Source organism: Spinacia oleracea, chromosome 6, assembly GCF_020520425.1.
Source record: "Spinacia oleracea cultivar Varoflay chromosome 6, BTI_SOV_V1, whole genome shotgun sequence".
NCBI classification, from domain to species: domain Eukaryota; kingdom Viridiplantae; phylum Streptophyta; class Magnoliopsida; order Caryophyllales; family Amaranthaceae; genus Spinacia; species Spinacia oleracea.
This window is the reverse complement of record NC_079492.1, coordinates 137,724,414-138,001,152: the sequence shown is the minus strand read 5'-3', so window position 1 is coordinate 138,001,152 and position 276,739 is coordinate 137,724,414. Positions and strand designations below refer to the sequence as shown.

Sequence of the window (276,739 nt, the reverse complement as noted above, 5' to 3'; positions counted from 1 at the left end):
TTTTCCCTTTAATTTATTATTATTCATTTTTAAAAGGTTGTATTTATTATTTAAATAGAAAAATATAACATCATTGTGGCTAGCTAAGATGGTAAGAATGGTAACTCTTAATTCAAGAGGTCTAGTGTTCAATCCTTACTACATGCTTTTTGGTTGTCAACTACATGTCATGATACTTAATAGTGGTGATGTGGCGTAATAAGGAGGGATCTAAGTGGCACATATACGTTCTTTTAAACGCCTTTTAATATATTAGTATAGATACTACATTTACATTTTATAATCAAATAGTTATACATTTTATAATTAAAACAATACTACATTTACTAATTAAGACCGTTTTTTTTTGTGATTTACCACCTACAAAAAATCCAAATTTGTATTTTACCACCTAAAAATCTCAAACTTTTATTTTACCACCTAAAAAAAGTTAAAAATATTTATTTTACCACCTTTTAATAGTAAAGTTGATGAAATCGCTATTGAACCCACTTCAACGGCTAGTATAGCATATCCCTTATAGAAATTCCACAATGTTTTAATCATGTTGTATAATATAAGTTTGTAATTTTATTAATTTGAAGATTTGAAGTGCAAAAATGGGTGGTGAGAATTTAAGAATAGTAAATAAAAAGGTGAAAAATTGAATGAGAATGAGTAAAAAAGATAATCACATAATTTGGGTAAAGAGAAGCTTAATTTGTGGGCTTCACGAACGTTGTCGTTAACTTTGCCGTTAACTTGCCGTTAAAATGTGGTAAAATGAATTTTCATTTATATTTTTAGGTGGTAAAATAAAAGTTTGAGAATTTTAAGTGGTAAAATACAAATTCATATTTTTTTTAGGTGGTAAAACACAAATTTTCCTACTTTATAATTAGAAAGTTCCATTTTTATCGTCAAATAGCAACTTTATTATTTATGAATAAAATAAACTTTACCGTAAACATTTGACATGACTCGTGAAGTCGTGAGGATTTTCTGTTAAAACAATTTTCAAATTATTAACAAACGGCCATCAAAGTAATTGAACATCGGCTTGACTGGAATTGTACCAAAACACAAGCTTTTGTGATGTTGGAGCATCTCACTGCCTATATCTAGTATCTACTTCCACATCAAATACGAATTGGTGAAATCTTGACACACAAAAGCAAAATTGTTCACTGACTCACTTCGTATTTGAGCATCCACTACAACACACGATGAAAATTCAATCACTTAAGGTATATCCGGTTGCACGTAGATTTATGTGTAATCGGATCGTTTTATTACTTTTAACCCCTCAATAAGCACATTTTTACACCTTTAAGACACACACGTTTTAAAAGAACATATTGTTAATAATAGAACATATTATTAAAAGGTATGCAATTAACTGGTAAGGAAATTAAAATGTACAATTGAATAAATTGGGGTTCTCAAACTTTAGTGCAAAGGATTTGAGAGGATATGTAAATTGTTGTTGGTTGCTCACCTCTTAGTTTTGGATTTTTTTTTAATTAGAAGAAGGAATTCCGTATTATAGTATTTGAAAAAACATATATGCGTTATAATTGTAAAAATGACCTTAAATATGTGCTTTTAAGCCATAAATATGTGCTTTTAAACTAAAGTTTGTGCTTTTAGCTGAGTTGAAAATTACAAAACGACAATACAACCGGATGTACCTTCTAATTTGTAATGAAAATTGGGTCAAGAACAAGAGAGTAAACCAGTAAAGCCGTCATAGTCTCATAGACAAAGAAGAATCTTACGGAAGAATAACAAGTTTTTGGCCAAATGTAGGGTTATGAGCATCTTCTTTTCATCTTAGATCCTTCAAAAAAAAGTATTTTTCAAGAATATACACTAACTCGAAATTTGTTAGATAACATTAGAATGTAATGGATAAAATTAGAACAAATGAATGAAATCATAGAACAAATGAATCTAAAAGGATTGACAGTCACAATGCACCTAGTTGATCATACACTCTCCCCGATAATTATATTACAACAGCATGATGCTCGTACCCACTCCCCCCTCGCCCTCCCCCCTGTGCCCAAAAAAATCTCTCTATAAGTCCTACACTTGGTTTTACACAACTCAAACAAGACAAATACATACAATGAGAATATTAAAGTAAATATAGTTGGCCGTAATGCAGCATCACTCTTCAACTTGCTCAATCCACAACCAGATTCCGAGTATAATGACACGACACCTACGCCAAAGCAATCCAGAATACGACCAAACTAAGTCACTTGCAACTTTAACAACTTCACGTGGCTGATTTTACATCCAAATACATGATCAAGAGGAAATCTGTATCCTGCCAGAAGGCTTCTTTCTCCGCCAACCCTGAACCATAAATTACAACAAGTCAGCTTAAACTCCCCGGGAACAGGTAGGTTTTCCTAATTCTACAAGTAATAGAGGGGAATTTTGAAACTTACAAAGGCCGCATAGTAGAGGAATGTCAATATAGCTAATGAAACAAAAGCGATTTGAAACACGTTATACCTATAAATAAAAAAAGACAAGGTAAGCATTTACAAACTATGAACAAAACATTATAAACAAGGAGGGTCTGAGTAAACTGACTTGTATAAATATTTAATGCCACGAAGAGACTGCAAGGTGTGGCCAAATATTTCACCAGCAGCAGTTGCTTGGGCATAATATGCAAATGCAGTGGCGCAGAATTGGATCACACTGAAACCAAAGAAAAGGGACAAGGATCACAAGTTTAGTCAAAGATAATAGCAATAAGAAGAACTACGATAACACAGTAGCTCAATAATGTTAGCAGACCAGAAAAAACGAGTAGAAAGGGTCTGGGAGGGAGAAAAGAGAAACGAAAAAAAGATAGAGAATGCAAGAGAGTAGCTAGAATACATCCTCTTCATAGAATTTTGTGTTCCCTCCCTAAAGCCCTAAAGCAGTAAATTAAAGCCTCGCATTTTGCAGCCAGAGCACCTATAGGCCTATATGCAGAGGTATTGGATCCAAGCCCAAAAGTGGTCTACGTGGGGGGAGAAGATAAATGAAAACAGCAGACTTTGAGAAGAAAAAAGAAAATACAGTTGATTCAGAGTAAGCCAAAAAGCTTGGCACATATCTAAAGACAGTCATATAAGATACTTATTTGGAATGAAATCAAAATTTGGCGTTCAACTTATCTCTATCCATTATTTCCATTACAGCACCGTCCTCAGGTGCCAGAACTGAGTAGCTGACATTAAATTAGAATAAAGTAAACAAGGGCCAAGGGGCAAACCTGATAGAGCAAAGAAGAATTAAACCGACATTGAACAGGAAGGAATTCATGAGAGTGGCTCCCCACCTGTAAACAAGTCAACTCATGTAAAATACTATAAAATACCGCCAACTCAATGAATAAAACAAATACTTTAAAGTTCATTACTTCATGGGATGGATGGTGATGAAAACTAATTTTAGACCAAGCATAGTTGCTCCAGCAACAACTGCCACAAGAAGATAGAAGCAGAAAAATGCAAATGCTACAGTACCAAGCAGCCCTGCAAAGTAACAAAAAAGGAGTTTACAATAACAATCAAATAACCAAATGTAACAGAAGCAGTGTCGTGTTTGAACGAAACTCACCCCAAACATCGTCCAACTTGACGAAGATATAATTCAAGAAAGGAGATAGTGGAGGCCGGATTATCAGATATATAAAAATATGTGCAATCCAAGCCACTGAAACAATCAACCTGACACAAAAGCAGAAAACTGAAATTAAGGAACTTGACCATGTCAAGCACATGAACAATCCGCTCTGTGATTATAGTTATCCGAATTGATTAGTGGATACAAACTCCTATAAGAAACTACATGACTATGAAATAAGCAACAACTTGATGCAGAAAGAAGCTTCCTCATTAACTTCAGGAAGCAGAGAGGAAGTAAGTTGATACTCCCTCCGCCCCGGAATACTCGCACCGCTTTCCTTATAAAGCCGTCCCGGATTACTCGCACCGTTTGTATAAATGGAAAACTATTATTGATATTATACTTACCCATGGACCCACCTATATCCCTACTCCCTAAAGAAACTTTAAAAAGTGAGTCATTTCCCACTACCCCTTTAAAAGGTTGACACAATTCTCACTATCTATATTAAAAAAAATACTCCACTGTCAACTACCATCAAATTAAATAATAAGTCAATTACATTACATTAAACTTTGTGCCGGTCAAACCGATTTGAGTATTCCGGGACGGAGGGAGTGCATATCAAATCAAATACAGCATATCTAATTCCTGGAAACTTAATACTCCATTACACTATTCTTGAAAAGTTGGGAGACATGACAATCAGAAGTTAGAGGGCAACAGGATTAATTAAGGAGATATAAAGTTCAATCTTTAATCCAGATCTATTCTCAATTTCTCATTCGTCAATTTCTTATTTTAACAGGCTCTATGAAATTATATATATATATGTTGAAATCTTGATTTGTATTTGTTAGGAAATAAAATGAAATTTTTACTACAAAAGGATAAAACATAACAGATGAGGTAGCAAAAGCTACATTTTAACTACTTCCATGACCTTGTGTTCTTAGTTTTTTAAAAGCATTAACTAACAGTATGCAATTCACCCTAAGCTCAGTCTCAGAGATGTTAACCCTCTTCTGAAGACAAAGAATGCATCAGCAAGGTCTCCTTTCTGGATGCTAAAAACAAATCCATCTAAGAAAAAAAAAAGATAAATCATTAATTTCAATGACCTTGCTGCTGGAAAATCTTACAGAAGTCAGTATGCAGAGTAATTATAGGTATATAATTCCCAAACCCAGACTACCGCCAATCATTAAGGAACCATTCAGGTGGAAAACATAAGCAAGGGTCCCCTAATGCTACTTTGCAATGACCAACTCCACTTAGCCTAATGAAAATCTTAATAACTCATTTGGGGACAAGCTACTTAGAAAGGCGCTAGGAGACAACTATGGACAACACCATTGGCAGGCTAAGGAAGGCTAAGATGTTTGCAGCCTTATGACAAACCAGCAACTTCAGGACAAATTCTTGCCAGTAAGACAACAAGTCAAAGGATGAAGAATTGAAGAGGAAGGAAAATACATCAGTCTGCTTGTTTAGGAATCAGTGCACCAACTGCATTACTAGGATAGGCTGAATTTTAATAAAAGAATACATGAATAGTCTATTTGTGAGATCTAAGGGTATTTATCTGAAGATACATAATAATACTGATTTTTTCTTTTGGCTATTGTTACAAATAATTTACAGAATTAACGTCCATTAGGAACCACACATGAATTGTTACAAAAGAAAATATGAATAAAATAATAATCCTATCTTGCAAGAGTTACAAATAAGAATGCTTTTCCTCTGCAGAAAAAAATTAAACGTCTAAGATATCGAGTTCTGCATAAAAGATAGAGTTCAAACATTTTCTGTGTATTAAAGTAAAACCCTTAAAATTCATTAGTTTATATCAAATAATAACCGACCACCACAACCGAACCCCTGCCACACCCAAAAGAGGTAAAAGCAGAAGCCCAGAAAAGGAGAGATGACGCACAAAGATTTTCAATTAACTACAGATAACAACCTACAAAAATATAGCAATGCATCTACTCAAAATGCAGTAACTAGATTCATAAAAATCAACGATCGGGTCACTCACCCTAAGATTCCCAATATGAGCTTCGCCAAGTATCCCAGTACAGTAAAAGCCCATGCAGTCTCAGCCTGAATGAACCAGAAGGATGAATTAGCAAGACACATACAACAACAAAAACAAAGCCTTAGTCCCAAATGATTTGGGGTTGTAAGGAACTGTTCGCGAAACGTGAAGCAAGAAAAGTCACAAAGCATTGGGGGGGAGGGAGGGGATTACAATCATCAACAATATGAACATCAATAACTCAAAGTCACAAGCCCCACCTTGTCCCCTTGAGGATACATCTCTTCCAAAGAGTTCATATCTTCTTCCAGTAATAGCAACTCCTACAAAGCACAAAAGTTACCAATAATTTTTATGTGTACAATTAACAAAACCAATATATTATGACATTAGAACTATAAATGGTGACATAAACCACTTGATAGGGCCGTGAGTAGTCCATGACCATAAATGGTGACACAAACCTCTTGATAGAACATGGCCAGCCCATCCCCTAGTTCTAGGCTCCTTGCATTACGGGAAGAGGGAGGAAGAAAGCAGTTTTTTTGTAGTTTTAAAGTAGTAAATACGAGTACAAGTCTTGGCAAGAGATAAGAACTTGAGATGCTTTCCCATTTTTATCAAGCCCCAGATACAACTAAGGTCCCTCACTCCCCTCCAACGAGTGCTAAAGATTAAAAACCAGTAGACATGATGTGGAACATACTTTGGAAAACAGCATGAAATAATGAACTTACTGAAGTTAACCCAAATTATCAGCTGCCTTACCTTCTCAACTGCTTTCACATTTTTACGCCATTTTCTTCCCTTGCTGCCACTTCTTTCCTCCTGATGAAGGGAATCGGCAGTTTTCTTCAATTCTTTTGCCTTTTTACCAAGCTCGGTAGCTTCCTAATAGACAGAAGTAGGACATGAGAAGCACAAAATATGCACCGACATGTATAGAAAACAAATTGTTACAGAATCATAAAGTTTCTCAACATGTTCTAAATGCTAGATGGACAAAGAAGATACCTTAATATACTGTGAGCGAGTTATAACAGCTTTTGGGCGCCTGAAGAACGCAAATATGAGCCCCAAAGGTAGACAAGCAATGCCAGTACCGCCCAATATCTATTTAAGGAAACAAGGTTCAGTCAGAAACATTCTCTCACACGATGAGACAGACTTCATTTAAATTACTAGTAGAACTTCAAAATTAGTTACGCCTCGAGAAGGCAAGACAGAAATAATAGTTATATTTGATTCAAAGTATTCTAACAAACATCATTCCCCAAGAAGTTGCAATGAAAAAAGTTCCTAACAAACTGAAGACAGTCTGTTATTCTTTAAACAATGCTCTCAGAAAATGATAAGAGAGAGTGAGACACTACCAAGAAACACTGATATGTAATGGCATTTGAAAAGGAAGAACATACCGTGAAAAGAATAGATCCTGCAACGGTTGCAAGAGCAACAACGTATTCTGGGAAGGTTGTTCGCATAGTCCATGTGGTCTCTGACGAAGGGCTAGCTGTATATGCAGAACACTAAACAGAAACACAAGTAAACAGAGGAAAAGTGACTAAGAAAATAGTGGAAATACCAGATTACTTAAAAAACACAGTATCCATAACGAGATCAAGTTAAGGCTTGAATGTATGGGAGCGCCTAATATAATGAAAAGGGGAGAGGAACAGAATTTCCGGTAGGTCAATACATATAAGATCAAGTGATTTTGACAGTTTTATGTTCCTAACCTGTCGTGAATTACCAATACATGGAGAGCCACTAGTAGAAAAGCCGTTCCACGAACTGGGAAATGAAGTTGAGCTAGAGGAAAGATGCCGGACAGTAAAGTCAACCTTACCAACCAACCCTGAGACAATTGGACCAAAGTCAGGAGTAGACTTTGAGTAAAACTACAAAACAAAGTTAATCTTTCCACAAACAAAGATCGCAATCACACATTGACATTACTTTAAATCATTCTGATGTGAGTAATCTCTCCGGTTCTAATTTGAAAATCCAATTACAATTAAATTTTACAAAGCAATTGAGCAGGGAAGAATTTCAATTCAAGTAATGATTGAATTTTACACTGTCTGGGATCAAAAGTTACACAAACCCTCCCTAACATACCAACTTTGTTTCCTTTTTCTTTTTCTTCACCAATAAGATATTTACAAAGGTGAACTTCCAATAATTAAAATGCACAAGTTCACTCCGGAACTTCACTTACGACAGATCGATCTCATTATTTAACAAAAGGCCCCAAAAGCCTGAAGGGAACGTAAATAAATGTAAGGAAAATCAAAAATTATTTCGCACCAACAACTCAATAAAAACAGATGCCCATAAGCAACATGGTTACGCAGTTGACTCGGATAGGGTGTGGAGTCAAATATGAGGTGGTAAGGATACAACTTTAATCCAATCCATCACTTGTTAAAGCTGTTTGCTTTAATGACTTATAGCCCTTATATGATTTCTCTTCAACCAAGAAAATTCTGAATATATGAACTCCACACCACAACCAACCCCTCACCATCTCTACATTATCACCTCCCCACATCTCCACCCTCTTGTCCCTTGTTCTCCATAGACCATTCGTTTAACACAACCCAAAACCAAATACGCTGTCTCCCATTTCTCTTGCTCTCATCTTTTAACTTCTGGTCCTATTGCTCATGAGTGGAGAAACCTCAACATTAACCATGCCTCTAGCTTTCTAAGGCTCTAGAGGCACCTGTAGAAGGGGAGGTATGGGGTTGGATTTATCCAGCCTCACCCTTGTAATAATAGAAAGGCTGCAAACGCAGCTTATGGCCATTAATGCCAGATATAATCTTAGCCATTCCCAATTCTCTATACACAAATTCTTAATTACACGCGGTGTACAATAAATATTATCAATAGTATAAAGTCATCCCAAAATGCTTAAAAGTTACTCCAAGATGCTTAAAAGTTACTTGTTTTTCAGTGATAAAACTTTTTTTTTAATAAAAATTATCCCTTCAAAGTCACTCATAATGTATAAAGGTAACCATGTAACCCTTTAAAAGGTTTATCCATAAAAAATCTCTTCATTATATAAAAAGTTAACCAAAAAAATGTTGAAGTTAACAAAAACTGAGTAAAAAATACCCCGATGTACAATAAATTTGTTGTGCAATTGGTGAGCGCAAGACCAAATATTCGCCATAAAACAGCCTTAACAGTAGCCAGTGTGAGATGGGGATTATCGAATAATTCTTGGTTGATAAACATTTCCATCAGTGCTCAATTGTTTGAGTAGCAAGCTTTTGGACCGAAGGTGTCATAGGCACTATTTCTTGGTTGAGATGACACAAAGGTATTGACTTAGTTGGATTGGATGTATGATAACATGGAAGGTCCAAGTTTCATTTCACTTGATCAAGTTTCCATCTTACCATTAATCAACATACATGTTACTTCCTACGAAGTGTGGGAACCTGCTTAGTGCTTACAAGGGGGCAGGGGGGTTAGGTAAATGGAATATTTCATGTTGTTGTCACCTAAAATAGGCAATTGTACAGTGATATTTTGTCAATGAATGGATTGCTTGTCTTTCCACGATTAATTTGAAGAAAATCAACTTCACAAACGAACAAAACTTCCATAGATTTCAATATCCATAGATTGACACTTTTGTAGGATGTTGACTACAATGAAACTAAGTTAGCATCATAATAATATTACTAGTATAAGTTTATAAATCTATCCGAAACCTATATAATCAACCTGTCCTCTGCCTACGTATATGCTTCAATGCAGTATCCATTAAAACAAAAACAAAAACAAAAAAAAACATCCACATAAAAAAAAAACATTGAATCAAACAGATCATATAAGAAATCGAAAGTTGAATCTAAAACATTTCATCATACTCTATCACCACTGTATTTACTCAACTGAATCTATAGCATTGAATGCATTTAAACCCCAATCACCCATCACGTTATCTGAGGTAAAAGCAAAGAGTTAAATCTACCTCAATTTCATATGCACTTTCTTGAGAATACACAATAACACTGCTCCTTTTTCAAGCAAACAACCCGATTCTATCTTTAAAATTGTAAAGTGCAGTCCCTTCTCTTCATCAACGAAGTCATACAATATTTCCATCTGTTATTTTAGGCAAGAAAAAAACCTAGCTTTGAACAATCATTATAATGTTCATGAAGGTTAATGAAGGAGCACAGTCTTTCTCAGGCATTGTAGAGTAATAGTCAGATTAGTCACTTTTCCAGGTAGATTAAACACCCACCTCTCACTTTATCTAGAATTCTAGACTCACTTTTACCACCCCCAAATCCCAAATCTTTGAGTCTACTTAAGCAAGAGATTCTCGTGCCATGGACTACACCAATCTGGATGAGGCTCCTTCATCCAAGAAAAAAAACAAATAAAAAAATATATTCAAAATTTGTCCCTGGAATAACCTCTTTTACTGGTAGGGGGTGACTAAATGTCTAATGCTACATCAGTGTATAAAAAATTGTGCTTCCTAGGAGCTGAAGCCCAAGGCGATACAGGTCAAGCACTTTTATTGGCTAAGCTAGGCAATCTCAATGAGGCACAGGGGAGGCGCAAAAGAAGAGCACCAAGGCGCACAACTGCTTTTTAACACCAAAATTTTGAACTTCGTTAAAAACACCTAACTTCAACGAGGCGTGCGCCTTACACCTGCGCTCTAGACTCTAGGACCCCTATTGTTTCACTTTTGTGCTTCAACTAAGCCTCTTACCTTACACGTGAAGCCTGTCCCAAAATTCCCCTGCATATGCATATGGGCGAAACTGCAGACTCCTCTACTCCCTCCTACAATCTATGTTACTCAGACTTGCCAAAATGCCGGACTCCAATACAGCATCCGATTCCAACATATATACATACATAAATAAGGTTTTTCCTAGTCTTTCTACTATTTTATAGGAACACTCCAAATTTAACACAGGTAAAGATAGATGCAGGATCACACTAACATATCTTAGAATAACTATGGAGTAATAAGTTCATCCACAAATTCCTTCCAGCCACCTCAACCCATCACTGTCACAAAACCCATCCTCGAATCAGATCCTATTACCCCTTAATTCATCCCTCGCATTCCAAGCATCGTATAAAAGCAATTCTCGTGCATCACATTTGTAAACAAGCCACTCAATTTCAATACCACAGTAAAGACCAATTTCAAATAATGCCTCACCATATAGAATGCCTAATGTAAGACCGCAAACGACCGCTGTAACACCCACATAGATTGCCGCGCTTTTAACCCGCTTCCCGACACTCCTGCAACATCCAATTAACAAAACACAATTATTATAAGCTCATAAAAAAACTTCAGAAAACAAAAAATCAAAAATCAGCTGAGGCAATGTACCGTACTTGTCCTGGTCTCCCTCATAGTAAAACATAGCAAAGGGAATAACAAAGAAGACAAGTATAGCGTCGATAATGTAAATAGCAAGCCAAAGCTGCTTCATCGGCAACGTCAAATGACAAGCGCCATTATACAGAGCGTGGCGGCAAGCGTGACGATTCGCGACGTCAGCGGGGAGCATAAGGATGGAGATAACGGCGACAGAAAGACCCAAAACGACGACGAATTTAGGAAAGTAAGCCTGGTTGACGTCATCAGGATGCTGGTAGTTGATCAGAAGGTATACATTGAAGACGAAGACTAACACCGTAACGATTATCGCGACGAGCAGCAATGCTAGATTGAAATCCCCCATTGCTGATTTGGGGATCAATTTTTTTTGTTAGGGTTTGTGTCGCAGATCTGAATTTTGAGGAGAGAGAAAATTTGAATGTGTTTGTCTGTGTTTGAGTTGAATCTTTGAAAGGGCAAGGTAGTGGGGGTGGGGATTTCTGTGTGGTTTTACGGTTTTAACATTTGGAAATGGGAATAATTACGGGGTTTATATGTGGATTGTTGTAACTTTTGGACAAGATGAAAGGATAGTTTGGGGATTTAAGGGATTGAGTTCATTTCTCCTGGTTTGAAAAAAACCATTTTTGGAACAGCCTGTCGGAAACCGAAAAGCATAATCACAATTCACAAAAACACAAGCCTTGTTGAGTCCTTGCTGGAATTTTAATTTATTCGTAAAACTGGCGTTTATGTATATATGCATACTCTCTCTGTATTTATTTAAGGGATACACTTATCTTTTTCGTTCGTATTTATTTAATAGATACACTTGTTATTTTTAGTAACTTATAAACTCCATTATATAATTAAATAATTTATCTACACCTTACCCCCACCCCCACTCACTAAAATGACATGTGTCTACTTATTTTACTTATTAAAATATCTACCCAACCCCACTTGTTTTATTACTTTATTTCATTTAATTCTTCTTCTTAATACCCGTGTCCGGCCAAGTGTATCTCTTAAATAAATACGAAGGGAATAACATTTTTTCACTTTCTAAGAGCAACTCCAATTGTTACAATATGGACCTGATCACAAAAAAAAAAATGAACATGTGAGTAGGAAGTCCACCATTGGTACAACAATGACATAAGCAGCTGTTAAAACCTTGTAGCTATTTTGGGCTACGTAGCTCAACAAAAATATAGCTCTAGTAGATAAATTATTTAAATTAAAATATTATAGGGAGCTACAAAGTATTGTAGCCCACCAATGTGATAACTTGTAATTTTAATCAATTATAGCTAGAAATTTGACGTGGCAGATTTAGCCACAACATCTTTTAGCTCACCATTGGAGTTGCTCTAAGCAATTCTTGCACTTCGTTTTACCATTAAAAAAATTGAAAAAATAATAATATTTTGGTTTAACGGAGAGAATTCACCTTCCAACCAAAAAATTGGGCTATTTAGAGAGAAGGTTTCCTTTATTCTCTCCTTATGGTGAGTTTATCCCCAGACTCACCTCTAATTTCCAGACTCTGCCACATCAGCTTTCCATTAATTTTTTCATTATCCAGACTCACACAAAACTCACCATATTTTTACACATAGGTTCATCTCAGACTCATCTAACTCTTAAAATAATATTTTATGTATATGGCTTTTTTTGGTGCATTTTTTAAATAATATTGAAACTATGTTTTCTTATATACAAACAAAGTAGACCTGATCAAAAGGCGGGTCGAGGACATAAAAATTTGTCCACTATGTCGGGGCGGGAGGCGCCAAGTTTCAGACCAATTTTGTATGCTCAAAACCCGTTATTTCGGGCTCAATAGCGGGCTTTTCGGGCCAATTTTGAGCCGGACCAAATTTATAACTAAAATTGTTGTTTTGCGTTGTCCAAAGCCCGTAATTTAAAAATAAAAAATCGGGGTGGGGCGGGCATTCTGCCCAAAACCCGGTAATTTTCGGACCGGATCAGGCCGGGCCCATGTTGATCAGCGTTAAAACAAACTAATTTATAATTCGAGAAAAAAATGAAAAAAAAACATAAAATGTTTATTTCAAAATTGACGTATATTCCGTACAAATTAGAAACAATAATACAACATATTAAATTCAAAAGATCTAGAACATAAATTTAAAGGCAAATGAAACAAAATAATACATAAACCATCAATAATTTAGTTGGGTGAAATAAGATAAATTAAGTTTGATGGTGTGGCATGATTTGATTGGAGGAATAAAAAAGTAGAGTTTTAAGTGAGTCTTGAGTGAGTCTTGGATTTTCAAACTCACTTCAAGGCTTAGTGTAGTATTTTACCACATTATCTCAAGATTTAGGTTTGAGACTCACCTCGAGACTCACTTCAAGATTAAGGATAAACTCACCCTAAGCTTCTCCTTCGCAAAACTTCGAACTCGACCCTCCGAATATTTACCAAACATATTCACCCTATAAAATTCGTACACGTCACCAAAAATCACCAAATAATCATCAACATTCCCAAAATACCCTCTCCCCGATTCATTCTCCCGCAAGCTACCCAAATTCCAAAAACTCCCCCCAAATTTTCTAAATCTCCCGCTGCCCCCAATTTTATTTTTCAGAAATCCCCTCCCCCCAGAATTTCAAATCCCTAATTCCCTTTTCTATAAAACCCCACCAAAATCCCCAATAACAAACCACAATTCACAGTCCCAAATCTGAAACCCCCCAGAAAAATTTGCCTATTTTAAAATCCACCCCAGAAAAAATTATCCCCAATTTCTTGAGTTATTTCAGGAACCCTAACAATGCCTTCAAAAATCGAAGAAACCGACCCACTTCTCACCGAAAACCCAGATAGATTCTGTATGTTCCCAATCAAATACCCACAAATCTGGGAGATGTACAAGAAGGCTGAAGCCTCCTTCTGGACAGCGGAAGAAGTAGACCTCTCACAAGACAACCGTCATTGGGAAACCGCGCTCACCGCCGACGAGCAACACTTTATCACCCATATCCTCGCCTTCTTCGCCGCCTCCGACGGCATAGTCCTAGAAAATCTCGCCGGCAGATTCATGAAAGAGGTCCAGGTTGCTGAGGCGCGCGCCTTCTACGGGTTCCAAATAGCAATCGAAAACATCCACTCCGAAATGTACTCTCTCCTCCTAGAAACCTACATCAAAGACTCAGAGCTTAAATCCCACCTCTTCCGAGCAATCGAGACCATCCCCTGCGTGAAGAAGAAAGCGGAGTGGGCCCTCCGATGGATTGACGGCGCAGAATGCTTTGCCGAGAGGCTAATTGCTTTCGCTTGCGTTGAAGGGATCTTCTTCTCCGGAAGTTTCTGCTCCATATTCTGGCTCAAAAAGCGCGGGTTAATGCCCGGATTAACCTTCTCAAACGAGCTGATATCGCGAGACGAAGGGCTTCACTGTGACTTCGCCTGCTTGCTGTACAGCTTGTTGAAGAAGAAACTAAGTGTGGAGAAAGTCCAGTCAATCGTAGAAGAAGCGGTGGCAATCGAGCGTGAATTCGTGACGGATTCGCTGCCTGTAAAGCTGGTAGGGATGAACTGTGAGCTGATGAGTCAGTATATTGAGTTTGTCGCAGATAGGCTTTTGGCTGCGCTTGGGTGTGGTAAGGTGTACGGTGTGGTAAACCCATTTGATTGGATGGAGTTGATCTCTCTTCAAGGGAAGACTAACTTCTTTGAAAAGAGAGTTGGGGAATATCAGAAAGCTTCTGTAATGTCTAGCTTGAATGGCAATGGTGGTGGTACCCATGTCTTCAAGATGGACGAGGATTTTTAAATTTACTTTTAGGTTTAGTTTTTATGATCAAAATCTTTGAGCAATTAGTACTACTAATTTGGCATTTCTAATGTATGTAAAATATGGAGTAGTATGTTTGTAATTTTAAAGTTATGTGCATTTTATATTATTTTTTCCTTATGTCCTTGTATTAACGACTATTTTGCTTGGTAAAATAAAGTGATGTTATTTAGCTGTATGCAAATTAGATAAGAAATTGCCTTCGTTTTTATTTTATGCCACAACGACCTTGTGTGATTATTTAGCTAACTACCACTATTTTAATGCAAAAATATGAGCATACCATAGAAAATAATGCATTTGCTATGACCCTAACAGTACATCTAAATTATAAGAAATGCTATAAAAGCCACAATTGTATACGGAGTAGTAATTTGCACCTTGAAAATTTGTGTTTGTTCGAATATGCAAACAAATACTCCGTAGCAAATATGGTTGAAGTAATACAACAAATGCCCAAGTTTCATTTGGGTTTCACTTGGCTTGTATGAAATCATAATGGTGCATTTTTATTTATTTCGGTTTGCACTTTTCTATTCATGAAAGGAAATGTTTCACATTCATAATAATAATAATAATAATGGCAGACTAAATTTTTTTCTTATTATTTTAAGTCAATTTCATTTTTATAGTACTGCTTTAATTTCTCGATTGACTTTGGTGTAGTTATGTTTTATCGAAATGGAAATCTATATATCTAGACAATTTTTTCTTTCATCCAAAGATAGACCTCAAAAAAGTTCTTTTAACCAGACTTTCATTCGTTACCAGATGTCGGTTTTTCAATCTCATGAAGAATGGTAAAATTTAAGACAGGAGAATTTAAGCTGACAAACAAACGAGGCTACATCAATCTGTTTAACATAAATACTTAAGCAATCTTACATCAGCTAAAATTAGCCCTTGTCTCACTATAAAACTAAAAAACAGCAATGTCTATTGACCAGGAAAAAAAACCCGTGGAAGATTTGTATGGTCAAGTTATAACAGGATCTGCCTGCATAAATAGAAGAAACATTCTGAAAGTATGAGCATAGAGACATCTGTAGATGCATACTAGTATCATTTAACTTGAGTACTGCATCGTATTTACCAAAAGAGCAGTTGTTTTTCAGAAGATTAGCGGCCAGGCAGCATGAACATAGATTCTTCTTCTAGCTAGTTATCTGGAGTTCCAAGTGAAGCAAGGTTTGGTAACTCTATGTAGTCAAAATCATCTGTTATTCCAGCCTGCGGCACAAAGGAGCACACATCATAGAATATCCTCCGTAAAGCAAGGCCATTAGAATGCACACCAATAATTTATAGCCTCAAATTGGCAACACAAGGACTGATATTTTTGGCACACCATGTCATATGGAATGCATTCGAAGAGTATCAGGACATGTCAGTGAGTGTTGAACACTATTGTTACATGAAGAAAGTTAGACAGAGGATTATGGATGACCACGTTCAAGATAAAAAGAAGATCTGCACTCTGCAGCAAGTTCAGGTAACCAATTCCAAGATTCTTTAAAATGATCCCCAAGAATTAAGCTGTTGCTTAATCCTTAAACAAAACTTGACATGCAGTCATACCAAGGTACAAGTATGCAAAAATGACTTTCTGTAGTGGAAAGTACTTATAAGTCAGAAGCAGAAAGAAATGGAGTTCCAATGTCACACACAGTCGAAATACTATTGAATAGATGCAGCAGTGAAAATATTGAATAATTTCAAAAGATACCTCCTGGTACATGTGTTCAAGCTGTTCTTTAGCCTGTGGGAAATTGTTTGCACACCACTGCCGCATAGTGAAAACATTATCTGCACATTGTTTTAGGGAAGGGATTATAAATACAGAAAGAAACTAGTACAATCTATATATATTAAGCCCATTTTGCGCTAATACAAGATGTGCTTCCGTTAAATGAATGATAGTATTATAAAAGAAAATAACAGGTTTTAACCTGTCCATCTGTTGGCAGCCGAATATGAAACTTCTATAGCTTTTTCTGTCAAGATTCACATTGACAGTTCAGAAATTAGTTATTTCGAAATGCATATCAACAAACTGAACAACTAGAAGACTAAAAGATAAACAGGATAAACCAGGAGTAATCTCTTAAGAACTACGTAGTTGAACATAGAAAAAGCGCTACTTACTCATTGTCTCAAAAGCAGCGGGATCATTATCTGCATACTGGGCCAGTTCCTCCTATTAACATAGGAATTTAAGAAATGCTATCAAACTCCCAACTAAAATTATGTACTTTTAGCAATGCACAATGACAAACAAGAACAAACCAACCTTCAATTCATTGTGCTTCAGCTCAACAGATTTTAACTCATTTAAAACCTCCTCCCTTTCATCCTTAAAAATATAAACTCACATAGTAAGACACTGAAATGTCATTAATAAACAATAAATTTTTAATTTTATTACAGCTCAGTGGTAAAGTTAACAACTGACAGATTCTTCGCGTCCCTTCTTTAGGGCATCACATTGTTCCACCAGTTCAGCATAGCGTTTCTTGCTGGCATGAAGATCAGATTCTAGTTTGCGAGACACATTCCTAAGCTGTCAAACCGTCAATCCAGATTTAAATGCTGAACCAAGATACATATTCCCTGTAGTTCTAAAAGTTCAACTTACGATTCACTGTAGAATTAATCACAAACTGTTACCTGATTTCCCGCTGTGCTAGGAAGACTCCAGAAGTATATCTAGCAAAAGAAAGAGGGTCAGACTAGCATGCTTTAATGTAGCCAGGAAAATACCTAGGTAACAACTCGTTATTTATCCCAAAAGGTAGAAAATCATGATAGCATTATTCAAAGTCACAGCATAGCAGGTCATGCTATGATGCTATATCATAAGTTCAAAAGTAATCACTTTCAAGTTCAGAGTTAATCCAGCAAAAAATCCTTACAGAACTTCCAATCTTATCCTTTAAGACAAGGTCATCATCCACAAGACTTTGGATAACATCTTTCACCGACTGACTGATGACACCTTTCTTTGGCCCCATCTTCTCAAGCTCCTTAAGCTGGAATGAACAACAGAAAAACCGTTCAGTACTCCATGCTGATCTAATGAATGTTGCATTACGTTGAAGTTTTTTTAAATTAAAAATGGAAGGCCTGTCGGTATGGATCACACTTTTGATGGCATATGAGAGAGACACATAGCATGATAAATACTTGAGAATATTAGAAAGGCAGTTAATGGAACACATATCAAGATATCGGTAGAAAGATCTCAGGTCAAGATTTTTTATCTGCAGCAAAGTTATCTTAGTTGAAAAGGCAACTAAAAAAATGCTGTCCACCATTGGCCGACTCCTGTGTATTAGGCCTTGTTCTCTTCACCTTAAAAAATAATACTTGGTAAAATTTAGTTTTAAATTTTTTAATCAATAATTTAAAAATCAGTGCCTTCAAAGTTCAAAGATGAAAGATCAAACACAACAGTGAATTGGTAAATATCAGTTTTAATAAATAAAAATATGTTTTAGTCGTGCAAATTAGTTCCAATCAGTTTTCAGTAAAAATAAGGTTCAATCAGTTTTCAGTAAAAATCAGGCGAAAAGAATAGAGTCTTGGAACAATATTTCTTAAAAGAGGAAACTACATATGAGAAATGATGTCAAGTTGTTGATTATTCCAGTAGCCAGGGGGGTATATGGAACAACCTTGTTTACCTCCGGCAGACCAACATTGTAAAATACAACAAAGTGATAAAACCTATTTGATTCCAAGAATTACACCAACTATCAGATGAACTACACACGAATGAGATTTATGCGTAGGAAAAAAGGAAGCAAGTGTCATTCTGACCGCAACATGCTTAAATTGATTGTTTTTGGCTGCTCACATAGCCCTATTTATATGCATAACAATGATATACTCCTTTGCATTACTTTAAATCAGTCTTCATGATGTGTTACAGAGCAGATAATTCACACTTACAAGGAAGAAATCTTGGGAGTCATAAAATATCTGAAGCATTTTCTCACGCTTCTCTTCTAGTGAAAGACCTCTCTTCTTGGACTACAACCACAAATCAGAAAACAGAGGGCAAGAGTTCTCGTAAATACTCAACCCAATACAGGTAGCAGATTCTATTACTTTAACAAAAATATTATCTACCAAACAAACTTAAACAAGCTTATACAATGTAGTGAAAAGGCACCCAAACAAGGCGACACGATAGAATAATGATTGCATTCCCATGTTCTGAGTAAATACACATTTCATATTGTCTAGAATGCATAATGGGTATCTGCAGACCCCAATTTTCCTCTCTATCCTTCTCTTTATATATCTTGATGCACAAAATCTGAACTCATGTCCAGTTTATCAAAAAGGTCCCCTGCAAGCTCTTTTGGGATCAAAATTATCAAAAACTTAAAGCATGTAGGCTGCAGCTCTTGATCCATTCAGCTACTAATTGATGTAACTCGAGTATGAATCATTGATATAATTTGCAGCAGGACATAATGGGCTGACGATCTTTCTCTTAGATAATGACAAGGATAAGTACTCTGGGATTTGAATCTTAAAGTATCATGACAAGGAGATGCGGCAGTATGCCAGTATAATGACAAGCATCTCATTCTTTTGGGAAATAAAAAGTTAACCCATCTCAATATGATATAAATTATGTCAAATAAAAAACTCAGTTACAGCATATTGATAGATAGCAAAATGGAAACTAACCATGTTTGCACAACACTCTTAGTGAATAAAAACCCACCGAAGCAAACAGGTTTCAATACCCTGCAATATTGAAATCATCGAAAAGTTTATCAAGATAATCACCAATCCATGTTAAAGAAAGTGAATTCAGAATACTTCAGATGAAAAATAACAACTGTCAAGATCATATTTAACTAATTTAAGTGCCCATAAATTGCCAAAATGACAATATAGGTCAAAACAATTACATTTATCCAGCTTTTACTGTAAAAATCAAAAGGAAATGTACCGAGAATCCTTTCTAAGATATAAAGTAATCACCAACGTGACCATTGAACTAGAACTAACATGCTCGGTTGATCCACCTGTTGATTATACTCTATCAAGCTATTTTCGTACATGTGCCCCAAAGGAGTAGGGCTTACTGACACCAGTTAGATATCGTAGATGCAGAGAAATGAAATCGATGAAATCCTTGGATCAAAGCACAGAGAACAGACAGGCCAGTTGCAAAGGTTCTTAATACTCAGACATAAGCTTCATTTTCGTAAAAACTGTGCACAGGGAGTAACTGACATTATAACAGCATTTATCAACCAGAAAAGAGAGGATGCATAATTGCATATTAATCAAAAGTTCAAAACCTCCCAAACTAAAAGGCAGACACACCTAATTACAAAAAAACAATCAAAGCAGAAAATTAACATTTGATATTTGCATACACGGACAGAAATTGAATTCATTTTAGAACAATGGTTCAGCATTCAAATTTTAAACGATTACGAAACACGAGCAGGACTAAAATCTTGTCGAATTTGATCTTCCAAGTTCGTTTTAGACAATAAAGACATTTGCATAAAAAAAAACAGGAACACGCGGTGGAATTTCAATAGATGAACACTAAAATCCTTGCATCAACTTTCGTACTGCCTGAACTCTTAATTACTCAAACTGAAATGAATTTTGTGCGAAAATGTTGAAATTGGCCTCAACTCGGTTTTTTTTCGGCACAAAATTTGAAAATTGATGAAAATTACCAAAAGAAATCAAGCGTTTCATATAACTGCAATCGATTCTATGCTTTGATTACAAGCAAAAACTACAACAACAAAAACAAAAACAAAAAAACACGATGAACCTAAATTAAGTTTTTAACATAATAACCAAAAAAGAACGAATTTAGGTTTTCTTTTAGTTGACGTTTTAACGTAATAGCGAAGATAATTCGAAATAACAACTCAAATTTCAGAATTTCGAAAGTTGAAATTGGTCGAGTATTTGCCAGGGTTTTACCTTTAATCGCTGAGTTGAACTTTGAAATCCAATCGCTGCAGAAATGCAAGAGGAAATTGAATAGAGTGAAGTAGTGTAAATAAGATTCGCAGATTTTTTGGGGCGGGGAAGATAGTGAAGAAGAGAGAACCTGTTGCTTGCTTGACTTCGGACTTCGGACTTCGGAGCGCCAAATTTCAAGCAACCTGTGGACTATGGACCGTGGTGCACGTAGAGCATGGTGCACCAAAAGAACATATGTGAATAAGCCAAAGAATATGAGACTACGGAAAAAGAAAATGCTATAAAATATTTTACTTTTTTGTTATAAAAATAATATATTATTTTACTATTTATTAAAAACCTAAATAAAAAAAATTACTCATGTTCTTTTCTCGAACCAGATGTTCTTTCAATTATATACTAGTGTTCTTAAGGTGCATCATGCTCTATGTGCACCATGGTCCACCTTCTAAATGTGTAATGACGAAATGAAACGAGGAACTATCTCATGTGGTTTGAGTCCAATGAACACTCGTATAGTCGTATTTAGAGCTGGCAATTTCAACCTAATCCGATGGATATCCATCCACCCGATCCAGATTATACGGACGAAAATCCGAAAATAAGCGGATGGTTGACGGATGATGGATGGATCGGATGACGGGTGGGTCGGATATGGATGAAGGTGCATCCAACCCACCACCCGATCCACCACCCGATCCATCAACCTATTACATTAGTTGTATGCTTTAATTTATCATAATTTACTTTCATAATATATTTATTATTCTAAATAAAACTATACTAGACATAAGCGTAACGCAAAATATTGCGTTCCCTTACTAGGATAACACAGATAAATCTAAATCTTTGTAAAAATTGCGCTATGTGGACTAATTATTCCTAATTGCAATATGTGTCACTTTAAGTTGTTTTTATATATCTTCAAATTTATTTCACCCGATTCTCACCCGACCCACCCGAATCACCCGTGGATGATGGATGGGTCGGATGTGGATGAAGAATTTTACGGATGATGGATGGGTTGGATGACGGATGAAATGTCATGGATGGATGCGGATTGAGCTTCACCCGATCCAAACCCGATCCATTGCCACCCCTAGTCGTATTGGTATCTACTGGTATTAGTTTAATAAAAGTTTTTGGGCCCGGACGATGTCCCGGATTACTACATTAATAATCTTTGCATGTACTTATATTATATTTTTTGAAATGATTGCATGAATTATTTAATAGCTTAGCTTTATTGTTTAAACTCAAGCTCAAGGGTTCAAACCTTAAACAGGCAATGTTCGACATTTCATAGAATGTATATGAGGATTACATGAAGCGAACGACCCATAAGCAGAACGTCACGTATCATGTATACTTTCTTATAAACGCCTTTTAATATATAGTATAGATTGATACAAAAAAAACAATCATAATTAACTACTACTCTTACTAAATTATTGATTTTATCATCACTTATTACATTTAAATTGCAAAGAAATAACATGTAGCATGACATAGCCAAGTGGATAAGTCATTTGCATTTGAATTAAGTGGGCATGGATCGAATCTTGTATAAACTATACATGTGTTTCTAATTTTGAGATTTTAGAATATATGTGGATAACATGTGTATTGAAGGAGGAGATCACTAATTTGAGATTTTATATAATATGTGTGGATAACATGCGTATTGAAGGAGGAGAGCACCAAATGGCATGATAGACTTTCTTACGACCCTCTTTTAATATATATATATAGTATAGATATATTTGCTAAGAAAGTAAGAAGTATCAATATAAGGGGGCGGTTGGTTTGCACGTGGTAAACGGAATGGAATCAAGAACGAGTTATAAGGGGAAGGAAAATCAGTCCATTTGATGTAATGAGTTGTATGGGATGCTTTTATTCATTTTTCATTCATCTTCTCTCTCACTGCCCCTTCTCTTGCTCCCTGCGCCACCCTCCCTCCCCTCTCTTGCTCCCTCCGCCGCCCTCCCTCAGCCTCTTATTTTCTCACAATATAGATGATTTGATGCTTAAATGGTCTAATTCGACTATAGAAACCTCAAATCTGAAGATTCAATAGCCGAATTTGACAATTTCAAGACATGCTTAGTACACAAAAAGTAATTTTTCATTCTATTTATTATTTTTTCTTCAAATTTTTAGGGATGGGTGGATTTTCGGGATGGTCAGGTTGGCTGCGGGAGGTGGTGGTTTCTTTTGGAGTGGTTGCGGGTGGTGGTTGCTTTGGGGTGATTGTGGGTGATGGTGGTGGGTTTGGGGGTGGTTGCAGGTGGTGGTGGTGGGTTTTTGTGGTTGCTAGGGTGACAGTTGTGGTGTTGGTCTGTTTGAGTTGGGTGGTGGTGTGGTGTGTAAGTTGGTCAATGTTGGTCAAGGAAGATGAGTTGAAGAAGAGTTTGAGGTAATGTTGCTATCCTGGGAGTGGGGAATCATGATAGTGGAAAAGTTGGGGAATGAGAGGGGTAAAAAGAATGATTGAAATGGATAAACAAACAACAACAATGGGAAGGGAAGTATCGATACCCATTTCCTTTCTTAAAGACCGTGAAACAAACGGCCCCTAAGTCATTTGAGTTATTATTCCTGACATATTCCGTGTTGTTACTAAAAATTGTTGTATTTGCGTGACTCGTGTTCAATTTGAACACAAGCCACTTGATGTTTAACATTCCCTTATGATAATCTGGAATAGTATATAGTACAGAACTATACACTATAAGATTTCTTCACAAAGTATACTAAATAATCTGGTCGACCCATCAACGAGGTCTTGACTTAGTGGCGTCTCGGGTTAAAATTCCCCTTTTCGATTTATGCTCCATAATTTGTATTGACCATGTAGCTCATTCACGCCGCAAAAAAAAAGGAAAAAATAAATAAATTTGTCAATCCACTTTATCACTTCTTTATACTCTTATTATTTAGGGTGTATTCTCTTTAACTTATATGACCTTATTCAAACTAGATTCAAATCCTATAAGTCCAAATAAGTTTTACGAAATAATAAGTTAAATAAGGTCCTATAAACTCTTATGTTCAATAAGATCCTATAAGTTATAGTATGTTATAATTTGGTCAAATAGGGGTGCGTTCTCTTCAATTTATATGACCTGAAATTATCTCACCTGGTCTTATATGACTTTATTTGATTTATAGTATATTAAAAGATCGTTATAAGACCTTATAGACTTTATTCAAAACTTAATTATTAGACTTTTCTATACTTGTATCCAATAAAAAATCTCAGAAATATTTATACTCACTCCGTTCTTGAATGTTAGTACTCTTCCCGTACTGAGTTATTTTTATTTGTTAGTCCATTTTGGATTCTTTTCTTTATTTGTCCAACATTTGTCCACATTATACCCTTATAAATATCTAAATGACCCACTTTCCTACTCTTGAGTAAAACTTTATTCCCATTATACCCCTTAATGATTTATCCCTCCTACCCAAATGCATTAGATTATATTGAGATTCATGTGACAAATGTACTTATTTTGGATTGTCTTACTACATCCTACTCTTTACGGTTACTATTTGCACAAATATTAACGCAAAAGGGAAGAGTGTGTAAAATATGGGTGAGTGTAATAAAATATGGATACAGTAAGTAGGGGAATACGTGTAAAATATTTGGGTAGGTGTAAGGAAAAATGAATAAAAGAAGAAAACGTGATGGAAAGTGATAAATGTTGTGGGCCATGCACTACTACAAAAATGGGAATATAGAGCTGTTAAAATAGACTTTATAAAGCGCCTTAGAGGCGCTCTTCTGCTCAACGCTTTATAAAGTTTATAAAGCTGTTGGAAGAGGCGCTTTATATGTCTGATCATACATGACGGTGATTTGAGAAGGGCGCTCTATATACCCTTCCTAAAATCAATAAATGAAGAAGGAATATAGAGCGGTTATCATAGTTAACCGTTAAATAAACATTAAAATATGTAACAGTTGTTGTAGATAGGCGCTTTATATGATATCCCATTTCAATTAGCATACAGAGCGCCTGTCATAGTCAACCGTTCTCTATTTCCTATTTTTTAATATTAAAACTTTACGCTTATAATCAAGTATTCAAAATCTTTTAAAATACCCGAAGCCCACGATCCCTGAAATAACGCAATTCAAAATATTCAATTTCATATATCCACATAACATATTTTTTTTTATTAATGGAATATTGATCTATACAGTAATGAATTAAAAAATTTGAACGATCTATTGTTCCCTTGAAATAATTGATTTACAATAACATGTAGTTGCAAAATCATAAAGAACTCCAAATGAAAATATAAAGTTAATACGCTATGTGTCTTGCCGTTTTCCTCGTTGTCTTTCACAAGCCTACAATGAGATGAAAGACAAAGAAATGAGGACAAGTTTCAATACAATATATAATAGCAAAACAAGTAATAACCAGAAAAATAAAATACAAGTGAAAAATTAAAGGATAGATATGATTAAATTAAAAATGGAATTACTTTCCATAGCCTTCGTAATACGAAATTCTCTGAAGGAAAAAAGTGGTAGTCTTGCACTGCACTCGCACATCCAAACCCACATTTAAGTGCGAGAGGAAGAGTATTAGCTATAAACTATAGACAAGGATCACTGTCAATACACCGCATCATTAGGAGCTTTATTTGAAGTATATTTGTTTCAACATTTGAATTAAATTAATAATTTTGCTAATTTGTGATTGATGAGGTGAAAGAGAAGACAGACTCTAAAAATAAATGTGATTCCTTCTCTGGTCGCATTACCCTTCATACTCAGCAAGAGTTGTGGTCGTTATTCATCAACTCATATATTGAGTTTTTTTTTGTCTTTTTGAGACATATATCCTCTTTTCCCCAAAAATGGATTCCTACTCATAAGTTCATAGCATCCCACCCACTTCGTCGGGGAAAAAGTATTCCAATACTAAAGACGATGTTAATGGCTCTTTGAAGTTGATGTTGCTCAATTGATCAAATTCATATTGGAGCTCCTAAGATTAACATCAATGGGGGATCCTATGTTTAATCAAGAAAAGTGTGATTTTGAAACTGATCGTCATCCCAATGCGATGATTGTAATCAATAGACAATCCAAGAAATACAACCAAGCATTACAACAATCGAAGTTATTGAAAAAACTACTGGTAAAACAAGATATATTACAGTTACAAAGTATTAATTTTAAAAAAAAATAACTCATCGAAAGGCACAATCATCAACAGCTTATGTATTAACATTGAACCACAATACTTAACAGCTAGTCGCATATTATACAATCAAAATTACCAAAATAATTTCGGAGAAGAATTGTATAATCAATAAAATATCATAATTAATCAACATATCGGAGTTAAAAATAAAATAAATAAACTGACTTGTTATCTCGCAGGGGCCGGAATCCGATGAGGAACGACGCAGGATAAGAGGAGGTTTGAGGGTCGCAGAAACCGTAGGATCAAAATCAGAAGAAGAATCTAGGGCGGAAATGGAGGACTCGGAAGTGATTGCATCGTGAAGAATTAATATATGGTGGAAGAAATATTCCTTCCCTGTGGATACCTGCAATCAAGACAAATTAGACAGCGGTAGCAAACTAACAGTAGACACAAACTATTAACCTACTATTAAAAACTAGAAAAACGATGTCAACAAAAAAAAATCTAAATTAATTTTGAGAATTGGCAAAACCGATCGAACTTCGAAACATTATTAAATCAGATTTAATTTCGTGAGATGATTAAACCATCACAACCATGTCTATCTCTGGGTACCTTGATTCGTAAATTTTGCATTCTAAACTTTCCTCCAGCCGCCATTGATGAGTTCTTGAGGTTTGATTTGGAGGAGAGAGAAAGTTCAGCATTTGGGGATAAGGGTTTTTGGAGGAGGATGATTCTTCCGTAAAGAAAGTGGTGACTTTTTTCGGGTGGGATTCAATTTCAACTATTGTAGAAAAATTAGGGAATGCTTACTTAACGGTTGGCAGGTTCACCGCTTCATATTCTTGTTATATTTATTAATTTAAAAAACTTTTTTTTGTTATGGTAAATAACTCAGTACAAACAACGCTTATCTAAGATAGACGCTTTGTATTGTATCACCCACATAACGGTTGTGAAAAACAACCGTTATATATAATCATATAAAGCGCTTAACATATTTAACTGTTATATATCTAGCGTTATATATTCCAGTTTTTGTAGTAGTGGGGGTAAGAAGAGTAATATAGTAAAGTTTAGTATCCAGAAATAGAATAAAGCATAAGGTCATGTTCGGTAAAAGTAGCGGTAGCGGGTAGCAGTTGGAGTGTAGCGGGTAGCGGTGAATAGTAGCGGGTAACGGTTAGCCGTCAAAGTAGCGAGTAACTAACATGAGTGTTCGGTAAAAGTAGCAGTTGATATTGTAACGTGAAATAAAATCATAAATATTATTTTAAACTTTACTATAAATTTGTCAAACGTTACCCGCTACCTTAAATGTGTTAGGTTATGATACATATGACATTACATAGATCATGCGGAAACAACCATTAACCCAGGACAACATATTATTTACACATAATCATATAGCATAATTTAGATGCATACTCTTTGTTGCGTGCCCTCCCTAGCTGCGCCCGAACCGAACAAGAACAAGTCTTTAGGACTCCAAGTGTCGTCCCTCCGTAGATAGTCCACAGCACGTCCGGATCCGCCTTAACATTGACCAACTAGAATCGCCCTTAAGGTACTAGAAAATTTCGGCACTTTTATGAGCAAGATGTGTGTTTTAATTTTCTCTCAAAAACTCACTTTTTGAATACTTTGAAACTTGTTATAAATTGTGAGCCCTAGCCTCATATTTATAGGGGTATGGAAAGGGAATCGAAATCCTATTCAGATACAAATTAATTAAACCTAGAATCCTACAAGAACTCTAATTTAATTAATTTATCAAATAGAATTAGGAATTTAATCATTAACCGAACTCTGCATGTTTTAGGAAACGTGCACGAACACAAACACTTGCACACACACGCACGGCAGCCACGATGGGCCCCCATGCGTGCGCGCGAGCAGCAGCCCACGCAGCGCCCGCGCGCGCTGCGCGCTGCGCGTGCTGTGCGCGCTGTGCGCGCTGCGCAGCCTGCTGGGCCTGGCCTTGCGCTGGGCCTGGCGTGCCTGTTTGTGCGGCGCGCTTGGCTTGCTGGGCGATGGCCTGGCTTCGTGCTGGGCCTCGTCCGGCAGGCCTCGTCCGATGCTTATTCGTACGATGCGCTTCCGATTAAATTTTCCGATTCCGGAATTCATTTCCGATACGAACAATATTTAATATTTCCGATTCCGGAATTAATTTCCGTTTCGAACAAATATTTAATATTTCCGTTTCCGGAATTATTTTCCGATTCCGGTAATATTTCCGATTCTGACAATATTTCCGTTTCCGGCAATATTTCCGATTCTGGCAATATTTCCATTTCCGATAATATTTTCCGATACGTACCATGTTTCCGTTTCCGGCAACATCTACGACTTGGATAATATTTATATTTCCGATACGATCCATATTTCCGTTTCCGGCAATATCATCGTTTCCGGAGTATTCATTTCTTGCCTGTGACGATCTTAGCTCCCACTGAAACCAAGATCCGTCGGTTCCGAATATTCATAGATGGAGTATTTAATGCCATTAAATACTTGATCCGTTTACGTACTATTTGTGTGACCCTACGGGTTCAGTCAAGAGTAAGCTGTGGATTAATATCATTAATTCCACTTGAACTGAAGCGGCCTCTAGCTAGGCATTCAGCTCACTTGATCTCACTGAATTATTAACTTGTTAATTAATACTGAACCGCATTTATTAGACTTAACATAGAATGCATACTTGGACCAAGGGCATTATTTCCTTCAGTCTCCCACTTGTCCTTAGGGACAAGTGTGCATTTCCTAATTCCTTTGTCGCTCGATGCTTGCTCTTGAACATAAGGTAAGAGTTGTCATCCTTATTACGTCCAGAGGTGTTCCTCGGTTTCAGAGTTCAACTGATCAAATAAACAGATAATCATAGCCTATGATTCATCCGAGCACGGCCATGCATTTTACAGTTTCTAGCTCTCCGAGTGGCCTTGTACAACTTTTAAGCATCTCATCCCGATTTATGGGAGGACAATCCCAATCTTGCGATCTTGAGATTAGACTTCGTTTGATAGGTGATTACCTGAGCGTTGCCTTTATAGCCTCCTTTTACGGTGCGACGGTTGGTCAACGTCAAAGCAACCAGTTCTCAAACAAGTAATCTCAAATCACTCAGGTATTGAGGATTTAGTGTCTAATAATTTAATGAAATTTACTTATGACAGACTTTCATCTCTTACAGTAAAGTTTCATAGGTCTTGTCCGATACTAGTCTTCCCAAAGTAAGTATCTATGCAAATGATTATGACATTGCCATGTCCACATAGTTCAAGAAACAGAACTACTAGTCATCTTGCATTCTAATCGTCTAACGTTTTCTATGCGTCCAATTTTTATAGAAAACTCCGACTAGGGACCATTTTCAACCTTTGACATTCAAGTTCACTTGATAGACATTTCTTAGTCACAGGACTGGTCCTGACAGTCTATCTTGAATATATCGTCAAATTGAAGGGACTCATCATTTAATAAACCACAAATTAAATGGAAAAATGAATTCTTTTCATTTGTTGTGAATGATTAACCAATAATGTTTTACAAAGATTTAAACTCTAAAACTTTAAAACATTAAACAGGGACATCAAAGCCATTCTCCAATATGCTTGATTCCCATAGCTGCAGTGTGCGAGTTGTGCTTCGCCTGCGGCAGAGGTTTAGTTAATGGATCTGATATGTTGTCATCAGTTCCAATCTTGTTTATCTCGACTTCTTTTCTTTCAACGAACTCTCGTAGAAGGTGAAATCTACGAAGTACATGCTTGACTCTCTGGTGGTGTCTAGGCTCCTTTGCCTGTGCAATAGCTCCGTTATTATCACAATACAGGGCTATTGGTCCTTTAATGGAGGGGACTACACCAAGTTCACCTATGAACTTCCTTAGCCATATAGCTTCCTTTGCTGCTTCATGTGCAGCAATGTACTCCGTTTCAGTTGTAGAATCCGCAATGGTGCTTTGCTTAGCACTTTTCCAGCTTACTGCTCCTCCGTTGAGGCAGAAGACAAACCCAGACTGTGATCTAAAATCATCTTTGTCGGTTTGGAAACTTGCGTCCGTATAGCCTTTAACAATTAATTCATCATCTCCACCATAGACCAGGAAGTCATCTTTGTGCCTTTTCAGGTACTTCAGAATATTCTTGGCAGCAGTCCAATGCGCCTCTCCTGGGTCTGACTGGTATCTGCTCGTAGCACTGAGTGCGTACGCAACATCCGGGCGTGTACATATCATAGCATACATTATTGAACCAATCAATGATGCATATGGAATCCCATTCATTCGTCTACACTCATCAAGTGTTTTTGGGCACTGAGTCTTGCTTAGAGTCATTCCATGAGACATGGGTAGGTAGCCTCGCTTGGAGTCCGCCATCTTGAACCTATCAAGCACCTTATTGATATAAGTGCTTTGACTAAGTCCAGTCATCTTTTTAGATCTATCTCTGTAAATCTTGATGCCCAATATGTACTGTGCTTCTCCTAGATCCTTCATCGAAAAACATTTCCCAAGCCAAATCTTGACAGAGTTCAACATAGGAATGTCATTTCCGATAAGCAATATGTCGTCGACATATAATACTAGGAAAGCAATTTTGCTCCCACTGACCTTCTTGTATACACAAGATTCGTCTGCGTTCTTGATGAAACCAAAGTCACTGACTGCTTCATCAAAACGTATATTCCAGCTCCTGGATGCCTGCTTCAATCCGTAGATTGACTTCTTTAGCTTGCATACCTTTTTAGCATTCTTTGGATCCTCAAAACCTTCAGGCTGTGTCATAAACACAGTTTCTGTTAAAACGCCATTTAAGAAAGCAGTTTTGACATCCATCTGCCATATTTCGTAATCGTAATATGCAGCGATTGCTAACATTATTCGAATAGACTTTAGCATTGCAACTGGTGAAAAGGTTTCAACGTAATCCACACCGTGGACTTGCCTGTAACCTTTTGCGACCAATCTAGCTTTGAAAACTTCAAGTTTCCCATCCTTGTCCTTTTTCAGTTTGAAAACCCATTTGCTTCCAATGGCTTGGTAGCCATCTGGCAAATCGACCAAATCCCATACTTGGTTTTCAGACATGGAGTCTAATTCAGATTGCATGGCTTCTTGCCACTGCTTGGAGCTAGGGCTCGTCATAGCTTGCTTGTAAGTCGCAGGTTCATCACTTTCAAGTAATAGAACGTCATAGCTCTCGTTCGTCAAAATACCTAAGTACCTTTCCGGTTGAGATCTATATCTTTGCGATCTACGCGGGGTAACATTTCTAGATTGACCATGATTCTCACCAGATTCTTCTAAAGATCTCTGAGTTTCATCCTGAATGTCATCTTGAGCATTCTCTAGAGTTTGTTGTTCGACTCGAATTTCTTCGAGGTCTACTTTTCTCCCACTTGTCATTTTGGAAATGTGATCCTTCTCCAAAAAGACACCATCTCGAGCAACAAACACTTTGTTCTCAGATGTATTGTAGAAGTAATACCCCTTTGTTTCCTTTGGATAGCCCACAAGGATACATTTGTCAGATTTTGGATGAAGTTTGTCTGAAATTAATCGTTTGACGTATACTTCACATCCCCAAATCTTAAGAAAAGACACATTTGGAGGCTTTCCAAACCATAATTCGTATGGAGTCTTTTCGACAGCTTTAGACGGAGCTCTATTTATAGTGAGTGCAGCTGTATTTAGTGCATGTCCCCAAAATTCTAATGGAAGTTCGGCCTGACCCATCATTGACCTGACCATGTCTAGCAAGGTTCTGTTCCTCCGTTCTGACACACCGTTCCATTGTGGTGTTCCAGGAGGAGTCAATTCTGATAGAATTCCACATTCTTTCAGATGGTCATCAAATTCATAGCTCAGATATTCACCGCCTCTATCAGACCGCAGTGCCTTAATCTTCTTGCCTAATTGATTCTCTACTTCACTCTGAAATTCCTTGAATTTGTCAAAAGATTCAGACTTATGCTTCATTAGGTAGACATAACCATACCTACTGAAGTCATCAGTGAAAGTGATAAAGTAGCTGAAACCACCTCTAGCATTTGTACTCATTGGTCCACATACATCTGTATGGATTAAACCCAATAGTTCATTTGCTCTTTCTCCAACTTTAGAGAAAGGTTGCTTTGTCATTTTGCCAAGTAAACATGATTCGCATTTACCATAATCCTCTAAGTCAAATGGTTCTAGAATTCCTTCCTTTTGAAGACTTTCTAAGCGTTTCAAGTTTATATGGCCTAATCGACAATGCCACAGATAGGTGAGATCTGAATCATCCTTTTTGGCCTTTTTGGTATTTATGTTATATACTTGTTTGTCGTGATCTAATAAATAAAGTCCATTGACTAATCTAGCAGATCCATAAAACATCTCTTTAAAATAAAACGAACAACTATTGTCTTTTATTAAAAAGGAAAATCCCTTAGCATCTAAGCAAGAAACTGAAATGATGTTTTTAGTAAGACTTGGAACATGGAAACATTCTTCCAGTTCCAAAACTAGCCCGGAGGGCAACGACAAATAGTAAGTTCCTACGGCTAATGCAGCAATCCGTGCTCCATTTCCCACTCGTAGGTCGACTTCACCCTTGCTTAACTTTCTACTTCTTCTTAGTCCCTGTGGATTGGAACATAAGTGTGAGCCACAACCTGTATCTAATACCCAAGAAGTTGAATTAGCAAGTATACAGTCTATAACGAAAATACCTGAAGATGGAACGACTGTTCCGTTCTTCTGATCTTCCTTTAGCTTTGGACATTCTCTTTTGTAATGGCCTATTCCATCACAATAAAGACAGCTTGATGTGGACTTGTCCTGCTTTGATTTAGCATTGCCCTTGGACTTTCCACCTTTCTTGAATGGTCTCTTTCTAGCCTTGAGTAAATCTTTGGCTTCACAGTCCAGTACTATTTCAGCCTTTCTGACAAGGTGAATAAATTCTGCAACTGTTTCTTCTCTTGGTTCACTTAGGTATAGTTGCTTGAAGCGACCAAACCCACTGTGTAGTGAATTGAGCAAGACAGAGACTGCCATCCTTTCGCTTATTGGTGTTCCTAGTAGACTTAGGCGATCAAAATATGAACACATAAGATCCACATGGAACCTCAGTGGGACGCCTACCCTCTGTTTAGTGCGAAGGAGCTGAACATGTGTTTCTTGGACCTCCATCCTATAACACCTGTTGGGAGAACTAACCTTTAGACCAGACATTGATTCAATCAACTCATGGACGTTCAGGTCCCTGTCCTCCGTACTTCCACGACAGATATCCCTCAGATTCTTGATGAGCGTAAAAGGTTCATAGGCTACAAACCTTTTAGCCCAATCATCAGGGATATTGTTCAGCATGAGACTCATAACCTTTTTGAGATCCGCATCCCAGGCGTAAAATCTCTCAGGGGTCATGTCTCTGGCATAGTAGCTTGGCATGGGATGTGACAGTACATACTCAAGTCCATTGAGTTTGACTATTTCAACTAGCTTAGCTTCCCATTCAAGAAAATTTGTCAGGTTCAGCTTGACCATAAGCTCAGAACCCATGATGATGTTTTGATTGTTGTTTGCCATATTAAAACTACAATTGAAAAGAATAAACAAATAAATAACCATTCACAGTTTCTCTTAATAAACTTAAATTCTAGCATACATGCATAATTCAATGTTTATTAAGCATTTTATTCAAATTATGTGTTCCGGCAGGTGTGAATAAAATGATTCCAAGATCCTAAAATCATTGAAGAACTAAGCACAGTTTGTCGACTTAATCCTAGAACATCTTAGGTAAGCAAAAGCCTTTTGCTAATAGTCTAGAAACTATTCTTGGTTGATAGGTACGTCTAAGAACTTATTAGGTAAACCTATCGAATTTGCCACGACATAAAAGGACTCCTTACTTATATCGTTGAGTTTCACCAAAACTAACATGTATCACAATTATTTGTGTACCTTTCCCCTTTAGGACCAATAAGTAACACCTCGCTGAGCGAAAACTATTACTAGATTGATGTAAAGGATATCCAAGCAAGTGTATATTTTGGCATGGCACCTTTTAACTCAATTTTTAAGTTTGGAACTTAAGGCTCTTACTATGTTGGTTAGATTTTAAGTGAACTAAAATCCTTAATCATGCAACATAATCAAGCTTTTGATCTCATGCATTTTAAGACATATTTAAAACAATAAATAACTTAAAGCATGCATAAGATAAATGTGATCTAGTATGGCCCGACTTCATCTTGAAGCTTTGACTTCAAAGTCCGTCTTGAAAATCTCCGTGGGAGGCACCATTTTCTTCAAATAGGATAAGCTATAACTAATTACAACTATTTGATGGTTCGCAGACCATATTTGAATTGAAAAACAACTTTGGTACTTTAGACCAATTACATTCAAATTAATGGTACGCAGACCATATTTTCTATCCTATTTGGGCCATACTAGTCACTTCATAACCTGCAAAACAGTACATATACAATATATACCATTCACCCATTCATTATCATGAATGGCCCACATAGCTGGTTAGTAAAACACATTATGCATCACGTAAACATTTGCAGCAATTAATCAAGGGCACCAATAATCTACCAATTATTCAGTCCTTATTAATTCTAATCAAGTTGTTTTAACCTTAAGGATTTGTAGACCTAATCAAGAGTTTATGACTAAAAAACGCTCCCACTTAAACCAATAAATTTATATGCTTTACTAATTTTAAACATAAAAATGTATTTCTAGTCCAACCGGAAACATACAAATTTAATTAAAATTTAAAGCTCATATAAATTTATAATTGAATCCAAAAAGTTTAATTTAATTTCAGTCGTATTTAAATTAATTCATGATTTTAATTTTAGTAAAATAATTAGAATAAATAAAATTTATTATAATTACAATATTCAAAATTAAAATCCAAGAAAATAATTTAAATTATTAATTTTAAAATTAATTAAAATTACGTGAACTGAAATTTTCAAATTAAACATTCAAAACGATCTTTAATCGTAACGCAAACACCCTACGCGTTGCACGCCCATGGGCCGCACGCACACAGCCATTGCTGGCCATGTGCGCGCAGCCCATGCGCTCGTCGCATAGCTGCTGCATCCCCATCGCAAGCCTCCGCACGCATTGGTGCTCTCTGCGCGCGCCAGCGCTCATCGCACGCGAGCTATCGCTCGCAGTGCGCGCGCGACATCGCTCGCTGGGCGCGCGACATCGCTCGCTGGGCGGGCGACATCGCTCGCTGTGCGCGCGAGCAATGCTGGCTGTGCGCGCGAGTCCTCGGTCGTTGTGCGCGCGAGCAATGCTGGGCGCAGCGCTCGTGGCACGCGAGCTTGCGCTTGCTGCGCGTGAGGCTGCGCACTCTTGTGCGAGACAGCGCGCGTTGTGGCGCAGCTCGCTTGCTGCCCACACACGACTGCCTTGGCTCGCCCTTCGCCCATGCCCATTCGTCCATTGCTCGTGGCATACGACACAAGGCAGGGCTGCTGCCTTGTGCTCGTGCACTACGCCCTTGCTCATTGCATTCGTGCCGCACGGGCGACGAGCTCCCTTGCTCGTCGTCGCATGCCCGCATTATACAACACCCCTTAAGGGTAACACGAAGCGTCCATTGCTTCGTGCGTGCAAGTTTTATGAACGAATCGCATAAAAATTTAAAATTTATATTTAAAATTAATGACAAATTAATAAATAATATTAATTTCATAATTTTAGGGCGAAAAAATCGAAAATTTATTATCCAATTGATTTCCGATTGTTATGGATTCAAGTCTAGGTCATAAAAATTTAAAATTTATCATAAATTTACAATTTTTATGGTGGTTTTTAATCATAGGTTTCTAATTAAATTACAATTAATTATGAAAATCAAATTAATTCTAAATTATTCTAATTTTCAACAAATTAATCATAATTACAAATTAGATTGCATAATTAACAAGACTAGGCATTCAAACTTGTTAAACATATGCAGTAGGTCAATCAAAAATTCAAGATTTATCAACAAGAATCGCAAATATTTAATTTAACATCTTAAATTTACGAAATTTTGCATTCGAAAAACTAAAACCTTCGAAAAGTCATAGTTAGGCTTCGAATTTGAGAATTCTGGGTTCGGCAGAAAATTACTATTTTTGTCAAAATTTTAGAATGCCTTTTACATGCGGAATTGACACAAAAATCACTCAATTCGGATGAGTAACGAAGAAACTGCCGAAAAACTGCGTACGTATAATTAAATAAACGCAATTTGCAATTAATTAACAATTACGAAAATTAATCACCCCTTTTAATTCTTGCAAATTTGTAATATTTAACCATGTTCATGCAATTTAGATTATGAAAATAATAAGGGGCTCGTGATACCACTGTTAGGTTATGATACATATGACATTACATAGATCATGCGGAAACAACCATTAACCCAGGACAACATATTATTTACACATAATCATATAGCATAATTTAGATGCATACTCTTTGTTGCGTGCCCTCCCTAGCTGCGCCCGAACCGAACAAGAACAAGTCTTTAGGACTCCAAGTGTCGTCCCTCCGTAGATAGTCCACAGCACGTCCGGATCCGCCTTAAGATTGACCAACTAGAATCGCCTTAAGGTACTAGAAAATTTCGGCACTTTTATGAGCAAGATGTGTGTTTTAATTTTCTCTCAAAAACTCACTTTTTGAATACTTTGAAACTTGTTATAAATTGTGAGCCCTAGCCTCATATTTATAGGGGTATGGAAAGGGAATCGAAATCCTATTCAGATACAAATTAATTAAACCTAGAATCCTACAAGAACTCTAATTTAATTAATTTATCAAATAGAATTAGGAATTTAATCATTAACCGAACTCTGCATGTTTTAGGAAACGTGCACGAACACAAACACTTGCACACACACGCACGGCAGCCACGATGGGCCCCCATGCGTGCGCGCGAGCAGCAGCCCACGCAGCGCCCGCGCGCGCTGCGCGCTGCGCGTGCTGTGCGCGCTGTGCGCGCTGCGCAGCCTGCTGGGCCTGGCCTTGCGCTGGGCCTGGCGTGGCTGTTTGTGCGGCGCACTTGGCTTGCTGGGCGATGGCCTGGCTTCGTGCTGGGCCTCGTCCGGCAGGCCTCGTCCGATGCTTATTCGTACGATGCGCTTCCGATTAAATTTTCCGATTCCGGAATTCATTTCCGATACGAACAATATTTAATATTTCCGATTCCGGAATTAATTTCCGTTTCGAACAAATATTTAATATTTCCGTTTCCGGAATTATTTTCCGATTCCGGTAATATTTCCGATTCTGACAATATTTCCGTTTCCGGCAATATTTCCGATTCTGGCAATATTTCCATTTCCGATAATATTTTCCGATACGTACCATGTTTCCGTTTCTGGCAACATCTACGACTTGGATAATATTTATATTTCCGATACGATCCATATTTCCGTTTCCGGCAATATCATCGTTTCCGGAGTATTCATTTCTTGCCTGTGACGATCTTAGCTCCCACTGAAACCAAGATCCGTCGGTTCCGAATATTCATAGATGGAGTATTTAATGCCATTAAATACTTGATCCGTTTACGTACTATTTGTGTGACCCTACGGGTTCAGTCAAGAGTAAGCTGTGGATTAATATCATTAATTCCACTTGAACTGAAGCGGCCTCTAGCTAGGCATTCAGCTCACTTGATCTCACTGAATTATTAACTTGTTAATTAATACTGAACCGCATTTATTAGACTTAACATAGAGTGCATACTTGGACCAAGGGCATTATTTCCTTCAAAATGCTACTAATTTTAACGTTTGACAAAAGCTACCCAACCGCTACCTCTACCGCTAACCGCTACCTTGCCAAAAACTTACAAATTCTACAAGTAGCGTCTTGACTAGGTCAAAATGCTACCCTCTACCTCAAACTCTACCGCCGAAAACGCCCTAAGTGTAAAAAACTTTTAGGAACAAACTTCAACGGAAAGCATAAACAACTTTCAGGAACGAAGACAGTATATTCCAAAAGGGACTAACATTCAAGAACGGAGGGAGTTGTTTTTTTTTTGCAAAAATTATACACAAAATGCATATAAGACATTTTATTTCTTAAATTAGAATTGATTTAGAAATACATAATAAAATTAAGCATACGTTGATGTAATTAACAATTTATAAATCTTATACTTCGTATAAGACGGTATAAGACCAACTTTTTACCAATAGTTACCCAATGTGATCAAAGCGTTATATTCTAGGATGCACATGTGCTAATGCATGTGATTGATTGTTATTAGGGTTTATGACTGGGGGGTTACGTGAGAAGTTAGTAGGTGTAATACCCCGAATTTTTAAAACTCGATTAATTATGCTTAATTATTTTTATTTAGCTAAAATCGTTTTAAATCCTAATTTCGGGCCTTATTTTAATTAACGAAGTTTTATTTCGTTTGAATTTTTAATTTTTAAAACACGATTTATTTTTCAGTTTATAATTTAATTTCATATTTACGAGCTTAACGACTTTTTTAAAATTTTAATTATTTTCGGATATTTAATAATTTCGGAACATTCTTATTTTATTCGAAAACTAAATTAATTTTTCGTTAACGAGATTTTCTTTTTATATAAAGAATTATTTCAAAACTTGGTTTTAATTAAACATTTGCCTAAAATAGAAACCAATTTTCAGAAATCTTGCCTAACTAAGTGAAATGACCAAAATGCCCCTAAGGAACAAATTGGCATCTTTCTATCTCCTTCCTTGCTATTCACGTACAAACAATATACAAACAAGAACAAGAATTCCACCCACAATTCAGTCTACTTTCATGCCTTGTTTTCCAAGGATTTCAGCTTATTATTCACTCAACTCCACACTATAAACAAGCCACAAATTGTCACCATTTTTCCAACAAAATCAGTTAACCAAAAACTGAAAACCACCCCTCCCTTGTTTCCTGTCTTATTCGAACCACCACCACCATCAGTGGCAGCCTTCCACAGAAACCACCACCACCACCATTACCCACCTCACCTACCACCCCTACCACCACTGACTACCACCCAGTACCACCACCGCAACACCTCCCATACTCCTCCCCTCTTCGCACTTCCCCTGCTTCCCTTTTTATCTCCTCCGGCGCACCACCCACGCACGACCACCACCTCCCAGCTACCTCACCGTCCCCTAAATAAACCCCTTGCCTCCACCCTCACCGCCTGACCATCGCTGCACCTCCGCGAACCACCCAACTCACTTATCTGCCGCCTCTCCTCTGCCTTTCGCACGACCTCCCTCCCCTTCCTCATGGCTCTGCCGCCGCGAACCACCCACGACCACCGTCGCCTTCTCCAGTACAACCCGTCGACACAGGGAAACCCGAGCCCAGCCGCCTTCCTTTTTCCCTCCACCCCTGCTTCCTTCGAGCCTCCCTCATCTGCTTCGCTTCCCCAGCTTCGTGCCCAACTTAAAAAAAAAAAGGGGAGATACAGTTCCAGTAATTGGAACTTTGGTGTTTTATCTCCCAATTTAAGCCCAATCCTTTGTTTTGGCCCAAATATCCCAAAGTAAGTTCTTTTTATTTATTTATTTATTTATTTAAACACTCATATTATATAATCAATTGTTATCATATAAATTTAAATGGTAATTTCAGATTTATATTTTGACTGAAATTTTGATGTAAATAATATTTTCGTTAATTTATGAAATTTAAATAATGAAAACCGATTTATTATATATATATATATATATATATATATATATATATATATATATATTGATTTAAATGACGTTTAATAATATTTTGAAAGATTATATTTTTATTAAATTAATTATTTCAAATTCACTACCTATAAATTTATTATTTATAAAATATTAGTTTTTAAAGTATTTATCGTTTTAATACTAATTCAATAATTCGATATTTTGAAAGAAATTGGACTTGGGGAGGAAGGACGATCCATCAGACAGGAAGTATAAAAACTACGGTTGAGGTAACGGTTATTGCTAGTACCCGCAATCCCTTCGAAATGTATTTATGTACGAATGATGTTATGAATGATTGATGTTTTATAATGATGTTTTATGATTTGCGGGATTACAAGTATGTTTTGATTGAATTGATTTACGATAATGCAGCTTTATGCAAAGTATTGATTTAATGAATTATTATTCCCGAAAGAATGATTTTATGAAATAATGAGATTTAATGGTTTTATTGAACAATTCTGAATGAATGAGTTTTTTCCTGATTAATTTTCCATTAAAAGAAATGTAAACATGATAAATGAAGGTGTAAGAACTGGTCAAGTTCCCTTGATATGGAGCCCAGACTCCCCCTGATAAGAAGCACTGGCTTCCCCTGATATGGAACCAAGGTTCCCCCAGATAAGAAGCATTGGCTTTCCCTAATATGGAACCAAGGTTTCCCCCTGATAAGAAGCACTGGCTTTCCCTAATATGGAACCAAGGTTCCCCCTGATAAGAAGCATTGGTTTCCCCTGTTATGGAGCACTGACTCCCCTTGTTATGAAGCACTGGCTTCCCCTGTTCGTAGGAGACGTCCTACCATGTTTTCCTGTAAAGTCCTGACGACCAGAATAATACTGTTAAAAAGGAAAAAGGTTAAAGAATGATATTCCTGAAATAATATTAATGAAATGATGTTCCTGAAATGATATTTCTGAAATGATGCTTTCGAAATGATGCTTCTGAAATGATGATTTATTAAATGTTTTACTATATTTTATTCTCCCTGTTTATTAAATAAAATGAATTGAAATGATGTTACGATGCTAGGGTAACTCGTTACTGAGTCTTCGGCTCACCGTTTTGTTTTCTGTTTTAGGTACTGCTGGGAACGATGGAAACGAGTAGTGGCGAGGATTTCACTATAGCTATGTTCACCTAAGTTATTGTTAAGTTGTAACAAGTTTAAGTAGAGATTTTTGATTAAGTTACATACTTTTCTTAAGGAATTAAAAAGGATTGTTATGTTAATTTTGGAGTTTAATAGCTTATGATTGATAGTTGTCTGGTAATTCCCAAAAGGGAGTTACGGCAGGTAATGTCCCGACCGAATTAAGATGTTTCCGCTGCTAAGTATTCCTTAATAAGGGATTTAGAGGTCGGGTGTTACAGTAGGTTTACGCGATTGACATCTATACTAATATATTAAAAGGCGTTGCGAGAAAAGTTTATGTGTCACGTATAACTCTCTTATTTACGCCACATCATCTATTCACCAAGGTTGTGTGATGTTATTGACAACAAAAATCAATACAATAAGGTTTGAACACAAGACCTCAAGTTTGGAGATAAACTCTCATTACCATCTTAACCAACCACTAATTGGTGTTAATTCATGTACTTTAACTTATAAATACATATAACGTGAAGTTGAAAACAACAATTTCTTTATGTTACCTTTATTTCTCATGAACTGTATTGGAATAAAATAACAATTAAAATGTTAGGAAAACCACAAATTAAACATGATATTATAAGTCTCATAAGCATAAACTATAGACATATATACCCTGCATATATCTAATTTTGGTATTTATTAATTTGAATCACTTAGTTCCATTAGAAAATAAATTAGACGAATTGTGAGATGATCTAATTGAAAAATCACTTGGCATGATAAATGACGTAATGCACATGTGTAGTTGATGAATTTAATTAATCTTTTCACTTTAATGGACTACACGCATTTTGGTCAAATATTAAGCTGAGAAGAATGTCGAATTTTAATTATTCAAAGTAGCAATCGGGGCATCGCCCGGGCCACACACTAGTTCTTATTTATATATAGGATAAGATTAATTATATTATTTTATCAAATATTTCTAATCCAATAGTTATGGAGTAGTTTATAGTCAAATACTCCTTTCGTATTTAAATAGGAGATACACTTGATCGGACACGGGTATTAAGGAAAAATAATTGAATGCAATAAAATAATAAAGCAAGTAGAGTTGAAGTAACAATTTTAATGAAGTAAAATAAGTGGACACCATCAAAATTGGGGTGGGGGTTTATGAAATTTATTGTTTAATGTGGTAGTGAGATTGGATTATTATTTAATTAGATGGTGGAGTTGAAAAGTTACTAAAAATGTCAAGTGTATCTCCTATTTAAATTCGACCGAAAATGGAAGTGTGTCTCATATTTAAATACAGAGGGAATATGTTTTTTGTTTTTAATGCTGACATTAACAGTTTTACGCATATGTCGATCTCATCAAAGAATACTAGTAACGTTTTATAATATACCTCCCCTGTCCTTTTTAAGATGACACAAATTGACCTTTAATTAACACTATTCATATAAATTACTTTAACTATTGTTTACAATTAAGTAAAATATACTCTCTCCGTCCCATAATATATTGCCCGTTTGACCAAAATCACGGTTATTAAGGTAAAGGATAACCTAAATCATTGTTTGTACTTTCAAGATAAAGTACATACTTTATTTAAATTTTAATTAAAATCAAACAAAACAACAATTAATGGGTTTGGATTATAGTGCTGATGTTGTAAGCCAATAACAAATGAGTAATTATCATGCCAAGTCACTAACCCATACAAAAACTAACTAACCAATAAAATGTTTTTATTTCTCAGCAACTTCCAATAGAATTACAAATTAGAAAAACACACAGATTACTCAAATTCACATTTCTAAGCTTGTGACTCACAACCACAATACAAATACATACTCCCTCCGTTTTTAAATATTAGTCCTATAATGACTTTTCAATTCGTTTCAACTCAATATTTAAACGTAAATATCTTCAAATACATATGTTAGAAAAATATAAAAATTTGATATTGTTAAACTATACATTAAGACGAACAAAATAAGATCTCACATGAATATGTTTTGAATTACGTATTGGAAAGAAATTAGAAGAGTCTATTCAATTGTGATTTGTGAATAGTGTCAAGATTCCAGAAGGGACTAATATTCGAGACCAGAGGGAGTACTTCATTTGTTAATTGTTCGGAAAAATTTCAACAAAACAGAGAGAGAAAAAATCACTTTAAAAGGGGGAGGGGGGAAGCAACCAACTTTTTGAGGAGAGCATCATCGCATGGGTTTGATGGCTTCAGACTTGGATCTAAATCAGCCATGGTTTCCGGATGAAGAACTCGAAGAGGATCAAAACCACGATTTCTCAAGTGGTGATGAAATAGATGATGATGAGCTTGACATGATAATTAATGGAACCAGCAGGAACTTGAATACGGAACATCATACAACTTACCCGTTTGATTTAAATATGGAACCACCAGAAATAGAGCAACAAGGGACAGAGCAACAGGGGACAGAAACAGAGCAAGAACATACACAGGCAGCAAGCAGTTTTGCAGAAATAGGGCTGCATTTACAACATTTTCAGGCGGCCACTCATCCGGAAACAAGGCAACTAGGGAGGAAGACGTCCTCATAAGCGCGCCAGACTCAGCACTGCTGATAGGTTGCATATCCTCATTTGGATACTTAACATGGGACTGGGAAAAGACGGGAAAGTAAAGAAAGGCTCGATAAAGGCTGCAATACAAGAATTCGGACTGTCAAGAAGATGTTTAAGCAACTTATGGAACACATAAAAAAAGCAGAAAGAAGCCAACCAGAAATACAATTTAAGTACAAAATTTCACAATTCCGATAGGAAAATAATTGAAGTTCATGCTGAAAGCATCACAAGTATTAACATAGGGGACAAAACATGTTTAAGAAATTTAGTAATTTGGGACTTGTTATAATTATCTAATTGTATAAATTTAAAATATCAATTTTTTATAATTTTACCCATTAATAATCAAAGATATTAATAACTACTTCCTCTATTCTTTTTTAAATGACACAATTATTTAGGCACGTTTGCCAATGCACGATTTCAAACGTTAATATCTTTTATTATGGATAAGAAAAAATTATAAAAAGTTGATATTTAAAAAATATTTATTGAGACGAATCTAATAAGATCCCACACGACTATGTTTTTTCTTATGTATAAATCACAAAAGTAAGTCAAAGGAACATGTGTGAATAGTGTCGAAAGTACAATTGTGTCATGTAAATAAGAATGGAGGAAGTATTTCAATAATATGACATTGGTAAACATGATACTCCGAAAAATAATTATGTCAACTGGAAAAGAAGTAAAGAACGGAAGAAAAATCCACTTGCCATTTTATCGATATGCTTTGTCAAAAAAGAAACATATTTCAATGAAAACATATTTTCAATAAATAAAATTATCCAATTATCTGGTGCCTAGTTGATTTTGACATCAACGACTAATCTCAACAGGAGACGACCGACGAACTTCCCACCAACACGCAAAAGTCATCGATTAGTGATTACCCCTTTATTTCTCCCCATTTATGGAAAAATCTCTATTCTAGGGTTTTGAACCACCAAGCTTCACCCCATCTATGGAGGCAGCAACCTCGATTTCACCGTCTCCACCCCCGTCAGCGGACGAAGGGCCGTCGACTTCCTCGTCGTCGACGTCGTCCGGTGGTCCGTCTAGGTTTCCGGAGGTTTATTCGGAGGAGGAGAGAGATATGGAATCGCCGGAGCTTATACAGCAGCAATCAAGCATGTCGTACCGTGTTAGGCCCGTGCCCCGCCGGATTCCATCGTCGCTGGGGCTGGAGGAACCTCCTGCTGATGACACTTTGTCCTGCGTTATCGTTATCCTTACATTTTGGTTCTTTGGTAATTCTTTCCCCCTTCTTTCATAGTAGGAGGTTTATTTGATGTTGCTATTACTGTAATTTCTGTGTGAATTAGTTACGATTCTGGATTGTTGATGCATTGCTGAGAAATTAACATGTTGTTCGCGTTGAAAGCTTAATGTTCTCATTAGATGTGAAATATATTTATACAAGCTGAAGACTGAGCATACTAACTAATCCTAGATTACACAGGTTTACAATAGCTAAAAAGGTAGGAATGGTATCTCTAATCTAATATAACAAACTAACAGAATAAGAGATACGCAGGAGAAGTACACTAATGTCCTTAATACGCCCCCGCAAGATGGGCGGCCGAGAAAGGGAAAGGCCAATCTTGGACAAAGATTATTTTATCGCTGCTTGAGTACGTAGTTCGTACTGTTGCGACGAGGCTATATGAGTATTTGACAATGCACCGAGGAGTAGAAGATTGTGGCAGAAAAATCACCAAGCGTAGATAGCTGAAGTCGAGAGTGTATTAGCCTAGTAGGAACTAGGAAGTCTCCAAACCAAGAGAAAACGCAAGGAAACTAAAAGATCAGAGAAGCAGACCGTAAATATTATTGCATGGAAGTTCCATGACATGTTGACAGATAAATGTCGAAGGAGGAGGAGCTTTGTTGCTATGGCAGCATGTATATTAAGAAAGATGGGAGGTTGACCACATTGATTTCCCAAAGGATATTGTACCGCATGCAACACAAACATGCAGAGAGAGGTAGATAGTTTAGAAGGGATGAATACATTTATGTAGCAGGCATGAAGAATTGGCAGAATATTTTGAGAAATGAAAAAGGAGGGGTTTAAGGTTTATAGTCAGGAAGAATAGGGGATCCACGGACCATTCATTTTCGGGTGAATTGCTGAGATCAATAGGAAGCTGTTTAAATTTCAAGGAAGAGGAAAGCGGCGGGGTAGACCCATTAATACCATTGATAGAGATTGGATGGTATTTTAGAAGAAGAGAAGCAAGAATTTGAGGAGGGGGGTTCCTTTGCCACAGAGGAGGTGTTCCATAGGGGATGGAGGGAGATTTATATGTGGCAATACTTTTGGTAGTCAAACTACGGGGTGCCAAAAGAGTTGAACGAAAGTTTTAGGTTGAAGCTATCCCGTTTGAAGAGGATGTACGAGTATAGGGAGTTTTCCTTTTTACCAGCTTAGGAGAGGAAGAAGAAGTGTGAAGGGAAAGGGACTCATTATGGTCACCATCATTTATCGGTGCCGGCAAAGGTTTTTGATGGTGTAACCATGAAAGACAAGGGAAGGGAGGAATGTGATGGGATAGCGGAAGCGGAAAAATGGATTTATAGCTCATGATACCATGTACAGAATTGGGAAGCTTAATTTTCTTATTAGATGTGAAATGTATTCATACAAGCTAAAGACTAAGCATACTAACTTACCCGGCAGATCCAAGGCATGGCACGGCCTAGCGCGAGCACAAAGTACTTCCCGACCCGACCTCCACAACCATCTTTACCTAGATTACATAGGTTAACCACAGCTAAAATGTAAATCTGTATAACAAACTAACAGAATAAGAGATATACATGAGAATTAAACTAATATCCTTGACACCCCCAAAAGTTACATGATTTGGTTTTTGATGACCTTGTTGGTTTAGCTAAGGGGGAGTGTTATCAAATAATAGTGAAATTTAAGAAAGGAGAGGAGAATGCAGCTTGTGGACAATGCTTTCTCATGAGTCACGAAACCTGAAGGACTGAAAACAACCTGTCGACAAAGCCCTTTAGTGACATGGAATCTCCATCTTCTCGAACACTTTGCTCCTATTCCTTTTTCTAGAATAACACTTGCCATTAGTTTCCTTATTGGAAAGACACTGAATCATGCAAGTGATTGAGCGGGATGAGCAGCCACCAAATTAGCAAAAGTTTACCTTTTTTAGCAGCTTCTCTAAGGTGTTTGCTGTTCTCAATACCACGGGTGTAAATTTCTTAAACTTACAGTCTAGCAGCTTCTAGAAGGTGCTAACTGTTTAGATTGCTGTCTATCCCACTGCTGTGTACACTCTTATGTCTTAACACTTGAGAGTCTCAGCAACTTCTCAAATTTGACTTTACTACACATTGCAAATAAATCTGAACTTAGAGAAGTAGGGCTTATACACCTTGATTCTACAAAATAATTTGACTCCAATATATATATATATATATATATATATATATATATATATATATATATATATATATATATTCGTTCTTGGGCTTGTCTATCCAAAGTCCAAACCCAAGTTCCATATCCATAGTGATCTCATTCTTACATTAATATGCGCCCCTGCTGAGTTGTGTAGCCAGTAGCCAACAGTCGACACTTCATGTGCAGCAACCTCGTCTTCACAGATTTGTTTATTCAAGTGTATTCATTGACTTGTTACATGTATTCTTCTTTGTTTAGCAGCCTCTTCAATTTTCTACCCCCATGCTTTGAACTTTTTCAAAATAGTTGGTAACCTAAACCTTTCTTTGAGAGAAAATACCAGATAACCCCTTAAATGCCCTTTAAGGCTTTAGGACGACAGACATTGGTATAGACCAACTTGAGCTTCTCTTTGGTCCATGGTGTAAAAACTCGCCCGAGTTAACTCGTATCGCCCGAGTTAACAAGGTTTTGGAGGCTGGCGATACGAGATATCCCGAGTTGTAAAGGTGTTTTTAAAAACGGCGAGATCTCGGCCGGTTCAACCGATCCGAACGAATTTTGTCCGCATTAAACGCTATAAACCTCATATCTACTCGGTTTTCGGCCGAATACCCCATGTTTTTGACAAAAAGAAAGGGAAAAGGCAAAGAAATGGAGAAACTCCATTGAAATAGAGTAGAGAACTCCATTTTCAAATCTAAAGCAAGAGAGGAGAGAGAAGGTAGACAAAGGAATTCATTTTAATTATGTCACGTGTATGATTTAGGGGAGGGGGACTAGGGTAGGTAGTGGATGGGGTTGAAATGGGGCTTCTTTTTCAAATTTCGAATTTCTACGCGTCAACCGCGACACGGTCCGCGACTAACGCATCATTTCCGTTACCGAGACTACGCGACCGATCCCGCGACCGTGACCGATACCGCATTTTTTATCTATGCTTTGGTCCTCCATTCTTGACTCGAGGAAACACATCTTTTTTTTTATTTTCCATTTTACCTACGCGTACTTCAATTTTAAAGGTAACCACAAGCAGGTCTCTTTGTATATGATGTATTTTTATGCATAAGGAGCGAATATTATAAAAGCCTATTCTTTTGTGCCCAATCTGATCATTATTGTGCCAGCCCTTGCTTATTCTTCATGAAAACACCATACAAGAGAAAACAATTCCTTCTTTTGCTTATAATTTGTCACAAATATTGCACGAATTTTTTCTCTTTACCTCGCAAAATGTGTGGTACCGATATCAGATTTTGATGAAGATTGGCCACCAACAAGAACATCTTTTTGTAGTGTGGTCCCTTTGTTTAGACAGAATAAATCACTTTTTCTTTAGACTAACACAAAACCTTTTTCCATCTTTTCAAGAACATTTAGCTAAAGTATTAATCTAACTAAACATACCTTGATTTTTTGTCATTCTGTTTGCGGAACTACTGCAGACGAGCAATACATCTTTAGCACTTGGTAAATGATGTTTGAGCTTGTTAGGTATGGGACACTGGGTACATATTTAAGTATCGGACTTGTTATGTCACAATTTTTGTCACGTGCGGTTCTGAATATCCACACCGGAAGAGACATGATTTTCATGATTGATATCTCTGATTTATAGAACTTTGTGCATGAGCTTCTCATGTTACATTATTTAATTTTCACATTTTAGGCTGACTTGTTTGCTAGTTCTTGTTGAAATTCTGATTCAAGCTAAATTGTTAGCACATGTAACATCATTTTCCTTTATCCTTGATTCCTTTCCCCTTTTTACAATTTTTTTTCCATGCATATGGAGCTTAAGACAATTGAAGTGCCTGGGTGATTGCGTTGTCTGGTAAGGGTTCCATGCCCATGTTTGAGTGTTGAGTGTGTCATGGATTTGTAAGACAGAATGAAGAGTCGGAGTAGCAGTTGACTATCATAAAAGTTGCATTCTGCAGCATCTTATCTTTATAAACCACTGTCTTTCACTTCTGATATTTACGCCAAGTGTTTTTTTCTTCATGATCAAATTTCTTGTATTGTTCAAGCAACTTTTTCCTGTATGATTTGTCTTCTGGCTTTCACTTATTCCCAAACCGGGCATAACATCACCGCTAGAATCTTGTTTCTTTTTGCTGTTTTGAAATTTCGCCGCTGTTGCTTTTACCCAACTTTCCCGTTGGCAGACAAATTGTCAAGATCATTTCACATTTCTATAGCAGCAACTGTTATACCATTTATTTAGATTAAAAAAACGTATAGACCCTTATCAACAATTATTAGCTGAGAAAACAACAACACTGTAAATATCCGTTTCACAATTTCCATATTTTTAGAAGTATATCCCACAATGTACTTAAATTGTTTTCTCAAAATTACTTCTCAGGTATTAAGGTTTGATAGTTCTTTGCTTAGTTGAGTTCTGAAATTCCTTTCGAACTTTGTCTGAGCTCTGTTTTAGGAAGTTGCATTGTTAAATTAAAGACATGATGGGAAGTCATTTTTGCAAATTGATGCAATTGCCTTTGCATCCTGCATCTCTTGAGTCTTGACTTCATTTATTGAACTGAGAGTTGTTCAACTTTTTGGGTGATATATAGTTATATAGTTATATACCTCTTCTTTACAACCTCCCATAAATCTTGAGCAAGCAACAAAGCCTTCTTTTTGACACACCAAAAGTTGTAACTTGAACTTTACCTCAGAATATTTGTACTACAGGTGGTTTTGAATTGGATGAAGCCATTTTTCTTTTTTCTTTTTTTTAGAATGTTTTTGCCCAAAAGATCAAGAGGGCAATGATTTCACTTGCTAGCTTTCTATGGAAGAGATACGGAAGACGGGGAAATATATTTTGTGAAAGACAGAAGAAACTTGACATTATGAAGTGTGGAGAACAGTTTTGTTGGCAATTTGTGGTGAACTTGGATCGAAAGAAACCAATGGAGTTTTGTCTCCTCGTAAGGTGTAAGTTCATTTTTTGGGGCTTTTGTGTAACTGGAATCACAAGTATTAGGTTCTGAGTGAAACGTGACAGCTCTTGATTAGTTGATATCGTAGATAAATCTGTTTATGAATAGTTCAAAGGTATAATTTTGCATTTGCCTTCCTCTGGGCGGCACTTCCTTGGTGTCTTTCTATTACATAGTATGTCCCATTTTGGTAAGTCCTTAAAGAATCTTTGTCTCTTTCGCTGGAAGCATAGGTTTTTGGGCTCTGATTTGCCTTCAAAATCTCTAAACTCCTACAAATTACGGTCCTTAACAAATACATGTACATATATGATGAATGAAAAGATTTGAAATTGAAGAGAGTAGAATCGATGCACGCAAGAAATGATTGATCTTTTCTGGATTAATTGTTATCTTTACCAAATCTGTTTTTGAGATGCATGCTTTTATACTTCCCCTTCCATCTTGTTATTTGCGTATGTTTCTGTTGCCAGTATGTCCTGTTGTGTTGTGTAGGCTGCACTCACTCATGCATAAATACCACCTGCAGTTGTAAATTTATCTCATATGGAAATTGATAAAAGGGTGTCTTTCTTGCAGTGTCTATGACACTCATTATGGGTATCTTTGGATCGGAAAATATACAACTTGGCCCTTATAGCTCCATTCTGTTACGCCCTAACCCCTTATTTGTAAATACTATAAAGGTAAATACCAAAGAGAGATCTTTTATCTTTTATCTTTTTATTGTCTGCCGATGACTTCCTCTTTCCACCAGGTGCATGCTCTGCAGGAACTGGAGCACATAATACTTACTTTTTTTTAATCTTCTTATGGTTGTGTTTTATTTATTTATTATTATTAGGTGGAAGTATCAAAAAAAGTGGTGGTTGGTCCTATGCTTTATGGGTTCTACAAAAATCCCCCGCTAGAGAACACTGAGATATGGTCTGAATCTATGAATACTTCAATTAAACAGGAGTCTCATAAGGCATGTCCCTTTAATTTATTTTTCTTGTGATTGACTCCATTCTTCTACATAGTCCTATTCATTGTTTAACTTTTTGCTGTATATATGCTGCTATTGGCTATTGGATTGAGGTGTTTAAATTGCTTCATTTACTTTCATCAATTCTCTAGGAATGGATTTATTACTTGAATAAGGGTTCCCAGATCAATATATCGTACAACGTGGCAAGCTCATCTTCTTTGTTGCTCATAGTAGCGAAAGGTATAATTACAGTTTCTGAGGTGAAATTTATTCTCAATTTTTGTTTATTTGGGTTACTCTGGGGGTGGGGATGTTAGAGGTTCATCAGAGTGAAGTACTATTTGGTTAGGACAGGGATCATTCTGATATCAACTGCTTCAAGTCAAGGATAACAGAATTGGCATAGGGTGAAAAAGCAGAGAAGTTTTATTCTTGCTCTGTTATGTTTCAGGAATTGAAGGACTTGCTGAGTGGCTTGAGGACCCATCATATCCAGATAGCACTCTGTCGTGGAATGTCATACATGGTAAGTTCGATGGTTATAGATTTTACTTGCTCTCCATAATTGAAGATTCTACCTACACTTACATTTAAGATTTAATTGACAATACAAGGTTTTCTTAAGGTCAAGTCTGTTTACCTTGACTTGCAAGTTGATACCATTCTTATGTTGACCGGCTCTTTACTTTCAGGAAGTGGTTCAATCAGGCAGGATATATTAAGATCTTATGATTATTATGTCGCTGTTGGAAACCTTAACTCTGATGACGTGGAGGTATCTTTCTTCTATTAATTTTCTCCATTGGAACATGACCTCCTCTATTCCTCTCTTAGGCATGGATTTTGTTGTCATGCGGCTGTGGAAATTTCCTATGGTGATGCAGATAATGTCATCCAAATATGGTTTAAAAGAAACGAAAATTTTATTGCTCTCATACCCTGTTTAGGCTATCTGGTCTGAAAAATTTCAAGATCTGGTCTGGTCTAATCTAATTTGACCTTGTGATGTGATTGAACTTCGATAGTATTTGTATGCTAGTATAGTAAGAAAAAAAAACCATCAACCAGGATCTTGTTAGATTCGTCTTAATTTGCATTTTCAATTGTCTAATTTTCATAATTTGATTTCTTCGGGATTGAAGATATTTGGCAATAAGAAAACGGAAATAAGAAGTTATGGTCCGGTCCGGTCTAAACTTTTCTGGTCTGGTTTGATATGTCTGATTCTAATAAGAATGAGTAGTAAGTTCTTGAATTAAGTTAAAAGAGAACAAAGACTTCACATTATCAGAGACTCAGAGTGACCATTGGGATCTAAGAATTCTAATTTGACATTCCTATCAATTTCAATCTGCCTTGCCTGTTGAGAGAGTCAATGACTTGACTGTACTTGAACTTCACTCAATGGTGAGAAAAAGCTGATAGATTCCTTTCTCAAATGAAGGAAATCCAGTCATCGTTTGAAAAGTATGCTCACTGAGCCTTTTGACAAGGGATAGGTGAACAATTTGTCTCCTCATCCAAATTTATACCCAAAAGCGAATGCAAAGAGATCTGAAATCTTTAACCAATTCCCCGTGTCATGAAGTTTCTTCTTGACAATTGAAGGGTCAAATGTCTAAATCTCCACATACAATATCTTTCCGCATTCCATTGCATAGAGAGTGAAATCATGAATGTAAACAATTATTTTTGTTTTCTGGATGACAGACTATTGTCATTCACCTTCAGTTTAATGTAAAGACGGTACTATATTTAGGACATTGTGACTATGTGAGAGTGCAACTTTGTACAAGGAAAGCAATGTTAACAAGTATTTGAATACTGGGTAGGAGTCTCATTGTATTACCAAGCTCCACTAGAGCCAAGAAGCTACACATTTATTGTACTACGGATCACCAGAAGTCAAACTGTAAAATATCGTAACTAGTTCTAGCTCTTGGCAAAAAACGTAAACACGTGTCTGGGCTTTGGCCTTTAAGGTTTTGCTTCTGTCCACTTGTCTGTGGTGCTTTTACCTTTTGTCACTTTCAGCTTAATGCTCATGTTACGTAATTTATTTGTTGTCATTTTTCTGAACAGGTTGAGCTGAACCTCTCAATACGATCTTCCATGCACGACACTGCAGATTCGTATTTTAAGTGTAATTTGACTCGAGGTTGGTGCAATTTAAAGATTCCTTTCCCAGGTGGAAATGCTGCTTTGTTGACAACTCCGGGACCATTAGAGGTGATGCTCGTTTGGTTGGTTGTACTTATGTCCACTCAAGGGAGAGACTAGTTTTGAGTGGCTTCCCTCCATCCTACTAACAATTGAAAACATATCATAGACAACTAAGTCTTCTGTTGTGATAATAGTAACTGTATAAGTGTATCACAGATAAAAATAACGAGAACAATAGTAACATCAACAACATAAGTCACAGCAGTAAAAAAAAAATGTCTTAGTGTGCAGTTTGTTAAGCTGATAAACAGTCAATTTGCTGTCCGAAAGAACATCGTGTTCAATCATTTATATTTATTCTGTCTGTATCATGGATTTTCCTTGGATAAGATAAAAGAAACTTGGTTACTATACAAGGAGAAATGGGTGTTCTCAGGAAGAAAAGCACGAGAAAACATTGAAGAAACCCAAATCTAACAAGACATCTTTCTTCAAATGTGGCTGTCATGGTTTATCCCCAAGTTCTTTCTGAAATGAGTTTGGGAATTGTGTGACTGTAGTTGGCGCTGTCCAACGTTTGGTATGTTTTATAGCATGTTCTGCTTTATTGCATGTTAATTTTCCTCCTTGCCGCCAACAGATAAATTTTCAACTTTTGGTGTAGGCTTAATTGGGTTAATTGGGGTAGTCAGGAATGAAATATGCCCTATGATTTGTAACTCAAGGACCTACCTCTAAAACTAATTCTGATTTTGGCCCATTCGCTTCTTCCTTCATAGAGCATTGAATTCAACTGGATTTACTTACATCATACATTTTGGATGCTTTGATTGTTGTACTGATATGTGATTTGTTATGGAATCGTGAGATATAAGCTATTTAAATTGGTATCGCTGTTCATTTGGGTATGGTTGCAGGGTAATGGAAGCAATAGAGAGTATGTCAAACTGTCGTATGAACCGCGCTGGATGACGTATTTTCTCGGTATAGGTGAATTCCTTTTTTTCTTAATGATTGCTTCATGGCATGCTAGAAGAATATGTTCAATACCAAACTGTGTAATTAAAAATATATTTGAAAATGTTTCTGTTGGATTTTACTCTGTTTGTCATGATTATATAATTTAGGATCAGTGTACATAATTCAAATGAAAGAAATGTCATAAATTGGTACTGCTGAATACAAATTACAAATCATATGAAATTTCAATAACCCACTTCTGTTGTTTATAAATCTAGGTGGGATGACTTCAGTCATGTTATGGGCATTCAACTTCTTGAATAGGATCAGACGTAACATGGAAGATTCCCCTGAAAATCAATCAGGGGACTTGGGATCCGAGAGAGCTCCTCTGTTGTCCCAGAAGGATGATGAACTTTCTAGCTTGGGTTCATCTTATGATTCCGGCTCACAAAATGATGAGGAAACCCAAGAGGACATGGAAGAAGGATGTAGGCGACTCTGTGTTATTTGTTTTGATGCACCTAAAGATTGCTTCTTCATTCCTTGTGGCCACTGCGCTACTTGTTTTACATGTGGGATAAGGTATATGCTCAACTTTCTTGGTTTTCCTGTTAGCTTTTTTCAACATTTTTGTGTTCATTGGAAAAAAAATAGGGCACAAGGGTTTCAGCTAGTGAAGGTTTAGCTGGCCGGACTATATCTCAATAATGTGTTGAGAGCTGAGAAGCTAGTAAGCAATTTAGCTAATTGGCTTCCTGAGCAGGTCAGGAAGCCTTTTTGCTATATCAAGGGTTGTGTTATTAAAATTTAAACCAGCAAGCAATCAGATAATAGAAAGCTGAGCAGCCATGGAAACTGTTGCTACATCTTAGGGACCTGGTTTAAAATTAGCACTCCCTCCATGGGCTCCATCCCATAGCGTTGTCTTAATTAATTACGATTTCTTTTGGGGATGTCCAGATGTTTGCCTGCTTTATGTTTCTACCGTCAAATAAGGATTTCTTTTATTCTATTTTGGGTACCAATTATGAATCCACGTGTAGATGTAATAGATAAATAGTAGTTGGATATAGGTACACAGAGCTATATAACTCTGTTTTATGTCTCCAAAGCCAAAGCCAAAGCCATTTAAAGGTTAAATGGTCAATTTTAAGTCAGCCGTACTTAAAATGTGTCTACGTGCCTGTCAACCGGAGTAATTTTTCATTGCAAAATGGGTTTATAATGGTATATGCTTTGTTTTCTCACCATGTTATTGCATTCCAACTATTTGTTATATTGAGTCATTTGCTTTTGCAAATTAAGCTTTCAAAATTCATCAGCCTAAAGGGGTATTACTTTTGTTGTGTTGAAGTAGCTGAAGCTGAAAACCTGACACCCCCCCCCCCCTCCCCTCACAATGCTGGGATATATTTATCTAAATTGTGCTTATCTGAACACTATTTTCATTCAGAAAAAACGAACTTCACACTGTATGCCTTGTCCTTTTTCTCAGAATCGCTGAAGTGTCCGGTACTTGCCCTATTTGTCGACGTAGGATGAAGAAAGTTAGAAGGATATATACCGTCTGATGATGCTGGGAGTAAAATACACCCTCTCTCATATTTGAGGCTTGTAGCTGACCAGTTTGACAAGTGATGTTTTTAGTCTCAGTTGCCATCGATTGGGAATGCACCAGTCATTATGGGCACTATTACGTGAATGGTCAAGCCTCCGTATTTTTTCTGGGTTAACCATTTACCATTTTGTATCATGCCATCATAGTTCATAACAAACGAATACTTGTATATCTGGGGTCATTTTATTATTGGCAGGGTTAAAAATGGTGAAACTGCTTTGCAGTTGGCTTCCCTGGATTGTCTGATCAACGAATTTCCCTCTTGTAATTTTCTTTCTCCTTGTGTACAGAAACTTGCAGAGTCTTTAACTGTATATGTAGTCTGTTAAAATGTAATATAAAACTCCTGTATCTTTCTATTCATATGAATTTAAGGTGTGCCCATTTTGTTTTCGAGTTGAACAATATATAGTTTCCATTAACGTCTTGTATGTGACCAGCTATATCATCAACTTGATGGTGCCATATGTTCACACTTGTAATTGTTGTAAATAAGCCCAGCGCGTTTAAGGCCTGTTAACGGAGGTTGATAGAAGTTCTGTTTTAGGGCAGTTATTTTTATAGGTATAGGTCATTTACTTTTATAGTTTAGACCATGTACCTTTATAGTTTTAGTCAATATATTTTTATAGTTTTATGTGGAGTAGTTTCACAGAAGATAATTTTATAGTTTTAGGGGAGGTAGTTTTATAGTTTTAGGAAATACTTTTATAGTTTTTAGGCAAGATACTTTTATGGTTTTAGGGGAGATATTTTTATAATTTTATAGTTTTTCATGGACTATACTTTTATAGTTTTAGGGAATGTCCTTTAATAGTTTAATAGATTCAGGGAAGTTACTTTTATAGTTTGAGTCAAAGTGTCTCTATAGTTTTATAGATTTAGGGAAGATACTTTTATAGTTTAAGGAAGTTACTTTTATAGCTTTAGTCTAGGTATTTCTATAGTTCTATAGTTTTAGAAAATGTACTTTTATAGTTTTAGGGGAGACACTTTTATAGTTTTTAGGCCAGATAAATTTATACAAGTAACCTCTAACTTGAAATTCAAGAAACTCTAATAAAACAAGAAAAGTAACAACCAATACAATGTATAAGTAACATCAGCATAGAAAGTCAAATAATTCCAGTCTATAACTATTTTCATAGTAGTTGCACACGATGACGTGGTTGGTCACACAAGAGACACGCTGATAGCTTTCACACACATGGTACTCCTGAGAGTACCATATGAATTGTGCCTTCACACTTGTTTCTTTTTATAATTCTTTTTATACAGATTATATATTTTACGTCTAGTAACACTAGTAGAAGCTTGGCTAAAGAGGTACTAAGAATGCTTCTGAGTTTGAGAAATTATATTTTTGATGATTTTCAATTGGAACTCAAGTATAATGGATGTTTTAAGCAACACTTTTAGATGCGTATTATATCATCCGAAAATATAAAACTCTCGTTGCTCGTATAGAATGGGAGGTTACAATTGGACACTTTTATAATGTAGCTAATCAAGCTGTAGATTTATTGGCTAACTTTAATGTCATTTTGGATAAGAGGCTAGCGATATGCGATGCGGTCCATAAGGAATTTCATGCTGGTATTTTAGAAGACCTAAGTGAAGAAGTGAGGCCTCGATTGGAGTCGGAGCTAGGACGTGGGCTTGATTAACTTAGACCTATAGTTGTTTGTTACTTTCTCTATATTTTAAAAAGAGATACATTTTGACCTGCACATAGTTTTAGGAGAGTAAGTTGAATTTATTAAAATAATACGGAGTATGAAGAAAGTGGGGTAGTGGGTGAACTATTTATTACGGTAAAAAGATGATGTGAGTAAGTGTGGTGACTAAACAAAGAGAGAAATATTAATATAATTGGAAGTGAGGACCAATGCATGTCAAAAAAGGAAAGTGTATGTCTTTTTGAAATACGGCCGTTTAAGGAAAGTGCATCTCTTTTTAAAATACGGAATGAGTATTTTTAGTTTTGTTGCTGTAACATAGCTTTTATTTACTACGAAATACTCTGTAGTTTGTAGGTTTTCTCTCGTTTTGGAGGCTTTGCCTTCATTCGCCCAAAAAAGAAGAAAAAAAAATGCGTATATTTTTTTTACACAAAACGGCGAAATATATATTAATTAATTAGGGATGGTGAACCAAGAAAAAACACCCTCACAAAGCGAGAGAAACTATCCGTGACCCTGAAAATTCCAACCCCAAATCTATGTTTAAATCCCCATCGTACCCAAAAACTTGACAAATTTGGGTAATACTATGTACCCAAACCCACATTTTAGCACACCCACATAGATTACTTATCCTACTAGCTATACAATACATATATCTAGGAATAAAGCTTATGAAAATACTAGGACGCCAAGACAATATCATTCTCTTCATGCGCCAACCAAAAGATCAACCAGCTTCCTACTTCAGTTGTTGGTAACTTCTCCATGTTCAACGTCGTCCTCCACTTCAACAATCTCTATGGCATTTTCAATTGTTGAGCCACCAACAACGAAAGGGGTAAACTCCTTTCCTTTCCCTTTTTCCTTGCTAATCATCTCTTTGCTTGCAGAGTTATCCACCACTTGTTTAATTGTAGAAACGATTGAACCAAAAACAATATGTGAAGCTGAAGAACTAGCACCAGATTTGTTTAGAATATCAACATTATGATTCTTAGCAGTATCAATTACAGCAACCTGTTCACGGGAATTTCTTCAAATATTACTTGCATACTCCGGGTTTGCACGCTCAAAATCGATCATTCTCATAATCCTCCTTTGCACAAGAAGGAAAAATATAATGCAATTTATGACCCACTGCCATAATCAAGGAGTGAGCTACTTTGTTGCAGAATTTAGGAATGTGTGAGAAACTTACTATCCAGTTCTGCCCCAGAAGTTGAGCTACCTCCCTAAGACCAGGCCCAAGTTCGTGATGTGAATGATCATTGACCTTTCCCAAAAGGACCTTGAGATTTAAAGCATCAGTTTCCACTTCTAATTTGTCTATCATGAAATCTTTTGCAATCACTAGACCTTCTCGAAGAGCATACAATTTAGAGGCAAGAGGAGAGTGGACATTGAACTTGCCGGAGAAACAAACAAACCAAGAGCATGTGTGTCTTCGAAAAACACCCCTTCCCCTGCAAGTGTACCGGATTTCCATGCACCATCAATGTTTAACTTCATAAACCCTTCCTTTGGAGGAACCCAATGCTTTTTGTAGCTTTCCTGTGTTCTTACCCTGCAAAATCAAGTTAGTAGCTTTCCAATCTACATAAAATGAATTGAAAAGCGAAAAAGCACTTTTTATTATAAAATCGAACACCGTTTTTTTCTTCTTCTGGAAATCCAAATATGCCAAATAGAAACTGTGAATATGACCTTCTAATCCATAGAATCATTGAGATTGAAAATGATCCAATCCTTCCAAGAGGTATTATAAAAAGCATTCCAATCAAAGTTGTTGTGATTCCATATCTGTAATCCCCCGTAAATTTATAAATTTTATTAATATATTTAAACGTATATTATTTATATTTAAATAGAATTTATGAACTTTAAGTAATAAATATATAATTAACGTATATTTATTTTATTTTAAGTACGTTCTAAATATTTAACGATTTATGAACTTTATTATATTTATATATTTAATGTATATTTAATTTCATTTAAATATATTCTAAATATTTTAACGGTTTGTGCAATCAAGAATAATTTTAGAATTTTATGTTGAAAAGAATTTGAATTAGGAAAACTCGTTGAATTCGGAAAACCAATCCGAACTATTTTTGGATTCGATCAAACCCAAATCCTAATCCTAGCCCACATGGGAAAAGCCCAAAATAAAAACCCAAAAACTCTTTTTTCTATTTCACGTAAAAACTCAAAAACCAAAACCCTTCCCTTGCAAAACTCACGTGAATTTCAAAGTCTCAAAACCTTGCCTCTCTTCTTCACGTCGATGTCCTTGCTGCGACCCAGCCGTCGGACCACCAACGACGGCGCTCCCTTCTTCCGTCGCCGGACCTGCACCGCCGGTAACTTCTCCCAACCCCCTCTCTTGCTTCGTCCTTTCTTCCTTCTCCATTGTTTATTCCTCTCCTCCTAGCTCGTGGTTCTGTTGCAGCAACCACCGGCCATCTACCTACGAAACTCGCCGCAACGACCACCATCCTGTGTCGACGCCGACCAACCAACACCAATCTCCGCAACCCATCAACGCGCAAACAATCTTCCCTTGTTTGCTTGCTTCACCACCACCGTCGGTCATAGAAGCCGCCGCCGCTGTTTCCTCTGCCGCCCAGCTTCCTCCGCCGCTCAACTTCCTCGATGCCGCCGCCCCTGCCGCCGGCCAACTCTCTCTCTCTCCCTCACTTTTGGTTGTTTCTTAAACCCTAAGTTATTTAAATCTTTTAATTAAGTTTATTAATTTGAATTTATGCTCTTGCATTTAAATTACGTTCTTGAATTTAAATTATATGTTTTTATGATTTAACTAGAATTTTCAGATTTACATATTATGTTTAAACAATGAATTTAATAACGTTTTAATAATTTAAATTGCGTTTCTTGAATTTAAATTATAAGCTTTATGATTTAATTGTGGATTTCAGAATTTTAGGTTTGCATAATTAAATTATTAATTTTCAGATTAGGTAATTGAAATGAAATAATGATTTTAATTATTAAAGTGTGAATTTTTAAGGTTTTTAATGATTTGAATCATAATAGAATGATTATATATTATTAAAGCTATTATTTTTATGATTTTAAGAACGTTGATCATGTTTTGTGGACGTTTGAAATTATTTTATATTGCTGGAAATTTTAAAAGGGATGTTTTATTGGAGTTTAGAACGTTTTGGGATCATTAGTTTAATAGTTATTATGCTTGGAGGTTATTTAGTTAAGTTTCGATATTTGGGATGGTTCAAAATATGTTTAGGGTGTATTTAGAGTACTTTAGTATTGCTGTAAATTGTTGGATATTGATTGGGGAATTTATTGGTTGTTTTTAGGCGGAGAATTCTTTGTAGGCGACTTTTGAATTCGTTAAAGTGGCCTATCAGTTTGTTTACACAAGGTACGTACATACCTGTGTGCTTGGAATGTGTGTGATTTGTTGAAACTATGTTGAAATTGTTGATGACCTTGGTTATGTTGAATTGTTGATGAATTTGGTTATGTTGAAAGTGCATGTTTAATATTGTTGGATGGACATGTTAAGCATATATATTTCGTTATGAGAATTATAGCATGTTAGTATGGATGATTGATACAGACATGTTGGTTGGGAACACTAGATTATTTTATATACATTGATTCAGATTGATTGATTGTTGTTCCCTTTTAGTTTTTCACTACTTTATGAGGGCCGTGGATCTTGTTTAGTAAGTTGAAACCTTATACCCATATAGAGGGGTTGATCAGTATTAAAGAAAAGGTTGGATTTAATTGGAATGAGTCATGCTTGATGCCTTGTGATCACATACTTAATTCCAAGATAAAAACAGTTGTGAATAATCGTTGATTGTATGACTTATGTGATTGTTGAGTCATAACAGAGTTTAATTTGTAAATCATGTAAAGTGAAAATGAGTAGCAATAGCTTTAGACTGTGCACTTCTAAAGTGACGGACAATCAGGAGTTTGGGTCATGGGTAGCCTATGGCTTTTTCTGGGGCCGGATTGATCACCGGTTCTATTTTATTCAAAAGTCCCTCGATATCGCAGGTCATTGGGGTTTACGGAGTCGCGCCCGTACCTCGTCTTCCTTAGTGAAGAAGAAGAAGTTTCTAGTAGCAACTCGGTCCATTGACTATTTCAATTAAAATAATGTTATTGTTACAAAAGTCTAGTCCAGTCAAGTATAGCTTTCAAGTCAATATGTTTTGGTTTTCCTTTATGTTTCATTAGAATCATGTTAGGGTTGTTCGTTTATTAGTATCATGTTAGGATTGTTTTTGTTTTAGTATGTAGTACTCAGCTTTGCTGATTACGTGCTTTTTCTTGTGCATGTTGATCATGGCTATGCCTTATTGATCCTGTGATGACCCAATCTTTGGTGAGCAGTCTCTAAGGATCAATAAGCATTGTCCATCTACAGGTTTGAAGATGATGCATCATTGGGATCGGGATTAGAGAGCTTGTATTTAGTTTTGTTTTGCTAAGTGACTTGGTTTGTTAATTTGTACTTTAAACTTGTCGTACTATTTATATTTCCTTATTTTCGTTGATTGGTTTTTGGGATTAAACCTGTAATCGATTATTTATAAACCTAAAGTTAGTTTTATGTTTTCCGCTGCAAAATTCTGAATAAGCCGTTACGTTTTCACACGGGCGATAATGCCTTGATAATTCTCTACGTTTTATATTAAAAGGTTATTTTAGAAAAGAGAGAATTGTCGGGGTGTTACAAAATGGTATCTAGAAGCTAAGGTTTTATTTTAATAAGTTTTTAGGCGCCTAACTATCTAGTTATTTAAAATAAATTTCTTAAAAATCGAGCTTCTACGTATTATAGTGTTAAAAAATTGGTACTTTTTTTTGGGGGGCCGATTTCCTTTTATCTCGTTTAAAAGTATATTATATTTTTATTAAAGTTCGAAATCAAATTATTTATTCGAATTAAAGTGATACTTTCGACATTTTTATTTTCCTTATTATTTATTATTCAAGAAAAAAAAAATGAATACACCTTTTTAAAGGAGTTCAAATTTTCTTTTTAAGTTGTTTAAAGAGTTAGAATTCGTTATTTAGGAAATATAAATCTTTTTCGAATTAATAACTTTATTTTCGAATTTATTCGCTACGCATTTCCTTAATTTATTTTACTTTATTTATTTTATATTTTTGTTTATGTTATTATTCTATGTTATAATTTTCTTATATCATCGTCCTTTTACTTTGTTATTTAAATTATTTCAATGCTTTAGTTTATGAGAGATGGGTAGTATAAGAAGGGTATATAAGATAGAATTATATGTGCATTAGTAGCTAGTCAGTGCTAGCATAAGAAATTGATTGTTATGTACGTGCGTGTGCTAATTGTTTAATGTTACATTTAAATGTGCATAAAGAATTGTTTGCTTCCACCAAACTTATTGCATTATTGAACTTTATTTATGATTTGGTTGGAAAATCGTTAGTGAGACATGGAATTGTGTATTTCAGGAATAAAATGTTTCTTTCCAAGTATACTAACATAGGATCCTTCGAGAAACTTGATATAGAAACCCCTGATATTTACGTGAAGAAAATTGTGTTTGGATGTGAATATTATGCTAAAGTTCAAGGGCAACCTATCTTAATGAGAAAGGATATCATAGCAGCCACTATCATTAATTGCTTACCTAACAAATTTCCATACCTAGAACTCAAGGAAAAGTTTAAAGACATGCATTCTGATAATGGAACTCCAAACTTGGCTAAGTATGGGACTTGGGATGGTAGATGGAAATATGATTCAGAAATTCTGACCACCATTATTGAAGCGGCAGAAAGTGGGTTTAGAGACGGTAAAATCGTAGGGAGTCATGTTGGAGATTCAGTTACAGAAGAACCTATGGGAATAAGTGTAAATAATGACCTAGAGGAAAATGATGTAGCTGTGGAGAATGAGAATGTAGGTGTTGAGGCAGAGAATCCTAACCCAGCGGCTCATGAGCCAACGATTGAGATCTCTAGTGATTCGGATGCAGAGCTCGAAAGTGAACAGGAGATGGCAAGTGAGCCTAATCAAGATGAAGACATGGGTGAAGATGCAAACCCTGAGGAAGACCCCGATGAAGACCCTGAAGAAGAGTTCGATGATCTTGAGATCTAAATTTCACTCCGCAAGTTTCAGGAGCAATGGATAGGCAAGAGGCCACAAATATTTTGAAGTCATAAATAGTTAATTAGCTCTTTTATGTTTTAAAGAATAAGTAGCAAAGTTACAACTGTTTAAGGTTTAAGTTTATTGAAGTTTGAAATGTTCTTTATTATTTTCAAGGATGTAATAAACCTCTATGGAGTTAGCAATAAAATTTAAAGTTTTCAAGGAATTGTTCTTTATTCTATTTTGAGGATTCCATAATACCCCAACCTCTAGGTAGTACGTCGTGGATTAATCTTCCTATTGGTTGCATACTCAGTGTGAATTGTAGATCAATTTAATTGCCACAAAAATATTAAATGATTTGAGTACATAAAGGAAGTGAGGGCCAATCTAGACCCTCATGACCAATATGATTCAAAATGTTATGCCTTATGTGCAGTGTGTAAATGTCTTTCGTGAATTATTGAGGATGATTATTTTTCAATGATTATTGCATCTTGTAGACGATTGTTGCACCTTCGTAAACGATTGTCGTGCCTTCGTAAATGATGTGTGTTAATGTGAACATTGTTGGTTGAGGAGATCTTTATGGTCAATTCAAGTATTAAATTGTATGGGATAACGTATAAGTGATGTTTCAAACCTAACGTAGAGTATACTAATTACAGGTCGCGTTCTAGAATGGCCAACAACAATGATTTAGCTGCTGCGATTCGCCTCTTGGCGGAAAAGCTAATCCAGGAGAGGACTGAGCGCCCTGATTCTGCAAGGGAAATGTTTGAAAGACTTTCTAAGGTTAAGCCACCGTATTTCAAGGGGCAAGCAGACCCAACCTTCCTGGAAAACTGGATTAGGGAGTTTGAGAAACTATTTGAGGCTGTGAGTTGCCCTAGGAGTATGAGAGTAAGTCAAGCTGTCCTTTACTTGAAAGATGAGGCCGACCTTTGGTGGAAGGAAAATGGAACTAGACTAAATGCTGCTGAGGGATTCAATTGGGATTCGTTTATTGTTGCCTTGAGGGGGAAATTTTATCCTCCTTTTATGAGAAAGCAGAAAGCGCAGGAGTTCATCAACCTTAGGATGGAGAATATGACTATTGCTGAATACTATAGCAAGTTTATAGCTTTATCGAGGTTTGCACCTGAGGTGGTAGCTACTGAGGAGCTAAAGGCTCAAAGGTTTGAGCAAGGGCTGACTGATGAAATTCAACTGGGATTAGGTGGGGAAACTTTTACTTCCTTAGACATAGTGTATGGGAGAGCTGCTCATATTTATGGTCTGCAGTCTAGAAAGGACAAGAAAACTGTGGTAATTGGGGAAAAGAGAAAGGATTTTAATGCTGGGGGTAACCAAGAAAACTTTAAAAGGAATAGATACGGAAATGGGAATGGAAATGGAAATTCCCAAGGAGGAAACAATCAGGGGCACCACAACAACTCGAACCAATCTAAGAGAGTGCATCATTGCAAGATGTGCAGTAACAATCACCCTGGTAAGAACTGCAAAGGAGAATTAGTGACCTGCAACTATTGTCAGAAAAGGGGGCATAGGGAGTATGAGTGCTTCACTAAGCACAGAAAGGAACAAAATAGTAATGGAGGTGGAAACCAAGTGAGGTCTAACCAGTCTGGAGGTCAAAATTCAAAGCCTGGAGGGGCACAAAACAATCAAGAGAACTATAATAAGCCTGCAAATGATAACAACAACCCGAATAAGGCTCCAGGAAAGTTGTACATGATGAATCAGAATGAGGATGAACGATCTGCCGATATAGATTCTGGTGCTTTTCTATTAACTCCGCGCAAGTTAAGCATTATTTAATTCGTGGTGACTTGTTCTTTTGTTTCGTCACCTGTTGTGAAAAGTCTAAAGTTAGTAGTTTTAGTGAAATAGAAATTTTGAGGATAAAATTCGTTGAAAGAGAATTTTGGTTAGTTATTCCCTGAGGTGAGTTACGAGGGCGTAACTCGTTTTCTTTAAGGGGGGTAGAATGCGATAGAAATTCGCGCTTTTTACCTATTTTATGGCATTTTTATGGCATTTTTATGCTTATTTTAGCAAATTTTACAAGTTGATGCAAAGCAAATAGATTCTCCGCATAAGAAAAGGTGTTCATGAGTAACACAAACAACTTTGAGTTGGCAAAAGAGTGCACATAGGTGGCACAAGTATTTCTCTAGGAAGAATAAGTTAAATGATTTTGGGGAAAACGTGGGAAATTTCGTGTCAAGTTTCGGGACGAAACTTCTTTTAAGAGGGGTAGATTGTAATCCCCCGTAAATTTATAAATTTTATTAATATATTTAAACGTATATTATTTATATTTAAATAGAATTTATGAACTTTAAGTAATAAATATATAATTAACGTATATTTATTTTATTTTAAGTACGTTCTAAATATTTAACGATTTATGAACTTTATTATATTTATATATTTAATGTATATTTAATTTCATTTAAATATATTCTAAATATTTTAACGGTTTGTGCAATCAAGAATAATTTTAGAATTTTATGTTGAAAAGAATTTGAATTAGGAAAACTCGTTGAATTCGGAAAACCAATCCGAACTATTTTTGGATTCGATCAAACCCAAATCCTAATCCTAGCCCACATGGGAAAAGCCCAAAATAAAAACCCAAAAACTCTTTTTTCTATTTCACGTAAAAACTCAAAAACCAAAACCCTTCCCTTGCAAAACTCACGTGAATTTCAAAGTCTCAAAACCTTGCCTCTCTTCTTCACGTCGATGTCCTTGCTGCGACCCAGCCGTCGGACCACCAACGACGGCGCTCCCTTCTTCCGTCGCCGGACCTGCACCGCCGGTAACTTCTCCCAACCCCCTCTCTTGCTTCGTCCTTTCTTCCTTCTCCATTGTTTATTCCTCTCCTCCTAGCTCGTGGTTCTGTTGCAGCAACCACCGGCCATCTACCTACGAAACTCGCCGCAACGACCACCATCCTGTGTCGACGCCGACCAACCAACACCAATCTCCGCAACCCATCAACGCGCAAACAATCTTCCCTTGTTTGCTTGCTTCACCACCACCGTCGGTCACAGAAGCCGCCGCCGCTGTTTCCTCTGCCGCCCAGCTTCCTCCGCCGCTCAACTTCCTCGATGCCGCCGCCCCTGCCGCCGGCCAGCTCTCTCTCTCCCTCACTTTTGGTTGTTTCTTAAACCCTAAGTTATTTAAATCTTTTAATTAAGTTTATTAATTTGAATTTATGCTCTTGCATTTAAATTACGTTCTTGAATTTAAATTATATGTTTTTATGATTTAACTAGAATTTTCAGATTTACATATTATGTTTAAACAATGAATTTAATAACGTTTTAATAATTTAAATTGCGTTTCTTGAATTTAAATTATAAGCTTTATGATTTAATTGTGGATTTCAGAATTTTAGGTTTGCATAATTAAATTATTAATTTTCAGATTAGGTAATTGAAATGAAATAATGATTTTAATTATTAAAGTGTGAATTTTTAAGGTTTTTAATGATTTGAATCATAATAGAATGATTATATATTATTAAAGCTATTATTTTTATGATTTTAAGAACGTTGATCATGTTTTGTGGACGTTTGAAATTATTTTATATTGCTGGAAATTTTAAAAGGGATGTTTTATTGGAGTTTAGAATGTTTTGGGATCATTAGTTTAATAGTTATTATGCTTGGAGATTATTTAGTTAAGTTTCGATATTTGGGATGGTTCCAAATATGTTTAGGGTGTATTTAGAGTACTTTAGTATTGCTGTAAATTGTTGGATATTGATTGGGGAATTTATTGGTTGTTTTTAGGCGGAGAATTCTTTGTAGGCGACTTTTGAATTCGTTAAAGTGGCCTATCAGTTTGTTTACACAAGGTACGTACATACCTGTGTGCTTGGAATGTGTGTGATTTGTTGAAACTATGTTGAAATTGTTGATGACCTTGGTTATGTTGAATTGTTGATGAATTTGGTTATGTTGAAAGTGCATGTTTAATATTGTTGGATGGACATGTTAAGCATATATATTTCGTTATGAGAATTATAGCATGTTAGTATGGATGATTGATACAGACATGTTGGTTGGGAACACTAGATTATTTTATACACATTGATTCAGATTGATTGATTGTTGTTCCCTTTTAGTTTTTCACTACTTTATGAGGGTCGTGGACCTTGTTTAGTAAGTTGAAACCTTATACCCATATAGAGGGGTTGATCAGTATTAAAGAAAAGGTTGGATTTAATTGGAATGAGTCATGCTTGATGCCTTGTGATCACATACTTAATTCCAAGATAAAAACAGTTGTGAATAATCGTTGATTGTATGACTTATGTGATTGTTGAGTCATAACAGAGTTTAATTTGTAAATCATGTAAAGTGAAAATGAGTAGCAATAGCTTTAGACTGTGCACTTCTAAAGTGACGGACAATCAGGAGTTTGGGTCATGGGTAGCCTATGGCTTTTTCTGGGGCCGGATTGATCACCGGTTCTATTTTATTCAAAAGTCCCTCGATATCGCAGGTCATTGGGGTTTACGGAGTCGCGCCCGTACCTCGTCTTCCTTAGTGAAGAAGAAGAAGTTTCTAGTAGCAACTCGGTCCATTGACTATTTCAATTAAAATAATGTTATTGTTACAAAAGTCTAGTCCAGTCAAGTATAGCTTTCAAGTCAATATGTTTTGGTTTTCCTTTATGTTTCATTAGAATCATGTTAGGGTTGTTCGTTTATTAGTATCATGTTAGGATTGTTTTTGTTTTAGTATGTAGTACTCAGCTTTGCTGATTACGTGCTTTTGCTTGTGCATGTTGATCATGGCTATGCCTTATTGATCCTGTGATGACCCAATCTTTGGTGAGCAGTCTCTAAGGATCAATAAGCATTGTCCATCTACAGGTTTGAAGATGATGCATCATTGGGATCGGGATTAGAGAGCTTGTATTTAGTTTTGTTTTGCTAAGTGACTTGGTTTGTTAATTTGTACTTTAAACTTGTCGTACTATTTATATTTCCTTATTTTCGTTGATTGGTTTTTGGGATTAAACCTGTAATCGATTATTTATAAACCTAAAGTTAGTTTTATGTTTTCCGCTGCAAAATTCTGAATAAGCCGTTACGTTTTCACACGGGCGATAATGCCTTGATAATTCTCTACGTTTTATATTAAAAGGTTATTTTAGAAAAGAGAGAATTGTCGGGGTGTTACAAAATGGTATCTAGAAGCTAAGGTTTTATTTTAATAAGTTTTTAGGCGCCTAACTATCTAGTTATTTAAAATAAATTTCTTAAAAATCGAGCTTCTACGTATTATAGTGTTAAAAAATTGGTACTTTTTTTTGGGGGGGCCGATTTCCTTTTATCTCGTTTAAAAGTATATTATATTTTTATTAAAGTTCGAAATCAAATTATTTATTCGAATTAAAGTGATACTTTCGACATTTTTATTTTCCTTATTATTTATTATTCAAGAAAAAAAAAATGAATACACCTTTTTAAAGGAGTTCAAATTTTCTTTTTAAGTTGTTTAAAGAGTTAGAATTCGTTATTTAGGAAATATAAATCTTTTTCGAATTAATAACTTTATTTTCGAATTTATTCGCTACGCATTTCCTTAATTTATTTTACTTTATTTATTTTATATTTTTGTTTATGTTATTATTCTATGTTATAATTTTCTTATATCATCGTCCTTTTACTTTGTTATTTAAATTATTTCAATGCTTTAGTTTATGAGAGATGGGTAGTATAAGAAGGGTATATAAGATAGAATTATATGTGCATTAGTAGCTAGTCAGTGCTAGCATAAGAAATTGATTGTTATGTACGTGCGTGTGCTAATTGTTTAATGTTACATTTAAATGTGCATAAAGAATTGTTTGCTTCCACCAAACTTATTGCATTATTGAACTTTATTTATGATTTGGTTGGAAAATCGTTAGTGAGACATGGAATTGTGTATTTCAGGAATAAAATGTTTCTTTCCAAGTATACTAACATAGGATCCTTCGAGAAACTTGATATAGAAACCCCTGATATTTACGTGAAGAAAATTGTGTTTGGATGTGAATATTATGCTAAAGTTCAAGGGCAACCTATCTTAATGAGAAAGGATATCATAGCAGCCACTATCATTAATTGCTTACCTAACAAATTTCCATACCTAGAACTCAAGGAAAAGTTTAAAGACATGCATTCTGATAATGGAACTCCAAACTTGGCTAAGTATGGGACTTGGGATGGTAGATGGAAATATGATTCAGAAATTCTGACCACCATTATTGAAGCGGCAGAAAGTGGGTTTAGAGACGGTAAAATCGTAGGGAGTCATGTTGGAGATTCAGTTACAGAAGAACCTATGGGAATAAGTGTAAATAATGACCTAGAGGAAAATGATGTAGCTGTGGAGAATGAGAATGTAGGTGTTGAGGCAGAGAATCCTAACCCAGCGGCTCATGAGCCAACGATTGAGATCTCTAGTGATTCGGATGCAGAGCTCGAAAGTGAACAGGAGATGGCAAGTGAGCCTAATCAAGATGAAGACATGGGTGAAGATGCAAACCCTGAGGAAGACCCCGATGAAGACCCTGAAGAAGAGTTCGATGATCTTGAGATCTAAATTTCACTCCGCAAGTTTCAGGAGCAATGGATAGGCAAGAGGCCACAAATATTTTGAAGTCATAAATAGTTAATTAGCTCTTTTATGTTTTAAAGAATAAGTAGCAAAGCTACAACTGTTTAAGGTTTAAGTTTATTGAAGTTTGAAATGTTCTTTATTATTTTCAAGGATGTAATAAACCTCTATGGAGTTAGCAATAAAATTTAAAGTTTTCAAGGAATTGTTCTTTATTCTATTTTGAGGATTCCATAATACCCCAACCTCTAGGTAGTACGTCGTGGATTAATCTTCCTATTGGTTGCATACTCAGTGTGAATTGTAGATCAATTTAATTGCCACAAAAATATTAAATGATTTGAGTACATAAAGGAAGTGAGGGCCAATCTAGACCCTCATGACCAATATGATTCAAAATGTTATGCCTTATGTGCAGTGTGTAAATGTCTTTCGTGAATTATTGAGGATGATTATTTTTCAATGATTATTGCATCTTGTAGACGATTGTTGCACCTTCGTAAACGATTGTCGTGCCTTCGTAAATGATGTGTGTTAATGTGAACATTGTTGGTTGAGGAGATCTTTATGGTCAATTCAAGTATTAAATTGTATGGGATAACGTATAAGTGATGTTTCAAACCTAACGTAGAGTATACTAATTACAGGTCGCGTTCTAGAATGGCCAACAACAATGATTTAGCTGCTGCGATTCGCCTCTTGGCGGAAAAGCTAATCCAGGAGAGGACTGAGCGCCCTGATTCTGCAAGGGAAATGTTTGAAAGACTTTCTAAGGTTAAGCCACCGTATTTCAAGGGGCAAGCAGACCCAACCTTCCTGGAAAACTGGATTAGGGAGTTTGAGAAACTATTTGAGGCTGTGAGTTGCCCTAGGAGTATGAGAGTAAGTCAAGCTGTCCTTTACTTGAAAGATGAGGCCGACCTTTGGTGGAAGGAAAATGGAACTAGACTAAATGCTGCTGAGGGATTCAATTGGGATTCGTTTATTGTTGCCTTGAGGGGGAAATTTTATCCTCCTTTTATGAGAAAGCAGAAAGCGCAGGAGTTCATCAACCTTAGGATGGAGAATATGACTATTGCTGAATACTATAGCAAGTTTATAGCTTTATCGAGGTTTGCACCTGAGGTGGTAGCTACTGAGGAGCTAAAGGCTCAAAGGTTTGAGCAAGGGCTGACTGATGAAATTCAACTGGGATTAGGTGGGGAAACTTTTACTTCCTTAGACATAGTGTATGGGAGAGCTGCTCATATTTATGGTCTGCTCGCGTACGTGCTATACGAATCCTAAAGCTATCAGGATTCGATATATGATTAAATTCCTAATCCTAAAAGGATAAATTAATTAAATAAGAGTTCTACTAGGATTCTAGTTTAATTAATTCGTATCCTAGTAGGATTCCAGTTCCTTTTCCATACCTCTATAAATAGGTGCCTAGGGTCATAATTTATAGATACAATTGAAGTATTCTAAAGGTAAGATTTTAAAGAAAAGTCAGCCATACACTTGCACCTAATAGCCGAAACTCCTAAGCAACCTTAAGGGCGATTCTAGTTGGTCAAGCTTAAGGCGGATCCGGACGTGCTGTGGACTATCTACGGAGGGACGACACTTGGAGTCCTAAAGACTTGTTCTTGTTCGGTTCGGGCGCAGCTAGGGAGGGCACGCAACAAAGTGTATGCATCTAAACTATGCTAAATGATTATGTGTAAATAATATGCTTTCCTGCCTTTATGGTTTTTCCGCATGATTTATGTTTTGTCATATGAATCATAACCTAACAGTGGTATCACGATCCTCTTATTATTTTCATAATCTAAATTGCATGAACATGGTTAAATTTTACAAATTTGCAAAGAATTAAAGGGGTGATTAATTTTCGTAATTAATTGCAAATTGCGTTTATTTAATTATATGTACGCAGTTTTTCGGCAGTTTCTTCGTTACTCATCCAAATCGAGTGATTTTTGTGTCAATTCCGCATGTAAAAGGCATTCTAAATTTTTGACAAAAAGAGTAATTTTGGCCGAACCCAGAATTCCCAAATTCGAAGCCTAACTATGACTTTTCGGAGATTTTAGTTTTTCGAACGCAAAAGTTTGTAAATTTAAGGTGTTAAATTAAGTATTTGCGATTCTGTAGACACCTACTTTTGTCCCCATTCCCGAAAGGGAAGGTTCAATGATGAAAACATAAATCTCCACTTGACAACGCATCTCCTATAAAATAAACGAATTTCGATTCCCCATTTCATTTCACCCGAAACCTGCTATTTATAGAAACCTGCTAAAAATAGTAACTGCCGTAAAAGGTAGCTTTTAAAAGTGGCAAATCATAAAGGATAGAAACCTGTCAGAATTAGGTGTTGCATTCCAACATAAATCCTAAATGAGATAGAAAACTGCGAGAATCCTATTCCTAATATGATTCGGAAAAAAGAGTTACGTATTAATTAAAATCCTAACGAGCCTAGAGTTCGTAACGGGCCCAGACGCATTCCGTCATAAAATTGATACGCGCTAAAAGACTCGGTTAAGTCTCAAACTCTACGGATTTCAGGAAGCCGAATCTGACTAAAGAAAACAGCCCAGACCCTATTTTCAACGTCTGGCTCTGGGCGCCGAAATCTTCGGCGCCCAGGCCTGGGCGCTGAAAATACCTGGGTACGTGTTTTTTCCTAATTCTTTGTGGATTAGAACTCTGCAATTCTATCTTTCCACGAACTCTTCCCTATAAATAGACCCCTAAATTCGACGTGAAAAGAACACACACAACAACACATAATTATATTCTGAGTATTGACTCCAACCCTTAGCCTAAGCCTCTCGCTGCGAAATTGTTCACGCGTTCTGTCGCAATCGATCCATAAATCGAACAGAACGTATCCCGTCCCATAATTGAGATTCGTTAAATAAAAAGGAGAAATAGCAAAGTCAAAGTGGTTAGTTTTCTGAGAACCGTGACGCACCTCTCAAGGGTGCGTCGTAATGTGTCCCTTTTCGATGATTTAACTGCTTTCCTCACCCTTTTTATGAACTGTTAAACTAACTAAATCTGATTGTTCTATCACGCCTAACAAATATAATATTTTTGGGAAATCGGATTATCATGCTAGGTCCCTTAATGCTATTTAAATCAGATAATCACGATCGAATTAGTATTATATGTTGCATATTGCTAAAATCAACTTAGATTAGTTTAATAGTTAACGCATGTCCCTTCAATTATTTATGCTTAGCTAGTAAGGATATCCTGCCTCTGGAGTTATCGACGAGCGAAGTACTCCTCTCGGTAGTTACAGTCCCCCGAACCCTCAATCTCTACCTTGCGGGTGTATGTTGAGAGATCCCCACACCAGGGATCACAAGGGAACCTACGGCCGTCGTGGTTAAACATAATTGCACTCCCTTTATGTCACGATAACCGGGTTTTGTCAGTTTTTCTCATTGTCGTTAAAAACTGAATGGCGACTCCTATATTACTAGTCAATTGGGTGTATACTCACAGGAAATCCAATTACACTTGATTGAATAAAAAGAATCGTCACACCCACGAGGGACGAGGTCACGCATTAGCCTCGTGCTTTTTCGACCCCCTCACAGTGGCGACTCCACTGGGGATAGTGAAGGAAATACTCGTGCTTGTAGGTAATCAAAATAGCCGAAGGGTGAAACGATCCTACCCCGCGTTTATTTCCCCATCAAGTTGGGACGACCTGAAAATCAGCATATTAATGTGAACGGGCAGAACCGCATAAAGACTCTCGGCTCCCTCGGGAGTTGGGACTAAGGATACCTTTTTTCGCCAATAGGGGGTGCATACGCCGCGCATGTTTCCCACTCGGTACTTGTGCAGGTATTACACCTATCCCGAACCCAATCTCTCGCTCATTAGGTCCCTCTCGCCTGCATGCCCCCTTGGCTTGCACTTGCGGGTTGGCCTCTTGAGCGAAATTCGTCTGTTGAAGACACTACCTCGACCGGGGCATGTGTTGGATCTACGATAGAAGCGGTACCAAGCCAGGCGCAAATAAACTACCCATAGAAGCCTATCATAAACTACGTGGCATATTTAATTTTCAAATCCATGCTTGTAATGTAGTTATGTGTAGCGAAATATGTGATTGTGTACGACAAACTATCCTAGAAAACCAAAGACCTTAAAAATTGCCCAAACATTCGTAGACTAATTTGCCAAAGCGTTATACCGAAACACGTGTTCCGCAAACCCGAATGATCGCCACAAAAATGAGCGACGCTCGGGATGGCCTGTAACGAATCCCACAAACGCTACCACGCGTAAAGGATGTTATCAGGCAAGCACGCAAATCAAAGTCGCATAAACAGAAGACAGAAAACGAGAACCAGCCAGGGACGCGTTTTCAACGCCCCTGGCTGGGCGCCAGAAATTCTCACGCCCCTCGCTGGGCGCTGAAGTTGCTGCTTGGCCTTCTGGTCAGGCGCAGCAGCCTCGGTGCCCGCACGAAAGGAAAATACGTAGCGCAAAAAGTGTTCATAAAAAGAATTGCTACGAGGGCGTAAGAATAGCACTCGATTTCAAAAGCGACTCGCGAAAAAATTAATAACTCTTTGCGTCGTTGTCAGGCCTCCTACGACGGCAATGCTCGACACTAAAAGTCGACCATGCAAATAATCATGAATGTCACACGGGCAGAGATTTTCGAAAACATAAAGAGTTCAAAGTGCACACATAGCAGTCCAAATATACTAGTCCGACTTAAGGGTAGTCATAGAATGTCTAAAAAAAACCGACTCACAAAACAAACTAATGTGTCTCCTACTCCACAACAATAATGCAGGGCCCCTGAGTACTTGCCCCTGATAGCCATCAAGGAACGCGATGGAAGAAGCATATCCCGAACATCTATACCTAGAGGTCGCACAAACCCAAGAGATGCATGCTCTGGGACACGACCCTTTACGTTCTCAAAGGCCACTCGCCCCAAAGAACCATGCTATGACAAAAACGCTCCCCAACTCACACGCTTTCGGGCTATTGTTTAGGTTAGAAAAGAAAAGAGCGAAGAAAGAAACAGAAATTATGGCATTAGCTCTCCAAGATGAAGTGTTCGATCCTACTAAATTGATCGCTCCATCACCCTCAAAAGATGACCAAATCCAACGAGGGTGGCGCAAGACTTTCAAATGGACTAACGCTCGTGGGATGAAGTTCAAGATATCTGCAGGAGAGGGTCCGATGTACGAAGAATTAGAGTCTGAATCCGAGTCTGACTCCGAGTCCGAACCTAGCAAAATTGTAACCCCTCCCAAAAATAGTTTAGACCCGGAAATCTCTACTCCGGGAGATCTTTTTGATGTAATGCTTCATGACTTTAATAAGATAAACAAAACTTTTGAGTATGTGCCGCTTAAAAATCCGAGTAATAATGCAGAATGTCTCGCCACTAATGAGCACGAAAAAGAGCCGGAAGAGGAATATACCGAACTAATAAAAGATGTAAGTGAACAAGAACTCAAAACTCCTATAATTGAGGACACAGAATCGGTAAATATTGGAACAGAAGAAAATCCTAAAATTATTAAAATTGGCCTCACCTTAACTCCCACTGAAAAGGCCGATCTAATCTCCACTTTGCGGGAATTCGAGGGTGTCTTTGCTTGGTCCTACAAAGACATGCCAGGAATAGATCGATCGAGAAATCGCTGAGCATAAAATTCCGCTAGATCCCAAAATGACGCCAGTAAAACAAAAGCTACGGCGGCTCAAACCAGAGATAACCTTGAAAATAAAAGAAGAAGTCACTAAACAATTAGACGCCGGCTTTATAAAAGTCTCCAACTACCCAGAATGGGTGGCCAATATTGTCCCCGTAGCTAAAAAAGATGGACGAGTGCGAATGTGCGTAGACTTTCGAGACCTCAACAAAGCCAGTCCTAAAGATGACTTCCCTCTACCTCACATTGACATACTAGTAGACAACACCGCAGAGCACGCGCTCCTCTCCTATATGGACGGGTACGCCAGATATAACCAAATACTCATGGCAGAAGAAGACATGGAAAAAACAACTTTCATTACCCCTTGGGGAACATATTGTTACACTGTAATGCCTTTTGGTTTGAAAAACGCGGGGGCCACCTATCAAAGAACAGCCACCACGTTACTCCATGACATGATACATAAAGAAATCGAGGTCTATGTGGACGACATGATCGTCAAATCTAAAGACCGGCACGGTCACCTCCCGGCACTTAAAAAGTTCTTCACCCGAATCTTGAAATATAACATGAGACTAAATCCACAAAAATGTGTGTTCGGGGTAACCTCGGGAAAATTGCTAGGATATGTTGTTAGTACGCGAGGAATCGAGATTGACCCATCTAAGATCAAAGCCATTACCGAAATGCCCCCACCAAAAACTGAAAAACAGATAAGGGGCTTCCTAGGAAAGCTGCAATACATTAGTAGGTTCATTTCCAAGCTTACTATGACTTGTGAGCCAATATTCAAAAAATTAAGAAAAGAAGAAAAGATCGAATGGGATGAACAATGCCAAACTGCCTTCGATAAAATCAAAGAATACCTAAGCAAACCACCCGTCCTCTCCCCGCCTTTGCCTGGAATCCCTTTACGCCTATACCTAACCGTCACGGATACTGCAGCAGGAGCTATGCTCTCACAGTGTGTACATGGATCCGAGCGAGCCATTTACTACTTGAGCAAGAAGTTCATACAGTACGAGACGAGATACACAGAACTTGAGAAAACCTGTCTCGCCCTCGCCTGGGCATCCAAAAAACTCAGACATTACCTATTGGCCCACACTGTTCATATAGTGTCACAACTAGATCCCTTAAAATACATGTTCGAAAAGCCCGCCCTAAATGGTCGCCTGTCCAGGTGGCTAGTCATGCTCTCAGAATTCGACCTAAAATTCATGCCGGAAAAAACAATCAAAGGAAGAGCGGTAGCCGAATTCCTGGCCGAGCATGCCACGAATGAGGAAACCATGGAAGCTTACCTCCTCCCCGACGAGGAACTTCTGATGATACGAGACGACTATTGGACACTATACTTCGATGGCGCGTCCAACCAAAAAGGATGCAGCGTCGGAGTTCTCCTAGTCAGTCTCGAAGGAGCCCATATACCAATTTCCGTCAAACTTGACTTCGAGGCCACAAACAATGCCGCCGAATACGAGGCCTGCATAGTTGGGCTAGAGGCCGCAGTTAGCCTCGGAGTCAAACATCTACAAGTCTTCGGGGATTCTTCCCTAATAATCAACCATATATCCAAAAGATGGAAGGTCCGAAGCACTAGTATCTCAAAATATCAAGCTCACTTAGACCAAATAGTCGAGCAATTTGAAAAAATCGAGTATACGTACTTGCCAAGAGACGACAACCAATTCGCGGATGCACTAGCGAAGCTAGCTTCAATGCTCAACATCCCGAATGAATGGGACGGAATGACCCTTCGGGTCGAGCGAAGGAAAGAGCCGGCTTATTGTTGTGCCATAGACTCCGAACCTGAAAACACCGAAGAAGAACCATGGTACACGAACATCCTTCGTTACAAAACAAGTGGGGAATTCCCCCCAAACACTTCCCCGCGAGCACAAAAGGCCCTACGCCTCCTCGCTTCACAATATAGCATAATTCTGGGAGAACTGTACAAATACACGCCGAATAAAATCAAGTTACTTTGTGTCCATCAAAACCAAGCCCAAAGACTAATGGAAGAATACCATAACGGCGTGTGCGGACCCCATATGAACGGAAAAATGCTATCCCGAAAAATATCCCGCTCAGGGTACTATTGGACCACTATGGAAACTGATTGTCATCACTTTGTAAAAACTTGCCCAAAATGCCAAATCTTCAGTAACCTTAACCATTTGCCTCCCTCAGAACTATACACCTTTACTTCTCCATTGCCCTTTTCCACCTGGGGTATAGATAAAATCGACAAGGTAACGCCAACAGGCGTAGGGGGACACGAGTACGTTTTAGTCGCAATTGATTACTTCACTAAATGGGTAGAGGCAGTCTCCTATGCAAAATTAACGGCCAAACATGTCACTCGATTCCTAGAAAAGAACATATTCTGTCGATACGGGGTTCCACATGAAATCATAAGTGACCAAGGTTCCCAGTTCAGGGCCGAAGTCCAAGACCTGCTCGAAAAATATCATGTCAAACACCATAAATCCTCTCCCTACAGGCCGCAAATGAACGGCGCGGTAGAGGCGGCCAACAAAAATATTAAAGTCATAATCGAAAAAATGGCCGAAAATTATAAGGATTGGCCCAACAAATTACACTTCGCATTATGGGGCTATCGAACCTCAATCCGCACCTCCATTGGAGTAACACCCTACTCCTTGGTATACAGAATGGAAGCAGTTCAACCGGTCGAGTTGGAGATTCCCTCCTTCCGGATCGTCCTAGAAAGCAAGCTACCCGAAGCTGATTGGGTTCAAGCTAGGTACGACGAGCTCGTCCTTCTAGACGAACGGAGGTTGAGAGCTCTACATCACGTGCAAGTGTATCAAAAGCGCATCGCAAGGCAATTCAACAAAAGAGTCAAACCTCGAAATATCAAAGAAGGCGATTTTGTATTAAAGAAGTCCTCGCACCTACTACGGACCCTCGAGGAAAATTCCGGCCTAATTGGACAGGACCGTATTTTGTAAAGACCATCCTACCTGGCGGAGCAGTCCAACTAGCTGACATAGATGGAGCGGAATTCGCTAACCTCACGAACTTAGACCAATTAAAAAAGTGCCATATTTAATAAAATTCAGTCCAGAGTTAAGGTATCTAATAAAACACATTAAGACTCATAAGCAAACATTCTGTGCATTACTCTAAGCAAACGGCATAAAACTCGATAAGGTAGAAAAAGCGAAGGACAAAACTTCAACGCCCAAGACTGGGCGCTGTTATTTTTCACGCCCAGGCCTGGGCGCCGATATTTCCTTCGCCCTTGATCGGGCGTCATTCTCTCTTGCCACCTACCCTCCCGCTTCTGCAAGTGTTCGTACTCCTTTTTCTAACCCTCAAAAGAACCACGAACACTTGGGGGGGGGGGGGGTGAAGCAGACGTGTAATGAACACCCTTTCAAAAAAATTTCTCAAAAGCTAGAACTACGCGCGACCTGATTCTGACAAGATACGTAGGCAATCCTTCTCAAGGATTCGGTCCAATAAAAATTAAAAAAATAATAAAGTCATGCAACGCATCAAGCAGAAAAGATATTGCAAAGGGCACTCTACCCTAACCCATGCACGGGCAAGACCAAATAGAATGAAAAAACAAAGCCACAAGAATTTCCAGGAACAAGCCCAACAAAGGAGTATGGCACGAGTCGGCAAAAAACAAAAAAATAGTGAACATGCATATGTAATACCCCAAGTAGTCGGTTAGTCTAAAAATATGTGTGCACTCTTATATGAACTCATTATTTTTTACGAAAGTCTTTTCCTTTTCAAAATTCGTCGTTGGTTTAGAAAGCTAATATTGCTATAATATGTTAAAACAAAGCCCACGGAAGGCTCAAAACATTCTTGCACCAAAAATCGCAAAAAATATATATATACATGCGGAATACAAGAATGAATATGTACAAAACAGGAGGTAAGCCTAAGACTCGTCATCGGCTCCATGTCTCCAAGCCTCGCCGGTCCATCCACTCCACTCCCCGTGGTATGAGGGCCCCCAGCCAGAGTCACCCCAAAAATGAGGTTGTGACTGCAACTCGGGGCTAGGCTCTCGGGCCACCGACACGGAACGTCGCCTACGCTCCGGCTCGGACCTCTCCCCGGAAGAACTCACCCCCGCGTCGGAACGGCGATGCCGTAGGGGCGAGTGTCGTGCCCTCTCTCTCTCACGACCGTGTCCCCCGCCCGAGGGACCCGCGTCGTCGGCCCCGGCACGTCCAGCAGCCGTCTACAAAAAAGGACAAAAAAGATAGTGAATAACCGAAAGCCAAACAAAAGGTACAGATCAAAAGAAAAAAAGAGGGCACATTACCCGAGTAGAGTGGGGGCTCCTGCAAGAAAGTGCAGACCGAGCTCGAACCAACGCGGACTTCAACCGGTTGATCACCCCCACCATCGCATTGGCCGTACGGGCCGGAACCTGAAACAGGAATGTTAGTAAAAAAGAAAGAAAAAATATAAGAAGAGTACACAAATAAAAGGTGCATACCGCCTGTACTCCCGCAGGGAGCGGAGCATGGAAAACCCGATCTTCCGGGAAAGTCTCCACAATCTCGGATCCACTCTCTTCGGTATACGAGATCCGAGCATCGGGAAACACCCATCCCCCCAACGAAGGGTCAGGACACTCCTGCACAAAACACAATAGGCATAAACACATGGGCACGAGCATGAAAACACTAAAATCAATACGAAGAGAGGAGGCAACTTACAGCGCCAGGCTCTGGGAGACGAAGAGAATCCTGGATAAACGGGTAATAGCTAGCTCCCTCTATCACCAACTCCGTCGCCGACACGCCAGTCCTCGAGTGGACCCTCCACGACTCGCCTATCGAGCGAGTAGACAGCATGGTCGCAGGCGGAGGCCTGGGCACCGAAGAAGCCCCGACCGTCTGCATACGTACCCGCTCTCCCAGGTACCAGACAGGGTCCCGGCGGCCAGCGAACAAGACCCGCATCTGGCTCAGGGCATAACTATCCCTGACCGAAGCATGGGTACCCCTAAAAGAGAGCCATGGGGTCCAAACCACCTGTTTTTGTACAAACGCAGTCAGATCTCGCACATAGAAAATAAAAAAGAATGACGAAATACGAGATAGAGGATAAGATTCTGTACATGCTCAGGGTTCCCGTCCCGGATAAGATCCCACACGGTATCGGGCGGTGGACGCACTGTCAGCTTCTTCTTCCAACCCCAACGGCGACCGACAGGGAACTCCAAAGGCCTCTACCCCTTTCGGGGAGCCAGCCAAGGTAAGTGCTCAAAGGCCCACAGCTGCAAAAAGAAAAGGACAATAAAACATTAAAAAAAAGAGGCCCGGTAAAAGCGAGAAAACAAAAGAAAGTCTAGGCACATACCTCGATCAAACGCGGCACTCCCGCTAATGTAATCACAAAGTGACGTCTACTCGGGTCCGAGTCGCGCACCGACAAACTCATCTGGCCGACAAGCGTCGCATAGCCCAAATCGCCCCAGCGATAGTCATCCAGTGTAGACACGTCCTCCACCATGCCTATCCACCTCGGGTCAAAGGTGTCAGTCGCACCCGATAGAAAAGTGGAAGTAATAAAATGGAGGTAGAACAGCCGAGCCTGTCTCGAAGGCGACTCCTCTACCCCATGCTCCAAAGCCCACATCAGGTCATCGAAAGGTATCCCACGGGGCTGGTACGAAGGTAATCTACTACCCATCCACGAGCCCAGGAGCCTGGTACCCTCAGCAACAGTCGGCGATGGGCCATCCGACCTCAGACGAAAGGGGTTCCCTATAAAGGTCAAGCCCGTCAAAGCCGTGTAGTCCTCAGGAGTGATCGTCATCTCGCCCCAAGGAAAATGGAAGGTGTTGGTGGTATCCCACCAACACCTCATGAACGACCGCAGAAAGGACAGGGAGATGTTAAGCCGTAGTATCTCCCAGAAGGTCTCAACCACCGGAAACAGTGAGCTCTCCCTCACCAAGGCCTGGGCATCCGAGCTCAGGTAGCTAAAAACGGTCTCACTCATCGCTGCGCCATAGCCGCGAACTGTAGTCTCTCTCCTCGCGTGAAAGCGGGAAGTCACGTGGTGCTCTAGGTCGTAGTGAAGATCACGACCGTCGTAGAGCTCAGGGCCCACCCATAGGGGACCCGCGCCAGTAGACAGACGCGTCATGCCACGCTCCTCGTGGCCACCAGGAGGGGGTAACGACTCGTCAGACATGCTGATCAACAATACAACAAGGCATTATACCTTTGACAAAATCGGCACTCACACCGATCCCTAAAAAGAGTGCATTTCACTCATGAAATGGAGTCATACAATTTTTGTTCCCTAAAAACATGATACTAAGTTCATACTTCGCAAAATTCCCTAAGTAAAAATTAACTCCAGCAAAATCAAAATTCTTCCATGATTTGTCACCCATGAATTATGAGGAACGCAAGAAATATACCAAGAACACCTACATTATAAGAAAATACTAGGGTCGTAGGTATACTTGGGGGCTAGCATGAAAATGCCCAAATTCAACAAAAATCAACATACTTGCAAAAATTAACATGCACAAACTAATTAACATGTTATGTGGAACATTTCCAACTATCTAATTGAAGGAAAGGGGCACAAAATCAAAAAACCCCAAATCAATTTCATGCACAAAAATACTTGACAAAAATACTGAAATTGACAAAAAAGCTCAAAATTACCGAAAATTACTTTCATTGGGAAGATTAGGAAGTGATTTGGAGAAGAATTCGTGAAGAAAAGTGAAGGAAACGAGCAAAAATCAGTAGAAAGAAGTGAAGAGTTTGAGCGAAAATGGTGGAAATGGGAAAGGAAGGAGACGGTCCGCGTATTTAAAGACCAGCCTCCCCCTTCGCATTTTCAACGCCCAGCTCTGGGCGTTAGAAATTCAAGCGCCCACAGTTGGGCGCTGAAAATGCTTCCCAGACAGCGAATATTCGCTGTCGGGCACGCGTACTCCCCTATTTTGTGTAAGATATCCGTTATCTTGATATTTCTTTCCCAAAAAAAAACGGTATTTTGAAAAAATAATAAATAATAAATATTGTTAAACAAAAATATACACAGTGTGGACCCACTTATAGGACACATCTAATCAGGAAATATTACGATCCACCAACAGGTTGTAATCACAAAAGCCCTTCTACATAGGCAAAATAAGAAATTCAAAATGGGCTCGCCCACCCTCAGCGGGCGGGGTCTGCGTCACTAGCCGCGCAGGTCCTCAGTTTTCGAAAGAATTAAAGTCTTCAAATTTAAAATAGGCTCGCCATCTTCAGCCGGCGGGGTCTACGTCACTAACCGCGTAGGTCCTTATTTTCAAAAAAGCAAAACAAATTTCAAAATAGATTCGTCCACTTCTATCGGACGGGGTGTCCACCCTTAGCGGACAAGGTTCGCCATCTTTAGCCGGCGGGGTCTACGTCACAAACCGCGTAGGTCCTTATTTTCAAATTTCAAAAACAGATTCGTCCACTTCTATCAGACGGGGTGTCCACCCTTAGCGGACAGGCTCGCCATCTTTAGCCGGCGGGGTATGCGCCATTAAAACCGCGCAGGTCCTTAGTCGCTGCAGCGATAACTTTTGCTGGATTTTCCTTCGTTTTACGTCCTATAAAAACAAGGGTGCTGGATTTTCCTTCGTTTTACGTCCTATAAAAACAAGGGTGCTGGATTTTCCTTCGTTTTACGTCCTATAAAAACAAGGGGGTTTTCTCGTTTAGCTAGCCCTGAAAATGAGAATCTTTAAAAAACACTTTTACCTCGTGATTGGGCTTGGCCAGGCCCAATTACACTTTATAGCTTTGATTTCGAAAACATCTGTAGCTACTCCCAATGACAAAGTGAGGGAGTTTCTACGCACCTTTAGATCCTTCCAATGACAAAGTGAGGAAGCTTCTATACTATCAGTTGACAAATCCCAATGACACGTGAGGGATATGTCGACACTTCAAGTGATGACCCTTAAGTCAAATGTTATCACTCGGGGGCTCGTGAGACTCTCGCAAAACAGGTCGCATACACCATGGCTTGTGTGACGCACTCCGTCTAGTACTTTGACCATCGTCTTACTCCAAGACTCAGTCAAAGTGGGGGCTAACTGTAGACACCTACTTTTGTCCCCATTCCCGAAAGGGAAGGTTCAATGATGAAAACATAAATCTCCACTTGACAACGCATCTCCTATAAAATAAATGAATTTCGATTCCCCATTTCATTTCACCCGAAACCTGCTATTTATAGAAACCTGCTAAAAATAGTAACTGCCATAAAAGGTAGCTTCTAAAAGTGGCAAATCATAAAGGATAGAAACCTGTCAAAATTAGGTGTTGCATTCCAACATAAATCCTAAATGAGATAGAAAACTGCGAGAATCCTATTCCTAATATGATTCGGAAAAAAGAGTTACGTATTAATTAAAATCCTAACGAGCCTAGAGTTCGTAACGGGCCCAGACACATTCCGTCATAAAATTGATACGCGCTAAAAGACTCGGTTAAGTCTCAAACTCTACGGATTTCAGGAATCCGAATCTGACTAAAGAAAACAGCCCAGACCCTATTTTCAACGCCTGGCTCTGGGCGCCAAAATCTTCGGCGCCCAGGCCTGGGCGCTGAAAATACCTGGGTACGTGTTTTTTCCTAATTCTTTGTGGATTAGAACTCTGCAATTCTATCTTTCCACGAACTCTTCCCTATAAATAGACCCCTAAATTCGACGTGAAAAGAACACACACAACAACACATAATTATATTCTGAGTATTGACTCCAACCCTTAGCCTAAGCCTCTCGCTGCGAAATTGTTCACGCGTTCTGTCGCAATCGATCCATAAATCAAACAGAACGTATCCTGTCCCATAATTGAGATTCGTTAAATAAAAAGGAGAAATAGCAAAGTCAAAGTGGTTAGTTTTCTGAGAACCGTGACGCACCTCTCAAGGGTGCGTCGTAATGTGTCCCTTTTCGATGATTTAACTACTTTCCTCGCCCTTTTTATGAACTGTTAAACTAACTAAATCTGATTGTTCTATCACGCCTAACAAATATAATATTTTTGGGAAATCGGATTATCATGCTAGGTCCCTTAATGCTATTTAAATCAGATAATCACGATCGAATTAGTATTATATGTTGCATATTGCTAAAATCAACTCAGATTAGTTTAATAGTTAACGCATGTCCCTTCAATTATTTATGCTGAGCTAGTAAGGATATCCTGCCTCTGGAGTTATCGACGAGCGAAGTACTCCTCTCGGTAGTTACAGTCCCCCGAACCCTCAATCTCTACCTTGCGGGTGTATGTTGAGAGATCCCCACACCAGGGATCACAAGGGAACGTACGGCCGTCGTGGTTAAACATAATTGCACTCCCTTTATGTCACGATAACCGGGTTTTGTCAGTTTTTCTCATTGTCGTTAAAAACTGAATGGCGACTCCTATATTACTAGTCAATTGGGTGTATACTCACAGGAAATCCAATTACACTTGATTGAATAAAAAGAATCGTCACACCCACGAGGGACGAGGTCACGCATTAGCCTTGTGCTTTTTCGACCCCCTCACGGTTTCTTGTTGATAAATCTTGAGTTTTTGATTGACCTACAGTATATGTTTAACAAGTTTGAATGCCTAGCCTTGTTAATTATACAACCTAATTTGTAATTATGATTAATCTGTTGAAATTCGAATAATTTAGAATTAATTTGATTTTCATAATTAATTAATAATTTAATTAGGTATCCATGATTAAAATCCACCATAAAAATTGTTAATTTATGTTAAACTTTTAATTTTTATGATTTAGATTTGAATCCATGATTAATCGGAAATTAATTGATTAATAAATTTTCGATTTTTCGCCCTAAAATTATGAAATTAATATGTTTTATGAATTTGTCATTAATTTTGAATTAAAAATTTTAAATTTTTATGAAAACGCTCATTAATGTTGCACGCACAAAGCAATGGAAGCTACGTGTTACCCTTAAGGGGTGTTGTATAGTGCGCGCACGCGACGACGAGCAAGGGAGCTCGTCGCCCGTGCGGTACGAATGCAGCGAGCAACATAGCGCATGGCGCGCGCACACGAGGCAAGGGAGCCTGTGCGTGTGTGTTGTGTGCTGTGGCGATGGGCGAAGGGCGAAGGCATGGCACGAGGAGAGGCGCGCGCGCGCGCGAGGGCGAGAGCTGGACGCCCAGCGATCGCTGCTCCGCGCACCAACACGCGTGGCCTCGAGGGCTTGCTTGCGCGCGAGCGAGCACTCCCATCGTGGCTGCTGTGATGCATGCGGGCAAGCAGGCTGCGCGCAAGCGTGGCTTGGCTTGCTGCATTTGCGCGTGGCTGCTGCTGCGATGAGCCATGGGCAAGCGATAGGTCGTGCACTCGACGGGGCTTGGGCGCAAGCCCAAGTGCTCGTCATGTTACGATTATCGAATTTTAAATTTTAATTTGAGATTTTCAGTTCATATAATTTTAATTAATTTTAAAATTAATAATTTAAATTGTTTTCTTGGATTTTAATTTTGAATACTATAATTATTATAAATTTTAATTTATTCTAATTATTTTACTAAAATTAAAAACCTTGAATTAATTTATATTCGACTGAAAATAAATTAAATAAGTGGATTCAATTATAAATTTATATGAGCTTTAAATTTTAATTAAATTTGTATGTTTCCGGTTAGACTAGAAATACATTTTTATGTTTAAAATTAGTAAAGCATATGAATTTATTGGTTTAAGTGGGAGCATTTTTAGTCATAAACTCTTGATTAGGTCTACAAATCCTTTAAGGTTAAACAACTTGATTAGAATTAATAAGGACTGAATAATTGGTAGATTATTGGTGCCCTTGATTAATTGCTGCAAATATTTATGTGATGCATAACGTGTTTTACCAACCAGCTATGTGGGCCATTCATGATAATGAATGGGTGAATGGTATATATTGTATATGTACTGTTTTGCAGGTTATGAAGTGACTAGTATGGCCCAAATAGGATAGAAATATGGTCTGCGTACCATTAATTTGAATGTAATTGGTCTAAAGCACCAAATTTGTTTTTCAATTCAAATATGGTTTGCGTACCATCAAATAGTTGTAATTAGTTTAATTATAGCTTATCCTATTTGAAGAAAATGGCGCCTCCCACGGAGATTTTCAAGACGGACTTTGAAGTTGAAGCTTTAAGATGAAGTCGGGCCATACTAGATCACATTTATCTTATGCATGTTTTAAGTTATTTATTGCTTTTAAATATGTCTTAAATATGCATGAGATTGAAGCTTGATTATGTTGCATGATTAAGGATTTTAGTTCACTTAAAATCTAACCAACATAGTAAGAGCCTTAAGTTCCAAACTTAAAATTGAGTTAAAAGGTGCCATGCCAAAATAACACTTACTTGGATATCCTTTTTTCATCGATCTTAGTAATAGTTTTCCGCCATAGCGAGGTGTTACTTATCGATACTAAAGGGGTAAGGTACACAAATAATTGTGAGTACATGTTAGTTTTGGTGAAACTCAACGATATAAGTAAGGAGTCCTTTTATGTCGTGGCAAAATCGATAGGTTTACCTAATAAGTTCTTAGACGTACCTATCAACCAAGAGTAGTTTCTAGACTATTAGCAAAAGGCTTTTGCTTACCTAAAATGTTTTAGAATTGAGTCAAAATACATAATGTGCTTAATTCTTCAATGGTTTTAGGGTCTTGGAATCATTTTTTTCACACCTGCCGGAACAATAAAATCGAATAAAATGCTAATAACTTGTTTAAATTGCATGATTGCTTTAATTTTCAAGTTATTACTCATGATAAATGTTTAGACTTTGCATGCTTCAATGTATGTTTTAATTATTGTTTATAATTAAATATCTTGAACTGCAATAAATCCTTTTGGAAAGGTAACAGTAAATTTCCTCGATTGGTAGTGAATCCAAGAACGATTCACGGAAATGAGAGATGTGAGCAATTTAAAATGTACGTTTCTTTTAGCGACTTTTATGGTTGTTTTCGAGTATCAAAGTTGAATGGCAAACCGTTTGGTGCTTGTGAATTCAAAATACAATGTAGTTTTGAGATCATAAAGCATTGAGTTTAAACGCTCAGCTTTACCAAGGGTTAACAACCTAATATCTTTGTCCATTTAATTCTCGAATGAGTCTAGTCCCTAGACATTCGAATAGATCGATGCTTAGAGAACTTTAGAAGCTTCTGGTAAGATCATCTAGTTGAAACAAAAATATTCAACATAAATGGTAAGAACTTTGTTGGAGTGACATTGGACATGTCTAACAAAGTATAAAAGTCAACACTAGAGAATTCAATTCTTAAGGCTATTAGAAAGGGTACAAGAAATAGGAAAACAAGGAACAAGTGAAAGGAATTTACAATTCCGTTTCTACCTAAAAGTTAATATTTAAAGAGAAGTGACCTAGCAATCAAACTTCCTTGGTATCATATACCGCTTGAGGTTCTTACTTCGGTAATAACACAAACAATGGAAGCTAGGCTACACTAATGACCTACAAGTGGGAAATGAAGCATGGCAATGCTACATTAGTTGTAGGGTCATCTAGTTTGTTTTAAGTCCTTTCAAAGGCTGAAACTTAATGGCTATTTTATTCCATAATCAGCATACCCAAATTTCTGCTTCAAACACAGAAAGACTCACATTCAGAAGAACGAAAACAATGCTTGCTTGTTTGTTTATTTGAATGAAATGGTCATTTACGGGTTGAGTCAATATGCTTGATTAAAACAAACAACACTTTAACAATAAGATATTTCCTAGGTTCAAATCAACCCTTTGATTTGAATTCCACTAATCTTTGGCATTGTTGCTTAGACCATATCAACAAGTTAACATTCATAAGCTCTATTTCGATGGACTTTGAAAGTTGATTGATTTCTAGATCAATTCAAGACAAGCTAGTCTTACTTGTTAAAAGTAACAAAAGATATGAACTATTGTTAGAACACCTAGACAATAGAGTTCAAAGCTAAAGAAAGATTTTAGGACTTTATTATTTCACATGGACTTGAGTGAATATAGGTTTATTTACTCAATGTGATATAAGTTTGAATCTGTTTGGCTAGTTCAAAGATTCAAAGTATAAATCCCACTTGGCAAGAAATCATAAAGATCTAGGTTAGATCATGTTAATGATTGCTTGAGACCAAATATGATCATCAATGATTGTGTAATGTAATTTCACGATCTAGCTCCATAAGATATGGCATATCTAAGTTGGAATGATCGAAGTCAATTAGTACTTGATTCGATCAATGATGAATCATAAAGAATTTTCCTATAATTTTTAAAACAAAATGCTCAACTACCACCAAACTAAACCAAATTCTTCAAAGCTATTGAAAAGTAATTTCAGAATATCTTTTCATAATATATCTAAAGTGTTCCTAAACTCAGTGGGAGCTTAGTGTTTGTTATTCAACAAACTAAGGCCCAAGTATAGATATATGTTTCATTGTGATTTATTCAAATGAGACACAAGGGTATTGTTTCTACCACGAATTTTTGAGAACATAATGTTTGTTTGCTCGAAATAATGTCCTTTTGGAGATTCATTTCCAAAATGACAAGTGGGAGAAAATAGACCTCGAAAGTCTTCGAGGCGAACAACAAACATAAACGGACATTCCAGGAGGCTTTTCGAAGTTCTTCAGAAAATCCGAACTTATTCTTTAAGGACTTTAGAAGTGGCTTTAAGAATAGACATTTCTTAGAAGACTTTACAAGTGCTTCAAGGAGAACGGAATATTCAAAGGACTTTCAAGTGGCTATTGATATTCTATTGTTTGATGTTCTATACCCAAGTAGGCATAGAGTTCAAGTCACTGAAACTATGAGATTCTTCTATTAGATAGTGAAGAAACATGGAGTTCAGGTCACTAAAGCTATGCAATTCTTCTATTAGATAGTAAAGAAACCTACAACTTGCAGTCAAACTATTATCATATAGATTAATGAGTTTGTGACTTGTAAGAAAGCTATGACGAAATATAGATTCCCTAAAATGGTTAGAGGCCATATATAGACTCAAATGTTTTAGATGGTTAAAGGCCATAAAACATAACCAATGTTTTGATGACAAAATTGAAATTTTGTTGATTTGCAAGAATAGTTTCACACCTATTGGTTGCAAGTTTGTTTTAAGGATAAAACCCATCAAACATGGAATTCTGTTCACACACAAAGCTAGATTAGTTGCTAAAAGGTTACAAGCAAATTCATGGCATGGATTGTGTTGAAACCTCGTGCATAATCGTAATGCTCAAGTATATAATTTAAGCAATGATTGCATATTGGTACATATGGCAATTGGATGACAAAACGTATTCCTCAGTCAAATGTTGGAAAAAAAACTATGTACATGGCATGTCATAGATTTTGTGGATTCAAATAATTCTTGAAATAAATGCTAGCTTATGAAATCTAAGTACAGATTTAAGCAAACAATTGGGAAGTGGAACTGTATTTTAGTGAAGCTATTAAGATTTTAGTTTCATAAAATGTACATGATTCTTATAGATATATATAAGAAGTTTAGTGGGAGTACATAAAACTTAATTGGTCCTATGTGTGTCATACACATATCTCTCTATTGTGAAATAACATTCAAATGCTAATGACTTAGCTAGATTTGAAATTATTCATCAATGATGGACCATGGCGAAACTTAGTACATACTGGGTATTAAGATCTATTTACAAAGATCATATAATATTGTTTTGGATTAAGTAATGGCATTTACTAAATCAAACACGAAAGACTCCTTAGGAGATATTCGACCCATGTGAATAAATCTAAGTAAAGAATGTTTGAACTATGTATAAGCATTTACTAAGTTAAACATCAAAGGATCTAAATGAGATTCTTCACCTATATTTTATGTCAAAGAATTTAGCTGGATTCAGTATCTACTGAAATTGAATGAGCTAAAGTTACATGGATAGAATTCAATTGGGAATTATTCTGCAAACGAATTTATCATGTATGATATAATATAAGGATCGCCAAAATGTATCGTATGTCTTTAGGCATGACGAAAATATACCAATCTCTATTGATCTAAGTGAAGATCAACTAGATTGAGATCAAGAATACTTATGGTACTTGAAAAAGTACATAGGAATAGTTCTTGATTCAAGGAAATAAAGATATGCTAAATATTGATGCTACATGCATAAACACTGGCAAAGGATCGAGCAAGACCCTTTGGAGTTATTGACAGGCTAAATTGTACTCCTATCAAAGATAAACCTAACGTTCACCAACTAAAAATATAGCAAGGGAAGCAGGGATCGTATCCACAGGGAAACAGGCGTTCTTTCTACTATTAAATTACTAATCTAGACTACTGGTAACAAGAGTTTGGATTGGGTTGTGTACTAAACTAAAGCAAATAATCAAATCGGAAAATAACAATATTAAAGGAATCTAGGGCAGCGGTTCACCATAAATGCAGACCGGGATTGGACAACGAACAATGACAATCAATTAACAATCATAACTAGGAAAACATGCATCTCTCGAATCTTATGAATTCCTTAGGATAGAACAACTAGCGGGCTCTCGCTACGTACTAGAAATAATTCCTATCTAATAGCCACAGACCAAAAACATCAGATTTATACCTCTCGGCGCATAATCCAAGGTTAATCAAACTCAAATCAAAATAGTCCGGCCGAACAGAATTGACGAGCAATAATAATAAGCTATAGAAATTATAATAAATCAATCAATAATCAAGTCCACATATAATCCCAATCATGCATTCATGGATCCCCTAAACCCTAGAAATTAAACTACTCACTCATGATAATAAATAACAAAGCAATTAGCATAATGGAAAACATTATTAAAGCAACAAAATAAATTAAGGTAGGAAATAATACCGAATTGAAGAACAAATAAAATAATAAAGCTTGGATCTTTACTTGAAATTAAAAACTAAGTATTTGAATAATTGGAGAGAAAACTAGAAATAAACTAAGTATTGAAAACTAGAATAATAGATGTCACTAAAAATATAAGGGGCTAGTGTTTATAGTTTGCCCAAAATAGAGCCCAAAATCGGAAATAAAAACTCGCGAAATACGCTGGAGGTTGGCGTCGCCCGATCGGGCGATGTGCTCGATAGTCGGCCCGATCGGGCGAAATTCCGCCCGATCGGGCGGTTGCAAAATGCCCAGAACAGCGCCCAGAATGACCGCCCGATCCGGATCGGGCGAAGCCCGCCCGATCGGGCGCGTGTCGAAACTGCACGATCCTCAATCTTCAAAACGCCATATATCCTTCGTTATTCTTCGAAATTAGGCGAGTGATCACTTGTTGGAAAGCTATTGAAGTCTAGAATCCAACCCAATTAGAATTACTTCATTTGGAGTTGTATAACTTGAGTTATGATTAAAATAGTGGACTATAGTCAATTTTCTACTTCTTTCGTTATTCGCTTTGCTTCAAAACTTTTCCAACTTAATGTTTGTGCTCTCAAAACTACATAATATCTTGTATTGATTTAAATGAGTAGGAAATGCACAAAAATATGCTAATTCCTACAATGATGAACCTGAAACTACAAACACACTACAAGGGGCACATTAGTACTAAAAATCGCTCCGAAGAGCTCATTTGAGATCAAAAAGTACTAAGGGACGGGGGTAAAAACACTATAAAATATGAGCATATCAAACTCCCCCAAGCTAGATCTTTGCTCGTCCCTAAGCAAAGAAATCATCGATGAATACATAAATCAACTTCACCCCAAACACATCTCAAAACAATTGATACGATTCAAGGTAAAATTCAACAAGCATGCATCAATGCCAACCAATCAAATCCATTCGACTACAAATCCTCCCTAACAATCGTCACACAGAGCGAACCACAAGTGCACAATGGAATTCAAGACTAGTTCTCACACACTCGTCACTCGTTTATGTGGCGGGTAAAAGATGTACCCGTTCGCTCTCCTCCCAACATATATGTGAACAATGCTCTCCCCACTCACAACACTCGTGTGTCTAAAAGAACATGCACTCAACCTAATAATCGACTCGAAATGTGTCATGTCATAACTTGCATTGATAAACAACTACTTTCATATTAGTACGACTCTATGCACAAAGGTCGGAAAGTCTTCAAAGCTTGTAATGTTAGGCTCGGGTAAGGGTGCGGTAAATTTGGGTATAATGTGAGCTTTAAAGCCTTGGCTTTGGGGAGCATAAATCCTAAAAACAACCGTGATCAATCAACATAATGACCATAATCTCCCACTCAACACATGACAAAACAACAAATAGCCAACACCATACTTTCTTGCCTTTTTCCACAATTGTAACCAATCACTCATAAGGATATGAATTTGCAGAACTTGATTGAAACAACACTTTGAACTTTTTATGAGAGTAATAGATTTTTCTCTTTATTTTCTTTTTCAATCTCTTTTTTTTTTCCTTTCTTTTTTAGCAACCTTCACATTTGTTTTGTTCTTTCATCTCTTTTCATTTTCAACTCATTTTCAACAACAAACATGATAAGACGAACTCCATTTTCAATACCCACTTTGTGCTCAAAATGTAGCACACTACAACTCCCTCACCTCACTACTATTAGCTCCCCCAATCTAGGCTTGGGACTAGTAACCAATGGGGTTTTTCATGGGCTTGTAATATGGCTAGTCACCGAATAAAAGGGCACAAGCAACAACATGGGTAGAAAATGAGGGGACAAATGTATCTAATTTCATCTGAAGGCTACCTAAATAGAAAAATGCCTTCGTCCTCCACAATGTGCATGTATATGAGTCATAAAACACTACTAATAGTTGCAAATCAATACTCAAAATCAATGACACACCAGGAAGCTATCACACATCCTAACCAAATCAACTAGTCAAGCACCAAGTCCACAAATAGTTAGTCGGAGTTGACTCATGGTAAGGGATCAAAGCAATCGAATATCAAATCATGGCTAACACATCTACATTGCCCATCATCAAATACCAAGAATCAAAATAATTTTCGTTCAAGGGGCACAGGGAAGCATGATATTGTATTCATCGGAACGTATTTTTGTATTTTTTTTCTTTTTTCAAAGCAATAAACTACTCTAGAAAACATTAAACACACCAAAATAAACACACAAAAATAAGTAAATGCAAAAATAAAAGGAAAAAAACATACCTAATATGTACAAGTGAGTGAAACACCCCCCAAGCTAAATCAGACAATGTCCTCATTGGCTCAAGGGGTATCATGAGGAAAGTGAGCAACCCGTAGCTTATTTGTCGCTGATTCGCAAATCGCCCGATCGGGCAGCAGATCGCCCGATCGGGCAGCAGATCGCCCGATCGGGCAGCAGATTGCCCGATAGGCGAATTTCGAACCTTTTCGTTGAATCTGTGCGCGCCCGGTCGGGCGCACCTCGCCCGATCCGGATCGGGCGAAATGCAATGCCTTGTTTTATTGACTTTTCTCAGCCCAGAATCCTTCCTTGACCTTTCTACGACGTCATCATCAATCGCCCGATCGGGCAGAATTTAGCCCGATCGGGCATTTCACTCGCCTTTTGTGTCGATCGGGCCACTTTCGCCCGGTCGGGCGATTTCCCAAATTTTTCATTGTATCGACACGCGCCCGATCGGGCGCTCTTCGCCCGATCCGGGTCGGGCGAAATGCAAGCTGCTCCGTTTGGCTTTGATTCAACTTTTTCGAGCTTGGGGCCTTAGACCTGCATAACATTAAACACCAAAACCGTAAAGTACACTCATCTCGCCTCTCCAATACCAAGGACTACACTGAATCACACACTTGATCAAAAATTATACTAAAACACACAAAACGAAAGCATAAAGTACACTACGGAAAGCAATAAATGAATAGTTAAGTACTCATCCCCTATTAGATTGGTGTAATGTCCCTATTACACAATCTCAGTTTATGCACAGACAAAGAAATGAAGGGGATGAGAGCCACGACAACTCATCGAATGGGGGCACCAAAGATGGTTCCATCTGGTGTCAAATCAATTGCCTTGGATGAGCTATGTGGCGCGGGGGGTGACAGACCACGACCCCGATCATGAATGCGATGCCCACCGTTCACCGAACTTTCGGGTCTCTGCATCATCAAATCGTGCTTCCCTTCGAACCCATGCCGAAGAGTTCATACTCCGATTACCTCCACCCGCAAAACAATTTGAAACATGCTCTTTTTCCGAAGGATTGTTGGAGTTAGTATGAGTCAATTTAGTATTAAAATAATCATTAGAAACATTGACTCCAAAACATGACTCCTCTACCATAGGGCTCTTAGCAACATGGGTTAAATTGAAAGTAACCTTGTCACCCCCCACATTTAAGGTCAGCTTGCCATTCTTGACATCTATGATTGCCCCCGCAGTGTGTAGGAAAGGTCGACCTAAAATAATAGGGATCTGCCTGTCCTCTTCCATGTCCAACACAACAAAATCAACAGGGATAAAAAATTTACCTACTCTAACAGGCACATCTTCTAGAACACCTAGGGGGTATTTTACAGATCGATCGGTCATTTGCAGAGTTATGTTGGTAACTTTTAAATCACCCATGTTCAATTTAGTACAGACAGACAAGGGCATGACACTAACACTGGCACCTAAATCACATAAGGCTTTGTCAATAAAAAGGTTGCCAATATTACACGGGATAGAGAAACTCCCGGGGTCCTTCAACTTGGGTGGAGACTTATTTTGTAGTAAGGCACTGCACTCTTCAGTAAATGCAACAGTCTCCACCTCACTAAATGCTCTCTTCCTAATCAAGATGTCTTTCATGTATTTAGCATATGCAGGTACTTGAGTAATTAATTCAGTGAAAGGGACCGTTACCTGCAGATTCTTTACCACTTCTAAGAACTTACCAAACTGCTTGTCTAGCTTGTTCTTTAGCTGACGATGAGGGAAGGGAAGTTTGATAGGTGGAGCTTGTATATCAACTTTCTTCTCAACCCTTGTGTCAACTTCCTTCTCTTTGACCACCTTCTCATTTTCTCTTGGCACAGCACCACTTACAGATACTTCAACCCCTTCCTCTATAGTCATAGGTGGCCCATCATACTCATATCCACTCCGCAAAGTGACAGCATTTACAGACTCTCTGGTCACAGACTGTGAAGGGAGTTGACCCTTGGGTCTCTCTGCGAGAGTAGTAGCCATTTGTGCCAACTGTTTATCCATGATCTTGTTATGAGCAGTGAGGGCATCAATTTTGGCATCCTTTTCGCTCAGAGACTTCTGCAATTCTAACATCATATTCCGCATCTCAACAAGCATGGGATCAGGCTGTGTGGGTTGAGGCTGTGGAGGAAAGCCAGGTGGTCCACTAGGCTGCGGGTTGTAGTTACTTCGCGGTTGGTAGGGCTGTTGTGGTGGTGGTTGGTAAGGTTGTTGTGGTGGTGGAGGGTGTTGAATCTGGTGGGGGTTCTGAACATTAGTACTCCTATATGATAATAGGGGGTTGTTTTTATACCTCTCATTGTATGAGTTGGAGTACGGATTATTCTGCTTGTAGGCCTGGAATGCATTACATTGTTCAATAGAGCTCCTACATTCCGGTGCATAATGACCTTGCATCCCACAACTATTACAGACATTGGCCAACTGAGCACTCATTGCGGCGACACTAGCTTGTTGGGTGGCTTAGGAAGTTGCATTTTGCATATTATCCAGCTTGTGATGTAGGGCAGTTAGCTGAGCAGTAAGCTGTTCAATAGAGTTCATCTCATGCTTAACACCACGATCGGCAAAACCTCTAGGATTCCCATATTGGGCACTATGGATGGCTATCTCCTCAATCACCTCTAAAGCTCTAGGCACCTCCAGTTGCATAAATCTCCCACTGGCAGCTGAATCCAAAAGACACCTAGACTCATTACCCAGACCATTATAGAACTGCTGAACCAGGAACCAGTCCTCCAAACCATGGTGTGGGCACTCTCTTTGCAAGTCCTTGAATCTTTCCCAAACCTCAAACAAACTCTCATCTGCTTGTTGAGAGATACCTAATATCTGTCCCCTTAGGCGAGCTGTCTTCTCAGGTGGGAAATATTTAACATAGAATGCAAGGGCCAAAGAATTCCAATCGGTGATTTTCATAGTTGTGCGGTTGAGACTATTAATCCATAGCTTTGCCTTCCCACTCAATGAAAATGGAAAGAGTATCTCCATAGTCTGCTCCGGTGTTAAATTCTTCTGCTTAATGGTGGCACAATACTGAATGAAAGACTGAATATGGAGCTTAGGATCTTCACCCTTTTCCCCACCGAATTGGTGTCTCTCGATCATGTTTATCAGCTGGGGTTCGATCTTGAAATTCTCGACCGCAATGGAAGGCATGATTGCCTTGGGGAGCATAGACAGACTTGGTTTAGAGTAGTCTGTAAGCCTTGGCACAAGTGGGGGTGGCGGTGGCGGTGCTTGGTCACCCATCTCTGAATTTGTATGGAATAGATTGCTAATCAGATAGTCGGATTCAGAGTCAGAATAGTCTCTCAACTGTTTAACGAATCTACGCCGTCTACGAAATGTCCGTTCAGGTTCAGGATCGAACGAAGTCAGATCGCTGGTATGGACAGTCCTGGGCATAAACAAGCAAAAACTAAAAAACAGTCGTGAGATCCGGTCTCAAGGAACGAGAGTCCCTTGAGAAGTAACAAACAATAATCTAGAATAACAATTAATAACAGAAAATAAAACTGTTTCCCCGGCAACGGCGCCAAAATTTGACAGGTTAAATCGTACTCCTATCAAAGATAAACCTAACATTCACCAACTAAAAATATAGCAAGGGAAGCAGGGATCGTATCCACAGAGAAACAGGCGTTCTTTCTACTATTAAATTACTAATCTAGACTACTGGTAACAAGAGTTTGGATTGGGTTGTGTATTAAACTAAAGCAAATAATCAAATCGGAAAATAACAATATTAAAGGAATCTAGGGCAGCGGTTCACCATAAATGCAGACTGGGATTGGACAACGAACAATGACAATCAATTAACAATCATAACTAGGAAAACATGCATCTCTCGAATCTTATGAATTCCTTAGGATAGAACAACTAGCGGGCTCTCGCTACGTACTAGAAATAATTCCTATCTAATAGCCACAGACCAAAAACATCAGATTTATACCTCTCGGCGCATAATCCAAGGTTAATCAAACTCAAATCAAAATAGTCCGGCCGAACAGAATTGACGAGCAATAATAATAAGCTATAGAAATTATAATCAATCAATCAATAATCAAGTCCACATATAATCCCAATCATGCATTCATGGATCCCCTAAACCCTAGAAATTAAACTACTCACTCGTGATAATAAATAACAAAGCAATTAGCATAATGGAAAACATGATTAAAGCAACAAAATAAATTAAGGTAGGAAAATAATACCGAATTGAAGAACAAATAAAATAATAAAGCTTGGATCTTTACTTGAAATTAAAAACTAAGTATTTGAATAATTGGAGAGAAAACTAGAAATAAACTAAGTATTGAAAACTAGAATAATAGATGTCACTAAAAATATAAGGGGCTAGTGTTTATAGTTTTCCCAAAATAGAGCCCAAAATCGGAAATAAAAACTCGCGAAATACGCTGGAGGTTGGCGTCGCCCGATCGGGCGACGCTTCGCCCGATCGGGCGATGTGCTCGATAGTCGGCCCAATCGGGCGAAATTTCGCCCGATTAGGCGGTTGCAAAATGCCCAGAACAGCGCCCAGAATGACCGCCCGAACCGGATCGGGCGACGCCCGCCCGATCGGGCGCGTGTCGAAACTGCACGATCCTCAATCTTCAAAACACCATATCTCCTTCGTTATTCGTCGGAATTAGGCGAGTGATCACTTGTTGGAAAGCTATTGAAGTCTAGAATCCAACCCAATTGGAATTACTTCATTTGGAATTGTATAACTTGAGTTATGATTAAAATAGTGGACTATAGTCAATTTTCTACTTCTTTCGTTATTCGCTTTGCTTCAAAACTTTTCCAACTTAATGTTTGTGCTCTCACAAGTACATAATCTCTTGTATTGATTCAAATGAGTAGGAAATGCACAAAATATGCTAATTCCTACAATGATGAACCTGAAACTACAAACACACTACAAGGAGCACATTAGTACTAAAAATCGCTCCGAAGAGCTCATTTGAGATCAAAAAGTACTAAGGGACGGGGATAAAAACACTATAAAATATGAGCATATCAGTTAACCATTGACAAAGACGAGCTAAAGAGCATCGTGTTTTGAAATGGCAACATGGATTGGAGACCGTGGGTTGTTGCGTGGGAAATTAAAATACTAATTTCCATGTTCTAAGATACAGATGGAAAGTCTTCCATATATCTATGAACTGTTTGGATAAGCGAGTCCAAACAAAGCATCACTAGACACCTATACAGTTGAAGTAAAAGCACTTATTGCCGAAGAAGCGATAAAACAGGGTTGTTTACGTTAAAGAGTTCTTCACTGAACTTGGGTGGATCACACGTCTGCTAACTTGATGGTCCTTCATTGCAAAATGCGTAGAACCACTCTTGTAGTAAGAAAGACTAGATCACATAATAAACAAACTCAAAAGATCTTATCATCTTATCTCGAAAAACATTCGATGAAAGGGATATTAAGATTGGCAAAGCATGATAACTAAACCTATGCAACAAGTGAGAAGCAACACTCACATTGTCGCACTGGAAATCAAGCATAGCTTTGAAATTCCATGAAATGTTTTAAAGATGGGTTTGAGGCCCATGGTTGTAAAACATTGGGGCTGAACATTTATCATATATGAAATGTATTTTCATATTCCATTTAATCTTGGTTTAGTATTAAATGATGAGTCCCTTCAATTTGACGAAACATTCAAGATAGACTGCCAGGACCAGTCCCGTGACTAAGAAATGTCTATCAAGTGAACTTGAATGTCAAAAGTTGAAAATGGTCCCTGGTCGGAGCTTTCTATAAAGATGGACGCATAGAAAACGTTAGACGACTAGAATGCAAGATGACTAGTAGTTCTGTTTCTTGAACTATGTGGACATGGCAATGTCGTAATCATTTGCATAGATACTTCCTTTGGGAAGACTAGTATCGGACAGACCTATGAAACTTTACTGTAAGAGATGAAAATCTGTCATAAGTAAATTTCATTAAAATTATTAGACACTAAATCCTCAATACCTGAGTGATTTGAGATTACTTGTTTGAGAACTGCTTACTTTGACGTTGACCAACTGTCGCACCGTAAAAGGAGGCTATAAAGGCAACGCTCAGGTAATCACCTATCAAACAAAGTCTAATCTCAAGATCGCAAGATTGGGATTGTATAATGCCCTTGGTCCAAGTATGCATATAATATTAAGTCTAATAAATGCGGTTCAGTATTAATTAACAAGTTAGTAATTCAGTGAGATCAAGTGAGCTGAATGCCTAGCTAGAGGCCGCTTCAGTTCAAGTGGAATTAATGATATTAATCCACAGCTTACTCTTGACTGAACCCGTAGGGTCACACAAATAGTACGTAAACGGATCAAGTATTTAATGGCATTAAATACTCCATCTATGGATATTCGGAATCGACGGATCTTGGTTTCAGTGGGAGCTGAGATCGTCACAAGCAAGAAATGAATACTCCGGAAACGATGATATTACCGGAAACGGAAATATGGATCGTATCGGAAATATAAATATTATCCAAGTCGTAAATGTTGCCGGAAACGGAAACATGGGACGTATCGGAAAATATTAAATGGAAATGGAAATATTGCCGGAATCGGAAATATTGCCGGAAACGGAAATATTGTCAGCATCGGAAATATTATCGGAATCGGAAAATAATTCCGGAAACGGAAATATTAAATATTTGTTCGAAACGGAAATTAATTCCGGAATCGGAAATATTAAATATTGTTCGTATCGGAAATAAATTCCGGAATCGGGAATTTAATCAGAAGCGTATCGTAAGAATTAGCATCGGACGAGGCCTGCCAGACGAAGGCCCAACACGAAGGCGGGCCATCGCCCAGCAAGCCAGCGCGCCACAACGCACCAGCCAAGGCTGCGCCAGGCCCACCGCAAGGCAGGCCCAGCGCGCGCCAAGGCTGCGGCAGCGTGTGGGCCTCGTGGCAATGGGCTGCGAGTGCTCGCCAGCTGCGCGCGCGCGCATGGCGCCCCTCGTGGGCTGCTGTGCGTGCGTGTGTGTGTTTGTGTTCATATACGAATCCTAAAGCTATCAGGATTCGATATATGATTAAATTCCTAATCCTAAAAGGATAAATTAATTAAATAAGAGTTCTACTAGGATTCTAGTTTAATTAATTCGTATCCTAGTAGGATTCCAGTTCCTTTTCCATACCTCTATAAATAGGTGCCTAGGTCCTGTTACAGCCAAGGAAACAGTTGACTTTGAGCCCATATCTCGAAACCCGATGTGAGATCCATGGCTGAATGCTTGCTCAAATTGCTCTCACTGACACCATCTACGAGAGGCTTGAAGGGTTGATATTGCCAGTCCATAAGAAAATCCTGCAGAAGCTATTAGAAACAATTGAAGTATTCTAAAGGTAAGATTTTGAAGAAAAGTCAGCCATACACTTGCACCTAATAGCCGAAATTCCTAAGCAACCTTAAGGGCGATTCTAGTTGGTCAAGCTTAAGGCGGATCCGGACGTGTTGTGGACTATCTACGGAGGGACGACACTTGGAGTCCTAAAGACTTGTTCTTATTCGGTTCGGGCGCAGCTAGGGAGGGCACGCAACAAAGTGTATGCATCTAAACTATGCTAAATGATTATGTGTAAATAATATGCTTTCCTTGCTTTATGGTTTTTCCGCATGATTTATGTTTTGTCATATGAATCATAACCTAACAGTGGTATCACGAACCTCTTATTATTTTCATAATCCAAATTTCATGAACATGGTTAAATTTTACAAATTTGCAAAGAATTAAAGGGGTGATTAATTTTCGTAATTAATTGCAAATTGCATTTATTTAATTATATGTACGTAATTTTTCGGCAGTTTCTTCGTTACTCATCCAAATCGAGTGACTTTTGTGTCAATTCCGCATGTAAAAGGCATTCTAAAATTTTGTCAAAACTAGTATTTTTCGGCCGAACCCAGAATTCCCAAATTCGAAGCCTAACTATGACTTTTCGGAGGTTTTAGTTTTTCGAACGCAAAAGTTTGTAAATTTAAGATGTTAAATTAAGTATTTGCGATTTTTGTTGATAAATCTTGAGTTTTTTTATTGACCTACAGTATATGTTTAACAAGTTTGAATGCCTAGCCTTGTTAATTATACAACCTAATTTGTAATTATGATTAATTTGTTGAAATTCGAATAATTTAGAATTAATTTGATTTTCATAATTAATTAATAATTTAATTAGGTACCAATGATTAAAAACCACCATAAAAATTGTTAATTTGTGTTAAATTTTAAATTTTTATGACCTAGATTTGAATCCATGTTAATCGGAAATTAATTGATTAATAAATTTTCGATTTTTTCGCCCTAAAATTATGAAATTAATATGATTTATTAATTTGTCATTAATTTTGGAAATAAAAGTTTTAATTTTTATGCAATTCGCTCATAAAACTTGCACGCACAAAGCAATGGACGCTACGTGTTACCCTTAAGGGGTGTTGTATAGTGCGGGCATGCGACGACGAGCAAGGGAGCTCGTCGCCCATGCGGTACGAATGCAGCGAGCAAGGCGAGTAGCACGCGAGCACAAGGCAGCAGCCCTGCCTTGCGTCGAGTGCTGCAATGATGCATGGGCGGATGGGCGAAGAAGCAAGGCGAGCGAGTAAAGGCAGGCGCGCGCGCGCGGGCAGCGAGGGGTGCCTCGCAGCAACGAGCGCTGCCTCGCCCAGCCTCGCCAAGCAACTGCTGCGCTAAGAAGCAGCGAGCTATGCTGCGCGCAAGCGTGGCTCGGCTTCTTGCGTTTGCGCGTGGCAGCTGCTCGAGCCTTGCTGTGCGATCACTCGTGAGGGACGATGCTGCCTCGAGGACTCGACGGGGCATGGGCGCAAGCCCATGGCCTCGTCTTGACCCGATTGATGCGTTTTGAATTTAATTTTTAATTTTCAGTTCGGAAACGATTTTAATTAATTTTAAAGTTCGCAATTTAAATTGTTTTCTTGGATTTTAATTTTGAATATTATAATTATTATAAATTTTATTTATACTAATTATTTTACTAAAATTAAATCTTGAATTAATTTAAATTCGTCTAATTCAACTGAAATAAATTAAATTAATGGATTCGATTATAAATTTATATGAGCTTTAAATTTTAATTAAATTAGTATGTTTCCGGTTAGACTAGAAATACATTTTTATGTTTAAAATTAGTAAAGCATATGAATTTATTGGTTTAAGTGGGAGAATTTTTAGTCATAAACTCTTGATTAGGTCTACAAATCCTTTAAGGTTAAACAACTTGATTAGAATTAATAAGGAATGAATAATTGGTAGATTATTGGTGCCCTTAATTAATTGCTGCAAATATTTATGTGATGCATAACGTGTTTTACTAACCAGCTATGTGGGCCATTCATGATAATGAATGGGTGAATGGTATATATTGTATATGTACTGTTTTGCAGGTTATGGAGTGACTAGTATGGCCCAAATAGGATAGAAAATATGGTCTGCGTACCATTAATTTGAATGTAATTGGTCTAATGCACCAAATTTGTTTTTCAATTTAAATATGGTCTGCGTACCATCAAATAGTTGTAATTAGTTTAGTTATAGCTTATCCTATTTGAAGAAAATGGCGCCTCCCACGGTGAAATTCAAGACGGAGTTTTCAATCCATTTTCATGACGGACTTTGAAGTTGAACCTTCAAGATGAAGTCGGGCCATACTAGATCACATTTATCTTATGCATGCTTTAAGTTATTTATTGCTTTAAATATGTCTTAATTATGCATGAGATTGTGGCTTGATTATGTTGCATGATTAAGGATTTTAGTTCACTTAAAATCTAACCAACATAGTAAGAGCCTTAAGTTCCAAACTTAAAAATTGAGTTAAAAGGTGCCATGCCAAAATAAACACTTACTTGGATATCCTTTACATCAATCTAGTAATAGTTTACGCTTAGCGAGGTGTTACTTATTGGTCCTAAAGGGGTAAGGTACACAAATAATTGTGAGTACATGTTAGTTTTGGTGAAACTCAACGATATAAGTAAGGAGTCCTTTTATGTCATGGCAAAATCGATAGGTTTACTTTAATAAGTTCTTAGACGTACTTATCAACCAAGAGTAGTTTCTAGACTATTAGCAAAAGGCTTTTGCTTACCTAAAAGATTTTAGAATTGAGTCTAAATACATAATGTGCTTAATTCTTCAATGGATTTTAGGATCTTGGAATCATTTTATTCACACCTGCTGGAACACATAACTCGAATAAAATGCTAATGACTTGTTTAAATTGCATGATTGCTTTAATTTTCAAGTTATTACTCATGATAAATGTTTAGACTTTGCATGCTTCAATATATGTTTTAATTATTGTTTATAATTAAATATCTTGCACTGCAGTAAATCCTTTTAGAAAGGTAACAGTAAATTTCCTCGATTGGTAATGAATCCAAGAACGATTCATGGAAATGAGAGAAAATGAGCAATTCAAAATGTACGTTTCTTATAGCGACTTTTATGGTTGTTTTCGAGTATCAAAGTCGAATGACAAACCAATTGGTGCTTGTGAATTCAAAATACACTGTAGTTTTGAGATCATAAAGCATTGAGTTTAAACGCTCAGCTTTACCAATGGTTAACAACCTAAAATCTTTTTCCATTTAATTCTCGAATGAGTCTAGTTCCTAGACATTCGAATAGATCGATGCTTAGAGAACTTTAGAAGCTTCTGGTAAGATCATCTAGTTGAAACAAAAATGTTCAACATAAATGGTAAGAACCTTGTTGGAGTGACATTAGACATGTCTAACAAAGTATAAAAGTCAACACTAAAGAATTCAATTCTTAAGACTATAAGAAAGGGTACAAGAAATAGGAAAACAAGGAACAAAGGAAAGGAATTTACGATTCCGTTTCTACCTAAAAGTTAATGTTTAAAGAGAAGTGACCTAGCAATCAAACTTCCTTGGTATCATATACCGCTTGAGGTTCTTACTTCGGTAATAACTCAAACAATGGAAGCTAGGATACACTAATGGCCTACAAGTGGGAAATGAAGCATGACAATGCTACATTAGTTGTAGGGTCATCTGGTTTGTTTTAAGTCCTTTCAAAGGCTGAAACTTAATGGCTATTTTTTTCCATAATCAGCATACCCAAATTTCTGCTTCAAACACAGAAAGACTCACATTCAGAAGATCGAAAACAATGCTTGCTTGTTTGTTTATTTGAATGAAATGGTCATTTACGGGTTGAGTCAATATGCTTGATTAAAACAAACAACACTTTAACAATAAGATATTTCCTAGGTTCAAATCAACCCTTTGATTTGAGTTCCACTAACCTTTAGCATTGTTGCTTCGACCATGTCAACAAGTTAACATTCAAAAGCTCTATTTTGATGGACTTTTGAAAGTTGATTGATTTCTAGATCAATTCAAGACAACTAGTCTTACTTGTTGAAAGTAACAAAAGATATGAACTATTGTTAGAACTCCTAGACAATAGAGTTCAAAGCTAAAGAAAGATTTTATGACTTTATTATTTCACATGGATTTGAGTGAATATAGGTTTATTTACTCAAATGTGATATAAGTTTGAATCTGTTTGGCTAGTTCAAAGATTCAGAAGTATAAACTCCACTTGGCAAGAAATCATAAAGATCTAGGTTAGATCATGTTGATGATTACTTGAGACCAAATATGATCATCAATGATTGTGTGTTGTAATTTCACAATCTAGGTCCATAAGATATGGCATATCTAAGTTGGAAGGATCGAAGTCAATTAGTACTTGATTCCATCAATGATGAATCATAAAGAATTTTCCTATAATTTCTAAAACAAAATGCTCAACTACCACCAAACTAAACCAAATTCGTCAAAGCTATTGAAAAGTAATTTCAGAATATCTTTTCATAATATATCTAAAGTGTTCCTAAACTCAGTGGGAGCTTAGTGTTTGTTATTCAACAAACTAAGGCTCAAGTATAGATATATGTTTCATTGTGATTTATTCAAATGAGACACAAGGGTATTGTTTCTACCACGAATTTTTGAGAACATAATGCTTGTTTGCTCGAAATAATGTCCTTTTGGGATTCGTTTCCAAAATGACAAGTGGGAGAAAATAGACCTCGAAAGTCTTTGAGGCGAACAACAAACATAAACGGACATTCCGGAGGCTTTTCGAAGTGCTTCAGAAAATCCGAACTTATTCTTTAAGGACTTTAGAAGTGGCTTTAAAGAATAGACATCTCTTAGAAGACTTTACAAGTGCTTCAAGGAGAACGGAATAATCAAAGGACTTTCAAGTGGCCATTGATATTCTATTGTTTGATGTTCTATACCCAAGTAGGCATAGAGTTCAAGTCACTGAAACTATGAGATTCTTCTATTAGATAGTGAAGAAACATGGAGTTCAGATCACTGAAGCTATGCGATTCTTCTATTAGATAGTAAAGAAACCTACAACTTGCAGTCAAACTATTATCATGTAGATTAATGAGTTTGTGACCTGTAAGAAAGCTATGACGAAACCCAGATTCCCTAAAATGGTTAGAGGCCACATATAGACTCAAATGTTTTAAATGGTTAGAGTCCATAAAACATACTCAATGTTTTGATGACAAAATTGAAATTTTGTTAATTTGCAAGAATAGTTTCAAACCTATTGGTTGCAAGTTTGTTTTAAGGATAAAAACCATCAAACATGAAATTGTGTTCACACACAAAGCTAGATTAGTTGCTAAAGGTTACAAGCAAATTCACGATGTGGATTGTGTTGAAGCCTCATGCATAATCGTAATGCTTAAGTCTATAAGTCAAGCAATGATTGCATATTGGTACATATGGCAATTGGATGACAAAACAATTCCTCAATCAAATGTTGGAATAAACTATGTACATGGTATGTCATAGGATTTGTGGATCCAAATAAATGCTTGAAAAGGAAAGCTAGCTTATGAAATCTAAGTACAGATTTAAGCAAACAATTGGGAATTAGAAATGTATTTTAGTGAAGCTAATAAGTATTTTGGTTTCATAAAATGTACATGATTCTTATAGATATATAAGAAGTATAGTGGGAGTACATAAAACTTAATTGGTCTTATGTGTATCACACACATATCTCTCTATTGTGAAATAACATTCAAATGCTAATGACTTAGATTTGAAATTATTCATCAATGATGGACCATGGCGAAACTTAGTACATACTGGGTATTAAGATCTATTTACAAAGATCTTATAATATTGTTTTGGATTAAGTAATGGCATTTACTAAATCAAACACGAAAGACTCCATTGGAGATATTCGACCCATATGAATAAATCTGAGTAAAGGATGTTTGAACTATATATAAGCATTTACTAAGTTAAACATCAAAGAATCTAAGTAAGATTCTTAACCTATATTACATGTCAAAGAATTTAGCTGGATTCAGTATCTACTGAAATTGAATGAGCTAAAGTTACATGAATAGAATTCAATTGGGAATTATTCTGCAAAAAAATTTATCATGTATGATATAAATTGAGGATCTCCAAAAACGTATCGTATGACTTTAGGCATGACGAACATATACCAATCTCTATTCACTACTACAAAAATGGGCAAAGAGACCCTTCCAAAATTGTTTAAGAGACCTCCTTTTAGGGGGTCTCTATCTCAAAGGTCTCTTTGATAAAGAGACCCTCTCATCTAGAGGGGGTCTCTTTGTTAAAAGTTGGAGACCCCTTATGTTAGAAAGGGGGTCTGTTATGTAAGTCGTTGGGAAAAAAATTTAGAAGGGGAAGAGACCCTTTATTATAGATATAAGGTCTGTTTGTTAAAAATATTCAGACCCCATACGTAAGATAGAGGGTCTCTTTGAACTTTTTTTATTTTTTTATTCAAGAAATTAAAACCCCATATGTAAGATAGGAGGTCTCTTTGAGTTTTTTTAATTTTTTTAATTCAAGATATTAAGACCCCATATGTAAAATAGGAGGTCTCTTTGAATTTTTTATTATTATACCTAGAGACCCTTTTTTATACCTAACGGATCTCTTTTCATTTTTACATATTTTTTAAATCCAATAATAGCAGTTATGCGAATTACGTGCACCTATTATACTATTCAGCAATTGTACTGAACCCGAAATACCTTACACCTGCTATTATAATTCAAGGATATTAAACTTGGAAAACTACACCTGCTGTGATTATGTTTCTTAATAATTCAATAACAATTCCATAATAATCCATATTATTAACAAAAACTATATTTCCCACAAGTAATGCTCAAAACGCAAAATCTTTACATTAAGTGTAATTTCCATTAACGTAAAAGCTTTACACCGTAATTTTCATAAATGTAAAATCTTTACACCGTAATTTTCATAAATGTAAAAGCTTTACACCGTAATTTTCATAAATGTAAAATCTTTACACCGTAATTTTCTATGCAAAATATAAATAGCCAACCAGGACACCAACCTAAAAGCCCAGCGAAAGCAAGGGGATCATTTGGTACACCCACTCCTTCCACCGCACAAGGCAACACGTTTCCAAGATCATCAGCATAAGGTCCAATTACGTATTTGATGAAAGAAAACAAAGGATTATTCTCAAAAAATTGAGGCCTTACAAACCTGCATATACATAATACATTGTTAAGAACTTAAGATCAATTACAGGGGAAGTACATTTTAGAATAACAAAAAGTTTGACAGATAAATATATGGGCATAAATGAATATCAGTAGCAAATTTTAAAGAATTCTTCGGAACCTATCACAAATGTGTGTTAGTAACTTAGTATGATATGTTTCTTGCTAATACATACAGAAAAGACAAAGAGTACTACTCAATATTTACTACCACAAACTATCTCTATCTTAAAACAATTTTTTTTTTTTTAGTATGGTTGGAGGAACCTGCTAATCTGGATCACCCTACTGTATTACTAGACAGCTTAAAAAACATAAAGTACAGGAAGCGGGACATTGTAAACAAGAAGTAATTTAATTTTAGGATATAGTTGAGGGAACCTTACAGTGCATTATCACCTCCATTGAAGATGTCATCTGATGCAAAGGCAACAACTGCAAGCGCCATAGAGGTCAAGTATGCACTGGCTGTACAAGCAACAGGAATATCAAAAAGGTCCTTCTACATGATGTACAACACAATTTAAAACCACCAACCTTCAATTTCCCATGATTTACTGCTCATATATGATATCAGATCATACCCCTTATTTCATAGCATGTTTTACACATGATATGTATTCCACAAAGTTGACAAGAAAAAAATAAAGTATAGACAACACACCCCTGTTCAACTAATACTTGTCTTTTCTTTGTTGTGGCTTATGTTGATGCCTCGGGTTACAGAAAACTGTGAGATTTCCACAACAGTTATTCGGTGAATTCCACAGGGGAGCTCTTCTTGTCAGATCAAGACTTCTCAAACATATAAGATAGCTATAACGACTGTTTGCTATTCTTGACCTGATCACGCAAAACTGTTATGTCCTGCTATCCTGCATGAGCTTTAATAAGGAAGAGTAAGGAAACAAAATCATCATAAATAAATTCCAATACATAAGGAAATGTTTACCTTAACAATACCTTGGCAGGCGGCAGCAGTAAATGAGGAACCCCTTCCTTCAAAAAGTGCCATTAATCATTTGTTGCAACTTGCAAGGTTGAATTCTGGTGAGAAGAGAGCAAAGCATATGCCAGCAAAAAGAGTTATGCTCATGCCCACCACTTTGCTTTCATCAACCACCTATGTCGAGATGCACAAGTACAGACTTTAGATATCATTACCGGAAATTTAATTATAAAACTATACCTTCAACCGTGTTATGAGTTTACGACTTATGATTGTCAATTTGTCATGGTTCCTATTTTGGTCTATCTTCGATTGTCATGCCTAATTACTGTAATGCGGTTGCACATAGTCAGACACCCATATTCCTCACTAATCTTTAGCTGCGACTAACTGGCAATTTGATCACAGTAGCACTCATAAAACGCGGCTTCTCTGAAGATAAATCTTTGTATTTAAATCCACAGAAGAAAAAAAAATGTGCATCATATCTATAGTATTTCCAACTTTGACAATCATGATGGGGAAGAGGTAGAACTTGATGAAAGTTAATTTCCTTAACTATAATCTTACCTAACATAAGCTTTCTAATATTATATTATGATCCAAATTTAATTGTTTGCTTTACTATCAAGTACTGGTTCAATGAATATATTGAAATCAACGGAAGAGCTGCTAACCTTAATAGCTCTTTGGTTTTCAACTGCGCTTATAAAATCAGCAGTTCCAAAGTTTTTAGCTTCCTCGGCACAAACATTATCAACGTATTATCAACGTAGACTCCATGATACCTATACATTTTAACTTTGCAATCAATCATCTACTCCAAGAAGGTTTTAAGAATCACAAGAAAACATCAGTTGACTCATTCCCAAAATCAAGAATAGTTGTTGGTTTATTTAGATTAAACTTTAGGCTAACCATTTAAGCCAAGCACTCATACAGAGCAGAATGAAAATTAAAAAAGGAAATCAAGAAAAGAGGAATGACTAAACAAACAAAAGACACCTCCACAATTATGTAACACATGTTTTACGCAAGGACTCCACCTCCACAGTTATATAAGACATGTTTTACACAAGGAATCATCAAGTACCATGGGCATGGGTCAACATTCATCCTCCCAACTTATAAGTAACTTGAAGTTACCAAATCTCAAGGCTACATATACCTTTCCAAATAAGACTTTGACTAAAAGATCAGGGAATCGAGTAAATAGATTTGTGCTCACGGGACACTAGATCTCTGTAAAGAAACAGCAAGGTCGGCATTTCAAACATCAATTCCTTTGGGGGGGGGGGGTCAATATTTATAAATATCAGGGATGATGAATTCAAGAAATGCCCTCTGCACAAAGAACATCCCTCTCCATGAATAAATAGAGACGCCTAGAAAGTTCATAATGGATAATACCATAGACCAAGCTTCATATTCCAAACTACTTGCAAGTTACAAATTCCAAACTTCACATTTCCTATGGGATAAATGGCTGAAGAACAAACACAAGGGTATTTCTAAGTTCCAACAATACCTAAGAAGACACTCTCCAAAGCAAACCTGTAAAAGCTCCATAAAGTCACACAGAGAACCTTTCACGTTATTGGGAGTTTGAAACCAAGCAATCAACAAGTTAAACCAACAATAATTATCCGAAGAACTAAGAACCGTATCTAATTTAAGCAAATTGGAAAAATTACATATTTTCTCTTGTTTGTTCCTTTAAAGAACAAATTGAAAAAAAAAACCATAATTAACAACACATAAATCACGCAGTTCAATTGAAAACGCATTAACATAAATCTATCAGCAAGGTAGAAATATCACATTAGAGCTAAAAGTATTTGCAACAATCACAAATTAACTTGAAATGCTGAAAAAATGAACAAATTGTTGCCCTAATTGACAAACCTACGCCTCCAACAAATAACACCAACCAATTTTAACCATAAAGCCTTGAAATTATGATATAACTAGAAGAAATCATAAAAAATTGAGGAGAAAGAGAAATACCAGTGATATCTGAAGTAGAAATTTGAGAATGGCGAGAAATTTCTAGATAATTTGCTTCTTTCAATCGCAGATCTGCACCAACATGTTCTCAATCATCACCGTTTTTAGGGTTTTTTTGCTGAAGCTACATATATTTTTTTATTTTTGAAAAGTATCGAAGGTTGTGGAGGAGAGAGAAATTAACCTTAGGTTTTGCTGAGAGATTGCTCGCTTGCGTGTAGAGGGAGGGAGATTGAAATACGGGGTAAGGAGGAGTGTTGTGAAAAAGAGACCCGTGCTTTGTGTGAGAAGGTCTCCTCTGTTCTTTTAAATGGGCCCCACGAAATATAAGAGACCCGTCTTTTATCATAGTAGGTCTCTCCTTTTTTTTATAAATGGGGCCATGTGATATAAGAGACCCGTTTTTTGTGATAGTGGGTCTCCTCTATCAAAGAGACCCGCTATTTAAATAAGGGGTCTTATTTGAGAGATCTCTTAGCCACTTTTTCTAGCAGTGATTGATCTAAGTGAAGATCAACTAGATTGAGATCAAGAATACTTATGGTACTTGAAAAGGTACATAGGAATAGTTCTTGATTCAAGGAAATAAAGATATGCTAAATATTGATGCTACACGCATAAACACTGGCAAAGGATCAAGCAAGACCCTTTGGAGTTAACCATTGATAAGGACGAGCTATAGAGCATCGTGTTTTGAAATGGCAACATGGATTGGAGACCATGAGTTGTTGCGTGGGAAATTAAAATATTAATTTCTATGTTCTAAGATACAGCTGGAAAGTATTCCACATACCTGTGAACTGCTTGGATAAGTAAATCCAAACAAAGAATCACTAGCAACCTAAACAGTTGAAGTAAAAGTACTTATTGCCTAAGAAGCAATAGAGTTGTTTATATTAATGAGTTCTTCATTGAACTTGGGAAGATCACATGTCTGCTGACTTGATGGTTCTTCATTGCAAAATGCGTAGAACCACTAATGAAGTAAGAAAGACTAGATCACATAATAAACAAACTCAAAAGATCTTATCATCCTATCTCGAAAAACATTCGATGAAAAGGATATTAAGATTGGCAAAGCATGATAACTAAACCTTTGCAACAAGTGAGAAACAACACTCACATTGTGGCACTGGAAATCAAGCATAGCTTTGAATTCCACGAACTGTTTTAAAGATGGGTTTGAGGCCCATGGTTGTAAAACATTGGGGTTGAACATTTATCATATATGAAATGTATTTTCATATTCCATTTAATCTTGGTTTAATATTAAATGATGAGTCCCTTCAATTTGACGAAATATTCAAGATAGACTATCAGGACCAGTCCTGTGACTAAGAAATGTCTATCAAGTGAACTTGAATGTCAAAGGTTGAAAATGGTCCCTGGTCGGAGTTTTCTATAAAATTGGACGCATAGAAAACGTTAGACGACTGGAATGCAAGATGACTAGTAGTTATGTTTCTTGAACTATGTGCCATGTCATAATCATTTGCATAGATACTTACTTTGGGAAGACTAGTATCGGACAGACCTATGAAACTTTCACTACAAAATAATCATTTTATAGAGACGAGGAATTTCGTCTCTATATAGTCCAAATCCGTCTCAAAATGATGCTTAGAGACGGATTTGAGACATAAATAGGGCGTCTCTATAGAGGGCGTCTCAAAAAAAATTGAGACGGAATTTTTGCGAATCCATTACAAACTTGAGACGGAATGTTTGAAACACTATGTACAATTTCATCTCAATTTTAATTTAGAGACCAAGTTTTAGTAACTCGTCTCAAGTTAGAGACGTTTATTGTATCCGTCTCAAAATCCATCTCTAATTGATGCATAATTTTGTAGTGTTTACTGTAAGAGATGAAAATCTGTCATAAGTAAATTTCATTAAAATTATTAGACACTAAATCCTCAATACCTGAGTGATTTGAGATTACTTGTTTGAGAACTGGTTGCTTTGACGTTGACCAACCGTCGCACCGTAAAAGGAGGCTATAAAGGAAACGCTCAGGTAATCACCTATCAAACGAAGTCTAATCTCAAGATCACAAGATTGGGATTGTCCTCCCATAAATCGGGATGAGATGCTTAAAAGTTGTACAAGGCCACTCGGAGAGCTAGAAACTGTGAAATGCATGGCCGTGCTCGGATGAATCATAGGCTATGATTATCTGTTTATTTGATCAGTTGAACTCTGAAACCGAGAAACACCTCTGGACATAATAAGGATGACAACTCTTACCTTATGTTCAAGAGCAAGCATCGAGCGACAAAGGAATTAGGTAACGCACACTTGTCCCTAAGGACAAGTGGGATACTGAAGGAAATAATGCCCTTGGTCCAAGTATGCATATAATATTAAGTCTAATAAATGCGGTTCAGTATTAATTAACAAGTTAATAATTCAGTGAGATCAAGTGAGCTGAATGCCTAGCTAGAGGCCGCTTCAGTTCAAGTGGAATTAATGATATTAATCCACAGCTTACTCTTGACTGAACCCGTAGGGTCACACAAATAGTACGTAAACGGATCAAGTATTTAATGGCATTAAATACTCCATCTATGGATATTCGGAATCGACGGATCTTGGTTTCAGTGGGAGCTGAGATCGTCACAAGCAAGAAATGAATACTCCGGAAACGATGATATTACCGGAAACGGAAATATGGATCGTATCGGAAATATAAATATTATCCAAGACGTAAATATTGCCGGAAACGAAAACATGGTACGTATCGGAAAATATTAAATGGAAATGGAAATATTGCCGGAATCGGAAATATGGCCGGAAACGGAAATATTGTCTGAATCGGAAATATTATCGGAATCGGAAAATAATTCCGGAAACGGAAATAATAAATATTTGTTCGAAACGGAAATTAATTCCGGAATCGGAAATATTAAATATTGTTCGTATCGGAAATAAATTCCGGAATCGGGAATTTAATCGGAAGCGTATCGTACGAATTAGCATCGGACGAGGCCTGCCAGACGAAGGCCCAGCACGAAGCCGGGCCATCGCCCAGCAAGCTAGCGCACCACAACGCACCAGCCAAGGCTGCGCCAGGCCCACCGCAAGGCAGGCCCAGCGCGCGCCAAGGCTGCGGCAGCGTGTGGGCCTCGTGGCAATGGGCTGCGAGTGCTCGCGGGCGCGCGCGCCCCTCGTGGGCTGCTGTGCGTGCGTGTGTGTGTTTGTGTTCATATACGAATCCTAAAGCTATCAGGATTCGATATATGATTAAATTCCTAATCCTAAAAGGATAAATTAATTAAATAAGAGTTCTACTAGGATTCTAGTTTAATTAATTCGTATCCTAGTAGGATTCCAGTTCCTTTTCCATACCTCTATAAATAGGTGCCTAGGGTCATAATTTATAGATACAATTGAAGTATTCTAAAGGTAAGATTTTGAAGAAAAAAATCAGCCATACACTTGCACCTAATAGCCGAAATTCCTAAGCAACCTTAAGGGTGATTCTAGTTGGTCAAGCTTAAGGCGGATCCGGACGTGCTGTGGACTATCTACGGAGGGACGACACTTGGAGTCCTAAAGACTTGTTCTTGTTCGGTTCGGGCGCAGCTAGGGAAGGCACGCAACAAAGTGTATGCATCTAAACTATGCTAAATGATTATGTGTAAATAATATGTTTTCCTGGCTTTATATTTTTTCCGCATAATTTATGTTTTGTCATATGAATCATAACCTAACAATAGTGTAGTAAGTTTCTTCTTACGAACAAAGCTAAACCCAATCCTTATTTGGGAGTTAAATGAGCTATATCATCCACTCGTTGTTTTTGTTGTTGGATGAGCACAACCATTTTAGGTGTTTGATGAAAAGAGAGAGCAAGCAAACAATTTTAAAGCTTCAATTTACTGTCTAATGGAAATATTTGACGTCTTTGTTTAATTTTTGTTGATTTAATGTTCTGTTTGAAATTGATTGCATTTAAATGATTTTTTAATATATATATTGTTGCTAGGTTAACGGTTTAGGTTAACTCGCCGAAAAGTTGATTTGAGTCTTACAAAGTAAAAATAAATAAATGTAGGTTCTAAAAGGGTGAAAATGTTAAGAATCCCCATTCTTTATCTTATTTCAACTAAAGACATAGGGAATAACGACTCAAGGAGGGAGTTTGAGTCTATAATGGACACAAGTGACTCTAATATAACCTATCAACCTAGAACATGTCGGTACCAATAACACAAATGATTTATGTTGTTTTTTTATAGTAATTTTATGTTAATACTAATAAAGCAATTGACTTGTATTGAAACTTTTTTTTAGTAATTTTATGTTTTTGGTATTGACATATGTTGGAGCGATTTCCTTCAATATTGTTTAAAAAACGTCAAATTCCCAAAATACGCCACTTTTTAACTTAATTCCCACCATACCGTCCATGTCAGCATTAAAACGGGGTTTTTTTTTTTTTTTTTTAATGAAGCGGCACTAAACCGCTATCTCAGGTTGCGGTTGACTTAAGTAAACAAAAGAAATAAGTGCATCAGGTAGGGTTCGAACCCACGACCTTCTGCTTAGAAACAACACGCTCTATCCACTGAGCTACAGACGCAATTGATGTCACAAGAGGTTACTTCTAAGTTATATTTCTATTTAAACTGTAACTAGTTTGTGTCCGTGCTGATGCACGGGAATTCTATAAAATTGAAAAGCTATTAAAAGCAAAATTAGATTATATAAAAATTACATACTATGCTTGTTGAGAATATTAAAAACATAAATTTGGAGTAGTTATGAAATTTATAAATCAACTTACATACTTTTAAGCTACTGGTAATTAACATTTTAAATGATGTTTACGTAGATGTTTAAGGCAAAATATTCATATTGATTTAGCTTGGTATATTTCATTTCGTTGATGTTTAAGGCAATATATTCATATTGATTTACCTTGATACACTTATCGGAATGATTATGTTAATTGGTTTGGTATGATTACTCGGGTGTTAGTTGATTTATTTTCTATTTTCTTTTTTGTCAATGGTTATTATCCTTTTATTAGTAGTTTGAATTTTTTTTTTTTTTTCTTGCTTGGTTGGTGCATGATTGAAGTTGTGAATTGATTGCTTTCCTTTTGAATGAGTATGATGTGGCGTAGATGAAAATAGAGTATTAGGGGTTTGCTCACCTCTCATTAACCACTACTCTACTTTAATTATATAGATTCATGTTAAAAATAATTTACAATTAAGCAAACCGCCATCAGAGATAGCGGTTTTGTTTTAATGCAACCACTACCTCAGATAGCGGTTTATAACATTGAACCGCCATCTCAGATGGCGGTTTGCTTTAAAACGAAACCGCTATCTCATATGGCGGTTCAATGCTGAACCGAAAAAAAAAATTATTTCTCTTTCTCCCTTGCTTACGTGGACAGTATGGTGGGAAATAACTTAGAAAGTAACTTATCTAGGGAATTATTGAATCTTTATGCAATATTGAAGGAAATCGCTGCATATGCTGTGTTGGTATAAAAAATGCTGGTATTGAGGTTTTGCATTCGTCGTGACTCCAGGAGTTTTATTCTCCAAATAAGATTTGAGATTTCCCTTTCTCACTCTCTCAACGTTCTCCCGCTCGTCCTTCAATAGTTTTCCCCCAAAAGTTTTATTCAAGAACTGAGGCTTTACCAATTCGAATCCCTAATTCCTGATCACCTTGGCATCGGCTATGAATCAATTGCAAAATTCACGTAATTGAACATCTCAATCAAGAAGAAGAGACAAGAATGGTGGTAGCAATGGCGGCTGGTTCTGTAGAAAGAATTCGAAGTCTTATAGACTCAGTTACTTTCGCTGCTGATACACCTTCAAAGCTCGATAACTTGCATCAACTAAAGGAGGAATTGTTGCGCGTAGCAGATAATACTACTGTTGATTTCTCTGATTTCCTCCCTTGTTTGTTGAAGCTTCTCTCGGATTGTTTTAGCCCGGTTCGCAAATGCATTACCGAGTAAGTCTATCTCCTCAGGTTTTGCATTTACTGATTAAAACTGATTTTACGGATTAAAACTGATTTGCTATTGCTGTTGTGTGCGGTTACTAGTTTTTATGTTATGGTTTAACTGCTCGAAACTGATATTTACTGGTTAAAGCTTATATTTACGGAATTTGGAAAAATGTCAAATTGGAGAGAACAGGGACTACGTCTGTATAGGATGATTGTTGATTGTGTACTTGTACTAGCCATTCGTGTTTTTTAGAGCCCAGTATTGTTGGGATGTTGTTAAGGATGATAATAAGAATGTTTTGGGAGGCCAATCCTATATTCAGAAGCATTTTGAAGCTACTAGGGATAGCATTGAGGGGAATTGTTTGCATTTCTTGTTTTCTATTGATTAAGAGGAGTATGATTTAATGAAATATCCAGCGGATTGCTTAAGTTGACATATGATGGTTATTTTGTAGATTTTTAGATGAAGAGTATGTTTTTTTAGAATATTACACTCAAAAGATCAATCATTTTATTCCCCTATTCAAAATAGTAGTTACACATAGTGCAAAGTACTTTAAGGTGTCTAGAAAAATTTCGATGGTAGGGGAATTGGGTTTTAAGGTTGATGAATTGTGGTGTCTAGAAATGTGTCCTGAGTGGGTGAGTGGCTTTAGCGGTTTCTGTTGAATGGTATTTCTTTTGCCCATGGTGATTAAAGTTTATGTGGCCTGGAAAGGAGCAGCGAGATGCTTTTCTTTGGTGGGATGAAGACTACCTAGGCAGGTTTTTGGTGTGTTTGCTTTTCCTTTGTGGGAATGCATATTTGGGATGTTACCCTCATAATTTGTTGTCTCTTTATTTAACACTTTAACCAATGCCCTGATAATACAAAATCCCTCAAACCCCTTGCCTCCTTACGCTGACGCCTAGAATGAAGCTTGATAGTCACGCCCAGGTCTTGTTCTCCCTTCAGATGGACTTGTAAGCTGCTTCTTCCAGCTTTCCACGTTGCATTAATGCTAGATTTGCAGTTCTTTTACCTTTTGTTTTTGTTTTCGTCTTCCGTCTTTTTTTCATATTCCTGAATGTAGGGGAAAATCATTAGTTCATCCTTGAATTCAAAATTATTTTGGTCTTTTATAAGTCGGCTGTCGTGCTCTCTTGTGTTTGTTAAGGTTAGTAAGTTTGAAGCAAATTCTGAATGTTGTTACTTTTTTTTGGGAAATAGGAAGGCTCTAACTCCATTTATCTTCCTAGATGGGGCATTAAAGGTCTTTGCACTTCCCTCTTTGTTTTGTAAAAAATATTTTCTTTTACCTTCAAATTTATCTAGATTCCCCCTTTCTCTTTACCCTATAATTCCTTCAACCTATGACCTATCTGATGTTTCCATTTGGATTTTAGGGTAATTGGTGAAATTGGGTTGAGGCATTTGGAGGTTTTACCTGAAACGACACCTGCACTGTTGACTGTTGTGGATGATGATACTCCAGCAGTGGCTCGGCAAGCTATCACATCTGGCACTAATATATTTTGCTGTACCCTGGAGAAAATAGCGATACAGGTATTATCTTGTGCGATATTATCCGTTGAAATTGGCTGATGAAAGATGAATAATGTAAAGATGTATATAGTCAAGTACTCAATATAGTAATCCAAGTTCATGCTGGTGGGAGTAACAGTGTCTAAGAGGGGTGGTTAATTTGATTCAGGTTGGGTTCTTCTAACTCTGTAGAGAATGATGCCTTGAGTTTCCCTATGTCACTGCAGAGAACGCGTGTGAGCATGAAACTTGTCATGGCTAGTAATATACTGGATCTAGGGACGTGGATGGGCCAAAAAGAGCTTGGGACTTTGAGCACGCTGGGTTTTGGCTCATCTTGGTTAGCTCGAGCTTGGAGCTCATTATTTGTTAGAGTTCAAGCCTGGGGCTCTTAATCAGATGTATTGATTGCCTAGAATTTTATACTTGTAAAATTTTCCTAATTGAAGGCTTTTTGATTTTCCTGCACTCTATCTAATTTTTTTTATTATGTTTTCCTCATCAAAGTCTTTTTTTCTTTCCTTTTGGGCACAAATATGCAATTAAAGTGATGGGATAGTTTTCTAAATTTTAGCCTGGTTGTCTGTATGAATTAACTTTGCTCATGTAGAAGGGAATATATGTATGAGTCTTATAAATCCAATCTAACCAGATGTCATTTAGCATGTAATAATCCCTGGATAGTTCAGACCACCTTCTTATAACTTCTTCCATCTTCTAATCAATTTTCTATTAGAATGTCCTCCTCTTATCTTATCCTTGCAATCTCTAGGGACTGCAAGCAAGCAAGCTGGATGATTCACTTGAGTCAGCATGGGAGTGGATGCTGAAGTTGAAGGAAAAGATATGCTCAATAGCTTTCGAGGTAAGTTACATGACATAATATTTTGAACACCCTTTTTTTAAAAAAATTATTTGTATATGTTTTTTTTTAAAATCAGGTTATGGTGTTCTTATACGAAAGAAACTCAATGTTTTTTTAATTCTTGATAGTTCTGATGAATGACTTTATTTTGCCGCAGTCTGAAAGTGATGGCAAGCGATTATTGGCTTTGAAATTTGTTGCAGCCATCATTCTTATTTATACCCCTGACCCCAATGGCAATACTGAGCTGCCACCTCATTTAATCGGCGATGGTAATGGTTATAGTGAACAGCTCAATCAAGCTATTATTATGTACTTAATATTTCTTGTTGGTATTGTTGTGCTTAAGGGTCTGATCTTAGCTGCAGTTAAGGAAGTAGGGTTCAATATCTCATGTGTTCGTAAAGGGCATCCTATACTGAAGCTTGGAGATCTGTCTATTGAAGCCAGTCAAAGCTTGAGATTATTGCTTGATCAGCTTCGCCTCCCCATTGTGAAAACACTTAGCACCTCCATGGTGGTTGTTCTCATTAATTGGTAAACCATACACTCTTCATAAGTTATATGTTTGCTTGAAACCAGTGTTAGGTTGTTAGTCTTGAAGTTTAGTGTCTCTCGATCCGTGTTTGGTGTTTTATGGTTGTCTGTTTTGAAATTATGAATAGTACCTCACTATTTAATACCTTAGCCATGCAGGCTTTTCGAATAAATATATGAAAAAATGGATTTAGTTAACTAATCTATGCATTCATTTATTAAAAGATTTCACCAATTAAATGACTTCTACTTAAAGAAAAATAATAGCTAAAATGCTAAATACTTTTATTTCTAATGATGCGACTTACTAAGAATGGGTCAAATGACACAAATGCACCTATTAAGTGTTTTGAACAAAAAGTCTTGTTTAGTTTGAGGTGATAGTGAATTTGAGATCAGTTTAGGAGGGAAAACCTGCATCAGTGGATTTTTCTTTGGAAAAATTAACAAGAATAACCCTTACTATGGGCACAGTCTTCTCATTTTAATCTCAACTGGAGTTTAACCCTGAAAAATCCCAACTACTAGTTGACGTTTCTCATATGGTAGTAGCGAACAGGAGAGACGAACTGACAAGACGCTGGAACTTTTTTTTTTATATGTTCCCGTGGTTCCATCTTCGAGAACTCCCAGTCCATTGAAATCAATTTGAAGCTTTTATGTTTTGTTTTTTTTTTTGGATTTGAGGATGAAGAATTTGGTATTGTTGTTTCTGAAGATAGGAAGATGAAGGAAGGTGGTGAGACACAGAGGAGTAGGAGAAGGCTTAGATGAAATTGGGAATGTGAGTAGTATTGGGACCATGGGAGGAGGTGGTGGTTGGTTCTTGGCGGTAAGTTGTTGGTGGACATGGTGGTGTTAGTCACTCAACATAGGTGATACGAGTAGAAGAGGTGTGAGAGAGAGAGAGTTCTTTAACAACAACAACAAAAATGAAAAAGCAATTAACCGGTTGTGAAGGTCACCGGTTATGTGGGAGTGTTTTGATAATGAATCCCCAATAGTACCTGGCCTGTTAAGGATAACCACAGACATTGCATTATGTTATGTTAGATTGTGTGTGATCTTGTAGCAACATTTCTTGTGGTTCTATCTATTGCTCTGCTGGCAGCTGGTGGCTGTTATCAATATTGTTATTTCTGTTTGGAGGTGAATCCAAGAATGTAAAGATGTAGAATACAACTTAACAGTATACGGAGTACATCTTTGTGTTTACCTTTTTTGTATTAATAAAATCTTTACATATTTTCCAAAAAAAAGAAATTCATCTTTGTCCTAGTTTTGAATTTTGTGAGATATTTTTATTCCCATCACTACTTGCCTCCTCTCTTTGTTTGTTTGTCTGTCTACTTCTTACATTTTTACTCGTCATTGATTGTTGGTCAGCGTACATAGGTATTGCATGCTATGTTTGTGAACATTGTTCCCTAGACTCTTTTGTTTACTAAGGATTCTTATCATGCTTTAGGAGTTAAACAGAGACTCAATAAACCTTAGTGCATCTATTGTACTTTGTCCGTTTCTGAATAAGTATCATTTAAATTATTTTGTGAATTAATGAGGTAAATTAAGTTGCTTATGCCAGGAATTTTTGCTTTCTGGGAGTTACAAATGGCAATGCCTGAATTCCTGAAACCTTGTTGAAAGTTGTTAAACTTGAAGTGAAAATGAGAATTGTACTGTAATCCTTTTGAAAACTAGGAGTGATGGATGTTGGTTTCATGCTCTGTAATTGTAGGGTTAGGGAGACTATGAGGAGCTCTTCCTAGAAGCTCCCTCACCCCCTAAGTGTTTAGTGTTTGATAATCATGTTAGTTGAGTTTGTATTGGTGTGAGCTGTATTTATTTGATGATATTTCTTTAATTTATGCTCATGTACCGAAAAAGTTACTAAAGTACCCCGATTTAAGAATTGTTGGAAAGACAAAATATGAGTATCTGTGTCGGAAAGTACAAGTGTTTTGTGTAAGACATTGACTAATTTTATGTAATGTTGGTGATGGTTAAGGAATAGTTTTTAAATCAAATTAGTGTAGTAGAATTGTAGGATTGCATTTATCTGAAACTCTTAAGAAGAAACAGAAACTAACACGGTAATGATTAAGAAACAGAGGAGATATTAGATTCTGGAAAATGCTTGAGCTGTTGATTTGACCCTGGTAATAGATAACAGGATCTGACATTCAGAAGTACTCCCTCCGTCCCTTAATACTCGCACCGGTTTGACCGGTGCAGAGTTTAATACATTTGAATTGACTTATTAATTTAATGGGTGTTTGTTGATAGTGGGGTATTTTTTTAATATAGTTAGTGGGGAATGTGTAAGGGGTGGGGAGTGGTGAGTGAGGGGTGTTGATTTTTAAATGATTTTTTGTAGGGAATAGGGGTGTGTAGGTGGGGTAATAGGTAAGTGTGAGAAATAATATAATATTAGTAAAGATTTCCATTTATAGAAGCGGTGCAAGTATTAAGGGACGACCCGAAAAGGAAATCGGTGCAAGTATTAAGGGACGGAGGGAGTATCTGGTTTCCTAGTCCAAAACAGGAAAATCTGTGTATGCAAAGACTCGTGCACCCGTGTAATGCTCGGTTCTAATATTGTAATATTTCTGTAGCTAATTATGAGGAGGGGGAGTCGATTTATATGGTTTACTCCTTCCACAACTTCTTTTGGAAAATGTTCCTGTTCTGAACTGGTTTTACTCAAGTAATAGTGATGCTTTCTTCCCTATCCCCCTAGAGTCAACAGCTGAAAATACTTCAGCTTTGAGAAGGATAATGATGGTGACTTGGTAAGTTTTTTAACTGGAGCAAGGCTATGGTGAGTGATGACTGCAGTAAGAAACGGCTGTGCATTATTTTCCCATCATTTGTAGGAGTTAAATCTTTATTCAATTAGTTTCCTATTTTTTATTTTTTAATAAATTTTATCTCCTAGTAGGAAGCACGGAAAATATCATAACTTTGCTTTCATGTAGAATTGAGTTATAGAAGAACCACACAACTTTTTTTTGGGGGGGTCTATTGGTTATTGAATGGTACTGATTAGAAGGTCTTACTGGTATTCTCTAGGAAATAGATCTTATCGTGATTCATTTTAGTATTTAGAATGCAAGGACTTCCATTTATTGTTGCGGAGGGGATCAAGCCAGATGTTCTAGTGCTTTGGTGAGAGTCTTTTTGTGTGTAATGGCAAGTGTTCCAGTTTACCAAATCAATTGATTTTTTTTTCTTTGAGTTTCCATGAATTTACTTGAAAGAGAAGTGGTGGTAAAGTGACCAGAAGGTAGATCTTCTTAAGACAAAAAGGAACATACTATCAGATCCTTTTGAGAAGGTCTTTCCTAAGATCATGAGTGCATGTCCTTCTACACGTATAAATTAAATTTTATGTTCCTTGTTTGGGATCCTCATGATTAGTGTGTTTGTAATTGTTTGTTCTTACTTACTTTTTGGTTCTTTTTACCAGTTTGTCAGCCATTGCCGTGAAGAGGCCATCCTTTTATGGACGAATTCTTCCAGTCCTTCTGGGTCTTGATCCTTCAAATTCTGTTATCAAGGGGTTGCATGCTTATGGAGTCCAAAATGCTTTAAAAAATGCATTTCTCTCTTGCTTGAAGTGTGCATACCCAAGTGCTACCCCGGTATAGTCTTTCATCTTCTCTTTTGTGTTGTTTCTTATGCAGATTAACTAAGTTCTGTTCAGTGATTACCTTGGACCTTGTGTTGGTGTCTGTATGATGACTGTCTACTTTATTTGAACTATGGGGTAGTTGATGTACCATGGTTGTTGGTGGTAGCTGTAAGATGTCTGTCTATTTAATTTGTACGATAGAGTTGATCTTTGCATCTTTGGACGGAGATCCACACATTAGATATTCAGGAGATACATATAATACTTTTATTAATCAACTTTCTCTGATCCTCTGCTATCTTTATCTTTTTGAAATACGACGCTTTCTAGTCATGCTTGATCTGCAAAAAAATTCTTATTAAAGTGACCATGTTTACTTGGATTTGGATCAGATAACAAGTATTTTGTGTGAGGTCTAGATGCTTGAGGTTGTCATAGACTCATAGCAGTGGGTGCCTTGCATGTGTATAAGTTTTTGTCTACATTGATACGAATAAAAGATTACAGGTACTTGGATGCAATATTCTTCGTAAGTATGCTGCATTCTTATTTTATTTAGAGAAGGAAAGAGACAACCTTGCAACCTTGGCCCTTGCCTTTATGGTAAAAGTCATCACCTGACTGGTTCAGTCACTGGAATCATCCTTGCATCTTTTATTGTCAAATCGTTCTTAAAAGTTCAAAGCATCAACCTGATGCGAAATTGCTCATTCCTAGACCTTACTGGGAGTTGGGACTGATCCCATCAAATTTAATCCTGCTTGTCTTTCCTTTTGAAATCTTTCCAGAATACCTTATTTTGTTCTTAATGCTATTATTTTTCAGAGCCTGTGCATGTCTTCCAGAATGAGTTACAGTTCGTATGATTACCCTGTTAAATGCTACCCCGTAATACTAACCTTGTCATGCTCCACCCTAGCAAGTTATTTGGAATGGAATGTTGTCTACTTTGGTTTAGTAGATTTGAGGCTGTTGATGGGTCAGACTATTTGACCTTCAGGAGAGTGATTCTGCAACTTCATATTTTTTTTCGCCTCTTATGTGGAGTTTCCCACTAGTACCACTGGCGGAGCCAGTGTGTTAAGGGTGGGCGACCGACCACCCAATTAATACGGACTAAATAACTGTTTTACTAACATGTCAACACCCCAATTCAAAAATGTCGACACCCCGATTCAAAAATCCTGGCTCCGCCACTGCTAGTACCTAATGGCTGAAAAAGTTTGCTGCAGCACTTCAAATTTCTGGCTACATTTATGAACATGATTCTTATAGGATATCAAAGATTTTTGTCATTTTCATGCCGAGTAGTTACCCTTATTTTAATGTTGTAATTTCTACTAGTTAATCCTTTGCTATTGTAGAGTCCTCTGTTATGAGAAATTATTTCAATAAAACTTTTAATGCTTTTGGCTTATGGAATCATTTATTTCTGCAGTGGCGGGATCGCTTAGTTGGTGCGCTGAGGGAAATGAATGCTGGGTATTTGGCAGAAAAAGCCCTTGAAGGCGTATGCAGTATCAATGGAAATGTGAAGGAAGAAAAGGTTCAGTTTGTTGCTGTTAAGGTACTCACTTTTGCATAATATGCCTTGCTTAAAGCATTTATGTACTGATTGCGATATTTATTTGAAACATTAAGTAACTGTTTAAGAACCATTCGTTGCTGTTTATCTTTTTATACCTTGAGTGAAAGTACCAGTTTTACTAAGAAAACTTGGGTACTTTTTTCAAATATGCACCAACTTATTCTGAGTATCTGACAGGAGGAGCAGTCACTTGAAGATCCAGTGCATACTAAGGTGGGTAGAAAAAGAACCAGTGATCTGGAAGTTGGTGACAGGAATGAAGATGATGACACACCTGGAAAACGTGCCCGATCTATGCGCAGCGTATCAGAAGATCTGAGTGATAAGTCAGACGCTCTTCATACTGATACCGAAGTCAAGTCTGAAACAACTAGTGGGGCAAATACATCAAAAGAAGATGATTTGGGGCCTGTGCAGCAACTTATAGGGCTATTTGGTGCCTTGGTTGCACAAGGTGAAAAGGCTGCTGCATCTTTGGAGATACTTATATCAGGTATCTCTGCTGACTTACTTGCGGAAGTGGTTATAGCTAACCTGAAAAACCTTCCTTCTACTTGCCCAAAGGCTGAGGGGGATGAAGAACTTCAAGCAAGTATGGCTTTGCATCACAACACAGTTGATACTCCCTTCGAACAACTTTCATCATTTTTTACGAATGCCCTTCAATGTGGCAATTCCGAGCACATATCCTCAGCAGCAGTTATCGAACCGTCAGAGTTATATGACATTGAGGCAAGCATCTTTCTGTCTCTTGTGCATCTTTGTAGGCTCATATTTTTCATGTCGCAGACCCCCCCCCCCCCCATTTCTTTGTGAAAAAAGTTCTCCATTGAGTTTTAGTAAGTTTGATCAGTGGAGGACAAGGAGTGCCCTATCACAATTAATAGAATTATTGATTCCTGGTAAGTTTAACTAAGAGATAGGTCCAGCAGAACTTCTTTGATAAAGTACTAAAGGGAACAAAAGACTGGAGTATTGGCAGGTTAAGTGACGGGTAGCATGCAGGTGAGGTGGGTTAGTTACTTGGTTTCGGGAGGAGTGAATGTCAGAGGGTGTAATTAAGGTGTGCATTGTTTGCTGGTGATTTAGGTGCTTTTAATGCTTGTATTTTTTGTACTAAGGACTAGTGAGGTTGGGATGTTCTGGGATTGCGTTCTGTTTGTGGCCTCTTTGTGGTCGGTTGCACTGGGTGCTTTTCCAAACTTATTTCCTTTCAAATTTTCTCTTTTATAATCTATAATGAGAAATTTATACTCTCTTACTGTTGAAAATTGAAATGTGGTGTTGTTCTTGATGAATTTATCAATTTTGGTAAGTAGTCCAAGAGAAAGCAGTTAGGTACTCTGTCCCAAAAAGACTCACGAGTCTCGAGCCATGATCATTTTATCGTGTCACTCTGTTACAGATTGTTAGTATATGCTTTTTGTTCACTGAGGTTACAATTCCTATTTTGCGTGTCTACTTCATTTTTCTTTGTAAGAAATGAACCTTTTTACTCTGTTCTCTTGTTTAAGTGAGCTTCATGTCTACCCTGAATTCGCAGCTTCCGCTTCCAGAAGAATCTCTTGCTATGGATGTTGCTGATAACAATGTGACATATACTACCTCAAAAAAATCGACCGAGCTTATCGATTCAGATATGCCATGTGCTTCCGCTTCTGGTAATCTTTTGGACGCACCCAAGGGGTCAGCGGTTTGTGCGTTTCAAGATATGGGACCTTCAGATACTGGCATTCCAGGCTTGGATAATGCTTGTAGTGAGGGATTGCTGGATACTGTTGCTTCTTCGTCATTGGCATCTACAGATCGGGATGATGGCAGCCAAGATCAAGCTACCAGTGTTGGGAAAAGGTCTAAAGCAGAATCACTTCCATCAATCTCAACTGAGAAGTCTGAGGAACTTAGCTCTAAAACTGCTGCAGCAGATGCAAACATAGGGATGGCCTCCACAGCGAGTTCTCTTGGGCCAGTTCACCAGTTTGTCTTGCCTAAGATTTCAGCGCCCGTGATAGAACTTTCTGGCGAAGACAAGGATAAGCTTCAAAAGCTGGTATTTTTGCGCATTGTGGAAGCATACAAGCAGGTTGCTGTCTCTGGAGGTTCACAGCTTCGGTTCTCTTTACTTTCTTATTTGGGAGTTGAGGTAATATTATTTTGTTCAAATATTAATGCATATCCCTCCTTTAACGTGCTTTGTTATTCCTTGTATTTATAGCTGATGTGTTCTTTCCCCAGCAAGACCATCCTAGTTTTTTTCTTTTTTATATAATTTTTGTGGAACTGTACTTTTTGTAAATTCGGATTAGTCAGGTAGGGAAAGTGTGCAAAAGAAGTTTTTCATCAAATTAGAAGACACCAAGGAACTTATCCATTTATTTCTTGGATGAATCGTACTTTTTCATTTACATTCAAGGAGAAAATAGCCATTAAATCACCCGAAGTTCTTCTTCTTGATTATCCTAACAGTGATTTTTCTGTTCTTCAATTACAAATATAACTACTCTGTATAACATAATTGGGCTGTCATTACAATTATCAAGATTATCCACCACCATTTATTTATTTTTGAAGAAAACATTTCAATTTGTAGAACTGAGCAGTTCTACGCCACACTGATTGGACTAGGATTTGTGAAATCCAAAATCTTTCAAATGATTTTTTTAGGAGCCTTAATTTAAATCCCAGAATAAAAAATTTATCTTTTTTATGTACAAACAAAATCTGATTTTGTCATGGGGCACCCCGGACTCTCCTTGAGCTTAGGTCCGTAAACCTCGTGCATTTTTAAGATGTCAGGGGTATCCTGTGAATTACTGAAAATGCGAGGGTACCTCGTGCATTTTTAAGGCGTCAGGGGTACCCCATGAAAAATCCGAATAGAATACCCTTCACTTTCAAGTTCATGTCTGGTTGATAATTCCAAGGAAAGAACAGTGAGTTTTTAAAGAGGGGATATCAACACGGCAGAATTGTGAAAATTTTGTGACATGATGTAAAAAGGTTTTTATGCCATTATAGGATGTTTTGATTAATAATTCCAATTGAAAATTCTTTGCTAATCAAAACACCTATAGTGGCACAAAAAGCATCCGGTCACAATTTTATGCTCTTCCCTTGCCTTCCAAACTGGATGTACTGTATGCATAAATGACTGCAAAGAGGAGCAACCCAATACTTTTATACCAAACCAAAAACACTTCTACCAGAGAAACATCGCCTTTGAGGTATGTTCAATTGTTTTTCCTGTTTCTTATAAAAAAACGTTGGCTTTGCTGTTCTCTTTGTCATAAGCCTTTTTACTGCAGTGCAGCATGACTACAAGGCTTCTGAGAATGGCTCTGTTAAGTACTTGTTGCAGCTCACTGTTCGCTAATATTTTTTTTTACTTTGGTGTAACCTTCTGCCACTTTTTAGTATTGTGATTTTTAACAATTAGAAAAGTAGCTTTGGATTGAAAATATCGTTGAATGAAGAAAAGTGATGCTGGTATGAAACAGATGCAGCCCGTGTTTTGTATTGTCACTGTCTTCACTAGCAGGCGTCCCTTTTGTTATCACCACCGTATATGGGATTTTCTGTGCTTTGACCTAGTTTACCTTTTTTGTTCTGCAGCTCTCATTGGACCTTGACCTTTGGACATGTCTACAGACGCACATATTGTCAGATTACGTAAATCATGAGGTGATATATATTCTTTAGTTTTCCATTATTGTTGTCAAGTTGTGTTTCTTTCTTAAATATCTTCTTTCATGATCCTTACACTCCTATATGAAAACTATGTTAAATTATGTATTTAACTTTGTTCCAGATCTGTATGTTATGTATGGTAAGTTCTGTCAAAAAGATACAACATACTAGTTTCTTATCAATATTTTAGTTGAAGATTTGGTAAACAATTGCTATATCCAGTAATTTGTGATATCTCAAGGAAGAGACGGGTGTTGGAGATTCTTATTATTGTCCTGAAATATGGACTACTTGAACTGAGTCTGTCAATGTGTTTAGGGGCATGAGTTGACGTTGCGTGTCCTCTACCGGTTGTATGGGGAGGCGGAAGAAGAGCGTGACTTTTTTTCTTCCACAACTGCTACTTCTGTGTATGAAACGTTTCTTCTAAAACTGGTGAGTGTACTGTCCTCTATTTTATTTCTTTTGTTTCAGTGGGTATTTATTCGTAGAGATAAATTGTTGAAGATCTATGCAGGCAGAAACATTAAGAGATTCTTTTCCGCCATCAGACAAATCTTTAAGCAGGTTGTTCAGTGAAGTTCCATATCTGCCCAAATCGAGTCTTAAATTATTGGAATGCTTATGTTCTCCTGAGATTGGAGATAAAGACGACAAAGAATTGCATAACGGAGATCGGGTAACCCAAGGTCTCAGTGCTGTGTGGAGCTTGATATTGCTGAGGCCAACTCTGCGTGATGTGCTGTTGAAAATTGCTTTGCAGGTTTGTGTTTTATCATACTAAATTCTTCTTCTTCAGGTCAGTCTGTACTAGAACAATGATCTAAATGCAGTTAGAAATTTCCATAGCTATTCCTAATGACTAATTGACTATATAGATGTATTAAATTCTGATACCTCGTCTTTTTTTCTTTTTTTTGGAAATCATTCCGGGTATCTTCTATGAAATATAGTTAAATATTAAATGTAAGCCTCATGTAAAGACTAAAGATAACGTATCCACTGATAAGATTTCTTCCTTCCAAAGAGTGCAGTACATCATCTGGATGAAGTTCGTATGAAGGCAATACGTCTGGTATGCTTACTATGCCAGTATACTAATATTTGGACCTGTGTAAGTGTACAAGTTCTTTATCTTTTTTGTCATTTCTTCAGGTTGCAAATAAATTGTATCCTATACCATCAATCGCCCTGCAAATAGAAGAATTTGCAAAGGAGAAGCTGCTTTCTGTGGATAATACCCGTAGTGCAGATGCTGCAGACACTGATAAATCCAGTATTCAACCGGAAAAGGTGTCAACTGCTTATCAGAACTTGTTCTTTTTTAAGAGTCAACAAGACACAGAATTTCACTGGAATTACCCGTAGGGTTTATTCTTTTTAAAGCCCCCCTCTTTTTGTATGCTCATATCTACTTCTAGTTAAAGGATGTGGTTGGTTGATTTATTCGTGATATTGTTACATTGACTTGTTAGATCAATGGTAGGTACATTTCAAAATTTCGAAAGGAGATTTTTAAGTTTTTAGTGGTCTTGTAGGCTACCCGGAACATTTTGACATGGGATTTTTCTACAAAGAGTGGCATTTGGCCAACAGATTATATAGCTTATGAATGTTGTGAAAAAGTGCTAATCATAAATGTTTCTGCTATTCAAGATGAGGTGACTGTTTGTATATGCTTAATTGGAGATGTACATTTGTATGGACGTTTTTTTGGTTGTTCCTTGTTCCCCCCTCCCCCCTCCCCCCTCCCCCCCGCGCCCCCCCCCCTTTTTTTTTCTTATGGTGAATTGGTGATGCATGTGGAATTTCCTGTTGTGCATCTCTATTCTACAAGGGAACGTCTGATGTCTTTGACTGTTTAAAACAAAGGTCATACGGATTATTACGCCCTTATTAACGTTTTAAAAAAATTTAATCGAAAAATAATATTCATCTCTTTCTAGTATAATTCATTTCAAACCAAAAATATAGAATCTTTCCATTAATCTAAGCAACTAAATAATCCGTATGACCTTTGTTTTAAAAATTACTATATTCATAAATCGTATAAAATATTATGATACATTAGTTTACGGTATCATAAGAGGTTTGTTGCGATGTCAATGTCCTCTGATATCGTGGTAGTCTTTTGTTGATGACACGTCATGTGCTATTTTAATTTTGGATTCTGAACCTAAATCACTTGTGCTTTTGTATTCTCTATGGTTGCAATCCTCTGCTGGTAAATTTCCACCTGTTTTTGAGTTTGCCCCTTATCCCATTTTTTTTAACTTGATCAGAGTCTTGAAATAACGCTGTTTGCTAAAGACCAAGCGACAGGGGAAACAACGGCTGTGGACTCCTCTGCTCATAATTCCCAGCCACATGCACCTGGAGTTGTTGCAGATACTTCTGTATCTGAAGCACAACAATGCATGTCACTGTATTTTGCCCTATGTACAAAGGTGACACATTTACGTAGTTGGTTGTCTATAACTTTGCTATCTATTGACTCATTGAATATTTTATCCTTTGTGATCATCATTGTTTGCAGAAACATGCCCTTCTTCGTCAAATATTTGTCATCTATAAAAGCTCACCGGAGTCTGTGAAACAGGTGTATATGGTGTTGCATGTGAAATGTTAGTTGGACATAAGTGATATTATTCACTTTTTCATTTGCTGACACTGTAACTGTTGTGGATGTATAGGCAATTCATAGCCATATGCCCATTCTTATTCGAACAATGGGTGCATCACCACCCCTTCTTGAGATTATCTCTGATCCACCTGATGGAAGTGAGAATCTTCTGATGCAGGTTGCTCACATTATTGTACCTGAAATTTCATTGCATTTTATCCCTTTGTGGGGCATGATGGGACTAATATGCCCCAAACTGAGACTCTTGGTTTTTTTTTTGCCTTAGGTTTTGAATATTCTTACAGATGGTAGAGTTCCATCTACAGAATTGATATTTACGATTAAGAAACTTTATGAGACAAAGATAAAGGTAAAGTATATTTTTTCCGTGCTATTTCTGCTCTTGTTACTTCTGCGTAGGAGAACATTACTAATGTATCTTTATTTTTGTCGGCACAGGATATCGAGATTCTGTTTCCAATATTGCCCTTCCTGCCAAAAGAGGAGGTATTTTCTACATACTTATTATATGTGTTCTTTGTTATCTTCTTCCATGCCTGTTCGTCAATGATATTGTATAGCTGTGTAGGCATATACATATTAAATCTCATCTGTAGATTTCAGAGAAAATGCCACTTTCCCTACATACTTTATCTGCTATCTTGGATAGTGTCACTGAATCACTGTAGTTTCTTGTTGGGTAGTGTATACTATAATTTACCTAATCTTTAAGCATCATTATAGCATCATCAATTCATCATCAACCTGCTTACTCATTTGCATCAACTCCCAAACTTCTTGGTTACCTCTCTGCTGAATGAAGAGACATCTGGTCATTTTTATAGTTTGAAACATTAGAGGATAAGAGGCTTCTAAAAATAATGCAGCAGCTGTCTCTCTTCCCTTTTCTTTTGTTATCACCTTTGCTTCGATTATTTTAACATTTTTATTTTAACATTTTTTCTCATATTAGTATCCCCGAGTGTTATTATTGACTTATTGTTGTTGTTTAAATTTAATCTCTCTAGAATTATTCTTTTCCCGCCACCTCGTCATTTGTCCCCTGTATTTTCAAGATTTTCTTTATAATAATTTTGTGCTCCTCTCTCCTCTTCACTTCCCATCATTTTTCGGCAATACTTGTGGTAAATGGTAATTGTTATTGACTCTGTATTGTCAGGTGTTGAGGGTCTTCCCTCATGCTGTTAATGTCACCCAAGACAAGTTCCAGGCTGCTCTTGCACGCTTGCTACAGGTATTTGCTCTCCTTGTCAATAGAAATATATTTGCCAGTTTGCACAGTCTTCTACTACCTATAGGATGTTGATCTAAAGCAATAGAAATGTTGTCTTGCTAATTGTTATTACTCTACATGTCATCTCAAGTAAAGATGAGGGTGATGACAAAAGGTAGAGAAAATATTTCTTTCTCTCTCTGTGCCTAAGCAATCAAGTTTTGAACTTCCTCTATGCTGTTTCTTGTCATCCTATTGGAGGATTTTAAAGTGAGTTTGCTAAGTTGGATGAACAATGGCCAACAAAATTATCACATTAGGAAGGTCTTTTTATCAAGAAACCTTTAGAATTTTTTTAATTGAACAATGAGAAAACCATTCTGGCTAAGTTTTATAGATTCAGCAACTATTTCTATGGGTCACCATCTAACCACTTGAACAAATTGTTGTGCAGGGGTCAACTCCTAGTCCTGTGCTAACTCCGGCAGAAGTGTTAATTGCCATCCACAGCATAGATCCTGATAAAGATGGAATCCCTTTGAAGAAGGCATTTTTCTTGCCACCATCTTTTCATTTTTTAAACAAGATACTTTTTTATGCTTTCATTTTTTTTCTTTTTCATCTTCTTCTGTCTGAATTCCCATCTTAATATGATGTAGCCTGTATTTCCCATCCATGAACAGGTAACTGATGCATGTAATGCTTGCTTTGAACAAAGGCAAATGTTCACGCAGCAAGTAATTGCCAAGGTTTTGAATCAGCTGGTATGTTATGGGAAACCTTCTAGATTCTCTTTCTTTTTTATCCCTAAATTTAATTCGGTATCCTTTGGTTTTGTTTTCCTCTGTTCTCTTGTTGTAGGTTGAACAGATTCCTCTCCCATTGTTGTTCATGAGAACAGTACTGCAAGCAATTGGGGCTTTTCCAGCTTTGGTAAGAGTTTTTCTGCATGTTGGTCTTTCTTTTGTTGCTAGGTCTTGACTGGTGACCCTTTTCTGTCCAAAAGTGTGAGAAAATATTTTCTGTTTCAACCAAGTTTATTGTCTTTATACTTATCACTTTCGAACTTCAATGCAATTTTACTGATCACTTTGAAATACCAAATGCTATATTTTGGCTCTTTAGAATACTGATGCTTTAAGGATCTCTTAATATGCGTGTAAAACCTTATACTCCGGTCTCCATTCAACAAATATCTTGGTGAAGTGTCTAATTTATATAAATAATGTGTCCGTTTGACCTTGAACAGTGTCTAATTTGTCATAGTGCTTTTTTGAACAGTGTCTAATTTGCATTATAATAATGGAAGTGCTTATCCATTATTATAGATTTAAAAAAAAAATTGTATGGAATTGCATTGTGTTATCTATATGAATGTGAATTTTGCTAGTTATTTAGTCTGACTTACGTATTTTCAATATTTTGGAAGTGTTATAATTTCGCATGGCTTGATCATTTGTTATTAATACTTGAATATTGTGTTGCTATATGGTGTTTGTTACTTTTACCAAGTACGGAAGTACCAACTAATACAAAACCATAACAGTCTAATTTGTTCAAGATAACCAGCTACAGTTATATGTTGTCCTCGTCAGAAACTCAGAACTACTATAGTTCCTGGTTGCCTTACGTTCCAACCAGCATAGACTGAGCTTGTATTTTATGAGGGGAAGGTCCTAATGTACGCAGTCTTACCCTTATTTTCTTAAAGAGGTTATTTCCCAGGATTGAACCTGTGACCTAGCGTGTAGCAAGTAGATACTTGACTAGGGGTGTTAAAAAAATCGGAATCGAAAAACCAGCCCGGAAACCCAAAAAGTTGGACCAAGTGGTAGGTAATCGTACCGAAACAAAATTTAAATGATTCAGTTACCAAACCGGTTGAAATGGCGGTTAAATGGTTTGTTACGGTTGCGATTTTTTGTTACATGGTTACCTGAAATAAACGATATGCTTCCTTCGTTCGTAAAATATTGCACCATGTTGACTTCACACTTCCCAACACACGAGTTTGACTCCTTATTTTTCGAATTATGCATAACTGCATAAGTAAAAGCTTTAAAAGATTGATATATAGAAAATATATATCGATACGAATCTAATAAAGACCTACATTATTACATAATTTTTACGTATACATTACAAAAAAGGCCAAAAGCACAACGTGAATAGTGTGAAAGTCAACATGGTGTGTTATTTGTGGAACGGAGGAAGTAGTTGTTTTTTTCCTAAGTTGAACTGTTATTTTCAACTCTGATTAATCATAATCACTCACCTTTGACTCCAAACACATTTTCTATCAACAGGTATAAAACCGATTCTTGAAATTGTTCCTTTAAGCACAAGATGATGTTAGAAAGCAATGAATCTTATTATGATGATTGTTCTTATTTTCAGACTTTACTCTGAACGTGTTAATTCTCCAGTTTATTGTAAGGTTTGACAATGAATTGTTAATGCAATTTCTTTCTTTTTAAAAAAAACCTCAATAAAATAAGTACTAAGAAACTCTTCCAATTTTGTGATTTAAATCCTTTTTTAGCTCTTAATTAAATCATACTTCGTATATGACCTGTGAAATATAAGTATATAATAGTAAAAATAAAATAAAAACTATGTACTCCGTAGTTGAATTAGTAAAACCATTGATGTTTTGTCCTATTGGTAAAGATTGAGGGCATGTCTATGCTGGGTTACAGGTTTGAATCCCCTCTCCCTCATTTGCATTTGTACCGCCTGACTCATTTGCACTAGAAAAATAAGCTATAGGCTAAGGCTCCGTTCTATTTGACTTATTTTATTTGAACTTTTATTATTTGAATGTATATGCATATATCTTATCTTATGTTATTCGAACTTTTATTATTTGAACGTATATGAATACATCTTATCTTATGTTATTTGAACTTACTTTATCTGGAAAAGAACTTAATTTGTCTGAAATAAACTTATTTGTGTATGAAAATGTATGAAAAAGTCGAACAGAACAGAGCCTAAGATGGCTTGATTTTACTTGTCAAAGTGTATTTTTTTTGGTCAAAATTGAATGTATAAAATAAAAAAAATATTAACAGTACCGAAATTGCGGTTAACCATTAAGCGGTACAGTTACGGTTCACAAAATGCCGAACCGAAACTTCCGGTGAACCAAAAGCGGTTAACATAAATTAACACACCACAATTGACCATCGCGCTAAGGCACGACCTTCTAATATGAGAACTCATAGTTATTATTTTACCTTATTCATCAGAGTATGAGTTACTACAATGGTTTGTCAGTGTTACTAGTATTCATTTGCATATCAGTCTGCAGCATATTACTCTAAATTTCTTTTTTTTCGGACTCTCTAGGTGGACTTCATAATGGAGATCCTCTCTCGACTTGTAAGCAAGCAGGTAATAGTTTCAGCTACAGGCTGCCTTGCTTTTAGGCTTCTTCAGTTTCTCCGAGGTTTCTTGAATCTTATGATTGGCAACATTGTCTAACAGATATGGAAATTCCCAAAGTTATGGGTTGGTTTTCTCAAATGTGCACAGTTAACGCAGCCTCATTCTTTTCATGTGTTGCTTCAGGTACGTCCAATGCTTCCATGTTTGTTATTATCTGTCTTTCGTTGGCATGATTCTCAAGCATGATTTAGAAAGAAACAAAATTTTAAATTTCAAGATGCTGCCACTGTTTTCAGGATTATAGAAACTGGAAACAAGAGCTGTATAGTGTAACTTAAAACACAGTTCTTTAACTACTGGGAGCCTTAAATTGTATAGAGCTCTCAGTCCCTCCACCCTCCACCTGCTGCTTCCCAGTAAAGAGAGAGAATAAGGAAACAAATTTGTAGAATTCTTAGCTCTCTTTCCTTTTCTTCTTTCGAAATAAGATTGAAGCTTTTTAACTCGCATCGGTTTACTTCTTCCTTGTGATTTATCTAGAACAACAATCCAACCGTTTTAGCATTCTTAAACAGTTAAATAAACACATACTGCAGAGTAGAAAAGCTGGGACCTGGAGAGAGCCGGTCTAGAATTACTTTTGCTTGCTGCCTAGTATAGCAGCTTTTATTGTATCGTTGGGCCGTTAAGCTCAATGGTCGGCTGCAAAAGGATTGTGAATTGTGATGTCTCTTTGCAAACTCCATCAAGCACCAGACAGGCAGACAGTTTGTGCACAATGTTGTTTATTAGTGAAAATTAAGTTATACTTTCTTGGGATGGTAAAATCACCTTTATTTTTTTTTTTGGCCTGACAGAATAACTGTTTAGATGATGCTATATTATTGTCATTATCTTTGTTTTTTGGTGCATTTGGAGTTTTGTTTTGATTGTTAGTATTGTCTCTTACCAGCTACCACAAGCTCAGCTTGAAAGTGCTCTGAATAAAATTCCAGCACTCAAAGCTCCTCTTGCTGGTCACGCAAACCAACAAAATATAAAATCTACTCTCCCAAGGTTTGGCCAAAACGATCTCTGTTTTGTGGTACATTTTACTACTACACCTTTTATGTCATAAGATCTTAGACTAAGGATTGTGATTGCATTTATGGCTTTAGGTCTGTACTTATGGTACTTGGCATCGCGTCTGATTCTCAAGCTGGAAGTCAATCGCAATCGGGCCAACCTGAGGCTGGGGATGCAGGCAGTTCTGACAAGGATGCTGTCGCGGAGAAAAGTAAAGAATCATCTGGTGGAAGCTAGTGTAACTGGTGGAAATTCATGTAATAAGTTAACTTTTATCCCGCAACTTAAGCTACTATCTTATACCAAGTTTTATTTTTCAACCTGATATCAAATGACTGAACTATGTCCTATTGTCCTGTATTTATGGCTAGAAACACTTGAGCTCGGAGACTATCCATCTGGTTTGTATGAAGTGCTTAGCTATTTTACGAAAATGAGAGCCAAACCATCTGGAGGTGCGTCAAATGCAGCACGTGCAAGGACTCTGCATATTCTACATAAATAGGAAAATATGAGCGTCGTCAGATTGGCAGAGTTTGTTTATTGGAAGGGATTTAACATGCGGGAAATTTTGTATATCATGGTAAATTGTTAATATCTCCAACATATCAGCTATAGAAACTGATGTCTGTTATGACATGGTCTAAACAACCACAGCAGGATTGAAGATGATGGTTCCTTGCACCAACATATATGAACCTTGTACGTGCATTCAATATCTGTATTTACAATAATTTAATTGTGTCTATCTTTCCAGTAACACATCTACTACAGGATGTTGGGATCCAAACAACCTTTACTTATATACTCTTATAACATATAAATTGTATTGTTTTTAGGGAAATATAAATTGTATTTATAATAGCGGAGTATGTGTGGTTTTTTCATAGAAGTACTAATTTGCATATACAAAAAAAAAAAATTGTAATAATAGCTTAGTGGAAGTTATTGTTCATTGTCCGCTGCAGCGGAGAGCGAGGGTGGACCAGAGGGTGGCTCAAAGACTTCTAGAGTTCTAGTGGTTTCAAGAAACATCCCGACCATATTAGCATTAGAAAGCCACAAACTAGATATGGGCCAGCCCGATTGCATTATGGTAATGTTCATAACCCAAACTCAAGTAGTGGGATGTCTGATTCAAGCACGGTACAGTCTAACGACTTGTGGGGCATCATCCAACCATTTATGTGTTCATGGGAACCAAAGCTAACGACTTTCGTGCTCGACAAGTCATGATCTAATTAGGGTTTGATGATTTTAGGGTTGTTCAAGCTACTTCTCGAAGGGGAGTAATTTGGATGTTCTGGAAAAATGTGGTGGATCTGGCCACCTTCTCTACGGGTGATTACTCCTAAATGCCTTCTTCAATTTCAAGAATCTGAAACAGGAAACTCTGGTTATAGGAATGCATGCTCCAAGTAAGGATGCAACGTCATCAGGTTTGGAGGTGCAAGCTGATCTTTCCCTTGCCTCCTCTTCTTGGTTGCTTGTTGAGGATCTGAATGAAGTCACTTCTCAGTTTGAAAAGTCAAGAATTCGAGCTTTTAGATCCTCGCAATGTTAAGATTTCAACAATTTTCGTGATGAAGTTGGTTTAGTAGATTTGGGCTTTTCTGGTAATCTGTTTACTTGGGAAAACGCAAGAGAAGGTGCTGCCATGATTCGTGAGAGATTGGATAGGGCGCTAGCTAATGTGAAGTGGTTACAAACTTCCCTCGTACAAAGGTATTGCACTTGCCCATAACCTTTTCTGATCATTCGTCTTTACTTGTTGCATTAGATAATCCTTATATGTCTTCCTTTCCTTTTCGTTGTAAAGAGGTGTGGTTGGAACACCTTGAATTTACGAACTTTTTCATTAGTAATTGGGATGCTCCTAATGATCTTTTTGTGAAGGGAAGAGAGAATTTTCTTAGAAATATTAGTAATTGGAATCATATGGAGTAATAAGCAATAACTTGAAGTTCACTAAGAAAATTTAATTAACTACATCAAGCGCTTTATAATCCATGTGCGTATATAAATTTCCTGATTAGGGCAATCATATATCAGCACACAAGAAAATAAAAAGAAGAAAATAACTGCACAATACATGTACTCCCCATTGATAGTGATGATCTTGGAAGAACAAAAAATAAATAAAGTATGAAGAATCTATCAAAATACATGTGAAAAGTGCATTATAAGTTGGTGAATAATTTGATGCTCCTATATATTTTCCCAGCTTAAGGGAGAGAAGAATTGGAATAAGTTGGTAAAAATGTAAGTTAGGAAAAATCGATCCCCGTATTAGTAAGTTACATGCCAACTTTATGTTATCAAACGAAATTTGAACACAAATCACTATTATTTGATTATATTATGTTATGACCTATTGAGAGGTATATAAAAGATATATATTGGTCATAGTGATGTCATGAATTGTACATTTAGATTTATGTATCTTGCCAATATTTTGTGAGTTTCTACGCCCAAGTGTAGATTGTAGATATGGTTTCATTATAGTGACATGTGTTATATATGAAGGGGCAAGAGAGCGTAGTTGATAATATTCTAGTAAAGAAGAAAATCTAAAGTGTATGAAATACCCTCAAAGTGGTATAGGTATCTGAATTTATAATAGACGGTCTACGAAATAAATATAATGGTACCAATTGGTGATGTATTTAGGTATCATTGATGAATAACATGCAAAGTATATATATATATTAAAATAATACTTGATGATACCGGTATATGATGGAACCGATATGCATATGCTAAAAGTAATGGACTTGAGAAACGGATCGGAAACCTATGTCTACTTTGATGTCGACATAATCGTTATGATCTAAATTAGCTCATGGACCTGAAGTCCAACAAGATATGGATTTAAATCCACAATGTACAATGTTTTGCGTTTAGAATCTTTATACATGAGTAATTATTAGGTAAATGCATCCTTCATCATACATTTAGTTAGTTTTATGGTTTATCATGGTATGATTTTGATTTATCCCGTTATAATTTCATGTTGCATACACAAGTTTCAAAACTATTATGATGTCGTATATGAATATGCATCCAAACAATGGTAAGGTGAATTTGCAACTTTATGAAAAATCAATAAGAGGAAATTTCTACACTATTGGGCTAATAGTTGTGAAACAAATATATAATGTTGATTTAATAATGTACATGTTGTGGATCATGAAAATTAAATAAGAAGAGTTTGTGGAGAACTTTATGAACTAAAGGCATAACCTTCTCAATTTCCAAAAAAAATCACCCAAAAATGATCTTTTGGAAATAAGAAGAGTTTTTGGGTCAACTTTATGTACTCTTTTTCTTTCACTAGTTTTTTATATCCCACGGGGTTTTAACACGACATAATCTTCAATAATGGGCATCCAAATAGGAGTGTTATGAAATGTTGTGCGAATGCCCATTATACTCCTAATATTATTTCCGAAATATTCTAGATCTTAGGGTTACTATTCTCCAAGCAAATCATATTCTAGTGTATATATAAATACCCCATTGTTTATGAAATAATTCACACAATTGTTCTCTCTAACTTCTTCTTTATTACACAACAAAGTGGTACATTTTCTGTAACACCCCGACAATTCTCTCTTTTCTAGAATACCTTTTAATATAAAACGTAGAGAATTATCAAAGCATTATCGCCCGTGTGAAAACGTATCGACTTATTCAGAATTTTGCAGCGGAAAACATAAAACTAACTTTAAATTTATAAATAGTCAACTACGGAATTAACTCCAAAAATCAAACCACGAAAAGCAAAGTCAGCGAACTAATTCAACAAGTTTAAAGTCCGTTTAAACCAAACCAAATCCAACTTAGAAAATTACAACTAAACTACAAGCTCTCCAATCCCGAACCCAATGATGCATCATCTTCGAACCTGTAGATGGACAACGCTTATTGATCCTTGGAGACTGTTCACCAAAATGGGCCATCACAGGATCAATAAGGCATAGCCATGATCAACACACACAAACAAAGCTATAATCAGCAAAGCTGAGTACTACAAACTAAATCAATACTAATTCTGACATGATTCTATTAAACGAACAATATTAACATGATACTAATAAACAAACAATCCTAACATGACTAATAAACATAAGTAAGGACAACCAAAACATATTAACTTGAAAACCACATTTGACTAGAGTAGACTAGATTTTTATATCATTAATATTATTTTTAATTGAAATAGTCAAGTCAATGGACCGAGTTGTCTACTAGAATCCTTCACTAAGGAAGACGAGGTACGGGAGCGACTCCGTAACCCAAATGACCTGCAATATCGAGGAACTTTTGAATAAAATAGAACTGATGATCAATCCGGCCCCAGAAAAAGCCATAGGCGACCCATGACCTCAACTCCTGATTGTCCGTCACTTTAAACGTGCACAATCTAAAGTTATTGCTACTTAGTTTCACTTTACATGATTTACCAATTAATACTTTGTTATGACTCGTCAATCACATAAATCATATAATCAACAAGTATTCACAACTGTTTTTATCTTGGAATTAAATAAGTGATCACAAAGCTGTCAATCAAGAATTAATTCCAATTAATTCAACCTTTCCTTTAACAATGGTTAACCACCTTTATATAGGTGTAAAGTATCAACTTACTAAACAAGGTCCTCGACCCTCATAAAGTAGTGAAATGCTAAAAGGGAACAACAATCAATCGATCTAAACCAATATATATAAAATAATATAAAGTTCCCAACTGACATGCTTGCATCAAACATCCATGCTAACATGTTATAATTCTTATAATAAAGTTCTATGCTCAACGCATTCATTCAACGACATTGAACATGAAATATCAACATAAACCACTTCATAGATACATTCAACAATAGCACACATCCACAAACACACAATGTTAACAAATTAATAGGTCACTTTAACGATCTTAAAATTGTCCACAGAGAATTCTCCGCCTAAAACAACCAATAAATATTCTTAATCAACTTCTAATAATTCACATCCATAATCAAGCATTCTAAATACATCCTAAACATATTTAGAACCTTCCCCTATATCGAAACTTAGATATTTAATCTCCTAGCATAATAATTATTGAAATAATTGAAATTCGTTGAAAACTCTTCAAAACATCATACTTTAAATTTCCAGCAATATAAACTCGTTTAAAACTTCTCCAAAACTTAATTAGCATGCTTAGAAACATAAAAACAATAATTGTAATAGTTTATAGTCATCCTACCATGATTTAAAACTATTAAAACCTAAAAAATGCACACTTTAATAATTTAAAACCGTAATTTTAATCAAAATATAGAATCTGGAAGTTAACAACTTAATTATATAAAACATATAATCTGAAAATTATAATTAAACCATAAAACTATAAATTTAATTTAAGAAAACATGAATTAAATTAATAAACATAATTAAAACCCTAACTTAAACATGATTAGCAAATCTGAAAATAAACTAGTTTATAATATCAACATCTAATCTGAATTCTAAATATACATCATCAAAACTAATACTTCCTTCGTTCCGGAAATATCGCACCATTTGTTTTTTACACTATTCACACTACGACTTTGATCATTTTTTGTGATTTGTACGTAAGGAAATTTTATTCTTGTGAGGTCTTGTTAGATTCATATCAATATATATTTTCTAAATATTAATTTTTTTTTTTATAATTTTTACTTGCATACAATTTGATATATTAAGAGTCAAAGTAATGGTTAAATGACTTAAAGTCAACCATAGGAAGTAATTTAAATCATGAAAATCTTAATTAATTTATTAAAACATAAATAGTAATTTAAATAAATTGAAGGGGAAGAAATAACCAAAAGAGAAGAGAAGAGGGAGTGATGGCCGACGGTGGTGCAAGTGCGGCAGCAAGGACTGGGCGGCGCGGTGGCTGGCGACAATCAGGTGGTGCACCGGTGGTCGCTGGGTGGCTGCGACTCGTGCTAATGGTGGTGCATGTGGAGCAAGAAAGCAACGAAGAGGAGGATTGATTCTGCGTGTGGGAGGAGAAATGAGGGAGGTTGGCCGCGGCTCGGCGGCGCTGCGCGACAAGGGCGGCTGTGAGGTGGTACTGTGGTGGTTGTCAAGAGAAGCAAGCCAAGCAGCAAGCAAAAGGGGAGAAAATAGAAAGGAAGAACGAGAGGGTGAAAGAAGGGTGAGGCTCGCTGGTGGTAGGGCGGCGCCGCGGAGGAACTGGCCGGCGACGCTGCGGCGGTTGTGGTGGTGATGTGCGAAAAAAAGGCAAAGAGGAGGGTTTGAGTTTTTCACGTGAACAGAAGAGTGGAAAATATGATGTAAGTTATTTCTTGTGGGTTTGAGTATAGGGAGGAGAGAGAATTAGTTGTGGGTAAATTTTGGATTTAGGTAGTTTTGTTTACTTTGTGGGCTTTAGTAGTTGGGCTAGGATTTAGATTCCTTTTTCAATTTTAAAAGTGTTCGAGTCCAAACCCGATTAAAAATACTTTTCTAAAATCGAAGTGTTTCTATGTTTCAAATCGTTTTCAAATTAATTCTAAAAATGTTTGATTTCATAAATCATTAAAATATTTAAAATGTATTTAAATAAAAATAAATATACATTAAATATATGTATATATTTATTTATTTATTTATTTCTAAAATTCACAAATTTTTATTTAAATATAATTAATTATACGTTAAAAATATTAATAAAATTTATAAATTTACGGGGATTGCATTTTCCTTATTCTGTTGTATTTTAATAAGTGAAACACTTTCTATTTTTGGTATGTCATGTTCCTCACTCACAATTATATTAATATTTCTTTCCCTTTAATGGTCAACACTTACATGCATCATCTTTTTCCACAATAAATAATTCAATCCATATCAACTTCTTACATTATATAATACGGAGTAACCTCTTACCACCACAACCCACTTCCACCTCATTTAATTTTAATAAAATCAACTCACCTTCATAAAACTCCGTGTCTCTTAAAGTGTATGACTTAATAAAATATGAGAGGAGTATGTACTAAGAGTAACTTTTTACTTTAAAAATACTGCACATAGTTGAGACTAAGGGTGAGTTTATCCATAGTCTTAAAGTGAGTTTCGAGGTGAGTCTCGAGTTTAAGTCTTGGCATAATATGGTAAAAGACTACAACAATTCTTGAATCTTTTTCACCAACTAAATCAAATTATCACGTTATTTTTTATCCTATTTAATTTGTTTTTAGGAGTTTAGTTGAGTATGAGGCGAGTCTGGAAATAATGGGTTAAAAAAAGAGAGGGGATAAAGTGACCATGACTTCAAATTTTCACAAGGTCACATATTCCAAACTCACGTGAGTAAAAGAGTACAATAGTTTTGTCCACCGGCCCATATCATCGTCTCCTCTCACTCTTCGATAATCACCTCCTTCAAACCTTCTCACTTCCCAAAAAAATTCACCCAAAAGATCTTATAATCTGAGAAGGAATTTCCGAATAAAGGAGTTAGATTTGATTGAGAAAAGCATCAGCCATGGCTGTTGATTACTACAAAATTCTTCAAGTTGATAGAAGCGCTAAAGACGATGATCTCAAGAAAGCTTACCGTAAATTAGCTATGAAATGGCACCCCGACAAAAACCCTAATAATAAGAAAGATGCTGAAGCCAAATTCAAGCAAATCTCCGAAGCTTATGATGTGATTCTCCCAACCTTTTATCAATTCAATTAATTCCCATTCTTAATTTATTAGGGTTAATCGCGAATTTTGTTTTGTGTTTGTGTGCGTTGAAATTAGTTTATGACATAATTTTCTCAATTATGTTATCATTCTCAATTTATTAGGGTTAATCGCGAATCAAATTTTTGTTTGTGTATTGAAATTAGCTTATGACATATTTTTCTCAATTATGTTATCAATTCCCATTCTCAATTTATTAAGGTTAATCGCAAATCTTGATTTTTGTCGGTGTTTGTGTGTGTTGAAATTAGGTTTTGAGCGACCCACAGAAGCGAGCAGTGTACGATCAATATGGGGAGGAGGGGTTGAAAGGGAATGTGCCACCGCCAGGATCTGGTGGTTTTCCGGGTGGTTTTCCTGGTGGTTCTGATGGGGGAAGTGGATACACATCGTTTCGGTTCAATACTCGAAGCCCTGACGATATTTTCTCCGAGTTTTTCGGATTTTCGAGCCCTTTTGGTATGGGAGATATGGGAGGATCTCGTGGTGGTGTTGGGGGTTCATCTGCATTTGGGAGAGGTGGTTTTGAAGATATATTTTCTCAGTTTAATCGAGGTGCTGGTGGTGTCGGTGAAGCCTCGAGCATGCCCTCCATGCCGCGAAAAGCGCCTCCTATTGAGCGCACATTGCAGTGTAGCTTAGAGGATTTGTATAAGGGCACTACCAAGAAGATGAAGGTTTCGAAGGATACTCCCGATTATTCAGGGTAAATGTTTGCCTTCTTACTATTTGTTAATTTGATTATCTAGATTGCTTGCTTATTATTTGTTTATGTTGAGTTGGGTGTTGCGACTGTTTTGGTTTGTGTTTGATTTCTTGGTCTGTGAATTTGTGATCACACTTTAATCTGCTAGCGTCCTCAACGTGCAATTCTATTTGTGAGTGTACATTGTTTGTGCTGAGGTTTTGCTTTAGAGTAAGTTTGAACAATGCCAAACTGCCAGTGATTACTAGCTTACTACTAACCACTAGTGCTGTTTAGTTCCTATTTTCACAGTTGCTAATGAGTATTAGACTTACAACTATTTGATATGCTTGTGTAATGTACATATCAAATCATTGTGATACGTTATTTGAAAGTTGCTTGCTTAATTATATGTGCACTTAATTTAGTAAGTATCATATCAATGCTGATACAGAGTTACCAGAGTTAAGTTGAAAACTAATACTACTGTAGTTTTTCCTTGGGGTATTCAGTAAATTGAACCAAAGTATAACATCGTCTAATTAGTAGATGAGTAAATCATCATTACAAGGAAATAGGAGGGGACAAGTCGGACAACAAGAAGGATTTAATAAGAATTAGAGGCCTGCTCACTGTTGCACGGAACAGGAAACAGTCCCACGTTCTGCAACCTGGGTTTGGACATCCCGTGTACACTTGCGGGTCGTGACCCGGTTCGGCAAAGTTGGCGAACCCAATTGTAGATCTGAGAACCTCGTGAATAAGGATAGATAAAGAGGGAGGAAAAGAAAGAGAGAGAGATCTCATCAATCAATGGCTTCAGAAATCATGGAGTTGGCTTGACGGGGATGAATCAAAACTCAAAAGCTGTTAACCTATTTTTTCTTTTGCCTCTTTCTTTTATGTCGCTTGCTGTTGTTATGCTAGGGTTTTACCTCAGCAAGGTTCCATCCCTACTGAGTCTACTGACTACTATAAAAAACACGTTTACTTTGATATAAGTACATAATTCACCTAAAAATGTAAATAAGTATGATATATTTGAAAATAATAATATATAAAAAAGAGTCCATCGTTCTAAGGAAGCTTTCCGCGTTCCAGCCCCTCGTTCCCTCCGTCCCATGTTCCATGAAACATTGGGCCGCCTGCTCATTAGGAACCAGTCTAGTGATTCGTCTTAAAAGACTTTGAATCTCTCTTATATTTCTCCCTTGGACAGTGGTTAATTTTTCGTCGGGTAAGAAAGACTTTTCTCCCTGTTCTTTAAGTTAGGAAGTATTTGATTGGGGGAATTATGGACCATAAAAACTCTCGTGGCAGTTGTGAACTACCTCCATGAGTTATTGTCATCTTCTTTTTACAGCATTTCCTTTATTGAAACCCTGCCAACTGACGACATAACATTCATCAAGGTAGGGGACAAAATTTATTTGATGGGTCAATTAATACTCATGTTGATGTAGAAGTCAACCTAAGCTCAAGCTATCTGTCAAAGACATCAGTTTTTTATTCACACAGGGGTGCCTTGATAATAGATAATATATTTTGATACAAGGGATAGAAAACTCGGTTTAAGAGTTAGCCCAACAACATAGTAATGTGTGAAGCACTTTCTGTTCCATGGCTTCATACTCTTTTGTTCTTAGCATTGATGTGAAGGTTCGTGTCCTATTGGATTGTTGAAGTATGTGTCTTTGTTTTTATTACTGATGGGTGTGTCAGGCTAATATTTTCTGTTTATTTGTATGGCAATGCATGTACTTATAGAAAATTACTCCAGAATGGAAATATATTCTCATTCTCAAAGTCCTTAATCTTGAGCAACTTATAGGTGCACTACATATTGATTGTCCTTTGACCTATGTGTATTTTATAAGGTACTTTTTGGTCTCTCATTGATCAATATCTTTCTAAATCTTTATGCTTTGAAGCAAAATATGAGTGAGAAATTCAAGAGAAGATGTTAATTACTCCCTCCGTTTCTTTTTGTTTGTTACGTTTGGGCTTTTGCACGTTTATTAACGTAAAATAAAGATTCTTTTTCTTTTTTATTAAAAAAATAAACCCAAGTTAAACCTCAATCCACTAATCATTACAACAACCAATAAATTTTTTTTATTTATCAAAATGAACCAATAATGGAGAAGCACAAAGATTGCTAACTTAACATACTTGGGAAATTGTAAAGAAATTTAATGTGTTGAAAAAATTGAACCAATTAAAATTAAAAGATGGCATAATAAATGATAGTATAATAAGTTTATAAAAGGAAAGATTCTTCCGCGTAACAAACATTGGGAAACACCCTAAAAGGAATATGTAACAAATAAAAAGAAACGGAGGGAGTAGATATTAGTGCCTTTGGAGTACGGAAATCTAGGAGCTTGTTGCATTTGAGAGGTTATTAGGATTCTGAATAATGAAGAGCATTTGTCTTTTGGAAGATGGTTAGTTTCTATACGTTAGGAGTTGTGATTATACACCCTTACAATTATATATGGATTTTTGTAAGTTTATGTCAGGTTAAGGCCTCAGGCCCTCAGCAGTCAGGCCAGTCACCTGGGTTTATTTATTCTTTGAAATTAAAGTTGTATAGGTAACTAAACATAGGTGATATCTGTGACACCTATGAATTGAGCTTTAAGTGAGATTTTAGCAAGTATGGGTCTTGCTCTTTTAGCTGTTTATTTTTTATTTATTTTTTTGCAGACTTTATAAATTGTTACCTTGGAAAAAAATTTAATTCAAAGTAAATACTTCCAGCTTTTTTTTTTCTTTTTTTTCTTTTTTTTCTTTCTATTTATTGAAGCAACATAAACCAAAGAAATGAGAGAATAGTGGGAAATGAGTCCTTTTTTTTACTTTTTAAAAGTTGTTTAGAGACATTGGTAAATAGTATAAGTTGATTTATGTGTTCGGGTAAGGACGCTAATGAAGGTGAAAAGAGAGACTTTTTTATATGAACTCCCCTGAACAAAAAGTAGGAAGATAAAATAAAATAGAAAATGGGCAAAAAAAAATAAAAAGGAGAGAAATGGATGGAAGGAGTATGTTGGTTTAAAATCATGAGATGTGTGAATTTTTTTGTTAATGAGTCGTATGATGTTTGAACTTAATTTTTGAATTTATATTTTTTGCTTGATGTCTTTTCAAATGAAAGATAGACAAGTGCTGAAGAAACAATTGGATCATGACAGAAAAGGTTTTACGGAAAGGTTCTGGTACCTCTTTGTAGGAATAGGTGACCATCCTATGATGTAGCCATGTGGGTGACTTTTCTTTTGGAGAGTTCAGATTTGGTTGAAACTTTTCTTTTTGAAGGGTAAATGTAAACCACAAGTACTGCTATTATGATGTGAGAGGAAACCGATTGCCTGATGTAGAACACTAACCATAAATTATAGGTATTTAGGTATACAAAGATACTAAAGAAAAAAGCTTCTCTAAGCTGTATCGTGTGGAGGGCAGACAAATAGCAAATAAATCTGTGGTTGGAAGCTGAGTGTCCTGTAATATACCAATATCTGGCTTCTCTTGTTTTACTTGTCTTTTGAGTTCGGACTGCCTCGTTGATTTTTCCTATTTTGTTGGTTAGTAGTGTAAGGCATTTCTCTCCCGGGCATGGCATTCAAGGGCAACAGTTATTACTTATTAATGAAGCCCTGAAAGGTTATCTGTTTCTGGTTTCATGATTGTTTTGTGGTTAACTTGAACTGAAGTGATAATTTTGCAAGGTTGTTGTCAGTGTCTATGCTTTGCACAACTTGCAATGTGGATTATTTATCGTCCCAATTCCCAAGTGTGATATTGTATGCGTCTATTAGTCCCCTCTCCCAAATAAAAATTAAAGAGAAACCAGTTGGAAGAAAATATGGGAGGAAAACTGTGTGCTTATTGATATTTGATACTTGTGTCAAATAATTGTGTTATTCTTCTTGTAGGAGGATATCGACGACAGAGGAGATCCTTACCATTGAGATCAAACCGGGTTGGAAGAAGGGTACAAAAATCACATTTCCAGAGAAGGGAAACGAACAGCGGGGTGTTATACCATCAGATCTTGTGTTCATCGTTGATGAGAAGCCTCACAGCGTGTTTAAGAGGGATGGTAATGATCTTGTTATCACTCAAAAAATCTCCCTAGTTGAATCGCTAACTGGTTTTAATGCACAAGTAACAACACTTGATGGACGTACTATAACAGTACCCATCAACTCTGTTATTAGCCCTTCGTATGAAGAGGTGGTTAAAGGAGAGGGGATGCCTATCCCCAAAGAACCTTCCAAAAGAGGTAACTTGAGAATAAAATTTAACATCAAGTTTCCAACAAGGCTTACTTCTGAGCAGAAGACTGGTATCAAGCGGTTGTTATCTTCGTGAATGGTGGTGGTCATGGCTTAAACTTTGTGTATGCCACTATGCCTTATTTCATCTTGCTGTTTTGTTTTTGCAAAGAAACTGCACATTCCCAAGTTAGACAGCTTTTGGAATTCTTAATTATCGATGGGATTGTATTTTCCCTCGTTCAGCCTCGTGACCATTATTCTTGTCATATAAGTATATCTCTGCAATCCATGTGTGTTTGGTTTTTCTAACTTGAGGGACCTGAAATGTCTTTTATTTTTCAAGTGTTTAGTTGTGCTGCCTACATTGGTGCTGCATAGCATAACTTCAAGTTGGCGTACATAGGAGTGCAATTTTCTTTCTTTTTGGTGGAACCTTCTGTTCATAATTTTAATTTGGAAGGTTGAATAATTTTGCAGGAATAGTAAAGTTAGCTCAATTATGATACTCTATTCCAAGGGATAAACACAGTTTCTTTTCTTTTTCTGTGTAGGAATACAGTTCCTTTCTTTGATGCTGTGTATCAATGTATGCGGTACTTTAGTGTCGCCGTTTTAAGGATTCGTGGTCGTTGCCAAACCAAAGAACTGGAGACTTGTTGGTAAATTAGATTGTAGTGGACTAGATTTAGTTATTGAAAGAAGTAAAAACAACATTCCAACAAAGTGGAGATTTATATACATGCAGTAGATCATAAATTCATAGTTAAGCAATCTAGGGATAAACTGTGAACATAAGTAACCCTACCCTATAAAGATGGGGAATACCCTAAAGCAGAAATAGTGGACAACTATTCTCTAGAATTAAAGGTGTTGAAGCCATCACATTCTCAATCTCCTCACCTACAATCTCCTTCAATCTAACTTCTAGCTCATGTAACTCGGCACGCAGCTTGGATCTTGTTGCCTCAAGCTCGATCATAGTATCGACCTGTTCCTTGTTGTTGTGAAGGGCTAAAGCTCTTTCAACATACGGACTTAGCCAGTCTAATTTGAAATTCATCGATTGGAGGTCGACTAGAGTAGATTTCAAGTAATCAGCTTGGTATTCATTCAAGGAGGTGGCCGTGTTGTTTTGGAGAGTAACTAACATCTTTGCTAGAGACTCTAAGCCCCATGTCAGAAGGCCATTACTACAGACTGCATGTTCTTCTATTATATTTCCATACTTCTCCCATAGTTTCTGCAACACTGGGATTAAATCAGGCCTAATTTCAAGTGCTTCGAATATACTCGTTTCTTCTGATGCAACATCCTCAGCTGACTGCAAATAAATACACAAGGATATTAGACATCAGTGAAATTACAGTTGTTGTAATTATGTTAAAGTATTCTTAGTGTCATAGTGTGTATCAATGTAAGAACCAATGCCTGTGAGAAGCACCTCATTTTCACTACTATTGACTGGAACTGAACCACTGTTGTTCTCGTCTGGAGCAGAACCAATGTTGTTCTCATCAGGAATCTCTGAAACAAAGTCTTAAAGTTTAGTGCTCCAAAAGATAAAGCTCAGATACACACTATCTGCAAGGTTCTGCATATAAACAGTCCAATAAATGGGGAAATGTTTTTGAAACTCCTCAACAAGCAAATGTAGTTGGACTTGGGGTAAGGGCACTGTTGATAATTTGCCTACTGCTAGTTACCATTAACTTTGTTCTATTCATCTTATTTAGTCTAAACTTGTTGAACTTATTTTCGGTGAAGTAAACTTATTTGTGTATGAAAATGTATGAATAAAACTTTTCTTAACTTAAATTATGAACTTATTTTGTCTGAAATAATTCAAAACAAGTCAGAACAATAAAGAGCCTAAATGGTACGCAACTAGCCAGACTCAAAATAAGAATATTTAAACAGAAAGGATAGGGGTATGGCAGGCAAATTGGCACACTAGAAAGAGGACTTGGAAGTAGTACCTTGTTGAGATTCGTCACCTTCACCTTGGTTAGCAGATTGAGAATGACCCTGAACAGCTCCCATTCCCTCCTCTATATGCTGCAAAAGGGAAGGAGATAACTCTTCCTCTGATCCCAACATCGAACCAACATCACTGAATGAATCATCCATGTCTTCATCTTCCGCAGAATCCCTTTTTTAGAAACAACAGATCAATCAAAAACATCAAAGAGTTTTCGCCCCTTTTCCCTAAAGTAAGCAATTTATAAAGTAGAAAGGACTCGTAATTTGGATTATACACACAGGTGAACAGTACTCACTAGTCACGGTAAACATTTATTGAAAAGCTAATGAACATGGAAAATAATTTCAATGTAAAGCTAAAATTGGAACATTACACTTATATGTTCTTTAAATTTGAACTATATGTTCATTTAAAAATAGGGTGTATAGTGAACATTGTGCATACCAATACATACACCAAATTTTGGACAGGACTATGCACTCAAACCACAACTCAAGGGTTAAACAACTATCACAACAATCATTTCAATGAGCAATGAAAAATTCCCAAACACAAACCCATAAATTGCAAGCTATTTAAGCATATTCAAAGTATATAGCTAAAGCAAATAAAATCAGTTCAATAATAAACACACATCAAGTAAGAATCTCAAATCAAAGAGAGGAAGTTTTAGTACCATGGTTGGGGTTCTGAACCCCGCGAAAGCCACGAAGGAGGAGGCCAAAACAACTCAGACAAGTCCGGTTCAGTATCTAAGAGACGACAATGATCCTCATCCAAATAGAACAAACCAACCTCACTATACTTGCTTACTCCCTCAAAAAGCTTATAATCCTTACAAAACTCACGAGAATGGAGCGCAAATAAGTTCTTAGGGAACACAATGCAATTCCCCCTACATCCAGGTATTTTCTCAGCCTTAACAGCAAAGGCATTATCATAAGTCAAGAACACAATCCAATCTCCAATATCAGTCATCTTAATCCATGTATGTTCACTTTCCATCAATACATAAACCTCGAATGTACTTTCTTTTCTAACAACCATGAACACCGAACCACTAATCAATACCAATAATTTACGGCTAACTCTTGCATAACAATGTGTGTGTATTGTGCAAAGAGGCTCACTCATTGTTTCAATTACCTTGTTTTCACTCCCATCGATGAGATAAGCTGTGCCTTCACGATCAACACCGCAAAGCTTCCCGCCTCGCCGCAAGCTTATCACATCATCGAAATGAAAACCAGGGCCACGATCAATGAAATTCCACTGCCCATCTAACTTCAAAGTACCCAAACTCCCACCTTGGCTAAGCAAAAGTACCATTACAGACCAAGTATCATCAGTGGGAGAATCATCATCGTAAAACAGAACTACTTTACTCTTTGTTGGGTAATTACAACAAGGTTGGAAACCCTCAAATCGGAAGACATCTTCATTTCCATTAGAGAAGCTCAATTTAAGGCCTTCCCCGATGTGGGTTGCTCTGAAATTGGAAATATTGAGGGATTTGGGGAAATTGTTGGGAAGATCTTTGATGTGGTTTTTCGTAAGGGGAAAACGAACCCGAAAACGACGGCGGTTTAACTCCTCAATTGAAACAATCCAAGATTTGGAAGAGATACTAGGGTCGGAATCTTGATGGGGTTGGATGAGGTAAAGAGCACTGCCCGCGAGGTAAACGAGGCGATTTGATTCGAGGAAAATGGAGGAAGAGAAAATTGGGATTGTTTTAGGGAGGGTGGGATATAAGAGGTATGGTGATACAGGGTAAGAGTGTGAAGATCGCCATTTCCTGCAAACTGATCGAAATCGGAGGCGTTCGAGGCGCGAACCTGTGCAATGTCCGATTTTTTCGAGCAATTCTTCAGGGAGTGATGACCAATCTACCTTCCTGCGCTGCATTTGTGACATTTTCTCTCTCTTTCTGAAGAAATTTTGGCCTTTTGGGGTGAAGAAGGAGAAATTGGAGAGATGGGACGAGATTTAATGGGAAAAAAAAGATGGTTTGCGCGGGTAGTGTTTGGTGAAAATGAAATTTGAACGTTTTAGCGAAATTTGAACGTTTTTGCGAAATTTATATTTTGGCGCCACTTTTTTGGGTTTAGAGGGAATTTGGTGAAAGTTGAAATTTTCCCTCCCGGTGAACCATTTGGATTTAGCCTTAGCCCTTATGTGTCTAATGTCTAATGGGTGGTCTACAATTCTACATCCCTAAAACCATGTTACAAAAGTTTTTATTTTCTTCAACTATTTTAAACAAAATAAGTGCAGTTAAAATAAGTTTTTAGATAAAATAAGTTTAAATAAGTTAAATTATGTTCAGATAATATAAGTTTAAACAAAATAAGTTGAATAGAACGATGCCTAAATCATCGAGCTCGAATTGGGTGAATCTTTATCTGCTTCTATCCTCTTCTACCCATTTTATTTATTTATTTGTTTATTTAAACATGTTTAATATGTCATCTATGCATTGTCAGGCGTTAATAAGGGAATGTATCATATCAATTAAAAACATATAGGTGGGTTGCCGACATGAATAAGGAAACGTATCGTATCGTATCAATTAAAAGCAGCCAGATGGATTGTCATACGTGAACAAGGAAATGTATAATATCAATTTAAGACAATCATATGAAGTTTTATTGGAAATATTTACCCATCGAATTTTGGATAGGGGTATGATAATATTTTGAAGTAACGGTATTGTATTTGTTTTTAATACTTTTTTTATTCTTGTTTTTATCCAACACCGTAACTGTTTTTTCGATGATTTTGCATTGTTCGTGCTTTGGTGGTAAGTGACGTGCACTGTGTAATTGTGAAGTACGTCTACACTCTACACATGTAAGGTGATATTTCTTAGATGCACACAAGTTTTATAGTAGAATTTGTTATATCTAGATTTATTTTGCATGAAATATGTCAAAGTAAGTTGAACTAAATTGAACTGAAAAAGCACCTTAATCTCGATTCAAATCATCCATTAACATATGATAAAACCAGAACAGTGACAATGCCGAAATTCGCATAATACATTAACGAAGATATCTAAGCGTTTTTTGAAAAGTTTAGTGGGGTAAAAAAAAATGCTAAAACCAATTGTATGTTTTTTGTTGCACTGGTGTTAATTTATAAAACAAAGAAACATAATTAACCGAAAATGAATTTAAAAATGCTATTTATTATACGGAGTACTCACATAGTTCGTGAATCGATTCAAATTGAAGCGATTAATTAATCCCAATCACCCAATGTCAAACCCGCCTTTATTAACGCTACAACTCATTATCGCCATAATTTTAAATTGGGTGCGAGAAACCGATGTGACGAATTATTTAAATATGAATAATTTCCGTTTTATATAATAGAAACCCCTTTAATATAGTTGAAAATTGGATCTTAATATTGGTTACCAATGAGTTGACAATTAGGTCATTCGATCAAGTTCATTTGAGTTGTGTCATGTGTTGAGTGAGTAGCATTTTGTTAGAATACAAGTCATCTCAATTTAGGTCTACTAACTTTTGGGTCTGTTGGTAATCCACAATTCCACATATAAGAAATAGATTCATAATTTTAGCAATATTTGATTTTGGGATGGGCAACTTTTTGTTCAAATTAATATCCAGTCATTCACTTTCACATATAAAGTGGCAAGAATTGGGTGATTTAGATCGAGCAAGCAACTAGGTTAACATCCACATAGACCATGTAACTCTTGGATCTATTTAACAATTTACGAGAAATATATATATATTTTACTCATCTTCAACGGACATAAGTACTAATCATTACATTTAATTTCAAGCATAGTTCATACATATACATTGGATAGTTAAGCTAAAGTCAGTCTTACCCCATTAATTTATCAACATCCAACATGTATTTCAACCAGCTAAGTAATCCATATCTAGTCCATGCATAATATTTAAAAATTATAATCACAATTTCACAAGTGACAGGTGTCTTATTCTAATACTTTCCCTTCTAATTATTAAAATAATAAAACACACACGTAAATGAAGCTGAAAAACAAGCAGACTTTCATCTCTCTCAAAGGACCAACTCAACCAAAAGCTTAAGTTGATGGTTGAAGCCCCAAAATTAGTTTTATACTCTATCACGCCCCCTCACATGAAAGATCTTTGGGCTTGAAGTGTGGATGTATCATAGGCCTCCTCATACCCAACGCGAAATATTCCACTTTGAAAGGAGGGGTGGATGAGATTTGAACCCGTGATCTTCGCGTCACGTTGGCTCTGATACCATGTCAAAAGACCAACTCAACCAAAAGATTAAGCTGATGGTTGAAGCCCCAAGATTAGTTTTATACTCTATCACGCTCCCTCACATGAAAGATCTTTGGGTTTGAAGTGTGGATGCAGCATAGGCCTCCTCATACCTAGCGTGAAATATTCCACTTTGAAAGGAGGGGTGGATGAGATTTGAACCCGTGACCTTTGCGTCACGCTGGCTTTGATGCCATGATAGACTACAAAGGAATATCAATAATGATATTGATTGACGATAATACGATTGAATGGCTTAATCATAACTTGGTTACATCATTGGTTTATATAGGAAACTATAAGATAACTCTATTAGATTCCTAAACTAACACAACTCTAGTTTCCTAAATATACTAGAACCCTAGATATACCATAACTCGATCTAACAATCTCCCCTATTTTCCTTAATGTAGTTTGATCTTCACATTAATGGTTCATACTTAATTTTCATTGATCAATTGGTCTACATGACATTCTTCATTCCTCCAATTTTACAAAGTTCAATTAAACGTTCCAAGTATTGTATCAAATTGCCAAATTAAACGTTCCATTCAACTTCTTAGTTGCCAAATTTAATTCCTCAAAAAAATTAGTAACTTATTTGATCATTTCGCCGGTTCCTCATTCCTAAACAAGTCACTTATATTGGGGTTTCGTATGCATATTTTCATTGGTCGACTCTTTATGTTTTCTTACAAAGGTAAATTCTATGATTTTGAGATTTCTTGGTTGGTTAAAGGTTTTGCAATTTCGCAGTTTTTGCAATCATTATTTGAAGATTGGAGGATTTCTACTACCACTTACGGAGTATGAACTACGAAGTATTTGATAAGGTGAATTGATATCTTCAAATGCGTGGTATAATTGTGATATTATCTTTGCGACTTTAGTAATATATTATTTCTCCACTATTCTTTCTATGAATCTCATATGAATTCCATTTTCCTTTGGCAAATTTACTCTCTGTTTTTGTTTTAATTAAATATTTCTTTTGTTGTTCAGTGTCGTCGTAGTGGTGATTTGTGAAGCTCCCTAGGAAGGGTACCTCTTTTTCTCTTCTTTGTTAATTGAGTTTGTAAAATTTGGGAAGGGTACGAACGTCACTTAATACGAGAGAATATTATGTACTTCACCCTCACCAAAGAGGAAAAGAATAAATAAATCACAATATAACTACAATAGCTAGTTAATTTAGTTGACATCCGTGCACACTCCAACTTCATTTGTTTCGAAGTAAAATATTTTCGATAGAAAATGAATAAATGATTTTTCATGGAAACTAAAAATACAAATGGTTTCCCTTTGTCTGTTCACTTATAAGAAAAATTACAGAGATAAAAAAACGAAGTAGAAGGGAAAGGATGAGTATAAGGATGAAAATATCCAGTGGATGATCCAATAAAGTCGGTCATCTGCTATAATATAGTTGGTGAAATCCCGAATTATATGTATGAAAAGTGGGTGATGGATGTAGGTCGAATTCAGGTTATATTTTCTGGTCAATCACCCAAATATGATTTTTATTTATTTATTAAACATAATATGGTAGATGTTGGTAAGTCTTTCATTTTCTTTTAGAAAAGCATGGGTATTTATCTAAGTTAATATGAATTTTTATTTTGGTTATAAGTTATGGTGATGAGAATTAACTATATGTAACGAAAGTAAATATAGAAGATAATTTTTGTTGGTAATTATCATACATTTTATTAGATGTTTTTTTTAAGAAATATGTTCATTACTTTTCACTGGGTTCACTCACGTATGGTGGATGGACGAACTGCATCTTGTGAAGAAATCGGGTGATAGATGAATCGAGCAATTCTCCACCTCAGATAATTAATTAGGGACGACATATATAACCTTCTCCTTTCGCAAAAGAAAAACATTGTGGATCTTTTGATTTTTTTTTTCACGCCTTATAACAAAACAAAACAAACGAAGAAAAATGAAAAACCGGGACCGGCAAAACAAAGGTAACCACCACAAGGTTAGGTTAGGTTCATAAGGGTGAAGTCGAGTGATGGTCTAAGCTGTCACGTCACAGTCACATGAGAGGTCCCGAACATCAAGGCTACATATTTGAGCTCACAACTTCGCATCTGTTTCTCTCATTCTGTCTTTTGTGGCGATCTCACCGCATCTCTCTTCTCCCCTAATTTTTCTCTCTCCTCTGAATGCCAACAAAACCCCACACTTCTTCCTCCAATTCAACCATTTCTTCACTCACTTCCTCATACCTTTTTCTCCTAATTTATTCATTTCGTGTATGTAACAATTAATTTCTTCATAAAGTAGAACAATTTTAATTAAAACCCCTTTTTTAAATTAAGGATTTTTATTACGATATAAAAAAAAAACTATGTCATCGTCAAATCCTCGAACTGTGGAGGAGATCTTCAAGGATTTCAGCGCTCGCCGTGCTGCTATTGTTCGTGCTCTTAGTTCTGGTACTTTCTGGGTTTTTGTTTCTCTCTCCTCTTAAAATTTTATTTCTGGGTTTTTTGTGTAACCGTTTTTGTGATCTGGTTTATTTTATTGTTTAGATGTTGACGAATTCTATGGACTTTGCGATCCGGGTAAGTTGATATTTCTTCATTATTTTTTAAAAATTTTCATGAGTTTTGTTTGATTTTAATACCTAAATCAGCAAATTGAGGTTTCAGATTTGGTGGTTAATTGGATTTAATAGGTCAATTTTGGATTAATGTTCATTTTAACTTTCCACATTTGGTGTTTATAGGTTTGTTATTGTTTTACTTATCACTAGTAATTGTAATTTGACGATATTTTTATGAGTTTTGTTAATTTATGGGTTTCAGAGTTGTTGTACTTGTTTACCCAGTTCAATGCTGTATCTAGTTGTTGAAGTGGTTGGCTCTTAAATTTTCGATCAAAATTCAGTTTTCAGAAGTTTTTCCAGAAAAAAAAATCAGCTTCGGGAAGTGTATTAATGAACTGAAGTTCGGTTATCAATCTTATTGAAATTCAGTGGTTATGGGTAAGTCTGAAGTTAAGATCTCGAAATCAGATTTAGGCAGTTGATAATGTACTTTTAGAAAAGGGGTTATTTAAACTGGTTTTACAAAACTTCTAACTTATATGACGGTTGGTCCAGATGAGTTATGATGCATGGGGATTATCTTGTCAAGTACTTTGTACGAGAAGATATAGGTATGGGCGATGGCGTTTTCCCCCTCAAACATATCTCAAATAAAACGGTGGTTGAAAATGAGCAGAATGTATGTAACATGTTTGTAAATTGTAATATCTCAATTGAGAAGTGAAGAATTGTCTTTTTGATACGCTAATCTTGTAAAGATGGGATTTAATCAAGTACTTCACCTTTTTGTTTTGGGTTGGAGGGTAGGTGGTATTTGGAAGTTGGAACAGTATGGTGGTTGAAATTTTATCTCATTAGCTTCTGCAACTACTAGTACAAGGCTGCATATATCTGACCTTGAGCTTCATGCCGACATGTCAGGCCAGAGCCTTGCTATTTGTATTTTTTGTTGTGATATGTTACAATATCTTCTTTTATATGATACCTGTTCTGCTCCAGCATAATTGATATTATTTTATCTTACTTCTTTTGTGTATCTCTCTTCAGAAAAGGAGAACTTGTGCTTGTACGGGCATCCAAATGAATCTTGGGAAGTCAATCTCCCCGCGGAGGAAGTTCCACCAGAGCTTCCTGAGCCAGCTCTTGGAATCAACTTTGCAAGGGATGGAATGAACAGGAGAGATTGGCTTTCTTTAGTCGCTGTGCATAGTGATTGTTGGTTGTTATCTGTGGCTTTCTATTTTGGTGCTCGTCTTAACCGCAATGAGAGGTATGCTTTTTGTTGTTGGCTAGGCGTGGTTGCATTTGTCTTTCTTGTTTTTCTGCTTCTGGTTAGGCGCATGCATGCTTTTCTGAGTTGTATGTCAAATGCCATAGGTGGGATATGTTGTGAATGACTGAGTTTATTGATATCATTTCATGTTAATAGGGCACAATTAATTTTGTCATGTACTTGTGTTGACACGATTAAATATGGATATGGATGTTAAAAGTATGTCCTCCATTTTGTAATTGCACACAGTTGTCCATCAAATCAAGAGTTGGAATGAGGGGACGGAAGGAGGGAGAATTGAGTGGTAATAGTTTTTTCAAGATTTCAGAGGCAGTGGTAGATAGTGTGGGAAACACAAGGAGGAATTGACGTCAATGGTGGAGTAAGAAAAGCAGGCTACAATGGCTTCAATAGTGGTGAAAGTAGTTGCTTGTGAGAGGGGAAGATGGCTAGTGATGGTGTAGAACCAATCCTGGGCTCCTGGCAAAAAAATCTGAAATGACAAGATAGAGAGAATAAAATTACTGCTGGTGGTTGGAGTTAATGGTGAGAGTGAGAGTGGAGGGTGGTGAAATCAGATGTTAAGTATCTTGGGATGATAGATTAGAGAGAAAATGAGGGAAAAGAAGGTAAAATTGATTAGAGGGATGGGAGAGAACATGGGTTGGAATCGTGAATGGGTTTCTTAGATAGTTGACCAACTTTGCTAAGAAATTCTTGAAAAGGTTCATTTGTGAATTGCTGTTTGCGTTTACAATTCCGCTTTACTTTTTACTCGATTTTTTCTGTCACCAATTAACTTTTTTTTGAAGACAACTCCATTACAACCAAAAGTTTGAAGATAAGAGAGACCAATGAAGCATCTTGACCTGGAAGGGCGCATGGTTTAAGTGCTTTATGGTGACACTAGATCATGCATCTTGTTCCCATTCTTGTGACATGGTTTATTAGTTATCTAATTGTATGGGAACCTAACTGGGTTGTCTGCTCACTTATTGAATAGTGGAATTAAATGAGCCTTTGGGTGGTTGTTTATTTGACCTTTGTTTGTTGCTTCTACTTGCTTTGCCGTTACACTTTCATTTACTATTGTTCTCTTAGTGGATGTGTGGGAATACCTTGAGGGATAAATTTAGTAATAAGTTGGAGTTACCGTTATTGAGGATAAGGGAGAACTGGCTACGTTGGGCATGTGAGACGTTGGCTAGAGGATTGGTAAGGAAGGTGTAGGGTTGCGAAAATGTAGATAAAGAAGCCGATGGAGGATAAATATGACATGAAAAAAGTGGAGCTGCAAGAGCATGTAGCACTAGATAGAATAAATTGTTGGTTCATGCAGCCGATCTTATCCCTTTGGTGATATGACTTTGGTTCTGTTGTTGCTTTTAGTTGATCCCATCTCATAGAATATCTGTAAAATTATCTGTAGCGTTGAAAATAATAAAAAAATACTGTGAATTTTATGCGTCGATTTTCAATATTACACCTTCCTGTTTTGATGGCTCTGTGAGATATGGTTCGTTGTAAGATTATTTAGGCTTTCTGAGGAATGAAACTAGAGCTCTAATTTATGGCAGGAATGTCTAGCCCTATTTTGCACGGCCATTTAATTCCAGCCCTTCTTCATTTCTGCATAATATTATGTCCACTCAATTCCTATTTTAGGCAGTTTCCCTATATGTTTGAATGTTTGATATATTGGCTTAATCTTCTCTTGGTTGTTATGCTGTTGTTAATTCTGTGTAAGTCCCTGAGAAGGTCATCTTCACGGAGCATGGTAGGTTGACACCTGTAAACACACCATAACTGTCGAATCTGATATATTTGTATTAGTACTGGTTTGATAAGAGAAAAAGATAGTAGTGGGATCTTAAGCTCCCTGTTTGCTGATGCCCTTGTTTGGATGCCTTCTGTGTTCTGACTATTGACTACAGGATGGGACCTCATATTCCCTGAAACTTTACAGGGTGTTTTGATGTCCTTGTGATACTCCTCCTTTGTGTCATTTCCTGAAATGGTATCTCACTGCCTCTGTTATAAGCCACAGTTATATACTTATACCTGCTTTCAGCTTTTCTCTACTTGTGGTAGACATTTATCAGATTGCTTTTAAAAATACTGATCAATGCCTCATCAATCTTCTTCTATGGTTCATTTTCTCAGAATACATCAAGCGAATTAAGAAGCTGTTTAATTTTTAGAAATCAAGAAAGGGAAAGGAAATCAGCATCCTTATGCTCCTTTATTGTTCTTTGGCTAAGGAAGTTGCATGTCAATATGGTGGAGAACCAGTTCAGGAATCAGATTACCTCCTTTGTTTCTTTTAGATTATGATGATCGTGTGCTAAGGTGCAGACAAATGCACCCTTTTGAGTTTAGAAATGAGGCAGTGAGCTAGGGCTAAGATGAGGCGTTAGTTCTGCCTCGTGATTGAAATATGGCAGTATATTATGTTTGCAAGGCAAGGCAAGGCAAGGCAAGGCAAACTATGTGTTAATGTAGGGAAACTGGAGATGGATAAAGAGTGAAAGCTGAAGGATAGGGAGGAAGGAATCTCTGGGTGCGGTTGACCGGGGTGTGATTTTGGTGGGAGATAAAGAAGGGCGTGGAATCCGTAGAGGAAGAGAGAGCTGAAGGAAGGCTGGTTCTTGAAAGATTAAGAAATTAAAAACCCTTTCTCTACCAATTTGCCAGAGAGTCATGTCACAAGCATATAATAAGGATTAGATGTTTGTTTACCCCCTTTCTAATGAACTTCCTTTTAATGCTTGTGGGGTGTTATCTTGAGGAAGATATAGTGTGAGGGAAAGTGCTTATGGAAGGTTGCTAATCAAGGGTTCATAGTTTGTAGTCTTTGTACTAAACTACTTATGGCTGATGGTTATAACAATTCATGGCCAATCTAAAAGGCTTGTTAACACTTTGAAAACAAGGTTATAAATGAAGGGATTATAGATGAAGAATTTGTAGAGGCATCATCTAGGAACACTTGGGAATTTTGAAGATCCTTACAGGCCTTGTGGACTATTCAAATTCCATGGAAAACCAAGAACCTACATGTGAGTTGTCCCCATTGGAGAAGAAGGAAAGAAGCCACCTTACGAGGAGTTGCTCCCTTTGCCAATTGGCTTTTAGGATACCTTTGGGCTTGCAAGTATCCAAAGTCTCCAAATTCTTGTCGGTTGTTGGGTGCGGCCTAGACCCATTGAGAAGAAAAATAAACCACTTTATAAGCTTGAGGAGTTTGTCCTTGTGGCAATTAGTTTTAGGATGGAACTTTCTTTTGGTCTTATTAAATGGGTGCGGCCCTTATCCATTTGACGTTGTTTAACCTTTTCAGATTGACAATCACCCTGTCTTTATTTCATGTTGCTCTTTCTCTCTTCCTGTCTTTTCGAAAGATGTTCCTGCGTTATTATCTGCAAATTTTTGAATTAGCCTCTACCCATCCTTCCTCAAGCTTCCACATTGTTATCTTCTTTCACCTTTTCTTTTCGAGTTTGATTAACCTTAGGATACTCAAATGATTTATAACCTATTGGTTTCCATTTGTCCAATCAACTTAAGCCATATTTTTTTTCTCTAAGAAGGAAAATTGGGTAGCCAAGCAGTGCTAAGTATTTGATTAACTTGAAACCTTTTTAGTAAACGAGCTGCAGCCTTTTGATGAGTTAAAGACCTAGGTAATGAAACATGGCGCACTGCCTTTGGTTAATAAAAATAGTGGCTTCCCGTTGGCTTGCTGGATTTGAAAGGCATTTCTGACTGACTGCTGGAAATTGAGGCCAACGAGGAGAGGTTCTGGGTTTTTCTATCATCCATACATTATTGAATGAGAATGGTTGCTAGTGAGATTGATAATTTTGAATGCATGTGTTATGTTTATCATTATCTTTGTTTTAATGTGTGGTATCATTATGTCGGTTTTGATGTCCTTAAGTACCTGTTTCACACACTGGTTTATTTGCCTTGGCTTCTCTTATGGTAATTGCTCTACTGTCTGTATTAAGTCTTCACTTGATGTTGTGATATTATCTATTGGAGTCTGCTGTTCAGTTCCATATAGCATCCCCATGCATGCTTTGGCACATGGGTTCCTTTTCATTTCTTTTTGTTTGATTCAAGAACAATGAGTTAATTATTGAAGGATAAGGGACCCTGGTTTGTGAAAGTATTATGAATATTTTTAGTCGAGATTATGCTGGTTACTAGCATTCTTGTAAAAAGAATGCACATCAGAGTCGGTGATGCTTATGCCTCCACCTTGGTACCTAGGATTTGAGGACCCTTTGTAATTCTTTTTTCCCCGCACCTTCAAAATTAAGGAGTCTGCTGCTGTTGTGGAGTCTCAAACACGAATGAAATCAAGAAAATCAAAGGAAAGTAAGAAAGTGTATATATTGGAGGATAAAGAAGGAATACTAGTGAAACACAAAAAACAATGTAGAACTTAAAGGAGAGACATGCTTCTTTCTTTTCTATATTTAAAGGCAGGTTTTCAATCGGTACATGGCGAAATCTGTCGTTTCTATATCATCCAATGTAGTGCTTTAACATTTCTGCAGCTTTTACTGATGATGTCAGCTTGTGCTGTCTGTTCCCCAATTGTGTGATGTGTAGGTTCTGAATTGAAACAGCAGGATGTGCATGTCCACCATTTGCTTTTGTGTCTGTCATGAGACAAGTGTCAGTCAAAGTCAAAGATGACTTGTACTGAAAAGTTCCATTGTTTCCTTTTCAGGAAACGTCTATTCAGTATGATAAATGAACTGCCAACTGTCTTTGAAGTAGTGACAGAAAAGAAGCCTGTGAAGGACAAGCCTAGTGTGGATAGTGGTAGCAAATCCCGAGGAAGCACCAAGGTGAGGATAATATCAACAGTTTTCATTATTTGGTTGTCTTGGTACATTTTTTTATTAGGACTTTTAGGGAGTTCCATTTAACTCTTGAAAAAAGTTTGATTCTTTTCTCTAATGCTAAATACAAACTTTACTATGAATGTCTGACAATTGTTTACTATGAATTCATAAGCATATTGTGTGAAGAAGTTATCATCTGAATTCAGAATTACCTTTTGCAAATGAAAGCATCAGCCTGCACCTGGGACACCCATTATGCCAAACTCTTCTCTGGCTTGAATCCCCTCCATTCTAGACTGATCTCAGACCTTTGTTATTGTCACCAGACTCACCACTGAAAAAAAAAGCACTTCTAGAACTTATAGTAGTCGTACCTCCATTTTATCACCTTGGGCTGTTAAAAGTTTGTTCGAATGTCTGCGAAATATGTTTGCAATGGGACTAGTGTAAATGATTGACATATTGCAGAACACCACATTCGTAGGGCATTCCTTTGGCGCAATAACGTCCCTCTGTATTTTTGCAGAGATCCAGTGATGGGCAGGTCAAGAGCACACCCAAGCTGACAGATGAGGGCTTTGAGGATGAAGAAGATGAGCAAGGTGAAACACTGTGTGGTAGCTGTGGTGGTAATTACAGTGCGGATGAATTTTGGATTTGCTGTGATATTTGCGAAAGGTGGTTCCATGGAAAGTGCGTGAAGATAACTCCGGCCAAGGCTGAGAACATTAAGCAGTACAAATGCCCATCATGCAGCTTGAAGAAGACAGGCCGTAGTCACTGATGATGGTACAAGGAGATCAGATGAATTTTTTTACCTGGGTGGCTGACATAGTATAGCAAATACTATCTTTAAAAGTATGGAATCAATCTGTAGTTAAATTTGATGCTAGCTGATGGTTTGTTTATACAGCACCTGTTTTACTTTTTTAATGTGATCCAAGATTTTTCTTTTCTGTCTGGAAGTCTCCTTGTATGTTCTTGTATCAGATAGTCTGGGTTTATGATAAAATGTATTCGGTATTAGTTGCGTATAGGCGATAATAGCCAATCACACTTGATGTTGTCAGTAACACATAGGTTAACTGTCTAATGTGTTGCAGCATACCTCATCTGAAGCTGCATTTATCTAGTTTAACACCATAAATACATTTTAATATCCTGTCTTTTGACATTGTGGCTATTGTTAGAGCTTGAAGAAGCCAAACTGGAAGTCAAAGGCCTCATTGACTCAGATATCACCCATATCCCTTCTATCTGCTGTCACAGCAGGTAGACTCGGAAGTCGGAACCCGACCCGGGTTCCGAATTGATACCTGAGAAAGCAGCAGCTGAATTTGGGTTCTTCAATGTGATCAAGCATGCAGTGTTAGTCTATTCAAAAATATTTTTTAATAAAGGAAAGGTACACGGTGATGTATGGTCTTACGGCCAAAATATGGGTCATGCTAGTAGTGGTGTCAAATGCTTCTCCAATCTGTACTATTGTTTTCATATGAATGCTTGATTTTGTCCTCTGATTTTGGCTCTATTTCTTTGTTTATCCAAGCATGATCTTTACTCTATTTCTTTCTTTGTTTATCAATTTTTGTTTGTTATATTGAAAGGATTGGAATTCTTACACAACATGCAGGCATCCATTCCGAAAAGAAACTCTCCTTAACAATTAATTGTTCAAAGTTAAAACACAACATTAAAACTCTCATATTCTTATAAAAATAATACTCCGTAATACAGAGTACTTCTGAATTCTGATACAGTGACTCACCGAAAGCAAGATGATTACATTAGGATAACATTCCGTTTATTCATAATACATACTCTATAGTATGGAGTATTATATATTACAGCATAATTAAATTAAATTAAATATAGAGTACGTTTAACATTTGCCTCTATATTACACATCAAGGACAAAATGTAATAACATAGTTGGTACCAGGAGGGCAAGTAAAAGTGCTAGTAGCATCATCCTTGGCATAACTATAAGCATCTGGGCACTGATTCTTAAAAAACATGGAGTATGTTGATGGTGGGCAGTTCTCTACAAATTGATTCCTACAGCAATACTCATCAGTATTGAACTTTTCACAGGCACTCAGACACCCCTGATTAACCTTAAGGTCAGACAGGCACGAGTCGTTGATGTTGGCAGCGCAAGACGGGCCGTTGCTGCACCCACTGGCGGGCTTGAAACTCATGGGTAAATTGAACCCATCAACCAATGATATGTCAAAGGTGTCCATGTTATTTGACCCTGTTAAGGTGTACTCGGCTAAGGTGGTTGGGGTTGCACCTGAGTTAACGCAGTTGAGTACCCCACCACAGTCACCTGTGGTGCAGGTGAGACCGTTGGGCCCGTTGGATGTGCAACCCGTACGACCCCAAATGCGGGCCGCATTGGTGTTAGATGGAACATCGAGAGTCCATGTGGCACCGGGGCTCATTGCGTTGCCACCACCAGGTATAGCAGCACCCCAAACAGTTTGTTGGCAGTTGTTTTTAACTGTAAAGGTGGTTGCATGGATAGGTGTGGAGATTAGGGAACCTAGGATTAACAAGTAGAAAATGGGGTGGGATTTCATGGAACTCATCTTGGAAGGGTAGCTTGAAGAAACTAGAGAGTGTTTGGGTTTTGGATTGATTGTTGAATGTTGAGTTGTGTGTTTTAAGAGTTGAGGTTAGTTTGGGTTATATAGGCAAAAGGGGTGGAGAAAAGTCATAAATGAATAAATGATTATGTACGAGTCAAATGGAAAAACAAGAATAATCAAAGCAAATGTTGTGAGGCTCTCACTTGTAAATTACTACGTACGTAATAATTAATATCTTTGTTCCGATATAACGAGTCACAATTTTAAATATAGTTCGTTCAAATAAAATGTGTAAATAACAATACAAGAGGTAATATAAATGTAAGAAGTCGTCCTTCAATTACATGTATGTAACCTGTAGCCTAAATAATGAAGTACTCCGTATAATCCTCTAGGTTTTTGGCGAGCCACAGTAGAAATAGAGGAGCCCTTGGTCCCACTTGAACAAAAGAAAAATAATTTTAGTTAAATTTTCATTATATATATTTTTTTTAAATACATAATTTTGGTTAAGTTCTTCAATTTTGAAGTAGTGACCCCACTATGTATGATTTCTGGATCCGCTATTGCAACCATTCTTTGAGTAAAGCACGTGATACAATTACTCGAAAGTGTGAACGCATCACACGAAGACGAACTATATTTGATAACTAAAAATCAAAAGCTGAAATGGATCCTTTGGATCCATCTTCATTCCACATCAATCAAGAGAATAGGGAGGACCTTGACTTGGAGAAGAAACAAGAAACTATTGTTTGGGCTTCACATCTTTTCTCGCATAAATGCCCGAGGTTTTTAACTGTTTTGGTACCTTTGTAAAATACCTATTATGCCTTTAATAATGTTTTAAATTTGTTTATATAAAAATAAATCTATTCATCTTTCTCAAGAAAATCAAACAAAAATTATATATATTTTCTTCATTTATATAAGCAATTACATATTCCATATCACATTTGTTTTGTAAAATTACAATTACAATTACAATATTGGTATAAAATATCAGGTAAACTATTACCGACTATTCTTCACTCCCTTTTGTAATCGTAGACTTTGAAGTAAACGATGGTCATATATTGATAAATTGACAATTCATGCATCTAGAAAAATTATACGGCACTAAATATTTATAATTTTCTAAACCCTTGTTCACGAAATAGTGCACGGCTTAGAATTTTACACACTGATAAAATTCTAAATACAAATTTACTCCGCAAGTCAATACAATACTAGCATACTACTCCCTTTGTTTCATCTAATATTAAGCAACTACGTAGTACTACGTACAATTTTTCGGTTCGTTCAAAATCTAAGGGTAAAGATTACTATGAAACCAAGATAGCGGGACATAAAAGTTCGATCTAAAATACATATAACTCGTAAACATTATGATAGTAACCCTTGATCGAGAAGTATAATAGGTATCCCCTAAGTAATATGTTAGGCAACTCTTCATGACAAGTAAGTGACCCCTAAATGGGTAAACCCTACGCCTAATAATATATCAGTTGGAACCCTAATTACCTATTTTAATATGTCAACATTTAAAATTATTTTTTTGAAAAATTCATAAATTGGAGAGCGTTGAGGCTCTCTCATCCGTCCCTTGAGTAAAATATGTTGCACATATCAATTGAAGGTGTGACACATTGCACAAAAATGAAACGTATTAAGACTGAGGGTCTGTGTACAATAGGTCTCAGGTTCGAATTCTCATGTCCCCATTTGTAATTTATATTGCCTTTGTGACTCATTCGCACAAAAAATAAAATAAAATGAAACTTATTAAGCCAAATGGGTGATTTTCATCAACGTTGGAGACTTGGAGCTTTCCTCAACATTAGTCGATAAATGGACCATTCATGCATATAGAATTTTCTCCTATGAAATTATTTTCTAACCCCTTAATCACGAAGAAAGTGCACGACTAGAAATCCTAGAAATTTGCACACTTTTTTGTTTGTTTGTGTGTGTGGAGAGACCGGAGAGATCTAATATTCCAAGGGTGTGTTCTATTTATCTGATTTTCATTTATATGAACTTATTAAAAATATTTTTCTAAAAAATATATTTATTTTATTTTATTTTTATTCTCTACCCTTTTTTTATATACTATCTATGTATGGAAAAGAAAATATTAGTGTAATACCCCGAAATTTTTAAACTTGATTTATAAAAATTAAAAATATTTATTAGCTTGATTTCATTTTAAATAATTACGAATAATCGAATTTCGTTATTTTAATTGTTTTTACGATTCATTTTAAACGATAAATTTATAAACGAAAATTTATTTATTTATTTTTCGTTAACGATAATTTTATAAGAATTATTTTAACTAAACATTTCTATTTTTAATAGCTTCCAAAAATAGCAACAATTTCAGAAATTATGCCTAACTTAGTGAAATTACGAAAATACCCTCAAGGAACCAAAATTCCATTTTACTCTCTTCCCTTGCTCTCCACGTACAAAGCAGGAAGTGAAGACTTCCTTCTTCCCACAATTCAGTCCAAATTCACATACTTGGACCCCAAGCACACCCCTTGTTCTTCACTCTTCCCATTTACAAACTCATAATTTTTGATGGAATTTCAACAACAAACCAATTTCAATTTCAATTTCAATTTCAATCTCACTCTCACTCCTTGATTTTTCTGTGATTCGAACCAACCACCATCGACCACCTAGCCTCAGCCACCCAACACCACGCCACCACCACATCGCAATCACCCTCACCCTGTTCCTCCCCTCCTTCGTGTCTCGGATTCCCTGCCTCCCTCTTTTCTTCCTCCTTGACGCACCACCCATGCAGCACCACCACCTCCGACAACCCTCACCATCCAGTGAACCAATCTCTGCCCCAACACCACCGTCTAATCGCCCTGCCTCAGCCGAGAACCCCCCAATCTCCCCTGTTTCTCCTCTCCTTCGCGCCACTCACCACCCTTTCTCTTGCTGCTCTGTCGCCGAGAACAAACCACCACCACCGCCGTACTCACCGGCATATCCGGCGCCACCGAACCCAACCCCCAACGCCTCCCTCCTTTTTCTCTTTCCTCCTCTCCCTCCTTCCTGTCGTGCCTCCTTCCTAGGAAAAAAAACCAAAACCAAAAATCTGATCTTTAGACCTTGTTTTTAATTTTCCCCCAAACCCATTTTGAGTTTGGGCCATTTCAATTGGGCCTTGGTAAGTTGAAAACTGAATTGTTACTTTCAGATTTCCTAATTACTAATTTTCATGTTTCAACAAAGTTTTATCATATAATTATTTACTAATGAATTGTTTATTATTTTCAGGTTTAATTATCGTTTTTACTAAAATAAATTACTAGCCCGAATTAGCACAAAAAGGAATTTTTAATATTATTTACATGAAAATCGATTAATAAAATATATATGTATTTTGATTGAAAATTCGATTAATAATAACATTTTCGTTATATTTCGAAATTATAATTTTATTAAAATTCTTTATTTATAAATTCATTACTTATAAAATTTATGATTTATAAAATATTGATTTTAAATTATTTATCGATCTAGTACTAATTCAATTATTTAATATTTTTAAAGAAATTGGACTCGGAGCTCAGGACGAACGAACCAAGGAAAATCCCTAGCAAATCGCGGAGTTGGGTAACGGCTATTGCTAGTACCCGCAATTCCCTTATAAATGCGATTATGAAATTATAACGTTATGATTGATTTATGAACTGAATGTTTTAACATGTTTTATGAATTGCGGGAAATGAAATATGATTTGATTGATTTAGTTATTATAATATGATTGATTGAAATTCTTATAAAATCGTGTTTATAAGAAACCATGAAAGAAATGATGTTTATGCAATGCCATGAAAGAATTGATATTTTATTGATCCCAGGATCTAAATGATGTTTTATCATGATCTCATGATCTAAAGGATTTATGTTACTTCAACTGAAGTAAAAAGGCTAAATGTAAAATTAAACGAAACATGATAAATGAAAGTGAAAGACCTAGTCCGTTTGGCAGTATATGTTCACAGGTTACTATTCTCGGTCATGCATGTACCCATGGGGCATCCGCCCATTGAGCCAAGGCTCTCATGTTTTCTGGCCAAGGCCCCATGTTTTATGGACAACGGTCCATCGTGGAAGACGTTCCACCATGTCATACTTGCCACGGCTAGCATGTGCACCCTAAAGTTATGAATGAATTAAATAAAGGACTTTATAAAATGTTTTACATTATTCTATTCTCCCTGTGTTATAAAATAAAATGAATTGAAATGAATTTACGTTGCTAGAATAGTTCGTTACTGAGTCTTCGGCTCACCGTTTTTGTTTTCTGTTTTAGGTACTGCTGGGAACGACGGAAACGAGTAGTGGCGAGGATTTCACTTTAATATTATTCACCTAGTTTATGCTTAATGCTTTAATAGTTTAATTAAAGACTTTTAGTAAGTGATGTACCTTAATTTTGGGAATATAAAGGATTATTATATTAATTTGGAGTTTTAATGGCTTAGAATATGATGGTTGCCTTGTAATTCCCAAGAGGGAGTTACGGCAGGTAATGTCCCGACCAAATTAGGTTAATTCCGCTGCTAATTATGATTTAATTCTTGGATTAGAGGTCGGGGTGTTACAATTAGTTTATAAATTATGGCAACAATAGATACCACGTAATAATAATAACTTTTATTAATATTTTTTGGTAATATTTTAGTCTAATCTATTCTAATATATTAAAAGACGCTCTTAAAAATGTATATGTGTCACGTATACCCCTCCTTATAATGCCACATCACCACTAGTCAACATCATGATATGTAATTGACAACCAAAAATCATATAGCAAGGATCGAATATCAGACCTCTTTGTTAAAGGTTACTTCCTACCATCTTAACCAACTACAACTTATGTTATATTTTTCTATATAAACATAAATGTTCTTTTTACGATAAATAAAAAATTGAATAAAAGGGAATGAAAAAACAAGGAATGATTATTTCATTTATAAATGTACAATTATTATTTTCCTAGATTAAGCCTCAAAAACAAAAAAAGCTTGGGGTAATACAATGTAATAATGAGTAAGAGGGGAAACATTGATGGTAATTGAGTAATCTATACCTAGTATTTAAAAAATAAAACCAATCTTCCTAAGATGACACGTGTATTAAATCTAACAAATCTGTAACTTTACAAGTGTCCCATACTCCCATCTATTACTCTCACAAATCTGTAACTTTACAAGTGTCCCATACTCCCATCTATTACTCTCATGTACTTCATATTCCCCATCCTTCATCTTCCTCATCCTTCACCTTCTCATTAATTCTCCAACCTTAATTATTTTTAATGCCAATTTAATTCAATTACCATTTCTCCTTTTTCCTGTAGCATTCATTCAAAAATTTAACCACCTTCCACTAATAGACTTTTTAACTGATCCATTTTAAAATGGTAGGAGTTTGTAGGGTATTTTAATTGCACCCTACAGGAATTCAAGTTGTAGTACCACCTTCCTTTTCTCTCTCTATCTCTCTCTATCTAAGCACGTTGTTCTTGATTTTTCTTGCTTAATGATGCAATTCATTTTGCAGATAAGGATAATTTTAATGTATGGTTTCCATGCAAATAATTAAAGGTGGGGTTTGAGACTTTTAGGTGGGTTTTAGTTGCATATTTTTGCTATTCTTATGGAACTTACAATAAGTTTTAGTTCTCCTATAAGAAAATTTTTGTAAGTATAGTTTAATAATTAGAAGTTTCGTCGGTAGTTCAATAGTTAGAATTTTTTGTCAGTATAATTCAATAGTTAGAATTTTTGCCAGTATAGTTCAATAGTTAGAATTGGTTAATTAAGTCTTCAATTTCCTTAATTGGATAACATGTGTATAGTGGTAAATTGTAACATTTGGTGAAAATAGAAGGTTTTCTCTATCTCCATCTTTCTTTGATGATTATTGCCAGAGTTGAGTTATTTTTCATCCTGCAAGTTCTTACCTTCACCAATCATAACTTAAAGGGTATGACTTTTACCCAAACCTACATATGTCAATTTTTTTCCATTTATGTTTCCTATCTCGATCTATATCTCCCCGTACTTTCAGGATTAAAATGTAGATGCGGTCCAAACAAAACTAAATACAAACACTCACCCACCATCCAAATATTAAAAAAGTAAGACACGTATAAGATGTCCTATATCCTAAGAATAGCCCGTGCCTTGCACGGGTCAGAGGACTAGTTATATATAGAACAATATACATGCACCCGGGTGCACCCGTGTACCCTCTCACATTTTCTCCTTACATCTGAGGAGAAAATGTGATAGTGACCACCAATGAGTATACAAATTCTCTTGGGTGCATGGTACACTAATAATAATTTTCAGAGTAATTAACCAACTAATGATGAAAAAAAGACCCGACTTTGTTTTGATTTTTGGATGTGGGGTTTCATCTTGGAAAGGTTGTTAATCGACCGCTAACCCGTAAGTCTATGACGACACCATCTACGTAGGCACATATTTATACAACAACTAAATCCGAATAAAAGTCAAAATCCGGGGTAAAGCCTGGGCCACACACTAGTTAATACATTAATAATGGAAAATATATTCATTCAATATGTTGGTCAAATGATCATGTTACATATATAATATGTCTATTAGATGAATAAATTTAAATGAGCATGTTCCAAATTTTATAATTATGCAGTTGTTTGGGAATATTCGGTTAAATATTTTGTGAAAAATATGATCATAATCCATGCGTGCTGGGAATCTAATCTGCTAGTTTAGTTATAAATTGTACTTGAACTACCCTTATTTTCCCAAAATAAGAGAAATTAAGGTGAACAAAACATCATCCTAATTTCTAAGCTTTGATTTGTTCGACTTATTCAAATCTATATTTTTTGGACATAATATTATCTAAATCTATTAATTAATTTTTGTGGATGAGCCACAAGGCAACGCAAATTACAAATGGGGGAGTCGATATTCGAACCCGTGACATATCATACACAAGCCCCCGGTCTTAACCATTGAACCACGATTTCATTGGAGAATTGAAAATAATTGCCGCACCATCAACTTCGATAATATATATCCCTCAGTCTTTACTCTTTAGAGAACTATTTGACAAAGATTGCAATTTTGCAGAAATGAAGTTTTTAGATCAATTGGTCGTGTGACCAATTTTTAATTAATCTGTCTCCTGTGTGGCACGCCACACCATCAAATGATGGTGTGACGTTCACACATGCGTCCCAGCAGTGAATTTGGTTATGTATTTAATGCTGCTATTTTAAACCAACACTAGTTGGGTCAGTGATAGCATGTGACTTTAAATGTAACAGTGGCAATAGTCCCATCATCAATCATTTTTATATTTCAAGTCCTAGCTTTGTTTCTTATTTTTAGATAAAATACAATACTTCGAATATAAAAAGTAAATAAAAATAATTGGTTGAATAAAACTATTAAAAATAATTGGTTGAACAAAACTATTAAAGTAAATGGCCTAAAATTATAAAACTACCTCCCCTAAAACTATAAAAGTACCTTCCTAAAATTATAAAAGTACCTCCCTAAAACTATAAAAGTATTTTCACCGAAACTATAAAACTGTAAAATTATCTTCCCTAAAACTATAAAGTTAATTGACTTAAAACTATAACAATAACTGCCTTAAAACAAAATTGTCGTTTTGGGTTAACCTCCATTAATGGGATTCTTTTTTGTCTTTCATTTTTTTTAATTATTTTTAATTAACGACCTATCTTCTTCTTTTTTAAGCAGCTCCTGCTTTTGGTCTTTTTAATTTTTTTTACGTTAATGTTTTAATAGGGAATTTTTTTTTGGATGTTAATGGTGGTACTGTTAGACAATAGACACAATTAATTACTACAAATATTTCTAAGGGTTACTTTTATTTATAATTTCAGTTACTTTTACACTTTTAGAAAAATTACTTTTGATCAAGCTACTATTCACTAATTAAAACATTAGGATGTTACTTTAATATTTTACTAGTGTTACTTTTTGTATGTTAATGGTGCTACTTCTAAACAATAGACACAATTATTACAAATATTTCCAAGTGTTACTTCTATTTGTAATTTCAGTTACTTTTATAGTATGAGAAAAGTTCCTTTTAATCAAGCTATTATCCACTTAAAACATTAGGATGTTACTTTTTATATGTTAATGGTGTTATTTTTATACTATAGACACAATTATGCACTACTACAAATATGCCCAAGTGTTACTTCTATTTGTAATTTCAGTTACTTTTATAAGTTTAGAAAATTTACTTTTAATTCAGCTACTTAGTCACTTAAAATATTATCATGTTACTTTAATAATTTATTAGTGTTACTTTTTGTACGTTAATGGTGTTACTTTTAAATAATAGGCACATGTACTACTAATATTATTAAGCGTTACTATAATACCTCGTATTTTATGTAATTATAAATATATTTTATTATATTTATAAAGTATTTTTATGATTTTTAGAATTTAAATCGCATGTAAATATTATTTAAAAGTATTTTTATTAATTAGAATATTTATTATTTTATTAATTACAAAACGAATTTATTAGTCAAAGTCGGGAAATTATTTGAGTGTCGATTGTTAAAAGGCTTGAATTAATTTTAAAGTCCAACTCGTTTTATGATTAAGCCCGATCAAAGAATCTAATTTAAAGTCCTCATTCAAACTCAATCTTTAAGGTAAGCCCAATATCCAATTTCCTAATCCTAGCCCACTAGGATTATTGAAGCCTATAAATACCCCTCATATTTCAATTGGATCCCCATTTCATTAAACCCTCACATTATTTCTCTTCCCCTCTCTCTTGCACCCCACGACACTCTCTCTTTTTGTCTTGCTCCCTTGCGTCGCTGCCCAGCCCGAGCACCCTAATTGCTCTTTGCTTCCCTTCACTCGACGCACATCCCTCGCCCCTCTCCTCTCGTCGTTGTGTGCTGCTACTTCCCCTCACGCGCACTCGCTCCCAGCACCCGAGCACTCGTGCTCTCTCTCTCTCTCTCTCTCTCTCTCTCTCTCTCTCTCTCTCTCTCTCTCTCTCTCTCTCTCTCTCTCTCTCTCTCTCTCTCGCTCGCCCCTTTGTCGAGTGCTGATGCCCCGCGTCCCCTGCTGCCTTCGTCGTACACCCCCCCCACACACAACATCACTCGTGTGTGTGTGCCGCGCACCAATACTCCGTATATTTTGTTCCCTTTTTGCCCGATCACATTTAATTCGTGATCGTACCGTGCTATAGGCCGGATTGATATAATTCTCTTCTTCCTAATCTATTCTATTTCAAATTATCTTTTAAAATTATGGATTATTATTATTATTATTATTATTATTATTATTATTGATTTATGATTGATTATACAGCTGGGATTGGTTATGAAAATCAAATTTCGAGGATTTATGTGTTTAGATTATTGAAGGATATTTTGAATTGGAGTATAATAATTTTCATATTTGAAATATTAAATAAAGTTTTTATTTTTGAAGGTTTAAATTGTTTTGATGGTGATGTAGGGTTAGGGTTTTCTCTAAGCCTAATGACTAATTGATTAGCATAATTAGATGACTATTTTAATTATGATAATCAATTATGTTTTTCAGAATATTTTAAATACCTAAAGTGTCAGTTTTTAATGGTTTTTAGCATGTAAATAAATAAATTTCATGCTAGGGCTTAATCGTTCAATTTAGACTATTATTTTATTAATAAATGATTGATTTGTAATTAATTCAAGTGGTTTAAAAGTTAATAAAGTAGCTGGAAATTTAATGAACATGAATAATAATTGAACTTTTTTATTTTAATGATAGGAGGTGATTCTAATCTAGAGCCTTGATTTAAAAAGTGCCCCCCGTACTTAGATATTCGAGGTACGTACATGTCTAGGGTGACCACCGTTTTCATGAGGATTCATGTGATACTTTATTATTGTGATTCATGTGTTTTGGATTCACAAAGTTCTTCGTTGATCTTTTATGTTTTTACAAGCGCCTGTATTATTTGTTCTTTCTTTTTGTATTATTTGTTCTTTCTTGTTGTACTGCTTTTTCTTTCATGTTATTTTTTTAATTCATCATAAAATTGTGGCAAAATTGTCAAAAAGTACCTTCTTTTTGCCTCACTTTGCGAGCTAGTACCTTATATTTTCAGTTTTGTTAAATAGTACCTTGAATTAGTACCTTATATTTTCAGTTTTGTTAAATAGTACTTTGTGAGCTAGGTTCTATTAGCGTGGTGATATAAATTTTATGGACAAATGTCTATTTTTGTATTTGAGGCAATAAGAAAAAGAAATGATTACAAAGGTATGCTCCAAAAGTCATGTACAAGTGAAAAAACATGAATCTTGGGACAAAGATTTACCTCCAAGCTCAAGATTTTCACATCATGAATCCAAGTTTGAAATCGAGGTTATGATAAAAATGTATGCGTTATTGAACTTGATTTCTTAGTCTCTTCACCATTCGGACAATAAGAAAATTAAGGTGTTAGCTTTAAAATTGAATTACTCCAGCTTCACTCACATAAGATTTCATTGAAAACGATTTTTTTTTTGGCCTTTTGCTCACATAAGGTGCGTTATCTTTACTGGATGAGGCTTGAACTTATTGGATACCTAATTGAAACTTATTGAGTGTTGTATCGGAACTTCGAATGACAAATTTCCTCCCACAATAATAGAATTTGTTTGGGACTCTTACATATGTGATGGATTCATTGGGTGTGGATGATGATTTTGAAAGAAAACTGATGAAAAAAATGATATGAAATTAACAAAACAATAGGAAAACTACAATAATCAGTCAGAAAAGGGGTATTTATAAGCAAACAACAAGCAACGGCTAATTTTCAAACACAAAAACTAGCTGTTGAGCATCAAAATGGGTAATTTTAAGTTATGAGTATTTGGTGAATTGAGTTTCAGAATAGGGGTATTTAGTGAAATAAGTATTAAAATAGGCGTATTTGGTGAATTTGAAAATTTGGCTAATGGAGGACTAACGACGCGTCATTAGTAAGGGTATTTTGGATATTAAGTATTTGTGAGGGGCATGTGGTGAATTTCTGAAAGTCAAGGGGCATTTGGTGAATTACGCCAAAACTCGGGGGTATTTCATGAAAAATCCGTTTATTAAATGATATTTGGGTCAGCTAGATAGTATGAAGCACATCGGGAGAGGATGGAGCTGGGCGGGGAGGGCGGGGATGGGGCGGATCCAACACAAAATCCACACCCGCCCCATCATCCATGGCGAGTATAATTTTTATACCCATTCCCGCCCCATCACTTATCAGGCCGCCATCATCCATGGCAGGTATAATATGAGATTGTGTTATTTTGGAGAAGTGGAACGTGTAAATGTGTAATATATCCCAAGATCACTAGAGACGAAACACTATAATTATTTCCTGAATGGTACAACTTTACTAATTTTAAAACAACTAATTTTTTTTTGACAGAAAAAAGAGTCGAAAAACTTTAACACGAACCTAACTAGGTTAATAAACGTGTCGTGTCGTGTTGACCTATTTCATTACTCGTATCCGAAATCACTAACGCATTTTTTTCGTGTACAAGTTGTATCGTGTTGTCGTGTTTGTGTATAAAGTTGTTATTCATTAGTTATCACTTACAAGGGCTTATCACCAAAGACATAAATTACTGGATGTTTTTTCTTAGCCGAGTTAAGTCATGTCAGTTTCGTGTTGAGAATCTCAACACTAACTCGGCCCTTTTAATTAAACATGTCATGTCGTGTTGACCTGTTTAATTAAACATGTCGTAAACCCTTAACATCGACCCACTTTTTCCGTGTTTGATTCATGTCGTGTAAGATTTTGCCAGCTCTAATGGTATTAGATCGAGGCTAATAATTTTTCTAGAATTTTTTTATATTTCCCGCCTATAATTATAGAGAAATAAAAATAATTGCGACACCAGCTTCGTTAATATCCCTATGCCGTTAGACTCGTTACAATAATGATATTTGAGCAACTGAGCAAGCATGAATGCATCACACTTTTTTTTCTCTAATACATTCATTCCGATTAACCTTTGAGACAAAAAAAATCCCTAATTTTTTGTACCTGTATTCAAGTCTCAGATGCAAACTACGCCATTTCCCAGAATATCTTTCTAAAAATACCTAAAATACTCAGTAATACAGTAACCCAATACATTCTATAAATAGAAATAAAAGCCGTTTTATACAGTTAATCTTCAAATAATTGTTTTTACATTCTCTCTCTTTCAAAAAAGAAAAAAACACTCTTCAGACCTGAGCTCATATCTCACCCTCGAATTCCCTTTGACACTCTTTTTCTCTCTCCTCTCATCTCTACTTTTCTTCCTAAACTTGTCGCAATTTCCGCAAATATTATTCGATCAGGTACCTTTAATTTCTGTACGTTTTCTTCCTTTTCGTTAAATTTTAGCTCGGTTCTTATGATTTTTTTCCCAGAGAAATGCAAAGAAATTTGGAATTTTTTCTTGTTTAGAAATTAATTTGAGTGAAAATTTGTGGGATTGCAGAATTTTTATTTTTATTTTGGGGATTTCTTTCGATTTCGTTGTGCAATTTCAAGCTGAAGTTGATAAGAGAGGGAAATTAAAGCAACCATCAACACTTTTACAGGGGAAATCAGGTTCGCGTTCTCTGTAAAATCCCTAATTTTTCTCTAATCTTATTTTATTAATTAGGGTTTGTAATAATGTTTGTCAGTTAGCGAGTTACAGCTTGGTATGATTGTTTTTTTTTTTGTGGCATTTATGCTTCTTGAGTTGCATTTTTTTTTTTTTGTAATTCAGTGGGTATTATGATTGATGATGATGTTAATAGAAGTTTTACTTAGTTTCTAGTTCGAAGATTTCCGTTATTATAAAGTGATTCCTGTTATAGTAACTAAAATAAAAGGAGAAAATAGATTCAGTTTACATTTGCAGATGCAAAGAAACAATGTAGGAATCACTTAATGATAATGCTTCATGAGGAAGAAAATTAGAGAAGGTGAGGTTGGTTCGTTTTGGAAGGATACCTTTTGATACTATCTATATATTGCTTGCTATAGTAGGGATCACTTAATCACAATGTTTGTTTATTTATGCTTTTGATATAACATGCTAAGGTTGTACATGTCATTTTTCGAGTAACACATATAACAGTCGTCCACGCCGTTTGATATCTTATTAGGCGAATAAGGGTCTGTTACTAAATTTAGATCATTTTAATAGAAGTGGTGATAAAATAGATAACCTCAATGTACTTCAACGGAAAGGGAGAAGGCCTTATGAGTAGATGCAATCTCAGGTGTTGAATATTTAACTACTCATAGATGTCTATAGGTACTTTGATGCTTCGGCTCATATGTGACTATGTGAGTTTGTGTTATTGCACGCTCAATACCTCTTGTTTGCTTCATTGGAGGCTGGTTGACATCAAACACAGTTTGCAGTCTTCTGTCCAGCTAGATATTGTAATTCACGAATCCCATTCTTTTTGAGGTATTTCATGTTAATATCAGTTGTTTCTCTTGGTCAAATTATTTCTACGTACGGACATACTTGTATTTGGCTGCTTAGTGCAGTTTGTAGTGGAATGTTATTCATATCTTGCTGATCACATTTTTTGTAATGGAAAATATAGTTGTGTAAAGAGCTCTTTACAGTTTGCTAAGTGAAAAAAAAATATTTTAGTGTTTTTTTAGCAATAATGTTGTTTTCGTATTTTCTTGCTGCTAGGTAAAAAGGAAAATAGTTGCAGGATACATAGATGCAATAACGGAATGCCTAGGTGTCACCCACTGATGTTAATTTGTTGTGGGGAAATGCATGAAATGGATAAAATAATGAAATGGAGAGCTTATATTGATGTCATAAATGATGGCCTGTGTTCAGTGATGGAAATAGGTATGGTACTCTCTTAACTTATTCTTGAAGTCCTTCTGAAAATAATTCCTGTAGGATATCTTGTGAGGGCCTTAACCATAAATTCGATGGGTGCTTCACTCTGATAACTTATCTGTTTTGCTGCTAATCTTCATCCTGCATACGTACTTTTGTTGTATTATAGGATGACCCAGATTCTTTTTCTATCACCTTTTTTTCACCTATAAGGCTATAACTAAAGTAGTGTGGCAAGAAGATTCTGCATAAAAAGGAAAATAATTTCAATTTATGTTGTGTAATGATGCTGATTGCTAGCTGATAATGTGAATCCAAATTGGTAAAATACTGCTAATCAAGATAAATATGCTATTTTGGGAAGGGAGATAAAGATGCACTCCTTGGTTCATGCGGCCGATCCTATCTTTTTGGGAAGAAGGCTTTGGTTTTTTGTTGTTGTTGTTGTTGTTGTTGTTGTTAGTTAGTTATACCAAGAAGGATGCTTTGTCGCATCAAGATGATGAAGATTTCTAGGAGTTAGCCTTTCCACCATATAGTTAATGACGTATTGTTTTCCTGGAATTATGCGTAACTGATAATTAATGTGCATTATATAGTGTTTTGTGACCAAAATTAGTATACTAAATGATTTTCCACAGTCGTCTTCCAGTTACATAAACTCACCAACCTTTTGGGATGGAGGTAGTGTTTAAGAACAAATTGGTTCATAAGGTGGAAGTGATAGTTACCACCAATGAAAGGTAAGATGCAAGAGGCAAGGTCTTGATGGTCTGGTCACTTTTGTAGAAAGCAAACAGAAGAGCAAGAACATGATAATAAGGGATTTCAAGAGAGAAAGGAAAAGCCGACAAATTAGGCATAGAGGGTGGCCATATGGGACTTATGTTATATTCTTCAATGGGATTAGTGCTTTTCTAGGATTGTTGTGGTGGACAATAGAGTGTCTTTTTTTATTCTTTATAGAAAATGATCAAATTTTGGCTTTCCTAAAGCATTGTTGTCTATTTTAGTTTTTAAATGACTGGGATTGCACTGGAATTGCACATATCAAGGTATAAGATGAGAACAATGCAATAATTTATGTTTTGTTTTTCTGCTAGTCCCTAAGTTTCTATAATGTTGTAGAATGAAGACAGTGATAATTTCCCTCTCCCCTCCCCCTCTTCGGCTGTTCCTATAAACTAGTATGAAATAAAGCTAGTAGCCGTGTCTCTGTTTTTCCCTTTTACTTCCATGGTTTCCATTGTTGCCCTTGGTAGCATCTGTGAAAAGGTTAAGACTTAAGACCATGTACAAATTCTTCCTTAGTTCTGTTGATGTTGGCAGTTGTGCTGGCTTTTATCATTGTTGTGATACGAATATTCCCAAATATGTGAAATTATTTATTTGGAAAGATTATAATTTGCTTGCTTTCCACCGAGGTATAAAGTATCATAGTTGGTCGTAGTTGAAAGACTTTAAACCTCATTTTCTTCTTCTTGAGCTGCAAACTGGAAATGAAACCTAACGTATCAGGCAGAAGGCTACACACCTGCAACACTGCAAATATCAGCAGTTCAAATTTTCTTTATTAGTAATTCTCAAAACTACATGTACAACAGCAACAGTAGGCAGAATGGATCCAACCATTGGCATAATTTAGGGAGAGAAGATGTATGCACTACACAACAAAACCTGGGCTATTTCTGTAATATCAGCAGTAGTCAGAAGTTCATGAAAGGGTTCTAAATCTCTCCATAAGACGTTTTCACATATTAGACAATTGTTTGTCTAAAAGTGTGTGGAGAGAAGTCTTGATTACTCCATTGTGGATTTTTTCATGGACTACCTCCATCCCTACTTTTTTTATCCTTTTGGGAAATCTGAAGTTGTAAGGAAGACATCATCATATATCTGTTAATGACTTAGAGCTCAATTCATAACTAACTATAGTTTTTCAAATTCGCCCCTCGTAGACTCTTTCAAGTTAAAAAATTTCATTATGTTCAATAATAGGCGGTTGGGAAGTTGTTATATATAGGGGAGGGATCCGGTGAGAACACCTCCTTATGTGAGAACACTTCTTATGGTGAGAACACTTTTACACTCTCTACGTTCTATATTTGTTCAACAATGTTCTAAATTTTCAAACTCATGTTCTAAATTTATTCAACCATGTTCTAAACTTATTTAACTATATTCTAAATTGGTTCAGCCATGTTCTAAATTTATTCAAGCATGTTTTAATTTTATTCAACCATGTTCTAAATTTGTAAGCTCATGTTCTAAATTTATTTAAGCATGTTCTAAATTTATTCAAGCATGTTCTAAATTTATTCAAGCATGTTCTAAATTTATTCAACGATGTTCTAAATTTTCAAAATCATGTTCTAAATTTATTCAACCATGTTCTAAACTTATTTAACAATGTTCTAAATTGGTTCAGCCATGTTCTAAATTTATTCAAGCATGTTTTAATTTTATTCAACCATGTTCTAAATTTTTAACCTCATGTTCTAGATTAATTCAAGCATGTTCTAAAATTATTCAACCATGTTCTAAATTTGTAAGCTCATGTTCTAAATTTATTCAAGCATGTTCTAAATTTATTCAAGCATGCTCTAAATTTATTCAACGATGTTCTAAATTTGTTCAACCATGTTCTAAATTTGTAAGCTCATGTTCTAAATTTATTCAAGCATGTTCTAAATTTATTCAAGCATGTTCTAAATTTATTCAACGATGTTCTAAATTTGTCCAACCATGTTCTAAATTTGTTCAACCATGTTCTAAATTTGTTCAACCATGTTCTAAATTTGTAAGCTCATGTTCTAAAATTATTCAATCATGTTCTAAATTTTTAAGCTCATGTTCTAAATTTATTCAAGCATGTTCTAAATTTATTCAAGCATGTTCTAAATTTATTCACGATGTTCTAAATTTGTTTAACCATGTTCTAAATTTATTCAAGCATGTTCTAAATTTATTATATGCTTTCCTAGCACAATAAAAGCGGTACAAGTTAATTATCAAGAGATTCAATCAAATTATAATGCGAATTGAAAAAGTAAATTAACCACATAAATCACTAAAATAAGTTATTGAAATTACAAAATTGATAACTAAAATCAAAATTCGGAATAATACATTTGAAACAAATCTAAGAAGATATTACAAAATTAAAATCAACCAAAATCTTTAAAATCTATCCTCTTGAATTAATTCGGTCCATCTCCACCGTCGCCTCTTAGTCTCTCTCCACCAGAAATCACAAGCACATCACCACAACCACAGATATATTTTGCAGCCACCAAATTGAACTCGATTTTAATTTTTGGAATTGAGAAATCAATTGAAATCGATTTTAATTGTTGAATTCAGAATTGGAAAATCGATTGAGAATGCCGATTAAAATTCGATTTTGAAACCTCCTAACAATCAATTGAGATGTCGATTGAAAAATCGATTTCGAAAAATCGATTGAAAATCTCTAATTGAAATTGATTGTGAATTGAGAAGTGTTGAGTGAGGAATCGGAGGAGGCAAAAGTTCTTACCGGATAATAGCGGCGGCGAGTGGCGAGCTGCGGCGAGAGATGAGCAGCGGTGCAGGAAACCGGCGGCGATTTCGACCACCAGCGATTTCGATTTCAAACAACAGCGCTGCGACCGGCGGCGATTTAATTGTTGTGACCGGCGGCGGCGAAAGGAGAACAGAGGCGGTGGAGAGAGGCGAGAAGCGGCGGCCAGATTGTGGTGGCTACGAACGACCGGTGACCGTTGTTCAAATGTCGATTTGCGTTTGAACCACAACCACTACCGAGAGCAGCGACCGGCGAGCGTTGGTGGCGACCGACGAGCGTTGGTGGAGACCGGCGAGCGTTGGTGGCGACCGACGGCGAGAGAATTGGAGAGAGAGTGGAATCTGAAACTGAATCTGAAATGAAAAATAAATGCCGTGAAAATAAAAATCGGGTGTATTTGTTAATAATAATTACAAAAATGTCATTATTAAAAAGTGTTCTCACCGTAAGGAAGTGTTCTCACCGTAAGGGAGTGTTCTCACGAGAGCCTTCCTCTATATATATATATATATATATAATATCTGTTTTTCAGCTATTGCACTAAGTTGTACAGAGCTGTAATTTATAGGCTGACATAGAACGATACGACTTATATAATATCATGTCCTATCAGCCACCATTGCTTCAACATCGTACTTTAACTTTTCAGTGTGTAAACTGAAAACCTTTATTATTTATTTCTTTACACCAACTTTGTTTTAGATTTGATATTTTGTGAATTTTGTATATTTTTCTTAATTTGTAATCTTTCTACAGGTGTGTGTTTTGCTGCACAAAATTATTATATTAAGGAACTTTAGTACAAAAGAAATATGTTCATACATTTAAGAAAAAATTGGCCTATATGGCTATATGGCTATATGATACCGGCTACAGCTTTAGCAAGTAGGAGTATACTCTATATAGGGTAGGTGGGTGCGTTCAATGACACATTGTCGTAACTTTTTCCGGATTCTATTCTTGGGGATCCTAAAATTTTGTTCAAGATGGATGGAATCAACTGTGATGGGGATCCTAAAATTAGTAAGGGGAGGAGAGGGTTTTAACGAGGGCTGGTTAAATGGGGATCTGGTGGAATCAACTGTGATGTGTCATTAAACGCTCCCAACATTAAAGTTGGTGCTCCTCTGTACACCCACTTTAGTTGTTGGCGTTGCTCTTTGCACGAAAGATGTTGGCATCATGTAGGCCAATTTTCCTACATTGAAAGCAATATATCTTTTGATTGTCTAAAGAGTTTGATTTCAACATGTACAATATCTACCCGGAAGTTTCCCAATACAATGGTTGCACTATAAGGCAATAACTCAATAAGACCCTCTCACAGCCTTGGGAAATAGGGGTGAAAGAAAATCATTTAAAAGATGCTTTTGAGTGGTTGAAAAGGGTTTTCGTACCACACAGGGTTTACAGTAGTTGTATTAGAACTTTTCTGATATCAATCTTAATTCACATACCTCGTAGGGTCTACTTTGACTCATTTCTTTATATCTTAAAAATTGACGATTCTTTCCTATGTAAATGCAGAAAAGGAACTTCAGCACCAGAGCCACATGGGCGGGGACTAGAAGTAATCTCTTTGCTTCAGGAATCACAGGGCTGCGTACTTTTGTGAGGATGAATTCAACAGATTATCATAGAAAAGGTGTGCTTTCATTCCCCCAAAATAAAATTAATGTGTTTTTCTTTACTGTTGTTGCCCACAAATAAGAGGGTGCAATTTTCTCAAGATCTGAAATTCTTAATTTATTTGGATGAGGATACCACTGTATTTTGTATGGTGATCTATGAATTTGTAACTATTCTATGAAATATGAATTACAAGCTAAGAGGCTAGATTGTTGGCTTTTAATGTATTATCCATTTAATTGCGCAACAAGATCAGGGATTATTTGTTTCATAGCTCTCTAATTTTTCTTCGTTTTTACCTTTCTTTTCTCCAGACTGTGGACGCATGGCAACCCATAGTGGCTCTCGCAAGAACCAACTCCATAATCGTCGAGATGCACAACCAAATCATTTGCAGAAGTTCAAAGACTCTGTTACTTCTGATAAGGTCCGGTTCTCATTGTCAAGTATCTTTGCCTCTTTGGCAAGTACACAAGAAAATTAGTCTGTTGAGTAACTGTATTAAAAAAAAAATCCTAAAAAAAGTACCTTTTTTGTGAATTACATTAATGTATGCTCAAAGATTTTTTTTGTTTTTTAAGTAGAGCATTTGGTCAATTTGGTTCTTGGAGATAAAAATAAAGTCACCCAATAACATATATGCATTTCAGTGTTAACATATACCGGGGTATAACCATCTCAATACATATTTCCTAGTTCCTCCATTTCTTAATATGTTCACTTGTTCCAGCTTTTCTTATACTATGCTCAGCTTTTATATATATAACAACAATAATAAAATAAAAACAATGCCATGTTATTTGTCTTTTTGAAATGTCAATACAACTTTAGTTGTTTCATTTAAATATAAAAAATGGAGAGATATAGTTCCCTTGCCTAGAAAACATGTATACTTATCATTTTCTCAAAATTTTGGTTTAAAAATTTAATGTACGAAATTGAAACTCTTCTTGAAATTTTCCCTCCCTAAGTAGACCTATCTCACGAGGAAATCTTTGTCAAATGTGGCTCGTGGCCAAACGCGAGTCACCCAATACAACCTTTTTTAGTACAAAAACGGAAAAATTCAGTACCAATACACTTTTTGTTTGTACCAATAAAAAATTAGCTTTATTGGTATCAAATATAAGTGTATTGGTACTGAATTTGGTACTTTTTGGTACTGGAAAGGTTTGTATTGGTTGACTTTTGTCCAATTTGGTCACAAGCCACTTTACGTTAGTCTTCCTATCTCACTCCTAATAGAATTGCCATTGCACCCTGTGTTTCTTTGTGTTTGGGGAGGGGAGGTGGAGGGGTTTGACTGGACTGGATTTCACAAATTCCCATGTCTCCTCTGCAACTGTGAGGCCTAATAGGTTAAGATTGAGAATTCGGTGCAGAAAAGTGGGGTTGGGATCAAGTTAGGGATGCAGGAGAAACCAATGGTGCCAGAGTTTACAAAGCAGGCGAAGGAGGTAGGCATATGGCTTGGTGGTGAGCTTGATCTCCTAAATCCAAGGAGTGAGTGAATGGGATAGGAAAAGGGGAGAGGGGAGAAAATGTCAGATGGGTGGAATTTGAATTTTAGTGTATGCATGTAGTTTTAACAATTGGATTTTTGTTTATATGAGGCTAACTATGAAAAATGATGATTTCTATAGAAAGTTGGACCTCGTCTGACGTGTGTACAGTTTTACAGGTGAAACATTGATAAAAATCTTGACAGGGATACATTATTAGTTTATGATATCTACAAAGTAGATGTTTGTGACAAACTTTTGAATGCCATGAGCTGAATTCTAGATTTCCGGAGCAATATTGACACTTCTTATCTTTTAAGATGCACTACTCATCTTTTCTGTTGTGCTCTGCAGGCATCTGTCGATGTGAATAACTTAACGCAACTCCACAGAGAAAGTATTAGTGGTGCAGGCGTTCCAGAGATTGTTGTTAGTTCTCCTGTAGTAACTCCTGTCCCTACATTTACGTTTGACGTATGTTGCGAGGATGGAATTCAACTTTTTGTTGATCTGAATTCAAGCCCATCAAACTGGATTGAGAGTTTAAAATCCGGAGTTCATATAAACGATGTTGTACACAAGCCCAAATCTCAAAGTTTTCATGAAGACATAGGCCTTTTATGTTGTCCTAAGCAAAAAAATGGTTCTGCTACTATAGGTTCATCTAAGGAGACCGATAATGGCCATCTTCAAGATGGATCTTACCCAACCACATTATTGACTGGTAATCTGGCAACAACAGGTGCACCTGATGAAGGAGAAGGACCTTTGTCTTCACCTGGATTGAAATTCTTAAGCAATGCTGGTCATAGCCCGGGGAATGTGATAGATGAACAAGGATATTTTACATCCAGACTTGAATCTGTTACTGAGAGACAACTTCCCGGTGCAAAATCTAGCAGAAGAGAGGGAATATTTGCTGCTGATCCAGATGTATATGCAGCTGTCCAGACTAGAAACCATTTTAAAATTACAGGGAATTCTGTGCCATCTGATCCTAAATGTTCATGGATGCCAGCACATCAGGGTTCAGATGCCGGTAATGGCATTTGTGAAATCCCACTCTTTCAGCAAACTAATTGCTCTGTGGACCCTGTTGTGAAATGTAATGAGTCGTCAACAACTGTTCGCATGGAGATGAAAGGATCAACTGTTGCTACTATGAGTCAGGATATTGAACATTCTCCTACTGGAATTGGTAGATGTGTAAATGTGGTTGACCGACTAAAGAATAACGAAGTGGTTTTGTCTCGAACAGTTAAATCTATTCAGGCTCCCAGTAATGAGCTTCAGATGTGGCCTGTACAAGCAGTTGATCAGAGCACATGTGTGTCTCCTGTATTGAATAGTATTTCATCATATCTTGCTGATAGTAGGAGTGAAGTGGAAACTCACAGCAGAAGACGCTTCTTCAGGAAATCTGATAGGAATATAAAAGAGACCCAATCTTATTCAGCGGGTAATCACTCAAAAGGCGGATATGTTTCTCCTTGTCACAGATATGAGTCCCAGAATGTTATCAATCATACTAAGGGTATTGAAACAGAAACTGCTGGATTTCTAAGGAAACAGGGGGCTGGTATTGAAACTGATGCAGCACTTTATCCTTGCCATATTGACGGGTCCCTTGAGTTGGTTGTTCCTAGGAAAAATGGGGTAGATCATTGCATTACAACTAAATCAAATGAGCTTCAAGAGGACATTTGCAGGAACCCATATACAGCCAATGTGGGAAATCTGGTATGTTAAACCTGCTTTAAACCTTTGTCCATTTCCGATTTTACTCTTATTTTGACTAGGACCGAAAAACCTAGGTAAAGCACTGAGAACAGGTTGCCATCTCATCTCAAGGACGCTTGAAGAATTATTTTATTAAACCAACAGTGATAAGTAGAAGTTATGCCCAAAGTTTAACATAAAATCGGCCTCCATGTTGACCTTCCTGAAGGAATAGGGAATAGTAAAACATCCTCAAAACAAGATAAAGATAAATACTATAGTCAGACTCAATGCTATTGCTAATAAGCGAGGGACGGGTATTATCCAAATTGTTTAGAGAGTTCTTACAACAAATCATCGCCTTCAATAAATAGTAAATACTATAGACAGACTCTATGCTAGTGCTAATCCCGGAGAGCTACAGCTTATGAAAATTTCCAACTTCCTTGTCATCAGACATCATCCATCACATGTTTTCCTTGATTATGTCTTACTCCCTACACTCTTTAATTTCCTTCCTAGTTACCATAGCAACAGAACCCAAGGGAGGTGAGAACTGAGAAGGTGGAAAAATTGGTCCTCTTTTTCCTTTTTTGGTAGGACTAGATGACTTGAGAGAAGTGAGCCAACAAAGTGGTACAAGGGAAGATAAAGGGATAGACATTTTACCAAACAAGGAATAAAGTAAAAGTAGGAATAACTTCACGAAACCGAAGGAGTGTAACAAACCCATTTGCTCCTTTACTATCTAATAAATCTTTCTTTTTTCTCGCTCTAACTCTCTAAAGCTTCTGCAATAAAAGTATCTAAATTGCCAACTGCTTTAGAAGCTGCTGTCATGAGTTCTTCTGGATTATCTCTTATAACAAACGGGCGCAAACCAATTGCTGGCTTGCCGCCATACCGTTAACATACCTTTTCCTTTTCTCGTCTTCTCTTTACTTTATTTGGGGAGGAGGTGGATTCTATATTGCAGTGTATAATACGAAGAGTTGAAGTGTTTAATGATTGTCTAAAATATAAAGAAATACCTCAGTCTTCGTTGCAGGACTTCCTTATCTTTCTGGATTCGAGCTTTTGCTTACTTTCAAAGGAATAATCTTGAATAATATCCGATGTTAGCAAGCTATGGGATTCTTCTAATTTTCCACAGAAGCAGTTGGCTTTTTCCTACTTTCTCTCTCTTTTTTATGTCCTCAACTTCAACAAAAATAGTACACAAGGTCCTTTGGCTTGACCCTGTCAGCTTGAACCATCATGATACTCATATAGCTCAGTTGCTGGCTCTGTGTTTCTAGTAAGATATATCACAAACTTTTTCCAAATAAGGACCATCATGATATTCATATAGGTCAGTAGGATATTTTCTTTTCTTTTTCTCCTGGCTTTAATCATTCATCGACTCAGTGGATTAGCTTCTAAGTAACGCTTACATTGCAGGGTAAGAGCGACACTGGAAGTGGAAGGGAGGGATCAGAGTAAGAACTTCCCCTATAAGATGGTTTTTAACTTTTATGCTGAGGTTACCTTATTGATTTAGCTAATAACTTCTTCTTTTTTTCTTATTTAGATGCTTGAACTTTAATAATCTAACAAAGAAGCCATGGAAAAAGCCTCTGGATCCAGAATATACTGGGGAACACAAGAGGAAGAGAAATTTTAATAGCGATGAACATCAAAGTAAATTGGTAAATGCCCAGGCAAAGATTTTGAGGTCTTCAAACCAGTTTGCTGAAGATGACCATTCAAAACGAAGAAGATCGTCACGGCTTTTTACCAAGGTTTACCCTCATTCCTTGTCTTTCTGTTCCTACCTCGCTCTTATTAGTCTCTCTTTTCTCTTACCCACCCACCCTTGCACACACCCAGTACTCACACCAAGAAGCTATCATGTCCATGCTGTATTATACTACTATATTGTTAAGTTGCCTAAACTACGAAATCAGTTGAATGTCATTTTGCTTGTTTGGCAGGAGTTGCTATACTGTAAAATGGGCGGGGTTCTTTTTCTGATAGTTAATTGTTTCTTTTGATTCATTCAGTTCAATCTTGGCTTCGCATTCTTATATTTTCTTTAAGTTTTGAAACCCATTCAGTTCTGAAACATGAAACATAATAATTTCGAATTCAATCTGGTGAAGTAGTTTTGTTATAGAAAGCACATGTTGTCTAAATATACAGCCGATATAGTAATGTAGGCTATACTGTGTATTGATTTTTTTCCTACGTGTATGATTCTTGCCAATCCCACATGCTGCGTAAGGATGTATACACTACGAGCTTTGCTGTTATATACGTGTATTTGTCATCGCCATTCTAAAGTTGCAAGACATGGTTAAATACTTATATCTACAAAAAATGCAAACGTGCATATAAAGAGCAAAGGTTTTATCTTGATTCTTAGAGTTGATGCCCAATTATTAATTCAATTGAAGTACTCGAGCAGTCCAGCAGGAAGTAGTTTCAGTGATGCTCTGGCATGTGAAGTAGATAAAAGAAACTGCATGGATCTTATATGAAGTTAATATTTGTTTGTCTTTTCATGCAATATTAGATTTTTAATTTTTATATTCAAATATGCTAGTAGTAAGTTTAGTCATTTAGTGGTTGAGAATATTGCCATGACGTGCAGTGGCGAAGTGATACAACTATACAAATTCTATGGTTTGAGTAGGACTTGAAAAAGAATTAACAAGAGGAAGATAAACTAAGAATGCTCTTTTAATTGAAAGGGAACCAAAAAAGAAGTTTTGGGAAACTGACTAACTGAAGAATCGAACGAACACTGGACCGACATTGACATGACCATCACATTTCCACATAACCACTTGAACATCAATTCACGCGAGTTAAATAAGAACTCGGCTCCGTCCCTGGATATCAGTGAGCTGTGTTTTTTTAGCAACAACGAGGTGTATTTTTACCAGCTTATGCAAATGGGTAGTAAGAGTTGTGTTCAGTTTGATCTGCACAAATAATAAGATTAAGATGTTGAAAGATTGTCGAATGCTAATCAGTTAATGAACTCTGCTGAACTCTAAATACATTTAGCAAGGTTGGACATTGACTAATTGGATTCCTAAGCTTAGTGCATGAAAGTAGAAATAGGAAATTGGAATATATGAGCATGTATCTGAATTTTCCGGTGGGTGTAGGTTTGGGGGTGCATCACTTGAGGTTTATCAATAACCTCTTCTCATTGAGTAAGGTTGTGTACTTGTGGATCCCCTCAAGCACTAGGTAACAGTGTATGTACTTTATGTGAATAATACCGCGTAGTCTTTATGAGATAAGTGCCACTGTGCCAGCTTACAGTTCTGGGTGAGCAGTTAAATTGGAGCTCAATGTATAGGCTTATGTTTCTTGTGCTGATATATTAAGTTGTGTATGTATACTTTGGGTTACTGATATGTTTATGTTCTGTGACAGTGAGTTGTGGAGGACACAAGTAGAGTTGCTCATGATATTTGGTGAAAGCTGAGATGCAATTTAGGTTAGTACTTCGTGTTTTATGCACCATATCTTAATTATGCAACTGTCTGAAAGCTGTGAATTTTTTGTTTGATTCTCATTGTTCAATTGATCGTTTTTGGTGGCTTGGTTACTCTATAAACTTGTGATTTTCATTGCTGGAAGATCACACGAGTAGAAAATAAGTTTGTTTGTCTACAATTGTCTTTCTTTGTTATACCTGTCCCTCTGAAAACAATTCTGTTGAAGATCACAGAAAATGTTGCACCGGCTTATTTACTTTTACAAACTTCTTTCTCTGCTTTTGCACATCTTCGAAAGTTAGTTTATTATCTAGATTGATTGAGTAGAGGAGAGGTTGCATATATTTGAACATCTAGGAAGTTGCTTGATTAAAGTAATGTAAGTGTGTAACAATTGTCATTGCTGGAACTTTTCTTCTTTCGTGAAATAACTTACACGAGTATGGAATATGTTTAATCCTGATCATATAAATCACGGTGTTTTGCAGGTTTGCTTATAAGTTGGAGAACACATAGATACAAAGAAAGAATAAGGGTGCTGCATACTACACATTTTTAGTTACTTGCTATGTAATGCCACGTAATTTGTTATCATAATCTTGCCCTTTCTGTCTACATGACATGAGGCCATTTTTTCCTTCTATTTTTTTTATTTTAGTTTGCTCTCTGTTTTGAGGCTTGTATATAATCAGGATGCATTTCAATTATATTTCTTAGTTTTCTTGCTCTTTCTTTTGATTTGTGTGATACATTTTACATTTATAATACAAGGTATTCTTGAACCTTTCTCTCTCTCGGGGGTGCTAGTTCAATTAGCCAACTCGCAAGTTACTCAAACTCAACGCTGTCAAAATTTGACTCGAATTCATTAAAGTTTATTTTTGCAGTTTTTTAAGCTCGACCTTAGTTTTGTCCCAGTTTGTGTGAGATAATTTGGAGGTATGCAAACTGATAGTCCCATAAAAATTCATTAAAGTTTATTTCTGCAGTTTTTTAAGCTCGACCTTAGTCTTGTACTCTTGTCCCAGTTTGTGTGAGATAATTTGGAGGTATGCAAACTGATAGTCCCACAAAACACATGTGATCGACTGACATTGGTAAAAAGAAGAGAAAGATTTCACTTTATAAGGCTAAAAGATTATTCCCATAGTTTTAAGATGGAATCTGCTGGTAAATATCTAGAGAATATTTAAGGTTTGCTCACTGTTGAAAAAAGTGATGATGAATATAGCTACATGCCTACATACACAAACAACTAGACCTGGTTATTGGACAGGGTAGTTCAATGGATATAGAGTTAGGGTCAAGTTAATAGGGCTTTTATTGGGCAGGGCTCTTATTGGACAGGGCCTTTATTGGACAGGGTCATTATAGGGTCAAACTTATACTACAATTATTTTGAAAATTAAAATAGTAATGATATAAAAAATTACGTGTATAGCTTCGTATTTACTTGTACTTGCACATGGCTCTTTTGTTTTTCATTTTTCATTGCTCGTTTATTAACCCGCCCACTAATGACCCGCTATTGACCCGCGACCCGCTTTTGACCCGCCCCATTATCGACCCGCTAAAAATAACCCTTTCAATACCCGACCCTCTTTTGACCCGCACCGACCCTGACCCGCCCTGCCCGATAACCAGGTCTACAAACAACATAACGTTTTGGTCTTTTAATTTTCAACGTCTACATAATCAAGGAGATCTTATACTACATACTTCCAAGTTTCTTAAAATTTGTTAGATAATCAAATTGTAGATATTACAATAATACACAGTACACCTTTTCACATTTCCCCTTTACATGTGAGCAAAAAAACGTGAGAGGGACCATCAATGATGAATGGATATAAAAATACCCTTGAGTGCACGGTGCACATAATAATTTTCACAGGCTTTTGTTTAGTTGAGCTCCATTTTTCTAATTAGTCAATTATGTGCTCGGTGCTCCTTTATTCTAATATGTTACTCCCTCCCTAATTTAATACAATAAAGTAGTCCATTTAATAAAATACAGAGGAAGTACTCCATTTGTACAAGTATAAGAATACAACGGTGTATACTGTATTTTATCAAATCCTGAAGTAGTACTCCACGGAAATCTCAAACACCTTGGACCTACGACCCCAATACCTCAAGTTCCAAAGAAACTGTCAAACAAAGATGTAGCGTGCGAGTAGCTAGACAACTTGGTTCAACCATATAATTGGGTTCCCTGTGCATTCTTATGATTATGCACCTTAAACTTAAGGGTTGTCCCAGATTTAGGGTCACTTTGAAGGTTAAGGGTCTCCAAAGAGGACAGCTCGACAACATTGTTGAGAAAAGGATGTCTAGCCTGCTAAACCGGGCGGGTTGACCCGTGCGGGGTTCCAACCCGGTAGCACACTTCATCTTACCTTCAAAAAAAAAAAAAAGTAGACATACAGAAACAGTTGTCTTTGGTATCAGCCAGGCTGTAGAAGCATTTTAGAGGCAGCATTAGCCATGAAGTAGTCTGGTTGTTCAACCGCACGCGAGCACATAGTTTCATCAGCAGTAGCAGAAAATGATATTCTTTCCAAGCAATTAATTAAGGTAATATAGAAGACTACTAGTGTATTATAAAAGGGAAATTAGTTGCTACAAAATTTACATTGGGTAATTGGTTAGCTTTGTTTGTAATCCAGATTGTTTATGACTTTAAATTTATGAATTCATGTTTTGTTATAAAATTTCCCAACCCCCTTTTTTTCTGTTCAAAGTACCTTACAAATGTTAATTTCCCTAACAGATAATTAAATATTTCACAAGGGAAATGTCTATTCCCACTACTTTTTAATTTAGTAAAAACAAAACTTAAGTGGGTATGAACTATGGAGTTATAGACAATAGTGGAGTGGGAATAGACATTCCCTACAAGTTCAGGCGGAATAGGATAACGCTTCCAGGAGATAAGAATAAAGAAGAGAGAAGAGGATAAAACCCTGATATTCTCTTCACCAGAAACGATTACGCATTGGTGTAGCAGCAATAAGAGGAACAATCATACATTCACCAACCTAAGGCCAAATAGGCAGTCTTTTCATTAATATTTGACAAGAGATTTTACAAACATACCTCTGATTTGACCCTTGCAAGCTAGAAAAACACTACTCAATCCAATCAGCACTAGCAGCCCCCCAAAAATCAATGACATGATTAAAGAAAACAAGTCCAAATATATGCAAAATTACCAAGTAATAGGCGTGTAGGAGGGGTCAAACACAAACCTAAAACTGTTATCACTCCGCCCCCAATTTCAATGAACCATCCTTCAAAAGCTTCATGCTTAGGTTGTTAAATCTACCTCTTGAATAATGCCGAGAGGCCTTTCTCCAATCAGTACCAGTTTTCATCATTGCAGCAAACTCATCAAAGCTTATTTTTCCGTCCTGGCAAAAATGAATCATATATTAGGTACTGTATTTTGAATCTGTCATTGGAAATGCAATAAAATAATCAGTCAGAAAGGTCTTTACCTTGTCTGTGTCAACCTCCTGGAAGATGTCATTGGCAACATTAGTGCAATCCTCGACTCCATCTTCCATCAAGGCATTTTGAAGCTCTTCTGGTTCAATATAACCATTTCCATCCTTGTCAAAGTAGGAGAATGCTTTTCGAAGGTGCTCATCATTGGCCATTCTCTGTAAATGGAGGGAAACAGCAAGGAATTCTCCGTAGTCCAGTGTTCCTTTTCCGAAAGTGTCAACCTACAGCCAATAATATATTGCTCAGAGAACCATTTACCGACTCACACAATACCAAAACTCTTGTCGGACTCACCCTACAAAAAGATTTCAGAGAGAAGGATGGAGATACAGAGATAATTATGGTGAATTGGTGATATGTGATGGTGATGATGACGACGTGACGCAGTTTTTCGCAAAATTTCAGCTTCTTACTGACTATCATTTTAACAATCCATTTCAATGGCCTTGATTATGGTCTATCTTGCTTTCTAACAACTGACTCCAAGTCTCCAACTTGTGTTGTTTTGGGCTTGTCATATTTTCACAGACAAGGCTCTGAGACCTTGAATAGACTCATGATCTATACCATCTTGACTGCGTTAAAAGTTTTAATTCATACTCCTTCCGTCCCTCAAAGATCACCCACTTCCCATAAATGGATGTCCCTTTGAGTTTGCCCCATACCATAAATAGGTATTGGGACCGCTACTTTACTCTCACAAACTTACTTTGGTCCCACCAATTTTCGCTCTCGTCAACTCTACCCAACCAAAACTTGATAAAGCAACTTTTTAAAATGGGGCAATCTTTAAGAGACGGAGGGAGTAGATGGTTAAGACTCCCAGTAACAAGATCTTTACTTAGGAACTAGAGAAAACCAATCAATACTGAAGACAAGAATTGCAGTTGGATCAAGTTGGACAACCACCCTGCTACTAATAAAACTCTTGCCTCAAAGTCCAAGTGTCAACAAACCAATCTTCAGCTGTAATTACTCATTTGCCTAGGCACACACTCCATGACAGATGGAGGAGATGGGAATCGCAGGAACATAAAAGGAGGGAGAAGAGAAATTTGAAGCATATGCTAACATTAACCAAATTTTTAAAGCATACAGCCTAAGCACTGAGAAGTTACAGGGTCTGATTCACCCATAAAACCCCTCCCCCTTCCAAAATACGAAAAAGTACAAATAAAAAGAAAAAGACCAACTTCAACACTCATTCCAACGCTCATTCCATAAAAATTTCCCTAAAACTATCTGGAGGCAAGGATGACGATTGTGGATCCTACAGCTGTTTAGACTAACCACGTAATTACAGAAATATCTATGTCAGCAGAAATCGGCTTGTCCAAATCATATCGCCTCAACTGAGACTTGGAGAGTAAATCAGTCAGTAATGCAAAGGAAAGTTGGACGTGAGAACAAAAAACTAAAATACATGGACACATGGATCATAAAAGAACAAGGTAAGATCATAAGTGAGGACAGATGGGCTTTACGCAACTTTTACCTATTCTGGGGAGGGGAATAGGGGAGGGGGTTGGGGGTTGGGGAATGGAGACATAATTTTGAGATGATGGGTGCTTACAGCTTCTATAAGCAGCTGTACTTCAGACTCTCCAAGCTGGGAGCCATGTTTAAGAAGCCCAGCTTTCAGTTCTTCAACTGAAACAATTCCGTCGTCATCTGTGTCTATCTTTTTAAACATTTCCTTGATATCCTCAACTTCTTCAGCAGACAAGAACTCGGCAATAACCTAGTATAGAGTGCCATTGAAGCTGTCAATTATACAATCAAATTTTAGAAACGAAGAAACCAATTAGTCACAGAAGATAGAACCTACCCTCAAAGCTTTCCTCTTGAATCTGTTCATCATGGAAAACTGCTTGAGCCTTGATTTTACAACATCTCCAAGGGGAACATTTGGAGCCTTTTTGGCATTTAGTACCCATGAATGCTCTGTGAAGCATGGAAACCATGTAAATAAACAGAGGACAACATGCAACCAAGTATCCAACAAATACATACAAGGAACTCATTTCCCAAAGGCAATTAAAAACACAGGCATTAACTTGTAATAAATTGGAAAAGTAAAAAAAGAAAGTATAACTCTCAAAACCTCCATCACGTACTAGCTACTTTCAGAATTGGCCTGTCTTACAAGAAGCAAGCACAGCACTGCTCTCTTTATTTTTTATTGAGGACACTATACAGTTGTTGACACACAAATGCGGTAACGAATAAGGTGTGAGACAACAAATAAATCAACAAAACTGCCTTCTCATTTAGAGATTTACACAAAATTGAAACTACCAGAGAGAAATTAACAAGCCCTCTGTGAAAGAAACTTGACAGAAAAGTCCTCAGCTACCTTACGGATTCATTAATTTGATCTTAACAATTAATATTTCAGCCAGTGTCAGGAGCAAACAACCATTTTTTATGACAGCTGGTGCAAAGCAGCTGGTTCTTGTTCAATCTACCATTGGTGTCAACCTCTCAAGAACAAGCCAAATAGAAAATGGAACCAAAAAAAACTACATTAAGATGTAGAATCTTCAACTTATGTGGTAGTGGTGCACAGGAATCGAAGTAATATGAAACGAGCTTGCAAGCAAGGACTTCAAGTATAGCAAGGTAGATTAACCACCAGAGAGTATAACAGCCTAGTCACTGATGGCAATCACAAGAACCATACCCCACTCTAAAAAAAAGGGGGGCATAGGATTTCTAAGGGAAGACAAGTGCAATATCTAAATTTCAATCATTGTTGTCAGCAAGGATGGTCCACTTGAGTCGACTAGAAGACTATTCATTAATCAACTTTTGTTGTCAACTGAGGTATTAGCTTGTACCAGGTTCTAAAACAGTCTTCTTCAAGAGATTGGTCTATCTTTTTAGTTGCATTTAGGTTAACAAATAGGTTACTTGAATGATGGACATCAAGGCAATTATAAAAATTATTAGGACTGATGTTTGCTATTCTGTCTCCTCCTTGTACTAGCTGCTGTTCTGGTAGTGCCTAATGTAAGTTCTCTCTTGCCTCAGGCGCTTTCATTTACTTCAGGTTTAACAAGAAGGGCTAGTCACCTCGTTGTTGGTTGCTGCAAAGCACCGCCAACATCAGCGGCAAGTTATACTTCACACCTTTTCAATGAAATTTTTTTACTCTGGCAAACCGAATATTGGTTCCCCTAGATTTACTTGTACCTATAATCCAAAACTCAGGTGTTCAGTGCAAACGCCAAAAGCAAACAAGTGATGAACAATCAAATCTACTACAAATAAGTAGATAGACACTCTTCGTGTCCTTCCTCTTTGGTAGATATTACAGCAAGCCAGCTGCCTGATGAGGGCTGACTGTCCGTGTTGGATGAGCAAGATATGTGGTAGTTTAGCGGATGGGGGGAGGTTGCCTCTTCATTCCTTTTTACCGCTTCAATCAACCTTTTGATTGAATAACACACCAAAATCCGCACCCAGGGTTAGTTACTATCGATGGATAAACATTGCCGGAACATCAACTGCAAACAAAGGACGGCTAGGCCCGCTTTCCAAGCATTTATTTATTACCCAACCACAAAGCTGAAAGATCAATGAACTAAGACTACTAGTGCTAAAAAAAATCACCAATAGGCCTAAGTGAGTGGTCTTTCAATATTAGAAGTCAAAAAGCTTGACCACTCTCCATTCCCATAACACAACTGTAGTCTGATTTCAACCTTTCATGTCTCGTACATTAGCAGCTGGATATAACCCTGCAGCAGAATATGTTTCCAGCTGAAGAAGAAAATCAAAAGCATCGCTTGACTAGATTTTTCCAAAATGGGTAGTGCACAGCTAATTGCTCCCTCCACCTCGTGGAACTTGTCGTAGTCATATCTTTGAAAACATTATTCATTCTTGAACAAGACTTCGATAACCTCTTTTGTCGGTAAACTTCACTTTCTTACAAATTAAAAGGTTACAAACTTACAAGAGATAATGGCCCTTAGAGTGGATAAATAGTTTTATGAAGGAATGTAAGCTTCAGAAACATGAACAAATTTTACTATGCCTGTAATCTCTAACTACAGTTTAAGGGCCAATGACATGCAGTAATCTTAAAATATTATCCAGTTAACTGGAAAAAATAATAGATAAATAGTGAGCCTCTCTAACACAACTTCCAGTGAAAAACAAGAGCCTGTGAATGGCCCTTCGATAACCTCTTTTGTCGGTAAACTTCACTTTCTTACAAATTAAAAGGTTACAAACTTACAAGAGATAATGGCCCTTAGAGTGGATAAATAGTTTTATGAAGGAATGTAAGCTTCAGAAACATGAACAAATTTTACTATGCCTGTAATCTCTAACTACAGTTTAAGGGCCAATGACATGCAGTAATCTTAAAATATTATCCAGTTAACTGGAAAAAAGAATAGATAAATAGTGAGCCTCTCTAACACAACTTCCAGTGAAAAACAAGAGCCTGTGAATGCATTAAATAAGCTTGCGAATAGCAACTTGAAACAGATTAAGCATTAAAGATTCCTCCATCATGTGTCTACAATTTTTCTACATTTTTGTTTTGCATACAGCTTTTTAAAGTTATCCAAACTAAGCTTGAAACAATCAGAATCCTATAAGCATAAAGGACAGAAGAACCTCAATATTGTCAATATCCACAAACAGCTAATTTGGATGGACAGAGTTGGTGAGAAGGGAGAGTGAAGGATTCATTTTCCATAGTTTGGATAACAAATTAGTTATCTAGGGAAGAAAAGGTAATGTTTCCTTCACTCTTTAATGAGCAAATTTTGCTCCTTCCCTACCTTCTCCTTGGTGAATCCTTATTCAAAACAAGCTGGAACCAGAACTCTATATAAAGTTTTTCTTTGCAATTTTCCTTCTTTACAAAAATTATAAAATCTTCAACATACTCCTGTTTTTATTGCAGTACTTTCTATTTTGGGACGTTTCACAAATGTTGCAACCATTCTACTTTTGGAAAATATTTACACTATAAGTTACAAGTTTTCCCTCACCCGATGCACTTGTTTATGTGCGTTTCTCTTTCTTCTCTTTTCCAACACATGGTCTTTTGGTAAAAAAAAGTACCCCTTTTGCTTCTTTTTACAACTTCGTGGCATACTATCAACTTCCAAATGTTGCACTAAATTAAGAACAGAGGAAGTATAATCTAAGCTCAGTTTCTAACGAATTTCATAGTGCATCAAGGTGAATTCATGAAAATGGAAGACAACCTTAGGTATAAGTTACACATGCATGGAATGATTTTCAATTTCCAACTAAGATTTAGAGCAGAAAATAATATTGTATACACTTCTAAACAGATAAGCAAGAATGAAAGAAGTGAGAGAAGTACTATATGTGACAATTACCAAGTACTTGTTTTGCTGTTAGTCTTTTCTTTGGGTCAGGTTCAAGCATCTGTCTAACCAAACTCTTAGCACACTCCGAAATGTTAGGCCATGGATCCCGTTTGAAATCTATTGCACCACGTAGAATGGCCTGTGCCACACCTTGCTCAGACTCTGCAAAAATGTTCATGAAGTAAGTCGAGAAAACAAAAAATGGTACCAATGGTAGCAGCATTGTAGAAAGCTCATGATCATAGCTAAAAATGCAGCTTCCAACATGACAGAAATTCATAGTATTTTGAGATAACAAAAAAGCTCACAGGAATTTTGACTTAAAAACTGCAAACTTAATCCAAAAAAGTCGAGATAACAAGGTAGGGAGACGATAACAAAAGGAAATACCTGCCCAAAAAGGAGGAACTCCACACAATAATATATACAGAATAACCCCCGCACTCCATATATCAATTTCAGGACCATAATTTCGCTTGAGCACCTCTGGGGCCATATAATAGGGACTTCCAACAATTTCAGAGAATCGTTCTCCTAAAAGAATAAGACCATTGAGGGAAACGTGGTTAATTTACAGTTAAAAAGCTAAGGCTCACAGCCAAACAACATCAAACAAGAGTTACAGGGATGATCATTCGTAGTTAGAAGGGAACAGGCAGAAAAAACGATGAATGTGTAAATATTTTTAGACATATGATCAGTAGTTGCCTAAATCTAGAGGCTTGTGTAACAATAATGTTTGGTGCAGGCAAGAGTGCAATATAACTTTTAATCGGAATGGTCTGGCAACACAGTATAGAGAACCGTTAGCAACATAGCTCCAGACATGCCCAGAATCCATAAAACATTCAACAAAACCATGCTATAAAGCAACATTTCTGTTGTTTCAACTCACTTTGCACAAATCCTTCATTTTGGCATAACAATATCTAGGTATCTGATGGAGTTTTTTGGCAAGTTAACAAACCATCTTAAGAGGACATACTATGAGTACAGACTACAGAGTAACTGTCGCAATAAAATTTTACTGAAACAATGCAAGAAAAATCCCCTTCATGATGTTCTCAAACACTCGCAAATGGTAGCAAAACCTATTGAATTTTATCAGTATAACAGGAAATATTCTTGAATCTTTTACTAGAAAGCAGTGAACACATTTCTCAACAGAACACCAGTATAAGGCTGAAAAGAACTATATCAATAATTTGAGTTGAAATATAGTGTGATCACACTGATCTATATACTAGTGACAAAGTAATGTAATTTCACAATACATTTAACTCTTCAGGTTCACAAGTTCACAGCGTAACAGCTAGGCCTCCTCTCTACATCGATGGACAAATTCATAAAGAATTGATAACTATGATAGAGGTTCACTAGCCAGTGAAATCTAACATCAGTTACCCATTAAGGAAGATGAGAAACATATATAGCTACTTTGTATTTCGAATCCTGTTATAGTCGCATTACTCGCAAATCCCGCAACCTCTTTCACCTCCACATTCCACATTCCACATATTGGTATTTTTAGTTTCCTACCTAAAGTATTTGGCCTTAACACTTTATACAACATAACAATTAAAGTACCTGTCTTGACTAACGTTGTACTAATTGCAATCAATACCTCGTATTCAGACTCTAACAAAACCAAATTTTCCACTTTAGACTAGTAAATTGAACATAAAACCACAACAGTAAACTACATTGCCAATATTTCGTTAACCAAATAGACTAACACTGTAGTAAAAGATATACCTGGCTGGAAGAAAATGGAGAGACCAAAATCAATAGCCTTCAACGGCGAATTCTCTTTCTTATTAGCAAACAAAAAATTCTCAGGCTTCAAATCTCTATGAATGACACCATGCTTATGACAAAGCTGCACCACCTCAACAATAGTTCTAGTCACAGCTGCCGCAGCTCGTTCCGTGTAATGCCCCCTGGCAACGATCCGGTCGAAAAGCTCGCCACCTTCACACAGCTCCATCACCAAATGCACCGCATTATCATCCTCACAAGCCTCCCTCAAGGTCACAATACTCGAACTCTTCGGCAAGTGCTTCATTATCGCAACCTCCCTCCTCACATCATCAATGTCCACCGCAGTACGCAGCTTCCGCTTCGAAATCGACTTACAAGCGAGCAATTCCCTGGAACCTCGGTCGATACACAAGTAAGTAACCCCGAATTCACCTCGCCCTAGCTCTCTATCAACCAAATACCTATCGTCGATCGACTCTTTGGGGACGTCCGGCAAGACGGTAACTGACGACGAAGAAGACGACTTCTTAGTGGAAGTATGGTGGTTTTTCTCTTTCCTCTTGTTGTCTGATTGCTTCGATTTTACATCCTCCCTTGCAACTGCCGCCGGAGATCTGCAGCAATTCCCCATGGATTTGGGGCCAGATTTGAAGGAATTTCGGAAATGTAGGGGAAATAAACCCTAACCCTAACTCACATTATCAAAATTTAAAGGAAGATGCAAAACCCTAGGAGAGTTGAAGAGGAGAGAGAAAGTGAAGAGCTAGAGAGAGGGGGGGAAGTGTGGGGAAGAGTAGTCTGTCTGTGTAGAGTAGTGTGAAAATGGAGGGGAGAGAGAAAGAGGACTGAAGTGATAGCTAGTGAGATACTGACTGAGGTGGTAACGGTTCAGACTACAGATGCTTTTGCTTTCCCTTTTTTTGAATTTCTATTTTTTACGCCTCGATTTTATTTTATTTTTTATGGGAAAAATAGGGCGGTAGTAAATCGATCCTCGACTAATTAAGTTCAAATTATACCTTAAAAAAAAAAAAAAAATTAAGTTCAAATTATTGTAAAAGATCTCTAGAATATCATCGAAGTTCAAATAAATTCTTGTAAAGAACGAGTCTTTCCTGCACAAAGGGTAAACTTTTTCAATTATGATTAGTTTAATTTTGATACCGGTGCTATTTTAATTATGAGTTACGGAATACTTCATTTTGTATGGTTGTAATGGTGTATGATTTTTCTGTCTAAGTTTTCTATTTCGTCATTCATATACTTCCTCTACTTTTAACTATAACCAATACATCTATATGCGTAAATTTTAAGAGAAAGAATGCATTGGAGGTTTAGAAAGAGACATTCAAAGAGTAAGAAAAATGCCCTGGACTAGAAAATAATAATATAGAAGTCTAAAATCGATCTATATCGGCATGACTCTGGTTTTGAAACCAAATTTACATGTCTGGTCCACTTTTGGTCCAGCATAATCGATTTGGTCCTTTGGTTTTAAAATATCAATTTTTTTTTGTTTGTGTCATGGTGCGATGCAGCAACTTCACAATATTTAATCCATTAACTCAAATGGTTGTCTTATAAGTAAAATAAAGATGGGTCCAATATTTTTTTACATATATACTCCCGATAACTCCAATGATCCAGTTGTTCAATCAATTGGGACCTGTAAAAGCAATAAGTGTAAAGTGAGTAGAAAATAAAGATTAAAAAAAGTAAAGTGAACAATCTAAAAAGAAGTGAACACGAAATGCACAAGTCCCAAAAACAAATTTATAAAATGTTGAAGAGGTTCATGTTCTAATTCTATAGGGTGTATCAATCAACCTTTTTGTTTTCTCAAGTGAATCGGGTTCATGATATGGTGCGTAAAGTAATTGCAAATGCTCTTGGTTTAGTTTCTATGTACCACAAGGCTGGCTATAAGGAGGCCCTCCCACCACGAGGAGTACCCATGCAACTTAGGGCCTGTTTGGTTGATGCTTTCGGGATGGAGTTAGATTCCATCCATTTTATTGTTTGCTTCGACTCTTTTGGTACAAAATCTCATATAAAAGGGGTTCTTATTCCACCTCATTCTCCTAGAATTTCATATCCACCTCTCCCACAAAGATTCAAAATCCATTCCACTATTGATACAAACCCTAACTCACAAGGGAAAAGAGAGAAGCATCAACTTGTTGACGACGCTCACCAATTCAGATCTGGTCGTCGTTGCCAGTCAAACCTTTCGCCAGTCAAATTTTCCTCTTCACCGGCCACCGTCTTTGGTCGAACACCTTTCCTCTTTGTCGGTTGCATGATTCTTGTTGCTTTTTTTGTAGCTAATTAATTCTATCCAAATTGATGAAACTGAGTTTCGATCACTGTTGATTTATTTGACCGCAGAGTACGAGTATGAGATGAAATTGCATTTCGATTTGCTAGTGGAGTATTTAATCGATATAATTTTTTTTTTGATTTGTTACTAGTCGTAGCTGGATTTGCGATTGAATTGCCATTTTTCTTCCTTTGTTCCCCTTTTTGTTTTGCATTTTTAATGCTTGATTTTGTTGTCTTTATATTTATTTTTTTGATTTATTGTACAAATTATTTAAAACTTTCATGTTTAAAATTAATAATCTATTTCAACAGTGAACCAAACATTGTGAATAACTGAATATGATATATTCCATTTCATGATTAAACCAAACAATTTTAGATTGGTATGGGATTTTAAATGCATACCTCTCTGGTATTTGCATACCAATCCATTCCATCTTAATGAAACAAACGACCCCTTAATTATTGATTATATAGTAAATCCCTCAAATGAAAAATAAGCAAGTTATAGATTCGAATTTTACTATCTACTCCATACATCTGACGGCCATGATGCATGACTACCGCTAAATGTTTCTTTTTGAATTTGTTTGATTTCCTCTACGTTTCTAAAGGGTTAAAAACAATTACTTCCTCCGTTTCGGAAATATCGCACCATTTGTTTTTTACACTATTCATACTACGACTTTGGTCATTTCTTGTGATTCGTACGTAAGAAAATTTTAGTCATGTGAGGTCATGTTAGATTCGTATCGATAAATATTTTCTAAATATTAATTTTTTATAATTTTTATTTGCACACGATTTAAGATATTAAGAGTCAAAGTAATTGTTAGAAGAGTAAAAATCAACCATGGTGCGATTTTTCCAGAACAGGGGAAGTATATATTTTTTTTAGGGGAGAGGAGAGTTTGATTGTGTTGGGGTGTGATGTCTACGCCGTCAAGGTGGGGACAAAGGAACTTTGATATTTCTACGTTTTATGGAGATCTTATACCTTTTGAAGGGATTTTTCCCAATTAGTAATGAACAATTGGACATTGCATTTAGACAAAAAAAAAAAGTGTATTTAAAAATATCCGAAATTCACTTAGAGACAAGAGTTGAGACTTCATACTTTGATAGTAGGAGTGGAGTGCATGTAGCCATCATTCCCTTAATCACTAGGGCTTTATCGTTCTTTTCTTTTTCTTATTATATTTTACGGAGTATATGTATTTCTCTCTTTTTTTCAAATTTTATTTTAATTGTATTTTTTTACAATTTATATGCATGTGAGTTAGGTCTTTTTGTTTAGGAGATACCAAGTAATTTGGTGTTTTGGTTTTTCTTTTGGACTTTATTTTTCTTAAATGCACTATTTTTTTTTGTAGATCTTATGTTCTTAGTAGAATTATTTAATTTGCTTTTTATATTTGTAATACATTTTTGTTTTTAAGATAAGAAGAATAATGCATTGATAAGAGCTCATCCGCTTAAGGGTCACTCCTAAATCATTATTATGAGCTATTATAAACCCGGTTTTATATACATTTTGTCACTAATTATAAGATGTTTCACATTTGCAATCTATTATGCTGCTCTATTTACTTCTTTGAAAATATGTTTGTTTTCCCACATGTCAAGCGAGAGGATGAGACTTTTAATATCATTGATGATGGTGTGAAGTTTCAAAGAATAGACATATATTGATATACATACGAAAACTAGACGTGAACTAATTAAAATTTCTCACTTGCATCCAAGAGTAAGACACATCACCTCACATGGAAAAATTCACCGACATCTGCAATGACCATGTGAGTGAAAATTGTACGTGATGAGTTGTATAATCTAGAAGTAGGTGCACCCAGATGCATAACAAATACTAGCTCTATGAATTTATAGTTGTACTCCTATAATATACTCCTATCATCCACTAGACAATAGCACTATACAATTATTTAATTAAGCCTTTATTAGGAGTCAAAAACATTTTTACATGTTATTGTAATTATATTGTACGACATTATAACAATATTTCTGATTAATATATACGGAGTAGTAAACTAAAAGTAAGAAGAAATGACAAGAAGAAGGGAACACAATAATAAGAATAAAATACCTAAAAAGTAAAGTATTAACAAATACTCCATAACAAATAACCATAGACAAAAGTAAACAAGAGAGGGAGTAATGTGGTGTCTCTTGATTAGCGACCGAGCATAAAAGGAGGGAACCCTAGCAAATTTCAATCTTTCAATTCTTGTTCATCTTTTACAACCCAAAGTGGGTTTCATATCATGGCAATTGCCTTTGTTTTTGCTTGCACAAAACCGAACATTTTCATGAAATCTAAAAGCTAGAATACTAGTGTATATATAGACTACAAAATGAGGGGGAATTGAATCATACTTTCTCCGTTCTTTTTTAAACGACACAATTATTTAGGCACGTTTGCCAATGCACGATTTCAAATATTAATATCTCTAATTGTGTATCGGAAAAAATTATAAAAAGTTGTGCATCTCGATCGATCTATTTGTAAGTGTTTTTGTTGCAATATTAATTTGTGTGTGTGTGAGAGCCAAATAAAGTTCAGGGATTTCGTGATAAAGTTATTGTGTCAATGTAGTATATTAATTTGACAAATCAAGTATTATAGGTAGTTGAACATCGTTGATTCCTTCCATTCCTCTGCGCGCTATATTAATGGAATGAATATCAATCTTTCGAGAATCGTGAGTAACCTGATTTTTGGGTGATATCTTAAGTTGTTGTGGGAATGTGGCATTTGTTTGATCAATTACTGGTTATTGTGCTAAATAATCAAAAAACCAAATACGAGCAGGGGTGAGCACGGATCGGATATCCGAATACGAAAATTGTGAAATTTGATATTTGTATCTGATCCAAAAAGTTTCGGAAATCCAATATTCGATACCCGAAAATTTTCGGATCGGGTATCCCGGATATCCGATATCCAATTTCTTAATGTTTTTTTAAAAAATTTAACTTTGTTTTCCATCAATTTTTCACTTTTACTTGTAATCTCACCGTTCACTATCCAAAACAAAGAAATGAAGTTCCTTATTATGAAATGGAGATCTGTAATTCAAGAATTCATAAATTTTTACTTTGTATAAAAAACAAGTAAAAGAGCTAAAATCTCGGAAAAAATTATATTAATCGACGATATCACTACAAGAATTTGTATCTTTAACGACAACCTAATTACGACGGGTCAAAAATCCCGTCGTAAAAGCCTTTTGCGACGGGGCTAACAACCAAACAATGACGGGAATAACCGTCGCAAATGTCTTTTACGACGGGTTTACGACGGATTTATGACGAGATTTTCTATTAACGACGGCCCCCTTTTATGACAGGTTCGTGACAGGAAATCCCGTCGTTAATCAACGATTATTGGCCTTTCGCGACGGGATTTCCCGTCGTTAATAGTATAATTTCTTGTAGTGTATCAAACAAACCACTAATCGTGCCCTAGTGTTAAACAAGCTCCTAGTGTTGCTTACTTTTAACGTGTTACGTTGTATATATTTCATAAATTGTTCACATGGTAAAAATGAAAAATAAATTGCATTAGATTTTATTTTTATTTCGGATATTTTTCGAATATCGGATATTCGAAATAATGAAAATCAATATCCAAATATGTATTTGGTATTTAAATTTTCGGTTCGGATATCTGATCCGTATTCATTTTTAGATCGGATATCCAAAAAATCAGATCAGATACGAATCGGATTATAGGATATTCGAATTTTCAAATAATTTTGCTCAGCCCTGAATACGAGTATATCATTTTGACTAAGCAATTAAGTATAGTAATTTCCAAAAAAGGGGCTATTTGACGATATGATGGAATATTATCACAGACAACCATTTATTAAAAACAAGGCCATATTATAAATATATTTAATTTTCATCATTTTTGCGACGTTAACCCGTCGTAAAAGACATTTTGCGACGGTTATTCCCGTTATTTTTTGATTGTTAGACCCGTCGCAAAAGACTTTTGCGACGGAATTTTTGACCTGTCGTAATTAGGTTGTCGTTAAAGATACAAATTCTTGCAGTGTGGCTGCCATATCACTGTATCAAATATTTGTTTTCAAGAGATTTTAGGTGGTTGCCATATCACTACTACTCCGTAGTTTTTACTTCGTATAAAATTACAATTCCTACATTTGGATCTTATACTTTTATGCCCTCTACTTCAAAATAAAAGTTGTTTTAACCACTTGCATATAATAATATATATTAAAAGTCCATGCAATTATATTTCTGTAAAGTTGCTTTGGCATTATAGAGTGACATTCTTATACTATAAGTCTACGGAGTATAACACATTCTTATCGATTCTTTTTTACATATTTTACTTTCTGCATGGAAATTTTTTCATACAAGGTCAAAACAAATCATCACATGCAATTATGAAATAACTCGATCTCGTTTAAGAGTGATGATGAACCACTATCTACAAATGAGAGTATTATATATTTTTCTAGTAAACACCATGAAAATTTTCATTTAGCTAGTCTCCTATTGATCTGTATTAATACTTGATTAACATGCTTAATAACATGATAGTTGAGTATGTTTTGATAAAAATTGGGTGATGTGGTATTGGACAATGTACTACGAAGTATTATCTTATAACACACAAAGAAATTAAAATTTCTTTTACAATAAATTAAAATAAATTAAATTAAAGGCGATAATAACAAGAGGATAATGTGGAACAAGTTTCCCTCAATGTTTTATTTTTCGGATATTTCATGAAATGCCCTCGAATTTTTCCATAATTCACCAAACGCCCATCAAGTTTCAATAATTCATAAAATACCCCTCACAATTCGTACAAATACCCAACATACCCTTACTAATAACGGACCGTTAGTCTGCCGTTAACCAAGTTTTCAATTCACCCAAATGCCCCTATTCTGAAACTTATTTCACCAAATGCCCCTATTGTGAAACTTTTTTCACCAAATGCCCCAAACTTAAATATAGCTATTTTGATGTTTCAGCGACTAGTTTTTGTGTTTGAAAGGTAGTTGTTGGTCACGGTCGACTATAAAAGCCCCTTTGCTGAATGGTTCTTGTAAGTTAGATGTTATTTTGATTTGCTTTGCTAATTTCATAAGATTTTTGTCATGAGTTTTCTTTCAAAATCATCATCCACACCCAATGAGTCCACATATATATTAGAGTACCTACCAAATTTTGTTATTGTGGTAGGAAATTTGTCATTCGAAGCTCTAATACAACACTCAATCCACAAAGGTTGTACTACAAGTGTGATCCTTGAAACAATCTGAGATGGTGAAAGGGAGTAGTTGAGCAAAAAAACAAGGGGCAACAACACGAAGGAAAATGCGGGGGAAGCTTAGACGAATGAGAAAGTATTGAAAACAGGCGAAACAGTAAGATGCAAGAAGAATTGAAGCAAATGAAGAAGAAGCTAAAACAACAACAAAAAGTAGTCAAAGTTGTAATACAAATGGGGATATTGATGTTTGTAATTTTACTGTTTGTAATCATGAAGTAAACACAAGTAATGAGAAACAAATTCACATTTCATAAATAATTGATGTTGCATAATCTGCACAAAATACCAAAGTGGGAAGCATTTCTGTTTTTAGCTTCACTTACAAAACATCTTTGCACCAACTATATTTAATGTTATTTTCTACTCAACGAATATGTGCAAGATCAAAACAGATGTGCAAAAAACTACCCAAAAAAGCATTAGCAGCTATCCAGAAGAGCTTGTGGAACACCACTTCAACCTCCATTCCTACCACAATAACAAAATTTGTTAGGTACCCTAATATATGTGGAATGATTGGGTGTGGAAGATGATTTTGAAAGAAAACTCATGACACAAATCTTATGAAATTAGCAAAGTAAAGTAAAATAACATCTAAAATACAAGAACCATTCAGCAAAGGGGTTTTTATAGCCAACCATGACCAAGAACCACTTTTGAAACACAAAAACTAGCCGTCTGAACATCAGAATAGCTATATTTAAATTTGGAGAATTTGGTGAAATAAGTTTCCTAATAGGGGCATTTGGTGAAATAAGTTTCAGAATAGGGGCATTTGGGTGAATTGGAAACTTGGCTAACGGCGGACTAACGGCCCGTTATTAGTAAGGGTATGTTGGGTATTTGTACGAATTGTGAGGGGTATTTTATGAATTATTGAAACTTGATGGGCGTTTGGTGAATTATGGCAAAATTCGAGGGCATTTTATGAAATTTCCGTTTATTTTTTATTTTTTATTTTTTTGAAGGAACTCAAAAAATATTTTTTGGAACAAGTTAAAAAAGGAAAATTGATGAAGTGAGTTTGTCTGCATAAATAGAAAAAAGCAGTCCCCACTTGCATGGTGGTGAAGAACCCACTTGATTAGTTTGCCAAAAAAGAAAGTGAGAAACTTTTTGTAATCTTGTTTCATGCGGTTCATGGCGTCAATGCTCATTGATCTTTGACCACTCTATAATCATGATCATATAGAAGTATTTGTTTCTCAGTTTTTTATTGAAAGATACAAGTTAGGATATTTTTTTTTAAAAATGTACCATAACTTATTTAAAGCCTCAAGTCCTATATGTGACAGCCACACCATACACCATCAACTTGATGGTGTGGCATGCATGTTCACACTTATAAATAAGCTCAGCGTATTTAAATCCCAGAAAATAAAGTAACATCAACATAAAAAATAAAGTAACATCAGTATATACAAAGAACCTCTAACTTAAAATTGAAGAAAATGCAATAAACAAGAAAAGTAACAGCGAATACAATGTATAAATAACATATATCAGCATAGAAAGTCCAGTAACATCAGTCTATACAAGAAACCGCTAACATAAAATTGAAGAAATTGTAATAACTAAAAGTAACACCAGCATAAAAAGTCAAGTAACCACCAGTCTATACAAGGAATCTCGAACATGAAATTCAAGAAACTGTAGTAAAACCAGAAATAACAGCGAACACAACGTAGGAGTAACATTATCATAGAAAGTCAAGTAACACCGGTCTATACAAGGGACCTCTAACATGAAACTGCAATAAAACAAGAAAACTAACAACGAATACAATGTATAAGTAACACTAACATAGAAAATCAAGTAACGTCAGTCTATACAAGGAACCTCTAACATGAAATTCAAGAAACTGCAGTAAAACGAGATAAGTAACAGCGAACACAATGTATAAGTAACACCAGCATAGAAAGTCAAGTAACACTCGTCAATAACTTTCTCCATATTAGCTGCGCACGTCACACTATCAAGTTGATGGTGTACCTAGTCACACATAAGACGCGTTGTATTTAAAGACATACAAGTTAGAATAAGAAATTTTACTATTTTGTATGGATATTTTTTTGGTGGATCTAAATGTGATGATCTAAAGCAGTAACATAATTTGTTGTGTGATTAACTTCCTGATAGATGGGTGAGAAGAGAAGTTAACAAAATGATTATATATTCAAAAGTTATTTGACATCTTTCATTAATTAACACTTGAATCTTCCACATACATTGTACTTATCCTTGCAAAATACTTCGATTAACAATAATTAAACTATCACCTGCAATATAAACATGACATTTACCATAAGACCATTACAAAGAGTTATTACTTCTACAAAAAGTGAAAAAGATGTTCCAATATTGTAGGTTCTACTAAAAACATTATTTTCTAGTTGAGTTCTAATAAATGCAACACTAGTGACATGGTTGCCATAACTGATCCATCAAAGTTATTCTTCAAAATAGCATGAGCTTGGGAGGTTCATGCAACTCCCATTATACATGGAAACTTCAAAGAGCATTATTATCAACTCACATATTTTCCATTCTATAAACTCCTAAAAGATGTAGTATAATAACTTCCCATCGATGAACAGTAGATTGTCTAACATGTGAGCATTGACAATCTTTCAATTCTTTTTCACCTTTTACAACCCAAAGTGGGTTTCATATAATCATATCATACCAATTACCTTCGCTTTTTGTTGCATAAACACAACATTTTCATGAAATCTAAAAGCTAGCATACTAATGTGTCTATAGACCACGTACAAAATAAAGAGGAATTGAATCATAGTCTATCCCTACCATCCTACCCGGACCCTGTTGGATCCTACTCGGACCCTGTTGGATACTCTAAAATTAGGGTATGTGTCTTATTTTTTTTAGACCCTATAAGGTAAGGGTAGGGTATGGATATGTGAGGTATCCGCTAAGGTAAGATAAATGTCCCATTTTTTCCTACCCAGACTTTACCCATTGACCCTTAAGACCCAGACCTACCCAGACCCTAAACTAAACCCGCTCAAATTTTATGAAAAATATAAAAAAATAATAATAATAAAAAAAAATCCTAAAGCAATTTACAAAATCACTTGTACTCCTCTAAAAGTAAGTCGGCACTACCATTCTCTAAGTCAAAGAAACCTCGAACATTGAGTTTGTGTAGTTGGTAACATGAAATTTGGTATTTTGTGAGCTTAGTATATTAAATTGTGATGTGTTTAAGGGAAGACAAGGATGATTTTTCGAGACTAACTATTTGTTTGTTTTAAAATTGTCAAATTAATCATTAGTCTTGTATTATTTTTTGCGCATTTCATATAATTATATATTAAAAAAGCCAATAGAAGTTTTCGAAAAAATAGGCATCGTATACCCACTCTAGACCCTAGACCCTACCCATACCCTACCAGACTCATATGGTCCGTGTAAGGGTCTTATAATTTTAGACCCTATAGGGTAAGGGTAGGGTATGGGTATACGTCAAAAAAATTAGGACTCGAATCCGAATATTGGTAGACCTTATCCAGATCCTACCCATTACCATCCCTACCTATCACTGTTTTGTTCGAACCCAACTCTATCCTAAGTCAGATCCAACTACACGTGTACACATCAAGCTAGGCAAGCGATCAAGTCCTAGTAACAACGAACTCCAAGCTAGATTAACTGGTTTCATAAACTTGGGAAACATCCTTATACGGTATGAACACCAATCTTATTGGGTTGATGTTAGTTTTACAGAGTTCCTCAAGAGGGGGGGTGAATTGATATTTTACGTATTTATAAAAATTAAGCTACAAGGAACAGAAACAGTAAAATATGCAAGCAAGATTTAGCGTGGAAAACTCTCTAGGCCCAATAGAGAGGAAAAAACCACGGCCCCTTTGGGGACTTAAACACTTTCACTAATTAGGCAAAACAACTTAGTTTCTTTACAAACCTAATCTACTCGGGCCACAATCTGCCAATCGCCTCTGATTGCAGATGACTAGGAACAACCCTCTTTGTTCCTTCCCTTATGGAAACAGTCTCTCAACTGTTCCAACTCTCTGATCTCTCGTGAGATCTTCTCTCTTGCTCAAATAAGCCTGACTCAGGCTTAACATACAACAACTCAACACTTTAATCAAACGTATAAGAATTAATTAACTACTTAACATACGATATAAGACCAAGTAACAAATACTGCTCTATATGGGAACAGGAACAGACTTCTTCAAAGATTAAGACTTTAAGGGTGATACCTGAAAGCTTCCGGTTGATGTAAATAAGTCTGATAAAAAGTTTCGCAAAGAACAAAGGTTGTATTTATACGAATCCAAGTGTTTAACCTAGATTCAAATCCAACCCAGTTTAGGACTCTTTTTAATAGATAGATTTTCGCAAATCTGACTTCAAACGCGTTTAGGAAAATCAATCTTTTCGTATTTTGAGAGTTATAAGTTAACTCAAATTCAAGAGTATAATTTCAAACGGTTTTGTAAAATCAGTTTAAAACATTTGATGTTTATCTTTTTTGTAAAAGTAAAACTGATTTATTTCGTTTCACGATATAACTAGGACTCTTCAAAATACTCTGTTCCCATACTAAGCATGTACTAAATTACATTGGTCTTATACCTATTGACCCTTATAGAATTTGCTTGACTTGATCCTTGAATTAATCTTGCCACGTACTTTGAACTTAATTACTTCAAAGCTCCCTTGCTTGCTTCGGTTGTTGCATTTGTCCTTCTTTTAAATATTAACCTGTTCCTGACATTCTCCAAAACAAACTATTAGTAGAAGGTTAGCTTGTCATCATCAAAACCAGGAATCAACAATTTCCCCCTTTTTGATGATGACAACCTTACAACTTGATAGGAGTAAATAACTTAAGGAATGAGATATGTAACCTGACATTCCAGAGTCAAAAACTTAACCAGGAACAGATGAGTCGCTTAGGTGGTGAACCCAAGTATAAAAACAAATATAATGGAACACAAGTTGTCCTCTCAATATCTTCCCCCTTTGGAATTATCAAAAAGGGAGTAGGGAAAAACGCGGAACCAAAGGAGGAGAAGAAGAAGGAGGATATAGGAATCATATTACCCTAGCAAGCAGATAGTCATCATGCAGCTCAAGTCGGTCAACGATTTTGACCGCACCCCTGCAAGCAGAACAAGATAAACGCAACATATAGCACAATACAAGCAAAAATTCTACAAGTCAGAGTGGGGCAACTATCAGAACGTAGGAAAAGCGCACTAATGAGCATTAGTCATAAACTTGGCGCATCCAAAAACCAAACCAAAAAAAATTGTTTAAAGAGCCAGCAAAACAAAATAAAATGTTTGATGATCAGCAGATTATATGGGGTAGGATAAGCAAAGATTTTGTAGCAGGGTCAGGTTTGGGGAGATCCAGGAGCAGCATCCTCAGCATGTGTCACCTCCTCGACGATCATGTCAGCAAGACGTTCTGTCATGTCATTGAAGAACTCTGCCTGATCCTGCTGCATCTTGTGAATGAGCTCCTGCAAAGAAGTAACAGCTGACAACAGAACCACATTGTCCAGCTGCAGTTGATCCACTTTAGCCACCAAGAGCTGCACTGAACCGTCTGGTGAGGGAGCAGCAGATTGGGTTTCACCATCTTTGTCTGATTCTGAATCCTCGACCCTGTAGACCGGAGGAATTCCTTTGGAAGAGCTGGCTAGACGGCTACTGCGACGGATAGGCTGATAAGATGATGTGGTTGGAATGTTCTTGGGAGAGGAGGTGGCTTTGATTGGACTTGTCTCCTTTGGACATAGGTCAACAGGAACACCCTCTGTCTGACCCTCTGTCTCCTGGCAAGGAAATGGTGCCTCCTCTTCCGCATCTGACAGTTCATCTCCCTCATCAAGCTCTTCTTCTACCCCTTCTAGATCATCCTCCTCCTGTTGGGCTGTGTCTCCAACCAACAGCTTCCCAACGCAGACAACCCCATCAACAACACTCAGACTTACACCATGTAGACAGGCTTTGTTTAGAATGTGGGCTGGAGTATGTGGTTCAGATGTATATTTTGTGAGATCAACCCCCACTTTGCGCATGATAAAGGTCAAGAGGGAGCCGTATCCAATCATGTTGTTTTGAGAAATGATGTGGGTTAGGTGAGCAATGAAGACCATGGGAAAGTTGATTTGGCGTTGAGATTCAAGAAGAAAGATGTAAATGAGGTCTAAACGACTGGCTAGGGCTCGTTTATCGTGACGCGGAACAAGTCCTCGACGTACTACATTGAATAAGACTTTCTGAAAGGGAGTGAGAAGAGATTGATTTAGGGCTTTTGGGTGTTTGCCCTGTCCCCCAAAATAAGAGTAGACGTCTTCCATGGTAGCACCCCCCAATTCAATTGGACCTTTCCCCTTATGGTAAACCTCCTCACCCAGCACAGGAACCTTGAACCAATTCCCCAATTTTTCAGCATCAAAACTAAATGACTTCCCATTTACCTCCGACTGACAAACCCCCCCTTTGTTTGAAAAATTTGAACAGAATTCTCCCATAGCCTCAGGGTACATGCAAGCTTTTGAGCACACCTCAAACAGATATGTCCACCCCTGTGACTCAATAGATTCTAGTAACTCAACAAAACCAACTTCACGACACCAGCCAAAATCAATACTCAACCCAGGGAGCATGCGATCGGGGGGAAAATAATGAAATTTTGAGGATTCAAGTTTTACCTTTTTCTCCATTGGAAGGTTTGGTTCCCCCTGAGTTGGTGCAGCTACCTCTTTATGTAGAACGAGTTTCCTTTTTGTGGTCAGCTTGGCGGTGGACTTGGCGGCCGATGGTTTTGGCGTGGGTTGCTTTGGAGCCATGGATTCTGGGTATACTGTTTGGAGAGGGATAATTGTGATTATCGGTTTCGAAGGAGAGGAAGCGTTTTTAGGGTTTTGGAATTGAAGTTTGTAGAGAGTCATGATTATTTATAGGAGAGGTGGGTGGCGAGTGGATAATGAGAGAGAGAGAGGGGTTTTGAATTTTAAATTCTGGGGTTTGGCGAATGATCGGCGAAGTTTATAGGGAGAATGATTTGGGAGCTGAAAGGTTTTGTTGGGAATTGATTTGTGGGAAGCGTGTTTGAGTGAACAAAAATGAATAGTAATGCATGCACCGTGTTCGTAAGATTCACCGAATCAAATTAATTGCTTTCCATTCATTTTTAGTATTCCCACTTAGACCTCGAATTGAATGCAAGTATTGGGAAAAAGTGCGATTACCTTAATAATGTGCAGACGTGGCTGTGGTAATGCACAGCTGGTTTTTGCAATCCGAACCTGGTTGTTAGTCCATTCAGAAAAAATGGTGCATAAAAAAAATAATTAAAAACATTTTTTTTTTTTTTTTGGTTTTTTTTTTTTCAATTTTTTTTTTTTTTTTTTTGATATTTTCCAGTGAGGTTAGAAAATTGTTAAGGACAACCGGTATTATTGTATTCGTATCATACCGAGTTCTAACCTGAGCTTGTCGTGTCTGTCCCTGTTAAGTGGTTTGGTCAAGATGTCAGCTACTTGATCTTCTGTGGGACAGAATTCAAGTTTGACTAGTTCCTTTTCCACATAATCTTTCAAAAAGTGATGTCGAATGTGAATGTGTTTGACCCTTGAGTGGTGCACTGGGTCTTTTGATATGCGAATTGCACTTGTGTTGTCGCATAGGATAGGAACACACTTTAATTTCATACCAAAATCTCTAAGTTGTTGTTTGATCCATAGCATTTGGGAACAGCATGAAGCCGCAGCTACATATTCAGCTTCTGTTGTGGATAATGCCACTGTGTTTTGTTTCTTTGAAGCCCAGGAGACTGCACATGCTCCTAGGAATTGAACCATTCCTGATGTGCTCTTTCTGTTTACTAGGTCACCTGCATAGTCAGCATCTGTATATCCTTTGAGATCAAAGTGATCATAGTTAGGGTACCATAGGCACAAATCGTCTGTTCCTTTTAGATATCTTAGAATTCTTTTGACTGCTGTAAGGTGAGATTCTTTTGGATTTGATTGAAAGCGGGCACAGACACCTACACTGAATGCAATGTCTGGTCTGCTTGCTGTAAGATAAAGTAGGGAGCCTATCATACCTCTGTACCTTGTTTGGTCTACACTCTTACCTTCTTGATCCTCATCCAGTCTCGTGGTTGTTCCCATTGGAGTGTGGTTGCTCTTAGCGGACTCCATTCCATATTTCTTGATGAGATCTTTTATGTATTTCTGTTGATGTATCATGATCCCTTGTTCCGTTTGCTTGATTTGGAGACCTAGGAAGAAGTTGAGTTCTCCCATCATGCTCATTTGAAATTCTTGCTGCATTAGGTCAGAGAATTCCTTGCATAGATCTTCGTTAGTTGCTCCAAATATAATATCATCAACATAGATTTGAACAATTAGTATGTCTGTATTTCTTGACTTAAGGAACAGAGTTCTATCAACCTTACCTCGATTGAACTTATTGTCTAGCAAAAAGTGTGAGAGACGTTCATACCAGGCTCTTGGTGCTTGTTTCAGTCCATACAGTGCCTTATCTAGTTTGTAGACATGTGCGGGGTATTCTGGATCTTCAAAGCCTGGAGGTTGTTCCACATAGACTTCTTCCTTGAGATTTCCGTTTAGGAAGGCACATTTTACATCCATTTGATAGAGTTTGAATCCCATATATGATGCAAATGCTATTAGTATGCGTATTGCCTCCATTCTGGCAACTGGAGCAAAAGTTTCTTCAAAGTCTATTCCCTCTTGTTGGTTGTATCCCTTGACAACTAGTCTGGCCTTGTTCCTGGTAATCGTAGCATGCTCATCTTGTTTATTTCGAAATACCCACTTGAGACCTATTACTCGATTGTTCAATGGTATAGGCTCAAGATGCCATACTTTATTTCTTTCGAATTCATTAAGCTCCTCCTGCATAGCAATTATCCAATCAGAATCAGTTAGTGCTTCTTTGTAATTTTTAGGTTCAATCATGGATAAATAAGCATAGAAAGCACAAAAGTTTTTGAGTTGGGATCTGGTCGTGGTTCCACGTCCAAGATCACTGATTATTTGGTCAAGGGGATGTGAGCTTTGATGTTTCCTTGGTCTGGGTTGGAAAGGTGTGTTTGTTTCCACAACCGACTGTTCAACTTGCTCATTTGTTTCTGCTTGATCTTCGGCCTGTGCTGGTTCCTCTTCAACTATGTTATTTCCAGAAGTTTCTTCGACTTGGGTTTGTTCTTCTGTTTGGGAACTTTTCCTTATCTCTTCGTCTTCTGTTTCTCTAGTGAGTCCTAGTTCGAAGTTTCCATCAGAAGTTGTACCTGCAACATAATTTTGGGAGTCAGTTTCATCAAATATAATATGTATACTTTCTTCCATGCACATGGTCCTTTTGTTGAATACTCTATACGCTTTGCTGTTTGAGGCATATCCTAGGAATATTTCTTCATCACTTCGTGCATCAAATTTTCCCAGTTGATCCTTTCCATTGTTGTGAACGAAACACTTGCAACCAAAGATTCTAAGATGGGTTATAGAGGGTTTTCTTCCTTTGTACAGTTCATATGGAGTTTTGTTTTTGATAGCTCTAATTAGCACTCGATTGAGTACATAGCATGCCGTATTTAGAGCTTCGGCCCAGAAACTTTTTGGAAGTCCACTAGCAATCAACATAGTCCTTGTCATGTCTTCAAGAGTTCGGTTCTTTCTTTCTACAACACCGTTTTGTTGAGGTGTTCTGGGAGCAGAGAAGTTGTGATCTATTCTAGAATCTTTACATAGATCATCAAATCTTTTATTTTGAAATTCTGTACCATGATCTGATCTGATGTGGACCAGCTTATGATTGCTTTGTCGTTGAACCTTTGTGGCGAAAGACAGAAATTCTTCAAACGTCTCTTCCTTGTTGGATAAGAAGATCACCCATGTGTATCTTGAGAAGTCGTCTACAATTACGAGTACGTACTTCTTTCCGCTTCTGCTTTGTGTCCTCATTGGTCCACACAGATCCATGTGGATCAGCTCCAGTGGTCTTGTTGTGCTGATTACCCCTTTTGATTTAAAGGACGTTCTTACTTGCTTTCCTTTGATACAAGCATCACAGACTGATTGTTTTGCAAACTTTGTATTTGGGAGACCTGTGACTAAATTTTTCAATTTTAATTTGTTCATTAGAGAAAAGCTAGCATGACCAAATCTTTTGTGCCATAACAAAGGATCATCTTCAATAACACTGAGACAGGTTAGATTGGAGTGAGGGACCGAGTTGAGGTTAACCACATATGTGTTCCCTTTCCTCTGTCCCTCTAGGATCACTGTCTTTGTGTTACTATTGATGATTAGACATTTATTTGAGAAGAATTTTGCATAATTGCCTTTGTCACAGAATTGAGAAATACTTAATAAGCTATGACCTAGTCCCTCAACCAAAAACACATTATCGATGGAATGAGACTTTGACTTACCAACCTTACCAATGCCAATGATGTTACCTTTCTTATTGTCGCCAAAAGTCACAGTTCCACCTTCGTAGGTCGTGAGTGAGAGAAATCTATTTCTGTCTCCAGTCATGTGCTTGGAACAACCACTGTCTAGGTACCATGTGTTGTTCCCCCTCACTTCGACCTGCATGAAGTTTTTAGTTAGAGTTTTTAGGAACCCAGCATAGCTTGGGTTCCTTACTTGGAATCAAATCACTTTTCTTTACCCATTTAGTTTTGGTGAATTCGATGTTCTTTTCCAAGTACCTTTGGTTTTTAGGACAAGAAACTCTATAGTGACCGATTTGACCACAGAAGGTGCATACTATGTCACTGTATAAATCTACTCTGGTTTTTCTAGGATAATGCTTTTTGTGGTTAAAACCTAAACCTTCTGTGCGTTTGGTTCTAGCTTCTTCTATCCACTTTGGTGTTCCCTCTATTTTGTGTCTGGTCCTTTTAGTCAATTCACTTTCTAGATGGGTCTTTTCTTGGTGAATTTTCACTAGTTCTAACTGAGCTTTTTCTAGTTCTTCTTTATAGAGTTTCTTGGTTTTGGCTATTTTTAGGTCAATCATATCTTGTTTTAGCCAGGAGTTTTCATTGCGTAAAGCTTCACACATTTCTTTTATATGAAGGTTTTGATCAAAGAGTTTAAAGAAACGATTGTCAATATCTAAGTTTGAGTTTCTGGTCCATTCCAACTCCTCTGTGAGTTTATTGACAATGTCTTGGTGTTTTCTGTCTGAGTCTAGTTTTTCTTTTAGGAGATCCTCATAGTCACTAGTGAGACAAGAAAGTAAGTCAAACAGTTCTACTTTAGACATGGATTCAAGCCTACTTTTAATATGAACAAGACTTGCCTGGAATTTATCAGATTCTGAGTCGGATTCTTCATCTTCATGTTCGGCTACAAGACACAGGTGAGCAATTTCTTCGTTGGGTTGTTCTTGTTCCTCATCAGAAGAAGTATCTCCCCATGCAGCAATCATGGCTTTCCTTACCTCAGTTTTGGAAAAGGAGTTTCTGTTGTCTTTGAATCTATCTTTTGTTGTTTCCTTTCCCTTTCCTCGTTCTTGATCCCATAGAGGACATTCCCTAATGCGATGTTCCAAGTTTCCACACTTATGGCATCCGGTGTCAGTTTTAGGGAATTTTCTATTTGGTTTGCTTCTGTGTTCCACATCTTTGTAGTTCCTAAACATTCTTCTGAACCTCCTAGCAAACAGAGCTGTCTCTTCATCTTCTTCAGAGTCTTCATCATTTTCGGTTTTTAGAGCAAGAGCTCTATTTTTGGTGTTCTCTGAAGGTCGCGCGTTTAATTGAAGTTCATGAGTTAGGAGAGATCCAGCCAGTTGTTCCAAGTTAAACTTTGTGAAGTCTTTAGTTTCCTGGAGGGCTGTGACTTTAGCCATCCAGGGATCTTGTGGTAGACTTCTTAGAACCTTCCTGACTTGTTCCTCATGAGTTATAATTTTGCCAAGAGAGTTTAGTTCATTGATAATGTTTGTGAAGCGAGTAATCATGTCTTGAATCGTTTCAGATGTCTTCATGGTGAACAGCTCGTATTGGTGCATTAAGAGATCAATCTTCGATCTTTTAACTTCGTTTGTTCCTTCATGAGTAACCTGGAGCAGATCCCAAATCTGCTTTGCGTTCTTGCAGCCCATAACTCTGTTGTGTTCATTTGGACCTAGTCCACAATGAAGGATTTTGACGGCCATGGCATTGAGTTCAAGCTTTTCATAGTCGGCTTTGTCAAATTCATCAACAGGTTTGGGAACAGTTTCTCCAAGGGAGTTCAGCTTAGTGACTTGGAAGTCTCCAACTTCAATCACTCACCATACTTGATAGTTTTCAGCCTTAATGAAAATCTCCATCCTGTTTCTCCAGTAGGAATAGTATTTGCCGCTAAACATTGGAGGTCGTTGTGTTGAGTATCCCTCTTCTAGTTTCTCCGTAGTGTTCATAGCTTCAGAATCGTTTTTCCCGTCAGCGTTACCTGCAGTTTAAAGGGTTCTGGCTCTGATACCAATTGTTAGTTTTACAGAGTTCCTCAAGAGGGGGGGTGAATTGATATTTTACGTATTTATAAAAATTAAGCTACAAGGAACAGAAACAGTAAAATATGCAAACAAGATTTAGCGTGGAAAACTCTCTAGGCCCAATAGAGAGGAAAAAACCACGGCCCCTTTGGGGACTTAAACACTTTCACTAATTAGGCAAAACAACTTAGTTTCTTTACAAACCTAATCTACTCGGGCCACAATCTGCCAATCGCCTCTGGTTGCAGATGACTAGGAACAACCCTCTTTGTTCCTTCCCTTATGGAAACAGTCCCTCAACTGTTCCAACTCTCTGATCTCTCGTGAGATCTTCTCTCTTGCTCAAATAAGCCTGACTCAGGCTTAACATACAACAACTCAACACTTTAATCAAACGTATAAGAATTAATTAACTACTTAACATACGATATAAGACCAAGTAACAAATACTGCTCTATATGGGAACAGGAACAGACTTCTTCAAAGATTAAGACTTTAAGGGTGATACCTGAAAGCTTCCGGTTGATGTAAATAAGTCTGATAAAAAGTTTCGCAAAGAACAAAGGTTGTATTTATACGAATCCAAGTGTTTAACCTAGATTCAAATCCAACCCAGTTTAGGACTCTTTTTAATAGATAGATTTTCGCAAATCTGACTTCAAACGCGTTTAGGAAAATCAATCTTTTCGTATTTTGAGAGTTATAAGTTAACTCAAATTCAAGAGTATAATTTCAAACGGTTTTGTAAAATCAGTTTAAAACATTTGATGTTTATCTTTTTGTAAAAGTAAAACTGATTTATTTCGTTTCACGATATAACTAGGACTCTTCAAAATACTTTGTTCCCATACTAAGCATGTACTAAATTACATTGGTCTTATACCTATTGACCCTTATAGAATTTGCTTGACTTGATCCTTGAATTAATCTTGCCACGTACTTTGAACTTAATTACTTCAAAGCTCCCTTGCTTGCTTCGGTTGTTGCATTTGTCCTTCTTTTAAATATTAACCTGTTCCTGACATTCTCCAAAACAAACTATTAGTAGAAGGTTAGCTTGTCATCATCAAAACCAGGAATCAACAGTTGAGGACATTTCATAGTAAATTAAACTAACAACACACATGTTAGACACTCTTGGAAAGTAAGAACGTGTGGTGGAAATGATAAGAGAATCTACATTCTTAAGAACTGTAATATGTGGACCGAGGATCGAATCCACTACTTGGTTAATGAAACGTTGGTTAGAGGATTAAGATTTTAAGAGATTCAAAATGAAAATATTTTTCATTAAAAGAAGTTTAAGTGGAACTTTTTTTCAAATGTATAAGTTGTCAAGAGTTTTATATTGTTAGCCTAATAATTAAAACTAGTGGTCTGTATATGGTAGGCCTCTGCCTCTCTGGTCTCAAGATCGAACCCCTACTCATATATCGCGGTTATATGACCATATAACACTACGGTATACGGAATAGTAAAATGGTTTTGGATGGTCAACAGAATCCACCTACAACTCTAAACTAGCACTGATAGATTACCCAATTTAACCTTCTTTCCTTGTTTATGATGTCATGGGCATCTTTAGCGTACAAGGTTTGGCTTTCAAGTGTTCGGTAGGAACTACTCCCTCCATTCCTTTTTGATATTCCTGTTTCTATAAATGTCGATCATATTTGATCTTCCTGTTTCTATTTTTGGACATGACTTTTTATCATAAATTTCCCCATCATCCCTTATTTAATTCATTCACATTTCCCATCCACCCACCCAACCCCACTTTTATGATTTTTTATTACTTTAATAAAAATATCTTATCTCTCCTTCATTTCTTTATTACTTTTTCACTTATTTATTATTTTCTCTTACACCCAATTATTACAAGATTCCATTTTCTCATTTTCCACCCCAAACATCAAATAGGAAGATCATTTAGGAATGGAGGGAGTACTCCTTAGAGGAAATACATTTCAATAATTGTTATGTATAAGTAAAATATAACATGACAATTATGTAAATAAATTGAACTTTCAAAAAATAAAATAATAATATAAAAAAGAATAATGGTATAATATGTCCTCAAAAATTTTTGTGTGCCCCCGATCTACGGTATTTCTGTACATCCAACCTAACGCATAAAAAGTGAAAAATAAAACTCACTCAAGGTAAAAAGTGACCCTGGCCAAAGATAAAAGTGTACCCGGCTAAAGATATAAGTGACCTTATTCGAGGACTAAAATTACCTTACTCAAAGATAAATGTGATCCTAACCAATGAAAAGTGTGACCCTATCAATAATCAATGAAGTGACCCTTATCAAGAGTGATATACTTGTTACAAATTATAAGTATAACCAATACAACACCAACAACGAGAATATACCAATACACAAGTGTAATATAAATAGTAGGATATGTGGGGCTTGAACCCACACTATGTGCAATATTGTACATTGTTCTACCATTTGAGCTAATAGACTTGAAAATAAGGTAACTTATAACTACAATAAAGTAAACTAATAACATCAATAAGGGTAACTAAAAGAACGGAATAGGTGCGGATAACCTTCATCTTTTAGGCCGCCACACGATATATTATCGTAGATCGACCTTTCTGAAAAGTTTGTGATATGTCCTTGTTATATGTTCATAAATACATAACGGTTAGCCGCCTCTTCATCCTCCTACTCCGTAGATGGACAAGAAAGGAAGGAAAATGTATAATCTAGAACTCCGTAATCATCAGGGGGAAAATATATTCCATTATTCTTACATTGCAAGAGGGTTATGAAGGTAATTAACTAAATTAACTGCTCCTTCCGTCCTTAATTGTTTGTCGCATTCATTAGAAGTGTTTTATTAAGAATTGATTGTGTAGAATTGAGAAAAGATAAAAATAGTGGGCCACATGTATTTTATGTGAGAGTAAAATTGTGGTCTTGTGAACTTTCATGGTAATGAAACAATATTTTAGGGATAGACTAAAACGACAAATGTTGCAAACAAAAAGGGACAAAGAGAGTACTACAAAGTACACCAATATGATATAAGACCAAAAATATGAGTATAAAGACAATCTAAAATTCTTCATACTACCCCGTTTCGTAATGATCTTTACAGTTACTATTTGCACAATTATTAAGAGACATGAGATAAAGTATGTAAACAAATGGTTGAGTATAATAAAATATGGATAAAGTAAGAGAATGGGGCAAAATTGTGGATAGATGTAAGAAAAAAATGAATAAAATAAGAGAAAGCGAATAGAAAGATGTAAATTTGTGGGGGTAAAGGGTAGGATGATACATTTTCATGTCAAAAAAAGAATTTAACAAAGTGTAAAGAACGTCATGAAACTGACTAAAACGGAAAGTGTAAAGATCAGTTTGAAATTGAGGTAATACTACATATTAGACCTGCTCAAGGGGCTGGGGGGCCCAGTCCAACCCATTTAACTTTGGCCCGACCCATAGAACAGGTCTACTACATATATATATCGTATATTTTGTATTTGCCTCGTGCGAAGGGTTTGCTACAAATTTTTCTTACCTTACCTTATAAACAAAACATGGTATATATATTTTGAAATTATTACTTTAATATTCTCGTAAAATGAAATTCTCCATACGTCCACGTATCTCAAAAAATACTCCCTCGAACCCCAAGAAGCACCAAGTTCATAACTACAATGACTAATTTGCTCCAAAAGAACTATTCATTTCCTGTTTCCCATATTCCTTAAAGCATCCCTCCTCCATAATTTCCCTCCTTCGTTCGATCTCAAGAGGCTCAATTGTTACACATTTCTTTCCATTGAATTTCAAACGAACTTTTCTGAAAAGAAAAAATCACTAACATTTTTTTTTATGTACATCTGGTTATACCTTGTACGAAGTACAACCAATGCTAATTTTGTACTCATTTGCGCGTTTACAAGCTTTGAGCAAATCAGCACACTCGACGACTCATGAAAGGTTTTACAATCATATAGCATGCGGCTTAAACAGTTCACAACACACATGTCCGTACAGGAAATTAGGCTTATGTTGAGGCATTGGATTACGTCCCTTTAAAGTTAAACAAATTATAGAGAGCCAAAAACCGTTGACCAACTAACATAAACTAAGTAACTCCAATAACAAAGCTACACCAAAAAGAGTTTAACACAAGTTAAGACTACAACTATCGTATAAAAAATTGTCACTATTTAACTAATTGGTCAAAATTAGTTGTTGTTATTTATCTTAAATCTCTCCTATCATTACCAACTGATTTTCAAAATTAAATTAAAACTGGGTAATCCTTTTATTTTTGCTGAATTTAAGGCGCAAGAAAACTAAAATCCCAAAAACAAATAACCAAAATAAATAAATTTGAGTCTTTACTTTCACATGGCAAGAATCATGAGTTCATCAGTAACTCCAATCAACAACAAAGGTGATCAAGTTCTTGCAGATGATCTTCACAAGAATCCTGCAAATGTAATCAACTTTAAATTCAAGTTATTTATTGTCACCATCATTTTTCTTTATTTTGTTATAGTTTAACACGTTACTCCATTTCTTGTTCTTCTGTCTAACTATTTTTCTTCCTTTTTACCATTTCAAAAAAGAAAAAGAAGAACCCATTATTGAGATTATTAAGTGGGTTTGCATAAGATTTGTCTAAGAAAGATCATTATCAATGCAGGTGAAAGAGTCGTCAAGAATCGCGGTTGATAAGCCGAGGATGAGTGGGAAGCTTGTAGGGATTGTTTTTTACTTGCAGGTGGTGGTGATTTGTGTACTTGCAGTGATTCTAATCATTAGAGGCTTCATATCATCGCATCAGTTTCATCCATCAAAGTGGTATCCTCCTATGCTGATATCTGTTGCATTAGGTGGAATTAGCGGATTAGCATGGCAGATTGTTACTTACTACAATCCATCAAAAGCTCTGAAATTAGCGTTTTGGTTTAGCCCCTTGTTAACTTGTGCAATGGGTGTTGTTTTAATCTCAATTGGTTCATCAACTGGATTAGCTTTCGGAGTTTTATCAATCTTGGTATCCGTTATTCAATCATTGTACGCGTGTTGGGCTAAACCCCGTTTTAATCATGCTGTTTCCGTACTGTCTGTCTGCACAGCAGTTCCTCCACAGAAGACCATCATATTGACATTCCTGTCTGTGATCCTAACAGTCGTTTACTCTTCTGTTTTGGTGTGTGGGATTGGCGGGGCGACTGCGACTGGGACCCACATCGATAACGTTTTCATTGCTGTCATCCTACTAAGCATGACATGGACACTGCAAGTCATCAAGAATTTCCTGCAGGTGGCAGTTTCTCGTATCAGATATCTCAACTTCGTCGTTGGTGGAGATGATGATCAGAGAATGGATGACAATGACACGTGGACATCTGTTAGAGGTGCAGTGTGTACAATGGTGGGACCCGTCTGTCTCGGGTCAGTGTTAGTACCGACTGTCAGCCTCGTGCGTGGCTCTGCTAGGGCAATCAGTCTCATAGCAGGCGACTCTGACGAGTTCCTGTTTTCGTGTGCTGATTGTTATTCAGGGATTGCTTCAAGACTTGTGACATGTGCAAATCGATGGGGGTTTGTCCACGTTGGAGTCTATTGTAAGGGGATCATCCAATCATCAGATGACACGTGGGAGATGTTCCGAAGAGGTGGGATGGAAGAGCTTATTGACAGTGATTTGACTAGTTCGTTCTGTTTCTTTTGTGGAGTTGCAGGAGGTGCTGTGAGTGCACTTGCAGGTGGGTGTTGGACACTTGTGGTTCATAAAGAGTATGCAACTCAGATTATGTTCTATGGTTTTGTTATTGGTTATTTGGTTAATCGTGTTGCTGTGGCTTGGCCACAAGCATGTGTTTCGGCTTACCATGTTGCGTTTGCTGAGAACCCTCAAAGTGCTCGTTTTGATGCAACTATTCCAGTGAGGTTGCAGGAACTCCATAGAAACCAGCATTCTGACATTGAAGATGGGAAGAATTGAGCTATTTCATTCTCGGTACACAGTTTGTAAATAGTTTTCTCATCAGATTTTGGATTATAGATTTAATTCTTTCTTGTAAATATTTGTAACTTGGAAACTAGTATAACCATTATGTATACAATATACATCAAGCAGTTCAATACATGTTTGCCAGGTGTTTTTTTAGCAAAGGGTAAGAGAGGACCCTACAAAACCAATATTATTACTCCCTCCATTTCTTTTTGATCTTCCTGTTTTTATAAATGTCGTTCCTATTTGATCTTCCTGTTTCTATTTTGGGACATGACTTTTTACCATAAATTTCCCCACCATCCCTTATTCAATTCATTCACATTTCCCTATTCAACCACCCAACCCCACTTTTATGATTTTTTATTACTTTCATAAAAATATCTTCTCTCTCCTTCATTTCTTTATTACTTTCTTCATTTATTTATTATTTTCTTTTACACCCAATCATTACTCTTTACACCCAATCATTAAAAGATTCCAGTTTCTTAATTTTCACCCAAAACTCCAAACAGGAAGATAAAAAAGAAACGGAGGGAGTACAAGTTAGTTAGCTTAACTACGCAGGTCTTCGTTTCAGCTACTACCAAGCATGTTGCAGTTGATGGGACCCGACCCTGTAACCTCCAAGTCACAAAGTGAAATTCCACCAACGTGTGCTGGTAAATGTTTGCCGTTTTGACTTTTTTTTTTAATAGGCAAGAAAAAGGGACTCTACTAAACCAACACCTAGCACAAGTTAACCAGCCCAGCTACATAGGTCTTCACTTGAGTCACTCCCAAGCATTTTTGCAGTTGATGAGGCTTAACCTTGTGACCTCCAAGTCACAAGGTAAGTTCCCCACCAACTTATGTATAACCATTCTGTATACAATTATACACGAGTAGTTCAGTACATGAATACAAACTTAGTGAAGATCTAAGATTGTATTTGGTACGACCTTCGTGGCTTCGTCTGTTAACATTCGGCAAATTTGATTTGATGGTCAAAACTAGCTTGTAAAATTGTACTGCATTACAGTGTAAAAAATTAGGACATATTTTAGTTAGATCGTAATTTTACAATTATACTATGGTAAAATGATTAGAAGCAAAGCAACAGTCAAGTTGAATTATTCGATAATCAAGAGTCAAATGAGCCATACGGACGGACTAGTTAACAACAAAAAATCTGGTCAACATTGCAGATTTGCCATCAGGTTTTCTTAAAACCACGAGTTGTGTTTATCATCTCTAGTAACAGATCCTATCTCAGCACAACCCTTGATTGATTACAATATGTTTCTGAAACAAACTTTTTTTTTTCATATGCTTTGCAACCACATGGAAACAACTAGAGCATCAAATTTGAAATCATCAGCAAATCCGGATTAACTTACGAATGGCTTCCTACTGAGCGAAAGAGTGGTCTTCAACTCTTGATTCCTAAATCACGTTTGGCTGACCTGCGTGTCCATAAACAGTTGAGCATTTCATCAGAAATCTGTTCCCACGACAGTCGTCAAGAAAAAGAACTCGGATTAAGGAAAATCGGTCACTGTGTTGAATAACAGAAGATTTTCTGAGAATAATATGCAAAGATGGGATCCATATAAAATACGAAACTAAGTTCATCACAATTTAGATTCTGGAACTTCAGAAATCTACTTTTAAGAGCTAGTTAATTCAGCACAAGTCTTTTGTGGGCTTCCCGAAATGAGAAGACATCAACTTCAGAAAAGGCAAAGTCTTTGCAAGTTGAGACGGAAAGAGATCGGACTCGAGCTATAAGTAAACCAGCATTAAAACTCGAACTCACAGCATCTAAGCCAACTAGTTGGTCTTAAGTTACAAGTTACACTACTATGGTGAATACCAAACCCTATTGATGCTCAAATTTAAAACTTAATATCCTTCATCTATTCTCTCAAACCTTAATCTATTTCTGTCTACAGTCACAGAAGATATGTTTTACTTAAAAAAAGGAAATCCTTTTCATACCACTAGAATTTGCAAATTCACAAAGTCTGGTCCCTAGGAAGACTGAATTAACAGCTCATTGCTTTCAGAAAATCAAGCCCGAGACTAGTAAAAGCATGAAGCTACAGACCATAATATTTCTTCCAATGGTAACAAACAGCCTAATATTAAAACAACACTTAAACAATCCATGTTACGAGGATGCAAAAGCTACATATACATTTGTGATAGCATCTTCCAATCACAACAGTGACATGGAAAAAGGTACATAGAAGAGCAGGAGGGAGCTAAGTTCCAGCTAATAATTCGATTTAGTCCAGCTAACTCCTTTTATACACTTCACAGGATTTAATACTTAGGAGCCAGTGAGCTAAATTCCAATTACCTGGTGTTAAAGGATATGAAGTTAACTCGAGTATGTTGGTGATAGGCTCGTGTGAATAGTTATGCTTTACTCAGCTGTCCGACTATCCCTCATTATCTGGTCTGAAGTAGTGGATTATTCCTGCCTTCTAATTAAATGACTCAAAGGATCAAAGTCTTCTGCAATTTTAGTGGTAGGACTCTATGTATCTAACAAGGTGCTTCCAGAAATATCACCCCAAAAACTAAAAGCATGACAACCAGCCTTAACAAAGATTTGTTTAACTCCTTTCTGCTAGAACTTAAAAACGAGGCACCACAAGGTCCACACCCCTGAAATAAAACCTTTTGACATAATAAGATCACAAATAATTAGGTTTTCAATCTCAAGTTTAAAACAAGGAAAAGTGGAAAACAATATTTCCTTGAGCATATTGTCAGTTCCTTTTAACCTCCACCAACATGTTGATTTCAAAATTAAGATAATAAAACTATGATAAAGGTCAAAACTCTGTCACAAGTAAACCTATGTGGATCAACTATGATAAATTTCATAGATACAAATTAATCGCAACAACATCAAATAACAAGACTTGTAAACGAAAACGAGAAGTAATAGCTAACAGCTAACCTCAAAATTTCGGAATGGGATCTAAGAAGATTCACTAGCAGGAGTAGGTAGATGGCTGACAACCAGTGGAGGACGTAAAGCTCGATGCTTCTCCTGGTTTTCCTTTCGGGCCTTGTACATCTCTTCAGTCTCAACAACCACCAATCTTTTAACCTGAATAAGAATAAAAAATTAGGTGCTATATAAACAAAAATAGAACTCAACAGCCAATTATTAGTAGACATGTCAATGTCAAACCTGCTGTATCATTCCCCTAACAGTTGGAGTGTTCCATCTCATCACAGTCCTGTTGCACTTGCCAAGACGTAATGCCTCCAAGGTTCGTCTGTGAAGTTTTCTGGTTCCCGGCATTCCCCTCACTAAAGTTATATACAAGTTGGGGCTCCATGCAACAGGAACCTGTGCCTTGAAAGCCTTAAATGCACTCATCTCTTTCAACCTACAATGACGACCATGATAGTAGGTAAAAGAGAGAAATATTCTTCCAGAAAACAAAATGGACCGCCACTTGAAAAAAAATCCAGATTCTTCAAAGACCAAAAATACTTGAATTTCCAACTTTCTAAAAATATTACTGAAGCATGCTAAATTCCAAAGGAAACCATTTACAGTTACATGCTGCTAAAGCTTCAAATGTCATTCTGATTCTTTCCTTGTAAAAATATCAATACAGGAAAAACTGAAGAAATTACTTCAGAGGTTCTCCAATGGATTGAACCAGCTACAATTTCCAGTTCAATATAACACTTGTTCTGATGTAAAGTTGTGTTAACCTTTTATCTAATATAAAGCCAAAAGCTTAAATAAGAAACGAACAAAGAAAAGTGTAAGAATGAAAAAATATGGACAAATGCAAGCTTTAAACAGATCAAAAGCTAGGCAATGTGCAATTTCCATAGCACAGTAAAACAGCTTCAACCTTTTCAATCATACATTCACACGTTGGTATAGCTTCTCGTCTTCTCTCAGCTATCAACGAATCATTATTCATTTTTTTTCTTCATTATATCAAAACGTTAAAGGATAATTGAAATTAAATTGTTAACTGAGACTAACAAGCTTTGCAGTAAAACATCAATAACCTTCGCTCATTTGATAAACAAGCTGAATTTTCACGCTCAAGTTTCCCTTAATTATAAAGGGGTTTAGCCAAGCTAAACTTTGAACTGAGCCTAATTTGACCTTTTCCAACTTTTGGCAGCCAGCTGTATTCCAAAGCTCCCTCTTCCGACTCCCACCACCAAAAAAAAAAAAAACCCAACCAACCAACTAGCCAGCACTCTTATACCACCTAGCCTCTTCTGAGCACTATTATGACAGTAGCATCCTCTGGGTTCTAAAATCCAGTTTAACCACTATATCATGTACTATCTAAAAGTTATTATAACATACTTTGTATGATCCAGTGCATAGTTACTTAAACATACATCCATAAATTTTAGGACTGCAGCCATGTCATTTTCATGCATACAGTACACTTGGGTCATGCGGCGCTACCGACTAGGCATTTCTCTCCACTCTATTCTCATCTCCTACTCCAGTGCAACCCACCCCAATCTCTGTCTTCCTCCCGATCTCTTCAAAGTCACCTCTTTTAGCATTTTCTCCATTACATTCTAAAAACCCCTGAATAAATGGAGCAAGTTCAACAACTAAAGCTCCACCCAATTAAGAATCACTACCAAATTCAAATATCCACACATTAAACTCCCTGGCATGATAGAGAATTAAGCTTAGCTCATAATCAGAAATTGAATTCCAGTGCGCACATTTCAATCCATTTCCACTACCGCCATTTATTACCATCCATGAACTAACCCAGTAAAACCGGTTAGCTGATTTTAGAATATGTGCACTCCTTTGAATCAGCCCCTCAAATTGGAACCATGCATCCTCACAAGTCCCACACAGAGTCAGCCCTTCGAATCAGCTTTTTCATCACTTATACTATCTTTCAGAATGACTACAGCAACAATGACTTCATATTACCATGCCCGTCCCTGAGGCAGGGCAGGAGGGGCGCCCGCCCTGGGCCCAAGGATATATGAACGGTGATTGTAAGAAAAATTGAATCATATTAAAGAGGATTATACGAATTTCAATTAGAATTTCTCATGAAAAACACCAAAACAAACGCAACAGCATTTATTTAACAATTTGAAATCCACCATATAAGAAAAATCGAAACATATCAAAAAAGTATAATATGCATTTCACAACACCAAACCAAAGCTAGCAAAAAACCCAACAGAAAACAATTAGTAATTTAGAAATTTACATCTTTGAATCAATAAAGTACAATAAAATCAACAGAAAAATCGATTAAAATTCTTGTAGATAATTACCGAGAATAGCAGCAGAGGAGAGGTAGTTGGCAGAAGCGACACCGATTACAACTACAAGAATAACAAGACGCGGCTTTTGTTGTTAGGGTTTTGAGAAGAGGGGGAAGGAGATGCAGAACACAGCTTTGGAGTTTCAGGAGAGAAAAAATTATCTTGACATCAACTTTTTTTTTTTTTTTTGTATTTTTTTTTTTTTTTTTTTTTTTGTATTTTTTTTTTTTTTTTACTATAAGAGCATGTACATTGGTTGGCTCTTCAAAAGAGCTCTTGGAGGACTATCCTCTCTCTCTACCACTATCTCTCTGCAAGACACACTCAAGAATTCATTCTTAAAAACACCGAACATTGGTTGGTTCCTCAAATGAGCTCTCCATTATTATTTTGACCATTTGGTGGTTCACAATTAATTTTGTTTGTAACCAAAGTTACTATCCAATTTTCAAAGTTACTCCCCACTTTTCAACAAGAATCAACTCTTGAAGGACTCTTGGACAAGAGCTACCTTGAAGTAGCTCTCCACGAAAAGCTACTCAAGAGCCCCTCAAGAACCACTCAAGAGCCTCAATGTTGGCCAAGAGATAGTTCTTGTTGGAGAGCTACTTGGAGAGCCACTCCAAGAGCCCCAATGTACATGCTCTAATACGAAGTAGTATAATGTACGGTGGATGACTAGCTCAATAAATTAGATATTCTTGCGTTTTTTTGGCTCAAAGTAACTCTATGTTTAAAAATAAAATCGTGACTTAAAATCACATTATCCAATCACAACATGTACTAACAACACTAATTTGATACTTTTTTTCACAAATTCTTATTTACAAGTGTTGTACAATAAATATTGTACACCGGAGTAAAAGTTGACTTAAAATGCTTGAAATTTACCTTTATATAGGTAAAAGTTATCTATTTTTTAGTGATAATTTTTTTCATTTTAATAAAAAAAAAAATCTTCAACGTTACTAATAATGTATAAAATTAATCATTTAATTCTTTAAAATGTTTATCTAACAACTTTTTTTTAATAATATAAAAGTTATAAAAAACTAGGTTAAAGTTACAAAAAAATGCATAAAAGTTATCTTGGTGTACAATAGATTTATTATACACCTTATACACGCAAGACCTTTTGCTTTTTTTATTTTTTATTTTTTATAATAAGTTGAATAAATACGTCAAAATAAAATAGAATCAAGTTCTTAACTGTTTTTAGGCATGGTCCACAATAAATTTAGTGTGAACCAGATCCATTTACGAATTAGTGTAATAAATTTTACTCAATTTCTAAATATAGAAAATATTTGTGAAAACTTCCTTAAAAGATGCAATATTTGCAAAATTTCCTATGAAAATGGTGCAATATTTGTGAAACTTCTTTAAAATGTAAATAGTGCAATCATATTGTAACGGATTAATATTTTTTTATTACATTGATATTTTTCAAAATATGGAAGATGATTCCTTTTCCATTTAAAGAAATGTATTAATGCGTTAGTAAATATAATAGGTACTCCCTCTGGGTTTTTGCTATTTTTGTGTGTATGTGTGTATTTTTGCTATTTTTGTGTTTATGTGTGTGTAACATATCACTTGTATGGGCACATAGGTTTAAAAGGATTGTGCAATTATCTCTATTATATAAGAAAACCCTTGAGGTTATTATGGTAATAACATCTTGGTTTTTCCCTATAGAAATGTGTATGCGTCACAGTCCAAGTGTTTTGACACTGGATCGTGCGGCGCGCTCTTGCCTTTACGTCGAAAAGGGCGGCAGCCTTTTGCTGATAGTGTATCACAAGACTCGTGCGACATGAGTGAGTGCTTGATTTGGAATGAACACTCTTGCTTATTGGCGACAAGAGCGCCTCCTTAACTTAATTTTGATGAAATAAGTCCAAATAAATTGATACAAAACATATCATTAGCTTAAAAAATCACTAAGCCTCAATTTTATCAGCAGCTTTTCGGTAGGACCGCCCTACGGGCGCGTGTAGGAAAGACCGAGTGAGTCAACCACGCGCGCGTGGCCTCACGCGCAGTATAAGTAGATTTTTTTCTCTCTCCTTCATTCTTCTCCTGCAATACGCTATTCTTCATCTTCTCTTTGGTTTCTCTTTTCTCTCTCCTCCTCCTCCCACTCCCACCTCATTTTCTCTCTCTTCTCTTCCTCCTTCCATCGCAGCCACACCACCGTTGAAATAGTGGCGAAGCAACAGTGATGAAGTAGGTTTTCAGATGCCGACGGCGACGCAAGACCTAGATCCACACGGAGTAGCGGCGCTCGATGTAGATCGGAAAACTGCGGAAGTTAGGTCGCCGTTGAGGTAATTCTTCAATCTCTATCCAAGTCTCTCCTTCATATTCTTCACTTAGTTAGGTTTTTGATAAATTTTGTTGATTTTTTTCAACGTCTTTGGTGGGGAGGCTGAAGAAGGAATATGAAGAGTGAAGCGAAATCGCTTCGCGACGGAATCCACGGCGGTGGTGGTTAGGTTGGCGGAACTGAAAATGGCGAGGACGGCGGCGGCGTTGTCTCGGAATTAGGTAACTCTTTCATCTCTCTCCTTCATCTCTCCTCTATTCTTCAGTTATTTTAGATTTTGATTTTTCAAATTAATTTTTGAAATTAATTTAAGTGAATTTAGGTTTTTGATTTTAGGTCTTTTTTGCCTCTGATTAGTTGCGGTAGCGGTGGTGGTTTATCATCTGAATTCTTGATGAGTCATGGATCCATGATTAATTTGTTGTTGCCATTGTTTCTTCAGTCCCGCCAACCACCACCGGTGTATTCGTCGCCTCCACCGTGCTATCAAAGAGATTTCTCATATTTAGTTATGTTTTTGTTGTGTTTATTTTTCAGTATGAATTAGTTAAGTCATGGTCATATTTAGTTAAGAATTTGATTTGTTTAGTTAAGCTTTGTGGAAGTTGTGGGATTTCTCAATGATTTTGGGACAGACATGAACGTGGACTAATATCAACAAGAAGAGATTGACTGGTTCTAACCTAGTGAACTGGTAAAATTCAGGGGTTGTACTGATAATTCTTTTTTGTTTGTTTTAGTTATATTTTTGTTATACTTAGTTAAGAATAATATCATGTTAGTTAAGAATAATGTATGTTTAGTTAGGATTAAATTTGCTTTAGTTACATATTACAATTAGATTTGTTTTATCAATATGGTAACTGATAATACACCCTCAAACTCCCAGAGTTCTGCAACTACACGCATTGTTGCTGTCAATTTGGTGTACAAGGCAGGAAGATGGATAATGATCCTTCCACATTGCAGCCCCGGCATGGACGGCATTACAGTGTTTGTGACCGAGCTATATTTGGCCACAGACCGAGTGATATCAGGCAACATACGACTCCATCATGAGTACTGCTGCTGCTGGTGCTGCTCTTTCTCTCTGCAGTTTTGTTACTCCCTTTGCAAAATGGAGAACATCCTGCAACCGTATTTCCCTTTCGATTTAGTAATATGGCAACTGCTGGACAACCCTTCACCATTAAATAAAGTTAGGGAGTACATGGAACTGCACTAGCTGCACCTTCTGTTGGTCTGACAGAGAGTTCAGCAGCCTGGTTGGATAAGGAGTTGTCAGGTGGGCAAAAATTGGGAGGCCAGACTTTGAGTTGTTGAGATGATTGTTGATTTGGTCTGCCTCTTGAGCACTCTCTAAGCGTCGACGCTTCATCAAGCTTTAATGTGCTTGTTTTTCTTTAATTTCATTTAGTTATTCATGGAATTAGTTAAAAGATAAAGATGTATTGTTTTTAGTTATAATATGTTATGTTTAGTTATAAAATGTAATGGTTTAGTTACTTCTTTTATTGGAATTTAATTAAGTCACTTTGTTTTAGTTATACTTGAGTTATATTTAGTTAATAATAACTTTCGTTTAGTTATGATTAAATTTGTTCTAGTTAAGATTAGATTTGTTTTTAAGTTAGAATTATTTTGTTTATGGAATTGAGGACCATCATGCCGTTTAGTTTATTTCCGGGTCTTATTCCTCTTTTACACACCAAAAAAAAAAAAAAAAAAAACTCAATTGCTTAACTAAAATGGTTTCATTGTTTAACTAATTGGTTTTATTGCTTACTTAATTGGTTTCATTACTTAACTAATTGAATTTCAGGCGTAACAAACTTTATATTTGTAAATTATTTAATTTGTTCCATTGATTAACTAATTAGTTCCAATGCTTAACTAATTAGTTCCAATGCTTAACTAGTTGTTTCTATTGTTTTAACTAATTTGTTCCATTGCTTAACTAATTCGTTCCATTGCTTAACTAATTATTTGTAGTGCTTAACTAATTGAATTTTAAGCTTAACTGATTGGTTTCATGGTTTTAACTAATTCGTTCCATTGTTTAACTAATTGGATTTTGGCCTTAACTAATTAAATTTCAAACTTCACTAATACTTTCATTATATATGTAAACTTATTGGTTCCATTTCTTAACTAATTGGTTTCGTTGCTTAACTAATTCGTTACACTGCTTAACTAATTGGGTCCATTGCTAAACTAATTCGTTCCATTGCTTAACTAATTGGATTTCAGGCTTAACTAATACTTTATTTATACTGTAAACTTATTGGTTTCATTGCTTAACTAGTTAGTTACAAAGCTTAACTAATCGATTCCAATGCTTAACTAATTGGCCTCAATACTTAACCAATTGGCTCCATTGCTTAACTAATTGGTTGTATTTCTTAACTAATTAGTTTCAGTGCTTAACTAATTGGTTCCATTGTTTTACTAATTGGTTGCATTGATTAACTAATTAGTTCCAGTGCTTAACTAATTGGTTTCTTTGTTTAACTAAAACGATTTCATTTTTAACTACAACTTTTGAAATCATAACTGAAACTTTAAAACATACACGGAGTAACAAATATTCAGAAAAGGTTAACTAAAACTATTTTAAGAAAAAAAAGTAAGAAAAATCTTAAACAGAACGAAATAATTCTTAACTAAACCTAAGAAAATCATAACAAAAACCCAGAAATTCTTTTTTCGAATTTCTTTTTTTCCGAACTTTTTTTTCCCGAATTCCTTTTTTAGATTATTTTTAAAAAAAAATTAAAGTTTTCAAACTTTTTTTGGTACTAACTAAACTAGTGTAAAACATAACTAAAAGTAATAAAATCTTAACTAATCGAATAACAAAATAGATAAGGTACAAAGACAAATAGTTAAACGTATGAGTTGAATAGTTATTATTTTTAAACAAACTTATTATTAACTAAAACTCTTAAAATATTAACTAATTGGTTTAATAGCTTAACTAATTGGTTTCAATTAGACCTGTCAAACGGGTCGGTCGGGTCGGGTTGTAAAAAATTATTTCCGGGTTCAGGTTGAATCGGGTCGGTCACTTTCGGGTTCGGGTTTGCAAATGCTTGTTCAAGACCCAGAACTTTCGGGTTCGGGTCGACCCAACGGGTTGAGAGATTTTAAAACGCACATTATATTTTCATTAATTTAGGTGATAAATATACAAAATATGAGCAAAAATTAACAAATTTTCCTACACAAGTTTATATTTAGTCAAATTCAACCATAAAATGGCGTATAATTCAAATTAAAATTATATTACACACAACAATAGTAAAAACAACGTGTTTATTATGCTTAAATTTTCTCATAATCTCATTTTTTAGTATAAATACAATGATTTTCAATCGGTCGGGTCCAAAACGGGTTCGGTCGGGTTTTGACCCATTACATTTCGGGTTGCTCGGGTTCGGATAAAATCGGGTTACGGGTCACAAAATCTTGTTCAGGACCCATTATTTTCGGGTCGGGTTCGGGTCGGTTTTCGGGTCGGGTCGATTTTTGACAGTTCTAGTTTCAATTCTTAACTAATTGGTTTCATTGCTTAACTAATTGGTTTCAATTCTTAACTAATTGGTTTCATTGCTTAACTAATTGAATTTCAGGCTTAACAGTACTTTCTTTATATCTGTAAACTTAGTGTTTTCATAGCTTAACTAATAGGTTATATTGCTTAACTACTTGGTTTCAATGTTTAACTAATTGATTCCATTACTTAACTAATTAGTTTAATTGCATGTTTAAAAGTGTGCATCTTAACTAAAACCATGAAATTCGTTGTCTAAAACTCAAAATAGGTAAATAAAACTCAAAAAATTTTAACTAATTCCTAGAAAATCGTAACTAACACTAAAGAAATCTTAACTAAAACTCAAAAAACCTAAAAAGTGATTATTAATTAAAACAAAAATATATTCTCAACCAAAATAAATTTAACCTTAACTAAAACGACAATATTCATAACTAAAACAAAATAATTCTTAACTAAAACTTCTTAAACCACGACTAAAACTCCGACAAATGGAACACAAAAAATATTAACTAAACCTCCCAAAATGTTGACTAAAATCATATGAATTTTAACTAAACAATTATTCACTTAAAAAAAATCAACTAAACCATTTATTTCTTAACTAAATACAGGAAAACCATAACTAAAACATTACAATTCTTAACTAAAACGAAATTAAACACCAACAACAGCATAATCGACCAACAAAGTAGCGCTTCCTTCCAGCTACGAAACCCTAGCGAGGCTTAGCAGCTTCGCTTCGTTCGCCTCGCAGCCACCGCATGACTGAAGCGCGACTTCTCCTTCCTCTGCTTGCGGCAGCGGCAACCACCACCATCAACCAATGGCAAATCCGCCTCCTCCTGCCATGAATTCAAAAATCAAAAAAATCTAAATCAAAAGAGGAGATTGGAAAAACTTAATCAATTCAATCGAAACAAAACAAAATCAAATCTAAATCAACAAATCAACATGTCAACATGTCAAAGATAAGGAATCACCTCATAACGAACACCTCATATTCCTCATGCAATTTCCTAACCAGGTTGTCCGACGAGGAGCAGCAGCAGCCACGGCGACTCATCGCGCAACCTCCTCGGTCTCTCCTCTCCTCTTCCCGAACATCGCACGATCTCCTTCCTCCCTTCACCGCTGCTCGCCGGCCACCACATTCTCATCTTTCCGGCAAAATTAATCTACAAAATCAACAAAACTAAACAATAAAAAGGAAAATCAAAACCCTAACTAAATTAAATGAAGAATGAAGGAGAAATGAAGGAGACAGATGGAAGCCGAGTGAACAATTCTCACCTCCGCCCTAACCGCCTCGCCGGTATCCTCCGCCGTCGACCTCGATTCTCCAGAAACTGGCCTCCTCCGTCAGCCGAAATTTGTAGTTTGCTCCTACGAATTGCTACACGATTCGAAGATTGGAACCCGATTATCACCGGCATTGGCCGAGAGGTTTGGACGAGAGAGAGAGGGTCAGAGAGGTTTGGAGGAGAGAGAGAGGGTCAGAGAAGTTTGGAGGAGAGAGAATTAGGGTTATGAAAATAAAAATGAAAAAGAAATGGAAAATATGTAAATATATTTTTTGGGGGGAAAAAACGCTGACTCAGCTCATACATGACAGCTTGGTGACAACAAGGCGGTCTTACAAGAAAGACCGCCTTATACAAAAGTTTGTACAATTTTATTTGACTAATTTTATTTGAACTTATATTATCTAAATTTATTTTAACTGAAAAAACTTACTTGCATATCATATACAGAAAAAACTTTTTTTGTTATGAACTTATCTGAATTTATTTTATTTGAAATAAGTTAAAATATTTTGAAAACCCAAAAATTTATTTTCCATTATTTCAACAAGCCATCATTTAGCATTTTACAATCATAATAAAATGATTAAGTAATGCATTAGGAGCACACATTAAACTAATAAAACCGCACTTAAAAGATAGAGTGTTGTGTAAATTTCAGTAGAGGAGGAGAGAGAAAGAAAGGGAGGCGAAGAAGCAGGGGATTATGATATGATATGATATGATATGATATCCCCCATTTCCATTGATTGGATTTCTTAGAAATTGAGCAATAACTCAACTCAGATCTCCCAATAATACCCCTGACACACAAACATTCTGCAAAATTTGGGGTTCAATTTTTTAGCTGAAAATCCAGCAATGGAGGCGACAGGTGGAATGGTGGCTGGATCTTACAAAAGGAACGAACTTGTTAGAATTCGCCATGATAGTACTGATAGTGGGGTGAGTTTTCCTAATCAAGTTTTGATCTTGATTTGATCTGATTTTGCATCTTCTACTTATTTATTTTTAATTACTTTTAATTTAGATTTACATTTCTGTTCTTCTTAAGTTATTAGATCTACGTTGATTGCTGAAATAAGTAATTTGAACTGTTTTGAGAATTGAAATTGGAATTTGTTAATTTGTAATTCAGATCAGTTGATGTAAGAGTGAGGTTATGATCACCGAAAGTAATCAAATTTGAGTTTAGTTTGTGTTTTAAGAAGTGAGACTGTAGTACTCTACAGTTCATTCTGTTTTTCGGCTAATTTAGCTGGATTTTTGGTTATGTAGTTTCAACTGACTACATTTTTAGTAATTTAGGTTGTTGGAACTACTTGGAAGTGACTAACTATGAGATCAATTGGTAATTTGAGTAGGATTTTGTTCTTAAATGTTGTTTTCCACTGTTATTCTTAATCCCGTGCTTCAAAGAGTGATCTGACTTGCGATGCTTAGATGTTCGGGTTGATTGGAACTTGGAAGATAAGCTTCCTTGTGGAATGTTGAACTATAGAGTTCGCGACGATGCTATTTACATTTTTAGTTTGTAATTGTGTGCATGTGACTACAATGATTTGTATTACAACAATTCATGACTGTTGTGAAAGATGGAGTTAATGGATTAAAAATGTTGACGTGGGTCGGAGCAGAATTCATGTCGGTTGATTTAATTGAGATTGTTTGACAAGAAAAGATCTTTGAATTCATCCTTTTCAGTTCTTGCATTTGACTGAGATCAATTGATACATTTGGGTTTCTACTTCAGATGTCGTTATATTCCATTGTCCTATCGATTCATGACTATTTTTTGTTTTTAATCTCTTGTTGTGAGGCTTGTTTCACTGTGATCATCGGTCTGCTTCCTAAATTATAGTAATTTGACACGAGTTTTTTTTTTTTTGGGTTAATTGCAGTCCAAATCTTTGAAGAATTTGGATGGACAAATCTGTCAGATCTGTGGGGATACCGTGGGAGTTACTTCGAATGGTGGTGTCTTTGTCGCTTGCAATGAATGTGCTTTTCCAGTTTGCAGGCCTTGTTATGAGTATGAGAGAAAAGATGGAAACCAGTGTTGCCCCCAATGCAAGACAAGATACAAGAGACAGAAAGGTTTGCTTGCTTTAGTTTATAGTCTTTATACCTTTCAATAATCCTTATTTTGTTTGTATCAAGTTCTGCCATTTTAGCATAGGTGACTACCTAAATAACATGAGTTTTGCACCAGGGAGTCTTCGAGTGCAGGGCGATGATGAAGAGGAGGATGTTGATGATTTGGATAATGAATTCAATTATGAAAGGGGAACCAGCAAGGCTAGACATCAATGGCAGGGAGAAGATGTAGATCTCTCGTCATCTTCTAGGCATGAATCTCAGCCAATCCCTCTCCTTACCAATGGTCAAGTGGTAGGTGACAAATGCCAACTTTCTTGTTCATGTTCTTTTCGTATTTTAATTGTTGGACTAGGCTTGTCATATATGTGTAATGTGCATCTTGCATTGTGGTTAGTTCCCAAATGGTCAGTTTTTTTTTTTAATAGAAGTATAGTTTTGGGAAATAAGCCTATATTCAGTCTTTCAAATCTGGAAGCATAAGTTTTTGAAAGAAGCTTCAAACTACATAGTGATTTGATGCTACAAGTTGATGGTGGAGATATTTAGTTTGTTCCAAGGTATGTGAACTGCAATTACTTGTTAGTGACCGCAGGCTTTCAAACTTTTTCTGGTAGTAATATCACTAATATGGGGTTTCAGTGAACTCTACTGGCTCATAAGTAAAATCCTTGAGAAGCTGTTGTTGGTCAATTATCAGTTTGATGGCTGTGTTACATGCAGCTCAAAGTCTGGCTGTGTGGTGGTGTATGTTATCTATGTTGATAGTCTTGTTGACTTGAAACAATGTTTTAATTTATTCTGTCTATATTCTATTTAACATGCTACGTGTTTGTGAATATTTATGAGTTTATCCTGTTGATCACCATCAACCTAGGACCTCTTTCTATTTTTATTGGATGTGCTCGACAGTGTAGTAATAGAGTATATACAGCTCATTTGTCTGTTGGGTGGATTTAGGTTACTGTTTATGGCTGAAAAGTAGCTGCTTATTAAGATATTCATTATTTGTCACAGGTTTCTGGGGAAATACCAAGTGCGACACCAGACAATCAATCTGTGAGAAGCACATCAGGTCCTATAGGCCCTGAGAAGCGTGGTAACCATTCCCTTCCTTATGTTGATCCATGCCTGCCAGGTAATCTTGTTGTTTATGCTGCTGTATTGTTACGAATCTCAGTATTCTTCACTTTGTATGTTGTACTCGATGCTAAATGCTAATGCCATGTGTTTTGACAGTTCCTGTGAGAATTGTGGACCCTTCAAAGGACTTGAATTCTTATGGGATTGGTAGTGTGGACTGGAAGGAAAGAGTTGAAAGTTGGAAACTGAAGCAGGAGAAGAATATGACTCATACGGGAAATCGATATTCAGAAGGAAAAGGGGGCGATGTTGAAGGCTCTGGTTCAAATGGTGAAGAATTCCAGTTGTGAGCATCTGTCCTTCTCTTATTCTCATCTTTTCTCCGCCCTGGGGGTGGGTTTTCTCTGAATGAATGCTTTCCAAAGTTCTGGGTGCTTTCATTTTTATGCTCAACTTACACTAAATGGAGATTAAGATTTGGGTTTATATCATGCAATTCTTGAGGTGGAACATTGAAATTGAAACCTTAATTTTCTTTTGCAGGGCTGATGATGTGCGTCAACCAATGAGTCGTATTGTCCCTATCCCTTCATCACATCTCACTCCTTACCGAGCTGTGATCATTTTCCGGCTTATCATTTTAGTCTTCTTCTTGCAATTTCGTATTACCCATCCTGTGGAGGATGCATATCCGCTATGGCTCACATCAGTCATCTGTGAGATCTGGTTTGCAATGTCATGGATTTTGGATCAGTTTCCAAAATGGTATCCTATCAACCGTGAGACGTACCTTGACAGGCTCGCATTCAGGTCAGCGTGCTTTACTAATGTCTTGCTCTTAATATGTACGAAGTATGTGTTATTGGTGTAATCACCCACCCACAACTGCTTTTTTTTTTAATTAATTTTTTTATGGCGAATTATTGTTATTTTTGAGGTCATTGGGATAAGGCTCTGAACTTGAAAACCATGCATTCTTTTGCTAGGCATGACCGCGAAGGAGAGCCGTCGCAGTTAGCTCCTATTGATGTGTTTGTCAGTACAGTGGATCCTTTGAAAGAGCCGCCTATCATCACAGCTAATACCGTGTTGTCCATTCTAGCAGTGGACTACCCAGTCGACAAAGTTTCTTGCTATGTTTCAGATGATGGGTCTGCGATGCTGACATTTGAAGGTCTTTCTGAAACTGCTGAGTTCGCCAGGAAATGGGTGCCATTCTGTAAGAAGTTCAGTATTGAGCCAAGGGCACCAGAATTCTACTTTCAACAGAAGATTGATTACTTAAAAGACAAGATTCAGCCTTCTTTTGTCAAGGAACGCAGAGCAATGAAGGTAATTAATGATATAGTTTGGGCTTTATTAGATATTCCTGATTTGACGGGCCGTGTGGCCTAGCTGGCCCATCCCGGATTTGACGGGCCCTATAATACTCTGCTTGGCTCCATCTTTCCCTGGCCTGTTTGGTCTTGAACCGGCCCACTGGCCATCACTAGTCTGGAGACTGGAGAGTAATTACTGATACTTAATTAAATGCAGAGGGAGTACGAAGAATTTAAGGTCCGAATCAATGGCCTTGTTGCAAAAGCACAGAAAGAGCCTGAAGAAGGATGGACAATGCAAGATGGAACAGCTTGGCCTGGAAATAACCCCAGGGACCACCCAGGAATGATCCAGGTAAAATCCTCGTCTCTTAGCTACTAGAATTATTACTATTTATTTTCTTGTCTGCCTTCCGGAACTTACAATCCTTGGTTTACAGGTGTTTTTGGGCCACAGTGGAGGTCTTGACATGGATGGAAATGAATTGCCACGATTAGTTTATGTTTCTCGTGAAAAGAGACCTGGCTTCCAACATCACAAGAAAGCTGGTGCCATGAATGCTTTGGTTAGTTTACTGTTTTAACCCTTTCGGGTTCTCCCCTCCTTTTCTTATACAGTGTGCACTCTTTCAGTACTCATGTGCTATTTGAGTCCTTTGACACATTCGATCACGTTCTTCCTTTATTTTTATTTCTGAGAAGTATTTTTTGACTGGAGTTAATGCCATGTTTCCTACAATCTTTTCATTATGATGTTTCTTTTTTTGCTTTTCATGTTTTGTTTTGTTTTTCTTCTCTTTTATGATGTTTGATTTCCTTAGGCAGTTTGGTTTGCACTAGTGTTATATGCTTCATTATTTATTTTCCAGTAAGTTATATTTTTCCATTATCAGAGACTATAAGAGTTTGATTACAACTTTTACTGGATCCTGCAGATCCGTGTTTCCGCAGTACTGACAAATGGTGCATATATACTGAATGTCGATTGTGATCACTACTTCAACAACAGCAAATGTCTTAAAGAAGCCATGTGTTTCATGATGGATCCTGCTCTTGGAAAGAAAGTATGCTACGTGCAGTTTCCCCAAAGATTCGATGGCATTGATTTACACGATCGATATGCTAACAGAAATATTGTGTTCTTTGATGTATGTTCCCATTTCTCTATTATTGGTGCCCATTTCTCTATAATTGGAAAGATTTTCTAGACCCGTTTTCCTGTTTACACATCAAAGCTTGATTAATTTGTTGTCCTTGTACTATACAGATTAACATGAAGGGTCAGGACGGCATCCAAGGGCCAGTTTATGTGGGAACTGGATGTTGTTTCAACAGACAAGCACTTTATGGGTATGATCCAGTATTGACTGAAGAAGATTTCGAGCCAAATTTCATCATCAAAAGTTGTTTTGGATCAAGGAAGAAGGGGAAGAGTGGTAACAAAAAGTACATGGACAAGAAGAGGGGACCTAAAAGAAGTGAATCTTCCATACCAATTTTCAACATGGAAGACATCGAAGAGGGTGTTGAAGGTAAAACAAAGTGCATTTTACTCACTCCCTTGGTTGTCTTATAATTTTTGCTTGGGGATAATTGTAAGGGGTACCGTAAAATTAAGTGTTTGGAGGTCAAAAAAAGGTAATAATTCGCCGTTATTCTTGTTGGACAGGCTATGAGGATGAGAAGTCTCATCTTATGTCTCAGAAGAGACTAGAGAAGCGATTTGGTCAATCACCAGTGTTCATTGCAGCTACCTTCATGGAAATGGGGGGTATTCCACCTACAACTAATCCTGCCACACTACTGAAAGAAGCCATTCATGTTATTAGCTGTGGATACGAGGACAAGTCTGAATGGGGTAAAGAGGTGAGAAAAGTAGCAACCTTCATTCACCTCCCCAAAAAAATTTAGCAATGTTTTTCTGCTATTGGGAAATTTGTCTATAGTAACGCCCTTATTTATGCCAATTTGCTCAAAACTACCCCTTCATGCTTTATTAACCTTTTGTTATTTTCCTTTTAAGTGTTTGAAAATTTAAGATCCTACCAATAGTTTATTCTGTTAAAGGAGATGAAGGAAATTCTATGTTTCTGAAATCTCATTTGCTATGCAAGTTAATTTTTCATTTTAAGAGATATTTAAGACTTCCAGTAAATAAATGAAGAGAAATAAATATATGGGTTATCCAGTGAAAACCTTGGGTTTGAAATAAACTAATGATTTTTCTACATGAGGAGTTTTCATAATGTGAACTTTCACATTTTTCGTTGGTTTGTGAAGCTAATGGTTGCATAGTGTGTATCCAGATTAGCATAACTAGATGTTAATTTTGTTTATGATAATCAAAGCTTGGGTTTGACATGATTTGAAAAGCTAATCTTGCATAATGGTTGCATAGTGTGTATCCAGATTAGCATAACTAGATGTTAATTTTGTTTATGATAATCAAAGCTTGGGTTTGACATGATTTGAAAAGCTAATCTTGCATACTGTGTCCAGATTGGGTGGATATATGGTTCAGTGACAGAAGATATTTTGACTGGATTTAAGATGCATGCTCGTGGGTGGATGTCGATCTACTGCATGCCACCAAGGCCAGCTTTCAAGGGTTCAGCTCCCCTCAATCTTTCTGATCGTTTGAACCAAGTTCTTCGATGGGCTCTAGGTTCTATTGAGATTATGCTTAGCAGGCATTGCCCCGTTTGGTATGGCTACAAGGGAAGGTTAAGGTTTTTGGAGAGATTGGCTTACATCAACACTGTCGTTTATCCCCTAACGTCTATTCCACTTATTGCCTACTGTATTCTCCCAGCTATCTGTCTATTGACCAATAAGTTCATCATTCCCACGGTAAGTCTTGTTTTTTCCACTTGTTTATTTTCAGAATTTTTGTTCCTTTGGTTGTAGTGAGTGTCTTTTGGGTTGTTGTTTGCTTGCGTAGAATAAATCTATTTTCCATGACATCCTTGTAAAAAGAAGAACAATGCATATAAAGATCTATTAGGAGCATGGAGCTGCATACTTTAGTGTAGTAGAATAATTTTTAGTGAATTGTGATTCTGTCAATAAATTTGGAACAGCCCAAAATATGTTCTTCTAGACTTCCACCATTCAGCATATTGTATCACTCTCCTTACGCTCCTTCCTGAACTTCTCTGCATTATTTTCCCCTTTTCTCAGCTTTTCTGAACCTTTTTGCCCTTATCTTATATTTTTTCTCGAACTTTTTCAAGGTGAAAAGAAAGGGGATTATTTTTGCGTGGACCAGGTCCACAATAATATTATTGTGACCCAAAACCAATAATTTTCTCTAACATCCATTTTTATGTACATGACCTTTATGGTTCATATAGTGACCATAATAATTAAACACATATATTAACCATTTTTTTGAACCATAGTAACCCTATGTTTTTTAAAATGAATTGTAACATAAAATCACATTATTCACGCACAATAATGTATAAACCACACCAATTTGATTCTTTTTTTCATAATAATCCTAATAAACATGCCAAAATAAATTAGGAATAAGTTGTTGACCTTTTTTAGGCATGGTCCACAATAAGTTTAGTGTGGACCAGATCCATTTTAAGAATTGGTGAAAGAACAAAGCCTTAAGTAATAGGATTTCGCTGCTTTTCTTCCCAAAAATAAAATAAAATAAAATAGGAAACAGCTTCTTCATTTGCATTTACGGTTCCTAATGTTGATGTTGGTTGTGTTTTGTTGCAGCTAAGCAACTTTGCTAGTATACTGTTTATCATGCTCTTCATGTCCATTGCTGCAACGGGTATTCTTGAGCTGAGATGGAGTGGAGTATCCATAGAAGACTGGTGGAGAAACGAGCAGTTCTGGGTTATTGGAGGTACATCAGCCCATCTGTTTGCCGTGTTCCAAGGTTTGCTAAAGGTGCTAGCCGGTATCGATACCAACTTCACCGTCACTTCCAAGGCAGCCGACGAAGACGGTGATTTTGCAGAACTTTACATATTTAAATGGACGGCGCTTCTTATCCCTCCCACCACCGTCCTGATCGTGAACTTGGTTGGTGTAGTGGCGGGTGTTTCTTACGCCATTAACAGTGGTTACCAGTCATGGGGCCCACTGTTTGGGAAACTGTTTTTCTCATTCTGGGTGATTGCTCACTTGTATCCCTTCCTCAAGGGTCTATTGGGTCGTCAAAACAGGACACCAACCATTGTTATTGTTTGGTCCGTTCTTCTCGCTTCCATCTTCTCGTTGCTCTGGGTTCGGATTAATCCTTTCACCACTGATGCTGAGAAGGCTGCAGCTGGTAATCAATGTGGTATCAATTGCTAGATTAAGGAGGCAACGTAAACCTCTTTTTGGTTCAGCTTTGTGTAAATACCAAGACATGTATCATGTGTGTCTCATTTTGTTGTTATTTATGTAGCATTATTATTATTAATTTTATTTATTACTGTTTTGTAAAGAAAACATACTTCAGACGTACTATTCTTTTTGAACCCATTATATAATACGAAGTACATAGACGTTAGCACGTATTTGTGCATCAAGATCTTTTATCTCTGCATTTCTCAAAACCGGACATGGCAGAACCTTGTGCTTTACACAAAGGCGTCTAGGCAACATTCAAATTGAAGGAGACAACCTGCTTATTGTCAACACCACTAAAGGTATATGGGAGACTCCGTGGAAACTTCAGAACATATCAAATATAATCAAGAACTATCCCCGACACTTGGGACATCACACATATATTTAGAGAAGCTAACAAAGCAACCGATTGGATTGCGAATGTTGGTCACTTAGTCCCTATACTATATTCTTTAATCCTTGTAATAGTCCCTAATTACTTTTTATTCTCCGAACTGACTTCTTAGCAGTAACCCTCAAGCGGAGGGACTCCTAATGTAATTTCTTCCTACCTTTCTCAAAAAAAAAGAGATTTAGTTCAGTAGTGAATATGCGCCCCTTTTGTTTTTCGACTAGTTGGGAATTGAATCAAGCCTTTGGGTTAGATCGCCTTACAATAATAATAATAATATGTGAAACAAGACCAATATCTGAAGATCCCAAAAAAGTAACAAGTCACCCTAGCATGAATATCATATTATTGCTTTATTTGGCATGTGTTGGAGCTCTCCCCTCTATCCCTCTTCACAAGCTTATATTGAAGTTGTTCGGATCGAGTTCAAGTTTAGGTCATGTTTGTGTGAATTCCAGTTAGAATTGGTTTGGGCCTTTGGGGTTTGTTTGCACACTGGGCTGATTAAGAATATTAGTTGGACGGGTTTTATGGTGATCCACCACGCATCTGCCCTAACTCCCTAAGTAGGCGGGGATGGGGGAGGTTTGGCTAGTGGATATGTTTGAATAACATTCCTATGAGTGATAAAACAACCAACAAAGAAAAAATAAAATAACAAAAATGAAGTTGTAAGGCAATCATATAGGTCTGCCCCTGTCAAAATCCGACACTCTGATCATTGTGCACGGAAATTCCCTTCTCCAAATCAACTCTTTCAAAATTCCAAGGCAAATCATCTCTTAAATCTACATATAAAAAAAAGGTACAAGTCTTTTGATAGCCGGTAATAATGTTAACCAGAATGAACTTGAGGAGGTTGTGTTGCTGTGTGAGAATGAAAATCTATGGGGAAAAAAACGAAGTTTGAGAATCTGGATGAGCGTTCAGTAGCATGAATATTGTGATGTTATTATCTTTACCATATCACATTTAGATTCATTCACATTCTTAATTGTAAATTTTCATCAGACATCAAAAGGACTGTTAGTGCAAATTTTTAATTAGTGGCTAATTTAAATGGAGGTACTATTATTGATGAACACTACATCATGGTTGAGTGATTAATAGAATAGTGTAATGTGAATGTGAATTGTCAATCCAAAACAAAATTTTCTCGAACAAGTTCTAAAAAGGTGTTAGGTAGAGCTGTCAAAACAGGTCATCGGGTCGGGTTTGGGTCGGGTCATCTCGGGTCTCGGGTCATGATCAGGTCGGGTCGTGTCGGGTCAATATTTCATTCGGGTTGAGTTCGGGTTCGGTCGGGTCGATTTCAGGTCGGGTCATATCTGGTTTTTTCCTATCCCGGGTTCAGGTCGGGTTCGGGTCGGGTTACATTTCGGTCAGGTTTGATTTCGGGTTCAGGTCTTATCGGGTCGGGTTTAAGTCGGTTTGTAGCAGATAATTTCGGGTTCGGGTCTTATCGAGTCGGGTTTAAGTCGGTTTGCAACACAGTTATTTTCGGGTTCGTGTCTTAGTTTGGATCGGATAATAATCAGATCAAATAGAATTCAGATCGGGTCACTCTCAAGGACGGGTCAAACTCGGGTGTGATAATTAACCTATACATTTTAATTATTTTATATTCTAAAAAATTTTGTTTAACTTATTTTAGAGTTAAAATTTTCAATATCTAGCAATAAATAATTAAAATAGATTTATCAATGTAGTTAATATTTGGTCGTGTCATTGATAACTCGGGTAAATCGGGTAGCGGGTTGTCACAAGTCGGGTCAATAGCAGGTTTCATCGAGTTACAATCGGTTTTGGGTTGACATCGGGTCGGGTATCGAATCGGGTTCGGGTCATTGTTCGGTCGGGTCAGTTCGGTTATCGGTCATTTTCGGGTCGGGTGTCGGGTTCGGGTTCGGGTGTTACAAAATCGGGTTAAAATCGGTTATCGGTTTTTTCGGGTCGGGTACAGGTCGGGTTTCGGATTACCTATTTTACCGTAATTTCGGGTCATGGTCGGTTACGAGTTCGGTCGGTTCAGGTCGGGTTTTCAGGTCGGGTCAGTTTTTGACAGCTCTAGTGTTAGGGTTGTCGACTTAATCGCTTGTTTTTTATTTTTATTTTTATTGTTATTATTTTGAGTGATATGGTAAACAGATAGTTTCCGCGTTGGCCGTTGTCTTTTATCTCCTGTACGTTGCAGATGATACCTGAAGATATCAAGGCACATCCAACATGCTACCAACTTGTAAATATCCAAATCCAAACTCACATTATATATGTTAGGAATAAATATACGGGATGAAGAAGTAGGGCCGTGATTATCACTGTCCTTAAAGTAATATTAGTTTCCACTAGTTTTTGCTATGGGTTACCGGCTAAGATACTTTCAAGATTTTCCTAAACAAAAAACAAAAAACGTAATTAAATTATGGGAAATTCTATTTGGTAGCAATGAACTTTGTCATATTCTCAATGGTAGCAAAGTTTTTGCCAAATCCTCCCATATAGCATTGCTTCTATAATTTTTCTCTGTAGTAGCATTTTTTTTTATATAATTACCACTTAATAAATAAAATAAAACTAACCCGTTCGCACTTCGCAATCCCAATTAAAAATAAATGGTGCTCTTCTCGGCGGTCCCGAAGGACCTTCGTGCCATTTTATTGGAGGATCAAAGTGGTGTTTCTTGGCCCCGTATGGTCCTTGGGTTAGCTATTGCAGGAGGCTTGGACGCAAGCTAGTCCCTTAGTTTTTTACTTCAGTTTCTGATTTCGTAGTTTGCTTTTCCTATTTTGCCTTTTCGTTCATTTTGTTTTCTTAGTTGTTTTAGCTTTTGCTCTTCCTTTTGGGGCTGTGTCCCCCTTGATCACCAAAAAAAAAAAAACATTAGCTTCGAAACTACTAATGTTACAAAATATTGATTATTTTATAACTAGGTGGTAATTACAAAAATAATGCTATCATAGAGAAAATTTTAAAAACTAATGCTATTTAAGAGGATTTGGTAAATATTTGGCTATCATTGAGAATTTGCAATAGTTTATGGCCACCAAGGAGAATTTCCCTTAAATTATTAACTACTCTTAATTAATCTCACGCTCACGCCTCGTGCAAAGTGCTAATCTTGATTATTAATATATATAACCCGCTCCCAAACCCAAAGCACACACAAGCCCAACTAGTAGGCCTACTTTTATCCAAACATAAAAGGTGGGACTACTAATTTAAACTATTCCTTCCATCTTCATTCTATCAATATGGGATAATTCCCAACAACAAAACTCACCATATAAAAGACTTATACTCTATTAACATAACTTAACAACGTATTAGCCGTATTACTATCGTCCGAATTTAGTTGTCATTTTAGGCACGTTGTTAGTTTATCGGACTTTATCCATATGAACAACTAGGGGTGTTCATCGGTCCAAACCCGGACCGAACCAGACTGACTCGGACCGACCGAAGACCGAAATTGTGATAATTCAAGACCCGAAGACCGGACCGATTATGCTTGGACCGAACCCGGACTGGACCGGAAAAATCGGTCCAAAACCCGGACCGGACCGGTTTGGACCGGTTATAGACCTATTTCTATATTTTTTTTTATTTTTATAAAAATTATGGTAAAAAAGAAAAAATATATAAAAAAAAAACTAATTGTTTAAGGCTTTTTTTGGAAGCTAAAATAAAATATATCACAATATAGTACTCCCTCCATTTCTAAATGTTGTATCCATTTGGAATCTTGGGGGGTTTTTAAGAAAAATAGAATCTTGGTTTGTATGGGTATAAGTGTAATGATTGGGTGTAAGAGAAATGATTGTGTGTAAGAATGTGTAAGAGATTCTTTTTTAAAGATTAAAGTAAGGAGAGAGAAAATATTAAAGAATTATGGGAAAGGGGATATTTTCATTTAATTAATCAAAAATCAGAAAAAATCTGATTGAAGTGGGGACCAAAGTACATGAGGTGGATTTATTTCATCCAATGAGATTACAGCAACAGAAAAAAACGGAGGGAAGACTTCCCAAATTGGGAAAGTCCACTTCCCTTTTTACACTTCCCTCCAAAAACAGAAATTTACCAAAAAGTTTTCCCTCCAAACTTTTTCCCTCCAAACTTTATACATTTACCACCCTTTATAAATAGGGGACAATTTCTACCCAAAAACCCTCATAAATTCCAACTGTTTTAATATCAGTTACAACAACAAAAAACCAAAGGCAATAAATGCACTACAATTAATCAGCAAGGGGACATTAATGGCTTCAGATCAAGAGGAGGACGAGTTCCTCGGTTTTTCCGATGATGAAGGAGACGGCACGAACTCTGATTCAGATTATAATGATGATGAAGCAACCCAAAATGCTGTAAGTGAAGTAAATGCTCATCAAATAGGGGACTTTGAGCAAAATCAACAATTGCCAGATCTGAATGAAGTGGGACAAGAATATGCACAAGAATGTGAAGTGGGACCACATCATACATCAGGTATATCAGATAACCACTCAGTTCCATTTTTGTTTGATTTGAACATGCCAACACAACAAGAGTTCCCACCATCTCCAATTCATCAAACAGAAACAGAGCAAAATCATCATAAGCCTAGAACCCCAAGGATTAACAACGAATTAAGGTTGGAAATCTTGTTGTTCCTTCTCTTAAGAAAAGAAAAGCATTCAGATGAACTCATTCATGGGACAAATAGGCAGGCTGTTATAAAGTTTGGTTACACAAGGAAGACAATTAGACTAATATGGCAGAGAGCATTGGCACATAAGGCAGCCATGGATTCGTATTTCTATGATAGCAAATATCACAACTGTGGGAGAAAGAGAATTCAAGTAACATATGAGTCTATAGCCTCCATAGCCATGGGGGATAGAACAACCATTATTGATCTAGCAAGGATGCTCAATTTGAGTCCCACAACAGTTTGGAGAATGGTGAAAAGAAAACAGATAAAACCACATTCAAGTCCATTGAATCCAGGCATTTCAGAAGAATGCAAGATGGCAAGGATGAAGTGGGTACTTGGTCTCTTAATGGACTACTCAATACCAAATGATCCCACATATTACAGCATGTATGATTTCATTCACATCGATGAGAAATGGTTCTATCTTACACAAAAAAGTCAAAGAGTTTATTTAGCAAACAATGAACCATTTCCACACAGGAAGGGAAAATCAAGAACTAAGATTCCAAAGTTCATGTTTATGGCAGCAGTAGCAAGGCCAAGGTGGGGACAAGATGGGCAGTGTGAGTGGGATGGGAAACTTGGTATATTTCCATTCACAGATGCAGTGGCAGCAAAGAGAACATCCAAAAATAGAGTCAAGGGGACAATTGAGACTAAACCAATCAAGTCAGTTAATCAGATTGCAACTAGGGCCATGCTAATCAACTACCTAATCCCAGCAATTAAAGAGAAATGGCCACCACATGAGGGGGAAAGGGTGATATACATCATTCAAGACAATGCAAAGGCACACATTTTGCAAAATGATCAAGAATGGCAGCAACATTATGAAGGAAATAATGCCCTTGGTCCAAGTATGCATTCTATGTTAAGTCTAATAAATGCGGTTCAGTATTAATTAACAAGTTAATAATTCAGTGAGATCAAGTGAGCTGAATGCCTAGCTAGAGGCCGCTTCAGTTCAAGTGGAATTAATGATATTAATCCACAGCTTACTCTTGACTGAACCCGTAGGGTCACACAAATAGTACGTAAACGGATCAAGTATTTAATGGCATTAAATACTCCATCTATGAATATTCGGAACCGACGGATCTTGGTTTCAGTGGGAGCTAAGATCGTCACAGGCAAGAAATGAATACTCCGGAAACGATGATATTGCCGGAAACGGAAATATGGATCGTATCGGAAATATGAATATTATCCAAGTCGTAGATGTTGCCGGAAACGGAAACATGGTACGTATCGGAAAATATTGTTGGAAACGGAAATATTGTCAGAATCGGAAATATTACCGGAATCGGAAAATAATTCCGGAAACGGAAATATTAAATATTTGTTCGAAACGGAATTTAATTCCGGAATCGGAAATATTGAATATTGTTCGTATCGGAAATAGATTCCGGAAATGGAATTTTAATCGGAAGCGTATCGTACGAATTAGCATCGGACGAGGCCTGCCGGACGAAGGCCCAGCACGAAGCCAGGCCATCGCCCAGCAAGCACGCACGCCACAGCCCAGCGCGCACAAGGCCACGCATGCGTGGGCCGCGCTGCGTGGGCTGCTGCTCGCATGCGTGGGCAGCCCTTGTGGCTGCCGTGTGTGTGTGAGTTTGAGCTCATGCGAGATTCCTGAATCTGCAAGAGTCAGTGTATGATTAAATGTCTATTCCTATTGGATAAATTGATTAAGTAGAATTCATGTAGAATTCTAATTCCAATTAATTCGCATCCTACTAGGATTACGATTCCTTTTCCATAACTCTATAAATAAAGGCCTAGGGGTCATAATTTATACACAAGTTTTAAGTATTCAAAACTAAGATTTTTAAGCAGAAAAATCAGCCAATATTGTTGCCTACCTAACCGAAAATATTAGAACCTTAAGGGCGATTCTAGTTGGTCAATCTTAAGGCGGATCCGGACGTGCTGTGGACTATCTACGGAGGGACGACACTTGGAGTCCTAAAGACTTGTTCTTGTTCGGTTCGGGCGCAGCTAGGGAAGGCACGCAACAAAGAGTATGCATCTAAATTATGCTATATGATTATGTGTAAATAATATGTTGTCCTGGGTTAATGGTTGTTTCCGCATGATCTATGTAATGTCATATGTATCATAACCTAACAGTGGTATCAGAGCCCCTTATTATTTTCATAATCTAAATTGCATGAACATGGTTAAATATTACAAATTTGCAAGAATTAAAAGGGGTGATTAATTTTCGTAATTGTTAATTAGTTGCAAATTGCGTTTATTTAATTATACGTACGCAGTTTTTCGGCAGTTTCTTCATTACTCATCCGAATTGAGTGATTTTTGTGTCAATTCCGCATGTAAAAGGCATTCTAAAATTTTGACAAAAATAGTATTTTTCTGCCGAACCCAGAATTCTCAAATTCGAAGCCTAACTATGACTTTTCGAAGGTTTTAGTTTTTCGAATGCAAAATTTCGTAAATTTAAGATGTTAAATTAAATATTTGCGATTCCTGTTGATAAATCTTGAATTTTTGATTGACCTACTGCATATGTTTAACAAGTTTGAATGCCTAGTCTTGTTAATTATGCAATCTAATTTGTAATTATGATTAATTTGTTGAAAATTAGAATAATTTAGAATTAATTTGATTTTCATAATTAATTGTAATTTAATTAGAAACCTATGATTAAAAAACCACCATAAAAATTGTAAATTTACGATAAATTTTAAATTTTTATGACCTAGACTTGAATCCATATCAATCGGAAATCAATTGGATAATAAATTTTCGATTTTTTCGCCCTAAAATTATGAAATTAATATTATTTATTAATTTGTCATTAATTTTAAATATAAATTTTAAATTTTATGCGATTCGTTCAAATAACTTGCACGCGCGAAGCAATGGACGCTTCGTGTTACCCTTAAGGGGTGTTGTATAATGCGGGCATGCGACGACGAGCAAGGGAGCTCGTCGCCCGTGCGGCACGAATGCAATGAGCAAGGGCGTAGTGCACGAGCACAAGGCAGCAGCCCTGCCTTGTGTCGTGTGCCACGAGCAATGAACGAATGGGCATGGGCGAAGGGGCGAGCCAAGGCAGTCGCGTGTGGGCAGCAAGCGAGCTGCGCCACAACGCGCGCTGCCTCGCACAAGTGCGCGCAGCCTCGCGCGCAGCGAGCGCAAGCTCGCGTGCCACGAGCGCTGCGCCCAGCACTACTCGCGCGCACAGCGCGCGATGTCGCTCGCCCAGCGAGCGATGTCGCGCCCCAGCGTGCGATGGCTCGCGCGCACAGCGCGCGATGTCGCCCGCCCAGCGAGCGATGTCGCGCCCCAGCGAGCGATGGCTCGCGCGCACAGCGAGCGAGCCAGCGCGCCCAGCGAGCGATCTCGCGCGCACTGCGAGCGATAGCTCGCGTGCGATGGGGCGCTGTGCGGAGGCTTGCGATAGGACAGCAGCAGCTATGCGACGAGCGCATGGGCTGCGCGCACATGGCCAGCAATGGCTGTGTGCGTACGGCCCATGGGCGTACAACGCGTAGGGTGTTTGCGTTACGATTAGATCGTTTTGAATGTTTAATTTGAAAATTTCAGTTCACGTAATTTTAATTAATTTTAAAATTAATAATTTGAATTAATTTCTTGGATTTTAATTTTGAATATTATAATTATAATAAATGGTATTTATTCTAATTATTTTACTAAAATTAAAATGATGAATTAATTTAAATGCGACTGAAATTAAATTAAATTAAATTTTTGGATTCAATTATAAATTTATATGAGCTTTAAATTTTAATTAAATTTGTATGTTTCCGGTTAGACTAGAAATACAATTTTATGTTTAAAATTAGTAAAGCATATGAATTTATTGGTTTGAGTGGGAGCGCTTTTTAGTCATAAACTCTTGATTAGGTCTACAAATCCTTAAGGTTAAAACAACTTGATTAGAATTAATAAGGACTGAATAATTGGTAGATTATTGGTGCCCTTGATTAATTGCTGCAAATGTTTACGTGATGCATAATGTGTTTTACTAACCAGCTATGTGGGCCATTCATGATAATGAATGGGTGAATGGTATATATTGTATATGTACTGTTTTGCAGGTTATGAAGTGACTAGTATGGCCCAAATAGGATAGAAAATATGGTCTGCGTACCATTAATTTGAATGTAATTGGTCTAAAGTACCAAAGTTATTTTTCAATTCAAATATGGTCTGCGAACCATCACATAGTTGTAATTAGTTATAGCTTATCCTATTTGAAGAAAATGGTGCCTCCCACGGAGATTTTCAAGACGGACTTTGAAGTCAAAGCTTCAAGATGAAGTCGGGCCATACTAGTTCACAAATATCTTATGCATGTTTTAAGTTATTTATTGCTTTTAAATATGTCTTAAAATGCATGAGATCAAAAGCTTGATTATGTTGCATGATTAAGGATTTTAGTTCACTTAAAATCTAACCAACATAGTAAGAGCCTTAAGTTCCAAACTTAAAAATTGAGTTAAAAGGTGCCATGCCAAAATATACACTTGCTTGGATATCCTTTACATCAATCTAGTAATAGTTTTCGCTCAGCGAGGTGTTACTTATTGGTCCTAAAGGGGCAAGGTACACAAATAATTGTGAGTACATGTTAGTTTTGGTGAAACTCAACGATATAAGTAAGGAGTCCTTTTATGTCGTGGCAACATCGATAGGTTTACCTAATAAGTTCTTAGACGTACCTATCAACCAAGAGTAGTTTTTAGACTATTAGCAAAAGGCTTTTGCTTACCTAAAATGTTTTAGAATTGAGTCGACAAACTGTGCTTAATTCTTCAATGGTTTTAGGATCTTGGAATCATTTTATTCACACCTGCCGGAACAATAAAATCGAATAAAATGCTAATAACTTGTTTGAATTGCATGGTTGCTTTAATTTCAAGTTATTATTCATGATAAATGTTTAGACTTTGCATGCTTCAATGTATGTTTTAATTATTATTTATAATTAAATATCTTGCACTGCAATAAATCCTTTTAGAAAGGTAACAGTAAATTTCCTCGATTGGTAGTGAATCCAAGAACGATTCACGGAAAAGAGAGAAAGTGAGCAATTTAAAATGTACGTTTCTTATATCGACTTTTATGGTTGTTTTCGAATATCAAATTCGAATGGCAAACCAATTGGTGCTTGTGAATTCAAAATACACTGTAGTTTTGAGATCATAAAGCATTGAGCTTAAACGCTCAGCTTTACCAATGGTTAACAACCTAATATCTTTGTCCATTTAATTCTCGAATGAGTCTAGTCCCTAGACATTCGAATAGATCGATGCTTAGAGAACTTTAGAAGCTTCTGGTAAGATCATCTAGTTGAAACTTAATATTCAACATAAATTAAATGTTAAAGAACCTTGTTGGTGACATTGGAATGTCTAACAAAGTATAAAAGTCAACACTAGAGAACTCAATTCTTAAGACTATAAGAAAGGGTACAAGAAATAGGAAAACAAAGGAACAAATGAAAGGAATTTACGATTCCGGTTCTACCTATAAGTTTATGTTTAAAGAAAAGTGACCTAGCAATCAAACTTCCTTGGTATCATATACCGCTTGAGGTTCTTACTTCGGTAATAACTCAAACAATGGAAGCTAGGATACACTAATGACCTACAAGTGGGAAATGAAGCATGGCAATGCTACATTAGTTGTAGGGTCATCTAGTTTGTTTTAAGTCCTTTCAAAGGCTGGAACTTAATGGCTATTTTGTTCCATAATCAGCATACCTAAATTTCTGCTTCAAACACAGAAAGACTCACATTCAGAAGAACAAAAACAATGCTTGTTTGTTTGTTTATTTGAATGAAATGGTCAATTACTGGTTGAGTCAATATGCTTGATTAAAACAAACAACTCTTTAAAGAACTTTACTAGGTTCAAATCAAACCCTTGATTTGAGTTCCATTAAATCTTTGGCATTGTTGCTTAGACCATATCAACAAGTTAACATTCATAAGCTCTATTTTGATGGACTTTTGAAAGTTGGTTGATTTCTAAATCAACTTAAGACAAGCTAGTCTTACTTGTTGAAAGTAACAAAGAATATGAACTATTGTTAGAACGCCTAGACGATAGAGTTCAAAGCTAAAGAAAGGTTTTATGACTTTATTATTTCACATGGATTTGAGTGAATATAGGTTTATTTACTCAAATGTGATATAAGTTGAATCTGTTTGGCTAGTTCAAAGATTCAGAAGTATAAAATCCACTCGGCAAGAAATCATAAAGATCTAGGTTAGATCATGTTGATGATTACTTGAGACCAAATATGATCATCAATGATTGTGTGTTGTAATTTCACAATCTAGCTCCATAAGATATGGCATATCTACGTTGGAATGATCGAAGTCAATTAGTACTTGATTCGATCAATGATGAATCATAAAGACTTTTCCTATAATTTCTAAAACAAAATGCTCAACTACCACCAAACTAAACCAAATTCGTCAAAGCTATTGAAAAGTAATTTCAGGATATCTTTTCAATTATATATATCTAAAGAGTTGCTAAACTCAGTGGGAGCTTAGTGTTTGTTATTCAACAAACTAAGGCCCAAGTCTAGATATATGTTTCATTGTGATTTATTCAAATGAGACACAAGGGTATTGTTTCTACCACGAATTTTTGAGAACATAATGTTTGTTTGCTCGAAATAATGTCCTTTTGGAGATTCGTTTCCAAAATGACAAGTGGGAGAAAATAGACCTCGAAAGTTTTCGAGGCGAACAACAAACATAAAACGGACATTCCGGAGGCTTTTCGAAGTGCTTCAGAAAATCCAAACTTATTCTTTAAGACTTTAGAAGTGGCTTTAAAGAATAGACATCTCTTAGAAGACTTTACAAGTGCTTCAAGGAGAACAGAATATTCAAAGGACTTTAAGTGGCTATTGATATTCTAATGTTTGATGTTCTATACCCAAGTAGGCATAGAATTCAAGTCACTGAAACTATGAGATTCTTCTATTAGATAGTAAAGAAACATAGAGATCAGGTCAATGAAACTATGAGATTCTTCTATTAAATAGTGAAGAAACCTACAACTTGCAGTCAAACTATTATCATGTAGATTAATGAGTTTGTGACTTGTAAGAAAGCTATGACGAAACCTAGATTCCCTAAAATGGTTAGAGGCCATATATAGACTCAAATGTTTTAAATGGTTAGAGGCCATAAACCATACTCAATGTTTTGATGACAAAATTGAAATTTTGTTGATTTGCAAGAATAGTTTCACACCTATTGGTTGCAAGTTTGTTTTAAGGATAAAAACCATCAAACAAGAATTGTGTTCACACACAAAGCTAGATTAGTTGCTAAAGGTTACAAGCAAATTCATGGCATGGATTGTGTTGAAACCTCATGCATAATCGTAATGCTCAAGTCTATAATTCAAGCAATGATTGCATATTGGTACATATAGCAATTGGATGACAAAACGTATTCCTCAATCAAATGTTGGAATAAACTATGTACATGGTATGTCATAGGATTTGTGGATCCAAATAAATGCTTGAAAAAGAAAGCTAGCTTATGAAATCTAAAGTACAGATTTAAGCAAGCAATTGGGAATTAGAAATGTATTTTAGTGAAGCTAATAAGTATTTTAGTTTCATAAAATATACATGATTCTTATAGATATATAAGAAGTTTAGTGGGAGTACATAAAAACTTAATTGGTCCTATGTGTATCACACACATATCTCTCTATTGTAAAATAACATTCAAATGCTAATGACTTAGACTTGAGATTATTTATCAATGATGGACCATGGCGAAACTTAGTACATACTGGGTATTAAGATCTATTTACAAAGATCTTATGATATTGTTTTGGATTAAGTAATGGCATTTACTAAATCAAACACGAAAGACTCCATTGGAGATATTCGACCCATATGAATAAATCTAAGTAAAGAATGTTTGAACTATGTATAAGCATTTACTAAGTTAAACATCAAAGAGTCTAAATGAGATTCTTAACCTATATTATATGTCAAAGAATTTAGCTGGATTCAGTATCTGCTGAAATTGAATAAGCTAAAGTTACATGAATAGAATTCAATTAGGAATTATTCTGCAAAAGAATTTATCATGTATGATATAATATGAGGATCGCCAAAAACGTATCGTATGACTTTAGGCATGACGAACATATACCAATCTCTATTGATCTAAGTGAAGATCAACTAGATTGAGATCAAGAATACTTATGGTACTTGAAAAGGTACATAGGAATAGTTCTTGATTCAAGGAAATAAAGATACGCTAAATATTGATGCTACACGCATAAACACTGGCAAAGGATCAAGCAAGACCCTTTGGAGTTAACCATTGATAAAGACGAGCTATAGAGCATCGTGTTTTGAAATGGCAACATGGATTGGAGACCATGAGTTGTTGCGTGGGAAATTAAAATATTAATTTCTATGTTCTAAGATATAGTTGGAGAGTCTACCACATATCTATGAACTGCTTGGATAGGTAAATCCAAACAAAGCATCACTAGCAACCTATACAGTTGAAGTAAAAGTAATTATTGCCTAAGAAGCAATAAAACAGGGTTGTTTAAAGTTCTTCACTGAACTTGGGTAGATCACCTATCTGCTGGCTTGATGGTTCTTCATTGAAAAATGCGTGGAACCACTCTTGAAGCAAGAAAAACGTCTGCTAACTTGATGGTTCTTCATTGCAAAATGAGTAATACCACCATCGAAGTAAGAAAGACTAGATCACATAATAAACAAACTCGAAAAGATCTTATCATCATATCTCGAAGAACATTCGATGAAAAGGATATTAAGATTGGCAAAGCATGATAACTAAACCTATGCAACAAGTGAGAAGCAACACTCACGTTGTAGCACTGGAAATCAAGCATAGCTTTGAATTCCATGAATTGTTTTAGAAGATGGGTTTGAGGCCCATGGTTATAAAACATTGGGGTTGAACATTTATCATATATGAAATGTATTTTCATATTCCATTTAATCTTGGTTTAGTATTAAATGATGAGTCCCTTCAAATTTGACGATATATTCAAGATAGACTGTCAGGACCAGTCCTGTGACTAAGAAATGTCTATCAAGTGAACTTGAATGTCAAAGGTTGAAAATGGTCCCTAGTCGGAGTTTTCTATAAAATTGGACGCATAGAAAACGTTAGACGATTAGAATGCAAGATGACTAGTAGTTCTGTTTCTTGAACTATGTGGACATGGCAATGTCATAATCATTTGCATAGATACTTACTTTGGGAAGACTAGTATCGGACAAGACCTATGAAACTTTACTGTAAGAGATGAAAGTCTGTCATAAGTAAATTTCATTAAATTATTAGACACTAAATCCTCAATACCTGAGTGATTTGAGATTACTTGTTTGAGAACTGGTTGCTTTGACGTTGACCAACCGTCGCACCGTAAAAGGAGGCTATAAAGGCAACGCTCAGGTAATCACCTATCAAACGAAGTCTAATCTCAAGATCGCAAGATTGGGATTGTCCTCCCATAAATCGGGATGAGATGCTTAAAAGTTGTACAAGGCCACTCGGAGAGCTAGAAACTGTGAAATGCATGGCCGTGCTCGGATGAATCATAGGCTATGATTATCTGTTTATTTGATCAGTTGAACTCTGAAACCGAGGAACACCTCTGGACATAATAAGGATGACAACTCTTACCTTATGTTCAAGAGCAAGCATCGAGCGACAAAGGAATTAGGAAATGCACACTTGTCCCTAAGGACAAGTGGGAGACTGAAGGAAATAATGCCCTTGGTCCAAGTATGCATTCTATGTTAAGTCTAATAAATGCGGTTCAGTATTAATTAACAAGCTAATAATTCAGTGAGATCAAGTGAGCTGAATGCCTAGCTAGAGGCCGCTTCAGTTCAAGTGGAATTAATGATATTAATCCACAGCTTACTCTTGACTGAACCCGTAGGGTCACACAAATAGTACGTAAACGGATCAAGTATTTAATGGCATTAAATACTCCATCTATGAATATTCGGAACCGACGGATCTTGGTTTCAGTGGGAGCTAAGATCGTCACAGGCAAGAAATGAATACTCCGGAAACGATGATATTGCCGGAAACGGAAATATGGATCGTATCGGAAATATGAATATTATCCAAGTCGTAGATGTTGCCGGAAACGGAAACATGGTACGTATCGGAAAATATTGTTGGAAACGGAAATATTGTCAGAATCGGAAATATTACCGGAATCGGAAAATAATTCCGGAAACGGAAATATTAAATATTTGTTCGAAACGGAAATTAATTCCGGAATCGGAAATATTGAATATTGTTCGTATCGGAAATAGATTCCGGAAATGGAATTTTAATCGGAAGCGTATCGTACGAATTAGCATCGGACGAGGCCTGCCGGACGAAGGCCCAGCACGAAGCCAGGCCATCGCCCAGCAAGCACGCACGCCACAGCCCAGCGCGCACAAGGCCACGCATGCGTGGGCCGCGCTGCGTGGGCTGCTGCTCGCATGCGTGGGCAGCCCTTGTGGCTGCCGTGTGTGTGTGAGTTTGAGCTCATGCGAGATTCCTGAATCTGCAAGAGTCAGTGTATGATTAAATGTCTATTCCTATTGGATAAATTGATTAAGTAGAATTCATGTAGAATTCTAATTCCAATTAATTCGCATCCTACTAGGATTACGATTCCTTTTCCATAACTCTATAAATAAAGGCCTAGGGGTCATAATTTATACACAAGTTTTAAGTATTCAAAACTAAGATTTTTAAGCAGAAAAATCAGCCAATATTGTTGCCTACCTAACCGAAAATATTAGAACCTTAAGGGCGATTCTAGTTGGTCAATCTTAAGGCGGATCCGGACGTGCTGTGGACTATCTACGGAGGGACGACACTTGGAGTCCTAAAGACTTGTTCTTGTTCGGTTCGGGCGCAGCTAGGGAAGGCACGCAACAAAGAGTATGCATCTAAATTATGCTATATGATTATGTGTAAATAATATGTTGTCCTGGGTTAATGGTTGTTTCCGCATGATCTATGTAATGTCATATGTATCATAACCTAACACATTACAAGCAAGATGGCTTCACATTGATATTGACTCAGCAGCCAGCAAACAGTCCAGATTGTAACATATTAGACTTGGGGTTCTTTAGGTCAATTCAATCACTAATGCACAAAAAGATGCCTAAAACAGTTGAAGATTTAAGTGGTGCTGTGACTGAGGCATATAATGAACTGCATGCAAAGACTCTATCTAATGTGTGGATGTCACTTCAATATGTTGGAAATGAAATTTTGAAACACAAGGGGGACAATGACTACCAACTCCCACACAACAAGAAAAAGATTTTAGAAGATGAGGGGAATCTGCCAGAACAAGTTAAGGCCCCAAGGTGGGCTGTGAATGAATGCAAACAACTTGTTGATGAATGGAGAGCAAATCAGTGAAGTATAGAGCAAGAACGAGAGATTACTTTTTGTGTTTTGGGAACATGTTTTAAAAGTTACAAGAGCAAACAAAATGTCACTTTTGTAAGCTTGAATGAAAGCATCACATGTATTTAAAACATTTTGGAAGCAACATATCAACTGGAAGAATGAATGAATCAATTTGTTGTTGTTAATCTTTAGTTTTTGTTCATCATACTCACATATTTGTAGTTATTCATGTACATTGCATATTAACATATGATTTCAGGATTATTCAAAATCATAAGGGAACATGTACATTGCATATTAACATATGATTTCAGGATAAGTCAAAATCATAAGGCAACAATGCACAAGGCAATATGAACAAGACAGCATCAACAAGGCAACAATAACTAGGCAGCAATGCACAAGGCAATATGAACAAGACAGCATCAACAAGGCAACAATAACTAGGTTATCACAATCATAGTTTAGTTTTTGTTCATCATATTCACAATCATGTTTCTTATTTGTAGTTGTAATTGAAACACAAAACACCAATTTAATGAGTCAGCCATTCCTTAAACCATTAAGGGGACAACTTTATGTTTTCAAGGCAACACATGAATTCATTTTCAAGCCAAGGCAAAGCATGGGGACATGTTGTTCTCAGTTTGTATGTGTTCATCATCATTGAATCCTAAACTTTAATATCCTCCTCCCAAATGGAGTGAATGACTAACACAAACAGAAATGGGAAAGGAAAGTCACTCCATTTGACAGAGGATACTAAAAGTGTAGGAAACTCAGGACATGCAAAATCACAACTCTAAACACATCAGCTTCAAAATGGAAAGAATGAATATCACATCATTTTCAGATGGAATTTATTCCCATTTTGAAACCGATGCGTCAAAAGATGTAATATTCGAGTTACTAAATCATTTCATCATTGAACAACTCAAAAAAACAAGGCCATGAGCAAGGCAGCAAAGGCAAGGTATTTACTTACAACATACTTAGAAAGTCATATGCAAAATCACTTCTCTAAACACATCGTCATCTAAGTGGAAAGAATGCATATCACATCATTTTCAGATGGAAAATCTTACCACCTAGATACCGATGCGTCAACAAAAGTAAAATTCGATATGCTTAAACCAATTCATCATTGAACAAAGCATGAAGAAGAAGGCATCAAGTACATAGAAGCAAGTACACACAACCATCTCAGAATGTCCCCAAGCATCCCTCACACAAACCCCATCCACCAACACTTAGCTCCTGAGAAGCATTATTCATGCTAATGGCGCATGAGTGTTAATGGAATATAGGGTTTGAGTGTCAGCAAATGAAGACTCATCATAGATGACTCAAAACAAATAACAAGGCAGCAATGGACAAGGCACAACAATCTCAGATAGGTTGATTTACAGCATATATGTAGTATGTTTCCAAATTTTAACAATGACCAAACTCACACATGGGACATTAGCAAACATTAGGGTTCCAATCTCAGAGTTGTTGAATAGCATCATTGATCTATTGTATCAATATTTTCTCAACTTTAACATCCTTTTGCCGAACGGAATGATTGATATTCACTACTGATCATGTGAAATGACAATCACTCCATTCGACAAAAGGAGTTAAAGGACAAGTATTGAAACATAAATCTCAGGATATCAACCTTTAACATCATTGATTATCATTAACACCACAATCAAACATGTTGTTTAAGTGTCATGGTGGTCCTTCCAAAGGGAATTGACAAATTGTGAACTATCGCATTGGATATTTAAAAATAAGTCAATCCCCTTTGAAGGACCACCTAACTAACAAAAGTAAAACATGCATGACATCAAAATTCATCTCAGATGTCCCCAAGCATCATTGAAACAAATTCAACCTACACACACTTAGCGCCTGAGAAGCATCATCACTGATACTAATGGCAGCACGAGTGAGTGTAGGTAACTTGAATTGTTTCTCAGCATATGAAAGACTCATCATCGATGTAACTTGAATTGTTTCTCAGCATATGAAAGACTCAGCATATGAAAGACTCATCATCATGTTAAATTTGGTCTCAGATGTCCCCAAGCTTCATTGAACCACACCATGTTCACAAACCATTAGCACACAAAAGCCTCATACAGCCTACGGCTGGATGCTAATGGCGCACTGTGGTTTATGAAACATGGATAGTTTCTCAGCACTGAAAGACTCATCATAGACCTCATTCAAACCCTAACATCACAGACCAAGCATTCAGGAAAGACAAACAATAAGAGGGGACTTTAATGAAACTGTTTTTTTCCAATCACATGTTAAAATTTTATTCATAAACCCATCCCATATGCTTTCACCCCTCTCAAGGCAACACTAATCAACCAGCAAACATATGACAGTTTCAACAGGCAACATTATTAAATCAGCAAGCACACAAGGCAACATTCATCAATCAACAAGGCAACATTCATCAATCAACAAGGCAACATTCATCAATCAACAAGGCAACATGTTTCAAGCAACAAGGCAATAATAGAGGACATGAATACACTCCAAACCCTATCACATCATCAACAAAACAACAACACCCCTTGCCAACAACAGATCACAGTTGTTGGCTACTCCACCTTATGTCTCCACAGCTAACCAGCAATCCAAATATAATTAAAAGAGGGTTTATAGAAGACACACTTATCTCTAAGCATCATCAACACCCTTAGGTGGCTTTTTTTTTATTTCATCTTCCTTCACGTTTGGGGACGAAACCGAACATTGCCCATCAGAAACCTCTGGACCAGCAGTTGTGTTCTCACACTCACCCACATAGTATAGGTCGAATGAATCAGAGTGATTGGGTTCCTTGCAATCAAGAGGGGACATAAAATATGTTTAATATATTTCACATCAACTTAACAAGATCAAAGAACAACATCATCAAAGTAATCATGGAATTGAACATCCAAATCAACCAAAACAGACCAACATTCATGGTATTCAACATGCAATTTAAATAAACTCATAAAAATCGAGAAAAATCAAGGGATCTCTAACATGCAATTCATGAACTTCATCATTTAACAAAAAAATCAAGGGATCTCTGACATGCAATTCGAAAATTTATCATTTAACAAAATAAATCAAGGGATCTCTTACATGCAATTAGAAAACTTCATCATTTAACAAAAATTATCAACGAATCTCTGACATGCAATTCGAAAACTTCATCATTTAACACAAAAATCAAACATTTATGGGACATGCATGATCACAAAAATGAACCAATGTTAAATCTAAAACAATTCACAAAAATCATCAACAAATGAAAAAAAATCATTAAAATTCACAAAAAATCTCAAAAAATCAGAACATGCAGAGTAACCCTAATTTTATTAGAAAACCTACGTTTCAACCAAAAATCACAGATTTTCTCCAAGAAACACAAAAAATCCCAAAAACAGAGTAAACCCTAATTAACTCGAAAAATCAGGAAAAAAAACCCAAAAATAAGGAAATATACCTCATCAGATTCGTCTCCTCCAAAGAATCTCAGATCTGCTGGTGTGGGGACTCGATCGTCGTATTTGGACTCCACCTCTTCACCAGGCTCCACTTCCATTTTCTCAAACCAAGCTTTGAGATAATTTCGGGTACTCGTGTTCTCCTTCTGGGCCAACCTCAAATTATTCAGATACTCGCCAGAATACGAGTGCTCGTTGTTGGGACAAATGCATTTCGAGCCCCAATCACAGTTTGAGTCAGGAATTCGTTGCCCAGAAGTACCAACCGAATAAGTCGGAAGATATTTGGAGGAAGAGGATCCCATTAAGAAATTAATAAAACCCTAATAAAACTCCGATTTTATCCCCAAAAAAATTTCACCAGAGAATCGATTACCAACCGGGATTTGGGACGACAAAGGGGACAAAACTAGAGGGGATCTCACCGGAATGTCGTTCCGGTTAAAGTTTGAGAACAATTTTGAGCGAAAACCCCAAAGATCTGAGAGATCTCACCAAAAAAAACGAAGAACAGGGGCGGAGAAGGTTAGGATTTTTAGAGAAACAGAGAGATTTCTTGAGGAGAGAGAGGGAGACAGGAGGAGAGAGGGATCCGAAGAGAATGAGGAGAGAGAGGGTGAGAGGGACGGGTTATAAGGAGAGAGAGGTGAGAGTGACGTTAGGGTTTTATTAATTTAATAAGGGAGGTGGGTGGGTTAAATGAATAAAATATTATGGGTGGGGAAAATTAGGTGGGAATATGGGTAGATTCTTTAGGTTTTTTGGTTATTAGATTGAAATATAAGGGTATTTTAGGAAAAAAAGTATGTCCAAAAATGGAAAGATTCTAAGTGGATACAACATTATGAAACGACTAAAAAGGAAACGGATACAACAAAAAGAAACGGAGGGAGTAATGTTTACAACATAATAAAAGAGAGAATAAAACTTTTAAATAGGTTTTATTATATTTTGTTAAGCAAAAATCGAATTTTGGACCGGACTGAAGACTGGAAATTGAAATTTCTCGACTCGAAAATCGGACCGATTGCCTTCGGTCAGGTCAGGTCCGGTCCGATTTGGATCGGTCCAATCCGGTCCGGTCCTTTTTTTTTTGGTCCGGATCAATTTTTACATACCAATATGAACAACTAGTATTGAACGAGGTAGTAAACATGAAGTTTGAGATCGAGAACATGTAAATTCTTATTTAAAGGTGGTCAAATTTCAGGCCGTTTAGTTGAAAGCATGGTTAAATATTATTTACGGTATACGAAACCAAATTTGAGACAAAAAGAGAGTGACTTTTGTTCCCAATTAGCAAACACATTACAATGTGGAATTCTTCATAATAGTACACAATTCGTTGTCATTGGTTGACAATTGATAAAATAATTTAATACCTAAGCAAGGTTGTCTAGAAGACCTTGACACCATCTAGTTCTTAGTTACAAGTGGTGTACAATAAATATTGTACATTTGAGTAAAAGCCAACTCAAAATGTTAAAAAATTACCCCTATATATGTGAAAATTTTCGAATTTTTAGTAATAAAATTATCCATTTTAATCATTATTATTTCTTCAAAATCACTAATAATATATACTCCATAAAATGAATTATTTAACTCTTTAATAGGTTTATCTATCAACTTTTCTTTTAATAATATAAATATTACGAAAAACTAGGTAAAAAGTACAAAAAATTAAGTAAAAGTTATCTTGGTGTAAAATAAATTTATTATACACTTTGTATGAGCAAGACCTTTTGTTCTTACTAGCTAGAATCTAGAGTTTGTAGGAGTATTCCATTGGGTGTTAAATTCCTATTTGGCAGATAAACTATATGCAGTGAAATAATATTTGATCTAACTCGAGATGTCCAATTGAGTTCCTTGGAATTGCATATATATCAAGTTGTTTAGTTGGCATGAAATGAGTATAATGGAGGAATTGGAACTTCCTTGGGAAGTTGTAATTCCAATGAAACACGGGAAGTGACTTACCTACCCTCCCCTTGGTAAGTCACATTTTCCATGCCATTTCCCATAAATTACAAATGCCCAAGTTCAACCAAACATCATCAACCTACTTCCTAGGAAATTAACTAAGGAATTAACTTTCCATAAAATGAAACTTCCCAAGGGAAGTTACTACCCAAGTCAACCAAACACTCAAATCAAATCAAATTAAATCCAAAGTAACTTAAACCGAACTAAAAATATAATTGACGCAAATTCACCTGAATCGAGTTGACCGAAATCGAACTACAAATTGTCAGGTCTGTATTATATATGGAAGTATAAGTAAAGAGGTGAAGTTATTTTAGTAAATTCATTTTTGGTGTCTCCTTTGAATTACTAAAATACCATCCACACTTATAGAATAGAGAATATAATGACAACCTCCAATAGAAAAAGCCCAAAGAAACATTTTAATCAATGTATCCCTTTAAATAAATTCTTCCCATTTCAATCAATCTGTTTATATGCGTTCGGTTCTATCTAACTTATATGTTTCTTATATTCACACGCATCGCATTTATATTTTTTTACATGTTATTTCAGGTTTAAATATAATAACAAAAATCTATTTCTTACATTCGCACGAAATACGTGCATATAAGACTAGTTATTTATGGAAAAAGTCTTGAGCATAACAAAACTGGCCATTTATGACGCTAACAATTGTTACAAAGTTATACATTGGTATGTTATTGGTATTATCAAATACACAATTTGTTGCTACCAGTAAGGCAACATTTTACTTTATTGGTACTAATAAAATCTTTATTGATAGTCACGACATCACTCCTAATAACAAATTAACTTATGCCAATAAATCATGTTAGTGACAAAAAAAAATGTTAGTGACAAACCAGATGTGTTTTTAGCCAACCCCACAAGTACGATCCTCATGTTTTATATGGGATTAGTCACACCATCAACTTGATGGTGTGGCGTGTTCACACTTAAAAATAAGTTCAACGCGTTGGTTAACGGAACGTAAATGTAACATTAACATAGAAAATAAAGCAACACCAATCTATACAAGGAACATCTAACATGAAATTGAATGAACTGCTATTAAACATATATAATTAACATCAGAATAGAAAGTCAAATAACACCAGTTAATAACGTTCTTCAAAGTAGATACACATAAAAGAGTTGTGCATACACGTTACTCCGTCAAGTTGATGGTGCGTCTCATCACAGAAGAGACGCGTTGAAGTACGATTATACGGAGTACTTGGTACTAAGAAAGTAGTGGTGGATCGTATGAGATGCGAGGTGTGAAGTGTGAGGCAGCTCTAGATGGGACCCATATTCTTGTATAGCAGGCAATCTAGCTTTGAGGCCTGCATGATGACCACGTGGATGGACGAGGTAGGCGCTCACACGTGAGGTGGGACATCATATTCACATATCACACTTAACGAAATACCGCGTCGATCCTTAATCTATTCTTTACTTTTCCTCACTTAACTTATTTTACCATACATTTGTACTCTAAGTTCGAGTCTTAAAAAATATACGGTCATAATAAAAGTTTGTATTGTTGAACTTGGACCAGCCCCCTCCTTTGCTTTTTGGATTTTTATTCTAATACAACTCAATAATTTATCTGATCCATGAATAACCATTGCAAAAGTTTTCCTTTTGAGAGTTCATTGGGTTGTTATTAATTGTTGGATATCAATTGGCTTAATTAATTGGTAATTAAAAGTGGTACCCAATACATGAGATTGAATCTTGTCAATATCGTTTAATTGTCCGTTTAATCTCTGTGCCTCTTCGCAAAAAAAAAAAAAAAAAAAAAAAATCACATCATGGTTTCTCATGGAGTCATATACCTAGAATTAGGCTATGTTTTGTAGGGGTGAGTAGAAAAAAACCAAAAATCGAACCGAACCGAACCGAATAAGAAATTCGGTTCGATTTTTTTCCCTATTCGGTTGGGTTTGGACTGAGATTTTTTTTAAAAAAATTGGTTTTATGGTTTGGATTGGACTGAAAAGTCTGAAACCGAACAAATCGAACTTGGCTAAAAAGTATAACAAGTTCCCGAAAATTAGTTAAAACATGTATAATATAGGCCCAAAAACAGGCGCAAATGAAATGCCCATGAAAATTCAGTTTTGTGGTTTGGATTGGATTGAAAATTAAAAATCTGGTTTGGTTTGGTTTGGATTTAAAGGTTATTTAGTTTGGATTCGGTTTGGGCCTTAATCCAAACCGAAAACCGAACCTTCACCCCTAATGTTTTGCTCAACTTAGTTTAAATAAGTCATGATAAGTTCTTATAAGTTCAATTCAGGGAAAATATTTTTTTTCTCAAACAATTTACACACACAAATAAGTGTGTTTAAGCAAATAAGTTTTTTATTTAGACACTTTTAATACACAAATAAGTTCTTTTCAATTTAAGTCAAATTCATTTGAAAATACAGTTTTAAATTATGTTCGCAATAAGATTAATTTTATACGTCCTAGTTGTCTCACTCTACATTTTATCCGTGAAAAAAAACATCTAGCTTCTAAAACTATGTGAGTCAATGTGACAGTAACAAGGCCCTGTCACTGTGATCATAAAAAATAATTACATAAGGACTTGTATGGAGCAAGGA

At 36.5% G+C, this 276,739-nt stretch overlaps 17 protein-coding genes, 2 long non-coding RNA genes and 1 other non-coding gene across 32 annotated transcripts; 11 read left to right on the top strand and 9 right to left on the bottom strand.

Annotated features, from left to right (window-relative positions):
- Positions 1-1,852: 1,852 nt before the first annotated feature.
- LOC110784988 (LIMR family protein At3g08930) lies at positions 1,853-11,757 on the bottom strand. Its single transcript, XM_021989433.2, has 14 exons — positions 11,057-11,757; positions 10,875-10,960; positions 7,402-7,520; positions 7,081-7,191; positions 6,677-6,775; positions 6,431-6,553; positions 5,923-5,985; positions 5,663-5,727; positions 3,610-3,719; positions 3,410-3,524; positions 3,263-3,328; positions 2,587-2,697; positions 2,439-2,505; positions 1,853-2,343 (listed from the first exon to the last, which is right to left on the bottom strand). The coding sequence occupies exons 1-14, from the start codon at positions 11,404-11,406 to the stop codon at positions 2,296-2,298; spliced, it is 1,533 nt and encodes a 510-aa protein (XP_021845125.1). The 5' UTR covers positions 11,407-11,757; the 3' UTR covers positions 1,853-2,295.
- A 1,829-nt stretch (positions 11,758-13,586) lies between these two features.
- On the top strand, positions 13,587-15,053 carry LOC110784989 (ribonucleoside-diphosphate reductase small chain C-like). The gene has a single exon (XM_021989434.2). It carries the CDS (start codon positions 13,853-13,855, stop codon positions 14,852-14,854), a length of 1,002 nt encoding a protein of 333 aa, XP_021845126.1. The 5' UTR covers positions 13,587-13,852; the 3' UTR covers positions 14,855-15,053.
- Positions 15,054-15,615: 562 nt separating this feature from the next.
- On the bottom strand, positions 15,616-21,085 carry LOC110784926 (meiotic nuclear division protein 1 homolog). Its single transcript, XM_021989366.2, has 13 exons — positions 20,979-21,085; positions 20,849-20,883; positions 19,577-19,636; positions 18,827-18,907; positions 17,788-17,904; positions 17,543-17,581; positions 17,328-17,435; positions 17,166-17,228; positions 17,021-17,072; positions 16,825-16,869; positions 16,602-16,681; positions 15,969-16,105; positions 15,616-15,872 (listed from the first exon to the last, which is right to left on the bottom strand). Exons 3-12 carry the CDS (start codon positions 19,577-19,579, stop codon positions 16,034-16,036), a joined length of 660 nt encoding a protein of 219 aa, XP_021845058.1. The 5' UTR covers positions 19,580-19,636; positions 20,849-20,883; positions 20,979-21,085; the 3' UTR covers positions 15,616-15,872; positions 15,969-16,033.
- A 23,209-nt stretch (positions 21,086-44,294) lies between these two features.
- LOC110784990 (E3 ubiquitin-protein ligase APD2) lies at positions 44,295-56,029 on the top strand. 2 transcript variants are annotated; one of them, XM_021989436.2, is made up of 10 exons: positions 44,295-44,782; positions 50,499-50,605; positions 50,764-50,889; positions 51,039-51,129; positions 51,341-51,415; positions 51,582-51,664; positions 52,972-53,118; positions 53,970-54,036; positions 54,291-54,597; positions 55,511-56,029. In XM_021989436.2, the coding sequence occupies exons 1-10, from the start codon at positions 44,497-44,499 to the stop codon at positions 55,584-55,586; spliced, it is 1,365 nt and encodes a 454-aa protein (XP_021845128.1). In that variant the 5' UTR covers positions 44,295-44,496; the 3' UTR covers positions 55,587-56,029. The 2 variants fall into 2 exon arrangements, with proteins under 2 accessions (XP_021845128.1, XP_021845127.1); XM_021989435.2 differs by having other exon boundaries at positions 44,302-44,782; positions 53,970-54,042.
- Positions 56,030-79,585: 23,556 nt separating this feature from the next.
- LOC130464293 (uncharacterized) lies at positions 79,586-80,209 on the bottom strand. Its single transcript, XM_056833777.1, has 2 exons — positions 80,107-80,209; positions 79,586-80,022 (listed from the first exon to the last, which is right to left on the bottom strand). Exons 1-2 carry the CDS (start codon positions 80,188-80,190, stop codon positions 79,717-79,719), a joined length of 390 nt encoding a protein of 129 aa, XP_056689755.1. The 5' UTR covers positions 80,191-80,209; the 3' UTR covers positions 79,586-79,716.
- A 16,574-nt stretch (positions 80,210-96,783) lies between these two features.
- LOC130464553 (small nucleolar RNA R71) lies at positions 96,784-96,890 on the top strand. Its single transcript, XR_008924951.1, has one exon. It is a non-coding gene; the product is annotated as a small nucleolar RNA R71 (small nucleolar RNA).
- Positions 96,891-117,178: 20,288 nt separating this feature from the next.
- On the top strand, positions 117,179-138,639 carry LOC110794859 (uncharacterized). Of its 2 annotated transcripts, none has more exons than XM_021999822.2 (28): positions 117,179-117,627; positions 119,014-119,173; positions 119,925-120,017; positions 120,175-120,289; positions 120,386-120,554; positions 124,024-124,198; positions 125,627-125,755; positions 125,954-126,508; positions 127,320-127,919; positions 129,389-129,457; positions 129,782-129,898; positions 129,981-130,226; positions 130,491-130,538; positions 130,619-130,756; positions 131,746-131,910; positions 132,000-132,062; positions 132,157-132,264; positions 132,373-132,456; positions 132,546-132,593; positions 133,267-133,341; positions 133,775-133,867; positions 134,004-134,084; positions 134,182-134,253; positions 136,672-136,716; positions 136,810-136,893; positions 137,663-137,766; positions 137,868-138,032; positions 138,147-138,639. In XM_021999822.2, exons 1-27 carry the CDS (start codon positions 117,404-117,406, stop codon positions 138,010-138,012), a joined length of 4,005 nt encoding a protein of 1,334 aa, XP_021855514.1. In that variant the 5' UTR covers positions 117,179-117,403; the 3' UTR covers positions 138,013-138,032; positions 138,147-138,639. The 2 variants fall into 2 exon arrangements, with proteins under 2 accessions (XP_021855514.1, XP_021855513.1); XM_021999821.2 differs by having other exon boundaries at positions 120,380-120,554.
- A 2,914-nt stretch (positions 138,640-141,553) lies between these two features.
- LOC110794892 (uncharacterized) lies at positions 141,554-144,159 on the bottom strand. The gene is made up of 2 exons (XR_002535150.2): positions 143,637-144,159; positions 141,554-141,716 (listed from the first exon to the last, which is right to left on the bottom strand). It is a non-coding gene; the product is annotated as an uncharacterized lncRNA (long non-coding RNA).
- A 975-nt stretch (positions 144,160-145,134) lies between these two features.
- Positions 145,135-150,796, top strand: LOC110794861 (uncharacterized). Its single transcript, XM_021999824.2, has 3 exons — positions 145,135-145,474; positions 145,768-146,222; positions 150,143-150,796. Exons 1-3 carry the CDS (start codon positions 145,310-145,312, stop codon positions 150,579-150,581), a joined length of 1,059 nt encoding a protein of 352 aa, XP_021855516.2. The 5' UTR covers positions 145,135-145,309; the 3' UTR covers positions 150,582-150,796.
- Positions 150,797-151,140: 344 nt separating this feature from the next.
- Positions 151,141-154,481, bottom strand: LOC110794860 (F-box protein SKIP23). The gene is made up of 4 exons (XM_021999823.2): positions 153,145-154,481; positions 152,464-152,636; positions 151,929-152,011; positions 151,141-151,808 (listed from the first exon to the last, which is right to left on the bottom strand). Exons 1-4 carry the CDS (start codon positions 154,383-154,385, stop codon positions 151,314-151,316), a joined length of 1,992 nt encoding a protein of 663 aa, XP_021855515.1. The 5' UTR covers positions 154,386-154,481; the 3' UTR covers positions 151,141-151,313.
- Positions 154,482-158,873: 4,392 nt separating this feature from the next.
- On the top strand, positions 158,874-166,495 carry LOC110794862 (PHD finger protein ALFIN-LIKE 1). Its single transcript, XM_021999825.2, has 5 exons — positions 158,874-159,216; positions 159,313-159,345; positions 160,377-160,599; positions 165,344-165,464; positions 165,988-166,495. Exons 1-5 carry the CDS (start codon positions 159,129-159,131, stop codon positions 166,243-166,245), a joined length of 723 nt encoding a protein of 240 aa, XP_021855517.1. The 5' UTR covers positions 158,874-159,128; the 3' UTR covers positions 166,246-166,495.
- A 654-nt stretch (positions 166,496-167,149) lies between these two features.
- On the bottom strand, positions 167,150-168,141 carry LOC110794893 (pathogenesis-related 5 protein Cup a 3-like). The gene has a single exon (XM_021999862.2). It carries the CDS (start codon positions 168,053-168,055, stop codon positions 167,369-167,371), a length of 687 nt encoding a protein of 228 aa, XP_021855554.1. The 5' UTR covers positions 168,056-168,141; the 3' UTR covers positions 167,150-167,368.
- Positions 168,142-180,326: 12,185 nt separating this feature from the next.
- Positions 180,327-194,699, top strand: LOC110794864 (uncharacterized). 7 transcript variants are annotated; one of them, XM_056830878.1, is made up of 11 exons: positions 180,339-180,495; positions 180,639-180,751; positions 181,449-181,607; positions 181,845-182,012; positions 187,099-187,216; positions 187,515-187,627; positions 189,057-190,442; positions 191,862-191,899; positions 191,992-192,202; positions 193,851-193,914; positions 194,404-194,699. In XM_056830878.1, the coding sequence occupies exons 5-10, from the start codon at positions 187,189-187,191 to the stop codon at positions 193,851-193,853; spliced, it is 1,779 nt and encodes a 592-aa protein (XP_056686856.1). In that variant the 5' UTR covers positions 180,339-180,495; positions 180,639-180,751; positions 181,449-181,607; positions 181,845-182,012; positions 187,099-187,188; the 3' UTR covers positions 193,854-193,914; positions 194,404-194,699. The 7 variants fall into 7 exon arrangements, with proteins under 7 accessions (XP_021855519.1, XP_021855520.1, XP_056686859.1 ...); XM_056830879.1 differs by having other exon boundaries at positions 180,346-180,510; XM_021999827.2 differs by lacking the exon at positions 181,449-181,607 and having other exon boundaries at positions 180,327-180,495.
- Positions 194,700-196,919: 2,220 nt separating this feature from the next.
- Positions 196,920-205,442, bottom strand: LOC110794865 (calcium-dependent protein kinase 13). Its single transcript, XM_021999832.2, has 7 exons — positions 204,541-205,442; positions 203,176-203,319; positions 202,795-202,947; positions 199,254-199,369; positions 198,999-199,166; positions 197,416-197,646; positions 196,920-197,328 (listed from the first exon to the last, which is right to left on the bottom strand). The coding sequence occupies exons 1-7, from the start codon at positions 205,175-205,177 to the stop codon at positions 197,179-197,181; spliced, it is 1,599 nt and encodes a 532-aa protein (XP_021855524.1). The 5' UTR covers positions 205,178-205,442; the 3' UTR covers positions 196,920-197,178.
- Positions 205,443-228,967: 23,525 nt separating this feature from the next.
- Positions 228,968-230,960, top strand: LOC110794894 (uncharacterized). The gene is made up of 2 exons (XM_021999863.2): positions 228,968-229,213; positions 229,422-230,960. Exons 1-2 carry the CDS (start codon positions 229,124-229,126, stop codon positions 230,727-230,729), a joined length of 1,398 nt encoding a protein of 465 aa, XP_021855555.1. The 5' UTR covers positions 228,968-229,123; the 3' UTR covers positions 230,730-230,960.
- Positions 230,961-231,894: 934 nt separating this feature from the next.
- On the bottom strand, positions 231,895-236,193 carry LOC110794866 (uncharacterized). 4 transcript variants are annotated; one of them, XR_008923604.1, is made up of 5 exons: positions 236,037-236,193; positions 233,929-234,130; positions 233,692-233,844; positions 233,083-233,405; positions 231,895-232,183 (listed from the first exon to the last, which is right to left on the bottom strand). XR_008923604.1 is itself a non-coding variant. In XM_021999834.2 (4 exons), the coding sequence occupies exons 2-3, from the start codon at positions 234,118-234,120 to the stop codon at positions 233,713-233,715; spliced, it is 324 nt and encodes a 107-aa protein (XP_021855526.1). In that variant the 5' UTR covers positions 234,121-234,130; positions 236,037-236,193; the 3' UTR covers positions 231,895-232,221; positions 233,692-233,712. The 4 variants fall into 4 exon arrangements, 2 of the variants coding, with proteins under 2 accessions (XP_021855526.1, XP_021855525.1); XR_002535142.2 differs by having other exon boundaries at positions 233,083-233,393; XM_021999834.2 differs by lacking the exon at positions 233,083-233,405 and having other exon boundaries at positions 231,895-232,221.
- Positions 236,194-237,988: 1,795 nt separating this feature from the next.
- On the top strand, positions 237,989-238,731 carry LOC130464299 (uncharacterized). 2 transcript variants are annotated; one of them, XR_008924682.1, is made up of 4 exons: positions 237,989-238,071; positions 238,216-238,357; positions 238,458-238,577; positions 238,679-238,731. It is a non-coding gene; the product is annotated as an uncharacterized lncRNA (long non-coding RNA). The 2 variants fall into 2 exon arrangements; XR_008924681.1 differs by having other exon boundaries at positions 237,989-238,077.
- A 5,098-nt stretch (positions 238,732-243,829) lies between these two features.
- LOC110794867 (cellulose synthase A catalytic subunit 1 [UDP-forming]) lies at positions 243,830-252,256 on the top strand. The gene is made up of 14 exons (XM_021999835.2): positions 243,830-244,161; positions 245,118-245,313; positions 245,429-245,607; positions 246,331-246,451; positions 246,553-246,742; positions 246,940-247,206; positions 247,383-247,728; positions 247,933-248,070; positions 248,156-248,281; positions 248,651-248,863; positions 248,983-249,247; positions 249,385-249,581; positions 250,215-250,565; positions 251,451-252,256. The coding sequence occupies exons 1-14, from the start codon at positions 244,078-244,080 to the stop codon at positions 252,036-252,038; spliced, it is 3,261 nt and encodes a 1,086-aa protein (XP_021855527.1). The 5' UTR covers positions 243,830-244,077; the 3' UTR covers positions 252,039-252,256.
- Positions 252,257-256,727: 4,471 nt separating this feature from the next.
- Positions 256,728-268,638, top strand: LOC110789752 (uncharacterized). The gene is made up of 2 exons (XM_056832842.1): positions 256,728-257,924; positions 268,264-268,638. Exons 1-2 carry the CDS (start codon positions 256,728-256,730, stop codon positions 268,636-268,638), a joined length of 1,572 nt encoding a protein of 523 aa, XP_056688820.1.
- On the bottom strand, positions 268,260-272,675 carry LOC110789677 (uncharacterized). Its single transcript, XM_056833553.1, has 2 exons — positions 272,132-272,675; positions 268,260-271,473 (listed from the first exon to the last, which is right to left on the bottom strand). The coding sequence occupies exons 1-2, from the start codon at positions 272,435-272,437 to the stop codon at positions 271,312-271,314; spliced, it is 468 nt and encodes a 155-aa protein (XP_056689531.1). The 5' UTR covers positions 272,438-272,675; the 3' UTR covers positions 268,260-271,311.
- Between the last annotated feature and the right edge of the window lie 4,064 nt (positions 272,676-276,739).

Bases quoted from the DNA above. Each gene is read 5' to 3' on its own strand.
- LOC110784988 (XM_021989433.2), bottom strand. From the start codon at position 11,406: ATGGGGGATTTCAATCTAGCATTGCTGCTCGTCGCGATAATCGTTACG. The intron at 7,521-10,874 runs GTGAGGCATTAT...CAATTGTCTCAG, and splicing joins TACATTAGGCATTCTATATG to GGTTGGTTGGTAAGGTTGAC. The intron at 2,344-2,438 runs GTAAGTTTCAAA...TTTATGGTTCAG, and splicing joins TCCTCTACTATGCGGCCTTT to GGTTGGCGGAGAAAGAAGCC.
- LOC110784989 (XM_021989434.2), top strand. From the start codon at position 13,853: ATGCCTTCAAAAATCGAAGAAACCGACCCACTTCTCACCGAAAACCCA.
- LOC110784926 (XM_021989366.2), bottom strand. The intron at 17,905-18,826 runs GTAAGTGTGAAT...TGTTCATTCCAG, and splicing joins ACTCCCAAGATTTCTTCCTT to CTTAAGGAGCTTGAGAAGAT. The intron at 17,436-17,542 runs GTAACAGTTTGT...ACGGTTTGACAG, and splicing joins CTAGCACAGCGGGAAATCAG to CTTAGGAATGTGTCTCGCAA.
- LOC110784990 (XM_021989435.2), top strand. From the start codon at position 44,497: ATGGAGGCAGCAACCTCGATTTCACCGTCTCCACCCCCGTCAGCGGAC. The intron at 50,606-50,763 runs GTAAATACCAAA...TATTATTATTAG, and splicing joins TATTTGTAAATACTATAAAG to GTGGAAGTATCAAAAAAAGT. The intron at 51,665-52,971 runs GTATCTTTCTTC...TTTTCTGAACAG, and splicing joins TTAACTCTGATGACGTGGAG to GTTGAGCTGAACCTCTCAAT.
- LOC130464293 (XM_056833777.1), bottom strand. From the start codon at position 80,190: ATGGTGGGGGTGATCAACCGGTTGAAGTCCGCGTTGGTTCGAGCTCGG. The intron at 80,023-80,106 runs GTAATGTGCCCT...CCTTTTTTGTAG, and splicing joins GGAGCCCCCACTCTACTCGG to ACGGCTGCTGGACGTGCCGG.
- LOC110794859 (XM_021999821.2), top strand. From the start codon at position 117,404: ATGGTGGTAGCAATGGCGGCTGGTTCTGTAGAAAGAATTCGAAGTCTT. The intron at 133,342-133,774 runs GTATTTGCTCTC...ATTGTTGTGCAG, and splicing joins CTCTTGCACGCTTGCTACAG to GGGTCAACTCCTAGTCCTGT. The intron at 136,717-136,809 runs GTAATAGTTTCA...ATTGTCTAACAG, and splicing joins CTCGACTTGTAAGCAAGCAG to ATATGGAAATTCCCAAAGTT.
- LOC110794861 (XM_021999824.2), top strand. From the start codon at position 145,310: ATGGCTGTTGATTACTACAAAATTCTTCAAGTTGATAGAAGCGCTAAA. The intron at 145,475-145,767 runs GTGATTCTCCCA...TGTTGAAATTAG, and splicing joins AAATCTCCGAAGCTTATGAT to GTTTTGAGCGACCCACAGAA. The intron at 146,223-150,142 runs GTAAATGTTTGC...TTCTTCTTGTAG, and splicing joins GATACTCCCGATTATTCAGG to GAGGATATCGACGACAGAGG.
- LOC110794860 (XM_021999823.2), bottom strand. From the start codon at position 154,385: ATGTCACAAATGCAGCGCAGGAAGGTAGATTGGTCATCACTCCCTGAA. The intron at 152,637-153,144 runs GTACTAAAACTT...TTTCTAAAAAAG, and splicing joins GGTTCAGAACCCCAACCATG to GGATTCTGCGGAAGATGAAG. The intron at 151,809-151,928 runs GTGCTTCTCACA...ATTTATTTGCAG, and splicing joins TCAATAGTAGTGAAAATGAG to TCAGCTGAGGATGTTGCATC.
- LOC110794862 (XM_021999825.2), top strand. From the start codon at position 159,129: ATGTCATCGTCAAATCCTCGAACTGTGGAGGAGATCTTCAAGGATTTC. The intron at 159,217-159,312 runs GTACTTTCTGGG...TTTATTGTTTAG, and splicing joins TGTTCGTGCTCTTAGTTCTG to ATGTTGACGAATTCTATGGA. The intron at 165,465-165,987 runs GTGAGGATAATA...GTATTTTTGCAG, and splicing joins AATCCCGAGGAAGCACCAAG to AGATCCAGTGATGGGCAGGT.
- LOC110794893 (XM_021999862.2), bottom strand. From the start codon at position 168,055: ATGAGTTCCATGAAATCCCACCCCATTTTCTACTTGTTAATCCTAGGT.
- LOC110794864 (XM_021999828.2), top strand. From the start codon at position 187,189: ATGAATTCAACAGATTATCATAGAAAAG. The intron at 187,217-187,514 runs GTGTGCTTTCAT...TCTTTTCTCCAG, and splicing joins AACAGATTATCATAGAAAAG to ACTGTGGACGCATGGCAACC. The intron at 191,900-191,991 runs GTAAGAACTTCC...TTTCTTATTTAG, and splicing joins AGTGGAAGGGAGGGATCAGA to ATGCTTGAACTTTAATAATC.
- LOC110794865 (XM_021999832.2), bottom strand. From the start codon at position 205,177: ATGGGGAATTGCTGCAGATCTCCGGCGGCAGTTGCAAGGGAGGATGTA. The intron at 202,948-203,175 runs GTATTTCCTTTT...ACATTTTTGCAG, and splicing joins AGTTCCTCCTTTTTGGGCAG to AGTCTGAGCAAGGTGTGGCA. The intron at 199,370-202,794 runs GTAATTGTCACA...CATGCTTCACAG, and splicing joins AACAGCAAAACAAGTACTTG to AGCATTCATGGGTACTAAAT.
- LOC110794894 (XM_021999863.2), top strand. From the start codon at position 229,124: ATGGCAAGAATCATGAGTTCATCAGTAACTCCAATCAACAACAAAGGT. The intron at 229,214-229,421 runs GTAATCAACTTT...TTATCAATGCAG, and splicing joins TTCACAAGAATCCTGCAAAT to GTGAAAGAGTCGTCAAGAAT.
- LOC110794866 (XM_021999834.2), bottom strand. From the start codon at position 234,120: ATGAGTGCATTTAAGGCTTTCAAGGCACAGGTTCCTGTTGCATGGAGC. The intron at 233,845-233,928 runs GTTTGACATTGA...ATTCTTATTCAG, and splicing joins TTAGGGGAATGATACAGCAG to GTTAAAAGATTGGTGGTTGT.
- LOC110794867 (XM_021999835.2), top strand. From the start codon at position 244,078: ATGGAGGCGACAGGTGGAATGGTGGCTGGATCTTACAAAAGGAACGAA. The intron at 248,071-248,155 runs GTAAAATCCTCG...CTTGGTTTACAG, and splicing joins ACCACCCAGGAATGATCCAG to GTGTTTTTGGGCCACAGTGG. The intron at 248,282-248,650 runs GTTAGTTTACTG...TGGATCCTGCAG, and splicing joins CTGGTGCCATGAATGCTTTG to ATCCGTGTTTCCGCAGTACT.
- LOC110789752 (XM_056832842.1), top strand. From the start codon at position 256,728: ATGGCTTCAGATCAAGAGGAGGACGAGTTCCTCGGTTTTTCCGATGAT. The intron at 257,925-268,263 runs GTGATATACATC...ACACATTACAAG, and splicing joins CACCACATGAGGGGGAAAGG to CAAGATGGCTTCACATTGAT.
- LOC110789677 (XM_056833553.1), bottom strand. From the start codon at position 272,437: ATGGGATCCTCTTCCTCCAAATATCTTCCGACTTATTCGGTTGGTACT. The intron at 271,474-272,131 runs GTATATTTCCTT...CTTGATTGCAAG, and splicing joins GAGGAGACGAATCTGATGAG to GAACCCAATCACTCTGATTC.